The 263,948-nt window shown below is 35.5% G+C and overlaps 4 protein-coding genes and 1 long non-coding RNA gene across 11 annotated transcripts; 2 read left to right on the forward strand and 3 right to left on the reverse strand.

The window, feature by feature from the left end:
* Window positions 1–219: 219 nt before the first annotated feature.
* CCDC102B (coiled-coil domain containing 102B) lies at window positions 220–136,363 on the reverse strand. 6 transcript variants are annotated; one of them, XM_090137325.1, is made up of 9 exons: window positions 136,309–136,362; window positions 136,112–136,161; window positions 134,063–134,111; window positions 112,282–112,484; window positions 110,905–111,528; window positions 109,715–109,935; window positions 106,007–106,115; window positions 82,123–82,344; window positions 220–2,321 (listed from the first exon to the last, which is right to left on the reverse strand). In XM_090137325.1, the coding sequence occupies exons 5-9, from the start codon at window positions 111,511–111,513 to the stop codon at window positions 2,232–2,234; spliced, it is 1,251 nt and encodes a 416-aa protein (XP_089993451.1). In that variant the 5' UTR covers window positions 111,514–111,528; window positions 112,282–112,484; window positions 134,063–134,111; window positions 136,112–136,161; window positions 136,309–136,362; the 3' UTR covers window positions 220–2,231. The 6 variants fall into 6 exon arrangements, with proteins under 6 accessions (XP_089993451.1, XP_089993452.1, XP_089993453.1 ...); XM_090137326.1 differs by lacking the exon at window positions 112,282–112,484; XM_090137327.1 differs by lacking the exon at window positions 136,309–136,362 and having other exon boundaries at window positions 136,104–136,122.
* LOC149918529 (uncharacterized) lies at window positions 6,428–13,216 on the reverse strand. Its single transcript, XR_016465092.1, has 4 exons — window positions 13,167–13,216; window positions 10,292–10,379; window positions 7,581–7,683; window positions 6,428–6,615 (listed from the first exon to the last, which is right to left on the reverse strand). It is a non-coding gene; the product is annotated as an uncharacterized LOC149918529 (long non-coding RNA).
* On the reverse strand, window positions 66,080–70,510 carry LOC116239555 (uncharacterized). The gene has a single exon (XM_090137324.1). It carries the CDS (start codon window positions 69,685–69,687, stop codon window positions 68,152–68,154), a length of 1,536 nt encoding a protein of 511 aa, XP_089993450.1. The 5' UTR covers window positions 69,688–70,510; the 3' UTR covers window positions 66,080–68,151.
* Window positions 136,364–151,672: 15,309 nt separating the features above from the next.
* On the forward strand, window positions 151,673–178,851 carry TMX3 (thioredoxin related transmembrane protein 3). Of its 2 annotated transcripts, none has more exons than XM_031589016.2 (16): window positions 151,673–151,963; window positions 152,212–152,269; window positions 157,305–157,344; window positions 158,453–158,576; window positions 160,712–160,757; window positions 162,123–162,203; window positions 163,420–163,519; window positions 163,742–163,819; window positions 166,371–166,437; window positions 167,008–167,106; window positions 167,987–168,044; window positions 168,916–168,969; window positions 169,293–169,349; window positions 173,903–174,032; window positions 176,181–176,249; window positions 177,611–178,851. In XM_031589016.2, the coding sequence occupies exons 1-16, from the start codon at window positions 151,816–151,818 to the stop codon at window positions 177,875–177,877; spliced, it is 1,476 nt and encodes a 491-aa protein (XP_031444876.2). In that variant the 5' UTR covers window positions 151,673–151,815; the 3' UTR covers window positions 177,878–178,851. The 2 variants fall into 2 exon arrangements, with proteins under 2 accessions (XP_031444876.2, XP_031444877.2); XM_031589017.2 differs by having other exon boundaries at window positions 152,215–152,269.
* A 22,481-nt stretch (window positions 178,852–201,332) lies between these two features.
* On the forward strand, window positions 201,333–214,649 carry LOC149918530 (protein-glutamine gamma-glutamyltransferase 5-like). The gene is made up of 13 exons (XM_090138293.1): window positions 201,333–201,339; window positions 203,590–203,820; window positions 204,120–204,362; window positions 205,301–205,419; window positions 205,784–205,912; window positions 206,148–206,325; window positions 207,230–207,362; window positions 208,319–208,422; window positions 208,530–208,772; window positions 210,241–210,567; window positions 211,484–211,641; window positions 211,910–212,043; window positions 212,978–214,649. The coding sequence occupies exons 1-13, from the start codon at window positions 201,333–201,335 to the stop codon at window positions 214,647–214,649; spliced, it is 3,678 nt and encodes a 1,225-aa protein (XP_089994419.1).
* Window positions 214,650–263,948: the final 49,299 nt, after the last annotated feature.

Consider the following 263,948-nt stretch of genomic DNA (forward strand, 5'->3'; position numbering starts at 1 on the left):
TGTTGCTTTAACTAAGATGTAACAGAATTTACCAGCTGTGAAAGTTATCTGTAGGTCTTTCTGTATTTATTATTTGTTTGTTAAACTCATTGACATGCAATATACACAGTATCATCTGTTAAAGAGAATAACAATATGATTTTATTTATTTATTTATTTATTTATTTATTTATTTATTTATTTATTTATTTATTTATTTATTCTGGAAGCATCCCACTATTTTAGGCACCGATCATTCTCTCTGAGAGATTGAGGATGGCTCAACAGTTTGGAAACAGATTTAGAGTAAGTTTCTCTGATAATTTTTTCAAATTTTATCCTTACTGGCTTTGAGCCAGTCCCTCCTCCTGCACAAATATATGTCTTCTCTACTTACCAGGTGAAGGTGAATGGATGGGAATACCAGTACAGAGCAAATATCATAGATGTATATTTAAGATCAGGAGATATTCTAGTATTATGACAAAAAGGTCATAAATCAACATTCTCTGACATTCTCAACTGCAGGGTGGGAAATTATGTATTATTATCTCTTGGATTTCTTTCAAGTGACTAATTTACAGGTATGCTTCTTCACAGAGACCTCTGAAGTTCTCTGTGTAAGTAGCTGCTGAAATAAATTAACAGATACAGATTTAGCTGAATTTTCTCAGGGAACAGGGAGAAATTATAAAAAAACTAAAGTGATTTGTCTGATTATTGCAGTCTTGCAATAAAACTTAAGCACCACTATTAAAAAGAAGGCACTTGAAAGTAAAATATGGTCAATAAGGTGATTACAAAGAATCACGTGGGATACCAAGTGTTTCTTCATGAGAAAGAAAACATATTGCATCATTATTCTGAAATACACGTTCTAGAATAGGTCCAATGATCTATTTATTGCAATCATAAGCACTGGAATAGCCAGGTATATCACACCAACTGTGTATTATAATACAGTGAAGTGAAGGACAAAGGCACTAAAGGTTTATACAGAAGTGCAAGTCAGATCAGCAGAAAATAGCTCCTAGCTATTTAACTAGCTGTTGATTTCCATCAATATCCTTATTAGTCAGGCAAGCTGTTACCACGATGATGTTCTCCAGCATCAATTAAACATTATTTGTTTTTCTTTCATGTTTACAGATACAGAGGCAAGGATAAAATCCTAGTTTCCTCAGGAACTCATGGAATTATTTGACTTGACTTTTAGCCATAGATGGTACTGTAGGCTTAAAGAAATTTTGCTAAATTGCTGAAACCCTAGAGTTTTATCTCTATAAGACCCTTATTTCCAATGGCTTGTCAGAGACAACAAAAACGGTTTATCTGTAGAAGTTAGATAAAAACTTTCATCAGTAAGTTGTTTTTTGACATTACTATATTTTCAGGTATTTCAGTGTAACCATAGAAGTACATTTGGCTATTACAGCATTTCAAAATCAATAATTATGCACATTCAATTGCTATGGCCCACACTAACATTTTCAGTACAGTTATGTTACACAATGGGATGTCATGAAGTTGCTCTAAATCCAACAGCTCACAAATTCCTAGGCAAAACATGATTCTTATGTAATTGTTAACCTTTCATGTTTTTCATTTACAAATTTTACAAATCCCCACTTAAATCTAATCAAATTTTAAATGAGACACACTGTATTCGCACCAATTTCCACAGCAAAGATACCAATTATGGAAATAATTATTCCTTTTTCTATGGTCCTACACAAATTCAATGAAAAGAAAAAAAAAAAAAGGAGTTTGCAGTATATTAGTAGGATGAGAAATGCTAGATTTAACTATAACATACTGGTCTGGCAGAACTAGTGAAACTGAGAAATAGAGAGAGACAAGGAAAAAAGCACTGACTTCCATTCCAGACTCACTGTCTTCACAGAACCAACTATGAAATTCTCTCCTTTGCAATGCAAATTGTACATTTTTTTCCCCCAAAGTTAAATTATGGGCTACATCAGTTAGAATCCATCTCTTGCTTTAGAAGATGGCAATTAAGACAAATGAGAAAGAAGAACAAACTGCAAAATATTCTAAACTGATGAACAATGCCACATTTTTATGGTCCTTACTGAAAATGTCAAATACATAGAAAAAATGCATGTCGTGTTTCAATGTATGTTGCATGGTACTTCCAATATTTAATTTTCCCATAAGTCTTTTGAAGTCTTTAAGTATTTTGTCCCTTTATTTCCTGTTAGCCTTGTTGCAGCAGTTAATGTCTCATGTCTTCATTCACTGTCTTGGTGGAATCTCCAACAACATACAAGGAACTTTGCCTGGTCCATGATTCTGAGCTCATTTTCTTCTGTCTCTTTAATCTGAAATGAAATTGTTTAAAAAAAAAAAAAAAAAAAAAAAAAAAGTGATGAGAGCACTAGGTGGAAAAGCCATTTCAAATTTACAGTTGCAGATCAAATTTTTTCTAAGAAAACATTTCTGGGGGAGACCTGTAGAATTTATGAGATGCAATCTTACAGTATTGTTAAATTTTAGTACGACCTGGATATTTTTGAATTGATTCTTCAATTTAAAAAAAAAAAAAAAAAAGAACAAGTTTTTAGGGCAATTACTTGTTACTTGGAATTGTCTTTCACAGGGAGTAGCAGGCTACACTTGCTTGCTTCCCTTCTGATGACTCAAGCCATTATTTATTGATTGACAGTTCTGAAATGCTGTATTATTGATATTCAATATATATTTACTGCAGTCACATCTGACTCCTGAGTTGCTAGTGTTTATTTTTTGTTTATTTGTTTGTTTGTTTTGTGTGTGTGTGCGTGTTTCATTGGAAGAAAGGAATGTGGAGAACAGTGTAGAAGATCGAAGATATTTTCAACCTCTCATTTACCTGAATTCTAGCCACTAGTCCATTGCAAAGGCCTCACATTACACTAATAGCAGAGGGGAGAGGTTTTTTACAAAAACATGACCATTATAAAATTCATCATTAAAATATGGCTATACTAAAAAATATCAGTTTTTATAAATCGTCTTTTGATAGACCACATTCTCAATAACAACTTGTATCAGAACAAGAATATTCATTCAAGTTGGGCACCAAAAACATCTGTCAACACTCAGAGCACAGTAAATGGATATTCAGTAGTTCTGTACAAAACAACAGATTTATTAAGATTTACAAGCTCAAGCATTACCCAAAGTAGCTACACTACAAACCGATCCAAGAAGATTGCAAGTAAGAGCAAATAAATTCTAGCAGACCTAAACTGTTTCTTTTTATTACTACATAGGTCTCTCAACATGGTCACTCACATAGGCCAACTCAACATGGCTTATATTCACTTTGCTGCTGCCACTGCTGAAGTACCCACTGCTTCACTGTGCTCACAGTCCCTGTTTGGTCTCCATAAACGTTCAGCAAGCATCAACGAGTGTCAGTGGGTGATATTTTTCCACATGGAGGAGTTCAATTACACATTTTCCTCTGTATGCACGTCCATGTCAGACACCAGTTTGTCAGACTGCATGTTTGTCTGCTGCTGTCTGTCATTGCAACAAAATGTAAGGGAGTATTGGCTAGAAGGTTCAACTTCTACTACCATACCACCAACACATATCTCTGATGTCACGAGCCAACAGAATAAAATAGAAGATATACCTTTCAGAGTGGCCCTTGTAGTTTTTATCTCACCTGTAATTAATTGAAAATTTCCTGTGTTTTAAATTTAAAGGTTTACATCTCAGATTCTGTTCATACAATCTCTGCACTTCCACTGAAATTCTATCACAAACCACAGTGCAATTCCTATGTTTTTTTTTTTTTTTGTGTGTGTGTTTTTCTTATGTAACTTCATCAGGTTTTCAGAAAAGGGAATTCACAACCCATGTGATTGGTCTTTACTCAAAGAATTTCTCTGCAGCTGTAACTCAGTCCCTGTCAGTGAGAATAGATCAGTCATACTACTATACATAAACATCTGACAATATGTCATTTGCTAAGAAAACATGTTAGGTAATTATTTTTTTTTTTTAAAAAACCAGCATCACGTGTAAAAATTACTCTGCGTTAAGCAAGGTTAGTATAAAGCTTGTACAAATGCTTGTACAAATGTATTAAAAAAATCAGAGCTATTTTTGCAATGTGATTGTTTACAATGGCACTGTAAACATGATGCTACTGTCTACTGATGAACATGTCACTAATCTTTACAGATACAGACTAATTGGTAAGCTTGAGAACTGCTTAAAACCCATCTGTAAATGACTGGAATTTCTTATACGTTAGCTTGTCAATAGGCATAACACTAAAGTGTTGTGTTTCACTTCAGATTGGGAGTTGTTTTAAATAAAATTATCTACATGCTAGTGAGTTCTGGCAAGCATGTCTTCTTTTGCATAAACATTCGGAAATACCAATCTATGTACTCATGGACTGTCTTGATTAGTAGCTCACGATACGCACAGTGTATCAATTTTTATTAGGAAATAGAAGTTAGAATGAAAATCTCTTTCTGTTTTACAGATGGTAGATAAACAGTACATGCAGAAGCACCAGACTGAGTGTTTCTAATTTAACAAAGAAATATTTACAAATAAGTAACATGATTTTCCTTAAAAATGTAGTATGTGTTCGTAGGGGAACAATATAAGCCAATACTTATTCACTATGGTTAATATATTGTAGATATATTTAGTTTCTTTAATTTAAAACTCTTTCAGTTGCTAGCTTTAGTGATGTTAGATTATATTAAAATATTGTAGATTAGCAAAATGAATAGAAAATTAGGGAACAATAAATGACATTGCACTAATATATTCACTAGTACATTTAATAATAAGGAGTAGTTAATAACACTTATCTAGAATTTTTAATAAAGTTATTATTGGACATTATAAAATTAAAGTAATTGAAAGGACCACTGCTTCAAAGAAATTGTTTTAAAAAAATCCTGTGAAACTCACTCATGACAGCTAAGTTTCTGATCAGCCTCGTCTTGTGTATCCAGCAAAGTGAAGAATCTACCCCAAGCACACTTGACAAGACATATGTGGAGTATATCATGCATATGTCAGAAGGATTTGACTCAGTTATTCTACTCTGTTTACATGACATAATTCTTCCAAGTGGTTACCTGCTATTGTACCTTCAATACATGTATTATTTGCATTATATGTGACAATAGTAATGAAAGGGTTATGGAGTTTGTGTAACTATGTGCTCCAAAACATGGTCTACTCCTGTAGAGAGATGCTGCAACGAGGTCAAGACAGTAGCAATACAATTATCAAAGCATAAACTTGTATTCCTATTACTGTTATTGACAGTATACTAAATTCTAGAGCCTATATGTAAGTAGGCAATAATAATAATAATAAGCATATTTAAGAAGAATTAATTCTACCAGATTTTACACCATAAGATAAAACGAGCTTTAAATTTTCCTACCTCAATGTTAAAAACATAAGTATACAAAGGCTACGGATGTATCTGGGGTCAGCTAAGGCAGTTTGCACTTATAGAAACCTTCTTATAGAAAAGCATAGGCACGAAATCAGTCTGGAAAGCTATCCATGTTAACAGGCTAATGCAAAAAACCTCCTAAAACCTGGGTGAAATGTTCTCTTCATATACCTATCACAATTATTACTAGGATGTCTGGAGTTTCTCATTCAATTTTTCTAATCACAGAGAGATTCAAGGCTCGTGGACTGAGTTCTTATTATATATCTGCTTTCTGTTATATTTTTAAAGATGTCATAGTATTGGAATTGTGAACACTGTCATATTTCTTGACAGTTATTTATATTACCTACATGTAGGGTTAAAAAAATAGAAAGATCTAACACTATACTCCAATATTTTACTCAAAGAATCCCAGAGTCATATAAAAATATCAGAAGGAAACAGTGAAGGCGGGGGAGGGAGGGTTGCTACTGCATTCAAGAACAACTGATTATTTTGTGTTTAAATTTAGCATTTTAAAAAAAATACTTCTGCACAACAAACATACATTTCTAGAATATTACATTTATATTAAATGACTGATACTTGTGAATTTGGTAAAGTTTCTGTCTGGGGTACGATTATGAGAGTTATTCAATTTACATGTGGTTTCTGGGTAGAAGATGCACCATAAATGTCAGAGACTTTCCCAGTTTATATTTTTTTCTTGTTTTAATTTCCTATCTATTTTCAACAGAATCAAACTGAGCTGTGTTGTGTGAAAAAAGCGGAGAAGCTAACAGTTCAGCAGCAGGTTGGTAGCTGATGGCTTACTTAGATATCAAAGTTACTTTAATGGGGGAAAAAACACCGTAAACAAGACAACAGAGATAAAGGATAAAGAAAAACCTGTCCTTAGAGAAAGAAGGGGGAGGAAATGTTACTTTGCAGTTCATCCAAACATTGACTGTAGACATAGTAGAATTTACACTGCATGTGAAGGATACATTTTCAGAAACATCAGTAAGAGTGAAGAAGAGAAATCCTAATGATATTTTATGCAAATATTTATTCAATTAATATTTCTAATTAGCAGAAAAGTTTTGGTAAATATTTTTAATCTCACTTAGCTATTATTCACAACTCTCTGTCTAAACAGAGCAAAGTATTCAATCTTGCAGGTGGTTTGCTGCAGACCTGGATAAATCCTGGATAAAGCAAAAAAACAAATAACAACTTAGAAGTCAGACAAGATTAAAAAATGAAATCAATATTTTTATTAAGAAAGGAAATCTTTCCCATTGGTAGCCTGCATCAGCTGGCCTTGACAACACCTGGCACCCCAAAAAGGATGGAGCAAAAAGTTGTTCTCTTGCATTTCTCATTCACATGGTGTAAATGAAGCCAGGTGAAGTAGAAATTACTTCTGCTCCAGTGTGCTGGTGCTCTCTGAGGCAGGCAGGAAGCATCTGACTGCACTTGTGCCCACACAAAGCATGGTCAGCTCTGCAGTTGTGTGAGCAGTTTATAAGGCCAGAGGAGAATGAGTCAAAAGCCCTTTGTACATGGAAAGACTACAGATCTGTGTTCAAAATTATTGCCAAAGAGGGATTAAAATTGTGGAAAATCCTAACAATAAGATGAATATGCAATTGTGGTAGGAAAAAAAGGGTCAAAATAAAATGTATGTCTTCTGAGATAAAGCATTTTAAAGTCTTTTTCTCAACAGCAGAAAAATAGAAGGTGCTATCAAAGTCAGCTAACAAAATCATGGAAATGCTCTGGCTTATAAAACAGGCAGCATACCATATGTCCACCAATATCCACTATAACAGGAACATTAAGAAATCTATTAAGATAGTGGCCCCATTGTGCTCAGGTATGCAATAACATATGGCATATTTCCTGCTTCACTGTGCATTTTCTTCCCTTTGTTGTTCAGCATCACTAATTTAGAGCTCAATTAATATAGTTTGTGCATGTATATATTGTGCAGAATATTTTAAAATTAAAATTAAAACTGCTTAAAACTGCTTAAAATCAATAAATTTTTAATGTATCTGTATAAGAAGTATTAAGAAGTACGACTTTTCCCAAACTTTATTTAACTGGTAGAGATAGAGAAATAATTTTAAGGTCATCATACTAAAATTACTACTAATTACGTCCTCACAGAATTTGCTGTAATGGTGCCACATGAAGAACTACAAAGTTGTTGTTGGCATTCATCAGTGAAGGCTTCCAAGTAAAATGGGGGTATATCTCAGAAGTGTGGACTAGAAGAAAAATAGTAACTGATTAATGTAGCAGTGATAAAATACAACCAAAAATACAAACTGAAAAAATTTTCTCCACCTATATGTGTGGAGAAAAGATGGAAATCAAGATGCCTGAAGGCCTTTTGTCCTTCATGGATACTTACATCAAAAATTCTGAAAACAATAAAGGAATATCACAATTGTCATAAATAAAATGCAGATCATTTGAGATATATTGTTTCTTTCTGTAGTGTTTACAAGTTCTGCATGCCCTGTAGCATTTCTCACCCGTGACAGTAGGATTATGAATCACAGAATCACCAAGGAAAAGACCTTCAAGATCATCGAGTTCAACCATTCACATATCACCAATAGTTCTCACCAAACCATGTCCCTCATCATGTCTAAACATTACTTGGGTCAGTGACACCACCACCTCCCTGGGCAGCCCAATCCAGTGCCTCTCTTTTAGACTACTCTTTTGGAGAAAAAGTTTTTCCTAACATCCAACCTGAATCTCCCCTGGCACAACTTGAGGCCATCCCCTCTAGTCCTATCACAGTTACACGAGAGAAGAGACTGACCTCCAGCTTGTAACAACCTCTCTTCAGGTAGTTATAGAGAGCGATTAGAATAGGATAGGGTAGGAAAGGATGGGATGGGATGGGATGGGATGGGATGGGATGGGATGGGATAGAACAGAATAGAGTAGAGTAGAGTAGAATAGAATACCTCAGGTTGGAAAAGACCTTAAAGATGATCAAGTCAAACCGCAATCTAATCATACTACCCTAAATCTAACAACCCTCTCCTAAATCACATCCCCAAGCATCACATCCAAAAATTTTTTAAACACATTCAGGGATGGTGACTCAACCATCTCCCTGGGGAGCCTATTCCAGTGTTTCCTGAACCTCCTCTTCTTCAGACTGAACAATACCAGATCCCTCAGCTGCTCCTCATAAGACTCATGCTCCAGACTCCTCAGCAGTTTTGTTGCCCTTTTCTGGACTCGTTCTGGGGTATGATGTCTTTCTTGCAGTAAGGGACCCAAAACTGAACACAGTACTGAGGTGTGACCTCACCAGTTCTGAGTATGCATTTCTCTATTCTTTTTCAATTATTTTTCCTCCCTGAAAATCATGCACAAAATAGGATTTTTGTAAATTTATTTTTATTATATATATTTTTTTGTTTTGGCATATAAGTATATTGCCTCCTAACTTTCAAAATTCTTCTGAGTACGAATTTCCCTCGTTTGTTTCTGCGTATTATACATTAGAATGGCTACCTAAAAACTACCTAAATAATTACTTGTAATATTTTCTCTAACTCGAAACAAGACAAAATACTTTTTTTTTTTTTAAGCAAAATTGCACTACTGCAAATGGGAAACAGCAATTTGCAACTGAGTCACTGTAGCTATACAGATCAGAACCTGAAAGTAAGATTTCAGGAGACTGAGTATTTCCTGCCATCTGGCAAGTCATTTAAGAAAGGCAGAGAAGAGCATTATGCAGTGGGCATAAGGACTCCTTAAAACTGTTATTCATAAATTCAGAGGATGAGGTTTCCAAAGGAAGAATCACTCTCACAGGGATAACAGCTATAGTCTTCCAGCAAATAATAAAAATTAAGATGATCTTTCAAAATGCCTGATTTAGCTTAAGCTATTTTTCCTTAATTCTCAGATAATCACATATTTCTGCTTGGTTGACTATGCATAGCTACTTTCTTCAACTGTATATTTTAGAATCTGATCATGCCAAGGCTGTGGCATGCATTTATCAGGAAAAAAAAAAATATATATATATATATATATATATATATATATATATAGCTTTTCTGAGGAAAATGCTTCAACTACTTGAAAGAAGAAGAAATCTATCCACTCTCTTCTCAGAAAAGGAAACAAGAAATAATTTCAGATTTTAGAGAACTGACAGTAAACTTGTGACATTTCTAACTTTGATTATTGAATAACCTAAACCTTGTTGAATGAAGCAAAATATACACATAATCTTGTTTAAAAGGGAAGAATGCAGAAAAAAAGTACATTTTTCACAACATCTTACAACGTGATTTCACCATATCCATCTCTATTTATGTCTCATATAGTTGTACCAATAAATATATAATTTCTTGCATATTACAATAACAGATCTGAAAATGTCTTCATATTTGAATACAAAGCATACTTTTTTTATTATTATTATTACACATACAATAAGGCTAAATAAAAATCCTTTCTGACATTGTTCTCTGAAAATCATTGTGATTGACATTCATATCATAAGCACTCAAAATTTAAATACCTTTAGAAGTAAAAATTGAAAAAAAAAAAGATGTCAGAAATATCAAATATTTATCAACTTACAGTGCAATCTGTTTTATTTTTTCATATAGCCAGATTAACACAAAAAAAGCCATGAACTTTTAGCTAAAAAACTCCTTGTTAAAAAACAAACTAAAGCCTACTTGGGAAAAGTAGATGTTGTAAATAGATATGAGACTTATAGATAGGTAGCATAAGACTTATCTGTGTAATGTGCTCTAATGTTTCTTGACAAAATGGCTTTTGGCTTTTCTAGTCCTACAGAGAATACAGTATTGATAATATATATACTTAATTTTCCTCTGTGAAGTGCAATTTACATGGAAGACTTTTTTTCTTTTTTTCTTTCCTTTTTTTCTTTTTTCCTTCTTCTTAATAGCTATTAAAAAAAAAAAAAAAGGATAAAAAGTATGTTTGGCAAAACGTCTTTGCCCATTCTTCTTATATACATTAATTCACTTTCTCTGCTATTATTTTCAACTACATAATCTTCAGACCAATGAAAATCATGATCATCTTTCATCCCAGTAATTACATGCTTGCTAGCTACAATTTAGTTCCATTTACCTTTTCCGAATTCTTAACTTTTAACAGTTGTTCAATATGCATCTTCATTACTTCTCCTTTACTTCTTCCAGGTATAAGATATAAGAAGTATTCAACTCTGTAGCTGATATTAACTTTTTTTCTTTTTTTTTTTTTCCCCTCTTATCCATCTTCTATTCTCTGCCTAAATTTATCTAGCAATTTGACTGCATCTACTATGAAGTATCTTCAGAACCATGCCAAGTCATTTCTTTATGTACTTTTTTTTTTTGTTTTTACTTTGATAACATTACACTAATATTTAAACAGAAAATGAAGTTCTTCTCAAAATAGGGAAAAAAAAATTAAAAATGTATGCTTAACAAACTATTTAATTCCTGAAATAAACTACTTTCAATGTGATATCATCAAATGTTGTAATTCCTACATGCAATACTTTCTAAAGACACTAGTATAAATTGCTTTATAGCCACAGAATGAAAAGTATATGAGAGCTTTGGGAGGCACTAGAGGCACTGCAATACACCATGTCCTGCCTTGAATCATTGCCCAAAACACACTTTTCATTTTTGACAGTATTACAGTCTGATATCTTTTGAACTGTCTGTAGTAGAAACAAACACCGTGCATCACTGAAGTTCTGTGATTATAAGCTCTGCAACAGCAGAAGCAGTTATTTTTAAACTCATAAGGTTGAGAGATAGAATGTGAACATGTTCATGGCAAGCACTTATTCTGTCCCCTTTTACTCCTTCCAGCTTCAAATTCCAGCATGATATAGGCTGCTACCTCACAAACTGTTAAAGATATCACGCAGCTAGAAAATTATCTAATAGGAAGTTCAAACCTTAGCTTTCAAATATCACAAAGCTCAAATCTCTATCTCCATGGTTGTAAGGTTCTGGCTGCTGAAATCATGTGGAAACTGACTTGTGGAAAATAAGCAAACGGTGATTGTAATCTGCTGATGTTGAACATTTTGTTATTTACGACTTACTATGTCTGATAAAATACTCCAAGTGCTTTTAGGACAATTACCTTAAGTATGCAAAAAGCAGGGAAAAGCAGTGATTCCTAAGTGACTAAAACAGAAAAAGCCAATGACAGCAATGTTTTATCTACTGAAGAGTTAGCTGACCAAATTGATATTTAGCAGATATCATTCGTAGTTTTGGATTCATACTGGAAAAATAAAAAGAAGACAAAGAAAGGTGTCTCTTTTTCAAAAAGAATGACTTTTTCAGTAAGAAAAGATGCCTGAAATCTTCCACATCTCAATCATATGCATAATTTATCTAATTTGCAATAAAATTCAGGAGCAGTTAACTTACTATCTGCAAACTCAATTGAAAAGTCTAATATCATTGTGACAGTAATAGGACGTAAGCTGACTGTTTTTCTGCAGTCTATTTTCTGGTAGTTCTTCAGCATCCAGACCAATTGTATCAGGAATGTTTGAAAATAAATCCCTGCTTAGTACTTTTAGGATGCTTTTATTGACCTGTTGTTCAGCATTTCAGAGACAGCACATTTTGGAACCAGTCAATACGCTCTTCCTGAGTAATCTCTTAAAGCAGATTCACACAAATGAAACCTTCAATCATTTTCAAGGCCCTCTGCTAGACCTCCTGCAGTATGACCATGTTTTTCTTGTACAGTTCTACTGGGAGTCCTGTCACTGGGCTCCAATGAGAAAAGCCTGTTCCCCTCCTCTTCACACTTTCCCTTCAAGAATACAGATACATTGATAAAATCTTCCATGAGAATTCTTTTCTTCACATGAAGCAAAACAAGCTTTTTCAGCCTTTCCTCACTGGAGAGATGCTCCAGTTACTTCACCATTTTTGTTTTCCTTCCATAACCTCTCAGATAACTCATCATCTATCCCCAGTTAGAGCTTCCCACATTCCCACTATTTTCTCACATAAAGCGTAACTCTCTCTCCCTACTTCCCTAGCCCATTCTTTCCAAAGAGACCAAATCCAGCCATTGCAGTGTTCCAGTCATGTGAGCTATTCGACCATATCTCCAGTATCTCAATGAGATCACAGCCCAGCAGCCACAGACACAGATCAAATTCCTTGTTCATTTCCTGTGCTATGTATACTGATGTACGGACACTTCATATGGTCATGCAGCTGTCCTGTTTTCTCAGAAAAGGAATGAGAGTTTTCCCCTTTAATGCTGTCACATCAGCACTACTGATATGTTTCAGACGGGTCTCCTACACTGTTTTGTTGATTTCAGGTCTTTGCTGTTCACATCATCTCATGTCCTCTACTTGCCAATATGACCAGGTAGAGCAGAAGCCACCTGCTGCCATAAGTCACTATCTTTGAGCCTTTACCATGATGGGAGACTCCACTTCTTAATTTGGTAAGCACAGACTCTGCATGCCCCTCTTTCAGTACAGTTGGAAGTTTAAGATTTTAAGGTATAGGCAGGGGGAAGATCCAGTGAATTTCTTCTTCACTATTTATGATTCTGGGCAGTCTGCACAGCTCCTTTGCTAAGCAATGTCGTTTCACTACCAACATGCAAACAAAGAGTGAAAGAGCATGAGGAGACATCTTCCCCCCTCACTGAGAGTCTCCACATGTTTCGGTAGAGCTGCAGCTACCTTAGGATCTCTTTCTGGGTCAGCACATCGGCTGTGTCAATGTGGTGGCTTCAATGGGTTCTAGAGTGTGCCCTACATCATCACCATTGTTGAGAACTGTGATGTACTTCTCAATTAAGCATCTGGCCATTTCTGTGCAAAATGTTGCACAAAAAGCTACTCCTATTTTTTGCCTTTATTATTTGTGCTCTCCTTCTGACTTCACTGCCATCTAGTTTTCATATTAGGTCAACAGCTGTGTCACACTTAGCTAATCCATTGACTTCATGATTCTGCAAATCTCATTCATATCCCTCTCAGCTCTTTTCTCAAGTAGAGTCCCAGACTTTTTAATTCTCTCTTTCAAAAGTTACTTATTAATAAGGCTGTCAATGTGGCCTACCTGGACTTCAGAAAAATCTTTGACACTGTCCTCCACAACATTCTCATGGAGAAGCTGGCTGCCCATGGTTTGGATGGGCATACACTCCACTGGGTGAAACGCTGGCTGAATGCTGGGCCCAAAGAGTTGTGGTCAATGGAGTTAAATCCAGTCAGCAGCTGGTCATGAGCAGTGTCCCCCAGGGCTTGGTACTGGGGCTGCTTCTATTTAACATCTTTATTAATGATCTTGATGAGGGGATTGAGTGCACACAGTAAGTTTGCAGACGACATCAAGTTGGGAAGGAGTGTTGATCTGACTAAGGGAAGAAAGGCTAAGGCACTAAGGCACTACAGAGGGACCTGGATAGACTAGATCAATGGGCCAAGGTAAACTGTATGAGTTTCAATAGGGCCAAGTGTCAGGTCCTGCATTTTGGTCACAGCAAACCCAGGCAACCCTACCAGCTTGGGGAGGAGTGTCTGGAAAGCTGCCTGATGGAAAGGGACCTTGGTGCAATGATGGACAGTCAGCTGAATACGAGCCAGCAGTATGCCCAGGTGGCCAAGAAGGCCAATGGCATCCTGGCTTGCATCAGGAATGGAGTGGTGAGTAGAACTAGGGAAATAATCCTGCCCCTTTACTCGGCATTGGTGAGGCCTCATCTTGAGTACTGTGTTCAGCTTTGGGCACCTCAGTACAGAAAGGACATTAAGGTGATGGAGTAGGTCCAAAGAAGGGCAACAAGGCTTGTGAAGGACTTGGAGAATATGCCCTACGAGGGGAGTCTGAAGGAACTGGGGCTGTTTAGTCTGGGGAAGAGGAAGCTGAGGGGAGACCTTATTGCTCTCTTTCAATATCTGAAAGGTGCTTACAGTGAGAGCAGGGTTGGTCTATTCTCACTGGTGACAGGAAGAGGGGAAATGGCCTTGAGTTGTGCCAGGGTAAGTTTAGTTTAGATATTAGGAAAAACTTCTTTAAAGAAAGGGTTGTTAAGCACTGGAATGGGCTCCCCAGGGAGGTGCTTGAGTCACCATCCATGGATGTGTTTAAAAACCATTTGGATGTGGTGCTCAGGGACATGATTTAGCGGAGGGTTGTTAGAGTTAGGTTGGTATAGTTAGGCCATGGTTGGACTCAATGATCTTTAAGGTCTTTTCCAACCTGAGTGATTCTATGATTCTATGATAAATTTGACACATTCAGAAGCTGAAGCATATTCAACTGTGATTTTAGCATTTATCCACAAACATAAAAAACTGCATTTGTATCTAAGATGTAATATTAGCAGTTCAAATTATATGCAGTTGAAGTTTAATTTTACATGTTTTGCCCTCAGTATTTTCTTTTTCTTCTGGGTAGATAAGTTTTATTGCTGTTGATATTCTCTTTCTGACCATCACTTTCCAATTATTTGCTATTTCATATCTCTCCATCTTTCACAACTTCCGAAGATGAAAAATGTCAGACTACTTTTAAGACTCTTTGAAGCCTCTACTACTCATGGACATTGTTGCAATACCAAAAAAAAAAAAAAAAAAAAAAAAAAAAGATGTTATATTTCTCTTTCTGGCATCAAACATTAGTAGATTATTGGACTAACATGCTGGGAAACTCTTCTGTGAACAGAAACAGAATCCAGCATTTTTTAATTTTGTTAAATCAGGCATAACTTATTCCCTTTATTTCCTGAAAATTCACAGCAGGTGTTTTAGAAGTATCATTCTACTGGAATCAGAAATTACAGAAAATACAGAAGCAGGTTGAAAAATTGTCTGTATGGTAATTAATATAGATTTTAGGAAATCTGACAGGATTTTATAGGAGGTACATAATCCACATGATCATTATGAATGTTTTTTTCTGGAAAACAAGTAAAAGATACTGCCACACATGTGTGCATGTGCCTATATAGATTTAAAGCATAAACCCTTGCTAATTGGAAAGAAATGTCCAGACTAATAAGCATGAGTTTCTGTTTCACACAAAATCAGTACTAATGTCTCAAAGTTCAAGAGGAATGAGCACAGACTTTAGTCTTTTATATTTCAGATTGCAATTTACCTCTGTAACAGATGTGCATAACTACAACTTCAAGGATGAAGTTGAAGTACAGTTTCACCTTTGAAACATACAGAGCTATCATCACCATTGAATTTTATTGCAATATTAATTGTTCATTAATTTGATGAATTTAAGTCATTCAGACAATTATCATACATAGTATTTTATTTTTGACATGAAAGCTGGCCTAACAAAATCTCAAAATCTCCCTATTTCTCAGCTAAGAATTTAAGAATTTAAATCCATTGAAGTAGCACTGGAGTCCAAGAAAGCTTGTTAAAATAAGTAAAATTGGATGCACCAAAATTCTCTTTCACCTTTGCTATATGTGATCTATTTTAAGACAACACATCTAATTTGGCACAAAATTTGCAGGATTGCTTCTCCAGCTCTAACTTTTCCCATCTTCACATTAGAACATCTAATTTTTCAAATCTTACAAATACAGCTTTGGCCTGCAAGATTCCTCTTTAAAAGGGGCCAAGACACTAGACTGTGAAAGTAGATCTTCCAGATATTATGAATTTAATTAATCATTCAAATGACAGGTTCCCAGGACCTTCTGCAAAATGCATTATTGCTCAGCAGTTGATCATACATCACTTTCTAATTAGTACATCTTCATATTACTTTCTACATTCTTACTTCTCTATTGTATTTCTTTGCTGCAGCCGTATCAATTAATTTTATAATTATTCTGAGTTTGTGAACTTTGCAACAAATGACAAACTTTGAGAGAGTTAATTCTGGATAGAAGTAACAATTTTTTTCCCTAGCTCCCAAATGCAAGATTTTTAATGTTTCTGAATAATTCCAATTTGCCTTTTTAAAACTAGAACGCAATATAATGCAATACAAGTATACACCAAAATTTAAAAATTAATTTCATAAATGAAATATCGTTTCAGAAAATGAAACATCATCAAAAATGTATTACTGTGCATGAAGGAAGCAATCCGGCTTACGTTTTAAAAAAATGTATTTTTTCAAAACCAAAATCTGATTTCCCCATATTCCCCAGTAATCACAAACACAGGCATTTTATTGAAAAGTAATTTTACTACAGCTACAATAGTAATGGGAGAAGAGCTGATGTGTTTTCTCAGATTGTATTGCGTGAGATGTACTAGAATGTTGATTGGTAATGGTGTAGAGATCTGTATGAAGCTTCAAAAGTCTTCCGTGTCTTTTGTTAGCTGTTGCCTTTAAATGTGCGTCCAAAGCGGGTAAGATCAAATCAATTTTAAAAGCTTTTCAAAAGCTTCTCTTAAGAAAAATGAGTAACATGCTTTTTTTTTTTTTCCCCCCTCCCTTATGTCAGCATGTGCACATAACAGTAGAAAGCTTCCAAGTGTGTAAGTAATGGATAACCAAGCTACCACCTTAAAAAAGGTGTATACAATAATGCAATCCTTAACTGTTTGGAAATACTGTTAAAAGAAAATATTTCATATATATGCTTCACATACTTATCTAAAATCTATAAGATAGTCTTTCTTCTGGTCTCAGGAATAAAATGTAGCTGAAATGTGTGCTGAGAAGTGATGGGTACATCTAAAAGATTTAATTAAAGCTCTCAGGAATAAAGAATACAACTACTAACACAGAAAATGACATGATAAATTATCTGTCAAGGAATCTTTAAGAAGTGGAAAGCACACAGATGAGTACAGAGAAAATGTTTTAAAACACTTACTGGAGATAATTAACTAATCTGAGCCATGATACACATTAAAAAAGCTCAATATAAGGTCATCCACTTACTCTGATATATTCAGTAATTAGAAATTATTTCTTTTATAATCCATATGCAAACACTGTGGATCTTTAAAAAATTTGTTTTTAAAGTTACATTTTAAGCTTACAATATTTTCTCTTTGCACAAAAACATCCGGCGGCTAAATTTCTAAGCTAATTATTCTATTAATCATTCTAAAAATGTTATTTGTTTTTGATGACTAAACAATTTCAAGAAAGATCAATGATGCATTTTACAAACAATTATGGTGATGCTCTGCTTTTTTAGAATCCTATATTTAACATAGTCACCCACTAGTTCAGGTTAGTTTTCAGAGTAATATTTTGTAATGATACAAAATAAGCATTGTGTGTAATGCTGTGGACATCTCTATGTTATCATTATCAATAAAATAAAACTAAACTAGGCTAATCGTATAGCTAAATCAGAAGCTTCTCTGCCGAAGTGAAATCACTAACTTGAACAGCTTATCAACATCTAAAGCTTAAAGAAACCATTGAAAACTTCATACAGAGATGTAGGTTGCAATGTCAATCAGAATTTTCTTCTCATATTTAATTTCTAGATGTCACTGCTTATTCCAATTTTGAAAACAGATTCAATGTAGAGCATCAAGGATAAAGAAAATACAATTTATGCAATTATGAATTTAAATATTCTGGAAGACTGATTCTAAAACTGTGGAGAAACAACATGCATAATGTTTGCTTATTTTGCAGAAGCAAATATAGCTGGGATGCTGTGTATCCTCTGCATATGAAATCACAAGATATTCTCTTTGCAAAACTTATGTAAGTCTCAGTTCTGTTCCTACATTCATTTTACACATCATAACGTAATCTCTCATGTTCATTGAAACAGTATCTTTGTGATTCCTTGCTGCCAACATAGTAGGTCAAAAATACAAATATTTTAATCTGTAGATTAAAGAAAATGATGCTACGGTGCTACAAGTTTAGAATCAATCAATTCCCACCATGTGAATCACTTCCCAAAATCTACTGATTCACAGCTCTTTAAATTTGTCACCTCTACTGCGACAATCCATAAATATATCCAGTAAGAAATAAAATATATTTAAATTAAATATCTTTTCAGGCTACTTATTATCTCTTCTGCAGGGGCAGCAGTATTACATGCAATACTTTGCACTTCTGCTGAGGGAAAATAATCCTTTTTTCAGCAGACAACTTTGACATAAACCTTCAAACACAAACCTTTAGCAACTTTGCTGAAGTTCCAATTTATTATTTTTAAGCCCTAATTTACTGTTTTTGCATGCATTTCACATATAATACTGTAGAATACACTCTTCAGACTTCATATCTTTTGGGCTTCTTATCTCAAGAATTTAGTTTGAAGGCACTGAAACCTTCACCTTTTTGTGATCCCCTGAATTGCATAATCTCTTTATTCTTACCAGAAAGATCTGTTCAAATGACTTTCAAAAATTATTCTATGTATTTATCACTTAATGATGCAGGTGAACTAACCTATTAAATAATTTTAAATAAGTTTTTTTTTTTTTCATTTTCCTTTGTGCATATATGTCTAAAGAAATCTGAGCAAATAGTCATTGAACGTTTTTATTTAGTAGACAAAGACTGTGACATAAAAAAGAAAACAGAGTAATTAATATCCTACGGTTGACTGAATGGCAATGTTTCATTAGGGAAGGTAAGGGTTCAATAAAATAAGATCAAGACTGTTGCCCCCTCTCTCCCCATAAGTATTTAAACACTGATTTTTCATACAGCCTGAAAGCTGGGACCTTGTTAGCAAATGCCAAATTTCACATTCAATATTTTCTGCTCTGCATAGTGTGTCTTGGTCTTTTATTCAAGTTAGAGGCATACTGCTAGAGTTAGGGACAATTAAAGAATGTCCACAACCTCTTCTAGACTGATCTGAAAAAGACTGTGAGAATAATCCTTTCTTCTTCCCATCCCAAGCAAAACAAAAACAAAAACAAAAAACCCACAAAACAACAAACAAACAAACAAAAAAAAAAACAGCGTGAGGAAAAATGAGTGGAAAAGCCAAATACATCCTCTGTTTATGACATATTGTCACTTAGCAGTTACAGTAATGTCTGTACTGACAATAATTCCTCCATTCAACTTATTGCAAACTTTTATCATTATTATTACCTAAGACATTAGGTAATAATGTTGTTCTCTCTATTCAGCAATTGATGCTGCTTGTAGCCTCAGTAACCTACATAGCTAGTCATACTAAAGAGAAAAGAGTTCTTTGTGCTGGTACTGTTTTTCTCACCATATTTGGAAATCCTCAGCAAGAACAAACAGACTTTACATACTGTTAGAGTTCAGGAAAAGAAAACAGACAAACAAACAAACCTTCCTATCAATATGGCAAGCTGGCAGATATTAGGGCAAGCTGAAAAAGTACGTTTGTAGGAAAATGGCAGACTGCTGTGGAAAGAAAAGGAGGTTTGCAGAAAATGCCAGATAAAAATTTTTAGGAATGTCCAGCAAAAGTTGTAGAAGAGTGAACAATGCTGTGCATGATACCTTAGAATTTCTCAATTACATAGTTCACTTTTTATTTTTTTATTTATTTTTAACAAGGAAATCACAACATATTAGCTCACTGTAGTGAGGTCACACACGCACATTCTTAGATGATCTATGAAGTAATTTAAACCTTTATTTTCAGAGATGTGACATGTTGCTCCACTGGAATAGTTCCACTGGAACAGGCTGCCCAAGGAGGTTGTGGATGCCCCATCCCTGGAGGCATTCAAGGCCAGGCTGGATGTGGCTCTGAGCAGCCTGGCCTGGTGGTTGGTGACCCTGCACATAGCAGGGGGATTGAAACTTGATGATCATTCTGTTCCTTTCCAACCCAGGCCATTCTATGATTCTATGATTCTATGATTTTAATGAACCTAGAAAACAGTCTGAGAAGCAAAACATTTATATCCAGAGATGAAGCTCATAATACATATAAATTATTATTTTTTGTTATTTGGAATGCTGTAGTTTGCTTCAGTTTTAATTTATGTGATACCTGCTGTCATTTCCAACATAGCAACCATGAATAATAGAAGTAGACTAGAATTGTTGAAGTATCTGGATTAAAAACAGTAGCTAGAACCACGCAGAGAAATGTCAAAGAACCGCACAACTATTCCATTATTAACATGCCTATTCAGCAAAGGATCAAATGAGTATAGAATTAAAATAGTAACAGATCTAATACTGTTTTAGATATAATACTTGTGTATATGCAAGCATACCATACTTTTTGTAGGTAACTTTTTGTATCTAACCTATGTTATAAACTTTTAGATACTTTTTGTATCTAACCTATGTTATAAACAACAGATGCTGAGATTATAGCATGCAGGATCCAATTGCCTGGAAGTATATTTCAGACGTATGGAAATGTAGATGCTAAAGGTTACACTCTCAAATGCAGTAGGATGGCTTAAAAGAGATTGGACATTTGTGTAAGTAATCAGTCTATACAAAACATTTGGAAATGACATCTAAAGCTCTTAATTCCAAGATTAAGGCTAAACACACTTTTTTATGCAGATAGATTATTCCCAATCAACTTTCTGCACACATAAATTTGTTAAATGACTGATATTATTCAAGGGGTGGGGGAAATAATTCCCCTAAAAACATGCAGGTTTGATTAGCATAGACACCTTTTGAAGAGCCATTGCAGGGTCTGAACAAAGCAGTAATATCAAGCACAAAATCATTTTTGAAGGAAAGTGACAATCTTACATCTTATTAGACAAAGTATTAATATCACAATTTGTTCTGTTTATGATGTATTGGATTTTCTAAAAATATAAGCACTGCAATTAAAAAAAAAAGTTATAAAATAGAACACTTTCAATTTAAAAGATTTTGATGTTTTATCTGATTTACGGTGTGCATAGGTCTTGGAGGGCCATGATAACAATCCCACCAAATTTGAAGGGCTGGGGCACCTCTCCTATAGTGAGAAGCCAAGGGAGCTGGAACTGTTCAGCCTCGAGAAGAGAAAACTCCAGGGAGATCTATAAGTGTCCTTCCAGTACCTAAAGTGACTCTTAGCCCCTTTTAATTTGCAGAGGATGCAAGTACGAGCAATGTATATACAATTAACTTGCCCACACAGAGGGCTACAGCAAGGCGTAGTATCTTATCTCTGCTAGCACGTGCTTTCTCTGCCAGTGTTGGGCTTCATACTGGTACGTGTGCATCCAGTCCAAGCAAATAAGTCCAACAAAGATGGAAGGTTATAGAATTATTAGTGAGAATGGACTCCACTGACCCTAATAGTACGATTTTTTCTCTGTCACTGTATAGCGGAACATATATATAAGTTACAATTACAAATAACTCATTGTTAATAATATCAGAGCTCTAAAATGAATTTTATAAATGTAAAGTTTTGTGATTCTGTTGTAGTTGACTTAGTATTTACTGTATGGGCCATGTTCTATAATCAACAATTTATAAAGATTTTTATGCCAGATGCTTCATCAGTAATGAGCTTAATTTGACCAAATACTGTTAAGTATCTTAATTAAGTCCTCAATAATGGAATTTGTTTCTTAGGCAATGCTGTTTTACTGCAATCCATTAGCCTGCTCCTAATATATGGAAGTGAATTCAGAGTGCATAAGGCAGCACACAGAGCTGACAATGCTTTTCTGCATAGTGGTGTTGCTATTCTGAGATCTGAATGCTGGTGCTCTTCAAATAAAATTCTGTAATTGCATAATAAACTTTAAAGTAGCAGAGAAAAAAAAAAAAAAAGATAAATTTTTCCAGATGAAAGACTCACATACATTCAGATTTATTTGTTTGCCTCTACTGAGATTACTATAGTTTGTTCAGTAGTTTAGGAGATTAAAAGGATAACTATACCACGAGTTTTGTCAGTTTAAAGTACTACAGTAGCAATACTGCAACCAGATAGGGAAAAGGGAAAATGAAACAATTCTTTTTCTCCCACAGCATTTGCACAGCTCTTCCTCCTATACATATTGACAATATTAGAGTTCTGGTAAAGCGGAGTAAGAGTTAAACTGCTAGTTGAAATGTCAGTATTACAGAGCTTTGATATGCATCACCTTTAGGCTCATCTGCTTTGGACTTCCAACTCTTGACTCACATGGTCTTTTAAATTGCTTTGTCATAAGCTATTCATCCAGTGTAGGTACAGATATTAGACAAGACAGAAAAGTTGGAAACCTAACTCAACTGAACCAAAAATTCCTCAAATGAATTAGAGCAGTACTAAAATGTGTGTTATAACACAGTATAAAATACAGGTGTGTTTTGGGAAAGATTATATTTCAGAATATATATTTGCTTTTAGAAATGGTTCAGTAAGAAAACAGTGGGTATCCTCCTTCAATATCAACTTGCCACCTTTGAACTCTGTAACTCACAGAATTAAAGAATGGTTGGGGTTGGAAAAGACCTTAAAGATCATCTCTACCATGGGCAAATACAGCTCTTACTAGAGCAGGCTGCCCAGGGTCCCATCCAACCTGGCCTTGAATACCTCCAGTATGGAGCATCCACAGCTTCTCCAGGCAGCCTGTGCCAGTGCCTCAGCACCTTCATAGTAAAGAATTTCTTCCTAATCTAAATCTATTCTCTTTTAGTGCAATACCATTATCCCTTGTACTTTCCCTCTTTCCCTTGTAACTCCCCCTCTTTCCTGAAGCTCATCTTTAAGTACTGGAAGGGCATTCCTTGAGCCTTCTCTACACTAAACAACCCCAATTTTCTCAGTCTTTCTTTGTAGCAGAGATGCTTCTGCCCTCTGGTCATCTTTGTGGCCCCCCTCTGGACCCACTCCAACAGCTCCATATCTTTCTTCCCAGAGCTGAATGCAGTGCTGCAGGTGGGATCTCAGGAGAGCAGAATAAAGGGTAATTATCACCTCCTCTGACCTGCTGGCCACCCCTTCTTTGATGCAGCCCAGGATATGGTTGGATGTCATGACTGCAAGCATGTACTGCTGGCTTATAATCAGCGTTTCAATGATGAATCAACTTTGTCATTATCACTGTCTCTTTCCTTTCTGATTTCATCAATGGCCATATAACTGTGCTTTATTACACAGTGCAAAGGATGTCATAGTTTCATGTCTTCTCCTCTGCAGGTTACATGGGAAGAATGCCAAGATTTTAGCTTCCGTAATCACTTTAGACTTTAAGCCAGAGGAGGTCACAGAAGCTATTAAGAAACCCGCAGCTTTCTGAAATTAATGAAAAATACAGCTGTGCAATGACTATAGTTTTATTTCTGTGTTTAGTAGATTAGAAAACAACCTCCTGATAACAATAGGAATTGCACAACAAATCCCCTGTGGACATCAGTAAAACTGTACCCATAAATGTTGAAAAGCTCTGCTCCAGCGGTATAGCATGACTGAACAGCTCATAAACAACTTTTAGAAGTTTGCCTGCATCCATTAAAAGATTATTTTAATATCAGTTTGCTTAAAGAACAGTTTATCCTTATAGCAGTCACTGTACCTGGATTCAATATTAAGAGTAATTATTAAAAACCTTTGTCAGTCACATGCCTATAACTTTGGCAAACTTCTATGACAGAGACTGGCCTGGATGACCAATGAGTTCATATGTTATGGTCAAGACACACTTGTGTGGGAAGATTATTTGTCTTTTTTTTAATTATGAAGACAATAAGCAGAAGAATATTAAATTAACATGTTGGAAAGCTGGAAGATATGGTATCCAAATGTACATCACACATTTCATAGATAGGATTACTTGAAGAACATGTGATGTCAGGGTATACTACACCCAGCAAGGATTCTTGGGAGATAGATACGTTTCTAGGTAAAATAGCACAATCTAAGTAAGGGAAAGAAGATTCGCTAAAAGTTCAGGAGCTTCACAACACAGTTCGAGATATATCAAATACATGGAACAAAGTGGAATGCAGACATTATGGCCACGTGGATATAGTAGAGAGAGTAACACAGGATATAGAAATATCTATGTTCAGCATACAGACATCTTGTACGGTGTAACAGGAAGCAGCTCATATCCAGTAGAAGTCTTCTTTCTTTCTCAAACATATTACCATAAAAATGGCAATGTACGTAATGTGACTACCACGTTAGTGAAATACATTCCTGAAGCAAGCTACTTGCTATTCAACTAACAGAATTGCCATTCCACACCCTGCAATTCTACCTTTATGTCTCTATACAATATTTGTATCTTCTCTCCAGATTATGTGGCATTTTTATTCCAATTGCAGTGAGCCACAAATTCAAAACAGAAAGCAGCTTAGACAGGTACAGCATTACAGCAGAGGAGCCTTTCTTTAAAACATTGACTTCTGGAGCCATTATAGTGATAGAGAGATACCTAAGTAGCTATACTGGGCTATTTACATTCTAAACTTACAAATATGAATACAGTCTAATCATTCTGTCCTTTGAACATTGTATATACATGTATAGAGATAAATATTTATCTGAAGCTTGTGCAAGGCAAACTGAATGATTACAGGAGTACACTGGTGCTGTTTGGCACCAAGGGAGTGCATTCAAAAAGAGTAGAGAATCCAGAGAAAGGCTATGGTATTTTCCATGAGCTATTTCATCAATTTCCCTTCAGCCAGACAATACATGTGCACAGTCTGGGCAGAAACTATTAGCATATATCATGAAGATGTAAGAACTGAATGCAATGCTCATCTCACTGCAGATTCCAGCTCTGCAAGGTGAGTATAAGGTATAACTCAGAAAATGCAGTACTGCTGCCAGATGTAGTAACCAACTCTAGAGTACCACACAGATGGCTCTTTGGAACAGAAAAGACATGTTTACATGCTGTTGCACCTTTGCTTCCAGGCCTGGGAGGCCTAGTGATCTGAGGCAGAACGCAGCAGGATGAAATGCTACAGACAACAAAACAGTTCATACCCTTAAGATTGTTTACACTACAAGAAATTAAGTCATAAGTTAGCTGTTTAGGATGCTGTTTAAAAGAACCAGTAATTAATTCTGGAATTCAGGAGCTAGCCAAAAAAAAAAAAAAAGTTTAGAACAATACTCGGGAAACCAAGATCGAACTGTGCAAAAAACTGAAATGTGCAGAAATAGTAGAGGACACTATGTATGATACTCAGAAAGTGTCCAATTATTCAGTTTTCTGACGCCTCCAGTCTCTCTAAATGTGCATGGATCAAAATACTAATAAAGTTGGAGAATGAGGCTAAGGAAAGAATTTACCATATTATTTGCTCATTTTTGTGCTTGTTGACTCTTTCAACAATTAATTTTTGTGACAAACTCTTGACCAGGTAAAAATATTCTACACAAAGCACAAAGCTCATAAATCATGTAATAAAGCATAGTAAAGTAATATGCAGAAAAAAGGATTGAAATCTAAACTTTAGCACATTAACAGTGAAAAAATATGATCATATTCATTATGGGAAAAAAGGGAAACAATATTTTTATATAAAATTGTTTATTTCTTATTATTCCCCATTTTTAGTATTTTTCTCATAGATAGTCAGAAACAAGAAATTTTAAATAATACAAATTATTATTCTCAGAGAAAACATTTCAGATTTCAGTTTACTAGAATTCCTTAGCTTTCTATATTTTAGTTATGTATAGACCTGTTATATATTTCTAGAAATAAGTGAAATGTCTTATGCCTCATTAGGAGTTGATTAATTGAAGAAATCCTTCAATTAATGAATGATATGCTGTACAACACCTTCCCACTTCAGCTGCAGCATTATTGATATAAAATGTAGATAATTAAGGTTTTACCAATATATTGGCACAAAAGACTTGGATTGGTTCATGTCACAATTAGAGACATACAAAAATGGTCTGATAATTTGAAGAGAAATATTGTTGGATAACTACTGCCAGCATGATGGCCAAGAATCATTAACAATCTGGTGCTTTTTTTTGAACAGGTGTACAATTTAATTATCAAAGCCAATGGGCAATATTAATGCCAATTTCACAGAAGCAAAACACTGCTGGAGGTTCTGAGCCAACGTGTAAATAAATATCTCATTTCATTTAGACAATCCAGGATAATCAAGAGTAGTCAACAGTGATATGGAAAATACTGCAGGCAAGAAAGAGAAATGGCACTTTAATTCTAGAGTAAAAATAAGCAGTACTTGTCATACTGACACATTTCTGCCAGAATATTTTGCCCTTCATTAGCCCCTGAGATATTTCCAGATCTCATGCAAAATTACAAGGGGCAAGTCATGAACAAGTAAAACACACATGATTATGACATTATTTGGATTACTTTTTTTTTTATTTAGCTTTCTTAAGATAAAAGCTTCTAGAAGTTTTGATTTAGAATAATTTCTCCAAGAAATCAAACTTCAGAGCCTAGAGGATGCTATTTACTTAGAAAAAACAAGATGTAATCTCTAACTAATAATATATTCTCAATTGTCTCTTAACTAAGACATGTCTCTTATTCAAATTACATAGAAAAAATACAAATTCTGGCAAGAGATTATCCTATTTCTTTTAACAAAAACAAACAAACAAACAAACAAAAAAGATAAATAAGCAGTTATGTTACAAAAAAAAAAAAAAAAAAAAAAAAAGTGAAAACATGAATCCAGTTTAGGAAAGCATCTATTTTGGTACATTTTCTTCCCATGGTGTGTTAGATGTAGAATTGTAGCTTAATAACAGAGTATACTCTTGTGCTAGTTGGGTGAATCTGTTCAAAGGAAATCTCATTGCAGTAAACTGAGAAAAAATTGATATAACAAGGTGACCATCTAAGTTAAGATTCCTACTCCAACCTGTCCACTTAGTTTACATAAGGTAGTTTAGGGATGACTGTCATTGATGAATGTTAGTTTTGTGATTATCTATACTTTATGATCACAAATCTTATTGTTATAGGGCTGTCAGTTCTTATGTTCAGCACACTTCTTATCCAGAACTGAATGTTATCTATACAGAGACACAGAGGATGTATTGGTTTTAGAAAATGATTGATGTTTTATGTTGATTTTTTAAGGTTTCACAGAACACTGTTAGACAGCTATTTCAAAATCTAACATGAGCAACATCACCGAGGTTTTTGTACCACTGAGATATCAACTGTAATTTGCTCTCATTTTCAGACAATTGATTGTTTTCTTAAATCAATTGTTGAGCAGCAAAGAAATATGCACTTCAAGCAACAACACTGTGACTGTCTCCTGATCTTGAGACAGTTTGTAAAATTATTTTAAAATACTTGGATGTGCTATAGTTTTTCCACAAGTTGCTACTTATATACACCTATGCTTGATATGAAAAACAGACACTCTGGATAAATCAGCCTATTTTATTATTCATTTATTATTTATACAAAAAAATATCTAGTAGCTGTAGCCACTATTAAGATGATGAGTTCAGCCAGAAATTGATTTATCAAAAAACTCAAATCTCTCATGTTCTACTTTTTCTCAGTTATTTTATATCATTCAAAATGGGTTTTAATGTATCTTGAGACATAGCAAATGTTTTATGGGAACCCTATATTTATTTATTATTATAACCTTTATTAATCAAACTGGCAAGTCATATGCCAACCTCTTTAACTATCTTATTCTGTAATTAAGCTTAGATGGTACTTTATTGCACACTGGTAGAGTGTCTGTGATTATTTTTATAACACCATATCATTTTTGTGTGTGTTATAATTAGTCAAAATATTTTTAAGACTAAATATGATTAACTTCTCCACAGATTCTTTAAATATTTCTACATGCACAACTAAAGCATGATTTTTTTTTCCAGTGACTTATCTTAAAATTGATTTCCACAGGATTTTTTTTTTTTTTTTTTTTTTTTTTGCCAAGAACTTAACACTATTAAGTCATATTAGATTAAAGAATAAAATAAGTCATTAGACACTTTTGTAGGATCATAAGACATCACTAGGGAAAGGCAACAGCAGAATAGTCAAGCAGACTATAGCGTAGACTTTTTTTTTTTTTAAAGATAAAAGAGTGCAACAAATAGAGAATCCTATTTCCTTGATGTAACGCAAGTATACCTCAGTAAATATCAGAAATAAGAGTAATGACTTTTTTTCTTCATGGTGCTATATAAAAACCTAACAATACTAACATGAAATAAAGCCAGCACCCTAGCTTTCCAAAAACATTTAAACCTGAAGGACGCAATCTCAATAATTTAATCAGACTGTCTGGCAGTTAAATACATAAAGACAGCTATTATAGTTCAGGAAAAAAAAAAAAATCCCAAAGCCCAGCCTTCTCACTCTGCAGGCTGAGTAGTGTCGCTTCTGACAGTAATTATACAGTGCTTTGCTACATGATGCACATAATTTTGTGTTTGGTTGATATTTGTAATTTACAATAAAGCCAACACAGCAACTACAGGTTTGAGTGATACACTTAAATCATTGTTTACTTCAAACATTTGCAGCTTGTATTAATTTTTAAGAATTGCATTACATTCTACATTTCCATTCATCAAACATTTAATTAAAATAGACAAAAGGAAACAAATAAAAACCCAAATGACTTTATGTATGCTTATGATATATACATACTTTGCAGTGCTTAGACTTTGACTCCAGCACATAAAATCACATAATTCTAGAGCTTGTACAGTGGACAGTCACAAGCATCTGAGACAATGCTGACTGAAAACTCAAGAGTAATAGCTGATTTTGCAAGCCTATAAGACTACCTACTGTTCATCTGAGAGTCTTTAGTAAGTCAACACAATACCACTGTTTAATGGAGCTAAACATTTGACTTGTCACACCTAAAAATATACCTTTTCAAATGGAGTTTTTCAGTGTGTCCAAATTGTGGCCTACATATTACAAATGGGAATTTCTCAGCACTGCTAGGAAAATTATTGCTATGTTCTGGTGAGATTTCTAGATATCTCTAACGTAAAACAAACAAGCCCACAAAACAAAATCCCTGAACGTCACCTTCACTGCTAATGCTGTGAGTGTTGAAGATCTTTTCTTTTGAAGCAGGATAAAAACCATGACAAGGTTAATGTATGCTATACATAGTTCCTACTCAAGTATGATTTAATCTCAAATCATATCATATTTCAGAATGTATGACAATCATTGCATAAAGATGTGTTGAAAGATGTTATCCTGCTATAACAAGGTTTGTTACTAAGAGCTTCTAGTCTTTGCTCTCAGAATCAACTTGGGCCAGAGTGTTGATCTGTTTGAAGGTAGAAAGGCTCCGCAGAGGGATCTGGAGAGGCTGAATTGATAGGCTGAATCCCATACTATGACATTCACCAAGGCTAAATGCCAGGTGCTGCACTCAAGTCAACCTTATGCAGTAAAACAGGCTTGGAGAAGAGCAGCTGGAAGGTTGTGTGTCAGAAAAAGTCCTGGGGCTGCTGGTCAACAGCCAGTTGACAATGAGCAAGCAGTGTGCCCAGGTGGCCAAAAAGGTCAACGGCAGCCTGGCCTGCATCAGCAGTTGTATGGCCAGCTAGACAAGGGAAGTGACTGTCCTTTTATACTTGGCATTGATGAGACAACACGTCAAGAACCGTGTTCAGTTTTGGGCCCCATCAGTAACGGAAAGAGTTGCTGGAAGATGTACAGAGAAAAGCAACAAAACTGGTGAAGGGACTAGAAAAAAACACTTTGAGAAGTAGCTGAGTGTACTGGGGCTGTTTAGTCTGAAACAGAAATGATCAGTGTCTTGAAGTTATTAAAATATGTTTCCCTTCATCACCTAATTTCCTTTCCTATTAAACTCATTTTTGTTATCAAAAACTGAAAACAAAAGCTCAAGAGATAGATTGTCTTTTGCCTATAAATTAATCAAAAGAAAAGTGGAAAAATGGTTGACGTATCTCCCATTCAGTTATTTTTAAAGCCCTTGTCCTGTGTAGTATCTCCATATGTAATCTATTTCTGTTTGTTTAGATCTCAGGCAAGTCTCTTCAGCACTACTTTCATAATAGCTAAAGTAAAGATTTGAGGATAACCTGCTGTTAAAAAGAGCAAAATTTAAAGTGACAACACAGTCATTCACTGATGAGGCTGGCATAGTATACATTTCTTTTTTGTTCTGTCACCAGATTCCTGTACCTCTAAAATCCATGCTACTAATTAATTGATAAACTACTTCTAGCCCTGGGGTACAATTTAGTGAGAAAGACATCTTGCTTCCTGCACTCCTAAGTATTTTTATTCAGATTTTAACATGAATAATTTCTCAGCACTTTTGGCTATAAATTCTTACAGTAAAATGTACCATTCTGAAGAAACTGGTTATAACATTTGCCATTAAAAATTCAAGCTGAAAGTCCCTTCATTAACGCTTGTTTCAATTCATATAGAGAAATCAGAGTTTTCACACTGGTGGCTATTCTAATTAGAAGGTAATAAGAACTAGGGAAACAAAACATGACACAAAATGAAATCAACTAGAGAGAGAAATACAAAAGAGAAAGACGGACAGGAGAGTGTTATATAAAATAAATTGGAACCTAATTTTATGCTTAGTAGAAATCTACAATACCATCTGAAAAATGCTATAGCCAATACTTCTTTGTATTTTCCTGTTTTTTTGATGCTATTGCATCCCAAGATTTCCATCTTAGAGAAAGTATCTGTTAGTATTTTATGCAGTGATGCAACTAAAACACTGTAGAATTAAATCTCATGTTATTATACTATATGGCACCAAATCTGTTTAATATGTAAAAATGCCATTTCGGTATCAGCTTTTCCCTTTCTCCTTTTGGAAGCATAATTACTAGAAAAAAACGGTAAGTTTTCTTTTCATATTCTTTTCATATTCTTTCAGGTTTCTCCACTTTCCAAGTGCAAACAATCAATCTAAATTATTTAGATGACAGCCTGTGTTATAAATTAGAAATGCCAAAGGAAAGTAAGGTTACCAAGCTATGAATATGATAGCAGTGTTGAAATATCTAGCTGAATGTTAGGTCTTTGCAAAAGATCGGGACTGTTCTGAATACTAGTATTTATTGTGGGAAACAATATATAGAATAGTTCAAATTCATTATTTACATATGCCTTGAAGAACGGTCTGACCTTCCTTCCTTGTGTGAACACTTATTTGACTACACATTCATATGGGCATACACACAAGCTGAAGCAATTTTTGACAGCCATGGTAAAAACAAACAAAAAAACCCAACGCAAATCTGACTTACAAAAATCCCCAATTTAGCCTTTATTTTCTGTTTTATTCCAGGTGCTTTCTAAGAAAACTTTCAATCAGGCCAAGTTTCATGACTTTACTTTAGGTTCTATGTATTGGACTGCTGCATGATGTATTTTTCACTAGGTACACAATGTCTTCCAAATCTTACGCTAAAGCAATGAGAGCTCTTTTAATTTAATACTTTGTTCATGCACTACTTCGTTCAGTGCTTTATCCAAAAAAATCTGTAACTCCTGTTCTTCTCCAAGAAGACATAGATTTTTCCATAGTTACAAAGACTAAGATTCAGGAAATTGCATTTTTGGAAATTACTCCTTTTGAATTCTCACTTCAAGGAAGTTAACACTGTTGAACAAATCCGCACCTGCTGAACTCAGTGACTTCAGAAGTACAGGATTTCAACATCTATTTAAACAAATGACATTTCCTCATTAGCTTCTTACTTTCCTCAGTCTGGTTCTAGGATTAAAAAATGCCTTTTATACTTTACCAGAATGCAATGCATTTCTTCCATGAGTAAATAGGTCTTTAATTTTTTTAATTTTTTATTTTATTTTATTTATTGTATGCTACATTTGCATTTAAATTGCTGCTAAGGAATATAGGGGACATAAATTACTATTTAATTTTTTTCTCTTACAAAAAACTCATACTATCAATATTCAATTAGTGTTCTTCCTTCACTATTAGCACAGAAGAACCGTGAATTAATTAGTCATTTTAATAATATATGACTGCTCCTTAAAAAATAATTATTAAGCAGAAAATTATGGTTTATCAGCAAAATATTAGCTTTTCTTCTTGAAAATAATTTTAAATTTGATTTCTCCCCATAAAAGATCATTAGATGCCTTTAATTTTCTCATATTTTTCCATTATAATAAAAGTGGACATCCATTATTTTTCCAATGCACCCTTTATGGTTTATTAAGAATCCTTAGCAGAAATAACATTTTTACTCATAAGTTATGCATGCTTATTGAATACTGATGTAAGTATGTGGCTCCAGATTTATAAAACCAACAGAATTTACTTAAATTAGCAGTTCAAATATTAAGTGGACATTTTTCATCTTATTATTTTTCAAAAACAAAGCTTACAATGGATACTAGATCAGTCTTCTACTATGATGAAAATTGTCTAGAATTAGGAAGGATCAGCACTTCAGTAAAATTAATTTTAAGCTTCCATGAAAATATTGCTATTATCCTTTCTTATCACTTACGTTTGCAGTTGTTCACATTTGTATTTTTAAAAAGCAAAGAAAAAAAAAACCTCATGATAACACATTGATGCGTAACAGCTTAGTATTCATATTCATTTCTCCTCATCTTTTGTTTTATCGTTAACCTTTCTGCTAAATTAAAAAACTACAGATTAATAATACAGCCAGAGAATTGCAGGATCATACAGGGTGGAGGGGACCTCTGGAGATCATCTAGTCCAGCTCCCTGCTAAAACAGGTTCCCTATAGCAGCTTACATAGGAAAGTGCCCAGGCAGGTTTTGAATATCTCCAGTGAAGGAGGCTACATAAGCTGTCTGGGTAGCCTGTTCCAGGGCTCTATTCCCCTCAAAATAAATCAGTTCAAATAGAACTTCCTATGTTCCTGTTTGTGTCCAGTCTGTTACCTCTGGCAACCACCGTGTCAAAGGCCGCACTGCCTAGGGGCTAGCGATCTGCATTCACTAGGGCCATAGCAACATTGACACCAATATGATGAAGAAGCAAATGGCAATTTATTAAGGCACAATAACCCCTTAAATACACATCCAGTTTCGCCTAAGCCCCCTAAGCATGCATCACGTGTTACTCACACATTACTCACAGAGCGGGGGAGCCCACGACAACACAGTCTTCTCCAGGCTGAGCAGTCCCAGGTCTTAGCCTTTCCTCATGTGAGAGGTGCTCCAGTTCCTTAAAAATCTTTGTTACCCTCTACTGGATTCTCTCTAGGATTCTTGAATTAGGAAGCCCAGAATTGAACTCCAGATGTGGGCCTCACCATCAGAGCAGAGGCGGAGTAGAAACTCCCTTGGATCTACTGGACATGCTCATTTTAATGCATCTTCTTGGCCACAAGGGCACACTGCTGGCTCATGGCCAGCCTGCTGTCCACAAGCACACCTAGGTCCTTCTCTGCAGAGCTCCTCTCTAGCAAGTCAGCCCCTAACCTGTTATTTCTACCCAAAGACCTCTCTGCCTTTGATCTCACTGAACCTCATAAGGTTCCCCTCTGCCCAATTCTCCAGTCTACCCAGGTCTCGCTGAATGGCAGCACAGCCTTCTGGTGTGTCAGCAACTCCTCCCAGATTTGTATCATCAGCAAACTTTCTGAGGGTGCATTCTATCTCTTCATTGAAGTAACTGAGGGAGATGCTGAACAAGAGCAGACCCAGTACCAAACACTGGGGAACACCACTAGTTGCACCACTTTGGGCTCGGGTGAACCTGATGAGGTTCAATACGGCAAAGTGCAGAGTTTTGCACTTGGGCCAGAGGAATACCAGGCATCCATACAGACTGGAAGGAGCGGTCCTTGAGAGCAGCCCTGTGGAGAAGGATCTGGGGATCTTGATAGATGAAAAACTTAACATGAGCCAGCAGTGTGCCCTTGCGGCTCAGAAGGCAAACGGGATCCTGGGCTCCATCAAAAGAGGGGTGGCCAGCAGGGACAGGGAGGTGATTGTTCCCTTCTACTCTGCTCTTGTGAGGCCCCATCTGGAATACTGCGTCCAAGTGTGGAGCCCCCAGTACAAAAAAGACAGGGAGCTGTTGGAGAGGGTCCAGAGGAGGGCCACGAAGATGATCAGGGGACTGAAGCAGCTCCCCTATGAGGACAGGCTGAGGGAGCTGGGCTTGTTCAGGCCTGGAAAAAAGAAGGCTGCAGGGTGACCTGATTGCAGTCTTTCAGTACCTAAAAGGAGCCTACAAACAGGAGGAGAATCAACTCTTTGAAAGTGTAGATAACTGCAGGACGAGGGGAAATGGTTTTAGGTGGAGGGAGGGGAGATTTGGGTTGTACGTCAGGGGGAAATTCTTTACAGAGAGAGTGGTGAGGTACTGGAACAGGCTGCCCAGGGAGGTTGTGGATGCTCCGTCCCTGGAAGTGTTCAAGGCCAGATTGGATGGGGCCTTGGGCAGCCTGGTCTAGCATTAAATGAGAAGGTTGGTGGCCCTGCATGTGGCAGGGGGGTTGGAGATTCATGATCCTTGAGGTCCCTTCCAACCCTGGCGATTCTGTGATTCTGCAGGCCTTCAACTAGATTATGTGCCACTGAGCTCTGCCAACCATAGAGTTCTCAGTCCACTCATCTACTCATGCTTCTTAAGCTTACCTAAAAGGATGTTATAGGAGACAGTGTCAAAAGCATAGCTGAAGTCAAGGTACACAACATCCACTACTCTTCCTCATCTACCTAGTTCATAACATCACAGAAGGCTACCAGAGCAGTAAAGCGTGATTCCCCTTGGTGAATCCACATTGCCTACTCCTCATAACCTTTTCTTCCACTTGCTTGGAGACCGTTTATATTTGTGAAACAGGTTTGCCACAAAACTAGGTTTATAAAGTCTTGAGATTTAATATTAATTAGTTAACAGTAATGGAAGGAAACTCAGACTATTCGATACAGAATTAACTAAGTATTTCAATAGCATTAAACCTGATGAAATCAAAGAATTTTAAATAGGTAAAAAAATGGCTCATTCCTTTATGACACATAAGTGTAAAAACTGACTACTGGTCATGGCCCAGGATTTTTACGCTGTAATCAGACTCTCAGCATAGTTTAGGCTTTTTTTTTTTTTTTTTTTTGTAATAATCTAAATGAGATGCACATGTTAAACTGTCCTCATTTTATTCCTTAGTTGCTCAACAAAAATATTGATATACCTAATTCATCAATAATTTAAATATAGTCATACATAGCTTAGGTTGAATCAGTACAACATAAATTTCTAATTTTACTAATTCTAAGATATATTCCAAGGCTACCGGCTTCAGTTTATTGCCATCTAATTTTTGTATCACACATTTGTTACAGAAATTACTCTGAAATGCTGTTCTGAAAGCTAATTCTTTCCAATATATGAAACTACTTCTTAAGGGATATTATGTCTTATTAACTCTAAACAGGAGAGATGCTAATATGCTTACAGCCAATATCAAGAAAACATAAACACCATTTGTAAAGTGAAAAGAAGAACTTTTGACTGCATGAGAAGAACACGGGTGCCTACAGATTCTGCTGACTACTGCTCAGTTTCAGGTCTTGAAGTAAACAATAATCTAATAAATGGCAATGGATTGTCATTATAATGAGAATACACAGTAAAATAAAACTACAGGATCTTAATTTTCAGGAACAGATGCATGCTCTAATAAAACTAAACAACACTAATTATTATACATAAATTTTTATAGCATCAAGATACAGCAAAGTATAAATGGAATTAGCAGGATAGCAGCTACAAAAAATATTTCTTCCCCTTGATAAGCAGGCAGTGAAGATGCCACATAGTAGAAAAAGCACAAGAAAATACATGCTACAGAAAAGTCCAATATAAAATATGATGATACTACCACAGAATTATGAAGCATAGAATGGATATTTTAATGTTTAGGACTACAAATGAAGGGAAATATGGATTTTTGTTAGAGAGAACTGAAGTATAAATATATACCAAGAAAGAAGAATGGAAAATTAAATGAATAGTTTTATGAATGAATAAAACAGAACACATAATTCTGGTGTTATGTAACTCAGCAAATAAATCAGAAAGGAGAACAGGTCTTTAACAGAGCATTTACTGAAAATATATTTGTATTTTAAGTTTTTCCTCTTTTTTTTTTTTTTTCCTAAACCTATAATTATTCAACTTAAATCCTTCATAAAATATTAGTTCAATAATAATATATATTGTTTTCTAGATCACTAACCCCATGTAAACTTAGTGCCAATTGCTCCTCTTGGTAATTAATAGGAGGAAAAGATTACCAAAAGATTACCAGTTTATAATGAAGATTATTAAATATATACCATTTAATCAAACATTATAATATTTTTTTCTTCCCTTCTGTCTGAATTTAAGTAGTAGGATCAAGACCTATGCCATTATTAACCACAGCAGAATTGAAAAACAGATGAAACACAGTAGCCGCATAACATAATAGTTAAAGTATATGTAAAAATTTTCCATCAGGAATACTTATACTGAATAAATATGTAATATGGTAGATGGTATTTCGGAAGTTGCAGGTCTGCAAAAAAACTCAGAATAAAACTGAGAGATAATTATCTTAACTGAATTCCCAAACTGATATAATGATTAAAAGGCCTAATGCAATCTTTGGATACATAAAATGAAACTCAGATGAGAAAAATAGAATTTTAACTTTTGAAAATGGCAACCATTGTAATGTTCTCTCCACGTCTGATATAAGATCACAGCTGTGATGAAAGCAAAACAGGACAAGTGGAAGAACCAAGAACATGGCTGGAGTATTTGGAACAGAAATCCTTTTAGGTTATCAAATGAGAGGCTGAAGTGGCCAGAACCTGTAAGAACCTACGTGTGAATAGAAGTTTGACTTTAAGTGCAACAAGATACAGTACTGATTGAAAGATATAATTTGACAGATAGAAAATACAATTACTTTTTCAAATAGTAAGGTAATTTATCTTTGGAATTCAACAATTTTTTGAACTGATTTTTTTCCAGGCTTTTAGTTTACAAGGGGAGCACTAATAGGAAAAAACTGTATCTTAGATGTGTTGCAGTTTCTAGTGGCCACTTCGAGTTGTGCCACCCAATGAATAATTGTGAATTTAATCCTGCCTATTAAGTTCTTAAACTTCAGTATCCATTATGAGTTTTACAGAAGTTTGAGAAAACAAGCTTTAACTGTTGTGGAAAAAAAAAAAAAAAAAAAGAAGCAAACTTTAGAAAATAACTGAAAGCGCTTATCTTTGAGATATTACTATAACTTTTTTAATCTTCTCAATATAAAATGTTTAAGACTAGAACAGCACTAGGTACTATTTCAAAATTCTTGTAAAAATATAGTTCCATGTTTACTTTCCTATTCCCAAAGTTTGCTGTTTTCTTGCACATGTCTAATCCAAATAATCTCTCCTAGTACTGGTATTCCCTCTTGTATACAAAGTCTCCAGCACTTGTGTGCCAAATGAAATGCACTCCTCAATAAGCTATGTATGCCTGGTCTACAGTTCTTCATTCAAGGTACAGTAAAGTAATTAACAGAAGGTACAAATACTAAAGCCAACTATATTTTCATTTATCTATTTACTTGATAAACACTGATATTTAAGAAAATAAATAATTACTAGCGATCAAACTACCTACTGATTCTCTGATATATAATTTATAATCTATAATATATATATATAATATTATAATATTATAATATTATAATATATATAATTTATAATCTACTGATTATAAACTGGAGATATTTACTCTTTAAAAAACAAACCAACAAACCAAAATTTCTCATCATTAAACATAAACATTGACAGGAGAAAAGGGAAAAATCATAGGACATACTGTTTTACATTGTAAATTTGTAAAATTTGAATAATTATTTGAATTGTTACTAAAGAATAATAATAAAAAAACCAACCTTCTTCATGTTTATAATAGTGTGAAAGGCAAAACGGACAAGAGAAAGATGTTTTCAGTGTTTCCTGCTTTTAATGTTTCTTCTCTAGTATATTCTACTTTAGTTTGCCATACCTTGACGGAAAGCAGCTATTATCACAAATATGTAACTAAGTATTAAAAGAGTCTGATATCATTGTTCAATTCCCATTTCAAAACCATCTGTACTAGTGAAAAAAAAAAAAAAAAAAAGTGAGTATTAAGTCATTCAGCTTAGCATTTTAGATATCTCAGTTACAGTTCCTCATAATGATTTTTAATGAGGGCTACTAATGAATGGCAACTTTACTGAAATGGAATGGTAAATATGAATATTTACTATGAAAACAATGTAATCATTTTGCAGATTTTTAGTCTTGTATTTTAGATATTTAATTATTTTTAGTCTTGTATTTTTAGATATTTAGTCTTGTATCACAGGAAAAAATGATACTGTAAGCATCTACGATCGATTTGGACAGTTACAGAAATGAGGTCTGTATATTTTGACTGCAAGGTAATTGTTTTGTGCAGAATATAACTCCAAGATCGTTTGTTTTATGTTGTGGGTTTTTTTGTTTTGTTTTGTTTGTTTTGGTTTGGTTTTTTGTGCTTTTCTGCTTATAGACAAATTTGACATAAGGTAAGAAACTATTTTGACCATAGAAAAGCCTACACAATGACAGTGTGTTTCCAGCTTCAGCTCAAGTTCAGACATACTCATCCTGCTCCATGGAGACACACATCTCCCTTCACCACCCTGAGTGCAAAGGAAACTGTATTAAACCTAATCCCATTTTATGGAATGAGGTACCAGTTTCTAACAGTTTCAGGATCTCATATAGAAAAGAGAACTTTTATTATCATAAACTGCAGAAATAATGGAAACACCTTTACACTTAAAGTAGCACCCTAACCTTTTATAGCACTGGACCCTGAGGCCTGACTATGATTCTCCCAATATTTTCCATTAAGCATTATCATAGCAAATACCAGTGAGAAAAAAACATATACCAAAATTATTCACATAAATAAATAAAACATTAAATGATGAAATAAGTAGCTGAAAAAACACAGAAAAAAAGAAAAAAATAAGAAAATGTCACAGTTCAAGATTGAATTGTAAGATTTAAGGCAGATCCTCAGCTAAGATAAAAGTTCATCACTTTGACTGATACAATGTCATGCTTGCTTCAACCGGAAATAAACTTAGTTATTTGTCTTTTACCCTTTCCTTTCGGAATTCTCATAAAATCTTAGCTGTAGTAAGGTACCTGCTATCTCAGCCCCATGGAAAGGCTTTCTACCCACTAGATCAGCTGAAAAAATTAAATTGGTTTGAACAATCATGAAAACATAATTTGATTATCTTAAACTTACACTAGATTCAGATCTTCATTTATCTTGTTTATTAATTTCTGAAGGAGAATGGATTTAGATTTCCAAAGATAAGTGGCATTAACAAAAAATTGCCTTTTTTTTCCCCCTCAAAACTAAGTTTAGAATCATTCTTTCGTTCTCATCCTCTTATGAAAATTCTGAACAGTTGATTGGCCTTTTGAGAATTCTGTTAACAAAGTTATTTTCTATAAATCCAATTATTTTAGATGTTTACCAACAATTCTTGTTTTCTTTTACTATTTCTGAGAGTGAAAACAAAGAAAGAGTAATGTAGACAGACAATGCCCTAACTTCTACCACAGACAGAGAACTCCCTTTGCATGGAGAATCAGAGAGTGCAATAATCTTCTGATGAATAAAGCCCGAACAACTCATTGTGTCCTCTTTCCAGCAATCTCAGTCTAATAAGGAGTGTGGGGAACAGTGGAAACACCTGGAAAATTATCTGCAAGTTTATTTAAAAAACAACTAAAAAATCAGTGATCATTCATCTTGATTAGGGAATGAGTAAATGGAAGAAACTATTACTTACTACCACTGAGTAAGCATAACTTTTCGAATATAATTGCACATAAGGTTCTTTATTTACCTATACAATGGCAGCAGTAACAGTTTTTCTCAAAATTGCTTTGCTACTATGCATCCATTTGTTGTATCTTCTGATAAGATACTAGCCTTAGGTTTCCTGCTGAGAATAAAAAAATAAAAATAAGAATAGAAAATCATCAAATTCTATTATTTTATAGATTTATCCACAAGAAAAAAAGAGGTTAACTTCAGTGCTGACATTATTTCACGTCACTTTTTCTACCATAAAGAACCATTTTGTTACTACCATGAAGATACAGAAAAGAAATACCAGTGGAAAAAATATGGATATATTAATAAAATGAAGGAATCAGTTTTCTTCTCACTGTCAAAAGATGAGAACAAATAAATGCTCACACATATGGTTTCTGAAAGGAGAACATGCATACATTCAAGAATAAAGCCCAGGTAAAAGGATGAGAAGAAATAAATTGGTATTATTTGTGTCCCCATGTACTAGATTACTGTTGAACCATGATTCCAAAATGGACTTTTGGTTCTAGGTTGTTTAGAAGTGCTTTGGATCCAATTAGTTTATTATAAAAGCCCAACAGAATTTTGAATATGTGATGAAATAGTCTCTCCAGAAAAAGAAAATATCAATAACCAAGTCTATTTTAGGTGACAATAGCAAAATACAGAGGTTCTAGCAAAGTGATGTGCAATTAAAACTTCTACAGTCATAAAGCATTATACTGGAAATAGACAAGGCGCTAAAAGCACTTAGCAACACTTCACACTTATAAGAGAGACAAAAGCAAAAGTAATTTATCAGTGAAATACCGAATTGATGTGTTTGAACAATGAGACTAAAATACAGTTTTTTGGAAACACTGCTTTCTTGCCCAATGAAAAGCAGAAAATATGGATAATCAATCTGTATTGTACAGAACAAATATTGAACTTGGAAGTCTGAAATGCGAAAGTAGGAACAGTATGAACTTAAAGCAGTTTTATATTCAAATTGTTATGCCATAAAGGGCAAATAAATATTGGCTCTATATACAATAAGTAGATCTACGTAAAATGATCTCCAAAACTTGAGGTTGGAAAGCTACAACAGCAATTAAGAATACAGCATTTAATACTCTATGAAGAATGTCATAAAAATAGAATGCACTAAAAAATGCATGTAATAATTCTAAAGCAGAAATCTCCACTAGAAATGGGGACTGAAAAAATTCACAACAGAACAAACAAAAACCCCAAACATTAATAAATTAAATGCAATAACACAGTGCAAAGAAATAGTTTTCCAAGGTATAAATACTTTTTTATCCTTGGAATGAAATAGCACTCTAAAATACACTGAAAACACTATATAACTCAATATTACCCTTTTACATCAAATGGGTTGTCATTATAAAGAACCACTAAAAATAGGAAATACACATGAATTGGGAAAAGCTAATAAATAGAAGTACGATAATCCACGAACTCATGAAAATCAGAATAAATCCTTGCAGAAGGAAATTTTAATTCTGAAGAGTTCTGTCATGAACAGGATTTTTCGCCCTGTCATCTATAATTTACAAAAGGATACCATAAAATACATAAGTCTTTTGGATTTAGACTTCTTACCTTGAGCAATATTACCTTGGCAACATGTATTACCTTTCAAGGTTTGGAAAATATATGCTACTTTCAGGTAGGCCCAGAAAGTCAGCTGTTGGATACATAACATGCAGATAAATTATTTTGGAGATTAGAACTCAAGTTTTAGAAGACCTAGGTTCAAGTCCCTCTCCATTTTGTTTTGTTGTGGTTTTCTTGTTTGTTTGTTTGTTTTTGAGTTTAACCATATTTTCCATGTAACGGAACTCTAAGCTGTAAAGTAAATGTTTTAGTAAAATTAACTAACATTGATAGATTGTGTCAGAAGTTTGATTTTATAATGCAAGATTAAAAAATTGAGGGCAATATTTGGCAGAAACCTCAGCCTAATTCTACTCATTGAAGAGGCTAGAATTTTTAATTCTGTCTCATGAGAAGTCTAACATAAATTAACTGAAATGGGTAAGAAATTTCTAAAGTCTGTTCCTTCTCTTCCCAGAATATATTCAGAAAACAACAACAACAAACAGGCATATCAGGTGTTGCATAATTTTCTTACTAATAAAGATCTGGAGTAAATCCGTTAAATAAAATACTTCGGTTAGTTTGGTACAAACTGGACTAGTCAAATGCAAATTAGAGTGAAGAATCTATGGTGATGAACTTTTCTTCTCTAAGAAAGACCTAACTGGTCTTTCTCATCAAAAGACCAATTATAAGAAAATTAGGAATGACAACTCTGAAAAAACCTCAAAGTTGAGACATTGACTTTTTAATAGTCAGTGAAAAAAGTCACTGAGAAAAAAACATTTGGATAGGATTTGGATAGGATGGGTACTCTGTATACTCACTTCACATTTCACTAAGAGCTTCTGTATTTCTTTTCTCAGACTGAATGTTACAGGTGTTCAGTAATCAGTTTTCCTAAGAATTGAAAAAAAACCAAAAACATTCGTATCTTCCTCCTGCTTATCCAAAAATTTTCAGTGATAGTATTTAAAGTAAATTGAATCAAATACAGTTCATATACTTTTTAAAGTTCATTAATCAGAGTCTTGTTTTAGCTGGTAACCATTACCTATCTGCACAGTCATATACGTCATTATAACCATTAATATTTATGTTTCAGCAACTACAGGAAAAGCATCTGTATTTTTATGTATGTGTCACGGTTTTGTGTTTTTTGGTTTTCAGTATTGCACATCATAACATCACGCAGAGCTCTGGGAGTTAAAGTGTTAATGCTCCAATTCTGGGTTCCTATCCCTATACATCACAGAAGTCATGGGATCTGACCTTTCCGGGTGGGGCGGTCTCTTACTGCCTTGCACTACGTGTGGAGGGTGCTTTCCTAATGATTCCAAGCTTTTCAGGTTTGATTTGGTCTTGGGAACTCTCTCCTATTTTATTTTATTCATTAGTCTCAATTTCAATTAGATTGTATTATGTTGTGTTATCTTGCATTCCAATATCACAGTTAGTAAAATAAGTTTTCCTCCATAGATTGTTGCCGCTGGGTTTTTTTCCTTCCTTGAACCCAGCTCCCATTGCCCTATCCCTTTTTCCTTTCCATTCCCATTTTGTGGGGCAGGGGGGCCCCCTGCCACGGCACAGATTGTTAACTCCGTGACAATTTTTTGGTGGAGAATGCAGGCATTAGCAGCTCTTTAGCTTTTAGAATGAATCTCTCCCCTGCTTTCGGAGAGCTTTGTTAGGGAACTTTTTCCGTAGTTCAGGTTTCTGTGTTAATGATCATGTTTGTGGGCATACCCCTGTGCATGTTATCAATCTCCCTGAATGTATTCCTATGCATTCGTGGTATGCGGAAGGAGTCTCCTCCAAAACCAGAAAATGCTGACTGGCAGGGAACATGGAGAGGTTAAGGAAAAATCTTAGAAGCATGGGGACCCGCAATGTCATGGGATTTCACTCTTGAACACCTGTGGGATCCTAAGAAACTAAGCCAGTATTTGAGTGAGGGACAGTCAGCTTACATAGATCTAAGGAGGTACAACTTATTTGGGGTTTGGCTTGTACTTACCATGCCCTATATAATACTATTCTGGAGAGAGAGTTTTCTGAGGTTGAAGCCAAAGGGAAAAATCTCTAAGTCAAATCTGATCAATCACAGGAGACACCAGTAACAATGTCTGGAGAAGTATATGCATATGTTTGATAGCTAATTCAAATTATGTCTCTGGGTTTCCTTATTCTTTTTGATAGATGTATTGATGAAAGCTCCAGCACTGGTACTGGTTTTGTTGGTTTGCAGTTCTGCTAACAAATATATATGTAAACACTGAAGAATAAAAGATAATGAAATAATAAAATAAATTAAGAAGAGTAATAATAAGAATAGTTTAAGTAATGCTAATATAAGTGTTGCATCACTGCAACCATGATATTAAATCATTCTGTTATATTTTAGAAAAAGTAATTAAGATTTAATGTACAACCTGATTATTCATTCATGAGGCTTGATTAAATCTGATTTTTATTTTAATTCATTCATGATGCTAAGAACTTAGTCTGTAGACTATAAAGTCATCTACTTTATGCACTTGTCCCAACCAACTCTCCAATTCTATCAATAAAGCTGGAAAAAGTTTATTACAAAAAAAAACGGAAAAAGAAACAAAAAATAAATTTGTTAACAACAGTTATTACACGTAAGTAGGAATAAAAAGACTGTAGAATACAGGAAGCTGAACCACTTCTGTACGGTCCACATTAAACATAGCACTATTCAAACAGCTATATGGGCAGAACTTCAAAAGCTGAAACTAAAATATGCAAAGATACAGGAGCAACACTACTGTAAGAGTACATCAAATGCTAACAGTAAATTATCCTGAAGTTCAGTTATCTCCCAGATGAAGCAGTGGCATACCAGTCAGTGATTGCAGGTGCATTTCACGGACTCTGACCCTGAGCTCAAGGAAGAAAAATATTTTAGAACACGCTTAAAAATATATAAATGGCTGGCTATTAAAAAATGGGCTAGTTGGCAGAACAGTGCCTTAATGAGAAAATGGGCATAAAAGTGTCTCTAGATGATTTATTATCATTTTCCATTCTAAAATGAGATAAAATGCCTGGAGGAATACACAGCCTCCTCTCTGACCTTGCTGTGATAAGTCATATGAACAACAGAATCACAAAGCAGACTCCTGAAGGATAAAAATAATATATTTATGATTTACTTTACTTTATTTAATAGAAAAAAAATGCTTAACTATTGCTATTGTCCATCCTGGTGAATCGAAAATACTTTGGAAAGTTAGTAAGACTATAAAGCACCAAAAATTATTGATACATAGCTTCATTTGTGTTACAGAGAAAGTTTCTACCTTTTATCAGTGAAAAAGAAATCTAAATTTTAAACAGATTATTTTTTTAATCAGGTGAGCAGAGTTACAGTAAAGAAGATACAAATTTAGCCATAGAGAAAAACTGAGCTTCTTTATATAATTTTCTAATATTATTGAGCCGACATTTATTCTTCCTAAACTCATGGAAAATTTGGTATTCAAACACAGTGGGTCTCCTTGCTAACCAAAGTCCACCTCACATAAGTAACACTAAGATAATCCATACTACAAAGACAGAGGATAAGTTAGAAAGAGCAGAAACACCTAAAATGTGCTAGCTTAGTTGAAGATTTACATATATAAGCTGTTTATATTACACAGTGTAAGCACTGTGTAACTATACTAATCAAGATATGCTTTGATTTTGTTAAAAGTTTGACTCTCTGTTCATTATCTCCAAATGGCCCACACAACAGCAATAGCACAAGATCTACTCCATTCAAGTAAATTACTTTGTTATACAACTTGAACAGACTCAAGATTTAACTTTTCATAATGGGAATTACAGTTGAATTTAAAACTCAGCTGTTCAAGGTATTATCAAGTGTAGAATGAGGAGCACTTCATAGTATAAAGACAAGAAACTAAAAAGACAAACAGAAAAAATGACAGGACAGGGGGGAATCATTTTAAGCTCAAGGAAGGAAGGTTTAGATTAGATCTCAGGGGAAGTTCTTCAAAGAGAGAGTAGTGAGGTGCTGGCACAGGCTGCCCAGAGAAGTTGTGGATGCCCCATCCCTGGAGGTGTTCAAGGCCAGGTTGGATGGGCAACTTGGTCTGGTATCAGATCTGGAGATTGGTGGCTCTGCCTTCGGCAGAGTTGTTTGAACTTGATGATTTTTGGGGTCTCTTCCAACCCAACCCACTCTATGATTCTATGAATATGTGGAGGGGGGAAAGCAGGTCCAGAGAAGAATTGTTTGATCCAAGCTCTACTGCAATTCTCTGTGGCAGAGAATTACAATTCCCAAATGCTAATCTAATCATCAGAACAGTAAATCAGAGTAGTACCACTCACATAATCTAATGGAACTGGTTTTTAAAATGGCACTGTTGTAGCTTTAGAATCTAATGTGGCAAATCATCAGGCTGGAAAAAAAAAAACAAAAACAAACAAACAAAAACAACAACAACAACAACAAAAAAACACAGATTTTTAAATACCCCTTTCTAGATTGAGGTTATAATGCAATAAATGCAAATAACAAAAAATAATTTTTGAAGCTGTTCTCTGCATGTACTTACCTGTTACTTTTTAAAATATTTAAGTACACAGTAGTATTCTGCTTTGCATGCCTTGAACAAAATTTATTCTGATTTTATTTCATGCACATTGTAGTCCATATTTAGGATACACACAAATATCATTTTCTTAGCTACCATAAAATTCTTCCAATCCAAAGTTACATGACACTTTATAAAAAAGATATTACATACAACTTTCCTTCTAATCAGAAACAAGGACATTTCTTTATTTTAGCGTATTTCTCCAGTTTGTATGCTACTGTCAGTTAATTACATGTCACTAGTGTGGAAAAGCAACGCAAACAGAGATGGCTTAGAAACATGCTGCATATGATTTTTTTTCTGTTTTTGATAAATAAGCAACTGATGCATGATGCATGAACAAAACTTCTGCAGAGGCTTCATGAAAAATGTTCTAATTTTGAGCTCATTCCAGTGTCCCATGGCTTTGTGTACATTTAAAGGAAGAGTTGATGGACAGAGCCATGTATTTTTGCTCTCAAGACAAGAGAACAGTCTCAAAAGAGAAGCAAACATATACTAACAATTAAGTTTCTAAAAGGCATAGACCATGGAGTCAAAAGCCTGCATTTATATTTCAAAAAATAATTCAAAGTACATTCACGTGTATTCATATCCATAATGGTAACACTGAGTAACTTAAGATCTTAAAGCTTTTAATGACACAATTGATATTATGGCTCAGAAACAGTTCTGAATCATGCAATGAGCATCAAGATACTCATGAAAAATTCTGATTAAATTCTAAATCAAAGTAGCAAAAGAATACAGGGATTCATATTCTGCATTATTTCACAATAGTTAACAATGTCATTTTTGTCCATGATAATTTAAGAGCATTTCCAAGGGATGCCACTGTGACCAGTACCACACGTCCATTTTCTATAATACTACATCTCTAATCTAAACACTGATATGTTTAGACACTTATTTCTCCAGGTTTCATTTCAAAATTTAATTGACAGTTTGAATAACGGTACAAAAAATAGGATTTGACATATCTCCAAAGATAATGATTTGATCACATCTTTTTGCCTTTAATCTGTACTTCTCAGAAAGTACAAGTAGATTATCTATGTTTGAATTCATCCTGGATTCTAATTCCAGTCCCCAGATTTCCTCATCTCTCTTTTTTCTTTTGCATAAGAATAGTTAACACTTGACTGCCTCAGAACAAGCAGCAAATGTCAGCACATAGGTTGTTCTATAAAGTTATCAGATCTTACATGCTGTTAAAAACTGATATACATCATCTATTTAACTGTAAAATTAGAGATCTGTAATCTTGTTGTTTCCAATCTCCCTGTGATCAAATTATCACATGCTAAAAGATAACCTATGCTCCTCTTTCACAAAGCTATCCTTCTTTTTAACTTGATCAGAATGTAACTAGCGTGCTCCAAAATAACACTGCCTTTAACTGTACAGAAAGAAACACATGGGTAAACAGACAGACAGATTTGTTGTTCAAAGAGAAAAAGCACCTCGAGATCAAGGCTGATCAGCTTCAAGAGAGTTGGGCAGAGTCATCTGGTTAGCTTTGCATTGATTTTAAACTCAAGATTAATGAAATACAAGATCTTCCCTAGATTACTACATACTGTTAATACTCCAGCTTTCTCACATTTTATTAATGTTTTCTACAACTCCAAAAACTCAAAGAAGGAGCAACAGCAGTAGACAACGAAAGGGTAACTGATTTTGGCTACTACATTTCTTCAGTGCCTTTGACAGGGTCCCACACCACATCTTTATCTCTAAATTGAAAAGATGGATTTGAAGAGTGAACTATTTGGTGGGTGAATAGTTGGTTGGATGACTTTCTCTCAATGAGTTGTGGACTAGTTCACAACAACATTTTCATGTGGAAACTAAATCTTAACAAGGTTCATCATCAGTACTTGCCAGAAACAAGAGCGACAGGCATGCTAGTAATATTACAAAAACAGCAGTTTTCTACAAAAGACTGAAAAAAAAAAGCAAAAACCCAAACCAAAAAAAAACCCAGAAGATGTTCAGTGATGATAATAAAGAGAAAATAATAGTTTCTGTTTTCTAGAATCAAAATAAAGTAAAAAGGAAGCTTCTGAATGGGAGAGAGTTTGGACTATTTAGCACTTTTTTGCGAAAAGTGAAAATAATTCATTTAAATGGGAAACAAATACAGTAAGCACGGGCAACCTAGAATTAAAACAAAGAAAATTGTTTGCCTGTAAAAACCATTCACAGCAATTTTTGTCATATCAGTATGGTACAAAATTTACCAGCTCAAACTGGAAACAAAACAAACTCAACCAAGGGTAACCACTTCGAAGTCTTCACATTTCACATTTATATGTAATAGACAAAACTTCAGCTTAAAATGTCATACATGCTTTCTTCATTTCTCAAATTACTTTCCAAGTTTCCAATTACTTACAAGAATTAGCAGAGTGATTCATCTGTCTGACCAAGTCTGCATGAATGCTACTAACAATAACTAGTGATAGCTGTTAACATACTTGTGGAAGAAGAAGTCATTCAATTCCCTCTTTATTAGTTTTCACTGTACAAGAGAGTTTCTCCTACACATAACATACACAGGGAATGCAAAATACACCAAACAGCTTATTTCCTTCAAAGCATCCATTATTTCCCGTGAGCTGTATTCACACTGGAATAATATTATCTTATCTGCGAGGATCTGTCATTACAGAAGGTTTATCATGAGCAAAATGCACAAAAATGATCTTAGCATAGTCCCTAAGAAACAACAAAAACATGCCCCAGGTAGATTGTTTATTTAGTCCCAGTAAAGGAGTCAAGAGAATAAAGCTCTTTAAAAGTGGAGTAAGAAGACTAAAGATACGTATCTTTTCTAATCACAACCACTGAAATCCTTGAATTTATGTTTTGAATTTCTGAGCAGTTTCAGATACATGGGTTCAATGAATATGCTGCATATAGCTCAACTCCTTACTACAATGACTCTTCATCTGCAAGGCAGACTCCTGCAAGGAAGTCTCTCTCAATATCTCTGTGAAATCCCTTTTAGAATGATACAGATGTTGATCTTATCAACTAAATACAGAAGTTAAACTTGGACCTTTGGTAGGGTGCTACTCCACAATTTACGATAAGGGATTATGTTAATAGGGTACGAAGAATTTTAAAAGTAGCAAATTGGCAGAAACCGAAAAGTTGGTACTCTAAGATCCTCAAGACTGCATTGGTTTTTCTGTTGTGTTCAAATGTATTCTTAGTATAATATGAATGAGTATGATACATTGCTATAGATAAAAACACTGTTTTAACTCAAGAAAAGTATTATCCATACAAGCCATATAACAGAATTAAAGACTCCTTAAGTACAAAGGCTGCATAGAAAGGTAAGGAAATAGTGAATATTGAGCTGAACTGAAAACAGAGGAGAAATACAATTATACAGAACGCAATCATACAATTCAGAACAAGGCTGGAGTAACACAAGGCAAATTCTGCCATCTGTTTGAATTGTACAATTTCACTACAATCAAAGGGAAGAGCTTGGTTCAATACCTGTTAAAATCTGAGTCACTGCACTTAATCACTGCAAATAGTCAGGATCTTGGATCTGTGCCTCTTTTGAACAGAAAATTGTGTACTTTCCTTATCAGAACATTTGATACATTAACTTTAAACAGTTTTTTTTACCTTAAAAAAAAAAATGAAACAAACGAAAGCAAAAAAAAAACCAAAAAAAAACAAAAAAACACACAAACAACAATCACAACAATCTTCTGAACAGTCTTACCACACAAATGGCTTAGCACACAACCCACCATACTGGGAGGTGGGTAGGACAACCAGATATCCCATCTGAAACAGCTTGTATTTTAATTTGGGATAAGGTACTGATTCCTTCAAGAATAGAGAAGCCTTTCAAAGAGATCTTGACAAGTTACAGGACTAGACAATCACCAACCACATGGGGTTTAATAAGAGAAAGCGCTGGATTCTGTACCTCAGATGGGGCAATCCTGGATCTATGTACAGACCACAATCATAGAATCACAGAACTATTTGAGTTGGAATGGACCCTTAAAGGTCATCTGGTCCAACTCCTGCAATGAACAGAGGCCCCTACTGACAGATAAGGTTGCTCAGAACCTGGTCCAGCCTGACTTTGAATGTCTACAGGGTCAGGACTTCCACCACCTCTGGGCAACTTGTTCCAGTGTCTCATTGCCCTTAGTGTAAAAAAAACTTCTTCCGTATATCCAATCCAAATATCCCCTCTTTTAATTTAAAACTATTTCCCTTTTGTTCTGTCACAACAGACCCTGCTAAACTTCCTGTTCCCTTTTTTCTTATGGCTCCACTTCAGATATTAAAAGGCCACTCTCCAGCCTCCCTGCAGCCGCCTTCTCTCCAGGTTGAATAGCCTGAGCTTGTAGGGGAGGTGTTTCATTCCTTAGCTCATTTTTGTGACCTTTTTCTAATTCACTCTTTTCTCAAATTATTTCTTTGTGAAGATCATCCTGCCATTGCATATATAGACTGTTTCAGATACAGACACTCACAAAATTAACACGCCATCAAAAATGATACCATAATTGATGGATTCCTCCTGCCCAAGTTGGAGCAGATGGTTGTAACCAATTCCTTCTCACCTTCCTTTTGGACTGCCAACTAGATATAACTGTTCTTTCCCTTGGTTTTGCCCTCTTGGTTGTGGGGAAATCCAGAATCTGGAAGTGCTCCAAGGGCCTGAGGACAAAGGGAAGTGTCACAGATGCACAGTACTACACAGTGACATAGGGAGACTGACAGCCTTGTCATAAATTCTTAAAAGGGGAAGAAGCTGAGCTAGCTTCCAATCTTGATGAGACTACAGAAACATACAAGAAGGAAACTGAACAGTCATCTCTGCTTAGAGCAAAAGGAGTAATCTCCTCCTTGCCCTCAAAGCGCCCCTGAACATCAGATACTGGGTTCTGTCGTTACAAAGAGGAATGGATGCACATAAAAGTTGAGACCTAGGAAGGGGCAACCACACTGAGTTAATCCAACCAATGACCCAAGTCAGTTCCAGTGCCACCAAAACAATGTGAAGGTGGTAGTAGCCAGGAACTCCTCACTGAGGTTATTTGCTTACTAGATAATCTCTCTAGAGAGATTTGCTGCCTGCTTAGATAACAAAAAAGAGGCTATCAGTTTTAATAAAGCCAGAGGACTACTAACTGCTTCTGCAAGCGGAGTCAAGGAGGCTGAAACAAGGAAACCTTATTTCCCTTGGGAGGTGTTGAAGGGATTAGGAGCACACATAGCGTTCTCCTCGATCTTCCTATTTGTAGACCAGGACTCTGTTAGAAGGAGAATGCATCAGTTGAATGACTGGCTGCATAGATGGCATCATGCTTGGGGTTTGAGGTACTATGACCTTGGATACGCTTTTAGGAGACTAAGCATACTGACACTGAATGGGATGCAATCAGGAGGGAAGAGAATGTTCAGGAAAGCAAGCTGCCTGGAGCGATCAGTAGAGCTTTAATAGGGAAGAGGATCCACTTCTGAGTGACAGAGAAGATCCACTTCTGAGTGACAGAGAAGATCCACTTCTGAGTGACAGAGAAGATCCACTTCTGAGTGACAGAGAAGATCCAGGGAACACTGTCACTTTAGGCAGCAGCAGGGGAAAACTTCATAGTCACCCCCAGAGGTGGGGAAGATCTCCTCTACGATACCTTGCCATACCTAAAGGGAGCTTATAAACAGTAGGAAGATAGAGTTTTAACATGGTCTGACAGTGACAGGCAAAGGAGGGGAATGGTTTTTAAACTAAAAGAGGGAATATTTAAGTTAGATACGGGGGGGGAAATTTTTCACTCAGAAAGTGGTGAGGCACTGGCACAGGCTGCTCAGAGAAGCTGTGGTTGCCCGATCCCTGGAGGTGTTCAAGGCCAGGTTGGATGGGGCTTTGGGCAACTGAGCTGGTGAGTGGAAACCCCTGAAAGGCAATTTGATTCTAAAGGTCCATTCCAGTCAAACCCATTTCATGGTGACTCTATGAAGTGGCAGGTGTTTGGAATCAACCTCAATTTATACCACCACTTCACATCACACCCCATACCCCCAAATTTTATTTCACTTTATAGTTAGTTTACAGAGTGTGATTCAGAACTTAAATACAATACAGAAGGGAAAGAGAAAAAAATATTGCTTTTTGACTCCATTAGTCAAATGGGACATACATTTGCAGCTATAACTATAGTTATGCTATTTTTGAGGGAAAGCCTATTTTCAGAAGAATAATAATAACGCTCTGTTCAACAATTATAGTAGAACCACACTTTCAAAACTATGTCCTGCTTGACTACATTGTACTGACAGCCTTATAACAATTCAGCTGAGCTTAATACTCCCTATTACATGCACTGGAACAGTTATTTTTCCATGTAAACAAGTTGATTCAAGTGCAGAATTTACTAACTCTATTAATGAAGCAAATTTTCATTTGAAAATTGGTTAGACATCACTTACAGGCAAAAAGAAACAAGTAATTTGTTACTTGTTTTCATTACTGAAGTATGCCTAGTGTTTTTGGCTCAGTCTTATCATGCTCTAGCTTGAGCCAATACTACCAGAACTAAATTAAGAGAGTACAGGGACATTCATGATGATTTTAATATATCTTTAAGAAAAAATAGTCCTTAAGTTGAACTCTTTCCCACCATTACCACAGAATAAATTCGTTTGTATTAAAAACTTACAGTTGTCCTTTTCCATCATCTAATTTTAGAAAATTTACGGCAAATATATATAAACATACTTATCTTCAGAAAGAGAGAAATGGGAATAGAGGTCTTAGTTCACTGCATTTGTCAGTGAAAACATCCATACTATACAGGCTTTGTTTTAAAGGGTTTGTTATAGACATCTGCATTCTTACTGTTATTTTCCTTCTTAATAAGGATGTCTAGGAAGTATAAATATTACAAATTCTACACAAGTATTTGCTACTTTTTCTTCGCTTGTTCTTGTAACCATCTATAGTAATTGATCTTTCAGCTCTGACTCTTTATTTTACAAAAATTTCTTACAATCAAAGCAGTTGTTATTCACTAATTCATTATATTCCAGAAGTGTTTTAAAATTATTTAAATTTAAATTCTCCTGTGCTCAGTTTTATGTTTAACTTTATATTTGTTCTTGATTTGTGTCCTTTCAAATTTATTTTCCATTCTTTATTTTGAAAGAATGTAAAGATCACACACAGTATTTTCAAAGTTTCCTTCAGTATTGTCTTAGAAAATTTTTAAGGACCGTTTGCTTACAGTATTTTCTCATATCATTTCATTTAAACTTTACACGTTGTGAATCCTCCCAAAACTTCACATGCTTTATGCGTGTTAAGCCAACAGCACATTTTCTGTGTTCCCTCCCAACTTTATGATGATATTAGCTTCATCATTTTCTATTCTTTTATGGTATACTCAGTTAAATTCACATTAATCTAATGATAGTGACATGTAGGATCACAAGAAGAACACAGCAAAGCAGTTTTCCTTTCATTTTTCCATATACTTAGCGTCTAAATTCAGGTAATACAAGCGCAATGTGAAGCTGTACAAGCCATTGATTTGAGGATCAGAAACCATTTTAGTTATAGAACAAGGAAGATAAAAATCTCTTAAGTAGTTCACCTGCTACATTATATCCAGGTAGGGTTTTTTTTTTTTTTTTTTTTCCCCTAAGTATCAGTTCTGTTTTCACAACAGAAACCTTCAGTTCAGCTCTTACAATTTACAAGCTTACATCTTGTGAGTACTGTCTCAACTACCTATTCAGAATGTAATATATTCTCCATGAATTCTCTAATGACATTCAGGCTTAAAGGAATTGCTGTTTTTAAGTATACATTTTCTAAACATGCCTTCTTGGAGAGTAGTCACACAGGAACTCAAGGTAACTGTGACAGTTCAAATTCCTTTAAATAAAATACAAACTCTAGCAAAATTCTTACTGCCAAAATTCTTCTTGGATTTAAGAGTATTTCACCATCGGTACTTCATCTTCCAGTGTTCAGAGAAAAAAAAATAATTTGTAAGACTAGGAAAATCACATTCAATGTGGATTTTATAATAAAAAATTGTTGAGAGCATCATGTTTGTCAGGATGTACAGTTCTACATGTCTTATAAAGCTGTTAAACTTTTCTACAACTACAAACGGAGGATGCTATTCAAACAAAAGGTATCAAAATTGTTGTGTACTCCAGAATTTATCTTTTCTTTTGACAGACACAGCTGGATTGTTTCTTCAGACTTATCCTTTACTAGTTTAACAAATCAAGTTTGAATACTTCCTTACACCATCAGTGTAAGGAATATACTGCCAATTATGCCAATTATTGATGGAAGCCCATCAGTACAGCATGTTTTAGTGGCAACAAACTATAAGTGTGTTTTTTTGTTTTTTTTTTTTTTTTAAATTATTATTATTGTTTTTATTTTATCCCCTGTATTCCATAGCTTAGAGACCCCAGGAAATCAGGTAATCTCTGGGAGAAATAAGTCCATTTCTTAAAATGGTTCTGCTGACAAATCTTTATTTTATTTTTTAAACCACAGCTTGCTGGTATTATTTCCTCACATTTTTCCAAGGTATCCTGTCACCACATCAGCTGTGGCCTAGCACTATTCTCAGCAAGATCTGAGATGAATGATGTAGTCAGTAGAAGGGAAAATGTAGACATCTTTGTCATCCTCTCTGTACTACATCTTCATTTCTGGAATTTGCCTGACTAGTCTGAAGAGAGACATAGCTGTTATTTTTGCATTAACACTAACATTGACTCCTGCCTGGCTTCAAGTGTACCACCATGGTGACATTAATTTGAAGGCCTGCTATTAAACATTTTGTATATGCAGAGGATATTATGTCTCACAAGAACGTCTGCTTGACTCCATAATCTACCAGCCCTAGAATTCACACTAACTGCCAAAAGAGCTCAGGCCTAAAATGTATTAGCTTTATAAGATTACTTGTTGCACTTGGTCTCACTTCATGAAAACATTGCTAGCACATGGACAAAGTAATGGATACCATTGAAATTTTCTACTTTCCTGAACTACAGTACTGCCAGACTTCAATGAAGAGAAAGTGAAAAAGAAAAGAAAAAGGACTTGAAAGAAAAAGAATGAAGATGACAAGCCTTTACTGCACTGTTGTCAGTTCATAAATTTTTACTTTTCTGATGACTTCTATTACTTGTTGTCTTCTAGGAAGTTCTCCCACTAACTTATTTACTTTACACACAATGACTCAAGAGTAAAAAAAAAAAAAAAAAAAAAAAAAAAATTACTCTAAACTTACTAGCCTATTTCACATAACCTATTTTTTGAATGCTTACAGTAGATTCCTTAGGCCAATAATCTGCAGTGGTGTCTACTTATGCCACCAGTGTTCTTCGGTTGATTCCTACATGTTGTGTGTTCTTTCCTCATAAAAAGAATAGAAACAAGGACATTTAAAGGTCTTGCATGCTTTAGTAAATAACTGACTGCTCAATCAGCTGTGCAATGTCTCAATTGAAATAATTACAAATGGTCAGTGACTGGAGCATGTGCAGTATGCAAGACAAGGTGATGCATGAAGTTTGGTGCTAACTTATTATTAGTAAGGACAGGTCCAGGAGATGGTGTAAAATAGGACATGATATATCAAATAATTTATGTGATAGCAGAGTATGTGCACTGTGGACAGCAGAGACACAGTTTTGCCTATTGATGCCTCAGCCTGGCAAGAGTCAGCCACTACTATGCCTCACAAAAGTTATGATACCTGTTGCTGTTACGCATATATACATAAATATCTGTACCAAAATGTCACCATTTTAGTGATGGCTGCAACAGCCAATTAGACATAATGTAGACTTCAGTTATAACAATTTTACATTCTCTAGCTTTTCTTTGGTATTACAAATTCAGAATGTGAATAAAGAAAGCCAGTCCATTTTCTTTCATTACCTTCTCCAATGCTTTATAACTTACACTGTATTTTCAGGATATTTCCACATTCACTGAATAGTAATATTTTAAGACCAAGAGTTTTATTCCCATAAATGGCTGCTGATAATAACCAAAGAAGGCTTAGAAATAAGTATACCAAGTGATACAGATAGTGATAGTCAACAAACACTTATTACCGTAACACAGATATTAAGTCAATTTTCCTGTACTAACTATTCTGAGACCATCCACCTTGGACAAAATTAACAGCGCAACTCTAGAATATTATTTCACGTTTGCTATTTTTTTCGAATCCTATTTTCAGTTAAATAAACAATCTCTCTACTAATCTCAAACACATTCATTTAGCCTGTTTTGATCTTAATGATCCATCATATTAATCGATGGATCATGTACGCATTCTCCAGCAATGAATCTTAATTTTGCTCTCTGAAATTATTCTGATGTTAAGAATAATGCATAGCCGCAACGACTTTGCACACACTGAAGAATCAGGAAAAAAAGTTGTACAATGATAATAAAGGAAGAAGTAGTAACAATGTGACATCTGTTAATTAAAACTGCAGTAAATGGACATTTGGAAGTAGAGAGGAAAAGAAAATCTGTAAGAACAAAGCTATATTTCAAAATCTTACACATTTCCAGATAGCAAACAGTGAAAATCTCATGGGATAGGAAATGTGATCTGAAGGATCATGGGTATTTTGTGGGAGACAGAAGAGGAGACTGATACAAAACCAGAGGGACAAGGAAAACAATACAGTCCTGCATTCACTAAATGAGAATCAACTCATGTATTATGTCTTATTTTAGTACACTAATAAAATTTCGAACAGACCTCCTATCTCCCATTATTTGGGAGGTAGGAGAGATAACAAAAAAATAGGCAGTAACACCTCATTCTCAACATTTAAGGCTTTTGATACCAACTTCTCTCACACTCCAATATGGTGCATATAAAACATCATGGTAATAGTTAATTTCTTCAGCTTATTAGTTATTGGTCATTTAAGTCCTCATAGCCATTTTGTCTCCTTCCATTTGTCCTCCTCTTACAGTACATAAACTCAAATTTCACAAATTCATTTTGCTTTAGTTTTCTAAAGTACAGTTTGAAATATTGCATAGTACATTAGAGAGAAAACTAACATAATGTACATAGATGCTCAAAGCATAGAGAAATTACTAGCTTTATCATCTCAGTAGAATAAATATTGTTTGCTTTAGAAGTGAAGCACCACAATATTTGAATTTCTACTATAAATTTTTATCAGTTTATGAAATCCTTTAGTACATCTACAGATTTCCCAGCAGTCTCAAATTAAAGGTCTTCCTCTAAAGTGCTATTAGGATAAGAGAAACTTACGAAATAAGCTTTGTAAGACATGTGAAATCAATCACTGCAACTATTATAACCAAGACAAATTCCCATTAGAAACTATGTTACACTTACAAGCATCTATTTTAAATTTTTATATACTTGGTATGCCCAATATAGCAGTAATTTATCTCAAATTACTTTGTAAATCTAACAGATTTAATAAATTCACACTTAAATTGCTATTCAATTACTTCAACAATTTTATAATCTAAAGCATATAGCAGAATGAGAATATAATTAAAGAGCTTATTCATTAAAGAAACACTTCCCTGCTCCTGTATCACCTGGGTTTTTCCTTAAGACATTCAAGCTAAGTAAAAATGTCATTACGAAAAACAGAAAAATTGTAAGTACTTGATAATACACAGAAGGGGACAATTCATCATGCAGCGAATTTAGATTTTTTTTTATTTATCTCTTATGAACCTACATGTTCACTGCAGATGCTTTCTTAATGTTTATTAACTGCACATCCATGGCCAACTAGGTCTTCATACATTTTTACAGTTCATTTAATTTTTTGATAACATGCAGCTTTAAAAGGGTAACAGCTTTCATATAATTATGTCTACAAATGATGTATAACTAAAATCCAGCTACAAAGTTCATCTGCACGTAAAGCTACTCACAGCCATTTACATGTCCTGTGGGTGAAATTTCTTAAACATCAGACAAAAGAGTGGGCCAATTATTTGGCAGTGGTTGCAATACAATGAAGAAGTATTAGCATTTTATGCATGCAGAGGTATTGGATATTAGAATCTTAAATTTATCTCTGGTACTATGGACCCACATTCCCTAGAGGCCTTATAAGCAAAAATTTCTGCTTATATCTAACTAACAAGATAGAAAAGTATAGTCCACTTTGATTGATGAGAACTCTGAAGCAGGGAAGTACACCTATCTTCTAAGCCTGTACAAAACCAAACATACAAAACAGATCTATTAATCATTAGGACAATGCCTTGATCAAGACCAACAAATCCTTTTTAGAGGGGTTTAGAGGGGGGGAAAGAAAGAAACATTTTCATCTTGAAGCTGCAATAAATCTTGCTGAAGTGAGATGTTACTCCTCCTAGCAGACTCAGATTGTAGTTCCCCCTGTGGAAGCTAATCTGTTGCTCTGCAGTTCCAACCAACATTTTTAACACTGCTTAGAGTGGTTTCCTAATAAACTGGGAAACACCAGCACTGCTGTTGCCTATGAGCAAAACCAGCTATTCCAAAGAATGGCTATGGCTGTGCTGTTAGGTGGCAGAGAAACTAACTCAGCTTTCTTCACACCTTGCACTTTTCAAGAAAGGTTTTGTATTGCTTGTTCCATTCTTAGAGATGTCCATACACAGATAAGGAGTTGATACAGTTTTCTGCATGCTTTTTTTTTTTTTTTTTTTTTTTAAGTTCTAACAAAATCTTCATGGTGCTTGGAAATTCTAGTTAGATTCAGAAAAAAAGCTCCAATGAAAACAATGACAACAAGAAAAACAAACAAAAAACCCCCAACAAATACAAATGGAAGACTGCTTTCTCCCTTCATGCACGAATGCACACAGTAATTTCATTGTGACCTGAGCTAGAGCACTGATTTTTTTTTTTTTTTTAAGTACAATCAATGCATAACAAAATCAATTCTGAAATAATAGTTCCACAAATTGCCTACAACAGTATTTCTTAATATTTTATTGGAGAATACAGTCAAGTAAACAAATTATAAACTTATTTTTTTTTAGCTCAAAACTATGGTCCCTTCATAGAATTATTTAATTTGTGTATCTTAATTTGTTTAAACATTCCTTTAAAATAAAAAATGAAGCAAATTTAACTTTTGCATAAATAAACTTGCTGATGAGTATTAAGTAATTTTTAAGTTTTATTTCACTTCACAAACAGTACAGATGATATATAGCTTTTAAGATGGGACTCTGACCAAAACTGTGTTAAAATCATACCTGACTTCTGCACAAAGCTTTTCAACAATAAATCTGCTTCGGAAAGTGAAAGCTTAGTATTATCAGTTACCTTGACATTTTGATGTACCAGCATTTTTTTCCCCAGACCAAACAAGTTAAACTTTTGTATGATCTTATCTGACTGTTAGATAAATCTTACAAAAGGATTACTGAGGCAATGAGGAATGATGCTTCTGCTCTACTGAATTTGAATTGGACAATACACATGCATCACCTCTACGTGTCTGAAGAGCTGCACTGAAATATGGAGTACAGATTTCAGTGGGGACCACTGAATTATGTGCAAGTTGGATACACTCACATCTTTTATCCTGGAAGTTGCCATGCTTAATTAGCATTATGATAACGTCATCATTATGCACACACATATCCATAATTTTCTAAGCAACATAGATATAAACACAAATATACTATTTTGCATTTAATCTTATAGAGAATCACAAAAGTTTTCTAATTTTAACAGCTTTTGATTTCCTTGGCTTCTCTAAGGAAGATGACTTTCCTACCTAGCAGAGAACGAGGTTACCCACACACAGTGGTGTTTTTTGTCACCACAACCCTGTTACACAGAAAAACAGTAGGTTAAAATATTTAAGAGGAAGATCTTAAAAAGATTTCAAAAGTATCATTATCATCTGACGTCCTTCACTTTCTTCTCCTACCTTCATGAATAAACAAATGATTACAATATTATGAAGACAAAATAAGAGAAACAAAACCAGAGGGAATTGTAAAACACTGAAGAAAAAAAATTGAAATGCTATTTTAAAGAAGGAACTAAGAGTAATGTGTTTCCTTATCAGAGAGAGTAATTTAGGTAGGACTCAAACTGCTAAGTAGTTGTAGGTCAAAGCAAACCATTTTAATAATCACTCAGCAAACTGATTAGCAGTCAGCAGTGATTGAGAAACTCAGCAATCTTTTGGCCTGAAATACTATTTAGTAATTGTACTCCCTCTCATTTTACAAATCTCATCAGTCACAAGAACCACAACATCATCACTTTCATTTCTTTTCACATAAGAGGCATTACACCATTATATTCTGTTGAGCTTCTGCCAAGTAACTCTTACCACATGTAACAATATATGAACCAGTAGAAAAAGTGGGATATAAACATTAACATTTCCACAGCCAGAACCTGAACGCTTAAAAATCCACACTTTATCATTCTCTTTTTTTAGCCGTTGCTTGTCCCAGTGAAGAGAATTGATAACCAAATGCAAGAAAAAACACTGTTTCTTTTTAGACATATAAGCAGAAAGCACAACCCTTTTGAAGTTAACAATTGCTTCTGCAGTCCCCACTTGTATCAGCAACATCTCATGCTTGATTGCTTCCCTGCTAACCAATAAACTTTAAGGAACTGTTGGTATTCTATTGCTATCTGTTGCCAACAGAATCTTGGTACATTACAAAGGCTACTCCAAAAGTAATGCTTCCTATTTATTCCCATGGAAATGACAATAGCTGCAAAGAGGACAATAACACTATTGGATAGAGAAAAAGCTACAAGGCTTCTCACTTCAGCTACAAGAAGCATCATATCATCAGGCTCTCATCCTGATAAGGATAACTGTGATAACTACACAGTTATCTGGTTGGAAAACAACATGGCAAGCTGTAAGCAATCCAGGAAACTCCTGTAATCCATTAATGATAACTTTTTGATTTGGGTATTAGACAGTCCCACCAGAGAAGAAGTGATTCTATGATTCTAAATTTCTTCTGAGTTAAATATTGCAGGTAGGTGATGTCTCTACGCTCTCCGTATTTCTTTTTATATTCTTCCCATTCTCCAATTTTAGTAGCTGTGCTTAGCTGTAGAGTATCTGTCAACGTGAACAATACATCACTGATGTTCACAGGTTGTTAAATTCATTTTTACCTGTCATCTTTTACATCTTATATGAAATAAGGAAAGGACTAGGAAGTAAAAATGTTTTAAGAGTTCATCTCTTCATCCTGGTCCAAAGGGCCATTTTATTTTTCAGCTTCATTTCCTCCTGTTTAAATAGTAATCATTGTCATTTTATCAAAGTTATGATATCGTCAGCATGATCAATACATAGAATCCTAGTGAATTCAGTACAGCTTTTGTAAATTTAAACCCACAGTTTCATAGCCTATTCCATACTTCGAATGTTTGTAACTCACTATTTAAATTATTTTTTAAAATAAAAGTTATGGAAATAAAGATCTTTACAGATAAAATTTAATTAAGAATCCAAATAAAAAAAAAAAAGGCCTCTCTGTTTAGGAGAGCAGCTAAGTGGAAGCTTAAGAGAAATCAGCAGAGGCTAACTATGAAACATCTAGATAAAAAGCAGAACATAGTAACTTCAGAACCTTATCCTTATAGTGAGAACCTTACAGCAAGAGAATCTCTGATAATTTCTATTACAAAGTTATTCAAGACTATCTCTACTGTTAAGTAAAAACAAAACAGAATTATTGAATACACAGGAACTCTTATCCAAGGAGTCCCCTATTGAAATAAACTATGCTGAAATTCAAATAAACATGGAAAACATAATGATGCTAGGTTTTCACTAAAGTTCTTAAGATGCAAGTACTTTCCCTGATTTCTTCCTTATTTACTTTAGTGGAACAAAAAGATACACAAATATATAGCAGTTACACCAAAATATCCTCTGATCTTTTATCTTATTTTTCTTTGCCTTTTTACAGCTGCACTCAGAAAGAAAACTGAGAGGGACTGCAGCAGTGACTGAAATTACCTACATAAACAGATGTTTAATACTTGAAAAATTACTACCTAGGAGAGATCTGCAGAGTTTGTTGCAGTTAGTTATAGTATATCAACAGTAAAACAAGCTGTGTGTATGATTTGGCTTTCATTCTTGTTGCATCCATAGTCCTCTGCTTGCAATTTCTTAGCTTTGGGTGATTTCTCAGCTATAATTGCCAGATTAAATGTATATAAATGTAAATCAAATTAGTTCCCCTAAAGCACAGAGGACGAAACAATCTCAAAGATGAGCCTTATTGGTGTAGAATTTGGTTTATATTCGGGCACTATACTATAGGTAAAGGAAATCTTGCAAATTATTTAATGCTACTCAGCTAATAGACTAAATTAACTTTAGTATTAAACTAAATATTAGTTTTTAGTGGTTAAGATCAAATTCTAAGCAGCAGTTATCTAAATATTTAATCTTCTAATTGTATCCCTTAGGCCCTTTGTGTTCACATACATCTTTTGGAAAGAGTTAACTTAATATTGTAGCCAGTTTTATAAAATATCCAACTACCAGAATCTGAGTCATAACGATAAATGAATTTCTGCTGAATGATATACTTGAGATAGAGCAGTCTCTGTTGATCCTTTAGGCCATTCGTGAACTTTTACAGAAAGAAATTCAAGCAGAATTCACGTACTGTTAGGAATTAATTCAGCATTACTTTTCTGAATGACCACCTCATTAATGACTGCCAGTGAATGACATTTGACACACAGTGCCTGTTATGGATAATCTTCTTCATAAGATTATTTTGTTTGAGACACAGTGAAATGTACCATTATGGAGCTTGGACTAGGATTATAATACATGGCAACTGAAATCAAGCTAAAAATCATCCTGATGTTACATTTGACTTTCATTAAACAAGGACAGGCCTCTACAGATGTAAAATGAAAAATGAATTCTGCTTGCAGAGTATGAAAGATACCATGAAAATTGCACTGCTGTTAAGTTCTGGCTTTAAGCAGCTTCTTTTTAGATAGCATGCAGCATGAGTTTATAGACGGTTAAACAGAAACCAGCACTTCCATGTAAATGGAGCCTCTCAGAAAGGAAATCACTCTATTCATCTTTCAGCATCCTACTCTTCCATTACAGACAACTAGATTTATTCTTCAACATAAAACTGTCCATTGTGTTGAGTGATAAATTGGAGATACAAAACATGATTAGACATGTTAAATAAAAGTTTTTTTGTTTTTTTTTTTTAACCTTGAAAGAGAATGAGTCAGTTTAAAACTGATATTGTTGTGTAATTCATGCCTCCCAGAATACCTAACTAAAGCTATCAGTTTCTGAAATAAAGCTGAGAACACATTTCATTATTTTTTTTTTAATCTTGTATATATTTTTAAATGTAATGCTCAAAGTACAGGCAAGACGATAAATACGTTATATAAAAAGGATTCAAAGAACTTCATGCGAAAATGTTATTCTGGCTACTACAAAAATATCATTAATCAGTTGTTTTGTACACTAAGTCACTAATAGTGCTGCATTTACTGTCCTAATTTAAAGATTATAGCATAATCTAAAGTGTGGATGAGCTTTCTCAATATCAGCAGCATATGAACCTCTTCAGTTCAAGACCTCAAAAAAAAAAAAGTCCTTTTTCCTCTTTTCTTTTTTTGTTCTGACATAACTACCACTCCAAAACAGTCATCAATCAGAAAGAGACTAAAATTAGGCACAAGTTCAGATTTCATTATGCTCAAAATATGACCAGTGAAGTATCACTCGCTCATAGTGAAGTCCAAATCTTTAACAGAACATCAGTTACTTTTCACTGAAAAACGCTAAGCAGCAGCATTTAATTCGTTATTTCTTCTATAGTATCTATGTCGCTGCTACAGTGAAACAAAATTTATCAGCATTCTGCACAATTTCTTAGATTTCTTACTCTCTAACAGGACAGTTCTCTAACTTTTTCAGATCCTACAGCACCAAATACTATTTAAACACATCCTACTTATTGACAGCATTCAAATTAAAAACCAAACAAACAAACAAAAACCCATCAGCAGTAGCATTCCTTCCACTCCTTTGAATCTCTGTAAACATATGAGAAAAGAGAAAGATAAGCTAAAAAAAAAGTGCTTATTCAACATTTATTGCTGTAACTCAACAAATAAATGATGCTTGAAAATGAATGTCCTTATTAGTTTTAACAAGAAAATCCATTTACAGTATGAAAAAAAGACCATTTTCTTCCATTAGATGAATATTCTAATAATTAAGCTAATAATTTGACAAAATGACAGATACAATAGACCTCATCAGACGTTTCCTGCTTTATTCCTTTTGACTTATTATGAGATGTGAACAAGCACTTTAGACTACAGAAAAAAATACAGTGCATGATAAATGCATACAGGCAAAGATAAAAAGATTGTGAAGAACATTCTAAAATACTGTAAGAGAAACAGTAATAGCATTATAGGTTTTTTTTGTTTTTTTTTGTTTTTTTTAAACCATCCTTAATTATGCTCTCAGAAGAAGCTGCCTTAAAAAGTTAAATGCTGACATTGCAGTTAAGATTGAACTATAGGAACAAAGAAGGAATTCTCTTGAAAAAGTGGATCTCCAAGCATGCTGGAGTGATTAAAGTATTTCAAAATTATTACAAAAAGACAAATTTATCTCAGGAGAATTGGAAAAAAAAAATAAGTAAGAATTAATCAAGAAGCTCACTGTAACTTGCATTGTGGACTCCATCTTTACAACATGTCCAAACCACAAGACTTCTCTTGTTACTACCATATTGAGTGGTAGCAAATTGAGTGCTGTCCATTGTCAAAGTACTGTGGTAACATTGGCAGTATGGTTGTTCGTTTGTTTTCTTTGTTTTGTGATGCTTTCTTTTTTTTTTGGTTGGTTTTTGCGTATGTGTGTATGCAGTCTTTGCAGTAACCACACAAACATTAGGCTCGAAAGGTAAACAGATAAAATTGAATCCTGATTTTGATACTTTTGTAAAAGCTGTTTAGTTTGTACACTGTGATGGAAAGAATTAACAATAAGCAGTCTTTAGAGCACATCTAAAGCCTTCTTGCAAGGTATTACCCCACTATGCTATTTCAGATCTTGAAAAAGAATGTATGAAGGATTATTCTTCCCTCAGATTACCTTTGAAATTCTCTAATGTATATCTTATGAAACTGGCAAGGCACTTGTCAGCTCTCTAGAGCAATTTGAGGACTATTCTAAAGCAGAATAATTTTCCTGTCAACTTTTGCTGTGTTGTCAACAGAATTATACCTAGTTTGACAGCAGGCTAGGGTAAAAGAGCAAGAGGACGCAATACACTGAAAAAGTAAAAGAAGTTTAGAATTGGAAGTCTTACAGTACTTCTCTTGGTTTCTGAAGGATCCATACAGAAACAGAGCACTACTATGTAAAGTTTCCAGTTAGCACATTTTATCACCACTTCCCATCTATTTTTCTAATATCAGCTATTCCTTCTTTCCCACACTATAAAAAAAAAAAAAAATCTGTCTTCCCTACTGTCACGCTCCAATTTATAGGAAGAAGCTGAAGTTCTTTTATTATCTGTATACCCGGTGTGAGATTAAGAAACAACGGTTCATATGTTAGTCCAACCAGTTTATTACAAGTCTAATTAGGGAGACGGGGAAGGGAAGGAGTGCGATAGAAAAGCTAGGAAAAAGCAAGAATGCCGTGAAGCGGGGATAGTCACCACCAGGATCCAGCGGCGGTCCCGTTGCACGACGTTCCGAAGGTCCGAGGCAGAAGCAGCAGGGGGGGAGAGCAGCAGCGTGGAAGGCCTGGGGCAGCAACAGGTAGCAGGAAGAAGTCGCAGAGCCAATCCAGGAGGAAGCAGCAGCAGGATTCAGGTAGCAGGCCCAGGAGAGTCCGTCAGCATGCAGGAGTTCCGTGGTGAGGAATCAGATGGCAGAAAACCTTCACCATACTCATGGTTTTAGATTCCTCCTTTTATCCTACTTCTTCTCCTGCCTACGTGACATCCCTGGGCGTTTTTGCAGGGGTCCTGCGAGTACTTCCCGAGATGGCCATCTTCCTCGAGATAAGCCCACACAAAAGACCACTTCGCAGCTATTAAGCTGCAGCTTATCTCTCTCTCGTTGCCCCCGGCCCAGTCCATCTGTCACCCTCGGACAAAAGATTTCGCAATCCTTGCCCAAGACTTGTCCATCAAACTTCTCCAGACAAAAGGTCTCTCAACCCCTGACCAGGACTTGCCTGAACTTGTTCGTCTGTGTCCTCAGCAAGCTTTGAGACAATGATGATGCAAAATAATAATCTCTTACACCACCCCGTGGCTCAAAGGTTGCTTTAAAATGGGACACTGGTGATCCTTGATGGTGAGAAAGAGATAGCAAGCATAGGGGTAAAGAAGGGAGGGGGGCAGGGAATCGAAAGCTTCATATAATCATTACAAAAGATTCATCAGGGTTCTTTGTAAATGTCGCCCTGATCTGCTTGACTTCCCCATCCGCAGAGGAAGTTACAAATTGCATAGAGGATACAACACGTTGGATAAGTTGAATAAAACATGGTATCATACAAGGAATGAACATGAGAGTTGCAACAGCACATAATAGATAAAATAAGATACGTTTTACCCATGGGCCACCTGGGAGCCAGGAAAAGAGGTCAAGGTCTGGGCTTTTCCAAGTTTGAACAGGAACATGTGCTATTTTCCGGATACCTTGGGCAATTTGCTTAACAACTTTACCATTATCATCAATCTTTAGACAACAAGTGGAGTCATTTAATTTGCCACAGACCCCCCCTTCTTCGGCTAGCAGGTAGTCCAGAACAATGCGATGCTGGAGTATTGCCGCCCGCATCTGTGAAGCTTGATCTGCAAGAAGATCAAGGGCATATGCTGTTTCATTAGTAATTATTTCGAGGATGGCTTGTAATCTGATAATACGATTTAGGTTATAGATGGGCTCTCGAGCACCACTAACCCACTCATTGGAGTTCCAGGTAGCTGGCCCATAGTGTTTGATTATACGCTGGGGAGGCCAGTCATCTTTGCCCCAAGTTTGGCCGCTACCGCGTGTTAGGGAGGTATCAATAGACCTCTTATGTCGATTGAGATCATCATATACTCTGACACCTAATTCATTGCCATCCTTTCCTGGAAGTAAAAAGAACATCGGGTGGATTACTCCAACATAACATACCCTAGTCCAGTTTGCAGGTTTATATGCATAATGACCACAAATCCAGTATTGTACCATTCCCCCCATTCCCAGAGTCCATGAGGGGATAACTGATTGTTATAGAGGTTACAGCCCACACAATACAACAAATTAACCAAGATAATATTTCACCAGGGTATTGCATAATCTCCAAAATACCAACAATTAAAATCCACTGTGTTTGGAGTTCCAGAGTTCTTCTGCAAAACAAAAACAAGACATCGACTTGCCCTCTTGGGCTTTGTTAATATGGTCAAAATGAAGGAATAATCCAGAGCTGAAATTTGTGCTCCTGTGTCTACAAGAAACGTCACTGGAACTAAGTTAGGTTCAACAATGCATGTAATTAATAGATCACTGCATTTAGTTGTGAGCCTCCTAATAAACAATCACCCTTCACCCCCCCCCCCGCTCACTTGAGAGGGGTGAAGGAATTAGTTTCCCAACGGCTCTGGTAGCACTTCAGGTGCTGTGGGAGGGGCACTAGGACCTGGGGTTTTACTTTCCTCAAGTCTAGTCGGCCATCCAGCAACCAGCATCTCGAGCCTATCTGTCGTCAATCCATCCATCAAATTTCGTGGAATACCCTTTTTCCAGCCCAGGGTCCACAATCCATTACGTTTATGATCAATGCTCCGTCTACCTGTTCTTATCGGGGACGAAACCTTTTCAATTCCATTAAGTTTTGGGCTAGGTGGCCTGGGGGCAAGACTGGCTGATGCAAGCCTTACTCCCCTAGGCTCAAATTTACTGGAGGAAGAAACCACCGGCCCATATTTTCTCCCATAATTAATTAACTCTTGGGCAACCTCCCCCCACGTCCATACTTTGCATCCTGACTGCCGATGGTCGGGGGTTACTGTTCCTTCCAAAGCTGCCCGGGTTCTTTCTCCCTGAGACATTGCCTGTATTTTTCCTTGCAGTTGTATACCTATAGGTTTTAACGACTCTGGAAGCCCCCTAATTAGAGGGGTCATCCTTTCAGGATCCACTGGCATCATCATGGGTGATTCATGATGTGGCTGCAGCTTTCTATCGTACATCATTTGGAGACAAGCAGCCTTTTGAACACTTTCTACTAACTGATCAGCTGTTCCAATAATAGCAAGAGGATCCCCCCTTTCTAAAGGGTTGAGACCACCTGCCCAATAGGCAGCCCTCTGTGTCAAGGACCAGGGAGCACGATTGTTGCCAGTAGTTAAAAATACTCCTGGTCCCCAGTAGCCCTCCGCTTCCTTTTCTGTTAGCAGAATCTGGTCTCCACCAGTGAGGCTAACCCTCCATACATACTCCGTTTCAGATTCCTTTGGAGAGCGGCTAAAATCTTTTTTCAATTTTGCTAGTTCAGTGGCTGAGAAGGGAATTTCCTTAACATTCATCTGAGGATCTAGATCCTCACCGTTATCGAATGTATATTCAGTTTTTATCAAAGGGCGCAATGGGGCTATTGGCATTTCTAATTTATCTAGCCTTTCCTCCATTCTTTGTACTTCCTCCTGAGGAAAAGTTTTTTCGTGAGGCAGACTATGGGTGACAATATTGTCAGCATGCTTAGACGTTAACAGTTCCTTAAAAGCCATTTGCAACAAAGCCGAATTATGTTTCTCCCTTTCTAATTGTTCCTCAAGGTTAACTATTTGATTCTGCAAAGTTTTTACCAGTTCTTGTGTTACTTTAACTGATTCCTGTAGTGCTTGTATAGTTTGGGTTTCTGCCGAATGTTTTTCCTCTCGGAACTCCACGGCAGCTTTTAAAGCAGCCCCGAGTACGGCACAAATAAACGACTTTCCTTTTCCGGCTCGGGTACGAGCCTCATTTTGTAAAACACGAATACGATCCGAAACACTCTGCAAGTTATACCAGTTCTGTCGTGCCCAATCCACACCTGATAAAGAGGGTCGAGCACCATGTTTTTCTAAAAGATCAAATAATACATCTTCACTTTTCATGGTGGCAATGCTGTCACTCATTTTTTTCAATACGCTGAAAGATCTACACTTAGAGAGAGGGAGGTATACGTATTCAAAAGCTCAGGTAACTCCTTACCTCCCCCCCAGGGAGGCACACGACACCTACTAAAGAAATGCAAATGCTCCAATCAACTCTTCCCTTTCTCTGAGGGAAGCACACAAAAGGGTTCAAATTTCACACTTAAGTTACAAGATACTTAAATCACAAAATGCAGAAAGGATCTTCCCGAGGAGGCACACACGTAATCAAAGTTAATTCATACGTCCCCGAGAGGTATACACATAAAAAGTAAAGTTTCAGAATATGGAGCGGTCTTCCTGGAGAAGGACTCACGTTTAAGTTTTCAAAAATATCGCTCCATGCAACTCCAGGAGGCACACACAAAGACAAGAAGCTACACCAACATCTAAGTTACAGTTTCACTCCTTGCTAAAGCAGCACTTATGGGTTTCAATAAAGCAAACAAAAACTTCTTGGAGAGGCACACACGTTTAAGTCACAAAGTATCCCTTCCTCAATTCCCCAAGAGGCGCAAACACAAAATCAAAAAACAGGTTCAAATTTCGTACTTCAAAATAACTACAGAGAGGTCTTCCCGAGGAGGCGCACACGTATTAAACAACATGCAAACAGTCAAAATACGTCCCCGAGAGGTACACACATAAACAACAAAGATTCGGAATACGGAGCGGTCTTCCTGGAGAAGGACCCACGTCTAAATTTTCAAAAAATATCGCTCCTTGCAACTCCAGGAGGTGCACACAGAAAAGTTTCAAACTATATCTGGAAGGACAACACTCTCACAGCGGGTATCCTGCCCGACTACGCCAAAATAAAAAATGTCACGCTCCAATTTATAGGAAGAAGCTGAAGTTCTTTTATTATCTGTATACCCGGTGTGAGATTAAGAAACAACGGTTCATATGTTAGTCCAACCAGTTTATTACAAGTCTAATTAGGGAGACGGGGAAGGGAAGGAGTGCGATAGAAAAGCTAGGAAAAAGCAAGAATGCCGTGAAGCGGGGATAGTCACCACCAGGATCCAGCGGCGGTCCCGTTGCACGACGTTCCGAAGGTCCGAGGCAGAAGCAGCAGGGGGGGAGAGCAGCAGCGTGGAAGGCCTGGGGCAGCAACAGGTAGCAGGAAGAAGTCGCAGAGCCAATCCAGGAGGAAGCAGCAGCAGGATTCAGGTAGCAGGCCCAGGAGAGTCCGTCAGCATGCAGGAGTTCCGTGGTGAGGAATCAGATGGCAGAAAACCTTCACCATACTCATGGTTTTAGATTCCTCCTTTTATCCTACTTCTTCTCCTGCCTACGTGACATCCCTGGGCGTTTTTGCAGGGGTCCTGCGAGTACTTCCCGAGATGGCCATCTTCCTCGAGATAAGCCCACACAAAAGACCACTTCGCAGCTATTAAGCTGCAGCTTATCTCTCTCTCGATGCCCCCGGCCCAGTCCATCTGTCACCCTCGGACAAAAGATTTCGCAATCCTTGCCCAAGACTTGTCCATCAAACTTCTCCAGACAAAAGGTCTCTCAACCCCTGACCAGGACTTGCCTGAACTTGTTCGTCTGTGTCCTCAGCAAGCTTTGAGACAATGATGATGCAAAATAATAATCTCTTACACCTACTCAGTAGGAATTCTTCCCCACGATTTCCTACCATACTAATGGTTCTGATCTCTTATTTGTTTCTTGCAACTACTGCTATAGTATAAAAACTTTAAAAAACCATATTTGTAAGTTTCAGTCTTATAGTATATGAGACAGATTACTATACATCTTCCTAAAATTAAACAGAATTATAATGAATGAATTACACCATAAGCAGTAGGCTCCTAAACAAAGGTATAAAACTGTTAGCTTTTTAAGGAAAAAAATAAATTGGCACAGGCATTCTCAGACAGGAGTTATTTCAAGAGGGAAAAGTAATATAATGAATACTTATATTCCGTTGTTGTACTTATTGTCTTCTAACAATTTCATAAATAAGTTAAACATTAGTGTTGTTTCCTATTAATTTCTATCAGATGTGTAATCAGTGGAGATCAAAGCTCTTGAAATACAAAAAGACCTAACTGTGCTAGGCTGACACCAATATTACCATAAAAACTGGCCTAAAAATATGTTAATATGCTAATGCAACTAAGACCATAACAGACAAAAATGAAAACAAAGAATGCACAAACAACAAAACTCAAAACATTAGTGAATAATAAGCCACATCTTTCACTTATCTGTTAACAGTCTGATTTGCACATGTAGGACACCGGTTAATGTGTTTGACCCTTAGCATCAACAACCTGTGGCTATTTCAGACCATATAAGACAGCAGGTTGTTATCTAATCTATAGACTACCCTAAAAAAAAAAAAAAAAGTATTATCAACAAGCTTTGTTTAATACACATTCTAAGATATGTGATCTTTGAGCAAGATAATTTATTAAATTTCTTATGCTTTAAGTAGGGACTGCTGCCAAATTTTTTGTTTGAAATGAAGTATAATCACAGTGCACGAATGATGCCAATACTGATAAATCAGTATTTCTTTCTCTAGAGACTGTTTACAGAACATCTGTCATTATCTCAATATCTCTCAATAACACATAATATGAAATAATTTATGAGTTTCTATAAAGGTAGATCTGCAAGTCCAATGATTTAATATAATTTGAAAAATACAGTCTGTTTCTTATTTGGAGGCTTTATGATCAAATAAGTTCAGCTAAACATTTCTGAGCAACAGGTAATATTAACTACAGGATATATTAGGAAATGCCACTGTATCCTGAGTGACATTTCTAAATATCAATTTGGCTGATTGTATAATATAGTTCCTATTTCTCTAGGGCCAAACTGAACAAACACTACTACAGGGTGAGAAATTCTTCAGACCAATAGAACCGTTGAGAAAAACAAAGCCTTATAATTATGTCCACAGTTTAAAGACAGATATGAAGTACTCCAACCTCTGTTAACATCCAGGTTATACTTTACCAGCCTACCCAGGTTATATACAAAGAGGGCTCCTTCTTCAGATACTGAATATAAGATTTCATAATAATTCTCATATTAAAAGAAACATACACCACATAAAATAAGGAATGACATAGTATATATTTGGATTTTTTTATTTCAAAGTCCATAAAGAGAACCTGCCAAAATTAGCATTTTTTTTTCTTATGAGTGATTTGATTATTATGCTGATTAACTGCATGAAGTTTTAAGATTAAAAATCAACTTGTACTTGAGCTCTGGAACGAGATGATTCACACTCTTCCAGTGATTCCCAGTGATTACAAAGCATGTTTTCAGGCTCAGATGTAGAGGTTGTAAACTATTCACAAGATATGTAACAGGGCTATATTTTATAGATTGCCTTATCTGTCACTCAAATATTTGAGGTTAACCAAAATTCAAAAGCTTTGTACTTCCCATGATTAATCTTTAATCAGAAAAACTATTCAGTTATTTTTTGACTTCCTGTTTAGGAATAATCCAACAGTCAAATAAAATTAAAAAAACAGAACATAAAAAATTGAAATACAATGTACATTTTCAACAGCTAAAAACTATTTTCATAACAAATCTATTTATGGCTTGGAATACATTTCCAAACCAAGCAACTTTATCACAGCCTAGATATCAGTTCAATTTCCCATTTCTCAGGTGTTATGGTTTAACCCAGCAGTTCAGCACCACACAGTTCTTTACTCACTTATCCTGCAGGTGGAACAAGGGAGGGAAATAGAAATGAAATAAAACTCATGGGTTGAGATAAAAACCAAGACAAAAGACAAATGGAAATAATAAAAAAACCAAGAATATATACATCTGCAATACAATTGTTTGCCATTTGACATACAGCACCAACATGGCACCCAATCACCAAAGCGAAGACTCACCCCTGCCAATGGACACAAGATAACCCTCAAACAACAATCAGTCCCAGGTGACTGCCCACAGCTTTATGACCTTCTGTATCACGTCACATGGTAAGAAATAACCCCTCAGCCTAATTCAGGCACATGCTCTGGCTCTGCACCTTTTGCTGTCATGCTGTAAAGGCAGTAGCTCCTGACCACAGCCCAGTCCTAAGAGCACTCCCATCTCTCACCAGCAACTAAACACTGGCATGCTATTAATACCAGGACACAAATAGGAAAATATATTTTTGCTCTATTTATAGTGTATTATTCTAGAAACATTTGATTTATGGACTAGATATTTTTTAAAATTTTATAATTATCATGGTTTTATGTAAATCACTGACAGGAATGCACCCCAACAACAAAACAGCATTATTAATAAAACCAGAGTCTACAATAGCTTTTACATAAGCAATTGTTATACACAGGAAAAGAAAAAAAAAAAGTGTTGTCTCATATGTTTAATGCCTTTGTAATGACCATCCAGTTTCTAAAATGTAAGATATACACGATAACCCCAAAATACCAATTCTGATTTAAATTGTAAAAATCACTGTTGTATCTATCAAACAGAACTTCCATGTGATACATAAACACACTATGATACATTAAGAAATCTTTAGATATATCAACTACTTATAAGAAAAATAAGAAATATATTCACAGATAACCACAAATTTTCAAGTAGACTTCACAGTCCATGTACTAATGCAAAAATGTTACCACACACCTTTCCATAGCATACAATAAACTTAAATATTAATATAAATGAAATATTAATTAAATTAAATTAACTATTAATATTAAGATCTCTTAAATATTTTACATTTATTACCTGAGGGAGATAAAAGTACCATTGAAAATTGACTATTTCTAGCAATTTTTCTAACCTCATTTTTTCATGCCTCATGTTTACATATAGATAAAATAATTAGTTTTAAAACCTCACACCATATGTAAAAGTTATGATGTAAATAAAATTTATATGCAGTGTTGGGTTTGAATATAAACAATTGAGCCTTTTCATTTATCAGAACAACAGTGAAAGTTCATTTGCCAAGTGGTGACAGTTAAAAAGCAAATTTCTTCAAAGAAGCAGAAAACATTCCCTGCATTTCTACTGATTGAACTTTGATCACAGAACATTGCAACACAGAACACAAGAATGTATTTTTCATACCTGAGTGTTGAAAAATACTACTGAATACAGGCTGAATCTGCAGCTGCACAAGTGTTTCAGCAAGGAGACCAACAACATGATTCTACTGTTTTGCCCTGAGTATCTTTACTAATTGCCTGAGCAGTCTCCCACCTACTTTCAAAATTTGCCTCTTAATCATGCAATTATTTTCTTGAAGTAGTTACTTTGGTAATCCATTTATTTTCCCTTATTTCAATCCATAAAGCTTCACTATTCCTTTTGACTTTGTATTCTTTATAATACACTGCATTTTGAAATAGAGAACTGTTTCCAATCCCTTCCTAATCTTCATTTTATAAGATCTGTTACCTCAGCAGTCAGTACTATGAGACAGTTTTCCAAACCATACTTCTGTAACGCAGCCAGATTCCTTTTTGTTAGATCACTTGATCTTGTCATTACTCCCTTTGTTTCCATGTGCTTTGTAAACAAGAGACTCACTGCTTAAGGTTATCTTTAATAAAATTTTCATGTAGGAAGACTTAAGTGTTTCAAACAAAGCATTAGCAGCTTTCTTCTGAAGTTAGAGGGATTTTTAGAAAGCATAGTCTCACTTAGGCATGAGTTAATGATCTCAGAGATTTTAACAACAATATTCTTCATGTAAATGGATGTCATTTTACACCAATGAAGCCAAGGACAGAAAACTGCCAAAAGCATTCACTCACACTCAGTTGTAAATTTAATTTCTTGTGAAAAAGCACTATTTTCAATCATAGTATGTGGCTTCTATATACAAGACGAAAGGTAAATGACTAAGATAATTCAAAACTGCGGACACCGTTACACCTAGTAATCATAAAACCACAGGAGTGTGAATGTAGAGTAACCAATTTAAACTTAATCAGTTCTAGGCCATTAGACTTGGCAAAACGGTATTTCCGCTCAACTATACTAGAGCCTGCTGCAGTCATTTCCATTCGAAGGTCAGCGATTCCCATTGCTGACCTTCAACAAAACATAAAAAATTATAAACAATGAATTTATTCAAATAACAGTCACAGAATAAGACTAAAAATAAATCATATTTAATCAGCATGAAGACAAAAGGATCTTCTTGGTATTTCCATGAATTAGATTAGATTTTGCTGAACCTCTCCCTGTACAAACACTTCACAGCCTCCTTGCCATGGTCTACTGCTGATACAATCATCTGTTACTGTGCGTGGAATATGGGCCTTTTAAGGGCACACTCCCTGAAGCTTGGCTGCCTGGGCTCAGAACCAATATAAAAGACAGCATACCTGAGGACCTGCCCCTGCTCCCCTCTTGGGAAGGACACCAAGTATAGCTCTTCCCTAAAGCTCTGATGGAAACTCTAATCAACAACAGCACCTCCTCTTTGGAGCTTTTATGCTGAGGCTCCCATAGGCTATGCCTGAGCCCCAGCCCCACCTGCTGTGCTGAGTACAGCCACACCTGTACTGGGCCAAATCAGCAATTAATTTGGGCCTCAGCTGTGCTGACTGGATTACTAGTCTGGAAAGTTACTAAGAACTTGTGTAGTGATCTTCATTTTCAACTGACCTAGTCCACCACCGCCTAACCAATCTTTCCCATAGGCTGTAGAATTGAGTGAGGTTACTGGTTCTCCTGCCTTTGGTAATGTGGTCAGCTCTAGTTCCTCTTTTCTTACAAAACGGGTAGCACTCTGACACACCATGGAAGACATTTGACACTGATACCATAATTACAGTATTACAACATAAGAGACACTCAGAAGTCCAAACACTTACAGCCACACCTTAAGCATTTATGAACAACATATATATAAACAATCTCTATAACCACCTTCTGAGCTTCAAAGATATCTTGCACACTTCAGTGGCAGAAAACAAAATTATTTTCTAAAAAACTTTCAGAAAGATTGTTGCAACTCTACTCAAACAGATTATATTCACAGTAGCGTATGTAATTCTGCACTAAATAAATGAATTTTCCTTTCAACATGGTTGCTGCTCATTAAAATACATATTTGGTAATATAATAATATGGCATTGTTAAGAAGCATGATTTCAATAATTAACAAAATACTACCTGTCTGAAAAAAAAGCAGAGAAACAAGTTACAACATGATGGAAAGCGCAGCAATGACAGCATAGAAGTCAAGTCTTAGGCTACAGCAAGCGAGGATATGCTCAAATGCACCAGCCATAGACACAGAAATAAAAGAAAGAACCTGCTTACCTTCAGAAGGCCTCAGGTACACAGGGATCTCCAAGACAATACCCTCATCTCCATTGCAAGCCCTTAAATGAGGTCTGGGAAGGAGTGGATCCTGGCTCCATCCCTTCCAGTCACTCAGGGGCACTGCATGCACCTGAGCTCCCCTGGGTTGGCCCTGCCTTCCCACCAGGTGCTCAATCAGTGGTTCAAGCCGTGACTCAGAATTTCCACTATACAAGTTGTGAAATGGAAATTGAATGAATCAGTAAATGAGAAAGTGTGTGTAATACCAATTGAAAGAAATACAATAATTATTCCAAATATCCCAATTAGAAACTGGATAAATCAGTATTAATTTCCTTGTCTAAGGGCTAACTGATTTCTTGATATTTATGAATGTAGGGAAAGTAGGATGATAAAGGGAAAATAATGATGAAAAAAATATATTTTATGGCAATAACAGATTAAGAATGTCACTAATTTTTTTTTTTTTCCTAATGTATCTACTTTTCAACATTATTTAAACATAGAGATTAACAATTCTAAGTATTCTTCACTTAAAAATATATATATATTCCACAATGTTTCTTCATTATTAAGCTCAGATGTAGGATTTTATTTGCCTTTTAAGGAACAGCCTTTGCCTTCACCAAATATTAAACAGAATTCTGTTATCTTAATATATATATATATATATATATATATATATATAGGACTTTGAAATGTAACTTTGATTACTTCTAGTATATCAACTCTTTTTTCTTCCTCACAAATTCTTTGAAACAGTGACTTCAACATCCCTAAACTGAGCAAAGCAAAGCATATGGGAGATGACTAGGTGAGACGAGGTGTTCAGCTTTAAGGTTACTATTTACACCATGTGAGGACTACTCATCTCCAAAGTATACAAAAAAACCAATTTTTTTAACTCTCCCTTGACAAAATAACTTTAAACATAAATAATATATTTACCTATTATTATTATTATCCCTTTGGCACAAGATAATTTTAATGTGGTTCTTAAGCTCTGATTTATTTAGAAATATATAGATTGAAAAACACTAGAAAATACTACAATGAAATGATAATCCTCTTAATAAACAGTTCAATCAGAATTACATGGATGAAACAACTGCAACTCTACTTGGATGAGCACAAAAAGGCAAGCATCAGACCTAAATTAGAATGCTTCTGATTACATTGCTCTTTCTATACACAGAGATGAATAAGAAACAAGAAATCTCATGAGGTTTAGCGCTGAGAAGTATCTTCTTCACAAACTGGGCTAAAAGATTTAGAAAGGCAGTTTCAGGGAGAACTGAGAGCCAGGTCTCCTCCGTGAACATAATAACCCAAGACAGCTGTCTTGAAAGCAATGAGGAATGTGAAACACATAAAAACAAAGCATAAGGTAATTCAAACATCTACTGCTGGCTGTTCAAAGAACTGAGATTTCCAAAGCTGGAAACAAATACCACAACCCATATTTCAGAACTGTAAGTATATATTTTCAAGTGTAACACAGGATAGCAACCTTTTTATTTTTCCAGTGCTGACAAATGATGCCCAAAATTTTACTGAAGGTTGAATTCCTGAATTAGTCCCCTTCTTTTTCCTCTTGAAAAGGAATTTGTCAACAAAAAAATCTTAAAGACTGTTACTTCTAAGCAGCCATTTTATGAAGAAGTGTAATTAGGAAAAAAAATCACATAAAACAACTGTATCCCAAGCGGTAATTCTGACAAAACATATTGCATTTGAAAAATCTGCTAAGGGAGCAAATTGTGCAGCCATTGCTGCTTAACCATCAGAATAACCATCCCAGAGGTCTGCACAAAGATAATTCTCCATTGGATGAACAGTGCTCAGTGAAGTATCAAAGTGTTTAACAATAGTACCATAATGCTCTCTCGAGTATTATTTTCTGACAGAGTTAAAACTATATTAAAAATTTAGCACAAGAGATCTGTGATGTAGAATCAGGAATGAAAGACATAGCAATTATTTGAAGCCCTTACTACTCAAACTTCTCCTAGGCAAACTACAAAACTCCATCTGTGTACTGAGGTGCCTCCTTGAACGCTTTTGGCAGATCACATGCATTAAGACAAGGGCTACACAGACACAGACCTCTGAATGCTGTTGACAAAGTAGCGGTTTGCACACATTTTTATATCTGGCTGTATTCACACTAGTAAATCAGCACAGCAGAAGATGGTAATCATAGAATCATTAAGGTTGGAAAAGACCTCTAAAATCACCTTGTCCAGTTCTCCACCCACCACCAATAGTGCCCACTAAACCACATGCCTAAATACTATATCCACTCTCTCCTTAAGCAGCCTGCAGCTTTGACTGCAGTGTTGAGGCTCACGCAGAAAAACGTGTAAACCTGGGTTTCACCTGCTCCTGTGACTCCTTGATGCCACTGCAGAAATTATAGTCTCATTCAGGATACTATCACAAAAATGAAATCTTGTCTGTGAAGTGGACTCAAAATCTCTGGCGTTAGGTTGGTGGAGACAGGGGCCCCTGCCAGACTTTGTCCCAGTCTGACTGCTGGCCCCAGTCATGCACTATACCAGGTCCTTTGGAGTGGGTAGGAATCGGCTGTATCCAGTAGAGGGCAGCCCCGGCCTCATTTCATAGATAAGCCAGACAACATCCTGCTACCAAAACCTGCTGTGTAAATTCACTATAGGCATACCATCTTTATTTTTCAAAGTACATAAAAAATGGAGTGCTCCCTACCTTTGAAAAAACAAGCCTGATAGGCTGATAATTTAAAAGAAATCTTGTTAAATAATGCTAGTGTAAAATAGCTTCATAAAAATACATGCTGGCCATAATCCCATTTTTAAATCTATGCAACAAAATTATAGCCTTGTAATATTAAAATGTGAAACTAAACAAAACAGCAACAACAACAAATAGTCTATGAATACAGTTTTCTGTTCTGTACTCAGGTCCTATACTAGTCAGCTACAAAACACATACAATGAATAAAATGTTTAATGACCACTTGTTGGCCATAATATTTAGGGACTGTACAAAAGAACACTATTCTTATTCCCCCAAATTAATGTATAAGTTTTTCTAAGGGTGATATTCACAGCTGAAATAGAAAATCTCTTTCCATAAAGGCCATGTTTTGAGTATTGATCTATGCAATCAAAAAACTCTTTTTCTTCATTTTATTTCTTCCTAGATGAACCAGTTAGACCCATTTAATATTTATTCCCATGCTATTTGTCAAATCATACAGCTATTAATTTAAATGTTTTTCTCCATTCCATGATGTACAATCGATAAAACTAGATAGTAACAATATCTGATCTCAACTGTTTCATCAATTCTTCTCATCTTGTAGGACAGGAGTTAACCTTTCAAAAACTGCACATGGAAACATTTTCAATCAACATACTGCTGTTAATAATAATGCGAAGGCTTCACATTTTGTGCAAAATATAGTAATAATTTTTTTGCTCAGAAATTGAATTTGCACAAGTGGCAAGAGATTGCATAAATTCTGTAGATGTGTAAATATTAAGATAATTGTCAACATGAGATCTTTTACCCAAGAACATTAGAACTTCCCTTCTGTATTTTGATACCATGCCTAATATTCCTTAAACTGTTAACAAAGGAAAAAAGTTGTTACTGGTTACTTATAACTTTCAAACTGAGAATCAGCCACACATCAATTAACAGCCCCATATGCTGTTCTAAACTAGAATGGATCTCACATATCATCTTCCAAATGCAGGTTTTGGAAAAGCAGGAGTATAAGGTAACTGCATTTTACTCTGCAGTTAATTCCACGACATAGTGCCCACATCCCTTTTATCTGCTTGATAAGTAAATCTGTAGTCATCCATAAACAACTAACCATCTGCCATGTGTTACAAAAATCCTTACGTGCTTTTCTAGTCCTCCATATTAACATATGATTTTATTTGAACCCAAACTACCATCCAAAACCAAGGTATTTTGGATTAGCAGCCAGACATTCTTTCAAGTTATTGAATGGTGCTGTTCTGTGATTCTTGTGGAACACAGAGACAAACAGCTACAAATGAATAATTTCTCATCCTATTCTTTGGATGATAACTGTTAACAAGCTACCAGATGATGATTTACATATTTTCAGTTGCCAGTAAATCGTCATTTTTAATTTTCTTATTGAAACTGATAATCAGTTGTTTTGAAGACAATTTTATTCTAATGTGATCTGCTATGAATAGGTAAACATTGCACAGACATTCATTTTTATGATAAGATGCTTGCACACCATATTCACCGTTTGACTTTGACAAAAATGATGCAAAGTAGTCTCCAACAGAGTCATGATAGTAACAGTAAGAAATATCACAGATGTCTAATATTCTTACAAGACTAACATTTTTTAAAAAAGTAAAAGAACAAAATGCTGAACTAAAATATATCTGAAACATGGCAACATGCTGCAGCAGATATATCTCTTTATGGTCATATTTCCAAACTCAAAAAATCAAATTACTTGCATTACAAAGAAATCACAAAAATCTTCATGTGATATGATATGACTTGATACAATAAATGTCACTAAAGGAAAATTAAAAGCAGATGTTCATTATATAAGAAGATGTTCTATTAGGTTAAGTGCAACTTGCTGCTTCTGAGCCATCACAGAAATGCACAACAATCAGTTACATTTAAAAGCAGACTACAGGTACAGAACACCTTCTCTTCAAATCTTTATCAAGATAAATTACTTATTTTCTCTTTCCTAAGAGATTTAATATTCAGAAAGACTGAGAAACAATTTGCCTCACAACTTTTTTGCTTTGATCTTCATCAGGATCCTGTATCTACCAAAGTTTACTCAATCTCTTCAGTTCCTCTTAGTCATTATTTTCACTGCTAAGTTTTCTTGTCTAACTTGTCAATTCCACCGGTTCTTTTTAAGAATGAAGAGATTTTTCTTTCAGTTTGTGTACCCTACAGAAATTCACTGTGTTTTAACAGCCCAGGTTTGAGATGCACACAGATATTTTCTCCTGTACAGCCCTTGTTTTAGGGACATATTTTGTCATTTGTCAGTATGAAATAGCAATTCTACATGGGAATGCTCCCAAAATAATGAAACATAACACGTACCTGATTTTTAACTGGCAGCTTACTTCGTGCATTTTGATGATCATTTTGATGATCACAAGTCAATTTAACTGGTACTGCTTTATTTTTCATCTCCAGAAGATCCTGAATTTCTTTCACTTGCAACTTCAATCTTCTTTTCTCTTCTTCCAAACTTTGCTTTTCTGTATCAGGTCTCTCTCTCTTTTCCCATTCAGAGGTATTCTCAAACTGCCATCTTTCCAGCTGGGAAGGATTTGGGAGCAGAGTGGGAGAATGACCAAAAGAGGAAAAGAAAGAGAAGTATGATAAAATTTGTTTTTATAGGATGATGCTAGTAGCCTCATCTCAAAGCAAGGTGATCATCTTAGAATAAGTCTGAGATATAAGCTTTCCACCGTGCTAAAATCAAGAGCTTCAAAAGACAAAAAAAAAAAAAAAAAAAAAAAGGATAATTTTAACTTTACAGAAGTAAAGCATAGGTAAAATTTTAAAATAGTAACTTGCAACTAAATCTTATTTGTTTCTGTTTCCCTTTTGTTTATGGAATAACTCTACTGAAAAAAAAAAAAAAGTTTGGATTACATTTATATTGATTTTGGAACAAGATTCTCAATCTTCACTTTTATAATTTGTCAAAAGATAAAATACAAGCATATTTTCAGTTTTGTATGTTTTTACTTTGAAGGAATATAACAAATATTCATTACACTGAAGTTCCATATTAAATCTTCAGCGCTAGGGAAAAATATCCTAATAAATACAATCCTTAAGGATTTTAATTTTAATTTTTCACTACTATTTTTTCTTGAGGTCACAATTAATACTCTTAAAAAAATATGACCCTTTATGGTCACTAGAGCTACCTCAGTGTAGGATAACTTTTCTTAATTCACTAATCCATGTATAGGAGGAATTAAAAGTAGCAACAAAAAGCTGTGTTACTAAGTAATAGGAAGCAATTATCTCATAACTGATTTTATTTGCTCTTCAGAGACAAGAAGATTGAGGCTATGTCATGAAGTTACAGAATGTTCCTCAAATTTCAAACAAACAGCTGTTGTAAAATGTATTTGTTGCACATACTTATCAGAAGTTTATTACTGGCAAGAACTTGCAAGTACATTATACAGTACTTATAAGACTGTTGACACATTTCATTAGACTAAAAACTGTGAAAATGTTTCAAGTTTTTTCAAAATAGGCGAAAAAAGGACAGAAGAAAAATGTGCATACACAGAAAAATAATAAAAATATATAGTTATCAGTTCTGAGAGACTAGAATCAACTACTTGATAAAAGTATGGAGTCTGACAACAGTGGAAGACACTTCATTTTAAGCTAAGAAAGCTTTAGAAGGAGCTGTAACAATTTGATTAACTAGCTAAAAAAAATAAAAAACAAACAAACACTCGTCTCTTCCCACTTTATTTCTGAGCAATTTTTCAGTTGTCTAAGACTTTAGTTCTATACATGTCCCATTAACCACATTGGAAACTTTCTTGTTTCAATGTGTTTTTAATACCAAGACACAACAAAAATATTTAACGGGCTCACTCACAATTGAATTTAACTAATATCAGAATTAGGCTTACTTGTTTTAACATTAAGTACTGCATTTTTTAAAATTAATTAAAACAAGGAGAGCCAGCCTTCTAACCTCAAAGGAACAGTGTATTAAAAGGTCTCTAGATAACAACAACAACCAGCTGAAACAACTTAAATGGCAGTCTTGGTCCATCTCTGTAGCTTCAACAGAGAGCTCAACAGAATGAGGCTAACAAGCCCTCATGCAAAAGAACAGTACATGATACAATCAAATCATCATGTTTGCATACTTAAAGGCCTGTTTTAGTCTGCTTAGTCTAGATTCACTTTGTATCATATCTGGAAATACAGTGCTCACACAAAAATTTATGTAGCTACTAAAACATAAGTTTACATACATGGACATAAGGAGATGTATACGTGTTTATGCATACACATGTAGCTAGATATATGTCTAAATATAATAGCAACCTACTCCAGGGAGTGTAGAAATTGAAGTTCTAGGCAGGAATCAAAACCACATTTTCTCTGAAAATAAAACAGCTTTCTAACAGAGGTTGAAGAGGATCCAGATAAGAAGAGCGAATGGAATAGCACATTCCAGCTTTTTGTCTAAGTAAAGTTCTCCCTAAGCAAAAGCAGACATTAACAGCGAGAAACAAAATTTAATCTCCCTCACATCATTTCATTGTTTTTTCATGCCATTGGAAATTTCTTAAACAATGAGCAAAGGCATCCAGCAAAGGATATGCCAGAATAAAAAGCTGAAATTGGCCTGAAAAAATAATATTCATTTAGTAGCATGATTCAAAATAAAAGTGAGCATGGAAAGAAACACGTCAACCATCCATGAAATGTTTGCTAGGATTCTTAAGAAAATATCTGAATTGTCATAAGACAAATGATCTTTTAAAATATATGTATTGTATTAAAAATGAAATATAAAATTCAAATATAAATATTTTCTAAATCTCTCTAATGAGGATAAAAACTATATTTGATGGAAAACATGAAGTTATTTATATTTTTCCAGATACTTCTTCAGGTACTATTCTAAATATGGTAAACTGGAGTCCCAAAAAGACCAAGCGAAGTAGGAAGAAAGAGAAAATAATGAGGTTGTTTTTCTTTTCCTCCACAAGTGTCCTTTACCAATAATGAAAATGAGTAAAAGAAAAACAGTAATGCTTATGATTCACTGTTTCCACATACAAATTAGAACTCAGCCATGAGCTTCTCTCTGTAACACCCAAAGATATATGTAATTTGGGCATGAGCACTTCATTAACAAAAGGAATAATGGAAAATCAAAGACAAAGAACTCTGAAATTACAAAAGAATGCTTATTTAGCAATTAAATAGAGCCAAATCCAAATTCAATTTCTAAGTCCATTCACATAAATACAGAGAATGAGTGCCAACTGAAGAGTCAGTTGTCGAAGTGTTATAAACTGAATGGACTATTTTTTAAGACATTTCACCCTACCAACAAAAATTACTTCCTCAGGCAGTTCCTTCTCATCATGGATTACTCATTGAAAAACAAAACAAAATAAAACAAAAAGCCACTCAGCCACTCTTGAAACCCTGGTCAGTCTTAATGGTAGTATTTGGAGAGAGGTCCAAAAGAGTTCTTAGAACTAAAATGGGCTTTAGTCTAAAATTAGGTACAGTAGCAAGTAAAAAAGAAACATATCGCTTTTATACTCCGCATCATACTAAGAGATTATCTGGGAACTAATTTTGATTTTTCAAACCATTATAATACTCAGCAGCCACAGAACTGTCTTTGTATACACAGCTACAAAATTAGTCACTTGGTTATTGTTGGTTATTGTACTACCTACATATATTCTCTAGAATGAGATAAGCATCTGCAATAAAATTAAACAGGGAATCAGGAATTGAACTTTTTTTCCATATGATCTTCCTGCAAGTGACAGAAGGAGCCTAAGATGTTAACTCTAACTCTAAACAGAATGTTAGATGCCCACATCCGTAAATTCTGTCCAACAAATGTGCATACAGTAACTGGAAAATAAAACATCGCATAGATCTATTTACCATCAAATTATTTTTCCCTCACATTGTTCTAATTTATAGTATTCAACTACTGTTTAGTGGACTAATATCACATTTACTGTATTTTCATTTAAAAAAAAAAAAAAACAACGCAGGTATAATGTCTTTAAAGTACCCATGAAAGATTTGGAACACAAGAAAGACCTAAGTTTCTTCAAAGCATCTGCTAAAAGACACAAATTCTAAGCCTCAAAGTTCACCTTTTCACAGTGATGATGCTAATCAATACCAAGTCATTTTTGGCTGGCTTCACGTAGAGAGAAATCACAAAGCCATCCAAGGTTGAATTTCAGTCAAGCAATTAAGCAGAAGATGACTACTAAGCCAAGAGGTGATGTCAAAGATAAATTTACTTATCTGTGTGTGTAACATCTGAATTCATTGCAGCCAGGATGTCTACAAGCTCATGTCTATAATGATAATTTTTGAAATTTAATATATTAGATACACAAAGAATAAAGTCACAAAATTATTTTGTTTATATATATCTTTCATAGACAAGATTAGTATCATTTATTTTAAGATAAATAACTGCTGAGCAAAGTATTAAAGCTCATATTTTCTTAAATATTATATTAGCTTATTTTCTGAGTGTCTGTAGTTTTCATTGGTTTGTTGTTAAGTAGAGTTTTCCCAAACTATATGCTTATTCCAAACAGCATTTTTCATATAATGCTCTCCAAGAAAGTACTTGCTCTCTCATTCATCTTTGGTAAAGAATGTGCAAAAATGTGAGGTGCCAGATCTCAATTTTCAGATTTCAGCTTGGACCACCATCTTCACAAAGTCATCACATGTGAACTGTCTCAATTAAAATGATAACTTCCTTATGAGAATTTATCTCTGACACATTCACTGCACATTCCTAATTCCACTCAGGACCCAAGCCCTGCGTTACAGCCCACTTGACTTGTAGCTCCAGGAGTTCAGCTTGCAGCATCTAAGGCCAACTAGCTGATGTGAACTGTAAAGAGCAGGAAGAAGACTCAGCAGAGGAAGTTTACTGATATTTCAATGTTATTTTTAAATTAACTCTTTCCGTTTCAGTCCCTGCCTGAGCAATGCCTGTTTCTGTCTTCACAGCCCATTGATCCAGAGCTGCACCCCAACCTTGACCCATGACTTACACCAGCCCTAGTTGCTGTGGGCTTATTTAATGGTCTGGACACAACTCTGGTTACCAACACCACGCCTGTTCAGCTTTCCTGGGTCAGATAGTGTGGGACTGGGTCCTGGCCAGTACCAGGTCTGCCTCAACCTTCTGCTCCTGGCTCTCCTTCATGTAGGGTGCAGCCTGCCACCCACTCCCTGATACCACTCCAAACACTCCTGTCACTCATAACAAAAGAGCAAAGAGGTGGTTCAACCTTTGAGCAAAGTGTCTAACAGCTTGTGTTAAGAGAAGAAAAATTAGAAAAATAAATTTCAGAGACAGTGCAGATTGGTCTTTAATGTTTCACTAAAACTAAATGTTTTGACAATATTTGAAAATAATCATGAGTATGATTTTCCCAAATAGAAACAAAGAAGAGAATGAAATCATTTACTCAAACTTGCTTTTTGAAAACCTATATTTACGTATTTACATTTAAAACAATGGCAGAAGAAATTTAAGTGAATGTAATGTATATAGACTGTTATTTTCTGTGCAACAACACAGGTGTTCCTGGCCTAACTTGACTGGTCATTCTGTATGAAAGTTCTAACATATCTTATCTTGAATCAAATCAAATAATAATTATGTCTGAAATTATACACTTAGATTTGTTAAATGGAAAACTGAAATATTCCTGATAAGGAAGGAGGTGGGGTTTTTTTGTTTGGTTGGTTTTTGGTTTTTGTTATTTTTTTAAGCCTGAGAAAAAATGAATAAAGTATTTTTGGTAATGTATTTGCAAATTAATCTTTCTAAAGTATGAAACGATATTTACTTCTGTGGATACATAAAAGTATTATTTTACATTCCTTTTTCTGAATGTTTATATTATATTTTAATAAATAGCCTACTCAGGTCATGATAACCTCTAATTAGGATACTTCTGGCTTGCAGAATAACAAGTACAATTAAAGACACAAGTCCATATTTGCAGAAGTGAAATACAAAATAAAAATATTTGCTACTCAATAATTTTCCAGTGAGATGCATGAATCCAATTTTATCTCCCCTTTTTTTACTCAAGTCATATTTTCAAAACAGCAGTATTGGCATTGAATGTGTGAGAAATATTTCCTATGCAAGTTCAGCTACTTGTTCAATGAGTTAGCTTTACTTGATCAGGAAATAAAGCACACTTTAAATAGCTTAATGATTGGCCAGAAAAAAAGCAATTGCTTGTTCATTACAAAAGCCTCAGAAAATCTGTGAATGTACAATAATGTTACAACTTCTAAATTTGAAAAAAAAAAAAAAAAAAAAAGGTTTCAGTGATATATATTGATCTCTTTTTTAAGAGTAAAGTAGAACTTATAAGGTTATGTTCACAGTCAGGAATCACACTACTGCTTTTCTAATCTGAAGAGGCTGTGTTTTTAAATAAGAGGTTAAGGTACATGCATATAAAATACATAATAAAAATCTTTAGAAAGTTGCTTCGCCACCATTTATGTCATTTTTTCAAGATGGTTAAGGAGACTAAAGCTAAGCAAAAAGATCAAGTCTGTAATGTTAGGAAGAACAAGCAAAATTTGTATTTCATGATCCCTCTCATAGCATTTTTTTTGCTAAAAGTCTTGCAGAATTGTTATGATGTTTCAGAATGCATCCAAGTCTGCTCAGCCCACTTTCAGATGTTGTAAGAAGGATCTTTTTATAACTTCCTGCTGTAGCTTCTAGAAAAGATTAAATGCAATAACTAACAGAAGCATTAGACATTAACTCAGATTTTTGAGAACAAATCCTCATTAAAACAAAGTAGAACAAAATAAAACCAAACCAAACCAAACAACTTCAGGAATCTGATTCCCTCTAGAAACAAGATTTGGGATGTTGTTTGTTCTTTAATTGAAAAAACTCACCAACTTCATTTTCCAATTACAAGCCCTTACAGAAAGTTTTTCACTAAAACAGAAGAAAACAAGTAACAATATGCTGATGAACTTTGTACACTGTCTCACAACTGTACTCCTGAAGGTGCTCCAAGAGACCTAATCCCCCTCACTGAATTTAATATTACTACCACCCCACACACTTTGAGACTGTATGATCTATTCCTTGCCTGCATTGTTTCAAAAGACTGAAAATCACCTAATCAACTGTGCAAGTAGCTTATGCAGACCCACTTTCCAATGCACAGCCAAAGATATTTACTGTGAGATCAATACAGCTAGATGGGAGAGCATCTAGAGGAACTTTTCTCACTAAGGAAGCTAAGCCAAATGCTATTGAAAATGAAATGAAAGGCAAATGCTCAAGAAATGTTAGCTGTTTTGAAACTACAAAATAAAATTTCAGTGAATATGCATCTGTACGTAACATGTATATGAATATGTGTATACACACACATGCACAGACACATCTGTATTTCAATAAAGAGAACTTTAGAAAATAAGTATTTTAAATATAAAGGACAGAGATCCTGACCAAAAAATAAAATAAAATAAAATAAAATAAAATAAGACAAACAGGAACTCCTCCTAAAATGGTTAAATTACAGAAAAAAGTTCTTAAAGCTATACTTTTGTTTAAAGCAACATAAGACTTCTTGAGGCTTAAAGAGTATCACTGAAGAAAGATTTTTCTCTTTCTTTTTGAGGACAAGACAGAGTAGGATGGAGGGTGATGCCTACCCATTTTAATGGGTATAATGATAACAAATACAGGATGAGGAAGAAGAAATGTAAAAGTTTGGATGTGATTTTAAATGGAAACTGGAAAACTCAGGAAAACTCCACACACAAATCTCCCCAGGAAGTTAAAAAAAAAACAGTATTTGGGGGTATTTATTTTTCTTTTTTGTTTGTTTGTTTTTGTTTTTGTTTTTAGCACATGGTTTTGTTAGTTTTCTGTAAGACTTGGAAAAGCTAGGAAGGTATTTTAGATGCTTCAGGCTGTCAAAAGAAAGTATTTAAAACAAAAATGGACAGAAAACAAGCATTATGGCTAGGAGCTATGGTTTTGATTTTATCTGGTATGGACTCACAGTGAGATCAGAAAAAGAAAACGTTGGTTCAACAAGAAATTCTCTGTGGTGCTTTTAATAACAGCATTTTCTCACAAATATTCTCCAGATATCTGAACAAAAAAAGAGACCAAACATTTCCTCACAAGATACTCCACATTACATGCAACATCTTTTTCCCAACAGAACTGGCTAACAACAGAACATTTTCATTTATTTATTTAACGTCTAAGCTTTGCTCAATCAAACTGAAACATCAATTTCTAGTACTATCTACCTTCATACTTATAATCTATAGGCAAGACAAATACGACCTATAGACCTGTGACTCAAAGAAACATGAATCACTGTTTAATAAAAAGAAATCGCTTGTAGTATCACTCAAATATCTGGACAGTATCTGTTGTCAGACCTTGGTAACCCCAACCCTTCTCTCCTCATGTGTCTGCCTGCTTTGGCTAATTTGGAACTTACCTAATCCTTCGGGACTTCTCTGGTGATAACCATACTGGTGGCTGGCCTGACAGCAGCTCCAGAGATGGCTCTGCTTTTCTTAGGCTCTGTGGCACTGTGCCCCATGTGCACTCCCTCACTGAGCAGCCTGCCCTTGCTGAACCCTAGCAGTTCTCTAAAAAGACCCCCAGAACTTTTGCCCTATCTTGGCAGAATTTCATATTCTGAAAATTAGTAGGAAAAAAAAATTTAAAAAGTTTGCCTTTTAGTTTAATTTACAGTTTAATTCTGAACTCTAAATTAAAAAAAAAAAAAAAAAAAAAAAAGAATTAAAGTGAGATAACTAATCAAAATCTAAATTTATGTGGGCAAGTTGATAAGAATATTGTAGCATTAAAAACTGCCTTCCTAAAATCACCTGTGAAATACTTCTGCCACTGAACATTCATTATCTGTTAACATGTGAAGTTTTACTTCCTATTTTAGTATTCACAACCTTTCCTAGCTTCACATCTTTCAGCAACAGCAAGCAGCTCTTCCTCATTTCTCCCTGAGGCTCTCAGAACTCCACACCACTTGACTTAATTCTGTGTCCTATATGCTGAATTGCATTCTTTATTAGAAATTCACTAGAGTTATGCCACTTCTAATCTGTGGTAACAACATATTTCTTCCTAAACAGAACAGAATTATTCTGTCTGGGAATTATTTTCAATTTAATCTTCTGGAGGAAAATTCTTATTTTTGCAGGTAGACTGCTACCAGCATTGTCATCTTCTTCCCACATGGAAAAAATTATGAAGCAAAGGGAGACAAAAATCTGAGTTAGATACAAAATAAAAATAAATAAATAAATAAAAATAAACCAACAACAGGTATTTTTATAAGATAAAAATGCTATTTGAAGGAAATTTATCAAAAATTCCAGTTGCTAAAACAACTCCAATTCAAGAAGAATTTAAACACATTATATTTGATGATCTATTTATTTGACTTAGGAAAAAAGATTCCTCTGAGCATGGCAGCTGTGATGCAGTACTATTCTACTATCTTTTACTGTGCACATTAATACTGGCATTCAGCTTATGCGGGAGCTCAAAACTATTTTGTTTCTAAATTACATACAGACTATGCAAGTAGAGCTATCTACATTGTTTCTTCGTTGCTTTTATATAACTGTTTCTTGATTAGTATATATTTTGGAATGTGTTTACAATATAGGATACATGCAGTCACTTTAATAGAGGACATCATACCACCAAAGCACAGCAAAACTTTTGTTCTACAGGATAGCTGTGGATTTTCTGAACACAGCTGTTTCCTAGCAAATCCCTCCCATAGCAGAGCTTTAATGTTCTTATTTAAAGATAGGAACTAGTCTGAAAATCTAATAATTAAAAAAGACATGAACTCTAATCTATTAAAAAATGCCTTATGTACTGACTCTTCCATTTATAATAAATATTTTTGTTCAAAAATGCTTTTAGAAAATTATTGTTAAGTAATACATACAAAGGTTATTAAAAACATTTTTCCAATTGACGAAAGCTGTTTCAGAATGCAGATTCTAATATCAACAAATTCTACGTCTTAATTTTCTACTAATAGAATTTTTTCTATTAATATTTTTCTATTAATTTTCCTTAAATGACTGCAGTGCCATTCCACTGCATACCTTTCCTTCAGAAACATGTAAGAAGACAGACTTCACATGAGGAAGATGCTCCTGTCCAAGTGGATAGGAAATACTTTTACTTTACTTTGTTCTGCAATACAACTATTTTGGTGCATTTCATTTCTTTTGAGATTGCTGCTCCTGGAAGACCATAAGAGCTTGGTGGCAACTGCACAGGCTCCTGATTCTGAAAGGATTCACACCTGCTTACAAGCTCAGCACTACTGTGCACAGGTGCAATGGCAAGAAAAATCATTACTCACAGCGTAACATGAGGCAGTTTTTTAATGAATATTTACAGTATGTGAGTCTGTTTATATAACTTTTTTGCTTGTCATCTTAAAAAAAGTAATCAAATTCTACTAGTATGAATAGCCCCCTACCACAGGAAAGGTAAGATAAATGTTATTTCCCTTTTTATTTGACAAGTCCCTCGATATGTAGTATAGGAAAAAAAAAATTACTCTGCTTTATTTCTTATTGTAAGCAAATCTGCCAAGAACCTTACTTAGTCCATCAGAAACTATACTGATAAATGAGAAATGTTATCGTGTCTGACAATATCTTGAGGCAGCAAGACCTGCAACAAACTGAACTTTTAATGAATGTTTATATTCATAACAACACATTTATCTGAGCCCCAGTATGTTCAGTAATCAAATATTTCTTCCAGTACTACTCAAATGTTTAAGTCTGCAGAAATCTGATATTATTACACCATTTTGACACTATGTTGACATTCAAGAAAAGTTGTTGATTTATTGGCACTTATTTTCATCCTTCCCATCTATGCACAGAGAAAATACTTTTGGGTGTATAGCTAACTTACTGAAAGAGTGATTTTTGCAGAAATATATGATGTTCATAGAGGCATAAAAATATATAGGCTGAAACTTTACAACAATCATGGAATAACATTCAGTATGAATACATTTGAGAAATGAAAATGCTTGGAGTGAGCTGGGGAAATTGCACTTCACCTCATAGTTCTTTCCATCCATGTTGATTTGTCATTGTTTTTATCATTTTCTTTTAAATACAATTTATATTGACTGCATATTATGTTAAATAAACAGAATAATAAAAAAACTAGAAACTGTATTCACCTTACATAATCCTTAATGGAGCGTTTGCAGTCTGCAGTAAGATGCATTAACATAAAGGACACAAAAGATAGAATTATTTGGCTGCCATTTTCTACATTCATCTCTCAAGTATATCATCTGAATTGATCATAATGTATTTGGTGGATAGCAAAGAATTCACATGAAGATGTTGAAAATCATCCTGCTGATTTCAGGACAATCTACTGTGCATTCAAAAGAACACTTTTTTCTTCTTTTTTCTTTTTTTTCACTGAGTATCAGAGGCAATTATCTATTATGTCTGTCCAAAAATCTACAGCCACCAATTATCTGAAAAACTTCTGAATAACTACTTTGACCTCTCTAAACTTTTGGAATCAGTAACAAAACCATCAAAACATAATGTGCTATTTTTTACTGTACTTTATCTTATTTTGAGCATAAGAGAAATATTTACATTTTTCATACGGAAATAAAAATAAGGAAGTTGATAAGGAAATGAAATACATCCATATGTTTTGATCATCCAGGTTACTAATGCAAATGTGAAATGAAACATGCACTTTTCTTTTGTTTTGGAACAAGACTTCTATTTCCATACACTTTGCAAAACAAAATACAATATCAGCCTTATCTCAGTGTTCACTCTTGGTGCAGTTCTGCTTCATATTTGTTAGTATAAATATTTCAATATTTAATCACCATTCCTGGTTGGAGAGCTCTCAGATTACATACATATTTGCTGTCAAAATGTAGCAGACCATATATTTGCATACATCAAAATAAAATATTTAAGAACTTTTCCTAAATTTTATCATTAATATTGATGCTGACTGAAGTAGTGAGTGCATTTAGTAAGTAAATGTTCCTGACTGAAATTGAAAGTATTCAGCTAAGACTCTCCTTCACTTGGTCAGTGATCATCTGAGGAATCTCTGGACAGCTGCAGGACTAACTGTCCCTTTACTATCAAACTCTCAGACTCCAACAGAGCTTCAGAAGGAGGATGCAGCTCTACAAGCCTCAGGCTGTAAGGAGTCCTTGGGTCCTCTCACTAGGACACACATTCTCAGAGGATGCAGGATGTGAGCAATCATTGAGGAGTTGAGCTTTGGGGAAGAGGTTACCAGCCTGTGCAGCATTAGAGAGGATGAGAAAGAAATGGACCACATCTTCCCTGAGACCCCAAGGGGAGGTTGGAGGAGCAGGAAAACCTAAAAACCGGGAAGCGGAAGACTGTAAGAAGCCAGAAACAAAAAGGAAAGTAGGCAAAGGCAGCAGGAAGCCTGCAAGGTCTTTCAGCTTATCCAATATTGACTATTTGGTGACAGGTGACAGGACAAGGGGAAATGGCCTTAATTTGCACCAGGGTAAGTTTAGGATGGATGACAGGAAAAACTTCTCTACAGAAAGGGCTATTAAGCACTGGAATAGGCTTCCCAGGGAGGTGGTTGAGTCACCATCCCCAGATGTGTTTAAAATCCATTGCTAAATCAGGGACATGATTTAGCAGAGGTTTATTAGAGTTAGGGTGGTATGGTTAGGTCATGGTTGGTCTCAGTGATCTTTAAGGTCTTTTCCAACCCAAGCAACTCTATGATTCTATGATTCATATTAGCCACTTAGAAGGTTTCCCAACTCCTTTAAATTGTTCAAAAGCCATACACTTCTAATTCCACTTTGAGTATGCACACAAATCTGAAGACACTGATCCTCAGAGCAGTACATGACAGCAGAAATCAAAGTTGAAGTCTCGCTTCCCATGGGCAGAAAAGTGTACACACTTAAGATAATACTTACACAAATGTGTGAATATAAAATATTTCCAACAGAATTCAGTAAATCTGCACTCATAAGTTTCATAGTAGCCATTCTTTAACATTTTTTGACATGAAGGATATTTTTTGAATAATGACCAAAAAAAAACCTCAGATTCAAGTGCCTCCTATAATTGGAGACTGAATCTAGACTCCAATGTATTTATGGGACATCTACAGCATCTTTTTGTAGAATCTTTAGTAACGCACATTCTTTAAATAATCATTTTAATTTTTGTTCTGTTTAGCAAAATATCAATGATTAGATAAGCATGATAAGCATGATTTCATATAAAAATGGCATGTATAACATGCTCATTTGCTATATTATTACATGTATTGATATCTGAGATGGTGTTAATGACTTAATTCTCAAACTACATTTCATTTTTTGCCTAAAGCAGAATGTAATAAATATAGCTTCAAGTAAGAATAATCTAAATGTACCAAAAAAGAATACGAGTAATCTAAAAGCAGACATTTAGACAATTTTAAATTGTTCTGTAACCTCACTCAAGAAAGGAATTCACATTTCAGCTAATCCATTGGAGAATATAGCTTGAAATTCATAAAGGATGCAACCAAAACACTCAAAGCTTGACAATCCATCAGTCATATGGAGAATCAGAATGTTGATGCGATAACATATGCATGGTTCCTTTTTCTACTATTTATGAAGAGGTGGAACTTTAATTAAGGGAGTACACAAGTAAATCTCCCATATTAGCAATCTGGTCCAAGAAAATTATCCAAAATTAATTTAATTAAAAAAAAAAAAAACCAACTTTCATTTGTTGTGTTTCACTAATAAGGAAAGGGAAGTTAGAACTCCCGACATTCAGACACAAACATGTTTTGTTGCTTGCTTTCTTTGCAAACAGTATCATGCTTTTCTTGCAGTTGATTGGATTGTGACAGAACACAGTGGGGGTAATGGCAGTAATAGATTGAGCAAACTGTGTTAAAATCTAAGTAAATGGCAAAGATTGTTTTAGGCATAGGGATTACAGCAATTACTTCTCCTAATTTAATTTTAAATCTCAATTGGGCATCTGCTTTGGAGCATTCTGAACCAAAAGATCTGAAGCAAAACAAGAACTTTCATCCTTTAACTTGCCTCAGTTACATCTTAGCTTTATTAAAAAAAATAAATAAATCAAAAACCCTGTGCACTAACTCCCCAGTGTGCTTAAATGTTCAATATATATATTTTGGTTTACATTTCAAAAGAAAATATAACAGCGCTATGCTGAGAACATTTTTTTTTATTACGTGAAATATTTTATTAAACTCTGCTTATTTTCCTTTTCATCTAAATAGTGTTAGAAGAGCAAGCTAAAATTTTCCAGTTTAGATTTTAAATGACCAGAAGTTACTTTTCCTATTGCTGCTACCAGGAGAAAGAGGATGAAAGGACGAGGCCTTTTTTTTCCCTCTCCAAATCCAATGGTGCAATCTTCTCCCTAAAATAAGGAGGAACACAGACTACCCTCTTAGAAAGCTGAGACTGACTAATACAAATCTTTCCCACTATCAAGACGAAGAACAGACTTGCCAGTTTACATGCTCATGTATAGAAATACATATACAGGGTGTTCTGGTTGCATAGATCAGCTTCTTTTCTCTGTAAAAGGTTGAATGATTATATCATTAGTCTGAATCCTAGAACACTGAAAATTTACCTATAATTTACCAAGGATAATTAAAAACATAAGGATTTTTAAAGAGAAACAGCACACAAACTTAATTGTATTCCAGATTATATCAGACTGCTGCCTGCCTTTGTTTCAAGTTCTAATCTATTCCTGTGTATTAATCATTATTTATTTTTTAATAAATTGATGGACCATTCTAATGTTCTAACTGTAAAAGGAAGAAGGTAATAATAATAAATTAAAAAAAAAAAAAAAAAAAAAGTGATTTGCCACAGGAAGTGGATTGTAGGCATGTAGAAAACTACCTGAAAACAGTAAACTGTGCAATACCTCCCTCTTTCACTCTCTGAAAATTTCATTGGCCACATAAAAGGTCACTGAAGCAACACCTCCCTTTTTCCAACTGCTTTTTAAGCTGATCATCCATCCTGACTTAATACTGCTGTACTGAGCCAAATGTACAGATAAATTTTCTGGGCTATATCAGTGCAGTGTGCTGCAAATCAGAAGAACACTGTTCAACCCAGCTTAAGAACAATTAGCTCTACATTATAAAACATGCAACAAGAATGTTAATTGGTAGACATGAAAACACAAAACTGTTTCAATTTACATTTTTCAGTGTACTTGTTAATAAATTATACCAAGAATACATAAGAATGATGGCAACAGTCAAAGCACTCTACAAAGTTATTTTAAATCAGAAATTATACAAGATCATTTTCCTACAAATGATAAATACTGCTGATTTTCAGATTAATAGCTAAGTGGAGTTGGGAATAGGAATGTATGCTGTAATTGTAGATCTCTAAAAATAAAAACTAGCTCATTCTAGTTAATGTCTTACCTTTGCTAACCTTACACTGGTTAATCTTCAGCAGTTCATTACTGCATTGTTTTTTTTTTTTTCCAGTAATAACACTTAGTATATGGAACATAAACTCAAACAAACAAACAAACAAACCACGCCTACATATACAAAACAAATAGCCATGTCAGTAAAAGTAATTTCACAGAATCACAGAATATCAGGGACTGGATGGGACCTTGAAAGACCATCTAGTCCAATCCCCCTGCCAGAGCAGGAACATCTAGATCAGGTCACACAGAAATGCAGGTTTTGAATGTCTCTAGAGAAGGAGACCCCACAACCTTTCTGGGCAGCCATGTTCCAGTATTCTGTCACCCTCACTGTAAAGAAGTTTTTTCTCATATTTATGTGGAACCTCCTGTGTTCCAGCTTGCACCCACTGCCCTTTGTCCTATCATTAGATGTCACTGAGAAGAGCCTGGCTCTATCCTCATGACACTCACCCTTTACATAGGTCACTCCTCAGTCTCCTCCAAACTAAAGAGACCCAGCTCCCTCAGCCTCGTCTCGTACAGGAAATGCTCCACTCCCTTAATAATTTTTTATGGCTCTGCTCTGGACTCTCTCAAGCAGTTCCTTGTCCTTCTTGAACTGAGGGGCCCAGAACTAGACACAATATTCCAGATTCGGTCTAACCAGGGCAGAGTAGAGGGGGAGGAGAACCACTCTTGACCTACTAACTACACTCCTATACTACCACCCCTCACTACCTACAATATTATTAAGGCAAGAGAAAGAAATGCACATATTTGAAGTCTATTTTTTCTCTACTCTTATCAAAATGTCAGTCAGATGTGTGCATCATCTTTTTTCAATTTGAAAACCACTCTAGTATCTCCAACAAATAAACATAGAGCCCAGTAAGGAACACCGAATTCTAGATCAACTTCAAAGCTAACAATATCTTACCACAGGGAAATTAAATGCATTGTTTTCACCCCACACAGTCATTTGAGATAAAAAATAACTCAGACACTGCTTTCAGAAAATTTTCTAAAGATATTTTAAAATTCTGCCTTGAGAATTCTCCTATCAAACTTCATGTAGACCCCTTTAGTTATTCAAACAGACTACTGGTTATTTTCTAGGATATAAACCCATCAGAAATTTTATTCTTGGGCCATCATTTTAATCCTATGATAGCCATGCATCATAAGCAATATTTCTGTTCATCTTAGATGAGAACTGAACAGAAGAGTTGATGATAGGTAGCATAGTCATTTGATGTAATTATTGAATATAAAACAATATGATGTTTTCTGCAGGACCCATCTGACAAGCAGAATGAATCCTGGGGGTCAGGCAAATAATAAGAGATAGAATAGATACTACACATATCTAAATTTATTGTAAGATTATCAGAGAAATGCTGTTTCTTCTTCATTGTTGTACTAAGTGACTGAAAACAGCAACTATAGAGAAATAGCTCTTCAGCTTCTTCACGCCATAAGAAAATTTCAGAATAAAGATTTCAGAAAAAATGTGGAAATAATTAAAGAAGCTCATTTTAACCAGAATTAGCTATTCCAAAATGCTATGCCATTTTAAATAGCATTTAAATGTCTAAAGCAAGATGCAGAAGGTTTTATTTCTCCGGAAACCTCATTTGCTCCAGTGGAATCTCTTCCACCTGGGAAAGAACAGTGAGAGTTATTGTTACAGTTCTCTTCAAAAAAGTAGAAGTGTAAAACATTTGCATATTGAGAACAGAAAGCACTTTTCTTAAAACGTGTTTCATAAAAAGTGTCAATATTTCTTTGGCTCTAGTATAAAAGCAGTAACACTGTTGACTTCACTCTGTGCAAAAAGTGAAGGAACAATGGTAAAACAATAGGATTTCCACCCCATGCCTCTGTTTAAAGATTCAAAATGTTAATTCAAATTATGTTCTTTTTCATCAACGGGTAATTTTTTTATGATGATCTTCCAATATCTTTAAGTATCAATTAGAGTAATTTTTGTTTCATATCCCAAAAAACGGGCTTTAAATTTCCCTCATAAATTAACAACAGACTCAATAATCTAGAGTAAGAGTACATTCTGCACTTCAGCTAGCAGTAAATGTTTCTGAACACAGACCCTAACTGCCTATAGTGGCATTTGTAAGTCTACAGTGCACACCAGTGGAATATAGCAGTACATGCATGCTTTCCACTCTTGAATGTGTAACGCTGGATGTTTTGTAAACAGTCCACCTTATTTACCTTTTAAGCCATCTGAAATACACATACTGCAGAAACTATAAAGGGAGCTAAAAAATGTTAAGGAAGACTTGCAATATGTGTAAACAATAACATTTTATACTGCATGTTATGAGATAAAAACTGTAAAAACCAATAGTCTTGCTAACTATAACTCAGGATTTGAAAACATCTGGGCAGCACACCAAGGATTTATACTGGTTTAGAAAGAGCTCAAAAATCAGGCTTAGTTACATTGTTTATGTCTTTCATATCGTAAGGTCAGTTGACTGACATAAAACCTAAGTTTTACCTAACAAAACCACATAGAAAATTTCCAGGGATGACTGTGAATATTCACAGCTAGAAACTTCACTGACTATTCAGAATGTACAAAACACTATTTTTCAGTATAGTCACCACCATTAGCTATGCATTTTTGCCAGCAATGAACAAGAGCCTGCATGCCATGATTATAATAAATCCCCCTGCACCAGTGGCGGTGAACTACTATTGTTGCCATTACTGACAAAATGCAATACCCACTGCCTCACTGTGCTCACATCCATGGTTTGGTCTCCATAAGTGTTCAGCAAGCATTGATGAATACAAATGGATGCAAATTCTCCTGTATGGAGGAATTTAGTTACACATTTCGCTTCATACACACTTCCATGTCAGACATAATTTTGTCAGACCATAATTTTGCCACCTGTCGCATGGCAACAAAATACAATGGAATATTGTCAGAAAGGTTCAACCTCTACTTCTATGCCACCGACATCCAAATCTGACATTATGGGCCAAAATCATAAAATAGACACTACTTTTGGTGTAGCCTTCATAGGAACTGACAAAATTGTGTGCTGTAAAAAGCCCATAGTTAACTGCTTGCTAGTAAAGAAACTATGCTGCCAAACATTAATGAAGATTTGAATAATAAAATTCTCAATGTAAATCTTATTTCACTATTCAGTAGCAGAGTAGACCTTTTATAACAGAAAAAAAGAAACAATTTCAACACTAAGTTCAAATTCATGTTGCTGCTGTTAAAATAATCTAAGTTATGAAAACAAACAGGCCAAGTTCAATGTTACAGTCAAACATAAATTCCCTATGCTTTGTAGTGAACTCAAGAAAATTTTAAGTTGATGCAGAATGCATCCATTAAAAAAAAAAAAAAAAAAAAAAGTGAATATTCATCTTTTAACAGAATATAATTAATTACTTGGAGCACTAATGCTCGTTTCTTGGAAGCTATGAATTTTCTAACATTGCATAGAATCTCACAGTTTTCCAAACTAGACATTGTTAAAAAAAAAATAGTTCAGTTAGCTGTGGCACTGACAGTGGAGAATCTAAAAGAAAATTTTTTCACATACCCAATGCAGCTGTCAGGCGATCTACAAAAGGAAATAACAATTTATGCTTTACTCTGAAACCAAAAATTCTTGGTGAAGGACATAGAAGTAATCCTGAGATAATGACAAATGTTAATCTAGAAACTCCTTTGTGATTTAATATTGTAAGGGTATATATGAAAGAGATTCTATTTTTAGTCTAATATATGTTCTACGTTTTCCTTTATTTTCCTTTTGAATCACTTAATGAGAAGAACTTTGTACAGGGCTCTAGCAACCACTTCTCATCTATGGCATTCATATGCATATTCCCAACACACAAGACTTGTATATTTCAATAAATGAAAAATTAAAAAAGCAACAATAGAAAATATAAGTAATTTCATTCACATTTGCCAGATTAATATAAACCAATGCTTTTTTGTAATTTAAAAAGTAATGTATAAGTCTCAGAATACAAACAGAATGCTCAAAATATCACCTTCTGTTAACAATTAAAGCAATTCAGCATGTCTTTCATTTAGAAAGCAGCAACACACACATATGTGTATGCATGCACATAAATAAAATTGGAAGCTATTGATTTCCAGCCTCCTCTCAGGAATTTTCTAATCCTTATTGTTCCATTCCTGCTGACAGTGCCATAAAACATGAAGATTGCATTTCTTAAACAAAACTATTAATTAAATACGAACTTCCTTTGTTATATAAGTATAATAAGCTAAAATTCTACTTCATGAGCAAACAAAATAAAGAACTAAAATCTGAAGGAACTCAAATATGACACAAAGGTGTTCTTTTGTTGCTATGGATACTCATCTGTGAGAGAAGCTACATTTTTATATGTGCTATCCTGTAATTGTAATTTAATAAACTAATTGGATCTAAACTAATTTAATTGGAATGCAATAAATTAATCAGAATTTTTCCTAAAATGTGAAAAGAAATTTAATTTTCCAAAAGTTTTCCAAATTGGATATGTTAAATTTATATGTAACAAAAATAATTTTGTATCAATAATTCTCTATGCATATATACAAATAGAGTTTTGTTGGATGTAGGAGTTCCTTAACTAATTTTTATGAAAACTAAATCCTGAAAGATGCAACAACAATATTTATTATCCTTCTACCCATTAAACTTGGAAGGGACTTCTGGAGATTGTCAGTAGGTTACAAAGAAAAGCACTCAGGTACGTTTTGAATATCTCATAGAAGGAGATTCCACAAGTTCTCTGGGCAGTCAATTCCAGTGCTTTGTGACCCTTGCAGTAAAGTTTTTTCTCATGCTCAGGCGGAACTGTCCCATGATTTCAAGAAACACCTCCAAGTAGGTCCAATGAATGTTCCTATATTTCTCAATTGTAGTCTGACCTCCTATATAAAGGTATAGTTTTCTGGCATCAAAATTACACTTCGAGTTCTCTGCTATGCTGACCAATCTACCTGTATATTACAACAGATCTCTTTTGCACTTTGAAGATGCTGTCCTTTGAGACCTGCCAGCTTTGATGAACTCCTTCACTAATCAGAGCTCCCTCCCATGGGATTCCATGCACCAGTTCCCTGATTAAGCAAACTTTCTGTTTGCCTTAAGTTCAGGGTATTTTCTTACTACTTGCCTTTCTCACTTCCTTCAGGACCACAGACTCCCAAATTTCAGTCAATATAGACAAGGATATTATTCACAAACACATATTCAAATAGTTTCCTTCATAACACTTAGCAGCATACTTAGCTATGCATCACCACTAGTTGGTCCATTTAATGCCTACACAGAGCAGTAATTCTGAAATCCTCCAGAATTAGATTGCTTTGCATCCAACCCTTCCAGCAGCTAAGCAGTCACTCCCTTGTGAGAACCAGATTCTGAAAGTCAGAGACATGAGTTCTTTAAAGACTATAATTACCTCATCAGGCAACCTCCCATCAAAACCTCGTCCTTACTGAACTCTCCTCCAATACTGAGTCACAAGCTATTAGTCCAGCTATCACCCATCACACAGAAGAGCTCAAAAGATTTGGGTTGCTTTTAGATCTGTGGACAACTTCCATCCCCTCAGGTCTCCTCTTCCCTCTTTTTCTTGAAGAATCATCTGTCCTTCATAGTACTTCAGTTTTACAAACTTGGCCCAGTATTTTAATTGCTCTAACAATATTTGAGTTCTGTAACTAAATACAGCTTTTTCTCATTGATTCCCAGGACGCGTGCACTTCTGTACCAATTCTACCATTCATGCAGATGAGCAGCTGGGAACACTGGTCTAAGGTCTGGACAGGCCTTGGCAATCTCTCTGCGATGTTCTAGGTCAAAGTCCACAGCAAGCAACATATCCCTCAAAATGAAAATTGAGATACATAGGGGCTTCTGTCCCCACAGGATAGATTCTCCTAGTGTTAATGCATTGTTCAGGATAAAGCTGGCTCTGATTTCTCCTCAGTTATGGCCAGAAGCGGCACTCAAATAGTGCTGCACAGAATGTCAGCACTGCTTTACTAACATGTAGACTACTACATCTTGGAAAGCCAAGGCCCAGCTTGAATTGAATTTGGATATGGATTCCAAAAAGAACAAAAAAAGCTTCTACAGGTACCTCAATCAGAAAAAAAAAAAAAAAAAAAAAATCCAGGAGAAGGGTGAAGTACTTAAAATTTTTGCCTCTGTTTTTCCTGATAACTGTTCACCACACAGCCCTCAAATGTTTGGTTTGTGAAAGCAATGCCCCTCCCACTGTAAGCAAAGATCAGATTTGTGACTACCTGAGGAACCTGTATGTGTACAAGTCTATGGATCCTGCTGAGATGCATCTCAGAGTCCTATGGGAATTGGCTTATGTGGTTGCCAAGCCACTCCCTATATTTGAACAGTCATGGTATTCAGGTGAAACCCCTGGTGATTGGAAAAAAAGGAAACATCATACCCATTTTTAAAAAGGGTAAAAAAGATGATCCTGAACCACCGACCTGTCAGTCTCCCCTCTGTGTTGGGGAAGATCATGGAGCAGATCCTCCTGGAAGCTATGCTAAAGTGCATGGAAGCCAGGGAGGTGATAAAGAAAAAACAGCATGGCTTCACCAAGGTCAAATCCTGTTTGACCAACCTAGTGGCCATTAATGGTAGTGTCACTGCATCAATGGACAAGAGAAGAGCCACTGATGTCATCTATCTGGACTTCAGTAAGGCCTTTGACACAGTACCTCACATCTTTATCTCCAAATTGGAAAGATATGGATTTGATGGGTGGACTGTTCAACAAACGAAGGCTGCAGGTGCAGGATCGAGTCCAGAGAGTGGTGGTCAATGGCTCCATGTCTGGACATAGACTATTGAGAAGTGGTGTCCCCCAGGGGGTCGGTGCTGGGGCTGATACTCTTTAATATCTTCATCAATGACATTGACAGTGGGGTTGAGTGCACCCTCAGTAAGCTTGTTGATGACACCAAGCTGCGGGGTGCAGTTGAAACACCAGAAGGACAGGATGCTATTCAGAGGGACATAGACTTGAGCAGTGGGCCCAGGTAAACCTCATGAGGTTCGACAAATGCAAGTGCAAGGTCTTGCAGTTGGGTTGAGGCTACCCCATCTTACCAATATAAACTGGGGGATGAAAGGATTGAGATCAGCTCTACCAAAAAGGACCTGTGGGTAATGGTGGATGGTAAACTGGATGTGAACCAGCAGTGTGCCCTTGCAGCACAGAAAGCCAAGTGTATCCTGGGCTGCATCAAAAGAAGAGTGGCCAGAAGGTTGAGGGAGGTTGTCATGCCCCTCTGCTCTGCACCGGTGAGGTCTCATTTGGTGTACTGTGTCCTGATGAGTCCTCAGTACAGGAGAGACACAAATCTGTTGGAACACGTCCAAAGACGAACCACAGAACTGAATACCTCTCCTATGAGGACAGACTGAGAGAGCTGTGGCTGTTCAGCACAGAGAAGAGAAGGCTGCGAGGTGACCTGATAGCAGCCTTTCAGTATCTAAAGGGGAGCTACAGGAGAGAAGGGGACAGATTCTTTAGCAGGGTCTTCGGTGATAGAACAAGGGGAAATGGCTTCAAGCTCAGGGAGGTTAGATTTAGGTTAGATATAAGGAAATAATCTTTTACTGTGAAGGTGGTGAGGCACTGCAACAGGTGACCTAGTGTTGAGGTGGATGCCCCATTCCTGGAGACTTTCAAGGCGAGGCTGGATCAGGCCCTGGGCAACCTGATCTAGCTGTGGTGTCCCCGTTCATTGCAGGGGAGTTGGACTAGATGGCCCTCAGAGGTTCCTTCCAACTATAAGGATTCTACGATCTTCTATGATCTCACAAGCCCCCCTCTGCCCTCAGGCCTGCTTCCCCAGACTCTGTCTCTGTTGGACTGATGTGCTAGAGCTATTGAAATGTTATCTGGGGGAAGAATGAACAACAGTGGATGAGGATGTGTCAGGGATTACTGGAGAGTGGGACAAAATGGGTTCACCAAAGTGTACTGAGAAAGCTGGGTGGTATCCTCCAAAGCCACCCTCTGTCAACTTTGAAAGATGATAGAGAACAGAGAGGTCCTTGAAAATTGCATAAAAGCAACTATGACAAATAGCTGCAGATAATGTCAAAAACGAGCACTCAATCTGTGAAGAGAGGCTGAAGGAACAGGATTTGCTCATTCTGGTGAAGAGATGGCTTCAGTGGGATTTAATAGTGGTGCCCCAGTACTTATGAGGGGATTATCAAAAAGACAAAACCAGATTCTTCACAATGGTGCAAACTGGGAGAACAATAGAAAATACTCATATACTGGAGCAAGAGATGTTCTGACTGGTCATTGTCAGAACCCAGCACCTCTTTCACCACGAGTAGAGTCTACTAGTGGGCAGACTGCCATTTTGAACAGCAATTGGACCCGAGGTATCTTCAACTTGAATTATCCTTCAGTTCTGTTGTGAAAGCAATTTTCAAACAAACATGGATATTTACTTATTATTTTCGTAAAGCCTAAGTATAATTTTATTCTTAGTTAAAAGAGGAAAGCAGAAGCCTCAGCTTTGTTTCTTATTTCACATGATAAATATGTATTGCTAACATACCTGGTTCAGACTTTCCAGTTTAGATTGTTTTAGTTCTTCATATTTCCACTTCCAAAGAGCTAGTTCATTTTCTGTCTTTTCCACTTCTTTTTCCAGAAATACATTCATTCTGAAAGAGTTTTAAAAATCAGCATTACTTTTTCTTTTGAGGAGGAAAAAAAAAAAGACATTTAACTTCTGTCCAAAACTTCAGTTATATTTTACTGCCTTTTTCAACTACATATTTTTAAATTATTTTAAACATATACTATAACCACATAATTATTTGAAGAGATTCATAAAAAATAATGGCTAAAGAGAACAGACAATTCCAGTACAGAATTCAAATTCTTGTTCTAAACTTAATAAAATTTGGAAATGAACATCAATTAGTGATTTTGGTCACATAATATATGGTAAGATAGCAAAGATCCTTAGAGGATAGATATTGGTTCACTTCATTCGAGTACAGGGAAAATATTATTTTAAGTACACACGCATATAGGAATATATACATACATTATGTGCAGAGCAATGAAAAAAAAGGATTCTTGAACGAATGCGATAAAAACATTTTGGAAATGTGGATTATTTATCTCAGAGATACTACATCCTCACTAGAATGACAACTCTAAGGATTCTGCTCTGGAAGTAAAATGTTTGAGTAAAATGTTCATTACTATATTCTGGAAAATGGTCAGAAAAAATAGTTCACAAAGAAGGAATGATGGTTCCTACTGAAATACTGAAGTTTGGTTTTAGCTTTTACCTCTTTTCAAAACACAGTATTATCAGCAATTCAGGATATAATGAAAGAATTATGAAGCTCTACAGATGTTCCTGTCTTTGAGACCCATTAAAAGTTTCATTTTTGTGTCCACAGCAAAGACTGTCAGCCAAAGTCCAAAGATAACATTGAATTTTTCATAATTTATATCCTTGCCTTCATAATTTAATTTCATATTTGTGTAATGTGTATATAATTTTGCAATAGTCTAACAAAATAGAATTTGGCCCACAAGAAAAATGAAAGAAAAAAATTACTCTTAATTACAAGTAAAACTTTCAATTTATATTGGTACCATTTTTTAATAAAAACAGGTCATAGTTTATAATCCCTGATTATTCAACTGGCTATAAACATCAGTATAGGAATAAAGCATATAAAGTCAGGACTCTGAATAAATCTGAAATCTGAAAAGCAGTAAACATCATTATGTTGGGAGATGACAATTTTACATAAGTTTTATGATACCACAGGGATGAAACATGAATATATCAGAAAATATAAAAATATTGAAAATGTAAAATTGAAAATTCGAGTAGCAACATAAGATACTGTTGGATGTCAAAGTAGTTATTTTCTCTTCTGGGACAGAAAGAATTTCTTAACCTTTTAACAAAAGGTATTATTTCCACAGTGACTTTAGCTACATTCTGAGAATATTTGATTTAAAATCTTTCTTCCACAGCATAAGGAAATCAGCAAAAGGATATGTGACAAGGCTTGCCTCTGGGGCACGTTCACACAGTACTTGGTGGACTTGTGCAGACACCAGAGTTATCACTGAGTGGTCTGGCTCAAGGCCTGGAAGCAATGTTAGCTGCATCATTGAAGCAATTTACTTGCGTGAAAAGTGCCTTCTTGTTGCCTCTTTCTTTACATCTAAACTGAATACTCTTGATCCAGAACCACCTACATCACTTATGGAGAGGTTAGCCATTTAAGTAGGGGCATGTCCAAACGCTAGCTCTACACGTGCGGGTTTCAGTTTGGAAAAAATCTAGCTACAACTCTCAAGTACTGAAAGTAAGCCAAAAAGATCTGCTGAGAGGTCCTGCACAGAATGAGCAAGATCATACTGGCTGCCAAAGTAACCTTTGGCCTAGGGGTTCAAGTTGTCTGTAACCCAAGTTTGCTTTTGATATAGCACAGCTGTGTCCTTGGCTGAAGTTTACTGAGAAAATTTCTAAATTGTCAGGAAGAAGCTGTGAGAAAGTACTTAAGCTAGAGCTATGCAAACAGATGAGATTGTTGAGATAGTGATTATTAGCAGATCCAGAACCCAGGAGCAAAAATACTGACGTGATCAAGTATAAAACTCAAAGAGAAAAAATGGGAATCTGAAGATGTCAAGTCATCAAAATAAGCCTATTCCCACGAGAAGCAGAGACTAAGCCTGCCTGAACTGGTGGATGATAGTCCGCCAAACAAAGACTCACAGGGTGACTCAAGAGACCAGTGATTATATTAGCTCTTGTCTGGTAATACTGTTCATAGGTATCTATTGTGTGCATAGCCAAACATAATTGCTTCATATGTCTCAGCTGAACATATTTTGCTTACAGGAGCTCTTTTATACAGGAAATGTTGCACAAAGAGCCCTAAAGAAGTTGTACACAAATGCCTACCATTATCTGAAAATCGCTGCTCCATGAGAGTTACTGCCTGAAGTTGGAACTGCTGTATGTTGCATGATACAAACACACACCAGTTTTTATCATACCCAGTAAATTTATTAATATACACCATAATGAACAGTCAGTATATACCTAGGGATAAGCATCACAATCTGGCATCCTGAAATACAATTACAAACTGTCTGGAAAGGCACATGCACAAACACAAAACAGAAAGTAAAACAGGGATTTATTAAATTTTCATAAAATAAGAAATTTGTTTTAAAAATGTCGAATGATTATCTCCTTTTTTAAAAGGAAATTTCTGCATACTATGATCTCTGTTGAACAAGTAAAATACATAGAACCCTAAAGATTTCAACCAGAGTAGAGTAGATATATGAGGTATCAGCCTCTTAACCCTCATGAAATATCATAAAAATTTAAACATTTTTGGATTTTGGTTTCAACAAAAAATGGAATCTTTTTTAGTAAGATAGAACATAGTTTTGGTAATCTGCTGCTGTATGATTCAAAAGAAAGAATGGATGTTTTCTACAGCTTCCTACTCCAGGTAACAACATAGTAAATATGTTCTAAGAATTTAAAATAAATGCTTTTTTAAAATTTTAATATACTTCAGACTTGAATTATCTACAGGAAAATTGTAAAAAGAAAGAAATTGACAGGAAAGATTTGCCACAATCTATTACATACTCTTTGAATTGAAACTAGACAGTATTTGCAAGATAAGAGGTATTCTCTACTCCTGAGCAACTTTAACCAGTTTTGAAGCTACAATCACATTAAACTGAAGTCTACTGCCTCACACACTGCACATATATTACATACTACATGCTCCCTTGCAAAGCAATTTTGGTGTAATTCAAAAATGGCCTTCATTATTCTGCAGTCACCATTTACTAGCAAAAATTTTAAAGAGCCTATGAAAATTTCTTATAATGCTACAGTGCTCCAATAATTGAGTATAACATAGCTTAGATGTTACTTAATTGGTATCAAATCTCTGGTAAGTACGAATTTTTTAGTTAACTGTATATTCTTAACAGTTTTATTGCAGTGTACTTTTTCATGCTAATGATAAGCAAGTCAAAGGAAACGAGACATACACACTACTACTAAATATATGTAATTACCAATTTCTAAAACCATTAAAAAAAATACATATTCTCTGAATTAGAGCTTAGAAATACCTAGGAGAACATATGAGCTATAAATGCAAAACTTCACTATATTTACATTAGAAAGTTTCTTTAAAAACTTATTTCTAATGAAGATTTCTCGATGGAGAATATATTTTTTACTTACTCTCTTTCTTTGGTTAAGATTTTCTGTAACTCAGCCAAATGCAAATGCAGAACAGAAGCATGCATTAAATCATTCTCTGACGTCTGAGCTGCATTGTGCAGACCTTTTTTAGGTTCCTCAAAATAAATACTGGTAAATCCACTGGGAAAGGAATCAAGATGCTTTGGAGTCATTTTTTTATTCTGACTGCTTCTTAAGGGCTGTTTGATTAACTCCACATCCTGAGAAAAGAGATAAACACGGTATTTTAGAAAAACATAAATAAAGAAATGTCTAAATATGACTTCTGCCTGCTACTAAGGCTCTTCTAAACATTTAAACCCTGCAGGGGGAAGAAAGAAATAAATAATAGCTTCTATAATTGCAATGAGTTACAGTTAGAATGTTCTCTAATGCAAAAAATGTCATTCTGATGGAGCGATCACTGCTTTGTGGTATCTCACACTGTGACATGTGAGAGTTTTCATAACTATAGTATTTTTAAGGTTTCTCTACTAAACAAATAGGTTCCAGTTGTCACTAGTTGGCTATAACTATGGTCAAGACAGAATCCTGGAATTATTAAAACCAGGAAAGCAACTTATATGTACAGATAAAATATTGAGAAATTCCACATAAGAACTCTTAGAATTCTAATGTAAGTCATATTGAAACAGATTTCGTATGCAAAATATACATAAGCAAAACTAAAAATATTTAGAAAAAAATTATTTGAAAATACATCTGTATTAGGAATTCTTTTAAGATTTTAATTACTCTGTTTGCCAAATGAAAAACTTGCCACACTGCAGAATAATTCACCTCACTTCTTTCTTCATTTCAGAAATTGCAAGTAGTGAGAACTAAATTTTATTTTAGGTATCAGGACCCTACACTGCTTTTTTGAGATAGTAGTATGCATAACATGGAGATTTCAGAGACAACCTAATAACTCTGAATGTGAAAGATAGTCAGAGCATTCAGTTATTGCAGATAACAGCCTTTTGCTTATAGGTTTAGCTATAGCTAAGGGATCTGAATTTTTTTCTGTATTTCTCTATATTAGGATTATAACATGGGTGAAAATCAAAATAAGTGTTTTTTTTATGTATCAGATCATGTTATATTTTAGTGAAAATCCTTGAAAAATCTCATTTCTAAATACATAACTCCTTCTTTTTCACGAACTAAAAGAAATCCCCATTCTTTACCTTGTTTGAGTCTTCTGCCCAAGGAATTCCATTGGTTTTATTCAGTTCTTTCACAGGTTCATGTTCCAAAAACGTTAACTGGTTTAGGTCTTTTTCTATATGAGATATTTCTGAGGAACTGAAATATTCTGTTTTCCAAGCAGTTACATTTTCTAAACTTTCTTTCTCAGTTACTAAATCCTGGTTTATCTTTTTAAGCATACTCAGTTCTTTTACAACACTGTCCAATTTTATTCTCAATTGTCTGACTTCTTCTCGGGCTTTATTTCTTTCTGCTCTAACCTTGCTCCATTTCTCCCTCCAATTAGCAGTACAGTCTGACCACCAGCGCATGGTTTTCTCCATTTGGGCAGCTCTGGCTTTGACTTCTTCTAGTTCTCGAATTCTTACTGCTTCAAAAATTTCCAAGTCACTGCTGTAATTCATATGCATGTGTGTATAATAAGGCGAATATGGATAGAAATTTTGAGATGGAAGATTTGAATTGCACAGATTGCCATCTGTTTGGCAAATTCCATCTAACTTATTAGGCTGTCTTGGTTGGGTCCTAAAAATCTGTGTATCTTCCACTGAATGCTGGGCAGATTCTATGTCCATGTTTTGATTCATAATCTGCTATCACCCCTAAAAAAGACAAAGAATAATTTAGCTTCCTTCAATAAAATCATGAATTAATTGATATTCAATTAAATAATCTCAAGCAACAGTTTATATTACTCTTAAAATAATGATATATTTATTTTATTAATAATACTGTTTGACATTTTAGAAGTGAGTACAGCATAGGTATATTTGTTACTTGACTTGGTCTTGATATCAAAGGAAATATCATTCATTTACCTTCTTTCTCAAACAATGGAACCTCATGCTAGGCAAAATGGTAAGTTAAATTTACCTATATAAATGAACAAAATACAAATTCACCTTTGATTTTTTTCTTTTCACAAGAGAAGTCAAGCACCTCCACAGTGGATTTCATTGTCTACAATCCACAAAATACCAAGAAAGTATATATTCATATTATTCTTGAAAAGATAACACTATCCAACTATATAGCATATTGATGATATGACCGCTACTAAATCTTGCCGCAACCTTTTTCATTATTTATCCACTATTATTCATTCGCTTAGACAAAAATCAGCACCTCAAAAATTGCTTTCTCACTCCAATATTAAGAAAACTGCAATGTGGAGAATCTGTCATCACTTATATTTGCTTCATTTTTCCATTGGCTATCAAAACATAACCTAACAAAACAAAATCTTGCTATTCCAACAGAAGACTAAGTTGATAAAATTATTATTTTTTTCCAAATGTTCCAATATCTCTCTTTAAAAAAGCATGTTTATACATCAGAATGATTATAGTTATCACCTGTATTTGAAATGTAGAAAGCCAATGTAGTAAACAAAATAATGAAGAGTAGATAGCTGTGGCATTATTTATGCTTCATTTCAACTGAATAGAAGTTTTCACACTTTCTGCTTCCAGTTTCTCAATTTTAAACTGCTGCTTTTCAGCTGCTTTCAACTTTTCAGTGCTTTCTAGGACATTTATTCGCCATTATTTAGATGTTTCTGAAAAAGAGTGGTAGGTAAGTAGGGGTACGAGAGAAGGGAAATGATGGAAATATAATTCAGCTCCCTTCATTATCACTGCCTGGTGTAGCATCACCACCCCACACAGCACTACACAGCTGCATCACATACATTGCCAAAGCTCCCTCCATCAGTGCATCCAGAAATTGTATTTGAATAAACTTTACATAGAGGCCCCAACATATGAATTTGAATAAGGCCTGTTAGAGCCAATGTAATTAAATATTAAAATCTTGCTGTAGTTTGCTACTTTAACTTTTCGTTTGTCATAATGCCTTTGTTTCTGCCTCAAAGCAGTAAATATCTGCAGACACTTATTACAGTGCTCATAACCAGCAGGGTTTTTTAGTGGATTTTGCTGATGTCTTCGCATATTCACTGGAAGATGAAACATACTGTATATAGTTTACAAATCTTGGAAGTTGGAGAAATATGGATGGAAATACTTATATTTGGTTGAAGATTTAGAAGTCCTGAGACAAAATCTTCATGAATCAGAGCAGCCTGTTGCTGTGGTTCCATCACTGGTTTTAAAGCAATTTAAACCACAAATTGATGATCAAACAAGTGGTCTTATCCACTACCTATGAATTCTTGTCCATTCTCCACAGCATTGGCAGGGACACTGCCAGTAAAATCAATCTTGCCAGTCCAACTTAAACCTGGTAATTTTAAAAGTAAACTTGCAGTTTAACTGCAATAGCCTAGTAGGCTCCTGGTCTTCAGCAGTTTTGTGAAATACTGAACTATACCTGCATTTTTCATCCTGGATTCTGACTCTGCACCTAAGCTTCCAAAAAATTAAATGTAATGTAATTAATTAAAATTAAAAGTAATGATTCTCTCTCCAGAAAATATTAGGGGTGACTTTGTCTGAGGTGGTGAGGAATAGAAGATGTTCACACGTGTCTTAACTTCTCTATGTGCTTTTCAGTTAATGTAATCAACTTACACGGAACTTTAACACTGTAGGATGTAGGACAGTGTCTTAGCTATATAAAGATAAGGAACATATGAAATACTTCTCCAAATAAAAGATTCTTAGCATATACCTAAGACCAATTTTTGAATTCATTTATGAAGCCAAAAAGATCCACCTAAATAAATAAAACAGGGAGAAACCTAGAAAACTTGACAGCATTTATTAACTCTTTATTAGTTGATATCTAAATTTTCAGAATACAACTTACACACAGAAAACTTCTTTGTTCATCATTTCTTAGTGATAGTAGGGTTGATGTCGCTGATGTATTACAGATAGACACTTGCTTCAAACTACTACTGATGTCACTTAACACACATTATATTTTCCCAGGGTTCTGACTGCTCCAAAAACTTCTAACTTAAACTTGTCTTGGGTGAAAAGAGAATATTTCTTAAGTAGAACATAGACAAAGAAGATTCATGTTATTATTGTTACAGAGACCTCTTAACATAAGAAATAAGTCAACACTGGAAACTGAGGGGGAAAAAAAAGCAGCTCTCCAGAGCAAGTTTGAAAGTTACCAGCTTGAGTTTGCAGCAGCAGACTAGCTAGCTCAGCATGTGGAACTCAATGGGCATAATTTACTCAACAGAAGATAAATAGATGGAAAGATAAAACAAAGTTAGAAAAGTAAATGAAAGTGGGGGTTTTCTTTCCAGAAACCTTCTGGCAGTTCCACCTGTTTAATAATTCAGGGACAAGAAGTAACACAGAATCCTTCTTAAAGTAATGTTCCTTAACTGAGTAATCTAAAGTATGCCCAAAGAATAGGAAGCAACATTCATAGTACTGTTTGAAAGGGGTGAAGGTAGCATAAAAGAGATCTGATTGATATAAGAAGGAAAAAGTTACATTTAGCAAACAAAACAAGGAATATGCTCTAAACCATACATCACATATATCTATATCACTGTACTGCAACTTTGCTTATTTAATTAATGTTCATAAACAATAGTAATAAAAAAGAATAGCTCGATTTATTGTTACAAGATATTATTATGGGCAAAGGGAAATGTTTTAGCTCTTCGCGATACACAGGACAAAAATCACTGGAACTGAAAAGAATTATTACACTTGTGTTAATACCTGGTCACTGAAATGAAGCTTTCCATGAGTTCAGCTGCTAGACCATCAACTTGATACTGTATTAGCACCCTTTTTCTAATTGCATGACTTAATCTTTAGTTACACATCTCCTAGTTATGAGAGCCTCAGCCAAACATTTCTTAAAAGGGACTCTATATCTTTACAGAAAATATCTGCTTCAGAAGAAACCAGTTAATTTTCTTTTGTATAAGCTGTAAATGCAATAGAAAAAAAGTCCAAATTGCTCATCATCCTTTGTAAGTGATACAGGAATGTCAAAACTTTACATGATGTTGCTGCAGCTGTTTCTAAAACAAGAAAAACAAAATGAAAATAAATTTCACTAAATCCAGGAGATGCAAAACTGTTTGAACTTATACAAAATATACATATCAGTTCCATGGGGAAAAAAGTAAGTTTTGTAAAAATCTGTCATAGCTGGAAGTGCATTGCTTTTTGTTTGTTTCCCTTGACTTTTGGATGGTTTGAGCTAGTTTATTTTAAAAATGATTCTAACTGGAAAACTGCTACCATAAGACAGAAAACCCCTGTACAGCTGTGGGCTTTGCATGCACATCAACAGGTAACAAATAGAGGGATAAATAATGAGAACATGGCACAGGTTAGAGTATCAGTTGAATCATCTCATCTGTTCTTCTCTGGCAGAAGCGTGGGTCACAGATGGGAGTGCACAGTGAGTGGGAAGTTAGCGAGAGGTAAAGCTGCAGCCATACTTGTACAGACCATAGGGAAGACTACGGAGCAGGAGCTGGTGGCTCGGCCCAGCTGGCAAAGCAGAGCTTAGAGGTATGGAAATGGCTTTGAAGCACCGAGCTATAAATGCCTATGCAGACTTATACTCTGTGTGGGATTCTTTGATCCTGTGACTAGAGAATGGGGTGAAAAAAATTAAAAAATAAACAGCAGAGATGTCTGGGAAACAATACAGACCAAAAATTTATTGATGATGTAATTTAATCTAACAATGTGTACTTACAAAAAGCCCACAAAACCTGAGGCAAAGAGATGCTGGTCATTCTGCACAAAATCCTAAAACAGAACAGGTAATTTGTTACAGGAATGGCTAGGGCACAATGGGACAGCTGATTTGTTTCAACAGGATGCAAAGAGATGTACAGTGGTATCCTCTGACAAAACAGATTCTATTTAAAACAGACAATTCTATTCACAACTTCCAAATTGCCACACCTGTCAAAGTTCATCCCCACCTCAAAATTGGCCCTAAATATCTGGATGTATGTAACTTCACACCTGAGATCCTGCTGAGCATACACCTCATACTAGCACCTGGGACCAGAGCCATCTGAGCAAGCATAACACATACAGATGGCACAGCAGACAAGGGGGTAAGGGCCACTCTTTTCCTGCAGCCAGCATGGCCTTTAGCTACTCTCTCTTGTATCTTTGTAAAGGCACTGTCCCCGAACTTACTGATATGGTATAGTTTAAATTCCAACCTGAATAGTACAAATAGGTCAATATACTCAAAAAGCTCTGTAATCACAACTGTATGGTTGAGGATTTTGAGCTTCTTGCAACATTCAAACTGTAGCAACAGCGGAAGAGTGAGCCCTGACACCATCGTCTTAGAAAGTATTTTGCTCATAGGTGCACCCACTGAAAATTAGACAACTTTTTAGGTACAGAATTCATGAAGTAATGAACTTATGTACTGATGTGTTAGACTAGTCTGTATAAAGAGGATCGAGTCTTTGTTTGATGTTGCTTTGGTTTTGGGTGGGTGTTTTTTTTAATTGGTAATGAGCAAACAAAGTGCATTTTACAGGGTACATTTATCCTTTAAATATGAGAGATTTCAATGAACAGTGACACTGTACACACATTCTCATATTTCCACAATCTGGGTCTGATCATGGTCTCTCTGAGCAAGTTAACAAAATTGTTATTTTAGCACTGAAAATTAAAAGGTAGTGATTTCAATACTTCTGAATGCATAGTCAAGGATTGTTGTGTTATTTTTTTTTTTTCTATAGCTATAAAATATACCATATGGTTTAATATTGTTATATTTTTAAGCAGTTGATGTTGTCTCCAAACATTATATTCCTTACATGTGTCAAAACTAAAAATCAGCCAAAAAATGTCCTGAAATAAAGACACAAGCAATGCAAATTATTTCCTGTCATAAATTATCTGATCTTTTTTTTCCTTTTTACACTTACGTAGCCACATTTTTTAATATAAAATATTTGATGCAATTCTCACTTATTTAAAAATTCCCATAGCTACTACTCATTTTTGTTAACTAAAAGCAATTAAGCTGCAAAAATCATATAAAGTTACATTTCTAATTTAGAATTTCTAATAAAGAAATGTCTTACTGATTTTTCTGCAAATTTCAAATTGAAATCACAACCACAATTTGCAATTTCATCTTTCTTCTATTACCAAGGATCAGTCTCAGCTTTTGAAGCATAAGAGACGATGTAAGATCAAAAAATTAACTGCAAGATTTCTAAAGTTCATAATTAAATCTCAGAGCTTCGTTTGATAAAAGATAAACCCCAAATATTTGGCCTGTCAGGAAGGAAGGAATAAAGACAGAAACACTGAGCGAAATCTTACACACATCCTAGGCCTGGCAAAACAAAAAATTATTGGAAAACTGAGTATCGCTTTTGTGCTCATATTTTCTTTTGGTACAAAAATCTTTGCCTCTGACATGAAACAGCAAAAACTCCTAGCACTTAAAAAAAACCAACAGATGTAGTACTACAAAGGAGTATGACAAACTGTAAGCAAGTGTTAGTAGAACACTTCAAATAGGAGTCAGATCCCAATTCTGCTTTGGTAATGACCAAATGATAGGACATTTGTTTCTAAAGCACTCCAGAAAGCCTGCTACTATATTAATAATCTACATATAGCTCTATTCTTCACAGAAAACCAAAAAGATAAGCACATTAAAATAGCGACTGAAATGAAATAAACCACAGAGAAATTAGTGAGTGAAAGGAGAATTTTTCATTCATAAATTTAGTCTGAAATAGATTATAGTTTTCTGATTTAGTCAGAAAGCAAAGACAATCATACAGAAACCAAAGGAAAATCTAGTAATGACCAGTATGCAGCAATAAGCATTTTATACTATAAAATAACATTAAGTACATTGCTACCTGATATTACAGTATTCATCATAAGAAATAAAACTTTGCTGACTTTGGAAGAAAAATCCATTTTGGAAGAAAAATCAGCAATTTGCTTCTTGTGTGCTATTCACACAAAGACACAGGATAAATGGATTTGTTCTCTAGTGGTCCTCTCCAACCTCATCACTCTCTGAGGAGCTATGAATGTCCCTCTTCTCCCAATTTTAGCAACACTGTCCTAACAGCCAGGAAATTAGAAAAAACCTACATCAAGAGTTTGAAATTTCTCAGGATACACATCTTCCAACAAAATGGTGTGCAAAACAGTATGTAAATTGAGGAGACCATGTTATGAGATCACTGACCTTAGAAGCAGTATTTTTTCATTACTGCCACAAAACACACTATATCCAAATTTTTGACATCCACAGCTCCTACAATTATTCTCTTTAAAAAAAAAAAAATTAGGTTAACTGAATAACTGTTAATAGGAAGAGCATACAAATATCTTGACTATGTTTCTTTGGAAACATACTCATGCCCTAAAACTTTGTTCTAACCAACCTGATTTGTGAAATTTTAAAAATGAAGCAGCAGATTATGTACAGAACAGAGCATTTTGTATATTGTCATTAATAAAGTATTGTAATAATTTTAATGATAAATTGCTATTCCATCATATTAGCAACAGAATTCTCACATACAATTAAAGAAAAATGGATTTACTTTTTATTTCTTACAGAAATACTTCATTTCTGTAAGAATTTGGTGATGTATGTGTCATGGTTTTATGATTTTTGTTATCAGTATCCCACATCCTAGCATCATGTAAAGCACAGGGAATTACAGTTAATACTCCAGTTCCAGGGACTGATAACATTCTGGATATCTTGTTCTCAGAAGAGAAGTACATACCCCAGAGGACTTTGCATTCAGAGAGGAAGATAAGACCTGCAAGTCACGGGACTCGCTCTCTCTCTCACTGCCTGGCAGTGTGTGCACTCCCCAGCCATTTCACCTTCAATTCAAAGCAAGGCCTTTGGTTTCAGACACTCTCTCTCTCATTTGATTTATGAGCCTCAATTCCAATTATATTGCATTATATTGTGTTATCTTACATTCCAATATCATACTCTGTAAAACTAACCTTCCTCCTCAGATCATTGCCACTTTTCTGTCTTCAGGTCCAGCTCCCATCTCCACACCCTCCCCCTTTTCCCCTTTCTCTTTTTGAACCAGAGGAACTCCAGGCCTGCTGCCCCCATCACAGACATATATTGATCTAGATAACTCCATGGCAGTATGGAAAAAAACCTTTCCTGAACTTTTTCCTATTTAAGCCATTTTCAGGTTGCAGTGATTGAAAGATAAACCCAGACTGATTGTTTAAAAAAACCAACCTGCCAAGTTATCTTTATTTATTGTTCAAGAGCAGTAATGTATGCTTGTTTGTTGTTTTTTTTTTTTTTAAACTTATTTTTCTTGCATTTCAAATGTAAAACAGACAAAAAATCACCACAAAGCATGCAAGAGTTATCACTGATGGATTTAAGCCAGCTACAGTCCCCAAACCTTCAACTGGATAAGAATCAATATTTTTATGAGATAACATTTATACAGCTTCTGTAAGGGTCTACATGTTCACCCACACATCAAATACACAAATGCATGTATTTGCATTTGACAAGTAATCAAAACACCAGCAAATGAAGAAAAAAAAGTTCTTAAAGTATACATGCAGAATGCAAGAGAAACTCAAAGAAATGAGTACCTGCTCCTCACAAGCCAGTTAAAATTTAAACCTATAAATGTGATGAAATATTTAGGTTTTGTATTTCACTATTTGGCTACATTAGAGTCAAGTAGCAAACAACAATGGAATATGCATAATCAGAGAGATTAAATTAGTTGAGTAATCATAGAATGGTAATGTTGAAGAGGAGTTAAATCTTAAAAAAATACAAAATAAAGAACTATTCTTTGAAAATAAGAACAGTTGCATTGTATTTCACAAAACTTAGTTGTTCTTCAGGTTGAGGGGCAGAAAACTGCTTGTTCAGATCCAAATCTGAAAATTTCTTTTTCATCTTGAAATATTTATCTTCCTTTCTAAGAAAGTATCTGTGACCCATGACTAATTATTCTCAGGGATGCACACAGATTCTTTGAGAATTGGTGTAGAGGACTAGGTAGAGATGAGTGGTGTTCCTAAGGGGATAATATACAGATATACTACTAAACATCTTGGTCAGTGACATGAACAGTGGGACTGAGTGCACCCTCAGCAAGTTTGCAAAAGAGACCAAGCTGGGTGGTGCATTCAGAGCACTGGAGAGAAAGGGTGATGTCCAGAGGGATCTTGACAAGCTCAAGAAGCAAACAGCACACAGTTCAACAAGGCAAAGTCCTGCATGTAAATCGAGGTAAGTCCAAAGAGAAAGAATGACCAGTATTAATACAGTGATGAGAAAGTAATCCCACAGAGAAGGACTTAAGGCTTCTGGTTGGTGAAAAACTCAGTATGAGCTTGTGACACATGCTTGCAGAATGAAAACCAAGTCACAAACAGCACTACTGTATATCTGCCTTCTTTCATGCGTATGTTTTTTCAGATCAGTTGAAAAATCTCCAACACATTTGGCATATGGAATAAGATTTTAATCAATAAATTAGTGCCCAGAACTGTTCTAAAGCAAATAGGCTGGGTAGAAAGTTCACTAAATATCTCTTTGAAGAGAAAAGGTGCTACATACATTCAGAAAGATTATTAGATATCAGAGAAATTCACACAGGTTTTCATAGCACCCAGAAACACTCGTAACTTGAATGGGGGGGGAGGGGATGTGATATTCCCTCAAAATAATTATTTTACTCTTATATTACTGTCATCAACTGTTTTCTCAGATGTTCCTCTTCAGAATGAGTCACTACAGTTCTCTTTGTAAAAGGATCATAGAATCACAGGGTTGGAAGGAGGACCTTTAAGATCACCCCCTCCCATTGGTAGGGATCACTAGATCAGGTTGCCAAAGCCCCATCCAGCCTGGCCTTGAACACTTCCAGGAATGGGGCTTCCACAACTAAAAAGGAAGAAGAGAAACAGATTTGACTTTCTGCTACCTGCTGCTTTCTTTTACAATTTTTCCCCAGGAATTAATAAATTTTACAGTAAAAATGATATTTCACTATTTTTATGTCTCTTTAAATGCAGGAATATGTTTTATATCTTACTATAAAGTGATATACATACCACGCACATACAGATTCATAAAAAGACAACTTGGAAGGTAGTCACAGATTATAACAAAGCTAAAGACTAAACAAATCCTACTCTTTTTCCTTTTTGGCTGCCACTTTCAGTTTAAGCAGTTTGTAGACTTCTTCAAGATGAGAGCCAGTATTCTACACTCAGTATGATTTAAGTCTATTGGTTAACATAAGTCATTTCATATCATTCCAATATCTTCCAAATTCTTTAACAGAGGCAAGCTTATATTTCTTTGTCTTTGAAGTTATGTTTACATCCTTAGTGTTAAATACAGACAACATGAATTTGAATAGAGATGTTATTTACTACACTACTAGCCCACAAAAAGTTCAGAAGTACTTAAATCATTTACAGCATTTTTCCCCCACATGAATGTTTTGTTTAATTACAAATCTTCATAACATTTTAACCATAACTTCTATACACTTGAGTCTGTAGTATTGATACTAATTTCTCAGTAACTACACTTGGAAAGAAAATGTTTAACAAGATTATGCAAGGAAAATAGAACACCACCACAGTTTCCTAGACAAACTCAATCAAAAGCTAATATTAGACAGAATCCAAGACAAGCCTTACCCCATATATCAGCTATTTGTAGTTTCTGTGACGAGTTTGATTATCTGGTTCACCACTGAAGTTATTATTGACTGTGAGTTTTTATTAGAATACAAATGATTAAAAAAAGGCAAATTCAATTCCCAGGTAATTAGGATATGAATGAACAATCAGTGTTCTTATTATATTCAGAGTAACCAACTTATAAAGAGGTTTACAAAACATAGTATAAATTTATGGACTATACAAGTAGTCAAGTCACCTTAATTCTAATCTAATCCCATTCATTCCATGTATAAGCACCTCCTCTTTATTAGTCAACTGTAATTGTATGAGTTCAGAACAATTTAAGTCTTAGTTTGAAAATGGAAAATGATTTTTGTTAATGGTCAGTCCAGCAAACTTCATATGATTTCCTGCTTCTGAATAGACACCTTTTACATTTTTCTGCTATTTACTGCTATGACATCAACAGATGCATGAACAGAATAAAAGCTCTTATTTTATAAAAGTATCACTGTGGCTTACTACCATTTAAAAGCAAACTGTATTTGACAAGAGTTATGGCAGGATAGACAGAAGTTTTATAATTATGGTTATATCAGACAACTGGTAAATGTCTGAGGAAAAAAACATTTTAGATGTTAGTTCATCTGAACTCCTACCTATTTCTTATTCAAAATTCTTCTATTCTATTAGACTAAACGTGCTTCCCATCTTCCATGTTTGATTGATTACTCTGACACATTGAGAGATTTCTCCCTTTGCAAGAATAACTGAAAAGATGATTTGCTGTTGTACAATTAAAATTTCTTTGCTTATTATTGTGCTGATACTAATCAGGATCTTGTGATGAGTTAAGCTGTCTGAAATGATAGATTAATTTGGATAGCTATTTGATGCCATACTGATCACCTTTTGTGGATTTTCCCTGAACTTTTGAGGGAAAGCTCCCTCAAAGAAATGCAGAAGGCTTCAGAAATATATGGGAGTTCATATCCAAGACATTCCACAAGGCTAGATCTGCCTTTGGGCATGATATTCATAATCTGTTCTAGACATCTTTTTAAAACATGCAAACACTGAAGTCAACTAAGTAAAAATTAAAGGAGAAAACAAAGCTAAAAATCTCCTTCAGCTGTTCATTTTAATTCAGGAAGCCTATAAATGAATCTAAGGTAACTGAAACAAATATCTTCAAATGAACTTAAAATAAGTTTTTGGTAAGTTATTCAAACTTGAGATCATAGTGTTGTGGTTCAGTTTTCAATAATTGGTTTCCTTTCTCAGCCATTAGTAACCTCAGCAATATACAATAAAACATTTTTTCTACTCATCTTAAAATGTTAAATTTATCTTCCACATTCTGTGAGAGCCTCTGATTAGATACAGCCAGAATCTAAAATGCTCACCTACTCCCAGACAACTCTGAGGGCTTAAGAGAAGATCTAATTTACTCATTTTCCTCAGATTGTCCTATAAATCAGGTCAGTTGGCTACTTCCAGTTTCAAAAGGATGGTGAGGCACTGAAATATTTTGCCCAGAGAAACTTTGAATACCCCATACCTGGAGGTGCTCAAGGCCAGGTTGGACTGAGCCTGTTTTCAGATGCAGCTTATTGAATGAACCCTGGACAGCCACATCTAGTGGGTGGCAATTCTGCGCACCACGGGGGTCACTTACAAACCATGCCGTTCTATGATTCTGTGGTGCAAAACGAAGTTGAAAAAGGCAAACAAAGAAAAGACTTGAGCAGAACTTTACCAAAAAAAAAGTCATATACAGTATAAGGTCACTTAAACATACGCAAATGTTTCATTATATGAATAAAAATTATCACAAGTTTAATTTTTAAAGTTTATCTCAGATCTCTTTACATGTTATATATTACTGAGTTAAAAAGTGAGTTTAAACTGGATAGGTCCACTTTCATTTATAGACTTTTTTCCCCTCCCTTGTAACAAAACACTGAGTGGACACATCTCTGTTTCTAATGTGAAGATGTAAAGCACTAACTGCCCTAAAAAAAAAAGTTTTAAAGCCTGCTTTTTTAAAAAGCTCTTGAGAATACCTGAGAAGTATATTCTGATTAAGATAATAGTTATACTTGTAATAATTCATGATCTTTTTGTACTAAAAACATGACCTACTTTCAAAAGCAATTTCATAATATTGAAGCAGCACAAAATTAATCACAGACATCTGACACATTTTTTTCAGATAAAATATTCCAACAGTTAAGATACAAAACAATTTTTGTTCAAAACACTGCTCAGTGTCACTTTGGAAACTGGTGAGTTTCCCACCCACATAAGAATGCTCAAGAATATTTTGTTTTCTCTGGGTCAGAGCCTATTCCTTTGGCTTGTTGGCTTGCTCAACTACTCTAATTCAGTTGGGTAAGAATTAACAGAATTCTGCTGTACAGAGATGCACTCAATTTTATCAGAATAATTTTAGAAGCCATTAGGTCTTTAAAGAATTTTCTTTAAGGGCATTACTTCTTGGACACTTATATGTAATTGGTTTCAGTTTTCTTTAACCACTGCAGCATATTTACACTATAATCTTTTGTCTTTCAGTAGTTCAAGGGTTGGTGGTATTTAATGCTCTCACATTATTTTATGATGTTTCCAACTCCACTAATATGAAGGAAATGTACTGAGAGATATTTTATATCATTACAAAAGCCATAGTTCCACTGTTACAAGAGCAACATAAAATAATCCATGAAGTACCACATAGTATATGATAGTGGTCACAGATTCATAGAGAAGCATGAATCTCTTTATCCTCCCACTGCCCAGAGAAGTAGGCACCACCAAAAGAGGTAAAAATTAATTGCATACATAGTGACTACTGAGCATGGCTCCTCTACAAAATTTCTTTTGAATATTTTACTCCAGACAGAAGTTACCATGATTTTGCCAAAAGTTATACCTACAAAAGTTATGGAGAAACATTCAAGTAAACTGAAAACAGGTTAAAAGCATTAAAGCAAAAACAATAAGAGCTTTCTGGGCACTTCTTCCCTGGTATTCCTCCAGTAATGTGATTGACATTAAATATGGGATTTGGCATGAAACTTCTCTCATTTAACCTAATGTAACTCAGACCTAGAAACAGCATGAGCCCAGAAAATCAGGCTGCTCAGGGAGGATCATTTTCATAATAAATCAGCCAATGATATATTACCACATAGACTAAAAATGGAACAGGAATAAAAGTGTACTTAGCTCAGAAACCTGCTTTTCCAAATGAACATGGAATATGGTTTCTATCATGCCTTAACAGGAAATTAATTTCTAGATAGCATTTCATTTTCTACATGTTAATATACCTCTATGTCATGTCAGTAAAATAAGGAACAAATTGACTTGCACAATCCTGTTAATACCTCGTGAAAAAAAAAAGTCACAGGAAAATGTAAACAACTTGGAAAATTAAAGAAAGCCCTCCAAAAAGGTTTGTACAACAGGAATGGACTATAATAACAATAGAAGTGCTGTTCAGAAACTAATTTGCACACTGTCTTTATTATATATAAGCTCAATCAAAATAACTGTAACTGCAATAACGATCTATTTAGAAAATATAGGAAAAACTTGAACATTAAAGTAGCCCTTGCAAATAAATGAGATTAATGTTTAGTTTGCAATTAGAATTGCAACTCATTGAGTTAAGCAGAAGATTCAAAGCTGAGAAAGAAAGTGAAGAGCAACAGCAAGGAACAGGCAATCATTAGAGACACTCTATATAGGTACATGAACTACAAATCAATCTATGCTAGGAAAACAAAACAAAATAAAATTGATGATTTCAATTTCAGTGTTATCCAAGTTTGTTTTCTGTATTTTGCTACAACATAGTTTAATATAAATGCAAATAAGGTACTTATCTCTGCTTTCCAAGGTACTTTGCTTAGAACAGTTGCTTCCAGATGCAGTTTTCGCTTAAAACTCCACCATACAAGAATAATTACCTTTAGATCTACTGACACCTACTTAAGAAATGGATCACGCTTATGGGAGTGAATAGTACTGAATAATCATACCCCCAGTAACGACGACATAAGTAACATCAGCTTTCACATCTATATAAATAGTTCACAGGCAGAGAAAGTTCTTCCTCCTAGAGGAGACAAATCTCATGTTCCTCTCTTAAGTAGCCCTCATGTTTTGCCCTGTGTTGCACAGACATGGATCCTTGGAACAGAAAGTTCATGCTTATACAGCACTTTTTAAATTTATATTTTAAATACAAACTTTTAGTGATTGTCAGAAGGACTAAGCAACCTGAAGAGCTTGTACTCACAGCACACTAATCTTTTTCTTGACATCAGAGCATTCAAGGGGGTTTGTTTGCAATTGGATGAAAATAAACCAAACGCTGAAAAACTGCACTATACACTTCAGAGCACACGTTCATTGATATAGTTAATTAAGCCTGAACATTAATGTAAGGTTTGTGTTTCCCTTGGAATGCTGCTAAATACTTCATTCAAGTGTACCACTGTAGAGACTTGCAATGGATATTTTAAAAAGAAAGTAAAATCAGCATTAAATTCAAAATATATACTTCATTGTTAAAATATTTTTAGGCTATACAAATAAAGCAAGATGAATTAAAATCTGCACTAGTAGTTTATCCTGATAGAAAGTTGCCTTTAATCTCCATACACACTCACCAATGAAAATTCAGAGGAAAAGTGTTAACTAAAATTTTGTAAAAGTGGCAGAAGTTTTTTTTTTTTTCCCTTAGAGTACTTTGGAACATGATAATTTCTTATGTTTCACAGATCTAAAGGAATAATAGTTATTAGTATGAAATTATTAATGTGGATCACAATTGCTAGTCCCTTCAGCCAACAGATTAGTCAACCAGCAGAATAAGTTTGTATGGTTTAAATGATTCCAAGATCCATACCCCTTGTTGCTGAATTCATTAACAGTACTTTCAGTTTGCCCTTACCAGCTACTTTACAGTATTCATTTGCTGATGAATTTCTATCTCAGGTCTACCAGAAGTCAATATTTAAGGTGAAAGAATGGCCTTAGTTCAAAGCATACTACACACACACAAAAGTGACAGGCATTAATTTTCCTCCAATTTTTGTAGAATTATATGGAACATTTAAAGATATGGAGAGATATGTCTATTTCAACTAATGATACTAGCATCCTATGGAAATCATTTTATCTTCAGTATATTTTGGAAAAAAAGTATATTCAAAAAACTTCAGAAATGTACATTTTTTTTTTAATATAAATAATGTAGAAGAGTTAGGCTTACAGCAGTAAGATTATTTATACTAGAGACTGCTTTACAAAATGGTCTTAAGAATCAGCACAAAGTTAACTGTATATTCAGTATGAGGCCTGTTAATCCTATTTGCTATATACATTTACTAAACTCATCAGAATTACTTTCGAAATTTGGCTCTTGTTCTCAGTGGTGATAGATGAACCATATATTCTCACATCATCTGAGATACAGCCTTTCAAATAATGACAATCTTTGATATCTTTGTCCAGCATCAGCAAATTGTAATACTAAAATAAAGTCAGACTTCATTGAATTATAATGTCATTTAGCTAAGAACACTTATTTCCCACTCTTTTTACTTATGCCTATCCAATATTTTCTGACAGAAATGAGGATTATATTCATTAGAAAAGAGAAATACTGAGAACACCACTCCCTAACAATTACAGGCAATATGAACAGCTGCAAATAGTTCTCATGACACTAACTTTTAAAACATCAGTGATTAAAAACTTCTAGAGATTTACCACCTTACTCCATTCCAGATATATTTGAGAGTGATTTTAAAAAGATTTTCAATATTGAAGTATACTTTCCGTATTTGTACAAACTGCTAAATTAGAAATAAGAAAAGCAGCTAGTAAACTGCCACTTTGAAAATTTAAAAATGTACTTTGTTATGGTAAGCAAGTATCCTATATTTGGGGGAAAAAAAGCAAAAAGCTACGTTTAAAAGAGTGTTAGTATTAATATTACTTGGTGTTAGTAAAAAGAAAGAAGAGAAAGCTAGATCTAATTTAGCTGGTTTTCAAAGGCTGTTTTCTGACCTTCAGTACTTTTTACTGAGCATTTCAGATTGTTTTCCTCTCCACTATCAGCATGATAGTAACCCAAAAGAGAAATACAAGAATTAGTTATTAAGTCCACAAGCTTAAGACCCCTTACCCTCTGGATTTTCTGGGCTCCTCTTGCTTTGCAGTGTTACAGAGACATGCATAAACAACAGAATTTCCTGCATCCTTTTCTCATCTGCACAGTATTGGGATTTGGCCAACAGTATTATTTACAACCTTAAGGCCACTCCACACTAACTTGAGAATGACTCCCATTGGCCAGGCTTTATCAGAACTAAAATCAAAATATTTTTCTTTTATGAAGAAGTCATTTATCCAACAAATTGTTATGCCATCTTGTCCTTTCCCAAATATTGCTTTCTACAATTTTTATTCCTTAGCATCTTTCAGAACTGAAGACTATGACCCCTGCCTCCTAAATATTATGCACAAGCTAAAATTAATTGTCCTAATCCCAGTAATTAAGCACACACACAAGACTTAACCATACTTTGTGGATTCTTATGCTGCCCCTCAGTCCTATACAGATTTCCTGAGTTTTAAATAACTGATGGTATTTCCCTCTGGATGACTATCATCTAGCTAGCACATGTATTTTCATAGTTAACTATGTAATTAATCAGACATTATGCAAATTTCTATTTTAGATTATCATTGTATAAGAACAGAGCAAGGAAAAATTGAAAAAATTAAAAGCTCATTTCTGAAAAATGAAATAATTCACATTAAATTTGAGGGTTGTTGTATTAATACAAAGGTAAGAAGTGTTTCTTCAAATAAGCTCACAAATTTTTGCAGCTGACATGTAACAATGTATGATGCCACTGGTGTTCTGAAACTGATACTACAGGCCAACTACATGGCAGGTCCTAGAGGTATTAAATTGATATCATTTCACATAGCTTACATTATATTTGCCATAGCTTTGAAAAGCTTAATATTCTCAGTTACAAAAATCTCACTATATTCTTTGCCAGGATTTCAGACTGAGAAGCCAAGTTCCTTACACATAGCTTTAAGGAACATAAGTCTACTCCCCTATTAATAAATGCTGAAATATTAATAACAATAAAGCAGTCTTTTCATCAAGAGTCGCAGCTATAGCCGCAAGACTCTTCACTTAAGAGCATTCTCTGACAGTGCATTTATTTTGAAGAAATGAACATACCTATTCTCCCACTCCCATCAACAACACAGGCATAATACAGCACCCGTGATGCAAAAAACTCTACTGCACTGACTGCATACGAAGGGCACTCTGTCAAAAAAATAAAAAGTGGGGGAAACTAGATATTCCTATGAATATAAAAAGTTTAACACCTGTATCAAATTAAAAAAGTTAAAGTAACTGTTGTCTTATTGTATCTTCAATGGCTCTTCCTGCAGCCACATCTCATATCCCACTGGAATATTCTCTAATAACATCACCCATCCAGTCCTCAAGTACAAATTAATTCCATTTTTTTCCCCCATAGTAAATAAAACCTCATAAATTACCTATAAAATAGTTTTCACTAGAAAGCATTACTGTATATACTCAATAGTCAAATAGCAGCAGCCACTTCCGCAAGATGTTCAAACACCGTAAGAACAATTTGATTTGAAAAATTTTATTCATATATTTTTTTAGAGGATATAAAACATAACAGTGTCACTCTGGCATTACCATTCTCACTAATGGGAACAATTTGTGCCGTCAACATTTTGAGTTACAAAATTTGGCAATATTGAAAACATTATGTTACTAATAAAAAGACTATTTTCATTTAGGTTTCAGATGGTCTGGATTTCATCTCTATCCATTTCAGTAAAGGAACACTCAACTGTATCTTTAAACCAGCAGATTATAAAAAACACACAAACAAGTATGAGTTTCTGATTTTTTCTTGTAGTCCAAAAACAAGATGAACACTGGCTGCATTCGGATGGTGAAAGTTTCTTAGTAGTGCCTATAGGCTTACAAGAATTAAAGAGGACATAAAAATTTTTAAGGTATTTAAGACCTTGTGCCATGCTCTTGTAATGACTTTAAGTCAATTACCTCTACTCAAAATTAAATCAAAAGTAAAATTCAAATCACAATGTGGTTTTTGTTTGCTGTTGTTTTGGAAAGGATCAATGTACTATTTTTCTCATTTCTAATACACAGTAACTACAGGAACACAATCATTTCATCTTACTGTACTGTTAAGTATATCAAAAATATATTTTTGGATAATTCAATAACAAATTTTAGTTTACAACACTTTTCTCAATTAGTAGAACAATTAGAACTACAGGAAAAGCTCCTATACTTGCAAAGCTTTTGCTCTATTGTTTGGTGTTTTTTTTTTTCCAACCTGACATGGTTGCAAAAAATCACCACAGTTTCAAAGCAAGTGTTATTAATCATCTAAGACTATCACATACAGAATGTGAATGAGACATTGCCATGAAGTGATATGCAAACTACTCCCAAAATTATGGAGAAGCATAGAAAAAGAACTTGGTCTGGGCAGAGTGTCAGGGAAATGTCTTGAATTAAATTGTAGTGAAAAAATCACTTTTCAATTACTGTAGAAGGAACAGCATATGTGGATATACTCAACTATTACAAATAATCTGCAAGTATTATACCATACTAAATCCAATAATTGGTTGTGGGAAGAAAAGGGTTGACATTAGTCTAAAGACAACAATATTTACTATAGTTTTAAAATGTTCTCTCGTTAAAGTGCTTTGTCCAATCTATTTGTTTCTTTACATGTAGTTTCAAACCCACCTCTATCTATTTCACTGCCAGTAGCAGTCTGAAGTGATAAACACCCACTGCAAAACCAAGAGTTAATATCATTGCAAGTCTCTTCCATCTAAGATAGTTCTAAAGAAATTTTTTTTAAAAATCACTAGCATAATCCTTCACTAAGGAGAAGCCCCTTGGTAAATTGATCCATTCTAACTACATACAACTGTCCAAAAGGTTAACACCTACTGAATTGATTGTAGTTGTGTTAACCTGATACCTACATTCACCTCCAGGGAAGTTACTAATATTACTACTATAGAATTTTATTTTGCATAATTATATTCACTGGGAAAAAAAAGACAATTGGAAATATGAATGAGCATATTGAGTCCAGTATATTCCATATTCACGAGACTACATCTTCAGCTGCATTGGTTTTCTGAACTTTTTACTGAAAAGGAAAAAGACATTTACAACTTGCATTTTGTGATTAACGTGTTTTTGTCATTTTAAAAAGCATAGGAAAGACTGAAATGTATAACAAAAATATTTATTCTCTCAACAATTTTACATTTTAACCTCGTGTTCTTCAGTAGCAAACTGCCCAGTACAATTACTCCAAATAAATTTTCTATCACTAAATTACTTTGCTTAATCTTATTCTTTTTCTATTGTTAGCATTTTGACATGCTGTATAATCAAAGAATATTAAGATAGTGTATAATCAAGGAAAATTGTATAAAGGAATATTGTATAATCAAATAATATTAAGATGTTATAATAATGAAATAAACAAGAGAGTTAGGCAAAGCAAGACAAAGAGAACAGATAGAATGCTTACCCGTATCGTAGGCTTGCTCAGGAAACTCCAGTGGAGTGGATCTTTGGAAGAGAGATCCTTCCCCACTGGTAGTCAGTTCTTAAATGGGTCTAGGAGGGGTGGAGCCAGGCTCCACCCCTTCCTGCAGCACAGGTGAATTGCTTTCACCTGTGCTCCCCTGGCTGACTCATTGCTCACCTCAGGTGATTAATCAGAGGTGCAGGCTGTGACTCAGCAGTTCCCATTCACATGCTAACATGCATGGCAAAAATGGAAAGATGCATTTTCCCAACATCCAGACCCCTATCACTGATAAGGCAAACATACACCTACATTCTGTACCATTTAACTTGATCCAAGTTGATGTCACAGATTTCTTCAGAACAAAACAAAGACAGTAATGTAAGAAAGCAGCAGAATAAAAGCTGTTGTGTATCAACTTGTAGTTACTACAACGAAGACAAAAGGTGAGAAGCTATAAGGGTAATTTTCTACACTCTAAGTTATTACTGACAATCCCTTAACTATTGGGATAGCTAAAAGTGAGAACATAAGTATTAGGGGAAGTTAAAAAAAAAATTGATGTAAACATCTCAAGTAAGATTCCCTTTACATTTATAAAAGCATATTCATTTGTATTCTATAAATATATATATTTTACTTACTTAGCAAGTGTCCATTCAAAAAAAGTATTCTTGGGCAAAATTTCTCCACTTTTTATGCTATAACTCCTCTCCTTTCTTAAGGAAAGTCATTGCTAGAGTTGAGAGATACCACTTTCTAAGCCTAGAGAAGTCCATTTCTCCTCCCACCAGGCTTCTTCCATAAATTATCTACAGCAATTAAGCTTCAACAATTGCTGAAAACTATGATGTTGTGAATTAAAAATATTCTTCAAAAACAGTTTTGCAATGAGAAAAAAATGCACAAGCAAATCCTAATATCAGAATTAGAAACTGAAACCACCAGTAAACTAATTTAGTAACTTCTGCATTCTTAAAGTATTATTTTGTGGGGTAATTTTTTCTTTTTTTTTTTTTTTCAGATGGGTGGGACTACCACTAGTCTGTTCCAGTAGTAAACCTGAAATCTTCTAGGAGCCTTAAGAGCTGAGTTGTTCAGCTTATTTACAAACAGACTGAAAAAAAAATCTTGCCTAGTATCTAAGAAGGTGATCTGCCTTCACTTGTCAGAATTCAGCTATAGTTAGCATCCTTATGACTGCATTAGCCAAGAATTAATCAAGTATACGCTTCTAACACAAGTTTGAAATTTTCTTAATAACTATCTTGAAAAAAATTGAAATTAACTGCAGTAAGTTTAAAAAAAAAACACCTTAAGGCTCAATTACTTTTTTTCCTCCTCCTCTCTCTCCATGCTCCAAGAAAGTAATGAAAGAAGTGAAAGTCAAAAGTGTTTTTTTTTTTTTTTTTTTTTTTTAACGTGTGTCAAGGTTTGGCCTGGCTTGGCCTGGTTCTGTGACCAAGGGAGCAAAGGGATCCATGGACCCATGCCCTAGAAAAGTGAAAGGTAAGGAAATGGGCCTAGGAGGAAAACAGTAGCAACATGCTAAGGAAAAATGCTTACTAAATCTAACAGTGAAATGTGAGATAATACAATATATAATACAGTTGGAATTGAAGCTAATAAATAAAATGGGAAAGTTTCCAAAACTGAAATCCTTACTCTAATGCTGTAGGCAAGATAAGTAGGGAAAATGGAAAGCAAAAAAGCCAGTCTCATGATTCCTAGTCAGTTTTATCTTTCCCTCCAAATGGAAAATAGAAATGGAAAAAATGAGGTCTTCTGGGAGTTGTAGCTCATTCATTCTCTTCTGAAACAGAGATCGGAAATACTGACATTCCATGGAACTGCATCATTAACTCTTTAATCCCCAGTACACTGCATGATGCTATGATGTGGAATACAAAAATCATAAAGCTGTGACAAACTGTTTGGTATTTTTATGCATTACATAACCTATTGTAACAACTATTTATCATAATAAAAAGATTCAGTGACAATATGAATTTAGTTTTACTGATTAAAAACTTAAACTATGCATGTTTATATCTTTTTAAAAGAAAATAGATGAAATAAAATCTAGATAGAATTGCGAAGAGATTATATCAAGTGAAATGGAAATTATGATTTGACTTCACAAATAAACAAAACAAGAAACAGGCCCAGAGAGTGTTAATATGACATCTAGTAAAGCAGCTACAATTCTGCTCTCAGAACAGAGAATATAACAGCTTTTTCCGTAAGAGAAAGAAGAAATGCAACTTTTAGTTAAATTTTCAGTACTAGCTTTTACTCAGATGGCAGTAAGTTACTGCTGAAGAAGGTAAACAATAAATATTCCAGAAGTTTTCCTTTGACTAAGTGTATTGGTTGGCAAATCTGAACTTCAATAACTAATTGCTAACAGTCCCATAATTAGAATAATAGATACACAGACAGCTCTTTTATTTTTCCTTTTTTCCATATGCACATAATTTCTATGTAGTGGGATTACTTTTTTCCTCTGCAGCTCGTGCCAATCCATTGAGGTTGTTCTGAAGAAGGCAACCTGTTAGTTTATATTATGTGCAATTTTAACAATGTCATTACTCAAAAATGAACAAGTTCAGTCTCCTATTATATAACTTGTGGCTAAGCTCTCTAATACAGAAGAAAACATACTCATGCATACATTTTAGTTTATGACAAAAACATAAACTTCCTGAAGGCTGTGTGTACAAATAAAGGGAGAATATATAAACATACAAGATATCAAATTAGTAAAAAAAAATTTCATGATGCTGATACTAATACGCTTTCATGCTCTAAAATATATTGATGAAATAAAGAAGATATCTTACTTTTGATGTGAACTTCATCTTCCTTACTGGAATTAATAAATTTTACCTCCTAGAAGGAGATAAATCACAGGTTACATAAAAGCAACCACACACTTCTGACGTTAAGCTGTTCTTTAAATTAACCTGGATCTGTCATATGGCTAGATATACCATAATTTCTGATTTAGAAATTTAAATGAAATTGTAGTTTGACATGTTAACAAATTTTTCAGTTTTAACGTCACACATATTTAGAACAAATAAGTGCAATGGCCCTCCAACATCAAATTATATAATTTATGCATTAAATACAGGGTACAACTTTGAGAGCAAGCTCACTTTATCTTATGTAGAAGATTGCCTTCAAAAGCTCACAATCCTGAACCATAAAACCACAAAACCGTAGTTGAAAGTGACCTCTGTGGATCATCTAGTCCATGAGTGTACAAACTTTTGGCTTGCCTGGGCTGCATATATGTAGGTTGATTTGAAAGTAATCCCTCCTACTTATTTCCATGGAAACTACAACAGACACAAAGAGCACAATAACACCACATATTACAGCAAATTCTCTAGAAAACACTATTTTTTTCCAATAGTCACCACTGTTAACTATATATTTTCAACAGCAGTGCTTAAGAGCCTGCATGCTGAGCTTGTAGATGTCTGAAGTTTGCAGTCACAGCAGAAGTGACCCACAGTTGACATCATCACTGTTGAAAAACACTACCTCCTATCTCACCGTGCTCACATCTACCATTTGGTCTCCATCAACATTCAGTACGCTTCAATGAATGTCAGTGGGTGCTATTTTATCCTGCACAGAGGAATTCAATGATACCCCTTTGTTTCATACACACTTCCACATCAGATGCCATTTTGTCAGACCACCTCTCTACTGCTATACCATCAATATTCATCTCTAATGTTGTGAGCCATCATCATAAAATAGGAGACGTTACTTGTAGAGCAGCACTCATTTCTTGGAATGAAATTAGTTCCCTAGGCATGAGTTGATATAGGAAAAAATAATTCAATAACACTTGTCAGGAAATAATTTTTTAACTCAACATCAAGTCTTTTGACTTCAAAGAAAAGGTTATACACAAATAGTACAGAAACAAAGTTTTTTATTTATTAGGATATGTATTGTGGTGGCTGGAGAAAATGGTGATTCCCTTGGTTACAAGGATGATTAAGGCTGTGCATAACATTTCACAGATGCAGTAAATGAAAACTGAATTTCTGCTTTTCTGTGTGGGAACTAACATAAAGATAATTGGAACAAACCAATGTTGGTGCACCTGTGTGCAGGAAGGAATCTACACTATATGAATTAATCCAAGAGAAGATCAGCATACACTGCTTAAATAGGGAAAAAGAGAACACAGAAATAATAGAATAGGGAATTCATTTGAAGAGTGAATAGACAGAATACACTGTAAGTGCATGAGAAAAGCAAGCTACAGGACACAGTTCTACCTCTCATGGCTTTCACAGCCCCTATTAGTATAGATAAGGAGCAGAATCAGGAGAATTAGAGTTTCGCAGCAAAATAAGTTAACGTATCAATTCTTATTATATTTATTATGTTCTTCATAAAACTGATAGAAAGATTGTTTTAGTGAGATAGTGCTTCATTGGTTTGTTCTGGTTTTTTTTTGTTGTTGTTGTTGTTTCTCCCCCTCCCCCCTCAGCAACACTACAATATTGTTTATCAATGACTGTTGGATCAATAAACATTACATTTTTTTCTACTTTGGAATGAGGAAAAAGCAATAATTTTAACTTTTACTTATAAAATGAAATTATAGATAGGAAAAAGACCCCAGAAAAAATGTTTAAAAAATACAAATTTAACAAAACCAGAACACAAATGAAAAGAACCAATTCAGTCACAGAAGCACACTTGAATCAAGTATCTCACACTTTCTAATACCTTAAAAAGAAAGTGTACATAACCATAATATAAAGTTTTTATAAGCTGTTCCTGTCTATCTTAGTTTAAGAAAGAATACCACAATAAGAGCTTATCCAGAAAAATACTTCAAGTTCTTATTACCTGCTTACCTCACTCCATAAGTGAAAAGATCTTCAAAAGAAAACAAAAACAGCACAACCTTAAAAAAACAAACAACATAAAAAATACTTCCTCATCTATCAGTTTTGATATTTTTAACATAAATTCTGAAAATTTACTATCATGTCTTTTACAAGATTACTGAACAAAAAATCCACAAAATCTCCATAGTAAAATGCCCACATACTTCAACATCAGCTGCCTCCTAAAAACCCTTATACAGAGTCTTCCGTCACTAGCTAGAAAAACACTGTGATTATAATAGTTCTTCTAATTAAGGGTGATTAATAACAAACCTGTCTCAAACTGAGTGCACTTGGTTCAACAGCTGAGGCCAATTGATAACATACCATATAAGTAGTGGGCTGAAAAAACACTTATACATGTAAGAATATTTTCTTATAGGTATAGTTTTGGATGAGAGTGGATGTTATTCTTGATTGGTGGTGGTTGTCATTGTTAGTTTCCCAGGTTTGTATTGTCAGTAACTTTGTTTATGGCTTTTTTTTGTTTTTCTTTTTTCCAGGTCCTTGATTTATCTGTTGAGCAAAACTGGATACAGTACTAACTCTTGGAGAGCATGCCTCCTATTGGATCCTGTACTGCTGTTTGTAATCTTCTGAGCTCTGCCAGTCAGACATCTGGTTCTATGTTACTATCTGTCTACTTGGCTAGTATAAATGGGGCAGAATTTTCCTCTGCCTGGAGTACTGAATGGCTTAAGAATGATTTGGCCACACTGAAGCATATAATTTGCATGCTACAAGGTACAGTCCTAGATCTCTTTCTTGTAAACAAAGAACTTTTTGTGGGTGAAATAACAATTAGTGGCTATCTTAATCGTGGTGACAAGAAAATGTAGTCAAATCTAAAACCCTTTGTGATGGGAGGAAAACAGCCACCAACAATATATCAATAGAGTTGACTTGCTGTTACCACTACTGAAACATACCATGCATTGTCTTACTGCACTCATGTCCACTGTTTAGGCTCCATAAATTTTCAGCAAGTGTTGATGATTGTTAATTGGGACCATTTTTTAATGTATGAAGGAATTCAATGATATACCTTTGCTTTAGATAAACTTTCATGTCAGGCATCATTTTGTCAGACTGTCTTTCTCTTTCCGTCTGGCAGTAAAATGTAATTGGATATTGTACAGAAGATTCAACCTGTACTTCCATCTCACAACATCTGCTTCTGATATTGTGGACCAACATAATAAAACAGGAGGCATTACTTTTGGAGCAACCTTGATGAAATATTGAATATAACTAATCTACATAAGTAACAAAATTCATCTTCATTTTTAATATTTTCTATTATAAACATAAAAAGCAACAAATGCAAACTAGTAGCATATGTGACCTTGTTTTTGTGAAACTAATGGTTTGATGGCAGAGGTTGCAATTTTCGTTGAGTTCTAAAGATGTTTGACAGAGGTTGCTGATGAAATATTACTCTTCCTGTGCTTCGTCTTTGAAAATAGTTGTTCACAAATGTACATACTGCCAAAAAGTGATGATATGAATAAGGCATAATTGTGAAGTGAAGGATATTTTTCTCAGGTTAAGATAGAACCGATAAAAGTGTGGTAAAGATGCATAATAAAACTTTTTTGAGTTGATGTTGTGGTTTAAGCTGGCAGGTGGCTGAGTTGAATGCCTGCTTGTAACTCTACAATGTCTTTTTCAAAATTCACAGGCAACATACTTATGTCAACTGAAAATGGAGCTGCAAATATACAGAGAAATAGATTACCAATAGAAATCTTGAAACTTGTTCACAAGATTCCTTCATCAAAACAGAATATGTAGCATTATTTGCCATAACTTGAGTTAGCATTGTGCTGCATCCTCCCTGTGTCCTGGATTCAGCCCAAATATTGCCTATTGCATGCCAGTGTTTGGTTGTGAGTGATGGGTGCGCATCCAGGGCTGGGTCAGGCATCACAGTGAGGCAGAACAGTTGTCATGATAGTGCTGGTCAGGAGGTGGCAGCAGAATGGGCTGGGCTGAGCTGCTTATGGCCTACAGTTGTGGGTTGGACATGTCTGAACTAGTCCTACCCCCTTGCTAAAGCAGGTTCTGTGCAGTAGGTTACACAGGAAAGTGTTCAGGGGGGTAGTGAATATCTCCAGCAAAGGAGACTCCACAGCCTCTCTAGGCAGCTTGTTTCAGTGCACTGTCATCCTCTTTGCATAGATATTTCTTTTTCTTGTGTTCATATGGAACTTCCTGTATTCTAGTTTGTACCCATTGCCTCTTGTTCTGTCACTGGGCACTGTAGATAAGTGGCCCCATCCACTTAACTGCTGCCCATTTGATGTGTATTAGCATATATGATCTATTCTTTTTTGCACTTTCATGTGGTACATTGTGGGTGTGATTTTTCTAGGTATTTCAGTAACTTTTCCAATATTTTTTTCTAGGCATTCAGAAAGTTAGCTTTTGTCAACTGTACTCCTTGTAACTCTGTGGGGTAGAAGAAGAAATCAACTCCTATATCAAAGTTTCTGTGATTTCAAGTCCTTCCCAGTAGGTTATTCTAATTGCAGCTAATAAAGTTTGAAGGATGCATGCTAAAGGCATATGTGCTTAAGAATAACTTGTATCAAATGAAGGGTAACAAAGAAATATAGATAAACAGTGAAATTAGTTAATAAATTACTTATTCATAATGATGCTCACAAGACTGAATAATCGGTAACAAACACTGTTGGGTGGAACATAATGTTCTTTTTGCACTGTGAGTCAGACTATAGTATCGGAATTCAACACTGTATGATCACATACATCTGTGGTACTGTCAAAATAAGATGAAAAATCCAATGAATAATGAGTAAATTAGCCAGGCCAACTCCTTCCAACCCAGCCATGAGCAGAGCAGATGAGTGGTGCAACAGGGTAGCCTGAGCTCAGGGCTAGGCTAAGGGGCAGGAAGAGACCATGGCTGGGCCCAGTAAGGCTTTTTTTTTGTGTGGGGGAGAGGGAAAGGTCATAGCCCAGCTCTGCTGCAGCCTTGCTGGGTCTTGTGGAGGAAAGCAAGAACAGGGAATGGTTTGCAGTGCCTCAGGGCATCATCTAAACAATGCTCTTTCTTTCCTTTTCAGTAAATATTGAATATTTTAAAGAAATCAATATAACACAAATGTTTTAGAAGTGAAATTAATTAGATAAATGAATTCAAAAAGAAAAATTGCCTCTGATATCCTCAAATAATATTGGTAATTTGATACCAACAATATCTTTCATATATTTGATGGTTATCTTTCATCATTTTGCCATATTGTACCCCCATACAGGGGCATGGAATTCAAAGCTATACCTTGATTAGAACCTATACTTGCAGTTTTGTTTAGCATCATAAACCATTCATGATATGATCTTCTGCCCATCTTTCCCATGTCTCTGTTTCACTATTTTCTTGGCTTCTCTATTAGTACTTCTCTTTTGGTAGCTTCACATTCAATCACCATATGTTCCTGTGGTAGGGTTTGGCCATCTGAGAGAGTCATAGCCCCTCCAGCTGACCTTGGCTCTAGCTTGCTGGGAAAATACTTGTTGAGATGTGAGAAAGTAAGAGAGTGAAAATGAGGACTGATAAGGAAAGTGAAAACAGATGGAGTGTAACCATTGAAGCAGCAAGTTAACAGCCCTGAGACTCAAAAGAAAAAGAGCTGACTTAAAAATGTAAAACCTTTCCCCTGCTTTGGAGGAGTTTGGCTCTTTCCTAGCTGACTGATAGAGATCAGGATACTCAGACTGTCTCTCCTAATCCAGGAGCTTGCTGCTCCTAGCTAATCATCATGCATCATTCAAGAAAAAAAAAAAAGATTTCTTCCTACTTCTCAATATTGCTCACCCTGCTATAGCTTCTCTGTTCAAGGAAGATGTACTGTTTCTAAAAATGTTGCTGCATCCATGGCAAAGCTAGTGAAAACTTGTGAGAATTTATACTAAAATATATTGGTTATCCAAAAAGTTCTAATAGTCAACTGTAAAAAAAAAAAATCATTTCGAAATGCAAATACTTAATATCTTGATGTAGTTATCTCAAATGTCAAAATTAGTGACTGAAAGATAGATCTATTTCATTCATTTTTTAAAAAGTTCAATTATTTAGAACTTAACTCCCTCCCCCCTTTTCCTTTACATGAATAAAAATGTAATTTAAAACAATACTTTTGCATCAGCAGTTGTGTTGATGTGTATTTTCAGTACACAGAGTTTTACTGAAAATTCCTACCTAGGTATTTGTACAATGAGCATTCTATTAAATTACAGCAGACTATGGTGTGATAGCTGTAGAAAACTAAAGTTTTTAGGAATTGCATATTCATCTAGTGACACTCTTGAAGAATCCACAGAAACTAATTCACAATTACTGGCACCAATGTTTTCAGTGTAAGCAGCTAATAAAAGTATACGTAAATCAGCAAGAAATGACAGAAACAATTCTGATTAAATCTGGCTAAGAAACTCCTGCACATCTCCAGAAACATAAGTTTCTCAGAAGATCTAAATTCTTGCAGATTTACGTTAGCACATTTTCCTTCCTTGGAATTATGACATTAAAACACACTGGCTGTAACTTTTCAGTCTCTGGTAGAGCAGGATATTAAGTTCTGCCTTTTAATTCCTACTCCAGACCCTGGGAGACTTCCTCTCACATTTTCCTCAATGTCTGTGGATATTTTGAATTCATTCATTATGATGTTTATTGTTACAACTTTTTATAAAGACATTTTTTACAAATACAAAAATTATGCTGAACTACATTTTATAAACAGTGATATAAAGCGAGAATTGTTATCTCAGCTAAATGAGTAACAAAAAAAAAAATCACTTCATGCAATGTGTCAACTTCTCACATGTTCCTTTTTAACAGTATCTGAAGTTAAACACCTTAATCCTTTTTTTTTTTCCCCATTGGGATTTGTACAGTCAGTGACTGAAATTTACATAAAATTGGCTTATTTAACCCTAACTTGAAGCAAAAGTAAGCCTTCCCAGAGTGAAGTTTTTAATTATATGCTTAGTTTATTATATGTCTGCATTCTTCTGAGGTAAAATACACATTCTCTCATGAGACTTCTGAATACAGTGTAGTGTGTACTTTATAAATAATAGATTTCACAACATCCTTATGATAATTACATGTAGGTCCCACTGACAGTAATGCCTCCAGTTTATTTCAATGGAAACTACAATAGATACAAAGAACACAATAACACTATTTGATAGAAGAACCCCTTGGCTATAAAACACTACTTTTCAACATATTCAACACCATCAGCTATGTATTTTCACCAGCAGTGAACAACAGCCGGCATGTTATGCCTGTGAAAATATACATGGCTGTACAGAATGTGGCTTATCTTTCTCATTGCTGTCATCGCTGCTAAAACATGCCACCCATCACCCCACTGTGCTTACATCCATTGTTTGGTCTCCATAAAAGTTCAGCAAGCAGCAATGAATGCCAGTGGATGCCATTTTTTCCTATGGGGAGGAATTCAATTCCATACCTTTGCTTCATATGCACTCTTAGGTCAGATGATGTTTTGTCAGTTTGCCCCTCCACTACCATTTGTTACAAGGCAACAAAATGGAACAGAATATTGATGGAAAGATTTAACCTCTACTGCTATACCACCTTCCACCTCTGACATCATGCACAAACATCACAAATTAGGAGCAACCCTTGTATATTTTATGGGTCTTTGCAGATGAAGTAAATGCATACAATGTATGTAACACAGGAAGTCAGTGACATAGATGATATGGAATTCAGACTCCTAGTCTCTGTTAGATTAGAATCTTTAAGAAAAAGTGTGGAAACAATTCTTAGATGTAGTAGAAAAAGACAGTGCCAAAACAAGCAAATAAATTTGAGAGAGTTTAATAAAAAATGCTGGGAACATTTTGTTTGTTGTTGTATGTTTGTTTTAAAATTTAATCAAGACTGACTGCCTACCATAACATGTTTTCAAATCAATAAAAGCAGAATAACTTCCCAAACACTACAAGAATCAGAACAGACTAAGAGCAACATTATAAAATATTTTTTACCAGATATCTCATACTGCTGCTGCTAATAATCACAGGATGCTGACATATCTACAAGTACTTTCTGCCAATTCAAGCAAACTGTAGTAAGTATGCTGTAATTTACAGTCCCAAGATGTTGACAGACTGATTCATAAGCCAGCAAAAACCCTACCTTTTTTTTTTTTTTTTTTTTTTTTTTTTTTTTTTTTTGCTTGCAACTTCAAAGCCCAGAAGGCCAGAGTTCTGTGAAAATCAGTGGGATGCTGGGAAGCTAAGAAATAAGTTAAGCTGTCGGTTATAAAAATGCTGGCCTCTATTCCAGAGAGGGTATCTCACTAGAAAAACTAACTTCAACAAAGCATCTAGCAACAGGGTTGTTTCTACAGGGGCTGAGAAAAATAGCCTCAGCCCAGTGTCCAGCTGTGTGTTATTTCTGTGCACTACTTATGTGCAACAATAATATTTTATGTATATAGATTGTCTATACAATATTTTATCTTCTGGAGGTTTTCTCCTGGCAAAATGAACATGCTCTTTTGAAATGTTGGCATTTCAGGATAGAATTAAGAAAACTCTTCTGTAATATTACTTCTATAAGTTAATGAGTTTGGAATCCCAGAATTATGTCTAATTGCTACTAAACCTCTTGTCTGGCATATCCTGAATATGTGTAAATGTAATTGTGTCTCAACAAAAGGATATATAATATATTAATAATTTTAGATAATATTAAAGAAAAATAAATCTTAATTGTGAGCTGTGGGAAAACATTAACCTTAATTCTAAGACTCTAACCTCAGGATAATGGGAAATTACAAAAAAAAAATTAGGGCAGAGCAAAGGTCATCATAGCCCAGCACTGGATGACTACTGACAGAAAATATCTGTCTCTAAGAGAAAATTAATTATACTGTTATGTTCACTTGGATGTTTAAAATACTTCGAATAACCTGTATGAGTTCTGCTACATCCTTCAATTCAAACAGAACAATCAAATTTGTATGCTGCAGCCTTATCTTTATCACAGAGCTGATGCAGCCTGTGCTTTTTTGAAGTAATCTGTACACTTGAGGAACAAAAATGCTTATATCATTAAAATAAATCTTCTTACATTTACATCATAACTTGTAATAATAGTAATAATAAAAAATATTATTTTTATTATTAAATTAGTCTTAATATTCTTTAATCATGTAAGGTAAGCGGCAAAGTTCCAGAAAAATAAACAAAGGAAAGTTATTACAAGGTGGCGTAACCTCTGCAGTTAATCTTCTGTAGCTCAGGAAACTCAACAGCAATCCAGAAGATGATAACATTGTCTAGGGGCAGAACAGCTCTCTGTGTGGGACCATTTCAGTCTTGGTTATTTTCTTTGTTTTTCTTCTGTTGGGATAATTATTTAAGTAAATTCATATGGGAACTGCTGAGTCACAGCCTGAACAACTGATTGAGCACCTTGGGAAAAGACCCAGATTAATCCACTTTTTTTTTCTTTTGGGTATCCAAACAGACTTTGAGAGATTAATCAATGATATTACTATGAAGTAAGAAGAAAAACTGTCTACAACAAAGAATTCAGGGTTTAAGAAGTTATTGGTCTTCATTTGTATGTTACACAGGGTTAAGTTTATTCTTTTTTTGCTCCAGAAGTTACACTGTGGCATATATCAAAGAAATGATAGGCACGATCAAACCTGGACCTCTAGATGTACTGAAGTCTGGTTGAAGTTACAATGCATGTATTCATGCCTATAAATCTAGAGCTTTTTGGAACTGCTGTGGCCCTGAGGCTCTCACAGCCCTGCCCATCCTGGTGTTCTCCTCACCTACCCAAACTTGGGCCCCCATGACAGTCAGAAGCTATCAGGCCCTGTCCTCGCAAAGCTGCAGATGGATTGGACTGGGCTACCCTCAGTCTTGCCTTGCCCAGCTTAAGTGTTTGATGGAGGTCCTGGTAAGATTCACTTTCGCTGCCCATTGCAATTATGAAAAGACATCAAATCTTTTGTTTATGTCCTGCATGAAAGCTTATGAATGTAACAAAAGCTCTGTACAAAGTATAGCAGCTCCTTTAAAGAAGACAACTTTCCTTTTGCAAACAATACACAGAGAGGGATACAATACTGAAATCAAAGTAGCTAGCAGCCAAAGAAGTTGGTTCTCTTTAGTTCAGTTTTTTTTTTTTTTTAAATCACAGCAAACTAACTATATTAGCGCCTCACAATCTACTTGCATCCTGTGAGCTCCCCAAAGAGATATCTACAGATGTTTGCTACTATCTATAATCTAGAAGCTATTTCACACACACACAAAAAAAAGAAAAGAAAGAAAGAAAAACCCTGGGAAAAAAGCATCCTCTTTGTCAACAGGCCCTTGAAGAAGCAAGAACATCAGCATCTTCGCAACAAATCAAAATCTGCTTGCATGCATATCTAAAACAAAACAATATACCATTCTTATGTACACATTATGTATGTGTGTAATTATATATACAGTTATAAATATACAATTCTTACGTACAACATGTTCTTATTAAACAAAAATTACTTATTTACCATATAGGCAAGTTGGAGCCCATGCTGCCATTTGCCTATAAAAATCCTCTTTGGGCCCTTCCTCCTCTAGCAGGAGGAGAAAGAAAATACTTAGGTATCCAGGGATACATGGTCATGTGCAGGCCAAGTGTAGCAAAATAACTGTTTCAAATTCAAGCATAGTAGTCATCATATCTTTAGTGATACAAAGCTTCCATAAACTAAACAGGATTATTCTTGTTCTGTTACTGAGATCTATAGATACTAAAATTACAGAGGTCAGTATTCAATTAAAAAAAAAACAATAATTTTTTTTTTATCCATCTCTGAGATAGTATGTTAACTTCAAACTGCAGAAATACATGTTTACAAAATAATGTTTTATATCAGTAGCTTTGAGATTTATATAGATTTGCTTACTAATGACTAAGAAAATTATTTTGGTCACGTAAAAATTCAAAATTAGTTCAAATATATTTGAGGCAAACTAATTAAGAATGAAAACTAGGAACATTGCATTATTCCCCCCGTACAGTTTTAATAGCTTAATAATTAGAAAATTTTACTAGCTACTTAGCTGCTAAAGCAGTCTTCTCAATTTCACAAGCATAAATAATTTATTCAGATATAAATTCTATAAAATTATTGTTAACTTGACTCTTCACACACAAAATGTTCTTATTACAGAGTAGGAGCAATAAGAATGAAGTAACATACAGCAAAAAGCAGTAATTCATAATAGGAAGAACAGTCTTCACATTGCAAAACGTATGTATGTTTTCAAGATAGTGTACTTATCACAAGAGACAAGATCTTTCCTATCATTTTGAAGATTCCTCCCTTTCAAGTAGAACTCCACCACCTCACTTGCATATATGCATGTATATGTCTCTCTCTCTCTCTCTCTCTCTTCCCCCCCCCCCCCCCATGAAGTGTATGCTCAAACACTTCGCTGAGTGGCTACTTGTTAGAAACAGTGCTAGTCCTGCCTATTGACTTTTATTTATTTTTACAGGGCTTTCTTATAAAGTTGCTGCACATAGATATGTTGCTTTCTGTTTTGTTTTTTTTTTTTTGTTGTTGTTGTTGTTTTGTTTTTTTTGTATCGGTTTCCTCATATCCAAAATGGGAAAATGCATTAGGAGATTCTGAGAATTTTATGATGTAGAAATCAAGTTGATCTACAGCATGTCTAGACAGAGCATTCCTCCAGCTGTATCTCAATGCTACATGATTGTTAATGTATCACACGTCAACTGGTTAGAACATGATTTTTGCCCAGAGGAAATTCTTGTTCCCTTGATGGAACTAGCTGAAGTAACCCTATCCTGATTTGTTCCTGGTTCCTAGAATATACAGACTGGAGTTTTTACATAGTCTGCAGTATATTGCATGGAGTCTATTTGTTTATTGACCTAATGATCACTCCATTGTAACTTAGGATTGATACTTGCAGATATAGGATAGTGCTAGCAGAAGCAGCCAAGACAGCTGTTGACACAGAAAAACTGACAAAAGCATGCATGCCTTTGCTCAGTAGCAATGGTGACCCAGTCCCCACTGTCTATTGGGGAAACTACCCCAGCACAACAGAGACTTTGGCCTAGAGCAAGCTCCTAAAGGAACTGCAGCTCAGCAGGGTTGTGGCTACAGGGATACATGGGGCCTCTTGCTGAGACTTGGGTAGGGAAAGGTGGGCTCCTTACCTGTTTGCTTTTATCTTGGATATTTGTGGAGAATTTGCATGTAAAAGGAGCAAAAGGAGTGCAAGATGATATCACCAGGCTGGGTAGCAACAAACTTAACGAGAAAGACTTGTGTAATGATATGTGGAGGGGAGAGTGCCTATTTTATCTTGGTCACCTGATTAAGGACTTCTTAACTGTAAAAGGGAATAATGAATAAAAGGAGAAGTAACAAACTGATGCATAAACCCAGTCACAAGCAAGGAATAATGACAAGGACCAGAAGACTCCAGTTGCTAACTGATGGATGTTACAGCTAGAAAGAACAGTGCAGTAGAAAAACAATACAAAAGCAAAACAACAAAAGTGACAAAAAGGAAAGAATACTTACCTGCCTCAGACAATCAGCCTCGTAGAGAAAAACTCTATAAGGGAGAGATCTCCAACCAGAGATCCTTCCACAATGGCAGTCAGCCCTTAAATGAGGTCTAAGACAGGTGCAGCCAGGCTCCACCTATACTGGTCACACAGCTGAATTGCCTTCACCTGTGCTCCCAGGGCTGACCCAGTTCTTTCCCCAGGTGATCAAATTAGTGGTTCAGGCCGTGACTCAACAGTTCTCATACAATGGACCATCAAGAAACTGCAGGTACAGTTTTGGAGAGAACTAATTTGTACCTTGTAACTGGTAACAAGGGGAAACAAGAGGACCATAAGAATTTGGGATATTTGGGTAGGCTGTAAGACTACGCAAAACTTTTGAAGGAATGTTTTTGATGAGTGGGATGGGGAGGAACAAAGCAAGGGTAGAATGGGACCACTCATTTATAAAATGTGTTTGTCAGACTGATTTTGAATATTTTTATTACCTTCATAAGACTATCCAAATAAGCAGTCATCAGGATGATATAAAAAAGCTGTGTAACATTGTTAATCGATGAAGAACCATTGCTTTAATAACTATTAATGTCATTTACTGATAATTAAAAAGTCTAAAATAGAAAATAAAAGACATTAATTATGGTGCTAAGAAATAATGAAACTTTTTAACTGATACAACCTAATAGGTAAGTCTATTCTAGTTTAACTAGATTAACTAGTGGAGGTTTAGAAAGTATGGAATATATGCGTGTCATTTACTCTGTGCCATTGGGAATCATTCCTTCAGAGAGTGACAATAATGCAAGCTCACTCTCAGAACATGGAGTCTGCACAATTATATTTAGGTAAAGAACTTGCCAAATGAATCAGCGTAAATTCCAAAAGCATTATTTCTTTGGCTGCAACTGTTTTTCTCTATTAAAACAAACAAACAAAAAAGAAAAAAGAAAAAAAAATCAGTTTTCCAGATAATATTAAAAATCATTAAGACATACAAGTAATCTTTAATTATTCTGAACCAGGTCCTTATTAATACACAAATAACTTTGTTTCATTTCAGTTATTTGCCAGTCTACTAACCCAGACTACAATGCTCTTATTTGCCAGGCAGCATCTTGTACAACACCTTGAATAGTCCTAAATTTATCTGACTGCACCATTCCAACTATGTTTTGACTTAAATTATACCATTGACTGTGTTAACCAACCACAATTCAAAGATTTTTGATTTTTTTGTTCTTTCCCTCTCAATTTAGAAAATGATGTGACTAAGCTGGAGAGAAAACTCTCTTTAGTAACTGTTTTTTCCTTTATTGTGCATCTCCAAAAATACCACAAACCTGTTTTATTTGTATAGCCAGGGTGAGAGGCAAGTATTCTGGCAGACAGCAGGGAGTGAAAATTAAAGTATAATAAAAGTAAACACAAATCTTGCTTAAGACAGCTCACTATAGCTCTAGAAGTGCAAATTATATGCTTTTATTGATGAATTATTCTTTTGGAGCTTCAAACAATATCAAATCACTATTGCAACAAGCAGAAGAACAAACTGAAATTCAGGTGTGAAAACCACTCAGCTGAAGTGTAACAACTGTTAATGATGAATAAATCACTTCAAAGTGTCTTTAATTTTTTTTTTTTAGATTTCACTATAAATGATAAAGGCAGAAAAAAAAAAAAAAGTTATTTTTGTAAATATACACAAAGACCACCAGAGGTCTCTATAATAAAAAAGAATGTAAAAATGTAATGTTAAAAAATATTCTCCCTAAACCTACCAGAAACAAAGAGGTAAACAAAAAACTATTGAATAATTTAAATAGTTATGAAAACTAAAGCCATGTAGAAAAGTGAAATATTAATACAGGTTAAACAAATCCTGTTGGCAGTGTCAACCATTTGTTTATTAACACCATCAAAATCAAGATTTTAATTCAGATTCTACTTCATGTTGCAGTTTACAAATGTATTCATGACAAGCATTCAAGAAAAGGAACATATGCAGTTGTCTGTTCTTCACATTAGACAATAAATTATTTCACTACAAAATAGTCATTATTTTGAAATGAATTCAAATTAATGATAACCATATTAGTGATTCAGTTACTTTTTTGAAACAGACTAAGACCAGAGTTGAAGTGGTACAAACTCACTATCTTAGATACTTAGATATCTTAGATACTACGTATCAGTGAAACTTATTTCTCTAATGGAAGAAATAAACAAAGTTACCAATGGCAAGAGTGGACAACCTGCCCAGTCTAAAAATAATACAGCAGCTGAAAAGCTCTGACAAAGCAACCTTTATTAAGCCAAGCAGAAAAATTTATCTTGTCTTTGTTGAACCTACTGATTAGATTCAAAAAAGAAGTATCCAGGAGGACTGTTAAATCTTACCACAGAGCTGGAGCCTCTGAAACCTTGTTTGTGAACATGTCTTTTTAATTTCTAGTAGTTCATGGATTGCTGACCTCCCAACAATATTCTCTGTGCTTTTTGTTGCTGCTGCTGCTTTTTTTTTTTTTTTTTCATCCCTCCTGCTCAGTTTATTTTCCAAGTCATTCCTTTTCTTGTCTAGTTATCTTTCTTACACTGAGTTCCAGTGAGTTAAGTAAAATACAAACAGTAATTTATTAATCCTATTTTTTTTTAAATGAAATGTTAACAGTAGATATAATAAACAGAAGAAGAAAACTTTGAATTTTCTTGAAACCTTGAAAACACCTATCATTATCCTATTTCTTTTGCATTTTGTGCATTTTCCCATGATGCTTTGACACTTGCCTTCAAATTCTAGGGAACAAACATGCACTATAGATTGTGTAAGTGCAGCGTTGTGTGTGGGGGTGTAATAAATTTAGATATAAAAAAGAAAATATAGTGACTCCTTAAATCTTAATCTAGTTCTAGAACAGCATAGCTGATCACCTAAGACAAAATTTAGCTCTCAAATGCAAAAGTCAGAGAAATGATATTCCATTACTTGCAGAGAGAATAAACTTCAAAGATGACAAATAGGATTTAAGGATGTGCAAATAGTTTTCATCAGTGCTATACCAAACTATACAAAGTGTTTTTCTCAGTGAAACTGTGAACTGTCTGAATAAGGAAATAGGATTATGCCAACTTAAAGTTATCTGGCTAGTCTCATTTTCTCCTGTATGGATTTTATTTTATTTTATTTTATTTTATTTTATTTTATTTTATTTTATTTTATTTTATTTTATTTTTGCTGAAGGATTGATGAGATAAAATGTTTTCATTGTCTCGGTCTAGACAGCAGCTAGATTAGGATCAAGACAGATGTCAGTTCTCATCTGGTCAGGCATATGCTGTCAGTGCTTAGCTAATACCAGTATACAAAAAGTGAAATGCTGTGGAACAGAAGTTCTACATATTCTGTGAATAATTCTCAGTTTACTCATTACAGATGTTAGCAACTCATTAGTTGTCCCACTACCTTCATAAAAATAAAATATGAAACAGTCTTATTAAGGTGCATAATGCTGCATAATTTTTCAGACAAACTCAGTAAGAAAAAGATAAGTCTATTACAGGCCAGAGTCAGATAACTTAAATTTTAATGTGAGCTGTGACATATGTTCTCAGGTCTTGACCTATCTCTCTGCTAATAAACCAATGACCCAGAAGCTGGCCTAACCAAAGGGCTGGACAATTCGGCAGATAATTTGATAAGTCCAATATGCTAAGCACAAAAACTATTAGATGAAATAGAGATACTGAACACCCAGTTTGTTTATGGCTAGCGTATATGTATTTATATATATGTATTTCTATTTGTATCTGGCTGACACACACAAGCCCATAAGTGAGGCAACTGGAATATTTGTTCCTTGCTTGTAGATCTCTCCACTAGATAAAGTGACTTGAAGACTAAAGTCAGAGGAAACAGTATATCCTTCTCCTCCTCAAAACATCAAACATTTGCTCGTACAGATTAGGGAACTCCAATATGGAGGAGAAAGGCAAAACTGAAAGGGAAGATATCAGAAGTATCAGAAGCCCTCTGGGTCTCCCAGTCCCAGCCCTACTGCAGCAGGGCCACCCAGAGCAGGGTGCCCAGGCCCATGGCCAGGCGGCTTCTGGAGACCTCCAAGGAGGAGACCCCACAGCCTCTGGGCAGCCTGTGCCAGTGCTCCGTCACCTGTACAGCACAGAAGTGCTGCCTGCTGTTCATAGGGAACCTCCTGTGCTTCAGTTTATACCCATGGCTCTTGTGCTGGCACTGGGAACCACTAAGAAGAGGCTTGCTGTTGTCTATAAACCCACAGGTGTTTGGATATAGTAATAAATTTCCCCAGTGTGTTTCTAAGTAAGGCAAAATATTTCCAGATGGACAAACTTGCTTTCAAATACTCTTTTTTTTTTTTTTTTTTTTCTTTTCTTTTTTTTTTTTTTCTTAGCTGGATTACTTGCTTTTCCAGGATCTGCAAATCTGCACTGACAGCAAGCCAGCAGAGGATGGGAAAAGAGGAGAACGATAAAATTGATATTAGAATGAGCCTGTGTTTTTCATAAACGTGATGGAGGGTTGCTGACATAACAGTAAGTGGTAGAGTATGGGATCCTACCCATCAAAGAGCTCTGGATGGTACAGATATGTTGAAATTCACATTTCAAGGAACAGGAACTTTGTTTTTACTCGATCAGAGCACCTGGAGCCGCTGGGACATCACGGTGCCAGTCAGAAGGCTCTCCTGAGTGCTGTCCAGCTCGGCAGTGAACATCCTCACAAACAGTCAGAAGCTTTCCATCTGCGACTGAATGCAGAAACCTGGAGGCATCTACAAGACCGGGAAGAGCCCTAGCCCTTTGTGTTCCCATAGGAGCTACTGGAACGCGGCGACTTCCTCGGGAAACGTAGGAACGAGCTCTACCGAAGCAGCAGGCGCACACCAAGCTGCACCCAGGCATGATGCCAGGATTCCCTCTTCTTCTTCCGCCGCCCAAGGGCGGCTCTCCAGAGCCCTGAAAGATACAGAGATGCAGACATCAGCCGCCCCGGGTCACCGTTATTCCTATGGCAGACGCCGCACCACGCTGCCTGCCCATGCGCAGTGAGGGAAGGTCGGCACGGCGCCGTGCCGTTTCCCCTTCCGGCCGTACCCGGTCTTCTGTCAACATGGCAGCGCTGGGCGGGTGGCGGCCACGGTGTCTGTGGGCGGCAGGTAACAGCCGTGCGGGATGCGGCCGGTGGGAGGACCTGGGGAGAGCGGCGGGCCCTGGGACGGGAGAAGGGCCGAGGGGTGGCGGGCAGTGCCGTGGCGTGAGGAGGCGGCGGGGACGGTGCGGGCACGGGAAGCCGCGGCGGGGGTGAAGGGAGGTGAGGGCTGGGAGAGGAACCCGGGTAGCGCAAAGGACTCAGAGCGGGCACCCCCAGTCCGGCTGGGGGTCACTTACGGTTCTTCTCACCCAGCAGTGGTTGCGCTGGCGTTGGCATCAGAGGCGGCTTTTGTGGAGGATCTGGATGAATCGTAAGTACTGGGTGTGACTTGCAGTGTTAATTAGAAATCACTCTTTTTTGTGTCAGGACAAGGAAAGTGTGTGTGTGTGTGGGGGGGGGAGGTAGTTCCCAGGCTAACAGCTCTGTGCAGTGTAAGCCGTCCAGAAGGTTACTCAGGAAAAGTAACCTCCTCTTAGAAGCAACGATAGTAATTCTGGGGCTTTGTATTTATTAGGTGCCATCGACTAAGCTGGGGAGTGTTTTATTCTTGTTTTGAGCTGTCTTCACAGGACCTGTTTTCAAAAGTGTTCTCAGACTTTATTTTCTTTCTCTTTTTTTGGTGGAATAAAGACATCGGTAGGCTGGTAGCCACCCCGAGTTAAAGCTGGTTGTGTTCAACTAAATTCTTCATTTTTCTCTGCTGCGTAACTGCAACAAGAAGTTGGAAGAGAAAGTGCATTGATGCCTGGCCAGAAAGGGAAGAGTAATAAGGCAGGCTTGCTGGACTGGTTCATGACTGGTTTGTGGAGTGCTGCTTATGTTCCTGCGTAAAAATATGCTTTTACAGCAAGTTTAGCCTTAGTTCCCTGGTGGTGTTGAAATGCATAGACCTGGTTTAAACTTAATTATGTACTAACTTTACTTGCCTTACTGTGGTAGTTCTGTGGCAGTGTACTCAGAGGTGGTGGAGTCACTGTCCCTGGAGGTGTTCACAAAACATGTGAATGTGGCACTGAGGGACATGGTTAGTGGGCATGGCGGGGATGGGCTGATGGTTGGACTAGTCAGTCTTGGAGGTCTTTTTCCAACCTTAATGATTCTGCTTGTAGTTCTCTCTAAAAACTGACTTTCTACAAGTGGATGTAACTTTTTTTTGTTAGATCCGCAAGTTGATCTGAACTACTGTAAGGCAGCACAACTATTAGAATTGAAATAGAAAGTATAGAAAATACTTTCTGAGAAGACTAGGAGGAAGAGAATATATTACATAGCTGTTTCCTGATCAATTTAAGTTAGTCACAGACTGTGTGTTTATGAGGGTTCAGTGCATAATGGCTTCCTTCATGTAGTTGAGCAGTCAGAAAGCTACTTTTTTTTTTTTTTTAACATACTGCTGATTCATCTGGAGCAGTTAATCATAGGATCAAATGAGAGTAGTGAATTAATGGAGTAGGAAATGGGAATGTATTGAAAGGGTATCAAAGAGAGATACCTCAGCATCTCTTCATTGTGTTTAAAGTGCTGTTAAAGATCAGCTGAAGCACAGTAACTGCTTGGAGTTGATTTTCAAAGCTGGTTTGTGATCCATGCCTCGTATTTTCAGAGGCTGAAGATAAACAGTTTGCGGGAATAAAATAATGTGCATCTATGCATCCATATCATGTTCCCATATCGTGTTTCTTCAGGTGTAATTTTAAGTGTAATTGTTGTTTGGAGTGAAGAACAGTTCTGTAGTCATGCAACTTTTGTGGAATAGCTGATAACTGAAAATCCAGTTTTAGAATGCTTTGCTTTTTCAGCTATGTAACTATATGAGTTTCTGTATTTGCAGTTGGAAATGGGAATTAAGTTGTGACTTGTTCAGGGCAGTCTTTTCTTTTTAGCTGCTTGGCAAACAGTGAAAAAAAATAATAGGAAAAAAAGGTTGGGAGCAGTGACTGATAAAAGCTTCTAGTTTCCCACTTTACAGATACATAAATGTTATGGAGTTCTTGCTGATAATGAAAACTTGTTTATTGCTGATTTTAATTTTTTAATTTTTATTTTTGCAGTTGCAAACAATGCCTGTTAGCACAAGGTGCAAGTCCCTTTCCCAGGTTTTTAGTATAGAAGAAAGCAAGTAGCAGGGAATAACTAACAGAGATGTGAGTTACTCAGCATCACCTGACTGGGCCATTGAATGCATGCAAACTAAGAGCTATATTTCCTGTCAGTTTCTTCTGACCTTAACTAGTGCCTACCTCAGATCAGTTGCTTATCTTGCACTTTGAAGGGTTGTTCCAATGTGATAATGAAACAGGTCTGTAGCCTTACTCAAAGTTAAGTATTTTTTCTATCTGTACAGATGCTGTAGGAGCTCAGCCCAGGATCGGAAATGGTGTAAGGAGATTGAGAAGGGAAAGGGAGGAGTGGAAGCAGCAGCTTCCATTTTAAGTGGAAGCTTAAAAAGCTTAAAGCTTCCGCTTTAAGTCCTTTGGAATCAAGTCCTTTGTCTTTAGTTTGATTTCATGCTGATTTCTTTTTACAGTAAATAATTCAATGGGTATGTGTATTAAGTGGAGATTGAGGTAGTACTTGATCGCAGAGTGTAAAGTGTTGAGAGGTTATATGTTTTTGAGACAAATCATTTTAGTCAAGGAGATGAGATTCCTGTATCATCTTTCCACCAGTGTGACTGTGCCTGTGTCTACTGACAGAATAGGGCTGCGCAGGGTAGTTAACAAAAAGCGCTGGCATTTTACTTTTGGAAATGTGTTTGCAGGAACTAGAAACAGCACCTTCAAGAAAATGCTGAAATACCTGTTTGTACGGATACCTCTGTTTTTCTCCAGCTGTGTGGTTAGCTTCTTTAATAAAGTCTAATAATTTAATCATTAACAAAACATAATTGTGTGAACTCAAACTTGTTTAGGTAATGTTAAGGTTAGAGTTGATAATTTAACTAAATAGATGCCTTTAAATGAGTTGTACAGTTTATGCTACAGTTTTAACAGTAATAAAGTTTCTCTTACAATATATTAGGCCCATTGAATGTGTTGTCAAAATTATAAAATTCAATTGGAATACACAGTCTTCAGGTATTTCCTTTCTGTCATTCCTTTTCTTACTGTATGCCATCAGGTAAGACTTCAGCTTACCTTCCTAAAATCTTTAATGTTCTGCGTAATCTCCTATTAAAGTATCATTCCTCGGAATGCAGTCATATGTGACAGGGTGGAGAAAAACTCCTTATCAACAAAACAAAGGTGATATTCTAAATATGTGTGTTGCTCCAAAAATAATTCCTACTATTTATTTCCACGGAAACTACAACAGATATAAAAGCAAACAGCTAAGACTGTTTGGTGGAGCAAATTCTGAGCTACAAAATGCTGTTTTTCAACATAGTCACAACTGTTAATTGATTTGTATAGATGAATTGATAGAGATGTTCTTCATTTCAGGGTAGCAGTGTGGGAACTGTTGATCAGGGCCTGAACCTCTGATTGACCACCTAAGGCAAAACAATGAGTCAGCTGTGGGAGCATAGGTGAAGGCAATTCACCTGTGCTACTGGAGGGGTGGAGCCTGGCTCCACCTCTCCTATATCCCATTTAAGGGCTGACTGCCACGGAGGAAGGATCTCTTTCTGGAGATCACTCCTTGTGGAGTTTATTGCGAGCCTACAACACTGGTGAGCATTTTCCATTTATTGTCTTTTCACCACGATAATCCTACTTAGCCTTACCTCTGTACACCTATTTATTGTACACTGTGCATGGCCATCCAAAACGTAGCTTGTCTTTAACTGTGTTGTCATCATTGCTGAAATGCACCACTCAGCATCTCACCATGCTCAGATCCACTGTTTGGTCTCCATTAACATTCAGTAAGCGTTAATGAATATCAAAGAGTGCCATTTTTTCCATGTGGAGGAATTCAGTTCCACACCTTTGTTTCATATGCACTTCCATGTCAGACACCATTCTGTCAGTCTGCCTCTCTGCTGTCATCTGTTACACAGCAACAAAATGTAACGGAACACTGATGAGAAGGTTCAGCCTTCTCTGCTGTTGTATCACCAACACTTGCCTCTGATGTTGTAGACCGATGTAATAAAATAGGCATTACTTTTGGTGCAGCCCTCATGCAAATGCAGCCCAGTATCTGATGATTCAGTAGCTGCTTTCTACTTTTTGCATCATGACTAATTATTTGTTGTGGGAATTTAGCTAGAGCTTCATTAGAGTTCTCATGAGATGCTAGGCTCCCTGTAGTTCTTTTGCTAGCTCTGCATGTTTTTCGTGAGGTGATATATTTAAGCAATTGTGACTTAAGAACTGTTTTCCTGAAGTTGTTAGTTATGTTAGTCACTAACCATATGTTTTTTGAGGGTCCAATTAACCACTGAAATTCTGTAGTTAAAAGTTTAAAACATTCAGCTCTAATTTCTCCCAGATGTAGTCACTTTCATGAAAGCTCGTATCTTTATTAAAGGAAACAACCTTACATGAAGATTGCGGTTTATTTCATTTTCAACGTAAGAATAGTTAAGTAATAAGATAATTTCCATGATTTTGTTGTAGTGACAACTGTGTGTTAAAATATATTGGTACTCTTGAAAAGTTATTTATATATTTTTTAAACAGTGTGTTCTATTTTATTTCTATATTTTTATGCTTTTCATGACAAGTTTACGGCTAAAGGTAATCACTTCATAGGGATGTCATTGCTCTAACTTTGAAAGTATTTAATAGGACCATGACTTCTAATATTTTATTTGCAAATCATCTGTCTTCCAGTAAGTTTTTGTTTTGTGTAACTTGTGTAAAAAGATGAACAGATCCCCATGTAGTGGAGCAGATGAATGAGAGAGGTAGAACTTTGAAGGAAGTTGAACAAAAATTGCCTTGCATGTTAACATAAGGTTAATTTAGTCAGTTTACATTCAGTAAAGCTAGGATAAACAATGTAAACCAGTGCTATAGGAAGATGACTACTATGTATTCTGAACAGTTATCAACATGCAGTGTTTAGTATAATACCTGGAGAATACTTTTCTCCCTTGGATTACACATCACAATCAAATAGATTTGTGGAATTTTGGTATGCTTTCTAGGTTCTGTGTGGATTGGCTGTTTATTGTTTGTTATTTTGGCCTTGGCAAATGGCTGTAGAAATATAAAAGATAAAGATTGTGCATGTAGTATCATGAGCTGGGATTATTTAACGAAAAATAACTTTGTTCCTCCACCTCCCCTTCTCTTCTCCAAAAGAGAAACAAAACAGCTATCTAGTATCTGTAGTTTTTAATCTAATTATAGACTTTTACAGATATATTAATTTTATTTTTTTTTCCCTCCTAGGTTTAAAGAAAACCGTAAAGATGATATTTGGCTTGTAGATGTGAGTATAGAAGGAAAAATAGGAAGAATTGCCCATTATTTGACAGTGGAACTCAAAACAGAAAATGTACATTATTATGATCACTAGTGGGGATGCTTCATCGTTTGGAAAAACATTTGTATGTGACACAGAGAAGTTACATGACTAGTTCTTTCAACAGGATGGATAATCAATTGTCCTCCATTTTCAGTATGAACCACAATTTAGACTGAGTACTGAATACAGGCAATGTTCAACCTATATTTTACAGCCCTTAAAAATGGAAAGCAGATTATCTAACACTTACAATGAAGGGGTTATAACTTGCATGCAGAATTTTTTACAATTCTATCGACTAATTTTTGCGAGACGTTTAGCATCAAATATATGAAATGGTCCATTCTTTCCAATATATTTGGAAAGAAATGTGATACTTTTCAGTAGGGAAAACAATAAATGCAGTTTCAAGATGGATATTATCTTCATGCACATCGCTAATCTAACTTTGTCAGCTTGCAACATGATCATGTTTCTAAAACATTGGAATCTTCTCTGTTAATTTTACTGAGGCATTATAGCAAGATAGGCAGGAAAGTAAAATGAAGTTTCACATTTCTGATCTTGATAAAAAATGGAATTGATTTTAGACTGTTTGTATGGAAGTAGTTTCTTGAAAAACTGGGATACAGAGAACAGCTTTAGAAGTATGTGCGCGTGTGTGTATATATATATGCATACACACATACAATCTCCTTTTCAAAGAATAATATATATATTTTTGCAAAGTAAATTTATATTCCTGGATAGATTGATTATATGCTTTCACTTTCAAAAAAGAAAAAACAACAGAAAAACAACAAAAGTACTTCAAGAGGTTTTTAAGATGTTGCTACACAGCCTGTTTGGGGGGAATAATAGTATAATAGTGCTACAATTGAGTACATTCTTTTATAACTCCTGCTTTCATATTAAATTAGTATCAAATCTTAGAAGATCAGTTTATCACTCCATCTTTCTAAGTAACTGTCAGGTTTGTTTTCATACAACTTGAAGAAGAACAGAGTTGGGAAATAAACCTTACTAATGTATCTGACTTTTTATTTAATTCAATGTGTTTGTATCTTCTTAGTTTTATGCACCATGGTGTGGCCACTGCAAGAAATTAGAGCCTGTGTGGAATGAAGTGGGTATAGAAATGAAAAACATGGGCTCCCCAGTGAGAGTTGGAAAGATGGATGCAACTTCCTTCTCTAGTAAGTACAGTTTGATTGGAGATAATTTCCTAATGGCTTCAAAACAGAAGCTGTTCTTTCTTTGTTTTCATTAGTCATTCTACTGTTCTATAAGAAATTCATGTAAAAACAGTTGCTGGGAAACAATCTCCTGATTTTTTTTATTCTGAAAGTGACAACATGCTGTGTGCACTTTTTTATTGTACTTACTGCTGGTTGTGTGGGGATTTTTTAGCAAATGAAAGGGGAAAGCTTTTAGCGTATGTCCCTTTTGATATGCTTCTTAGAATACCTTTATACAAGTGTTTCTGAGTAGTGCTTCTCTTGACAACATCCGATTTAACCACATTTTATGTTTCCTGTATTACTGTTGGACAAGTGTTTGTGTTCTTGCTGTTACTCTTTTTAGGTAATTACTCCTTGAAATGTTAAACCAAAAACCAACTGCAATCACTGAAGTCGTTATGTTAATGTTGAGCCAATTTCTCCCCATGTTTCTCTGTAAATGTATTCTTGAAGAATCAATTTGAGCTATATTAATGCTTTCATTTTTGATGATGCCTTTTGTATGTACTGACCCTAGAGCTTTTTCAGGAATAGAAACATACAAAATTTGAGGTGTTCAGAGAAGTGGTTTTGAGAGACATGAGAGACTTTTTGTGTGTTTAATACTATTGTCTTAGTTTTAGTGTGCTTGTCTATTGTTATTTCACTTAAATCTGTAAGGGAAGGCATAGGAAACTGTAGGGTCCACGTGATGCCTGTATGCAATTAAGACCAAGTATTCAGGACTGTTATATTTGCATAACATTTTAAGCAGAGTTTCTTCAGTGATAATTGAGTTTCTTCATACTTAATATAGCAGTGGGGCACATATATGTGGCAGGAAAGAATATGGAGGTTGTATGAAACTGGTTTTGGGTTTCTAATAGGAAGATGAAGCAACATGAAAAGTCTGAATTTATGATAGCTTGCCATCAGAATGTTTTGATGGAAACTATACAGAGCATCTAATAAATTCAGTGGTTATACTAACAGAACTGTTACCTGGTGTATCAGTTGAATTTTTGTGCAAGTTTGCCTTAAAGCCCACTGAATGTGATTAAAGCAGAAATAAATTGCACTTAGTGCTAGCATAATTGCTGCTATTTGCCTGTACAGTATTCTTTGTATCAACAAGTGACACTGGTCCTGTAGATAAATCACTTGAGAGGATTTCAGTAATCTCCATGGATGGGATGTTTTTAAAAACAAAACAGAAAAACAACCTGCCTATTCTGCAGTTTTCTTGAACGTTCTGAACAGTTTTGCGAGAAGAAATAAACTGTCTAGTGATAGTCCTTGTGATTGAACATATTAGCACACGTCTTAACGGATTCTAGTTTTTAATAAAATAAATATAAGAGGAAAGGATCAAAGTTGAAGTGAGCATAGACCACTTTTTTTTAGATCAGTCTGCTCTGAGTGAGATGCTAGAATGTGAGCTGCTAGTTCTATTGGCAGCTCTGTACGATTCGTGTTGACCTGATCACGAGTCACACATTCTAAACGGTTATTCAGAGCCCTGCGCTCAGTCCTCCTACATGCGCTACTGTGGCATGTGGTTGGTAGCTTCAGAATGTTCATGTATTAAAACCTTTTGGTGCATTTTTAGCTCTTCTTTTCTTCCCCACCCTGTCAGGGAACTGTAGAGGCATCAAAAGTTTAGACTTATTCTAGATTTTTCTTCTTTTCTTTAAGGAGTATTTATTTTAACTTCTGGAAAACACTAAATTATCTTGAAGGTATTGCTAAGGTGGCAGTTGCTACGTTCACAACTGTAAAGGATGTCCCAAATATCAAGACGCAGCCTTTTGAGCAAACGTGAGGTAGGGTGGGATGGATGGATGTTTACAACCCTACATCCATGATGCTTAATTCTTACCTCAGATATTTCCAGCTGGTTCTATGTATGATTCACATTAAATGCATAATACCTTATAGTGAAAATTGACCAAACATTTATATTTAGAGGATTTTCATGCCATTTTACTTCTGACACCTAAATCAGGAGCCTCTGCATTTATTTATGTGCCTTGAATAGGAAACTGCTTAAACCTTAAGGTGGGCAAGTGAACAAGACTTGGTTCAGTTTGGCATTAATGCATATATTTCAGGTATTGCATCTGAATTCGGAGTGCGAGGCTATCCAACAATTAAGCTGTAAGTTGATGTTTCTCACTGAATTATTTTGAACTCAATCTTTCCCAACATTTATTTGATAAGTGTAAAAGGTAGTTTTCCATTTTAAAAAACAACAAACCAAACAGAAAACATTATCTGAATTGTTTAAAAAAAATAGTGTAGTAATTTTGGAATTCATTTTGCCGCTGTTTTATATGCAACTTTAAAAGTGTGTGTATGCATTTATATGAAATACAGAAAGGAATTTCATGTACTAACTGCTCTGAAGTCTTGAGAGTGATCCAGACAGTAACTGTATACCTAAGTCTTTCCATTAACTTCTCTAAGCTATTAATTTTGCTTTCTTATTTTCAATTGCCCTTCTCTCCAGTGATTTTCCTGAAAATCTTCTCTAAGTTATTCGGTTACTGTAGAGGTTAAAGTGTGAGAGCAGTTGTTTGACAATGGGTGCACATGTAGCTTTAGTTCTTGCATCACTAACTGAAAAATTAATGGAGGTTAACATTTATTTAAGAAAAAAAAATCCAAGCTGTAATGGTATAATACATACTCTTAAGGTATATAGGTATATAAGGTGTATATATATGCATAGTCCAATACAAAGTCACATTAAATAGTAATGTTGATCACTTTTCATTGGTTATATAGGGGTTGTTCACAGTGTATGCTTGTTTAAGTATTAGATTCACTATATATATTAAATTTTTAAACTACGTTTCTCAAAAATGACTCAAATATTGAGATATTGTTAGGGATAATAAATTTATTGTCATATAGAGGCATAGAAAGCTGTTTTATTATTACTTCTTCACATGGGCTTCCTAAACTTACTTAGATTCAAAGGAAGCCTGTTACAACGTAGTAAACCTTAATTAAATACACATGTGATGGGAAGTACAATAAATTGACAAGCACTTTGTGGAATCTTTAATGCATACATTCAGAAAGTTTTACAAATCATCTGCTACTTCTCAATTACTAAGAAGAAGGAAAAAAGACACTTTGGATTTGTTTTAGCTGTTTTGAGTTTATAAGCAAATATTCCTTGCAACTTCTGTATTTATGATTGCTACACACTAGAAAAAATCATAAAATGGTAATTGTTTTTAAATGTTATTATTAGATATTGTATAAATAAGTTTTTACTCCATAAATACATTGTATTGCGTTACTGATTTTTTTCTATTTTTGCTAATTGCTTGTTGATGAATATTTTAAAAATAATTTTGATTATAATTTGCGAACAAGTGACTAGTAAAAGCTTGAGTAATTCTGCATATGTGGATAAAACTTATTTGATTTTAATTTTGTTCTTCAGAATCTGTGGCTTCTTAATGTGAGCTAATTCTTGGCTGTTTTTTCTTGCCTTTCCCATTTATCCAGCTTAAAAGGTGACTTGGCATACAACTATAGAGGACCTAGGACCAAAGATGATATAATTGAATTCGCTAATAGAGTAGCAGGGTAAGTATACAATTCTGTGAGACTGCTTCTGACCTAATATTTCCATAATATTTTGTGCTGGGCCAAAAATGCAACTGATTAAAAAATGATAAAAATACCTTGACTTTAAAAATTATATGCAATGTGCATGTTATATGCAATGCCTGTGAAGTTGGTGGTGAGTGACATGGAGAAGGCAAATAGGAACTGACTAGTCACACTTACAGTTCTTTATCATGCAAGATCTAGGGCTTTTCAAAGTTGTGGAAACTATGGACAAACAAAATTCATAGGAGCTATAGACAAAAATATTGACATAAATGTGGATTAATATATGAATACCGTTATGAAGACAATCTGTTTAATACTCCAAGTTTCCTTAATCTGTAAAATATGTGCTTGTGTATCAGCAAAGGTGTGGCAGTTAGCAATGTGATGAAATTATTTCTACAGAAGTGTTCACAAGTTTTTCTGATGTTCACAATTTCTTCTTTCCTTCTGGTGGCCCATGGCCTCCAAACCTTCGAGTAGGAAGGAAATGACACTTCTTCCTCTCATCCTTAGATACAATTAAGTGATTTTCATATAGACATATAATACTAATTGTATGAAATTGTTGATAATTCTGTAGTGTAGGAGTGTCAGTGATCTAATAGCTTACTAAAATTTTTAAAGAATATTTCTAAAACCACATCATCTACCTGCTGTACTTCAGTTCAGAAATTTTTCTCTCAAATGATTGTATAGCTGGTAAGTGGCTTGAATATTAACATCATAGCAACACAGAATCATAGAATTACTCAGGTTGGAAGGGACCTCAAGGATCAAGTCCAACCACAGCCTAACCATAGTACCCTAACTTTAACAACCCTCTGCTAAATCATATCTCCGAGCACCACATCCAAATGGCTCTTAAACATATCCAGGGACTGTGACTCCAGCACCTCCCTGGGGAGCCTATTCCAATGTTTAACCACCCTTTCTGTATAGAAGTATTTGTTCTAAGATGCTAATCTAAAATGTAAGTGTATTATTTATAATTAATAATTTATTTTTTATTATTATAATAATATAATAATTTTTATAATTTTCTGATAGAAATTGAAAAACTGGATAAATTTGGATTGAGGAATTTCAGAAGCAAAACTACCTGTATGGCATTTTCTTTGGGATTTCTACTTGTGATTTGACAGATTGCAGAAACTAAGGTTTTTCTTTCTTCTTTCTTTTTTTCCAGACCTCTTATCAGGCCACTTCCTAGCCAGCATATGTTTGAGCATGTGCGAAAGAGGCATCGTGTATTTTTTGTATATGTTGGTGGGGAATCTCCTTTAAAGGTTTGAAACTAGATTAAATTTATTTTAAAAGATATTTCTTTTGACTCTCCACAGACACACTGTAAAATAACTTTTAGAAAGTTCAAAGACTGGAAGTGATTTTATAATCTTGTGTCCTACCCCTATTTCTTGATGAGTCTTTTGAAGATACGGTATGTTGCAGAACTTTGAAGCATCCTAGAGGCTGAACCATTAAAAAAAAAATTGTTTGTATTTTTGCAGGAAAAATACATTGAAGTTGCTTCAGAACTAATTGTTTATACATACTTTTTTTCTGCCTCAGAAGATGTGCTACCTGAGGTAAGCTGTTCAGTTCCTATGTCCATAAAAATGTTCTTCTTTTGTTATTTTGGTGGCATAGAAATGGCTTCCTGCAATACATCTGTCTTTGATAGGTTTCAAATAATTTCACTGTAAAGTTTTGAGTCTACATGCTTTGTGTTAACAAAATGACTTGCTCAGTAATATTAATAAACTGATTAAATATGTTAATAAAATTAGACATGTTCAGCCCACACTGAATTCTGCATAACCAGCTCAAGAATATGCATGCATTCATTTTTACCCATTGCAAAGCTCTTGTTGCTCCTGAAAAACTTTTCACCAGCCACTTTTGGAATTAGTTCATGTGTTTATAGCATGGGATACCATAGTATTGGAAGCTTCAGTGGAAAGATAAGTTCTTTCCAGCTTGTGTGATACAGCTGGTCAGTACTCTGTCCACATATCAACCAGCCAAGTCTGCTGGCTACAGAATCCTGCTGTACTGTCTCTTGGATGTGGGAGAGATGTTATATGATAGAAAGGAAGTCATTTGTATTTAATCAAAAAGGCGAAAAGTTTCTAACTATTGTTGCTTAACTGTTGAAGTGACATCACTCTTATAAGGAAAGGCAGAAGAAGATGGGTCTCTTTAGTTTGGAGGAGACTGAGGAGTGACCTCATTAATGTTTATAAATACGTAAAGGGTGAATGTCACAAGGATGGAGCCAGGCTCTTCTTAGTGACATCCAATGATAGAACAAGGGGCAATGGGTGCAAGCTGGAACACAGGAGGTTCCACATAAATATGAAAAAAAAACCACTTCTTTACAGTGAAGGTGACAAAACACTGGAACATGGCTGCCCAGAGGGACTCTTTCTCTAGAGACATTCAAAACCTGTCTGGATGCGTTCCCGTATGACCTGATCTAGATGTTCCTGTTCTAGCAAGGAAATTGGACTAGATGGTCTTTCAAGGTCCCTTCCAATCCCTGATATTCTGTGATCAGTAGTCCTTTTCATTTCTAGTTATCTCCAAATAGGAACTGAGGCTGCTGAGTCTGACAACATATGACCTTGAAGTTCGTTCAGAATTAGCAGTGTGAGAACTAGTATATGTATTTATTTTTTTAGATATCTACATATTCAAAAATGATGAGAAGTAGAATCGACTTCATTATGAATAGGATATTGTTAGATTTCCAGGAGCCTTTTATCAAAAATTACTTCCATATGAATATTGTGGTTTACAGTTTAGCTGCTACTGACCAAGAATGTAAAAGATTGGAACTCTTTCTGATGTAAGCAGTCAACTGTTCTTTCTACCCAATGTAATTTGCCACAAATGTTACATCATTGTAACTGTAGTAGTGACTGTACACTGTTTCTTTCCAGAGTAGCAAAAATGTTATGAAGTGACTGGTTGCTACTTGTAATGAGGCTTTTCATGATGAGATGCGATATTAACTGTTTGGCTTTGTTTTGTTGTCTTGACTAATCTTGTTTCAAGCTTTAGATGTATGTTGTAAGCCATGAGGTGGACATATGCTGATTTGATCTTTAAAAGTGCTAAACTATGCTTGTGGTGAATAAGAGAATAAAGCATTATTTAGAATTAATCTTCTTAATCATGTGTATGAGCTCTTACATTGGAAACCTACTGATTTTGCATTTCTGAGATAACACAGAATGATTACAGAAGGCGTATTATTTGGAGAAGTACTCATTATACTGTTCTTATGTTTCTCCAAACCATAAATAAATTAGAGAAATGATTCAACATCATCTTCATCATCAGGACTAAAAATATGGTAGTCTTTTATTAATCACAGGTTCTATTCTACAATTCTAAACTCTAAAAATTTAACTTAGAATGATAGCTAACAGAAAGGAGTAGATGCAGTGCTTTTTGTTGCATTTTATTGAGTTGACTGATTGTGACTGTTAACATTATCTTTACAAGGTTTTTATACCTTTTGTATTTTTGAGTATATTGCTGACCAAATGAATCCTAATAGCATGTTCAGGATGGTAATGTATGCGTTCATTGTTCTGTATTCTTATATGAAGGATGTTTGCAGGCTTGTCTGCTGGAATGTCTGTATTTCTGTCAGCTTGAACACAGAAAACGGTCGATTTAGTGGGGCATGTTATCAATGTAGTACTCTTTAAGTCTTTTGTATTATTGACTGTTCATTCATTAAAAGTTTCTGTATGGCACATACGCTGACAACAGCACAAATTGGAAACAGCATAATGCAAGCTTGATGATACTTTCAAGTTATTACTTATTTAAAGTTCATGTCAAATTTTAGTAAAACTTTCTGATGGTACTTCAGATACGTGTAAAAATGCTGTTTGGTTTATATTTTATGAGGCCTACCTGTTGAGGATAGGTTTATGTTTTCTTACTTGTTAATATTGCAGAAGATGGAATGCTTATTTTTAAAAATGTAGGCAAAATGTGTTTAAATGTACTTGAATATTTTCCCTGTGGAATAGTTTTCCACACTTCAGAGATGTTTGTTTAAAAAAAAAAAAAAAAACTTCTAATTTTTTGTGGATTAACCGAAGAATACCTTTCTTTCAGTATCTGACCTTGCCTGAACTACCTGCTGTTGTTGTATTCAAAGATGGAACTTACTTTGTGTATGATGGTAAGTAAAAGTGTACATTACTTTGAAAGAAGATTCTGAAAGCAAATGTGGAGTTGCTTATTTCAAGGCAAGATGAAGCAGTGGGAAGTGCACCAATAATTTTGTGATAAATGACAGCATAGGGAAAAGTTTGATTACTTATGGAATAAAATACATCATTGGAGGAATTGTCTTTATCAATACTGATGTTGAAGTTAAAGTTCACTTTGTGTTAATCATTGAGATGCAGCTTCCAGTAGTATTGTTTTGCCTGCACCAAAGCACTTAAATATTCTCCTTTGCTCACTGTTCAAATCAGAAAGTAGAAGAAAACTTGCTGAAGAGGTGTCACACATTAACATAAGCTTTGGGGAAATCTAGATACAATGAACAAGAATTTTCATTTCTGATAGGTGACTTTTACTTTTCAAAATATATACTAATGTTTCAGGAATGAGGGCGAGGAGGTACTGTTTGATATATTAATAATTCTGTTTCCTCCTGTTGCCCCCAGAAAATGGGGAAAAATCAAGTGGCATTTTCTCTTTCATACAATGTGTATTTAACTTTCAGCATTTTTTGTATTTTTAGAGTATGAAGATGGTGATTTGTCATCCTGGATAAATCGAGAAAGATTTCAAGGTTATCTTACTGTAGATGGTTTTACATTGTACGAACTTGGAGATACAGGTGAGATGCTGCTATGTTTGAACAGTCATCTCTAAAATTAAACTTATACATTAAGAAAAAGCAAAGAGGAGTAAGAAAGGATACTTTTTATGAGATAAAATACACAAACAAAAAAAATCCTACTTAATCTGGAAGTTAAGAGTTGATGTCTGACCAACTTCAAAAACAGGAGACCTTCTATATGTACTAGAGGCTTCATCCAAACCCTGTGCTAGACCTTTAATAACAGCATAAAATAAGTATGTCTAATTTTGTAGTATTCACAAAAATTGAGCAAGGGTTTCAATTTAACAATGATTTAGGTTTTTTATAAATCATAAATTCTTGAAAAACCATCAGAATTTTATAAACAGATTTTGAAATGTCAGATATGGATGGACTTATTCAGGTAAGTATGTTATATAATTTTGTCAGATAGTAGCTAATTCAAGTATCTTTAGAGTAGATATGGTGAGGTAGGGAGATGAATGTCTATTGAAATGGACCTGTCCCAGAATACTTCTGTGTTCAGTGAAATTTCTTGGAAGACGAATGAAAACTTTGCATCCAAGTAACTTCAGTATTGCTCTTAGAGTATTTATATGCTTAGGAAGCCGTGGATATACTGTTTTTTTGTTGTTGTTTTTTTTTTCCTCCAGGTCAGGGTAATTTATAATCTACCTCCCATTTAAAAACAAGTTTATACTCGATGTTGCGTTGGTTTCTTCGAAGTTCTATAGATACAGAATGCCTGGGTTCTCACATGTTTGTGAAAGTAATGTTATATTTCAAAAAGGCATTTACTGAAGTGCTGTTACAAATTGTCCAGATATTGGCATATATTCTATCTGAAAATGCAATTTCTTTTTAAGTGGCTTCAAGTACTGTATTCCTTTTTTAGGAAAACTTGTGGCTATTGCAGTAATTGATGACAAAAACTCTTCAGTGGAACATACGAGGTATGTAGTTGAGTACCGATGACATGGAGAAATGTGGTGGTATGGTGGAGAACTAATTCATTGAGTTATAAAATCTTGACACTTTCTGGAAATTCCTTAAAAATTCAGAAATTCTAGACTAAATGAAAAGTCTTAACTTAATATTACGTTCTCTAGATTGTGACATAATTATGACTTTGTTTATAGCCCTGTTGAAGTCCATATAGTTTTAAAGGGAGACTTTCAATGAGATCACATGAACAGTGATTGCATAGTTCTTTAAGATATTGTGTCACTTTCTTAAAATCTTGTGAACTCAAATACCCTTACTTTTCTAATATGAAAGAGAGTACTTGCGTTCAGACGATTTTGAGATAAACTTATTAATTTTAAACAAAAGGCTGCTCTTCCTTCAGCTGCGTTAAAATGAACTTAGTGATGCATAGCTATTAATTGTGTGCAGAACTTCCTTGAAAATATTCTTTCTTAATATGAGTCAGAATTTGCTAGAGACTGGAAGAACAAGACTTTTTTTCTGTTACATATGATTGTATATGTAAGCTAAGAAAATATTGTTCAAGTAGTGTATATACAATTTTGACAGATCATCTTTGGATTTTCTTCAAGTTCACAGTGTCATATATTCAGATGATAATAGATGAAGCAAAGCAGTCTGACACACTTTTTCTCATATTGACACTGTATGCTAGATTGCCTTTCAACCTTTAAAATCAAGGAAGATGAACAAAGTGTGTTTTTGTTGATCAAGTAGGCAAATGTTATTGCGTATGGGATGCTATTTGCTACTTAGTGAGAAAATCTAAATGTTTGAATTTTGACAAAGTATATCTTGGATTGACTGTTTTTTTTGTTGTTTTTTTTCTGTCTCCAGACTGAAATCAATTATTCAGGAAGTTGCAAGAGATTATCGGGATCACTTTCACAGGTGTGCACACATTTCTACAATAGCTTAAATGAACTTCTGCACTAACCTTTCTAAGGCAGCAATTACTTTTCTTTTTTCTACCTGAGAAATGGTGTAGTGTTTTTTAACTGTACACTGATATTAGTTGACTGTTTCATTAACTGAGTGTGTTTTGCATAGCTGATTGTGCTGTAACATTGCTTTTTTTTTTTTTTTTTTGCATTATAATGCTGATTGTGTACTTCAGTTACAAGAAAAAATATTTAGGACAAACTTATTTTAATGCTGAGACTCATTACTCCTTTTTGTGTGTTTTATAATGTTTTTCATTGCATTTCTTACAGGGACTTCCAGTTTGGCCATATGGATGGAAATGATTACATCAATAGCTTATTGATGGAGTAAGTACATGTGTATTTCATATAATCATAGAATGGTTTGGGTTGGAAGAGACCTTTAAGATCATCTAGTTCCTATCCTGCTGCTATAGGCAGGGACACCTCCCATTATACCAGGTGCTCGAAGTCCCATTCAGCCTGGCCTTCAATGCTTCCAGGGTGGGAGCATCCACAACCTCACTGGGCAACTTGTTCTAGTATCTCACAACCTGCACAGTTAAGAACTTCTTGATATTTAGTCTAAATCTACTCTCTTCCAGTTTAGTCTCTTACTGGCCTTATAAGAAATACCTCCCCAGCTTTCCTGTAGGCCCCCTTCAGGTACTGGAAGCCTGCTATGTAAGGTCTCCCCACAGTCTTCTCCAGTCTGAAGAGCCCCAGCCCTCTCAGCCTGTCCTCATAGAGCACGTTCTAGCCCCCTGATCAAGGTTGTGGCTCTCTTTTGGATCTGCTCCAACAACTCCATGTCCTTTTATTGGAGGCTCCAGAACTGGATGCTGTGCTCCAGGTGGTGTCTCACAAAAGCAGAGTGGAGTTGGCAGAATCACTTTGCTCGGCCTGCTGCTCACACTTCTGATGCAGCCCAGGATGCGATTGGCCTTCTGGGCTGCAAGCGCATGTTGCTGGCTTATGTTGTATCTTCATCAGTCGACACTCCCAAATCCTTCTCATTCTGTGCCTAACATGCATCTGTGCTTAGGATTGCCCCAACCCAGGTGCAGGAGCTTGCATTTGACCTTGTTGAGCTTAATGAGATTGCCATGGGCCCACCTTTCAAGCTTGTTCAGGGCCCTCTGGATGGCATCACTTCCCCCTAGTGTGTCAGCATTTCAGTATTCTTTTTTTCTCTTGTGGTTGTTGCTATTGTATTTAACTTAAAAGTCATCTGAAGAATTCCTGCCTTTTTACTGTCCTCAGAAATATAGTATCATTTGTTAAATTAAAGCTGCATAATTTAATTTTAGAGGTTTGTCTTACTGGTAGTGCTGATTGACAGGGTTTATCTTTTAGGTTTACCTAATAAAGCACTCTATTAGAACTGTATGTTGTGTTTTTTTTCCCTGTCATTGGTTAAATTTACAGCATGTTATCAAAATTAGAAGTTTTATGTTTCCTGTTAGAAATTTGTTTTACTCTAGCCGTGGTTTGTTCTTTTTTTTTTATTTTATTCTTACTAGGGCATTTTCAAAACTGAAGCTTGTTGAAATGTATCTTGCTTTATGTGCCCTTACTTTCTGAAAAGCAGTTGAGGAATAAAGTACAGTATTTGCCAGTGATTGTGTGAGAGATCTTCCTAAAAACAGAGACAGGTATCTATTACCATTTTAGAAGCTGGCATTGAAATATCACTTAGCAGACACCATGAATTCATGTTTTCACCATGGATTTGTAGAGCTGAAATGCAGAGATACGTGTACCTGCATGAAATGTGTAAAAGATGCTGTCTATCTGCTTGTGGGGTATGTACTTAATAGCTTTTGAAATATACAAGTAACCTAACAAAACGCTTAATGTTTGTCCTTGCTTTGCAAAGATCTGTCACCAGGGAGTTCAGTTGGTTGGTGTTTACTGTTGACTTGTTCTTGTCTGGCCTTCTAAATGAAGGAAGAGCACAACAGGAATAAATATGCCAGCTTTGCACTGGAGGAGTATTCTGAGTTCCTTTCTTGTTGATCGAAGCACACACTATGAGCAAGTAGTCTGCAGTATCCATCTTCCATAGTGTCTGTCTTATATTTGTCTGGTCTTGTAGCTCTTGTGGATGCTAGATCTAAGGCCACAAGATGTCTACAAGGTCAAGAGTAAGAAAACAAGATAGATGTGCAAATGCTTTCATTTAAAACTGTGCCACTAAAAGTTCTAGGAGATCCATGAGGACTTCAGAAGTACTAGTTAGTATTTCTGTGAAATGCCTCTAGATTCGTTTTAGTATCTGAGTACAAGTAATTTGAAAACATCTGTCATCAGTTGGAGTAAAATAGTGTGATTATTGGTTCAGTGCTTTCTGGTTGCCAAAAAACGAGACCTTCCACTTTTCTTTATTTCCTTTCCTGTGTGGCTTTTTCAGTTTATCTGGCATAAATTTGCTTCATTTTTCTGTTTAAGAGGGTAGGAGAGGTATTTTACTGATGCAACAAAAACCTAACTGTTTTTTAACTCAGCGCACACTCTGCTGAGCACTGGAATTGATGTGCACAGAAGCTAGGGAGGTAGATGAGTTCCCTGGGATAAAAAAAAAAAAAAATAAATGAAGGGGAAGAACAAGTGTTATTTACAGCAGTAGTGATCTGGTAATAATTGTTAGATCTGTTCAGTTGGATTATTTAACTTAATCTACAAAATGCCTAAATTTATCATTTGTTGTATATGAAAAGCTGCTGTTGAACTATTTGCAGACTTTTAGTTTATTTCCTAAAGGAAACATGCATTTCCAGTATAACTGGAAATCAGCAAAATACACTGAAGAGAAGTATTTGCTGTTTACATGATTGCCCAAATATTTTGAGTAAAATGATATTGTCGGGCCTTCAATTTTCCACTAGGTGGCAGCAAGAGAAAACAGGTAGAAAAAGCCTCTTGAAACAGGAGAAATCTATTACAGAATGTTTTATTCTTCCACAATAACAATAAATACCCTTCCTTGACAAAGGACAAAATAATTCTACCAGTTGTCCCTATTAGAAATAGACTTGTAGACTTAGATGTAGAATCATAGAATGGGTTGGGTTGGAGGGGACCCCAAGGATCAAAAAGTTCCAATGCCCCTGCCACAGGCAGGGTCACGAGCCTTCAGATCTGATATTAGACCATGTAATTCCACTAATAGTGCCATTTATCTCTGTCTTCAGCAATGGAAGAGAATGCTTCTGTAGAGTTAAAAAATGATAGTACTTAGAAGTGTGCACAAAAGAAGAAAGTAGTATATTATGTATTTCATTGAAATATTCCTCATAATTCATATATATATTTGTCGAAGGTGAGGTATAGAACAACTTTATAACATCAACTGAAGGTGTCTGTACATCTTTATTTCTCAGCTCTTGTAATAACCCAAGTGAGCATGTGACTATGAATTCCAGGATAGCATATAAATTTTATATATCAAGTTTAATTTTTAATTGCTTTTCAGACAACTCCAAAAATTTAACTACCAAACTGTTAAATGTGTTTTTGGTGCTTTATTTTTCCATTATGGGTGGGAAGTGGTATACACTGCTTAGTATCAATTTCTCTTCCATATCTAAATAGTGAAACTTATTTTGATATGTCCAGAGTGATGCATTTTGGCAGCAGTTGAGAAGTTGTAATCAAGCACTTGATTTGATTGACTCCTTACTTATATTACTCAATTAATTCTAATAAATAGAGAATAAAAATGTGTAGGGGGAAAACGTATTTAGAAAATCCTGTTGCAAGCTTTCACTGTTGACAAAGCTGTTTTTTTTTTTTTTTGAGTGTATTCAGAAAGATGAAATTATTTTGTTATCTCTAGTAGGTCTTATTTCTTCTGAGGTGCGTCGTGCTTTAAACTTGAATTCTAGGAATATGGTCTCAGCCTTAAATCCTAGAGTTTTCTAGGAGCTTAACATTTTCATGGATAAATATTAAAGTTACTCAAGGCTAAGTTTGGAATTAAGTTTAGAAGATTACTGTGTCAGAAAATGTGCAATAATTTCTTTGACATGAAGGAAAATTTAGAATCTTGAGTAAATGCTAAGTATTTTTATACAATTGATTATGGAGATCATGGATTATAATAGCCACAGTGAAGGCTGAAATTATCATCAATATTACTTGGATTAGAAATAGACATGGGTGAGTCACTGCTAGACAAGAGTGAAAATATAGAAAAATGAGGTTTGCATTATGTTGTTTGTTGAAAAATATGCTTGTGTAGTATACATTTTTTCTTAAACCTGAGCTAAGTTTGAATTTAGTCCTACTTGGAGAAGTAGATTATACTGTATTATCTCTAGAGATGATTTCCAATCTATTTTTTTTCTGATTGTGTTACTTAGTAGTAATTATACATTTGAATGTCAGCTAATGAGTAATAATGGTTTAAAAACTCTAGCTTGTTTGCTCTATCTAAAAGGCGTGTAAAAAAAAAAAAAGTGTACTGTATTCTTTTGACTTAATAGGCAAAGGTTGATTTATTAGAGCTGATGAACTGGGATTGAATTCTTGGTTTATAGTTTTGTGTTTGTGCACTGTTGTGCCACTACCGCATTTGTTATGCGAGGCCACTGTCTGAGATCTCTCTCTAATAGGAAAGTCACAAGGTACTTTATTTGCAATCACTATGGGTATGTAAAATACAGTAAGCTTCAGTAGCTTCACTGACACAGACAAGAAGGAAAAGTATTAGTGAGAAACATGCTTGTACCATTGCAGTGATTCTCTTTCTTCTTCCTTCTTTTATTTAAGGAACTGGTATTTACAGTGCGCATGGAGAAGATTAATGATGTAGAATGTCATTAGATGATGTAGAAGTCATTTAAATTGCAGTGATGTAGACGGTATTTTTTATGTCTAACCTTTTTTTATGTTTCCAGTGACTTGACAATTCCTACTATTGTTGTTTTGAATACCTCCAATCAGCAGTATTTTCTACCAGATAGGCATATCGAGAACACAGAAGATATGGTTCAGTTTATTAACAATATCTTGGATGGTACAGCTGAAGTAAGTTTTCATTGTGACTTGAAATATGTTGTTGGTGTTTATTTTAAAGATGTTGAAGTAGGAAAAAAAAAAGTTGCTCTGATTGTCATGTCAAATGCTTTTATCTTCTTTTTTGTCTTCTTATCTTGGACACTGTCTATATATATGTGTGATTCTGAGTTCAGGATTTTCCTTTGCTCAGATTTCTGACTGCAGAACTTCTAATAGCAAGCAAACGTAGTTTTACCATATAGAGCTTATTAAGTTATCTTGATATTTCTTTTACTGTTGTCACTGATAAATTGAGAGCTTTTAATTCTCTTCCTGGTTTCCTTTAAATTTTTTCTGGTGAATGTAATTTAGCTCTATGCTTTCTTTTGGGCAATGACTAAATAAATCTAGCAGCTTCATGAATGATATGTTCTGATTCAGACTGGTGGTATGCTTCCTTTGCATATTTCAGACACAAGCTTGCTCTTCTCTACCTGCTCTTAATGACCTTTTAACAAAGCTAATCAATCCACCCACAGTTAATGGCTAGGACGATTTTTTTTTTTTCCCACGTTAGCAAAGCAAACTCAGGTTTGCTTCTACCCTCAGTGGACTGTAAGTTGAGCAAAAGGCTATGTTGTGCGGATAAGGAAAAGACTGTATCACTCTCATTTGTGCTCCCTGGACAGAGTGGCCCCTCAGTGAAAGAAGGCAGTGCTGACAAATCATCCTGCTGCCTCCTGGAAGACACCTATGTCCAGTTCTCTTTACAATGAATACTTACTGCGTTAGTTGAATCTCGCATCACGTTATGCCAACAGTTTTAGGATGCTGAATAGTAATAACAAGTAAGGCTGTAGACTGTTTCAGTCACACAGGATACTTTGGTTTATTTAGTCTGACAGATTGATATATCAACAACACAATATGGGTGGATTTGCTTGCTGTCGTTGACTTTACTGGCTAAGTATCTGAACACGAGGCAGGGAATATTCCAAGTAAATTCTTTAGTTGCATTTTTTCCTTCAATTCTCAATTCTTTAATATTTTTAATTATATTAATTGCACCTGAAATTTTTGAATTATGTTTTTATTAGCATCTGTTTAACTTTGTTTAAATACGACAGATTATATTAGTTTGTCTGGTTTTTAACTAGAGTAACAGTATCTGTGATGCCATGTGTTTTTTCTTGTACTATCTCTTGTGTCTTTGTATGTTTTGTTTACAGTATTTTAGCTAGAATGATTAAAGGCCTGTTTAAATTCACATCTTTTGTATGTACATGAGAGAGCTAATACAGGATGGACTTCATTGAAGCTAAATGATGTCTGTAGACATAAAATGGCATTACTACAGATATGCTCAGACCCAATAAATTGGCAGTCTTTAAAGTACAGTGATAAACTAGTAATAGAATGTAGGGTTTCTGAACCACAGTAAAATTTCTGAGAAATGTGGCAATCCCTACCTCCTTTATTTGTAAGGTGTTGGAATATTCACATTGTTATTCTGTATGGTCTTGGTAGCCTTCTTTGAGTCCTTCATCTCTGTAATTTGCACTTTAGGAGAATTTGGTCAGGATCATGTTCTGGTCAGTTGATTTTCTCCAAAATGTAGATTCTCATCCTATTTGTTTCTCTGGCATCCTGAGGCAGGTGAAGACTGGCCTTATTCAACACACAAGTTAGCTTCAGATTCATCTAGTATTTTGGAAACTCTGTTAATTCAGGTAGTAACGCAGATGGTCTGATATTACTGGCCACAAGCTATATTTTATTACGCCTGTGTATTTTTCTGTTACTTTTTAGATTTTTCTAACTGCTTCTGTTTTTATCTTTAAATAGTTATCAATCAACTTAAAAAAGAAGGTTCTCTTCAATTTTATAATGGTTACACTGGGACAGTTGTTAGTTTTTCTTAGTGTTTCTCCACAGGAGGAGTGCCATGTGTCTGCTGTTAACCATTTGCTTAAAATAATTTGGGAAAATTTTTCTTGAGAATATAGATATTTGTCCGTGCTAGAAAAGTTGGAGTGTCTGGGCATTGTGAGATGCAAGAATAACTACTTTTCATTTCCTTCTAAAGGGGCTTAAGATTTCAAGGTCTGAAGAATGAACTTTTGGAATCATAACTGAAAAGTGTCAGCAGTTTTGACATGGTTCCATTTGAAATTTCAGGCACAAGGTGGTGATGGAGTTCTGCAACGAATCAAGAGAATAGTCTATGATGCCAAGTCTACTGTAGTGGTAAGTTTTATATTTTGTAAATTAGATAGTGTAGAGCAATGGAAGGTAGTGATAATGCCTTCTACTACGACAGGAGCACACTTATGAAGGTATTTGTTAAGATTTGTTAAGATTTAGTTTAAAAAGCTATTTAGAAGAAGGAGGCTCATCCTTTCTAGAGACTGGTGATATCTCAAGAAGAGCATCATTTTCGAATAGAGATGCTTCTCCCTCAACTGCTAATACATAAATGAGGGTAACGATCCTGGGTCCACCCCTTCTGGTTGCTCACATGCATTGCTTGCACCTGAGCTCACTGGCTTATCCATGACTTGTCACCTAGTGCTTAGTCATCAGTTCAGATCATGACCTAAAAATTCCCATACAGATGGTAGCCTTATCAATCAGGATGCATATGTTTTCATGGATTTTAGAAATATTTTTATATAAATCTGTTCATGTATATGCTCATACACATATGCATTAGGTATAAGCCTAATTAACTTTTTGATGAAAGTCTCTAACATTTTCTAGTGTGCTAAATATTCAGCATACAGAGTTTCTTATTTTTTCACTCCCATTCTGTGTTAAAATCTGATGTATGTTTTAAGGGATAGAACAGAAAGAATTAAATGTTTTTCTTAACCCCCTTTTATTCCTCTCATTGAAAACAATAGCACTTTTACGTTCTGAGGAAAGCTATTTAGGGCATAAAGAGATTAAATAGTATACTTGGTGTGATTTTAAAACAAATACTTTATCATTCTTGGAGGTAAACAATGCTTAACAGCATTTTATTGGGCAGAAGTACATAATTTTTTTTCTGTTTGTCATACACAAACAAAAAAATCTTTGCTGTGAATTTGAATTCACGTTTGCTTGTTTCTTTATGTGGCTTCCAAACTTCTGTCAGCATGCAGCATTCACGCATCAGCTTCCGAAACCAGAAGTCCTTCCTCTTGTGCAATAAAGTCTTTCAAGCTACTCTTTAATAGGAAGCTCTCTAATACCAGGTGGTTTCTCCAGATCCCTTATGATGACTCAAACTCATTTTTGAGAATGAGACACAAATGAGAGTTTAAACTGGTTGTTTTAAAATGTTAGTTTAACATTATTAGCACAATGGTTTCTCAAGCTTCAAACAATGAGTAGAATTTGTAGCTAGTATGTTAACATTAATCGTCCAATTGGAATATTGTAATATTAACCTAAGATTTTTTTAATGAGCTTACAGTAGGAATGGCTAAAATGACTGCTTTGCCCTTCTGAAGAAAACTGACTCAGTTCAGATCTTAGTAAATAAATATGCAGAGTAATAAGTAATGTGATAACTGTGTATGTTCAATGAAAGTGTTTTTGATTTTAAATCTGTGTTCCAACAGTCAGTGTTCAAGAGTTCACCACTTTTGGGATGCTTTCTCTTTGGGCTGCCCCTGGGTGTCATCAGCATAATGTGTTATGGAATCTGCACAGCTGATACAGATGGAGGTGTAGATGAACAGGAGGCAGTTAAAAAGGAAAACAGCGATCGAGAGCTCACAGATGATGGCAGTGAGGAGGAGCAAGAGGAGGAAAAAAACGGAAAATATGAAGAACTATCAGATGGAGAGCTTAAACAGAAAGACCTATTGGAAAAGAAAAAGGACTAACGTGTTGAACAAAAAATCTCTAGAATTTCCAAATAGACTTATTTATTGAAAGTAGTCATTTATTGGTGATCTTCATGAAAGAGGACCTTTTTATGTCTGCATTAAGGTAGTTTTGACTTGCATGTGTTTAAATTTTCTCAGATATTGACAGGAAAAAGAGCTGAAATAGGGATGTTCTCTCAATTGTCTTTAATAATTATCAAAGGAATATGAAGGAACTTGCAGGTACTTTTGGGGAGGTTTTTTATTGTTTGTTCCTAGAACAATGAGATAATGTTACTTGACCTTAGTATATTTGATGAAATGATAATGATACAGCCCAGCCAAACACTCAAAATTAAGTCTGTATACTAAGAAAATTCAAGAGATCTGTAAATTCTTTCAGAACCTTGATAGTTAAAGACATGTTACGGTTTTTCCAGGAACTCACATGTTTTATTGTTGCACATTATTTTGGAAAAAATAATTTTTTGTTATCAAGTTAAATGTAAATTGTTATAAACCAGAGGACTGTTTTATTATGTACTAATGTAATTACTGGCAGTCAGGAATATCTCTGTGATATACAATATGTTAGCAGCTAAAAATTATTGGAGAACTACATTTTAAAACTTTCCAACAAGGTTACGTGTTAAATTGTTTTATGCTTACATAAACTTCTATTACAAATGATCATTTGTACTAAAAGTTTTCTGAAACTGCAGTACAACTTGATAAAGGATGACACAAGCGCTCTAACTATTTTGCCAAAATCCCACATGACAAGTTTTTGACTGATGTAAACATGTTTACAGTGTTTAATTTAGATTGTTACAAGTCTTTGAGGTGGTTGGTGTTGATACTACTATTTGAGACTGTTACCTAGAGAATTAACAGAGCATAATATTAACTTTCATACAAATTGATCAGTATAATGCATTTTTATTATCTGTTTAGTCATAAAAGTCACTTCTAATACAGTCTTGTGAAAATGACTAGTTTGTGTCCAGGGTTAAAATCTCCAAGGCCTTTGGCACTGATGCTATGAAGAGTACCATACAAATGGAACTTCTGTTGTTCCTTATCTTGGTATTTATGCTGTTTGTTTTTTTTTTTCCTTCTTTTAAAGTAATATTACTATATAATACAGATGAAGTCCTCTGTATAAGGCAGCTAGATTACATAAGAAATTAATGAGCTGTAACTCTAAGGCATTTTTAATTAAGACATTGGTAAACTTAAGTAGTCAAGTTTTGTATTGGAGCAAATGATGATAACATAAACATAACTATGGAAAATGAATTGCATCCTTTTTTTTGTACGAAGAAAATTTGGTTCTTCGGTTTAAGTAGCTTGGTATCAGCTGTCTTCATGTTGCGGTGCAGTATACAATAAGTAGATGACTGTTATCAGTGTAACAAACAAGGTCTAAAGTTAGGAAATATTTTTCAGAAAAATCTGATTTTTAGTCAACCCTCTTTTCTTTCAGAACAAGAAGAAAAGACAAATTCGTGTAATTCTGAATAGCAGGTGTAAGAGATGCTTTTTTTTGCTATTTGTTTTCTCCTTTTTCCTTTGTGAATTGCATTTTTCCCTTTTTTCATTATATTTGCATTATATTTGAGCTGGTTGTAAATAGTAAGTTGAGTTACCTTGTTTTTTTAATGTCTGTATTTTGTTTTTTTTTCAATATGTGGGATACATTGAGGTATATTTTTAGCATATACGTGAAGAGTGAGATGCTTAAAAATGTATTTAGAGTCATCTTTAATATGATTTAGAGCTGTTCAGTTGCATTTTAAAACAATAATCACTCAAAGACAAGGCTATAAGTTCCTTTGGAATTCAACATAAGTCAGTGGTAATAATAAAAATGTAGGACTACTAATATAGTAAGATGTTTTCTTGATTTGTCTATTGCCATGAGATTTCAAATACAAATCAATTACGTGTTTAATTTTGGCTTTGGCGGGGACATGCAGCTTTTGACTAAAAGATGGATGTGATCAGTGGAAGGCCACCCTTCATTCTGTAGTGTGTAATTAAGAAACCAGCCAAAAACCTGACCAACAAAAGTGAAAAGAGACCCCATGAATTCTGCTGCATTGCAAAGAACTGCTTCATTTGTGGCTCTTCATTTTTGAGGTTATTTTTTGTGTTTATGACCAAATACGAGCCCAGTATCTTGTTGAGAAATCTTTTGTGATACAAAGCTGAAAATAAATGCTGTGTAATAAACACCTCACACTGGGTTCTGATACAACTGTACATTCAGCTGCTGAAGAAAATATACCTCAGTCACTTCTGAATTGTAGTATCAATCTGATGTGTACTGAGCTATTGAAAATCAAGCTTGAAACGTACTGCTGTTTTCACCAAATTCTTTTCTCAGCTATGTTCAACAAGGGACAGGGAAAAGAAGAGCGTACAAATTGCAAACTGAGTGTAAAAAGTGATATGCAATTACAGGAACTTACTGTGGTCATGCAAATAATTTAGAATGTTGTCAGAGGAGAATCTGTCATTTTTTTCTCAAGTCTCTCAAGGTTTCTTAAAGCAATTTCACTGTCATAACCTCTTTTGAATTCATGAAATAATGCTGCTTATTGAATTCAAGTGTAAGCCTTTTTTTTTTTTCTATAATAAAAACACATAAAAGTACTTGTCTGCTTTGTTTAATTTATGGTGTGTTGAGGTGCTGCATGTTCTGTAGAAGGCAGCATTTCCTGCAACTTTTGTTGTAAGCGTGTATTAAGCCTGAGTAACTCAGTTCAGAACTGTAGATGGCAGCTTTTGAAAAAGCTAACGCCTCTTCAGTATTTTGAAAAAATTCTCCAGTTTTAGGAGTGAAATGTTTCTTTATACTGCTGGGATACTCACTGAGTAAAACGAATACATTTCTGAAAAAAAGGAATTTTAAGTACCAATATGTTCCATTAGCATACTTGCAAATTTCTACAGCAGTTACTGTAGCAAAGGCAACTTGAGGTAAATTGTTCTATAATACTTTTCCTTCTGAAAGAACTTAATTTTGAGTAGTGTTGACATTTGGCCATGTGCACTGTCTTACTGTTTTGGTGTCTGAACTGTCTTAACAGGAACTTTCCACAGTGTGGTGCTCAGTGCTTAAAGGATGGCGTGACTATATTTTGATTGATCAAGTGTGTCGAAGACTGCACAGAAGTGCTTCATTTCATGAAATGTTTAAGGAAAAGGTTTATCTTGCTCTATTTTGGTCCAGAATTAATTTACCCATTTCTCTTTTGTCAGCATGTTTGTAGAAGCCCTGCTTGGATGGGTGGAAGGGTGGAGCACTCTAGTGACAGTCAAAAGCTCATTATTGAAAAGGGTACAGAGACAAAATGTGCTTCCCTAAAGCTTTCTTAATATCCAACAAGGCTACAGACGTTTCAGATGGTATTTTGCTGAGAGTCAGTGGTTCTGGTTCTCAGATCTTTTCAGGAAATGCAGCAGCTTTCTGCTTTTTTGTTGTCATCTTGGAATATACTGAATCACGTTGAAACTGCTGCATGTTGTATTGGTATAACCAGTGAAGACAGTTTTGACAGTCTTGTGTTGAACGCTTTGTTGAACTCTTAGATTGAAAGGTTTCTGTAGTCTGCCTAGGCAGAGTAAGTATTCCCAAAACAATTATCTTCCTCTGCTTTCTGAAATTGTAACCATTTTAAAGGATTACTCATACTAACCTGTATTTTGATTCTCTGACATAGAGCACCATTTAGCAGCTGATGTGAAAGGTCCTGTTTCTAGCAGACTTCATTCTGCTCATAAGCCAAGGAGCATAGAAGTGTTTGCAGTTGTAGAATAAATAAAGCTATTCTACACAGAGCATTTTTGAATGGAGGATTGTGTCTATTAACAACAAAACGTAAAATATTTTCAAGATCATTTGAAGAAGGATGAGTAAACCTTAAGGACTATTATTAGTGAGAGGAATAATGTTTTCTGACTGGATTTGTGTATAAGTTCTCATTGAAGAAGAGAGAATATGACTTCACAGAATTAGCATGCAACTTGTCAGTAAATTTTACTGACATACGATGTTCTATTCTGAGCGTGCCACTTCACTTTCATTGCATCACTTCTGGTACTCAGCGGTCTTTATTGCTAGTTGACATAATCTGTGGCTGGATTAATGATTGCCCTGACCAAACCAGTGGGCAGTTTTATACTGCATTAAGAGATTGAACATTTGAGGGCTAATTATGAAGTAGATAAAAAAGCATGGACAGGAGAAGTGGGAATGGAGCTGGATCCACTTATTCTCGTATCTATAACTTGTTTTGAAATAGCTATTGTACATTCGATATATATTGTCTGCATAGCTAATCAACATTTAGGTCTTTTCAAAAGAAATTTTATCTCTCTGCTTACTTTTCATAGTCAAATTTTGGCATTTTCATTCTGTTTTTACCTTCAAAGTAAACTTTTGGCTGGATCAATTTGCTTGTCGTAGTGGGTAGCATTACAACACAGTCACAACTATTAGGGGACGTTTATGCTGTTTGTCCTCATTAGCACGCACTGCAGGTCATTCACAATAATTTGTAGCTTTGTGTTCTTTGAAATAAAAAACAAACCAGCTCCTCTGTTTTGTGTTAAGTTGCTATACCTCTAATTTAAAGGAATGGTGAATTGGAGTGTAATTAAATATTGGTGAAGTTGGCATCTTGTAGCCTAAATGCTTTCAGGAATTAGGGACTTAATCAATAATGTGAGATTTGCGTTTTCACCTTAAAAGCTTGCTGCAATTTTATTCTTGTTACTTGCACAGTTGATGTTGACTTCTAATCCAAAGCAGACAATGTACTGTTGACAGACTAAAGATTTAAGTGATTCAGCATTTAAATAAGTAAATAATCTATGGGAGTGGTTTAAAACCTTGGGGTAAAGAAAGGAATCTGACTTCAGTATCGACAGAACTACTCCAGAAGTATTTTTTTTTAGCATTAAATCATTTTTTTTAATGACTGACAGCAGTTTTTAGATAGAATAATACAAAAGGACTAACAGAATTTGAATATCCTGACATTAAGGTAGCTTTAGCTTTCTTCTTTGTAATCACTACAAGATTTACATTGTGAAATATTCCTTGGTTATGTAGAAATTGGGAGAAATTTGTGTTGGTCCAGACAAGTCCCTAGCAATTCATTAGTTTCACCTGAGCTGATGAAAAGAGACTAATTGCCTTCAGCAGATTTACCATTAATATCAGTGTCTGAGTTTCAGTATTGAAAACTATAAATTATGCTATGCTGTCATACAGAACTGTGATTTATGTGAAGATAAATATATTGTGTGAGTTAATCTTTGAGATAACAATACTATAACGCATATCTCACCTTCTTTCTCCCTCAGCTTTTTAAAAGTATGTATTAAAACAATCAACAAAAAAAACCAAAACATATATGTATTTTAATTCTTTGTGTTGTTTATGAAATCCCAAAACATTTTATTCATATCCCAAGTGTCACAGATTGCTAGAGATAAGGCAGCATGTTGCATTATTAACATTTTGAATGTGCCTGGTCCTGGGTGTTATCTCATGAAGTAACATGATGAGCTTATCAATGGGAGTTGAAGGAAAAGAGGAATTATTTTCCAAAAGGTAAGCAAGTGTTTTTCTGTGGTGAATGTCTCCGACAGATAGTTGTGCTGCAGTTTGAGATATATATATTTAAGTAGCTCAGATCTTCTTGTATTATGTTATTATGCTTTAAAATAAAAGGATTTTTAGCAGGGTGAGTGTAACTCTAGATTTTTAGAATAGGTTTTAACTGCAGATATGTATCTTGGCCTGAGTATAGTATAGTTATGTATTTACACTTTGCATCATACTTTGTCAAAATTTAATTGGGTTTCAAGGTCAAAGTTGTTAACACATTCAGTGAAGCTGTGTTAAGTTTGTTTCCTGTGAGCTTCTGGAATTCAAGCCTGGTGCAGAAACAGTGTTTATTTAATGGGTCGTAACTGTGCATTTGCTTGAGACAGTGAAGAAATAATTTGCTGATACAACTATTATCAGAAATGTAAATGCTTATATGTGCTAAGAATAAGATCTCCATTTGCTTGTCTAACTTTGCGCTCAAGCCATGCGTAGAAAAATAATCAAATTGTTACCTAATGGAAAATGATTGTCTGCAGTTTAATACTAAGGTAATACCAGGGAACAAATTATGAACCTTTTTTCAGTTTTGTAAATAATGATTGTGAGATGGGAGAAAATTTTTCATACTGACATCTATAACTGTGATGTTCAAAAGGTATGACGTTGCCTAGAAATGTGCAGCAAGGCTCAAGGGAATGAAGCTCCCAATGAGGGCTAACTGATTATTGAAAGTAAGAATACTTGTGATATTAAGGTATTGCAGGGACAGGGAAAGATTGTGAAATAAAATAATAAAACTTGTAGCATTCACATTCAAATACTACAGCATGCTAGTCTTCTTAGAAGAAGTTTATAAGCCCGAGCCTGTATGAGGATATTATGCACTACATTGGAAAGAAACAGTGAAGTGTTCCCTTATTAGTGGAAGGGCAGAAAGAAGTACCCCAGTGCAGATCCTTGGTGTGAGCCTGGGCTCCAACGCTTGTCCTGTGTCATTCCTCAGAATCAGGAGCTTCTGCAGGGGCTTCCTTAGCCTCCACGAAAGGGGCATTGGTCTTCAGAAATTGTTGGATGTTGAGCACAGTGAGCCAGAGATTTCAGGAGCCTGATCTTTGACACGTAGGCCACATGTTGCTCTGGGTGGATTTAATGACTGATTTAATTTTCTGATTTCAGTTGTAATGACTGAAGATGCAAAGAAATTGATACTTCAAAAAAAAAAAAACACAAAACACTTGAAGTAATCACTGCATTGCTGTGATTATGTATAACAAGGAGAGGAAGAACATGTATGCTATGGAGATGTGCAGGCACAAAAGCCTGTATGATGTTTCTGCCTGCTGTTCAGGCCTGTACAAGCTCAGCTGACGTGAGGACAAGGTCACTCTGCTTTGGGGACAGTGAGCTCATGATCACAGATGCTGGCTTGTCTTTGGGCAGTAAACTTGCCCTGTCACGCTTAAATTAGAGTGTAGACATGCCATGAAACATTAAGCTCAGTTTCTGGTCATTTTCTTTTGACTTGGAGTGCAGTTTTAGGCAAGTTACTTAGGCTGTAGTTTCATTATACAGCAACTTTAATGACAGTGCTGACTTCAGGAGTTACTGTCCTCCTGCCTTTGTACACTGCCTTTCAAATTAGGGCCGTACAAGTTGCTCTAAATGTAATGCTGTACATGGGTATAAGAACTGATCTGCGTGAGAATAGCTCCTTGGACACAACAGCATGGTAGGGTATGAGACAGCATCATGGATTTGGAAGCAGCTAAAAGAGTGGGAAACTCCTTAGGCATTTTTCACGATAAACTGGATTTCTCGACATAGGTATTAATTTTATCCCTTGATTACTCCATCCAAAAAAAAAAAAAAAAATGATTTGGCTGAGTCTCTACAGAAGGGACTCTGCAGTTTGGTATTTCACAGTTGGTATTTCACAGTCCCTCTCAGCACTGCAACAGTATGTCTCTGCTTGCCAGGGGATGGTTAAAATGGAAGAGTAAAAATATGAGCCCTGCCATATTCAGCAGAATGCATCTTACACGGAGTAGAAAAACATTGAATGGGAAGGACACACTTCGCAGGGTGTAACCATGGGCAGTCACTGTCATAGTGACAGGATGACTCACTGGGTTTTACATTTGTAGACAAGTTCTGCTTTACAGTTTTGCAAGTACATTTAAGCCCACGCACTGCTGAATGTCTGAGGCTAGACGCAGAAATCTTTCCCATTTGTGCATGGCCACCTATGCAAATAACTAAGAGAAACAGGAGTTGCAATATAAAAATAATAGAATTTTCAGACTTGCATTTTTGCAAGAGAAATAGTCTCATGTGTAGAGAGAGAACAGTTTTTGGTGAAACTTTCTAAGTGAAAATCTAAGAACTTTGTGAGGTGGATAAGTCTAAGACCTGATGCATAAAAGGGTGAAATAAAGATCTGAAATATCTACAATCTTTGTTTTGGAAGTACTTTTCCTAGGTTAGATGAGAACATTGTGGTTGTAAACTTAGAGAAGCATAAGATACTAAAGACATTATGTTCCTAGTAACTTGTCAGAAAATCAAAAGATACCATTATCCATCAGCAGCCAGAGATATGCGGTGATGAACTAAGCGACAGCCTCTGCCAGTTGTTTTGGGTGAATATACTTTCCTTCAACTATTCACTTGCCTATTGTCTATTAATTTATCTTCTTTAATTTCCCTTCTTTTTACTCTAATTTTCATAGAATCACAATCATAGAATGGTTTGGGTTGGAAGGGACCTTTAACATCATCTAGCTCCAATCCCCCTGCTATAGGCAGGAACATTTCCCACTACACCAGGTTGCTCAAAGCCCCATCCAGCTTGATCTCAAATGCATCCAGGGAGGGGAACTCACAACTTCACTAGGCAATCTGTTCCAGTGTCTCACCACCCTTACAGTAAAGAATTTCTCCCTAATATTTAGTCTAAATCTACTGTCTTCCAGTTTAAAGCCATTTCCCCTTATACTGTTGCTACCTCCCCATATAAGATATCCCTCCTCAGCTTTCCTGTAGGCCTCCTTCAGGTACTGGAAGGACACTATAAGGTCTCCTCAGCTTTGTCCAGACTGAAGAGCCCCAGCTTTCTCATCTTGTCTGTGTAGAGGAGGTGCTCTAATCCTCTGATTGTTTTCATTGCCCTCCTCTGTACCTGCTTCCATAACTCCTTCTCATATTCTCTTTCTTTTGTATTGTACTGTCTAACAATTTTCTAAGATTTTGATTTTATTTCCTTCTCTACACATCAGCAGTCAGAAATGCACAGAAAATATCAGATGATGAAGAAACAATCTGCAGTTAAAAATCTTCATTTGCACTACTGCATGACCTTTAAGGACACATCACTTGTTGTTGCTTTATCAGTGAATGATTGTACTCAGTATTCTGGTACCTTACATAGGTTTATGCATTAGTTTTGACTGGTGAAGATGGAATTAATGTGATATTTTATTAAAATAAGGATAAGGCTCATTACACATAGCTTATTTTAATGTGTTTGTATGCAGTACATAAAATATTTTTCTTTGAGCCTTGCCTTTGGGAAGTTGTCAAATTTTAGCTCTATATGTAGAAAGCTATAAATTTTAAATATTCTTCTTTTGAATTTTTACTGCATTTAAGGAAGACTTTAAGACTCTTTCAATGCAGACCATACAGATAAGAGGCTGCTGATTAATTCTGTTTTGACCTCAGATGATAAACATGCTGTGCAAATTACTTCCTTCCTTCTAGCCACGTACTAATGTTTATCGCTAAAATACCGTGGATACAAACTGATGTGCTACTCCTGTTGTTCACAGTTAATCTTTGGATCAGCAGTTCCAATAAGTTAATTATAAATACATAAATTATATAAATACATATATTGATACAAAGAATGCATTTTTCAGACTGAAAAAACACTTTCTGTCAGAGAGCTTTTATTTCTTCCTTATATCCTGTTCTTAAGAGAAAGTAGATATGAATGCAATCTCAAAGTGAGTTATTTTGATGTAACTGCACAATACCTGTGGCAAACCTAGTGGTTACTATTGAAGTTCATGTGCTTGTTCTCCTGGCAAAACCATTTTAAAATGAAAATAAAATAATATTCTTACCTATCCAGAATGCCACATCTGGAACTCCAATCCAAGGTATATTTGTTGAAACATCTTTCTCCTTCCCATGTTGTGCTGAAGTAAACATCAGCATAAAAACAAAGTAACTGATAGCTATGTAGGCAATTCTCATAATGGAAATAACTCTTCTTGCTTCTTTTACACATGGCCAATGCTTATGTAATGTTCATGAGAATAACTCCCAATTAATGTATGTTTTATACTTGGGCAGAGCTATAAGACCATTATGGGTTCCTCAAAGCTTTCTATCACTGTAGTTTGCTACATCTTGCAAGATAAATTTTGGGGAATTGTTAGTTTGTCAAAGGTATTGTGTTATCCAACTAATTCCTAAATTTCTGTTCACCTACAGAAATTGAACAGCAAAAATAATGATTCTGCAAAATATCTCTTGTATAATTCAAGCCCTAAACATCACAAATTAGAAGTTAGTCTGGCTGTGATTACTTAAATTTAGGCATTAGGACTGCTGGTTCACATAATTTCCAATTAGATAAGTATGTATGTCTGCTGCAATGAGATGAAATGGTTGATTTAATGTAAACAAAATAATGAGTGAAGTTTAGTCTGTGCCAGAACTCAGTTCTCTCAGAAAAGAATTGTATTTATCTGTTCCTCAACACTAAGACTGATGTCTGATTAGATGTAGTTCATTTAAATATTTGAAACATGGTCTCCAGATATGAAATTTAACAGAAGCCGATCTACAGATTGCTAAAGAAAAATACCCTCTCACTGTCAAATCTCTAAAACACAGCTGTAAGTTACAGAATTTTAAGAAGTGCACTTATGTTTTGTTGCTTTTGGATCCCACTGGTTGCCAGGTTGTTCAGCACTGTTTCAGAGTAACTCGTTGTGTAATGGTAAATAATAAATAAATAATAATTTATAAATTTATAGGCTCTGTGTATGTATCACTATGTGACTATCACTGTGTGATTTTAGACAGTGTAAAACTTAGAAATAAATTTATCACCAATTAAATAAAATTTCATACCTTACAGATTTTGCAGGTTCTGTTATTATGTAACAATGATAACTTCTTCAATATTTATATCTTTTTTGTTTCATATATTAATTCATCAGGGCAATATTTGAAAATTGTTTAATTATCCATTCTTTTAATTGTCTGAGATCAGGAAAATAATCACCCTGGTGAATAAAAGGGGAAAAATATTGTAACTATCAATTTCCTGTGTATTTCAAGTTTTCATTAGCATGTGACTCAATTATTAAGGTGATTAATAGGGAAAATGTAGATTGTATTCCCTGACAAATAGATTGAAAATACCATGGTGGTCTGGTCCACAGAAAATTAAAAGAACATCTCTGAAGTTAACATTATACATTTTTAAATAGCAACTAAGACAGCTCTGGACCATTCCTTAGGAAAACAGACTATTGAATTTAATTAGGATTTCAAGTCTTAACCTTCCAGCAGTGCTTCTCTGTTAATATGGTAATATTAGTAAATGCCAAGTCTCGAATATAACTCAGTATGTTAATGTGAGTTCTTAATAATTAACAGCCTAATCCAATCCTTCTGGAGCAAGTCCACTGGAAGTCTCTGAAATATAATTACAGATTTAGAAATAATTTGATGGGAAAAAAAACATAGTGTTTTTCAAAAGAATTTTCAAAAAAAAATGCTTTCAAGTCTCTGCCTTTAATGCTTTCTCTTTGCAAATGTTCTAATACATTCTCCTCTTGAGCCCTACTACTCAGTGGGGTAGAAAGTGTTTTGTGAGAGCATTCACTACGGATTAGTAAAACTCAGAAGTGGGTTTCAGTGCTTTATATTTGAAAATAATTAGACTATGCAGTGTAAAATTTTAAAACATACATTTGAGAGAAAACAACCCTACTAATCAAAAGAGAGATTATGTTAGGAAAAAAAATTCTTTGCAGTAGGGATGATCAAATACTGAAATGGGCTTCCTAGAGAGGTAGATGTTGCCCCATGCCTGTCAGTGTTCAGGCATTTGGATAATGTGCTCAATAACATGCTTTAAATTTTGGCTAGCCCTGAAGTGGTCAGATAGTGGGACTAGATAATCTTTGAAGGTCCTTTCCAATGGAGCAATTGTATTCTTACTGTAATGAGTAATGGGTTCAGTTCAGCTCTATTGTAGTTTGATGCATGCTGTGTTTAACTGACAGAAGTTTAATCCAACCTAATAGTTGTAGAGCCAGGTTGTCTGCACTAGTTTATTTATATGATTTTTATTAACAAATTTTCTAATATACTCTGCTTACCATCCTGAGCTGTTGCTTGAGTAACCCAAAGTAACTGCATATGTAAATGTTACTGTAGACAGGCAATGATTGTAATACTTACCTGAATGGTAATTTTGCTTAAAAATTATTCTGCTCTGGGATTCCAAGTGAACTTGCAGTACATTGAAGAGATTCCATTTCCAAAACAAAAATAATAAAAAAAAGAAAGAAAAAAAATCACAAACCAGACATAATTTCTTCCAGAGAGTTCGACTACCTGTAATTTCATGCATTTCTTTTCCTATTGTTCCTTCCATGAACACATTATTTGTCTCCATACTGGAATACTCTTCAACTGTCTATTTTGAATGGAGGCAGTAAAACAAGGTGAACTATATTTAAATAGCTATTAGATTCAATATTTTTCTACTCAACTGAAGTTTGTAAACACAGCAGTCAGGTAATGACCAGTATCTGACTTACCTACAACACCTACTGGAAAGATAACAAAAGTGCTTAAAATAGTGAAAGATTTTATTTGTATTTTTTTCTTTTAATGCTTATTTCTATGTTGTTTTCTTGAACATTTTCTGTGTTATGATCATTCTCAGCTTCTGTGTCTAAATGCATAGTAATCATAGTGGACAAGGAAGTCACCACAAGGTTCAACAATGTGACCCATATGCCTTACTAGGGTATATTTTTTTCTCTTCTGATTATAATGAGGACTTATTATTGTATCACAGCTTGTTTTAAAAGGGAATTTTTATGCTAGCTGTTTAGATTCACATTTAAGTCCAGTGTTGTATTTAAAACAAGAAAGAAAAAAAAAAGGAAAGAAAAAGAGGTTAAATTTAGATTCTAGTTTACAATCTAATTAGCGTTACATGTTGATAATCAATAAATTGACTGCTCAGTCTCTTTAAATTTCTCTTTTCCAAAGTACAGGAAGGAAAACTCAGGTTAATAATGTCTGGTAAGGAAGAATGCTATTTTTATCTTCTGTGTAGTCATTTTAAGTTTTATTACTCCAAGAATTTCTGAATGTATCTATAAAAACAAATTTGAAAGAGTGTCAGCTGAGTGTTTCAGAAAGTGAAGTTCTTAACATGCTAGAAATATCCAAACTTTTGTGTGTTTTGTAATTTGCTGGTGAGTTGTCATAACAGATATATTTCCAAAGGATAATACAGTAGCAGAATACAGATTTAAATGCAGATTTTTCATAGTATAATCAAAGAAAGATTAAATTATATATATAAGCACTAGGGCGCATTATCTAACATTTGGCAGATTACAAGAATCCAAACCAAGTAACTGATGCATAACTTCATTATGGTTTTGCTGAAGTGTTAATTAGGGATTGAAAGTGTACAGGAAAACTATGTGAAGAACATATTTTAGTAAGGTATATAGGCAGTATTTCAGGGATATGTTGAATTTACTTAATTAAAAGATGTTATAAATCTGTTTTTCAGTGTGGAAAATCTATTGCAGCTTTGTTACATACACAAAGAAGAGGAAAGGGCACTGGGAGTTGAACATTCATTCAGTATTGGAAAAGACTGGTAAAGTATGTATTTGTCCTAGTAGAACATATAATATATAATATATGATGTGTTTGTCCATAGAAATAAAGTATATTGTAATTTTCTAAATACTGTCCTAATGACAAACCAGTTCTCAAATCCAGATCTGCCCCAGTGTTTTTTGAGATTGGAAGCCTTTTGATGTCTTGATAAAGGCAAATGGAATTTTGGTATAAATGTAGGACCTGCTCTACAGGAATGCTCTGTTGACAATGGTAAATGACGAATTTTAGATAGCAAAGACTTAGCACCTCTCTCAGATGTGGCTGGACTGCTTCTTTCTGCACATGAGGCTTTTATGAAGTGTTTGCTACTGCACACAGCTAAAATAGAATATCCTTGTAATTAGTTTTCTTTGCTAGACATCAAACAGTTAAAAAAATATATAACTGGTTATTGTTATGGGATTAAACCATGAGCTGTGTTATTAGTTTGCTTGTAGAACTTAATGCAAGCTGTAAGGTGTTCACAAATCTTGCATAATGCCTTGACACGTTATTATTCTAATCTTGTGTTGTATCTTTTTATAAAATTTTACTGGGCTGTTGTTTAAATTATATTGCTGTGGAATCCTATCACTTTTAGAGTTCTTATATCAAGAATTTCAGGCATCTCACCTTTGGAATTTCTTCAAAGTAAGCAGTACAGGGATATGTACGAACCTGCTTCATCATGGTGAGGTAGATGGAAGTATGTGTTGCTTTGTGTCTTAACATGCCTGTGGTTTTCTTCATGCACTGTATTGGTTAACAAATGCAAAGGCAGAACTATATTACTGCTTTCAAGAGGAAAAACAAATGTTTCTAAGAGGAATCACTTTAAACTGATTTCTCATATCTATTCATTCTAAATAATAATAATAATAAAATAAAAATTGGCTAAAGTATTTAAAAAGAAGGAAAAATCTTTTCTTATTGTAATTAAACAGTAGTCTCCTTTTCCAGATCAGTGGAATAATGATAAAAGCCAGAGAATCTTTCTCATTCTTCTTGCAATTAGTTCTCACTAGTATACAAGTATTAAAAAATGATCTGGCTAGAGAAAAAGGAAGCTGGTTATGATTTTTAGTTCCAGAGATAGGTACTTACATGCCGGGGCTCTTAGCTGTTGATTTAAACTATTATGAAAGATACATGCCTATTTTTGTTATGAAGGAAGTCTTTGACTCTATTTGCTCCATGTGAAAAGGATAGTATAATTCAGAGATGTTTTTCTCAATCAAAAAAGGAACGTGGATGATTTGTCCTTAGATAATACCAATAATAAAATACAAGATAAATTATATGAATTTATTTTCTTCCCCGAAGAAGCATGAATAAATTTAACTTTTTCTTCCTCGCGTTTTCTCTTAAGAAGGAAGAAGACTGAGTTTGGAACTGGTGCACAAGGCTGATGACAGTCTCTATCCACACCCTTTGCCATTTTCCTTTTAATGATTTTTCTCTTTGGGTGATCATTAGCTGTAAAGGAAAAAATGTTTCCATAAGCATACAAGACATCCAGGCTCATATCCCTAATTACTATTCTTTGGAAAGATGACAGCACATTTCACTGTAATTATAGCTCAGCTGGATGTGTTCTTATGAAAAAAGGACTCATTTTGGATTATTGTAAAAGATGTTAGCATGGCGTTCTCTAACACATGATATGTGAAACCAGCAAAGAATAGACTTGATATTCTTACTGATTTCTAAGGAGAGCAAAATTATTTGCGATGGATCTCATGAATATTTATTTTCCTTTTACAGAAACTGAGAAACTTGATGTTTATTAAAAAAAAAAAAAAAAAGTATATCAAAAGAAGAATATTAGACAAAGATATTACTGAAGACAGCTGGTTAGCTGAAAAGAGAGCAAACCAAGTCTATAGCTGCTGTAACTTTAACAAGTAGAGAATCCACACTTGTATGTAAAAAACTGGCCCAAAGCATTTTCGTGAGTCCTTAAAGTACAGTGCTATTTAGACCAGAAAAACTGGAAGGTGCTGCTTGAAATATGGGTGTGTAGATGTCTCCTTGCTTATTTCCATGATGCAATTAAGTTGTCATTCCACTTTTTTTTTTTTTTTTTTTTCTCTTACTGGGTTATTGAAGTATTTTTCACTGTTCTGATAAAGTGCTCACTGAAAGCTTTGAGCTGAATTTATCTGTCTGTAACATCTGAAATTTGGGAGACTTGTGCACTTAGAAATTTATTAAAACAACTATAAAAGTATAGGAAAACAGACCATCTCTCTTACTTTCTGCTGAAAGTAATTTCATAAATGAAAAATTCAGTATTATGATTTTTTATTCAGGTGAAAAAGTTGTGTAAATGCAACGAGAAACTACTCAGACAGTCATATCCGAATCACTGGTGTTTGTGGTTAAAAGGATACAGTCCTATGCCAATTTTCAGGACAAATCAAAGCATGGCTAGATTAAGCAGGCACCTTACTTTAGTCTAAAATTCCTTCTAGTGAACATAATGACATTATCTACTGCATCCTGCTAAATAAATACAAAGCCCCCAAAACAAATATCAGCTTTTCAAATTTCTACATGCTTTGATAGTATGAGTTGATGCTGAACCAAGGTAACTAAACAGTGCTTTGCCAAAACACTTGCACTACATCTACTAGAGCTTTCCTATGTATATTGCTTCTAAGTTGAGCTAAGGTAATTCCATTTGTTATGATATCTTTTTGTGAAATGCTGTGAAAATAGTAACACATATAGCTTTCATAGAATATATTGAAGATTATTTTGCTTAGTAAGTCTTTATAGGTATAAACTGAAATGTATATAAAAACTGATTGGAGAAAAAATAAAATACTACGGAACTGACATCTTAAAAATCAGATAGCAGTAGGTGCTCTGTGTTAAGTTATTAAATGACGCATCAAGGGTCATCTTGCCAAAAGGTAGAGATCTCAAACGAAATCAAGATTTTATTTGTTTGTTTGTTTATTGAAGGAAAGAAAGCCTTTTGGCTCAGGAATCTCTGGTAAATGGAGATGGAAGCCTTCAAACAAAAGTATTGGCACTTATACCTGTGGTTGTACAGCTGTGTTTGTAAAGAAGTTGGAATTATTTGCTGTATTATTCTCATATGAGGTATGCACACATATCTGGACACATATAGTGCTTCACGTAGAAAGACGGCAACTGTCTGTATGCTGGCCCTGGCTTGTTTTTGCCCATCTTTCCAGCACTGCCATTAGTGTTTGAGCAGAGTTCCTTACGACATGGTAATAAACTAGTGGCAAAAATACATTAAAAGAACAAAATTTGTGCTGGATGAAAAAGAAAAAATGGAATGGAACCTGTTACATGTACAAAACCAATCCAAAAAGATAGTTCCAGCATCTGAGAGCAGGAGTTATCTTCAGCTTACACCCTGCCTGCCTCTACCTCCAGCTCTTCCAGCTCCATGTCCTGCTCAGCACCTTTCATTCTGTACCTTGCTCTGTACCTCTACTCCTGCAAAGGAACTTCCACAGTTCACTAAAACCTGTTCCTAATCCTCCACCATTGTGAAGGCTCTGAAAGCTCATGCAAATATCATTAGAGCCACACCACTGCATGACAGTCCTGCAAATGCATTAGTTTGTCCACCCAAACATTTTGTCCATTAACTCCTGAATGAGTAGAGAAATCACTAGCTGCAAACAATCTGAAATATATTTGTGTCTTTACAGCACCCACCATCTCCCAAAAATATCTTTGTAGTATTGGAGCCTAAAAGAAAACAGTAATATTTCTCTTTGAAGAAAGAGTGTGTCTGTATTTAAATGTACGTATGTATATGTGTGTGTGTGTATATATATATAAATAAAATAATTTGGGTTTGCATCTCCTATCCATGGGGTCTTCCTTACCCTTTGTAAACCTTCTATATATCTTTGTATATCTTCTATATATACCATATTTTGTAAATGTGGAAGATATACTGTATAGATATTTGAAACTGGACAAAGAATTTTAAAAATTTCTTCCTGTTAATTTTAACTCTTGGTTCTTTCATTCTCAGATGCTTAAAATAAAACAGAAAAGAACTGCATTTTTTAAACCACACACAATGAGTAATTCATGGGAAATCTTAGAAATCCTGAAAAAAAACATATAAGACAGTTACTGAGCTCAGGTTGTTAGAGCCAGAATATCTCAATTCTGTTTTTAAAATTAGACAGTCCCTTAGTGAAAATGAAAGATCGTTTTATTGTAAATATTTCCTTCTTTTTCTTTTTTTCTTTTTTTTTTCTTTTTTTTTTTTTCTGTCCTGTGCTTTGGGATCCTGAGCTCTAGGTCTTACATAAAGAAACTTTAAAGGAAAATCTAGGAAAAATCATTACAAGACAAAATGCATTTTTTATACAGTAAGCAGATTTCATTAAAATTTGAAGACAAATTAAGAAGCAGAATAGGAGCCAACTTATGTTTCCCAGGATAACACAAAACCTCCCATGATCCAATTCAGTGAATGTCGCTCTCTGTTTCATTCTTTGCATTTGCACTGTTCAAACTGAATCTTTTTCCACTTAGCATTGCTTGTCCAGGTAAAAGATCCATATCTCCTTCATTGCTTGGCAATTACACTTGTAGGTAATAATCACAGGCCTGTGTTTTTTAGGTTTGTCTGTGTGGGAAAGTTACTGTGCAGTGAGCTGGGGTTGGAATTTACAGTACTACTACTCTTCTATTCCACTTCCGTTTTTAACACAGTTGTGAAAAAAACTCATTTGAAAGTGAGCTTAGAGTGCTCAGTGTACTCAACCTGACAAATAACTGAATTATAAATTCCAGTTTTAGCTTATGATTTTATGATTTTTTTTTAATAGATGAATCAAAGTTTTCTTTCTGTTGAAACTTGTTTATTTCAGTTTGTGCAATGTTCACGTTTTTTTCTATGAAGTTAACCCAGTCACAATTGCTACTGTTATTAAAGTACATGTTAAAAGAACCAATTAAAACAAAAAAAAAACAAAAAAAAACAAAACAAAACTGTGGAAGTATTACAGAGTGAAGGTTTTTTATTACAGAGAAATCAGGTCTGTGGTATGACTCAGACTGGTATTTTAGCTTGGCTCTGTTTTAAATATGATGACATGATGTCTTAAACACAAATGATGTTGTTTCTTCCTCTTATTAAATGCACCTTCTAATTGCTTGACCTTTCTATGTTCTGCATGTTCTCAACATTGTAGATGCATGCGCTACACAACAACATTGTGGATACTGGGCAAAAACATCCTACCAAATGAAGAAAAGGAACTGGCTGACAATCAACATAAGCCCAGGATAAGACTAAGATGGAAGAGAGAAAACATCTCCAACACAATGCAAGGCAGGTAATAGTATCATACAGGCTGGAAAAGACTATGATGATCATCTAGTCCAGCTGTCAACCTATCACCAATATTGCCCACTAAATAATGTCACTCAGTGCCACATCTACTGCTTCTTGAACATCTCCAGGGACAATGACTCCACCACTTTCCCAGGCAGCCTCTTCCAGAGCCTCACCACTCTTTCTGAGATTTTCTCTAAACTCATCCTGAACCTTCCCTGTCACAAACTTGAGGCAATTCCCTCTCATTCTATCACCTTTATCTGGGGGAAGAGGTCAACCCCCACCTCGCCACAACCTCCTTTCAGGTCGTTGTTGAGGACAATAACACCTCCCCTGTGCCTCCTCTTCTCTAGACTGATAATGCCAATTCCTTCAGTCACTCCTCATAAGACTTGTTTGCCAGACCCTTAATAGCTTAGATTCCTTTCTTTGGACATGCTCCAGGGTCTCAATGTCTTTCTCTTAGTGAGGAACTCCTGCAAACCAGCTCAGGTGGGAGCTGCCTTGAAGAAGTTCTTGGTTTCTGCATATGAGGACAGGTGGTTTTGTTATTTCAGAAACCACCTATAATTATTTAATGCTACTAATTTCCTCCAGCTTTTAGAAAGACAAAGCTGCTGTGTGCATCTTAAAACACACTGGATTCTTGTCTAGGGCTTCATGTGAATCATTTCTTACTCCTAGTTCATCTATAAATAGATCGTTGTAATACTTGTTCATGCTCAACAGAGTAGCAGCCAGTGCTTTTGGGTTCTTTAATAAAAGGGATCCCCATCACAAATTGATACATGATTTTTAAGAAACTTGTGGGTATGTGCTGTTATGGAGTTCATGTTCTTGACAGTTTACTGTCTTTGCAATATGAAGCTTCTGAAGATCAGATGTACTTTATGTGGATTCCTAACAAATTTATGCTTATTTTAGGGTTACGTTATGGCATACAATTGTTTTTCTCCCTATTCCCTTTCTCAAATATTCCTGAAGCCTTGGCAGCAAATACTGATGTCAGTTAATTACTTCCTCAAATATTCCTACTTGTCAGGTAACATTTTTCTTCCATCACTTATTTCTGAAAAAGTGTAAGTTTATTAAGTGTAAGTTTAAAGTGAACTCCATTATTAATTAGGTGGACACCTTATAAATAAGGTAATCAAATGAATACAATTATAAGGCTAGTGCAGTAGAGTGAACTTTAGGGCTGTGTACTGACATGTCCCTAGGCTGAGTAGCTAAAGTATCTTTTAACCACTGTAGTTGTCTCAGTATCCCACTGGATGACACTTTCACCAAAACACTTTAATCATATTTGTATTCTGATTCTTCCCTTTATCCCTTGTTCAGCTGCCATTTTGTACTCCTTTTTCTTGAAAGGATGTCTTAGCTACTCGATTGCTGTGACTTCACTCTTGTGTTCAAATATATTAATGATGCTGTGAGACTACATCAGTGCTGTTCACAGGTGATCCTTGATGTTCACAGGTGATCCTTCTATGATTGCGATGCTCTCTTCTTCAATTCTTGCTCTTTCCTAGTGGCATAATCGGCAATTGAAAGCAATGAAGATTCCTGAGCCATAGCAGGCACACCACTTGACTTTTTCAATGCTTAGCATGTCATTCTATCATAATGCATGTCATATATTTTTGAAACTATTACAAAAGACAAGTTCATTTCATTCTATGGTAAGTAGCAATTACTCCATGTATTAAGAAATCCTCTCAAAACCATAAATTTATAGATACTTGTACAGAGCCAAGATGTTTAAAGAAATTTAATACCACTTCCTGAAATTAAGCTATTTAGACTAAAACCTCATTAATGTTCTATTAATTTGTAGAATTTCCAGGCCTGCATCGAGCCTACTGCCTTCTTTGCGCATTTCAGGAGGCTGTTGGATGTATAATAAAAAAACTGTAGTGGTGTGGAGAGGACAGCTTGCATGAAGGGAAAGACATGGAAGCAAAGAGAAAAAGCATGCTGTCCTGGGACTAATGGACTGTTGGCGTTAGCTTGGTGCTCCTTGCTGCTGGGCAGGGAGGGAAGCTGTTTCTGTTTAGGAGGAGACTCAGCTCCCTGAGAAGTCAGCAATTAGGGCACATCAGCTATTTAGAGAGGCCATAAGACGGGTGGCAAAACCTTTCTGTAATGCATATCACTATTTCCTGTTAGCGTTCAGCCTCCCACAGCCCTTTCTTTAGGTCAGTGGCATGTTGTCTCGATGATCTTGCTCCAAATCATTTGATGCAAGGCTTGGAAGGCAAGAGAGATAAAAACAGACTGAGAGCACCTAGATGGCTAGTATGCTATGATTTTTTACCTTGTTAAAGATTCTTACTCTAGGCACTTAGGACTCAGGCTTGAGTGAGAGGACCAACCAGTTTCATTGCTGTGAGCTGGCAGTAGCAATTGGATGCCTTTGCAAGTACAGGTAGGCAGGAGCCTGGGCATCTGGGAGACTGATATTGGGCTGGGTATCTGTATAGTGATTCTTCAGAGACAGATAGGCACCAAAACAGCTTCAAGGATCCAAGCAAGCATACTTACTACAGTTAGTGACTCATGTCCATACAGAAAGTGTTCAGCTTCTGATTCAGTGTTTTATTATTTTAAACTCTTAATTAAATGTCTTTGAACCTACAGGTGCAACAACTTAGTGAAGCTTATTTGTTTTCTTTTATTTGTCACAGGCTTTCATTTACCAAAAAGATGTAGGTAGGCAATTGAACTACTAGAGGTATTTGAGGGGATTTTAGTATATTTTTGGAAACTGTAACCTGCTTTGGACATTTTCTACTTATAGGCCTGGGACTACCATTTTGTCATCTGAAAAGAAGCATCAAGATCAGTTCTCCTGGTAAATAGACCATAGTATAGTTATATATTTTAAAGTAGATCCTCAGTGAAGGACTGGACAACTTCTATTCCTATTTTACTGGTTGATTTAAAATTGATTATGTGTTTACATCTCCATCATGTTGTAATATAACTAAATAATTTCTTATGGAATAGTATTGGTTTTTTTGTTGTTGTTGTTAAACGACAAATATTAATAAAAAGATATTTGGTATCGTTATAACAGTTTTGAGATACGTACTTTTTCATGATTAATGAAATAAATATTAAAGATTCTCATATATTTTCATAGCTGCCAGTAAAATAGCCAAACATTTACACATTTCAAATATGAGGACATTGACTATTATATTCACCTACTAATGAATCCGTCATAATAATTTCAACAACTCCTGTCCAGAACAACTGCTGGTTCACAGATTCTTTGCTGTAGTTTCTATGAAATTATCTCACTATATGTGAGCTTAACTTATGCTTACTTAGTTGTTTCATGGTAAGTTAGGCTGTTTCATTCTGAAGGAACTGACTAGAATCCAGGCAGTAACCCAATCACCAACCTTCAGTCATTCTGTAATTTTCCTATCAATTAATTGTTCTTGGTTTTGTTGTTGTTGTTGTTTTTAAATCCAAATGAGCATAACTTCATCTGGGGGGATTTTAGTAGTATCTCATGGATTTAATTCTCAGAGTGAAAGGCATAAGAAGGATAAGAAACAATTGTTACAAATGTTTTAGTAGAGGAAATTTACATCCATCTCTCCTATTTGTCTTCATCACTGAGTAAGCAGAGAGAATAGTCTTGTTTTGTATTCTTGTATTAAATATGTCTGGGATGTAAATAAAACAATTTACTTTGTATCAAAATATGTAAATGTTTTCTGTTCATGAAAGCTCTTGGAAAACCTCAGATGCTTTTCAGAACTTTTGGGGAAGGAAGGAGTAAAGGAACAAGCTGAGAAACTGTCTGTGTGCTTTCACGTAAATATGCACAAAGTATAAATAAATTCTGTAGCTTTTAGATTAAACTTTAATGTCCACTTCAAAAACATTTAATGCAGCTCCTCTGTTTCTTTTACAGTTTGCTTGAAAAGTTTGCAACCGTTTATTACACTGTGATCTCCACTTAGGGGTAGAGTAGAGTACCCAGACTTTCTGGAAGCTGGGATTTTTGTTTATATTATAATAAAAATGTCCACTAGAGGTTTAATAAAGAAAGTTTAAATTCAGCTTGAGTCCAGTGTTCTTCACTGTTTTCCTCTGGGTGTCTGAAGGTGTCTGGCTATTAGGTGCTGTGACTTATGGGAACTGTGAATGGTTAAAAATTATGGCTTGTGTTGAAATGTGTTCAGAATCACCCTGGTCTTGAAATATTTTTGAGACACTCCAAGTTGAGAGATTTTGAGAGTTCCATGCTACAGGTGAAGTACCAAGATCTCTCCTTCCCTTCAGCCACAGGACTCTCCCTAATAATGCTGGAAGTGAAAATGAATCATTTATGAGCATCAGTAGACACATGGGTGGGGCCTCTTTGTAAACTGGTATTTTGTTGATGCAATAAGTGTGACAGCCTTTTAGTTGTGAATATAAATGTTACTGAGAGGAAATTAGGTTGGTTCGCAGAGGAGATCAGACGGACTTTTCAGTGCTTCTTGCTGAGGAGCAGGTACCTCTGACACTGCTGTGCTTCAGATACCAGTACATGTAGAAGGAAAATGGAAGGTGAGTGCTTCAAAACTTTACTATCACTTGACTCAGGACTGAGAATGGAAATAATTAAATAGTGAGGTGTGGGTATATAATAAAGAGTTACCTACTGCTGCTATGGAATCAAGCCAAGAAAATACGGCTTAGTCTTTTTTATTTGAGAACTTAGAAAGAAAAGAGCAACTGCTGGGAAAAGAAGAAGAAGAAAAAAAAACAACTCCCCTTTTTCCTAAAATAGAAAATCTATTAAAAAAAAAAAAAAAAAGTAAAAGATTATGGAGAAAAATTAGTGAAACAGCCATCTCTGAGGATGAAAAATAATATATTTTACTTCCAGAATGAAATACAAAGTTCTAGTTTCCACTACTCTTGTGCTAGGATCGACTATTTCACAAAGTTTACCTGAAGTACAATTTCTGGAATTAATGTCAAATGTGAATTGATAGAGAGAACTGGGTGTGACTGGTATTAAGGGTAGGGTTTCTATCATAGAACGAAAACCTATAGAAGATATGAAACAGATTAGCCTTTAGTATTTTCTCTGAGCTGACTTTGCTAAAGAAGGCTTCTTTGTGATCCATTTGTGATAATTAACTCTGATAAGTAACCTGTGGGCTGACTTTAGACAACATCCTTGGGAAACATGTAATATCTCAGCTCCCTGATGTTCCAGTTTATCTGGATTTGTGAGTCAATGAAATGTAGTTGTCTTGTTCTATAAAACCCTCCAGAGGATAGGTGAGGATCTATTAGGTTCTTTCAGTCAGCATTCGTGACCACAGGAATTCATCATGTGTGCTGTAAGCACTTCTAATCTTTTCTGTTCAACCAGAACACTTTGCTAATTAGACAACTCTCAATAAGATATAAGATTTTTAGTGATTCTGTTACTCTTTGCTGAAGAGCTAAGTGACCAATTCAGTATCAAAGTCAGTGGTGAATTAAATATTTAATGATTTTGTTTCAAATTAAAAAAAAACAATATTTTTTCTCCCCAGACCTTCCTTCTCCAATTTATTTTAATTATGATTTACTTCAGGATGTGATGCTGATAAATCCCACTGGATTGTATTAGAAGTACCCATGTCCCATGGGCTTAGCTTTAAGTCATCTTGTATGTGAATACACCCTTGATTCCATGTGGGAAAAATGAGTTTCCCCTAGATAACAACAGGCTGTTCAACTTAGTGCCAATTTACCTAGAAAAGTTAGTTTGATTGTTCCGCAACTTCAGCAGACCAAACTCTACCTTTCAGAATTAAAATAGTATCCAAGTCTTTGTAGTTCAGTGAGCTCAATTTTCAAAACTGCTGAGAATTTTTGGTTTCCTTTGTCTCCAATTAGACTGAAGCATTTTTGAAAATCACATGTTCTATGTAAATAAGTAAAAACAAATGTTGCCACCCATCCTTCTGGCACCAGATCACAATTACCCCTAGGAAATGACTGATATCCAGAAAGAATGCCTGAGATGGCTGATACAAGATTTTTGTCAAGAGAATCTCAGCATTTGAGATAGGCTGTCAGTGATTTTTAAAAACCCTAAATTGTGAATATCTCCTTCTCCATTCATTTCCTCAAAGATTGTCTTGATTTGGGTAATAAAATGAGTGTGTCCAAACTTTTTATGATTCAGAGAAACATAGATAGATACATATACATATGCATGCCCATTCAATATTATTTGAAACTTGGGGATGATATTTATTCATATTTTTTCATAATTGATTTGGAGTGCCATTTAAGCTTTCAAACACATGCATTTCTGATTTTCATTTATTCACTTTATTATTTTATTATTTGTATAAATGTCAACTCTCAATTGATGGCATGCAAAAAAAAGTTTGCTGTTTAGCTGTGGTTGAAATATAATATCAATTCTATTTTAGAAGGCGGGATATTGTCATTTAGTGAGACTATTACGATACAAAACCAATCTTTTGAGTAGAGATACAAAAAGTGTCTTTTGACATTAGTTATTTATAAAGTGCAGAGGTGCTATAGAAAAGAAGTGAAACTTGTAGCACAGCTTTATAAATCAAAGCATTATACAAGTTTCTACCTGCGAGCAAAGGAAGCAGTGAACTTCTAAGGACACTTTTATGAATGTGTATCTCGTTATATAGTTTTGCAGAGTTGCTGAAATTTGAACAAACTCTTTACTGTTTTTTTTTTTGTTTTGTTTTATCAAAGCTATTATCTCTTTCATCTTTATCTCCTGTTTCACATAATCTTGACCTCACCTTGTGGTGAGGTCATCATCAGATCACCTCACTTGTCATTTTTTTCCTTTATGTTTCTTCCTCCATCTTGCAGTCATTGAACTTGGAGATGTTGACCTGAACTGTCCTTCCAACTGCCAAATTCATAACACCCATTTCTTCGGAACTGACAGACAAATAATAAGGAGAGGGCAAGCCTTCAACTTCTATGCAAGTTTCCATAATCGGGAATGGGATGACTCTGTGGATCAGGCTACTTTCACCGTGGAGACAGGTAGTCACTTCCAAAATCTCTGTAGGTTTTCTCAGTCATTTTCTGTTATGTTATATTTACCATAGTCTTCAGTGATAAATACTATCTGCTCATTCACCTTCTGTTTGATCAGCTGCCTGTCCTCTAGCTCCAGCAGTACTTCTACCGTGTAAAGTTTTCTCACTCTACAAGAAAGTGACAAGTGAAAAAGAAATCCATGCTTGGGAGTTTTGCATTGCAAATGATTGCTAAACAAATTACTTCTCTTTTACATGTGCTTTGTTTACCCTGATTGAAGTTGTTTTTATTTGCCTGAAAAGGTCTCAGATCCTGCGAGTCAAATGAGACGAAATGCACCTTCCCAATGGGCAGATGTTTAGATCAAACCTGCTGGAGTGCTTCCTACAAAACTCATCAGCCAAAATGTATCAACATCAGTGTGTTCCCTCCCTCCAATGCCTGCCTTGGCCGTTATATTCTCAATATGCAAATCACTTCTTGTGGTCACACATACCAGCGATGTCTTGGAGATTTTTATGTCCTTTTTAACCCTTGGTGTGCAGGTGAGAAATCCTGTGATATTGAGGTAGTTTTAAGAAAAATGCTAATGCTGAGTAAAAAAGCTGAAAGTATGAATTACTTAAGTAGTGAATAACGGATAGAGTCACAGAAAGTATATGAAACAGAGAGCAATTTACTTTTCTGTGTTGTTGTTGTTTTTTTTTCCCCTCCTGAATGTTCAAAGTTGTCTGAAGCCAGTGTTTTGATTTAGCTTCTTAGTGGCAGCAGAGATGTAGTATAATTTTGTTTTCTCCACTTTTACAATAGCTTGGCAGGAAAGGAGGCAATATGTACAAACTAAAACAAAGGAAGTTCCACCAGGAAACACTTTTTACTGTGCGGGTGACTGAAGTATTGAGATAGGTTGCTCAGAGAGGCTGTAAAGTCTCCCTCCATGGAGATATTCAAAAGCCATTTGGGCATGGTTTTAGGTAACTAGCTCTACCTGTCCCTTGTTAAGCAGAGAGTTGGTCCAGATAATTTCCAGAGATCCCTTGCAATCTCACTGACTCTGTGATTCTCTGAAATCTGAGATATCACCACACAATTATACAATACAGATATGAATGAAATTCTGTAAGTCCAATCTGAGTGGCAACAAACTATGGAATTTGTAGAACCTTGCCAAAATAATTACATGGCAAATATTTATACTGTCCATTGATTTGATCAGAATTACATACCCAACTCTAACTGCACAGTGCTTTACTCCTAGGACTGCTTAGTATGAAGAAAATTTACACGCTGTGTTTTGGGTGTATCACAGAAGAGTGAAATCTAATAAAGGGAAAATAAAGAAGTAAACAAAAATGGATTTAACAGGATTTAAAATATATGCTGAAAATAAATAGAAAAAGAAAAAAAGAAAGAAAGAAAGTGAAATAGATATAGAAGAGCTAAAAAAGAACCTATTGTCTGATAGCTCTTGCATTTTTTCCAGATGACCCTGTATACCTGGACAATCAGGCCCAAAGAGAAGAATATATTCTCAATGAACATGGCATACTGTACGAAGGAGTTCATAAGCATATTACCTCTAGACCATGGCACTTTGGACAGGTACATTTTTAAGATTTGTTCAGAAGCAGCCATCCACATATATGCAAATGAAATGTTATCTATATTTTTTCAGATATATATGCTATGTTTTCTGCAAATTGTTGCTGTAGGCACAACAACTGCAAGGATGCCTTGAAAAAAGAGAAGCAGAAGATTGTGCATGTGAATGAAAAATGATTCCATTAATTAAAAATAAGCAAAACTAGTATGATTTTTAAAAGAGATTATATTTGAAATTCCTTCAAAGATTTGATTTTAGAAGATGATACTGGAAAGGAGAAGACAAAACCTGCAATACTGAAGACCAGAAATATACCTTTTCAATGTTAGAATATCATGTCTATCTTAACTTCTCTTTTGGCAGTTTGAAGATGGGATTCTGGACATCTGCTTGAAGATTTTAGACATGGGTGCAAGTTATCATCATGGTTCTGATCGAGACCATTGTTGGCGCAATGACCCTGTGCATGTCAGCATGGTGGTAAACCACATGGTAAGAGCTATCAGTGCAAGATCTCTGAATAGATACGATCGCACTGCATTTTTCTTTTTAATAGAAAGATAAATGGCACTATAATCTAACACAGCAAGGAAAATCCTTTTTTTTGTACTTAAATGCACAGGAAAAATTAACTTGCAACATTGATTTTCAATATTTCTGTGAGATGCTTAGAGTATGAAGAGATGGCCCAGTACTTGAAAAGACTGCCTTTCTTTTCTCTCTATAGATAAGCAGCCATACCACTAACAGTATCATGAAGATTCCAGAAAACAATGATTACCTGAAGGGAACAAAACCATTTTCCTGGAATGGAAGTGTCCCTATTCTTCAGCAGTGGTACAATGGTAGATGCAGACCTGTCAGATACGGGTACTGTGGGTCTCTTGCTTCAGTAATGTGCACAGGTATATTTCAGCCTGCTTTTACCTATCTATCTAAAATGGGAGAAAGAAACTGGATCAGAAAACTCTGATCCCAAAAACTACTGCAAGCATATTACTCAAAAATGTTTTACTAGAAATGAAATTGAGTATTTTATCTTCCTTTGATATGGAATGTCTGCCTTCATAGTGTTTATTATAAACTTGCTGCTTTCCTATAAACTGTGAAGATCAAAAAAAAACCGGTACTGTCTATTCTTGGATCCTTATGCAAAGTAACTCTCCCTGCTGCATCTTTTATTAAAACATGGAGCAAATACAGCTTCATGGAAGCAAAAATTTATCCTTTGAAGAGGCTTGAGGAATGACTAAAAACACAAATTATGAACAAGAATAAGATCTTTACCAATGCCTCCTACAAAACATAAAAGCAGTAACCTACAGTCTTTTTATGCTACAAATGAGGAGGCAACAGTAAGCTATATGATAAAGATGAAAAAAAAAATTAAAACATTATACTATTTGCTTATTGAACCTGTTTCTGCGATGAAGAAAATTAGGTTGATGCAAATCTATAAACGCTACACTCTCTTTGTCATAGGTATGGACATTTTTACTGGTGTTTTATTAATGCAGGATCTCAAATTATTTCTGAATTTACAGCAGTGTTTGTTTGTTTGTTTGTTTGTTTTTTAAATCTGGAAGAGTAACAAGCCATTCCTTCCTGGTAGGCTCTTTTAAAATTACTTTTCAGACATTAAAAAGATGTTTTGAAAACAAAATCACTACATCAAATATTACCTCATATACATTGTGTACATATACATTGCCATATACGATGGCAAAGTAGAATATGGGAGAATCATTTATAAAATAAGTAAAGGACATTATTATTTATAATGACTTATGAAGACTTTTTTCCTTGCAGTGATGAGGTGTTTGGGAATTCCAAGCCGTGTTGTCACGAACTTCTGTTTTCCATGCTCAAATGAGAATCCTCTTGGTATCAATGAGATTTTTGACTGTACAGGAAAAAACCTCTGTGGCAAGGACAAGCTATGGTAAGTAAGAAATAAATAATAAGCTCCTTTTGGTTTTGTCATAAACTAAATGATAGAAAGACTAGTGTAAATCTAGCAGTTTGGAGTATTTATTTTTTTGTAGCATAGCTGATCATTTCTTATCAGTGCATTTCGAAAGCTTGCAATTACTGAAGAGGCACTCTTTTGAGAATTGATGCTATCTGCTTATACTTTCAGTTGAAACAAGAAACCATCTCTCTTAGCTGTAAAAATACAAAATAGATCATGAAATGGAAATTGTTATCATTAGTCACAATCACTTAGTTGAAATTTAATTGTCTTTCTGAGGTTTCTTATTATGGATTGCTTCATTCTTGTTAACGTTTTGATTCATGTTCATGTAACTACAACATTATAATTCAGCTCAACAGTATTCTTTTCACCCTTGGCCTGCATGTTCATAGTTTTAACTGCACTAGAATTTTGCTTGTATCTAAGTTTCATCCATAAGAACTTTCAATGTTTTTTTTCTTTTTTTGACCTTTTCCACGTGAAAAAGATAAGATCAAACTGAAATGCCAAAGCAGTGAGGATCCCATTGTAGCAGTTAAATCTTAAGGATTTGTTCTTTGTTAATGTATTAAAAAGCCTACAGCATGTGCTTTTTCTCTAAAGAATCAGGTGGAAAACAATAGGAAAATAGACTAGTTAAACAAAAGAACTGTGCTGATACATTGTAAAAAGAAAAGAAAAAAAAGAAAAAGGCTATATGAAGCTTGTTTTGCAAGCAGATCTGCAGGTTCTTGGTACAAATTTTCATTCTTAGGTATATAAAGAAAAGCAAATAACTCCTGTCCCTGATGTCATTAATAGCGCTAAGGCAGAACTATTAATTTGCTTAGAAGATTTTCTCTGATGTGGTTTTCTTCCATAGCAAAGGATTGAAAATAATTACCCTAGAGATGATTTTAACCCTATGTTCCTACATTCTATAGGCGGTACCACTGCTGGAATGAATCCTGGATGGCTCGTAGAGATCTAAATCAATGCTGTGGTGATTGGCAGTGTCTGGATCCAACACCTTTGGAAACAGGCAGAGGTAACTGAACATTTGCTATAATTGTCAGCTTTTCATCAGCTTATATTTCTGAGTTTCTGTACCATTCAAGTTACATCCTGTTATAATATTATTATTTGCTGGCTTAGGCTCAGCTTGCAGTGGTCCTACTTGGGTTCGAAGCATCAGAGAAGGAGACCTGGACTTGGACTACGATGGTCATTACATGTTTTCTCGACTGAACTCAAACTATGCTGGATGGCTTTCTCAAAACAATGCCAAAAAAACTAAAGTTTTCTGTGACGCTTGGCCATGTGGACAACAACTAATCACCAAGAGTGTTGGCAGTGAGCAATTTGAAGACATCACTGGGAATTACAAGTATGAGCTAGGTATGATGAAATGTCATTGATGGGGTTAGAGAATATTTATAATGCTAATCAAAATTATTAATGTAATTTGTACTATGTTAAAATGACTAGAGCTATCTAAAACGATTTATTTATTTATTAACATATTGAGAAAGTGGAAGATGTCTTTCTCTTCATACAATATCTAAGCATATTTAGATGAATAAAACAAAACAAATAGCAGTTGCTTCCATTTAATTCCATTCCTCTTGTGCCCATGCTTTGGTCTCACCTGTATTCTAGTTTTGAGTATTAGTGGATTTTAGATAATCTAAAAGACTTAGATTCTTTTAAATCAGGATTAACTTATTCCTTGTTGCCTCTTGCACTACCTCTATCAGGAATTATGCCCATGCTAAATTCACGTATTATAACGGTATCCTACTGTTATTACTTTTGTCCACGGATTACTGATTTTCGTTTTCCAATTGTAGGGAAGAGTTCAACCAGAAAATTGCTGGCAGAAATGTAGAGCAGATATGATTGTAAAAGCACAAGTTCTGTTTTATGAGAAAGGAACAAGAAACCGCACTTGATAATGTCTGTATTGGAATGGTGTATTTCATGTTTTGAAGGAGATGGTAGCATTTCATACTTACTGTAGCACTTACAAAGAGATAACCTTTGAATTTTGCACTCTGCATTTCGAGATTTACATTGTTGTTTTGAAATGTAGCGAATGAAAGTACAATACATTTTATGATTTTTTTTCTGAAATATTTACGTAGGCCATTCCAAAAGTAATGCCTTCTACTTAATTCCATGGAAACTACAACAGATACAAAGAGCACAATAACACTGTTTGAGAGAGCAAGTCCTCAGCTACAAAACTCTGCTTTTAAACATATTCACCACCATTAGCTATGCATTTTCACCATTAATGAACAAGACCCTGCATGCCATACTTGTAAAAATATGTGTGGATGTCTGGAATGCGTCTGGAACTTGCTGTTGCCACTGCTGAAACGTGTCCCCACCAGCTCACTGTGCACATATCCACTGTTTGGTCTCCACAAACACTGAATGTCAACGGGTGCCATTTTTTCCCAAATTGAGGAATTCAATGACACAGCTTTGCTTCATACGCACTTGCATGTCAGGCGCCATTTTTTTTTTTTTTTTGGACTGCCCTTCAGCTGCCATTTGTCCCATGGCAACAAAATATGACAGGATATTGGTGGAAAGGTTCAACCTCTGCTGCCATACCACAACATCCACCTGTGACACTGTGGGCTAACATCATAAAACAGGAGGCATTACTTTCGGAGGCCTTCAATTCTTCCATGAACTCAGACTACTGTATTTTGTGGTTTTATTTTCTGTTTCATTTTTTTCTGTGCCAAACTACTACATTATGTTTCAGGAAAGAGGAGGAATAAATTTAATTATATTTATGATTTAGGCAGATATGACTTCCACTAGGCTCATTATCATATATCTCTATCAACAGGTTCTGTGAAAAGCAAAGAAGCCTATTATCGAGCTTACAGAAGAATTCACCCAGGGTACTGCAATGCTTCCAACTGTCATATAGACAGAGAGTTATCATCTCTGAAAAACCCATTTTTGAGTGATAGTGGTATTAACACGAGGCTAAAGATGGCTAACTGCCCGATGTATGGTGAAGATGTCCAACTGCACTGGTTGCTTGAAAATTTGCGTAGTGAACCCAAAAACCTGAAGTTTAATTTGTGTGCACAGATAATAACATACAATGGTTGCCCAATGGATCAGTTTTGGAAAGATAGTGTGACCGTTGCATTAGGTCCAAGGGAAGGTAAGAAGGTAGATTTGTCTACTGTACTTCTGTCCTCTCTTCTTTTCTGGAGACAGATAGCTTCTTTTGAAGGTTAGTGTAGACTTCTAAATGCTGGTAAGAAACTAAATTAATATGCTATTAAATACTGACGGCCAAATTGTCTTAGAGCAATCAATTATGAATAACTACTACAGAGTAACAGGCTAATTGTAGTCCTTGCCTAATTACTCAAGGTTTAAAGATACCGATGATCATTTAAAAAATATTTTATGTTCAAATCTAGATTATATATTCAACACAAAAATGAAGTTGTATTTATAATAGGTTTATCATAAACAGGGACTTGGATCTTGACAATATTTGAGGTCCATTCCAACCCAAGGCATTCTATGATTTATAGATTTCCTTTGGCCAGAAGATATTAGCCAGAGTAAAACATGTAATTTGAGCACTGGATTGATTATTTACATACACACTGGATGCTGGGGAGTGCAAAGTTATGACACAGCATAAGCAGTTGTTTCAACAGTTATCTCTTCTTTTTCACAATGAAGAAAGACCCCTTTACTTAAGTCACTTATCACTATAAGAAGTTTTGTTCCTGATACTTATATTCTCCTTTATCAACCTCTAATTTGCCTGTATTGCAATTATTGCTTTAAGAATGACCTTGGAATTAAAGTTCCAAAATTTAAATAAATAAACATCTCCTTGTAACTGCACTAGTATAGTTATAATAATTAAAAAGAGTGTAGCTAATTGATGAAAGCAGCAATGTATCATCCTAAGCCAGGAAAATTTACGTCTGATTTCAAAAATCCTGTGACATCTCAGCTTTTAATTAAACTATTGTCATTGCTACTTAAACTTTATGAGTAAGGAAAGTACAAATATTAGACAAATTATTAATAATAATAATAATCTTTTTCTGCAGTGAAAAAAATTCCACTGTGTGTATCGTATAGTCAATATGGACCTTACCTCAGTGATCACAACATTATGAAGGTGGTTGCTGTCTCAGATTCAGAGTGTGGAGAAGTTCTGATGGTGAGCAGGGATATCGTAATCAACAGGCCACCTGTTATTGTTAAGGTAAAAAGCTTTAATTGTGAGCTCTGTGACCTAAGGAACGTTTAGGGATTTTTATTATCCACTTCCTAGGTATAATGCAGAGAAATTTGGAATTTTCTTGGTTCTTTTGTTTTTTTAGCAGGATCATTGTGATTTTATATTAACTTAGAGTGATGCCTAGAGAAAGAAGGGGGAATAATCTCTGCTTTTGTTCTCGTTTATTTTACTTCATGCTAGTTTTTTTTAGGATGTGTATATCTATATCTATATATTTTTTTCTTTTAACTAGCTATTGAGCCAGCCCAGGCTGAAAGTACCATGTACAGCAGAGATTTCCTTCTGCAATCCTCTCCAGGAAGATATGAAGAACTGCATAATGACTTTAGAAGGCTGCGGTTTATTCAAAGAGCCAATGACCATTGAGTAAGATCATAAATTATTTAAACTGGGGCAATATTAAGAGTTGACTGAGGTCTGTTAGGTCAGCAGATTTTTGAGGAAGATGACAGTTCTTATATTTTTTTTGTGTGTAGGACCTGAACATGAGTATATGCTCCGTACTACTTTGAGATTCCATTAGCAACCTCACTTCTCTTGAAATGAATGGAGTATTTATAGTTAGTTCATTTTAACTACAGTTTATTCTATGCAAGTTAAAAATTTCTATCTGAAGGGGAATGCACTGTTTTCTTCATGAGCAATTTTAGCTATGTACCCCAGCCCTTATAATACCACTGAGTTTACAAAGAATTCCTCTAAATATTCATGAACTCACATCATATACGTAAACAATTAGAAAAAGACAGTGAAAAATAGCAATGTGCATTCTAAGCTCACAACATGTTAATCACAGGAAACTGCAAATTTCCAGTATGCTCTAGCGTCCCAGGAAGAGGAGCTGTTCATTAATATGCATTGCTCTTCTTCATGACAAGGACAACTGACAGAAGTATGACTAGTTTCAAGGGGAAGCAATTAGAAATTCTTCTCACTGAATGATAATGAACTCAATGCCACAGAGCTCCCTGATCCAGCTTAGATGACTGGAAGAGGGAAGAAGCAAATACATCTTTGAGGTAGAAGGATACTATGTTTTTGAAGAATTTAAGAAATTTACGTATTCACAGAGTATAATGAATGGGATTACAGCTCCAGAACTGATTATGGGAGTTTTCCATGGGTAGAAGTAACCAATCCCATTTTGAGACAGAAGGAAATGGCTACTGCTTTATTCAGAATGATTTTTGGGGAGCAAGGCAAGAAGAGCAAATCAGAGCTAATAATGTGAGGTTATCTTCAAGCGCTTCAGGTCTCTGAGCTTCCTAGGACCCTAATTCTTTTCCTCCTGTTGGTGCAGTTTGGGAACGCTGGCTTCCAATCAGCAGGCACGGACCATCGTGGAGTTCACACCATACAGGTTGGGCAGCCACCGGCTCCTAGCCAACCTTGGATGCCACAAGTTTGCCTACTGCAAAGGATGTGCCAAGGCTGAAGTGTGTAACCACGTGGCGCAGAACGGCTCCCTGCCTGTGAACCAGAATGGATCACTGCCGGTCTGTGAGAATGGGTCCCTGCCTGTTAATAGCACTGGGGTGGCCCCTGCAGGGGACCCTGGGCTCAACTCCACATGTGAATACATATGTATCCCTGTGTGCAACCCAAACTGCAATCCTGGGGGACCACCTGTGTTCGACTTTGTGTACCTTCCTGCAGGCCATCCCTTATGCAACTCCATTGGCAATCCAGGCTTCAACCCAAACTTCAGTGCTATGTTTGACTCTGGGTGTGATCCTGGCATCCATGTTATATGTGAGACCGTGCCTCCTGCTACATGTACCCAGATGCCTCCAACAGTATACAGCTCCATGCCTGTCACAACATCCAACCCTGCAGGCCCCCCTATGCCTCATGTGGTGTTTGAGACGGGGTCTGCTCCTACACACCAGCCTGGAGGTGGAGGGGGGCCTATGCCTTATTCTGTCTCTGTCCCAGCAAACAATGCGGTGAGTGCCCTGTTGACCCACTTCATGGCTGGCTCCAGTCCTACCACAGCAACCCAAGGGATTCCCACCCATCTGCCATCACACCCTGTGTGCTCTCCAGTCGCCCATGCTGTCAGCAGTTCCATGCCACCGCCAGCAGCCATTACAGTGCCTGCGGCATCACTCTCTCATGTTGTTTGTGGCTCTGCACCCTCTCCCATTGCCCAGCCTGTCTGCGGCTCTATAGCCACCCTACCACCCCAGCCCCTGAGCACCCCAGTAACCCATGCTGTGTGCTCCCCAGCCCCTTGCCCTGCAGCTTCACCACTGCCCCGTGCTGCACGTAGCTCTACCCCTGCAGGGCTGCACCTGGCAGGCTCCCCTGCCCCCCGTCCTGTGGGACCCCCAGCAGCCCACTCACTGTGCTCCCCAGCCTCCCGTCCTGTGGGACCCCCAGCAGCCCACTCACTGTGCTCCCCTGCCTCCATCTCAGTGGGAGCTACAGGAGTCCGCTCTGCGAGCTCACCAACCCCTTGCCCTGAAGACTCATCAGCTACCTGCTACACGTCCCCCCCAACTCCTCAGCCTCTGGCAGCTGCCACTGCCCGCTCCCTCTGCAACCCTGCTTCTCACTCCGTCTCCCGGATTGTTTGCACCCCGGGGTCTCGCTCTGTCTGTGGCCCTCAGTGGGGACCTTCCTGTAACACCACCACTACCACCACCACCCGCTCAGGCTCTCTGTCTGTGTGGCCTCCAACTTCCCGCTCAACATGGAACCTCACAGGACGCTCGGGCTACATCCCCTTCTCCCGCGGCTCCTACAACACACTCTCAGGCCCTCCCTATAGCTCCTTGTCTCGATCCTTCAACACTTTGTCCCGCTCAGCCTACAATACCCTGCCCCGCTCTACCTCTCCCTCTGCCTATGCTACCCTGCCGCGCTCCACCTCGCGCCCAACTGGAAGTGCTCTGACCCACTCCAGGGCCCAAATCCCTTGGAGCCCCAACAGGAGCACTCTCTCTTACTTCAAACGTAAATATCTGTAATTGAGAGCAACCTGCTGGGGAAGAACCAAAGCGAGTGAACTACAGCCTGCACACAGGTGCTTTGACAAAAGGTTAGAAAAAGGATGATGGAGAGCTGCCTGCATAGTCCTGAATATTTATCCATGCAGTTGAGATGTGTTGGAAAGCAGGCTGCTAGCCAACAGCCAAGAGGTGCATTTGATGCAATGTCCGTTTGCCTTGAGATATGGTCCGGTGGAATTGACAAATGAATGTGCTCTCCCCTGGAACCTTAGTGACAACAGTAGCACATTGCAGGTAATCAGACTAGATTGCTCAGTCAGGCTCTTTTATATATGATCTGCTTTCACTCTCTCTCTTCTTGATTTCCTGCACTATGTATTTCTCAGGTCTCCCTGGGCTACAGCCCTCTTAGCAAATCTGTCTCCCTGCATAAGATGCACTTTCCTTAGTTCTCCTATCACAGCAATAGTTGCAGAGCCACCTGCCCTACACCCCTTGGCCCTCCAGTCCTGATATTGTCTTGACTGAGGTCAGTTCTGTATGCACTCAAACTTCCTCAGTTTTGAGGTAATAAACCAACTAAATTGTAGCAAATCAATCTAAGTGCTCAAGAAAAGGGAAAAAAAAAAAAAAAAAAAAAAAGGCAATTATAATAGATCTGGTATTACTATTCTATATATATTACTGGTTCAGTATCAGGAAGAAAGGCCAGAGTAGAAAAACTCAACGAATGTCTAATGTCTAATGCCAATTTATTGGCTTTCACAGCTGTTTTTTGTACAGCATATCTCAAATTTTTCTCTTATACACTGCAGCATTTAAGCTCATGGGAAATTCTCTAATTTCAAGCCTGTGCTTTCATTATTCAATACAGCTGGGGAACTTTTGTTGACAGACTGAAATTAGAGAAGGAGGCATCCTTTCTTTCCTACAGCCAGCCCTCCCAAATGAACAATTAAATGAAAGAAAATGTATTAGAACTTCTTTGGTTAATTGGTATGATTTCAATGCTAACCTTCTCTCACTTTCTCTAGAATCAAAATAACATACTGTCATAAAAGAACTGTCCCCAAATTTTACGTTCCCTTTGTCTGTTCCTCACAAGAGCTTTGGGTTTGCTGACACATCTCCCATTCCTCCACTGTTTTCCTCTAGTGCTCCTCCATTATTTTTAGTAGCAAGCGTTGGTGGGGTCTTCTGGTAAAATAATTTTGCTGGTGCTGTAGAATTTTCACTAATGTAGCAACAGTATCTCAGTAGTACCACTGTAGTTCACACACCTATGCTTCGTGATGAGATTGAGCTATGGGAATTTTGAAAAGACGTCGTGTCAAATGCTAGCTATGAATGTATCAGCTGTTTCAATTACTTAATAATTCTGAGTATGGTAGAGGTCTTTGCCTGGATACTGTAGTGCAATGGTCACAGTCCTGTAACTTGTTTTTTACTCAATTTCTTTTGCTGACAATACATTTGCCTGACAATAAAAATAGAAATTTAGAAAGAAAAAAAAAATAATGTAATTGTCGTCTTGTTGTTTGGTTGCTTTTTGTTTTGTTGTTGTTTTCTTGTAAAATCTTTTCAGACTTGAGGGAAAATTTTTCCAGATGCACTTCAGAGTGAAATCTTCTTTCCACTCTGTGTCCTTTTTCTTCATGTGAAGTCCGAAATCAAGTCTGCAAAATAGGTTCTGAAGTTAAAAGAAATTCTTATTTTACCTTAAATTCTCATTGTGGTATTTAGAGAAAAAAAAAAACAAAACAAACAAAACAAAACAGCCTTATTCAGTAAAACTTTCAGCTTTTAGATTTTCCCTTTGCTTTCATGATTTGCAAAACTTGTCATCCACAGTAGTGCCAAACTGAACAAAACAAGGTGTAAGAGATTGATTTTTCATGCTGATAGTAATTTGAAATGACATCATTATGGAATACCATTTCACATTTGTTTTCCTAGTCATGTTTTGATGATCTTTAAGGTCTTTTCCAACCTGAGCAACTCTGTGATTCTACGATTCTTGTTTTTCTCATTTATAAGAAGGAGCATGAATCCATGTGCCAGGAATTCCAAAGATTTGTTCCCAACGTTTCAATGTCACTAGAGTCTTCAATGTTTATAAACCTTACTCCCCAACCCTTTTTGCTATACATGCCAAACCACATTGTTTTTGAAAATATAGCAAGTTCATTATAACTAGAGCCACAGAAGATAACAGAAATCCTTCAAAGTTCAAAATGATTCTAATACTTACAAAATTATCTACAGTGTGTTAGTAATAGGCTTTAGTCTCCCAGGAAAGTCAATTTCACTGCTACATTCGATTCAGGGAAAGAACAAACAAACAAACAAACAAAATATACCAAAAACTATATACCAATAACTTCTGCAATGCAATCTGGTAGATAAAGCTCTAATGAATAGGAAGCATGATAGCTACCATCCTCAGATATTGAATACGATAAGAATAGTTTTCAAATATTCAGGAGAACATTTCTAATTTTAAACTCAATTCAGATGTGTTTTATTTAAATGCTTGAGCAAAATTTATTCACTTGTTTTTAGGCCAGTGTAGATGAAAAAAATGCTATTTCCTACACATCATTGTAGTTGCCCCATTTATGTTTTAGGAGTACTGGAATTTATTTTTGTGCAAAATTAAAGTAGGCTTGTACATCTTGAGTTTGATAATTTTCAATTTTCAATACTAACAGTTCATTAGACTTTTACAAATCTTTTTATTCTTTCTTTTTTAAGATGAGAAGTTATGAAGATTTAGCTGTAAGTTAACTGTTTCAAACTTTAAATGCTTAACGTTTATGCCTTTTTTGACATTTGCTGGTGACAAACCATAAAATGCCTGAGTGAAATGTGATTTATTTTTATATATTCCATTACTTGCAAGAAAAATATTGAAATTTATAAATCAATGAACCAATTTCCTACTGAGCATTAGTTATAGACATAAATCAAACTTGACATATTGTATCAGATAAGAAGATTAAATTAGGGAAACACTATATTCATTTCACTTAGTGCTAAAAGCAAACAAAATCTTTTAGAATATATATGCCATAAAGTGTATAAAAATATACAAATGAAAGATGTTGATGAGGAAAAGATGTGAGAATATTCAAAATGCAAAAGAAAGTAAAGTTTTTTAATTTTCTTTTTGTTAAGCAGCAATTTCATGTCATCTACAGTATATTTCCATTATATTTGAATTTCCAAAGCTCTATATTTTTATATTGCATATGGAGAAATGTTTTCATAAGGGAAAGTCTATGAATCTTTAAAGATCTTCCTTTATAATAGAAGGGAATCCTACAGGAATACAAGTTCTTTGCTTCTTTTGATGTCTCAAATGGGAGGAATTACTTCCACATCTTTGTATATTCTTCCTTGTTAAAGCTTTTGAATTTTTTGATTTTAAATGGCAAGCTATGTTATGTTATAAATGCACATTTATGCTCATTTGTATTGGATAATTATCTGGTTCAGTGACTAACATTGGAATAAGTTGTGCAAAGGAGACCCATGCAGAACTGAAAACTGTTCCAAACCCAAGGATCAAATCCGGTGCACATTTACAGCTGAAGCCTTCATTGCAATTCTGTTGCTTTTTTATAGTAATATAGTTTGCTACCACATTCCTTTGGATTTTTAATCTACCTCTTAGTTATGCTAACTGGCCACACCTAACAAACTTTTCAACTAATCTTTTTTTTTTTTTCTTCTGTTCTCTTTACTTGAAAAAAGTTGGATTTGATGGCTCTCAGTAGATTGCATTGGCTCTTTGAACAATCTGTACTTTTGCACATATTCATTTCCAGCCATCACATATCTAAACTACCCATGTCCCTAAGACTCATATTTATTACAAATGTTCTATCAAGGCTACTTTGTTTGAATAAAGAACATTCACTTATAAGTATGAATCATATGAATCAGTTACAAAAATTAATAAGATTAAATAATATCTAGAAAGCTAGGAGTTATCTGGAAAGAAAGGAAGACCTTTACTGTGTAAAGAAATGTTATCACTATGCACCATTTCCTTTCAGAAAATCTCTTCTGTGATTCTGGTGTTCTCTGATTACTTGTTCTGAATATTAAATCCTAAAATTTTATTCAAGCTATGACAGTATTTCATGTTAACTTTAGACTAATTAGAAATATATAAATGTTGATGTTTGAGATAAATATTACCACAAATCCTTGCTGCTTCAATATATTAAAATACGCCAGTGAACCCAATCCATCATCCACAGCAGTCTCTGAGTCTATAGCTCAGACAGAGGATATTAACCCTGACCTACAAATACTCTATAATTCTGGCTCAGCTAAATGTAGCCTCTTCATCTTCTAATTTTTGCTTATCTTCTAATTTCATTTTGACCTTTTTTGGCCTTATTCCTTTTCCGTGGAGGTGGAAAAATTAGAATAGGTAGAAGCTGCTCAGATGCAAACATCATCAAAATCATTGCAGCAGCTTTCAGCAGACATTTCAATCTCTAATAGGGAATTCTGCCTTCAGAGCACACACATTATAACAGAGAGAATGCTGAGGTTTTTGTAATGATCTTGTTCCTTTCCTTTAGGTGATCTCAGTTGATTATAAAATAGCATGAGTCATTAGGGGTCCCAACTGAACATTAGCAGAATACTAACACACATATTTCTGCATTGCTGATGAAGGCCATTTGCCAAGGACAATCCCAGTACAGAAGGAATGATAAACAGGCTTTACTGAGATATGATCTATAACAACTTTATAGAGAAACTCAGGTACAGTGGACTCAAATACTATAGATCAAGTACGAATGAGATGTAGAAGGATTATCCAGTACACAATGCAAAAACTGGGCATTAAATGCCCAAAATAACAATTTTGATTTTTATGTATTCAGCTTAATCCTGGAAAGATCCAAACTCTGAAGAATCTTTACCATTTCTTTATAAATCTCAAGATGCCTAGATTGATCCTAGAGTGCTCTTTAAGCCAAATCAAGGCTCAGAAACCAGCTATTCACTGCTGTGTTCAGAATATGGATAACAGAAGCAGAGCCATAAAATTTTGAAGTGGATTTTATTTGCATTTTATTTATTGTTTAATATTTACATATAACGTGAAGTCCAAGCTCAGTTCTAAGCTAGACTCAAATTCTAGGAATTGTATGCACAACTAATTAAATGGTTTACCAACAAGTTAAAGGATTCACTTTCCCTGATTTTTTTTTCAGCTGTAAAAGAAGGGTGCTACTTTTTATCTTCATCTTTACAAAATGGACAGTCAGACTGACAGGAAACACCTGCCTGTCTGTCTTGGGAGAGCATTTCTGGGAATGAAGGACACAGTCATCTTCAATAAGAAAAGAATTAAATAGGAAACAACTTCTTGATGGAGATGTTCCAAACGATTTATGATGATTGTACTTTAAAAGAAAAGTTTAGCCTTGTTCTGCTGATTCTCCAAAGAATGGATGCTACTTTTCCTCTGAGGGAGGTGCATAATCCCCATAGCATAGATTTGTTACACATGCTGTTTTGCTAAATGTTTTCTTCTTGTCTCTGTCTAGACAGGTGAGTCCATACAGTTCTGGCTAGCTGCCAGCACTTGCTGGTTCCTAATCTGGGTCAGCAACACACTCAATTTCAATGTAGCATCATGTTCTTGATGTAGGGTGTGACTGGGGTGGGGGGGAAACTCACAACCATTAGTTACTACTTTATAATGTAAAAATACTTTTTACCCAAAAAAAAAAAAAAAAAAAAAAAAAAAAAGGCATAATCTGTGACTTTCTTGTTCAACACTTCCTGTAGCTACTAGTTGTGAATTTTTTTTTCTATAATTCCCGTAAAACACATTCCTGAGAAGAGTAACAAGTAAGTTTATATAATTTACTTTTTTTATTTTTTATTATTTTTGTATTGGGGAAAAAGATCAGGTTTTTGTTTATTCAACTTTGTAGTATGAGATAACTGAGAAATTCACATAGTACAAATGAAGTTACACAAGGGAGATTGTCCAAATCTCTCATCATGGATTGGTTTATCTACTGAACATTTTCCTTATAAGCCATGGCAACTCCGAAATGATGAAACTATCACCTATCCTGTTATGAAGATGGCAAACTTGATATCAACCTGAACGGGAGTCAGCAGCATGGCTTTCCCACTAAGAATGTTAATGGCATTCTTGGCTGCATTCGTCAAAGTGTGAAAATCTTCCACTCAGTATTGTTGAGGTCACAGCTGGAGTACTGTGCCCAGTTCTGAGTCCCCTAGTACATGATTCTGTGAAGAGGTTGTCTACTAGAAGATTTAGTTTGTAAGTATGAACCTTTTTTCAGTCATCTTTAGATGTAATATTTAGCTTTCCAATCTTGGCTAAGTTCTATAAAGTGGATGGGAAAATCATTGTGAAAAATATCTGCTGGGTATTGTCTTTCTGAATGAAATTGTTTTTACATCTAAAAGTATTTCCATCTGCATAAAATGTAAAATCCAGTAGAAAACTGTTAAATAAGTATAAAAATCCTCCACAGTAGCATTCTGCAGTCATTCAGTCAGTGTAGAATAGTCTCAGTACAGACTGCCACCAGGTTCCTTCTTCTCCAAGGGTCTTGTTACTGCCACAGCTAAAGGATGAACATAAACACGTATTATGATGACTTTATGTAGAGCACAGAAAAAAATTTATGGATAATTACTTTAAAATATTTGGGAATCTGTGTTTAAGCTGATGTAGTAGAAGTATTTTGGTAATATGGAGTGCTAATTATCTAACTTCTTTTATTTCTCCTGGCTATTTGTTGTTTCAGTAGAACAAATTCAAATGATTTAAATGAAGTAGAACAATGCTGCTGATAGTACTAATGAAAGTAACATAAAACATTGTCCTCCATCTTAGGATGCAAGTAGGAATAACCCCAAATTTGACAAGCTATACTTAGCACAAATAGACTGCTTTGTATTAATTGAAAAAATTGAAGAGGCAAACTTAATTTCTATTGCAAATACTAAAATGCTTTTGTCAAGCCTTTATGTGAACACAACAGTTTTGTCAGAAACTATTAAAGTGTAAACTGTAGCTAATAAATCCTTAATATTATTCTGAGAAAATGAACTCTTCCTTAATGAGGGCTCTGAATATTGCCTCATTATTTGTCACAGTGTTGTGTTTGATTAAAAGATAATGAGATCTAGGAAAAAAAAACTATTTGGATTTGAGTTGCTATTACAAATCAGGATACCTATCTTATAAATCTATGTTAAGTGCACTTAACTAAACTAATGTTTCAGAAAGACAGCAAGCACTGTCTTCATCTCTCATCTGGACTGAAATGTGCATTTAAAATACAGTACCTGCTTAATTATTTGACTGGCTCTTACATGATATAATGCTACTCTTCACCACATAACATAATATAAACCTTGTAAAGAAGATGTGAATGCTATATCTAAAAAATAAAAGAGGAAATGAAATAAGAACATTTTAATTCTAAACCACATACCTCAGACATTAAAAGAAAGAGCATTAGTAAGTGGTTCATAATGTTGGATTAGAAGAACATAAAGATTTGGTATTGTTTAAAATACATATAATCTGCTATAAAAATGTGTTGTATTGAGAATTTTTAGGGCACAAAATTTGATTAAATAATTTCTAAAGAGAAAAATGGCAACATAAAAATGTATACTTTTGTTCTGCTAGAATAAAATAGAAAACGTTTCTGCTGACTCAGAAGTTCAAGGAACTTTGAAGACAATAACAAGATATTTATTTTTGTCTTAAAAAATTTTGAAACACTGCAATACAATATTTATGAAGTGATGTCAAGGGTGTGGTCACCTTCAGCTACTCTCCAGCCCACAACACCTCTGTGCAGCAGCTGGGGGTCCACCTTGGACTATTTCTGTTTTGTCTGTGTCCCTGTTTTTGAGATGATCATCCTCATTAAGTAATGGACCAATGTTATCTCCAGCCCTCCTTTTGCTGCAATCATATTTAAAGATGCCCTTTTTGTTGTCTCCCACAGCACAGGCCAGCCCAACTCTAATTCAGCTTTGGCCATACACAGTTTCTCTCCACAATGACAAGCCCTCCAGCCTGGATGGACATTCATCCACACCATCACATGCCTGTCCAACAAGTTCCAGAGCCTAGTACCTGTTGCAGAAAGGCAGGCACCTGGGAGAATGAAGTGGACAGGGAGGGGAGTACAGTTCCACCAGTCAACATCCTCCTCTAACTCCCTGATGCTCCCCGCCACCTTCACCTGAAGCTCTGTCCTTAAGACAAGCAGTTCTTCTACCTGGGCGCACCTACCACAGGCGTGCTCACTACTGCCTTTCGGGCACTGTCAGAAAGCTCAGCCCAGACCACGACACGACTCAGCTCCCCGCAACCCCCCCCGCGAGCGGAGCTCCCCTGGGCTGCCTTCTGCTCCTTCTGTTCCTGCTCCGCCCACGCCTCGTCAGCCGGTCGCCTGGGAGCTGCAGGCTCCTCCCCTGCCCTGAGTTTTCTTAGCACTGCAGCGCATAGGGCTACGCTCCCGGCCTGGCTTCCGGAGCTGTCACCACCAGCGGCTCCTGCCAGCGGCTGGCACCGAGGTCCTCACGCATGCTCCAGCAGCTGGCACCGCAGGTTGGGATGCCCGCTCTCAGGCATGACTCTGGGAGCTGGCATCAACCTTCACTCACATGCAGCAGCTGGCACATAATCATTGTAGCAAGCGTACATATGGGAGAGAGTGAATATACCCAGAGTTCAGAAAAGATTTAATGAGAAAATGTAAGAAGATGGGAGAGAGCTCAGCTACACAAGTGCACTGAGCAGCCCCATCTCACTCGTAATCTGCCCTTTTCTACCCTTTTCCACCTATCCCCCTCTTTGCTCCTTGTGCTCCCCCTTCCCCCAGCACAGCTCCATAGACCTGCAGAGCTCTGCAATTTCTGCACCCTCCCAGTCTGCCTCTCCCCCCCCCACCCCCCAATTAACGGTCTGCAAGATTCATCCTTCCTGGAAATGGTGCCTGTAGCTTGTTAGCCCACCAGTGAGACTGAGAGTTTGTTGCAATTGTGTGTAAGATTGTGTGAATAATTCTCCTTATTAAACCTCTAAGAAATTTTAACTTGTGCCGTGTATATACAGTAATAGTTGGTGTCTGATTTTTTGTAATTGCTTTGGTACCTGATCTTTGACTCTGGAAATGCTATCTAATAATTTATACAACTAAAAATTGAAGCAATAGTAACATAATATTTCAAAGCCTTCCTGTGTGCAACTCACCCTACCACCACAGTCCTCATTCTGCAGCTCTCATCCTTGGCATCACCTGAGCTACATGGCCAGTACTCCTGAACCTCCTAATCCCATTCCTCATCCTGACCATGATATGCAGGCTGATGTCCCAGTCTAAGCTCAGCCCACTTCTGTCCACGAGCCCCTTCCCAGTCATCCCTGCCAGTGTGTGATCCACATGTCCTTCTGAGTCGTGCTCTGCTCCCCTTGCTCATGGGCAGCTCCTATGCTGGTGACATCCCTGCCCTGCTGCAGTTCTGTCACCCAATCTCCAAACACATCTCTCTCACAGGACTCTGACAAGCACAATGACTTCAACTGAAAATTTTAATTCCTCCAATTTTCTCCTTGAGAACATTTTGCCAAATTTTTCTTTGTCAATCTGTTTTTATTTCAGACCTGACATTGCATGACACCGAAAATCATGTTACATGTCCTTCTTTCACAAATAATTCAGTGTGTATGGCTTATACAGATGTCAGTGTTCCAAGCCTTGCTAGATTCAGCGAAGAAGAAAGAAATCTGTGGAACTATGGAGGATGAGTTCAGTGTGTATGAAGGGAGTATGAAGCCTAAAAATAATGTCTGAACACCTGAAGAGTGGTATTTAAAATGCAATATTCATTACCTACATTTCAGCAAGGCTTTCACAATATATCACATTTTTTTTTTTTTTCTCTAGAAATGTATCATCTTTGTCATTAGCAATATATCATGTACATAATGAGTATTTATTACAGTCTCTCTCTGGGCTGGAACTTACTTTCAGAATGAAAATACAAATGATTTATTGACACAGAAATATACTAATTACTGACAAATTCCTGCAAGACCAGGATAACATTGAGCGTTGCTAACAAGATGTTAGCATCTCTACGTCCGATAAGTTTTCAACTTTAGCATGTGCCTGTGAAAAAAAAGATATCAAGTAGAGTCTTGCTTATAATAAATACTGAGAAAGCCAACATGCCTGAAACTAAAAATAGATGTAGTAGAACTTTTGAAAGAATGGACTAGAGATACAATATCAAACTAATTTTAAACTTGAAGGGATCAATACTTGCATAACAAGTAACTCCAGTTGAAAAATATTTATTTTCTTCAGAGGCATGATTTCTTAAAGAGTTTTTTTTTTTTTCCCTCCAGAAATTTATAATAATGATTAAGCTTTTCAATTATGAATTAATTACTACTTTTATTATTATTATTATAATGCTAACTATTGAATATGATCTAGCAATTTAGGCCCCTTGATGTACAGTACTGATAATTTATAGAAACTAGCTAAAATAGGGACAGATATTTCTGAGATAGACTGAATCAGTGATGGATTTTAGTGCTCTAATTCCTCAAATGGAAGCAAATACACTAAACAGTAACACAGTTTACCTCCCAGTAGACTGTAGAAATCACTTGTCTCTGAATTATCCTGTCAAACTCAGTATACCAAATTAGGAAATACTGACTAGAAGAACAAATTATGGGGGAATATGTGTGATACTGCCTGAGATACACTACAATTTTATTGTGTAAATCACAGATGTCCAACCTTTTGGCTTGCCTGGGCCTCATTGAGTGAAGAGGAATTGTCACGGTCCATATACTTGCAGGTGTTTCCAAAAGTAATGCCTCCTATTTGTTTCCATGGAAACTACAGCAGCTACAATGAGTACAGTAACACTTTGGTAAGAGCAAATTCTCAGCTACAAAACACCATTTTGCAACATATCCACCACCATTAGCTCCACATTTTTGTCAGCAATTAATAGGAGTCTGCATGCCATGCCTGTAAAAGTCTGCACCAGTGGAGATGACCCTCCACTGTTAGCATCAGGGAGAATGGCCCCACAAGTGAAAGTAGAAAGGCAAGAAGGCTTCACACTGACTGAGAATAAGGGGGAGTGAAAGGGGATAGTTAGAGATAGTTTATAGAAGTTAGAATGTAGATCCTGTTAGAAAATAAGGGATGGCAGACACTGGGTCTGGGATAGTGAGGGGGATGAAGGCTATAAAGATAAGGGTTTGAGAACAGCCTGAGGACATTTGGCAGGGAGGTTATTATATGTCTACAGGGCAAGAAGAAACCGGTTTGGGGGGATGCCCCCCCAAAAGGTCAGAAGTTTACAGCGAGAAAGGTCAGAAGCCTTCGCGAGTAAGACAGTAAATCTTCATCCCACAACCCACTACACACGTGCAAGAGGGGAGGGTCTGCATGCTAATGAACTCTCGTGGGTGTAATGAATATGTATCTGAATTTCGGGCCTGTATCTGAATTTGCCTATATCTGTAGCACAATTTTTCCTGACAGTGTGCAAGTTAGGAGGAGCAATCCCCCTTGAACTTGGTGTCTGCGCAGCACTGATTAAAACATACCTGCTTTATAACTACTTTGTGATTATAGGGTTTGATTCCGCAGTCAACCCGCTGTTGCTGTTGCCACTGCTGAAATGTACCACCCATTATCTCAATGTGCTCACATCCGCAGTTTGTCCTCCATCAATATTCAAGCAAGCATTGATGAATGTCAATGGGTGCCATTTTTCCACATGGAGGAATTCAATGACACATCTTTTCTTCATACACACTTCTGTGTCAGATGCCATTTTGTCAGACTGCGCCTCTGCTGCCATCTGTCACATGGCAGAAACATGTAATGGGATATTGGTGGGAAGGCTCAGTTTTTTGCTATTCACAGGACTGTGTTCAGCTAGTGTATCAAAATGCATAAAATAATTTCCATTGAGTCAGCACTGTACTGTTCACTCTCCTTGTCCTGTTTCCAGCCTAGATAGAGTTAATAGTACACCGATGTTTGGTTGTTGCTGAATGATGTGTGCGCATCAGCTGCCACCATGATGACAGGGATTGGGCCACACTGCAAGCTATGCTCGAACATGTGCAGCCTGCAGGCCACAGGTTGGACATGCCTATATAAAGGCTACAGTGGAGGAAGCATTGTGTCCACAGCACTATCTCTATATTTTATCCTGTATATTTTTTTACTTAGACATCCTCATTGCGACTTCATAGCTCATGCATCTCTTTCAGTCCGGTGTCAGAATTTCAAATTAAGAGGTGAAGTGTATGCTATGCAAAATAATCTATGTAGAAGTGCTGTATCATTCTCCTGGAAGAGGATATTTCCATTTCCTGTGAGGATGAGCTAACCAATAGGCTGAGGACTGAATGAGCTAACATAATCTCTTTTCCCTTAAAGGAAAACTGCACCTCCACTTCATAAGAAGATCAACACCATCAGTGTCAAGTGTGCTGAAGAATGCTTAGCTTGCGGATCTTGACCTGGTTTTCACACAAGCCAGTGCTTACAATGCTCAGACATGGCTGGAGCGAGACGTGCCCAGAAATATGCCTGTAAGGTCTGGCGAATTCAAATCAGATCAGATTAGTATGGAATTGCCATACCTCCAATATTAAGCCCTTGGAGTGGAGCTCTGCACATTTTTGTCAATGTCTCACTTTAACAGCTTAAACTCACTGTGAAATTCACCTTCATTCCAGAGAAAACACACACACACAAAAACGCAAAGAAAAGTTCCTATGACAGAAGATACCTGATTCTGTTTCCTCATTTATGCTGAAAACAGAAGCTGGATTGCAAAATCTCACAGCTAATTAACTTTTTATCTATATGAAATCTTTACAGATTCCCAGCTGCTCTGCTTTTATTTATTTCTTAATTTATTATAGATATATAAGCTGATGTATTTTACTGCTTTCATACGGCAAATAGTCTGTATGACCTTCTTTAAAAAATCAAATTTTATTGGGTTCCTTTAAGCCATGTTATTCTCTCTTCGTTTTGAGTACCTTTGTACTCATTTTAGATAATATCTCTTTGAAATATGCAGAATCAACTGAGCGATTATGTCATTCTTTAGTATTAATTTGAATTCATTGAAGGTAGCAATACAACTTCAAATTCTTGCAAGCTTTTTGCATGCCAAAAATGTTTCCTTGTGCTGTCAAAAAGAAAACAAAAGAACCCCTCCTCTCCCCAACCCCTCTCAAAAAATCAGACAGTTGAACAGATGGAAGTCTGAAGTGGGTTGTTTTTTTTTTTTCACTCAGGTTAATATATCTCAGATCACTTCCTTGAGGTGGTTTGTTGCACAGCTGTATGACTGCATGTGCTTGCAGTTATGGGTGAAGAAATAAGCACCCAGGAATGAAGACGTGGTGGGATGTCTCTTTGACGCTTGAGATGGCTTATGTCATATTAAACTGGTTCTGAAATTGCAGTGTAAAGCTGTTCCATTTAAATGTCTACCTGTAATCAGCTGGGCATCTCTTTGTACTTGGATTCATTGTTAGCTTCACAGTGTGTTAAAATGGTAGGTTGTGAAAGATATATTTCCATGAATACTTTCTGGGTTCTTCCCCTCTGTCTGCAATTGTAGAAGCAATTGTTTGTGGTTGCTTGAATAGATGGGATTTTTCCCTATCAGTTCTTCACACAGCAGACTACATCATGCTGTGTCCAGTCAGCATACCATTGAGAAATGCTACAAAGATATGCATTCACCAGCTGGAAACACTGCATATGCCACGCTTTGAACTCACACTCCAGTAAGGGAAGATGATTTCAGCATGTTAAGAGTCTGTCAGTCACAGTAATTCCTGAGTCACACAAGCCACTTAACCTGTACAACATTTGTCAGGATTAATTGCTTACTCCAGCTGCTTTTGAAGAAAAAAAACTCTGAAGTCAGTACTTCCTATACTCACCATTTTGCTGTAAAACTGGGAAAAACAAAACAAAGGAAAGCAAAGCCAGCAACAACAAAACAAAAAAAGGTTTACATTTTGGAATAGATTAAACTTACGCAGTTATGTCAAGAAAGCATTGTGTGCAACGATCAAGTAACTAAGCCACTGGGAACTCCCTGCCAACCGAGGACAAAAGCTGTGCCAAAATTCCCTCCCTGCCCTAAGAGCAAGACAGAACTGAAGTCAACATTCCTTTCTCAGGCAAGTTCATAGACATTGGTAGGTACAAGCTGTATTTCCATTTTATGGACATGACATACATCAAGGTGGAATATAAATACCAGTGAGAAGAGACTGGTAGCTGAGCTGAATCATCAAACAGATGATTAGCAACAGCTGCATCTCCTGTTTTGAATGTAATGTGCAGAAGGTGAAGGTGGAATTATGGAGGAAAGGAAAGGGTGACAATTCTACTGCCTCATTTTTGCCTCTCCACTTATGTAGGCAAAATCTATGTTCAATCCTATCAAAATGGTCTCCACATTTATCTTGTTCATCCTTGGTTTACAATTAATTTCAGCCTGAGGACAATATAGACTTTAAGGCACGCTTGCATAGAATATTTTGCACAGACATTAAATTGTGTAAAAACATATTTCGGAGTTAATGGACTATAATGGAATTGATACACCTAAAAAAGTATACAATATACTGTAATTTTTATATTCCAGTGAAAGTTTGCCTTTCTCCATGAAATCAGACATAGTGTAATATTGTGGAATGGCAACAAATAGTTATTAATCCCAGTGTACCTTGTGAAAATGGACAGAGATTGGCGTAACAGTTATTGAGCTACAAAAGAGGGAAAGCAGCTACTTACACTACTTTCAAGCAAAGAGGCTTCGCAGAACATGGAGAGGGTGATGGGAGAGCAGTGAGACTTAAAGGGCCAAGAAAGAGAGGAGACAGAATGACATGACAGTGGGTCATGACTGGGATGGAGAAGGAAAACAGTGAAAGAAATGACATGTTTAAAGCACATACTTAAAACAATAAATGTTTCACATTCCCTGACGATATGCAAGAGGTGTTTTGTTAGGATAAATGGTATTTGCTAGAGTAGGGACACACCTGGGAGATCTGGAAGTGGTCTCTGCCTTGTGGTGCAGGAGAACAGGGGTTTATGTACTGCACAGTGCAGGAGCCACATGCAATTTGTATCTGTTTCTTTTATGGTACTATAAATTGGTTTCACTTAAGTATATATGCTAACACTAGGAAGTGACTCCAACTAGTAAATACACAGCATTTAGTCATGCAGTTTACCCATTAACAAAAAAAGTATAAATCTGATTTTAACACAAGTTTAGCAAAGTATGCTATCTGAGATCAAGAAAATTCACTGCATTCTGTATTTGACAGATCCTTCTAAATGTCAGTTTACAAACACACAGCTTTTAACAGGAAATCTCTAGCTCTCCTTACGATAATTTTGCTCCTTTAAATTTCCTTTTCCTCTGAGGAAAGTACTCGCTTTCATAGACTTGCTTCCACAGCCCTTCTCTAAGATCTATTTTGGCATGCTAACAAATGCTGCTAGCAAAGAAAGGAAATGAGTGGTTGAGATTGCAAAAGGAGAAGGTAAGACATCAAGACAGATGTTTATTCACATCTGTACTGTCCTTATACATCTAATAGTACAATGGGGTGGGGACACTGCCCTTGGCACCAGGCAGGAACTTTTTGCTGCAAATTGGCTTATATTAACTTGGATGCTTACGTTAGATGATATGATATCACCCTTTCATCTATAATGCCCATCTACCTCTCCTCTCCTCTCCTCTCCTCTCCTCTCCTCTCCTCTCCTCTCCTCTCCTCTCCTCTCCTCTCCTCTCCTCTCCTCTCCTCTCCTCTCCTCTCCTCTCCTCTCCTCTCCTCTCCTCTCCTCTCCTCTCCTCTCCTCTCCTCTCCTCTCCTCTCCTCTCCTCTCCTCTCCTCTCCTCTCCTCTCCTCTCCTCTCCTCTCCTTCCCTCTTCCCCCTTCCCCTTTTCCATTTTCCCTTTCCCTTTTCCCTTTCCCTTTTTCCCTTTTCCCTTTTCCCTTTTCCCTTTTCCCTTCCCTTCCCTTCCCTTCCCTTCCCTTCCCTTCCCTTCCCTTCCCTTCCCTTCCCTTCCCTTCCCTTCCCTTCCCTTCCCTTCCCTTCCCTTCCTTTCCCTTCCATTTTCACACAACTGCCATGCCATTCTCAGCAAAAATAATAATGATAATAATAATTACACAATTGGCCAAATGCAGTAAAATATATACACTGTTTTTTTTTTTTTTTTTTTTTTTCAAATTGTTACAGATAAGAAAAAAAAAAATCTGAGAAATAATGAATGTTGTTTTTATCCTGAAAATAATTAATTAGGACCAAAACCTTCAAATTCTCCAATTCTTACATCTACAGTGTTATTTAAGATATTTCAGGTTTTAGTTGCTGTAGCTCATCCTAGCTGGCAGCTTCTGCAAGGGATCATTCAGCAGCTAGCCTGATGGCAGTGCTTACAGTCTGTTATAGTTGCATATCACCCATGCATCTGTTGTAAGGAGGAAATAGATGCATTGTTCTGTGTGTTATGATCCCTCTGTTGCTGGGAGACTCACAGCTGCCTTAATCAACTAATTTCTAGCCCCATGTAGCTTTAGACCAGTAAAATACCATGGAACAAATGAGAACATCTGCTCAGTGGTTTATTCAATGTTTAGTATTTCAAAGAAAGATAGCCCTAGTATTTACTGTATTGGGATTTCTGCACATTTGATATGAGTGGGATATTTTGGTGGAAAACTATAGCTATGAATGGGAGATAAATGTATCATTTAGCATAAATGACGTAATGGTTTTACAATACTGTGATTTATAGAAATCTTAATAGATCCTTCAGAGTAGAATTTCTGACTCTGATGACTACATAATGTAGTATGAAAAGCAAATGTTTTTGCTTTGAACTTTTGTTCGGTACTATTGGTTATATTACTGTTATGTTTGATATAGAATCCTGACGTAGGAGCATTTGATCCTTTCTCGTATTGTCTATTTCGTGTAATTTAGGAAAAAGCTTAAGCTAAGAGTCAAGCTAAGGGATAGCTACGGGAATAAGTGAAAGACTGTGTACATCAACAGATTCTAACTGATTGTCCTGATTGTCTGTTACATTTTTTTTCAGTGAGCTCCCTGTGCAGCCTCCCTACCATCACCAAAGGAGGTTTCCTTCCTATGTTCAAGCTCTGCTCAGAGATGCTACAGCTGTAACCTTGAATCAGAGACAGTCATGAAGACACCCAGTATGTGAAAAGGAGCTGTGGGAAGCCTTGTACAGTGCCACCTCAAGAGAGGCTTTTGTTCTGCTGCTATGCTGTGTCACTGAGCTTCTGGTTCACCTTCCTTTGCAGAGCTATCTCCCTCTGTATCACTCAGCAGTGACTTTCTTCACTAACCTTCATATTTATTTGGCATTTGGCTGGGAAGCTGGAAACCTGCAGGACTTCTGGAAGGAACAAATGGGATTTAGGCCTCAGAAATGTGCCCATGCCCTACTTTTTTTTTTTTTTTTTTTTTTGTGAAATCTGTGTCCCAGAGGGTTGTCCTGGAACTCAGCTTTCATTGCATCAGCCAGCTCTAGCAGCCGTTCAACTCTGCACAAGGACCATTCATCCTCCTTCTGATAGTCAATTTCTCCCATGAGTGAGAGAGCTTTGTTTCAGGTTCATACTGGCTGTTTTGCTCTTCCAGAAAGCCTCTTACAGTGCATGGTTGGTATTCCTTGCCAAGAAGTAGTGGCTAGTGGATGAGGCTAATAATGTTCTTCTGATTGTCACTGGCATTCACTGTCAATTTACTTCAGATGTGAGGTTCAGAGTTTTTCTTCATTCTTCTGAAACAAATTTGGATGGCAACTTTAGCCTACGCATACAAATACACTGTTATAACATGGTATTATGTGAAAATCTGTCAAATAGCAGTTTGTAGGAGTCCAGGCTTTCTCACCAGCATTACAAGTGCATTTGGAAGCAAATTACAGCCAACATTATAATAATGTGTCAAGTAATATAGGAACATTATTTTATATGTAGCACCTATCTAATGACATAAAGACTGCAGAGTCTTATAAAAGCATAGAAATGTTTGCAGCCAACCCAGTGTTCTTAGAACTTATTATGCTCATTCATGTTTTTTTTCTTCTTTAGTACAGTCATTGAATTCATTTCCCACTCAAATGGAAAAACACTGAAAAAAGCCTTGTGCAGGATGAACCATTTTATTTACTGAAGTTGGTGTTTTTTTCTGTGTTTTGAAATTACACGTTTTATGTCAGCTATTTACAAGAAAGATACTAGCAGAAGCGTTGACAGAAGAGTCGTATTCTTTATACAATGATGACAAAATTCTCAATGCCTCTCAACTTTTCAGGCCCAGAGCTCATCTGTTATCCTGAAAAGTCAAAATTCTGAGGGTGATCAAAATTCTGTTTTGCAAATGCATTGAGCAAACATAACAAGCTGGTACTGGCCTTGGCAAATAACCACATTGTGTTTATTTATCTGAGTACGTAACTCAGACTGCTTTTCTCAAGTTCTTGTGCCAGTAGTATAATCCACTTTACCAGGCTCTTGCCAAGCACTTCAGGAGCTAAAGTGAATCAGCACATATTTGACAGCTATTATAGTGCATCCAAGTCATACCATTATCATGGCAACAACTTTTCTCAACTCTGGAAAGCTTTCTCACTTGCTTTTCCCATTTGTGTGCCAAATTCTCTCCTGAATTTTACTTTATTTTCTCACTTTTCACGATGTGGCCTTATGATGGAACAATCTGCTCTTTCAAGCTTTCTGTTTTAAAAGAGGATGACAGTTGCCTACTTTTTTCGCATGCTGTATCTCTAAGCTTCTGAAAGGCTTCATTTTTTTATAGTTTTTACATTTTAACATTCCAATTTGAGGACACTGTTTGCTACATATAGCTATCTTACCTTTCCTTTGTATCGTGCTATGATTTTGCTGAAAGACTGAGAATCAGGGAACCACAGAATCACAGAAAGGCTGAGATGCGAAGAGATGCCAGGTCCAACCTCCCTGCTCAAGCAGGGTCCTTTGGAGTACATTAACCCTGATTATGTCCAGATGGCTTTTGAATAGCCCCAAGGAAGAAGACTCCACAACTTTCTGGGCGACTTGCTCCAGTGTTCTGTCACCTTCACTTTCAATTGGAACTTCCTGTCTTCCAGTTTGTGACCATTGTCTCTTTTCTTATTTTAGGGCACCACTGAAAAGAGCTTGGCCCCATCCTCTTGACACCCTCTCTTCAGATACTTATACACATTGATCAGATCCACCCAGAGCCTTCTCTTGTCTTTGTTCATTATATGAGAGATGCTTCAGTTCCTTCATCATCTTAGTAGCCCTCCAGTGTTCTCTCTAGAAGTTCTAGAAGTTCTAGAACCCAGAACTGGACACTGTCTTCCAGATATGGCCTGACCGGGGCTGACTAGAGGGAAAGGATAACATCCCTCACCCTGCTGGCCACATTCTTCTTGATGCACTGCAGAATACCAGTGGTTTTCTTGGCTCAAGGGCACACTCCTGGCTTATGGATGTAGATAAGATGCACCATTTTAGGTTCATATAATGAGCCTAGGTCATATAATTTTTTTTTTTTCTTTTTGTAACAATATAAGTAGATATGAGTAGATGAACATAAATTTTGCCTAGCAAAAATTAAAGTAATTGTTTTTTACAGCTTTGAAAGATCTCTGGCATCATTTTAGTTGCTGTCTGAGTTGGTTCTGCAGGTTTTGTGAAGACTTTTTTCTTTCTTTCTTTCTTTTTTTTTTTTTTTTTTTATTTTTTATTTATTTAGGGAATAAGGATAAAATTAAAATAGAATGTTTAGAAAAGCCATCTGTAATTCATGACATTCTCCTTACAGGCTTTCAAAGATGCAAAACCTCTACTAGCAGAAGTAGGTGGCACTGATGGTAAAGCACATGACAATACTTGTTAAGCATCATAAAGTGACTTTTGGTTAACAATATTTGCAAAACCTAGTGTTTAGCTGTTTGAAGACTGAAGTAGACTCAAAATCATTTGATCTACATATGGATTTGTTCCATCACTGGATCTTCCTTAGCCACTCTGACCATGGGATAAATTGATTATGAAATTTTAGTTGTGAAATCCAAACCCATGGTTTTTCACTTTTTATTGTAAGAGGCAAAGTATGAGCTCAGGAACATTAGTAATGGAATTATCAGGTATGTATAGTTTCACTCTAAAATGCTGGACAAAAGTAAATCAATTAGTTTAGAATTTTTACTCCTTGCTATAAATGAGAATGTTCTTGAAAAGGGAAAGAGATTATTATAATTATTTTAATTACAGTCGTATGAAAACTTAGAAGTTTATAATTTTCTTCTTCTTCATTTTAGAATTTGATTTTTGCTTCTCAGATTTTCCATGAGATGGTGTGTGAACTACAACACATGCATGAGTACTGTTTTTAAAAAATCAGCACAACTTCTGAGTTTAGAGTTTGATATATACACATATGTGGTTCACAGATGAGTTAACTGTAATTCCTATAGTGTAGAGACACAGATTTTTTTTCTTTAATTACTCTTTTATTCATGCATTTATTAAAACGTAATTAAAATTTTGCATAGAACAGAACGGTTAAATGGACAGTAGATAGTTTTTAAGAGCAAAGTTGTATCAGGGAAAGAAACAGAGAGTATGGCAGTAAAAAGAATAGCAGGAGAAGCAAATGTAAGACCATCTGTCAGCTAAATTTGTCCAATGCTACCTCTTGTAGAATATGTTCCATTGTTTTGGCATCTGGATTGTCCTTTGTAACAATGTGAAACTTTTGACAGTTACTGCATTTTGTATGTGTGCATAGTTTACCTGTGATCATTTTTGCAGAAATCAAGACTCAGCAGAAGCCAACACATGAAAATTAGGTAGATAGAAGCCTTTCAAAAATAAAATACAAACAAGTAGTGAAAATATTTTGCATACATTGCAACTCATTAGAGGAGGCTTATGTAAGTTCTATGTGTTTACAGTAAGTCTCTGGGAAGATGTATGTAACGTGCTGTTGTTTCACTTTAAACAGTTGTGTTAAATAAAATACATAGTACCCTGAGCAGCACAAAACAAAATTAAAGAAAATTTGTTGCTTTACGTAATTTATAGCACAAATCAGGAGAGCAGAGTTTTACAAACACTTAAAATATTCTGTCTGGACTGTATATGAAAAGCTTCAAAAAGAAGCCATAAAAACAAACGCTTAGAACATTTTAAAAGCTAAATGACAAATGCTACTCTAAGTGGAATTATTTACTTTAAAGAAGAGAGAAAAGTATATATTTCACGAGTTCTTTTCAGAAATTCACTGTTCTGTGCATACACGGGCCTAGGAGATATTCACATACCATGGTAACAAATAGCATATCACCTTTTTGAAATATATGTTAATTACAGTGCTGAAGCATTGTGCCATGTGTAATATACAAAAATTTTGAGCTCATATTTTCATAAGCCTGTCTGGAGTCCAAGCAGCTGACAACCTCATTTTAAACATTACTATGGAACTGTTTTTAAGTCAGAAAATCTAAAAATATGTTCCTGTTTCTCAAGTTGGCAAGTAAATCAGCAGCTTTAGCTGCTTGAAATGTTTGATATTAGTTTTTATCTTGAGTGTGAATATGCCAACTCTTCCTGCTATCAAATGTGTTTGCACTGAAATCTTGAGCTGAAAAACAATGATTAATGAAGTTTTCTAGTACTCATTCCAAGTAATAGAATGACTTTAAACTTTGCCAGAATTGGTCATAGAGGACCAAAGGCACTTCAGTAGAAGAATGTAGAACTCCATATTCCTTTGTATGGTGTTATATTTTTAGAACTTTGTGAAACCCAAGCATTCTCAGGAAACCTGAGAATAGAGTTACAAATTTTCCTACTGCCATAAGGATGAGGAATCAGAGCCTAGTCTGTTGTTGTAATCACTGAAAACACAAAAGCTGAAAATCATACTTCAAACTCTGAAAGCCTTTCAAATTCTCTTTCTGCTTACAATTTGTTAGACTTTTATGTCAGTAATAAGAAGCTCCATTATTTCTTCCTCGGGATGACTTATAATGGACAGTCAATGTTGCGCATTTTAAAAAAGCCAGGGGCAATGGGTGAGGAGAGGAGGCAACTATTATTAAAACCAGGTGTGACTGTGTGTGTATGTGTTTATGTGTGATGTCTTTTTTTTTTTTTTTTTTTTTTTTTTTTCTTTAAGGTTCTCAAAGTGACTTAGTGGAGAATTGGAGGACTGGAGCAAACGACAAGAATTGAAGAATAAGGAAATATGTGGGGGATGTGAAGAGCTTCACTGCTGGGTGGCTGCAGATGTTGGTAATGGTAATTTGCATGACTCTCTGCAGATAGGGTATACATTTGTGCAATTAATCTGCAGTGTAGGGCAGCCAAGAGGAAGGACAACTGTTAAGGAATTTGTAATTAAAATATCTGTAATTTGTGTCAAGACAATTAAAGGGCAACAGAGGCAAGTCAGGCTTAAAGCAAAATTATAGTTAATTCTATCCTCCGGTCGTTTAGCAAATAAGTTTGTCATTTAGCAAGTAATGACAACTTAGACTGTTTGTCAGCAGGACATCACAAACCTTTTCATGCAAGGTGTGTTTTTCTTAACTCTATGAACCACCTTTGGCTGAATGTAGCTTCTTCAGAAGAGTGCAGCAAAGAATAACGCTGGTATTGAAAAGACTACTAATTTTAGAAGTTTTGTACCAAAAGACTATACAAATATGGTTCTATAACCAAGGTTACATTTTATGTTGGTTATACCTGCAAAAAGTTCAGCTAGGCTCCTGACGGCTTATGTATTTTTGTCAGTTCTTTCATGCTCAGTATATTATGTGTGCTTTTGTGAAGACACTGATTAAGGTACTGATTGAGGTACTGGAACAGGCTGCCCAGGGAGGTTGTGGATGCCCCGTCCCTGGAGGTGTTCAAGGCCGGATTGGATGGGGCCCTGGGCAGTCTGGTCTAGCATTAGGTGGAATGGTTGGTGGCCCTGCGTGTGGCAGGAGGGTTGGAGATTCATGATCCTTGAGGTCCCTTCCAACCCTGGCCATTCTGTGATTCTGTGATTCTGTAAACAGCAATCTGAGAAGATGTATGGCAAACAGGAGTTTATGTTCTTATATGCTGGGTTTTAACTTAACAGTGCACCTTCTCCTTGTAAGGCTCAAATGTTAGCACAATAATGTTTCTCTCCTAAGTAACTCAAAATATATCCAGTAAGGGCTAAGCTGCTTCAGACAGTCAAAGCATGAGACAAAGCCCTGAAGTTATGCTTAGTTCTCATATTCTTTCTCCTTCGCCTCCTTTGCTCTGGTTTCTGTAATAATACCTTCCCTTTTGGATTAGATGTCTGTTGCTAAGAAAGCTCAGCAACAATTTTTGCAAAGAAATCTGTTTGTTCCAAACCTTAGCAATGCTCCCAGGCAGCAGGGTATAGGATTCTCTTTTGTTATTTTGTTTGTTTTTCTACATTTGTGTTGCTATTCCGATGCCTTTTATTTTCCCAGATAAGAAAAAAAAAAAACAACAACACATATGCATTACACTGAACTACACTGCACAGCATAAATGGTTAGATTGTTAAAAATTTTCCCTGAATTGACTTTTGCAGAGCATCTTTTACCCTCTTCCCTCTCATGCTGTAAGCCAATCCTGATGAAAACAAGTTAAGAAAGGAAAGAGACGTTATATCAATTCAGTGAAATCCAATATTCGGAGAGCAAAACATTTACACTTAGCCATCAGGTGTTCCTGATTGAGGCTGGTTTGAAGGCAGTATATCACCTGCTCAGGCAGCATTTGGTTCTTTTAATTTCTTTCATGTTTCATGTAATCAAATCAAATGCATCTTATTTTTTCTCAAGCAAAATGCTCTTATGGGCATTGTATTTGCTTCTTCTATTCAATTATTTAGTGATTGTAAAAATTAGTGTCAGTAGTTGAAGATTTATTTCTTAAGTATTTCTCAGATAAACCTCTAGTTTTCATTATTTCAGTGACCGGTTCTAGAAGTCTTACAGACAGTTTTAAAGGAGAGAGACCTAAACCATCTCTGAGGTTGTTTGTGCCAGTGGATTTGAATGAAGTTGTCATAGTTCTTCAAGGCAACACCTCTGATCTTGACCTACATGGGCAAAAATATAGTGTTTTGTTTAAAAACTGGTTCAACTAATCCCCTTGTTTACTGTAAAGACAACTACAAGTAAGCAAACAGAAATGTTTTCAGTCATACTGGGAAAAGATTGTTCACTAAGAAGTGTGGGAATCAAATATTATTTCAGCATCAGAACAAAATAAGAATTTTGTTAATTTCATGGCCTCTGCTACCATTTGGGTCCTTTATTAGAGCTAATAGTTCTTTTCAGGGGACCTTTCTACTTTATTGGGGTTCTCTGATAAGTTTTCATTGCTAATCCCCTAGATAAATCTTCCCCAACAACATGTACTCAGTATATAAGTAAAGTAATATGTATGTGTATATCTATCTATCTATCTATCTATCTATCTATCTATCTATCTATCTATCTATCCATAGAGATGAGGTAGATGGAGTAAATTATTAGAATAGAGAATTAAAGGATATATATATAAGCTAGTAACAACTTATGTATAGCCAGCATTGAAAATATATTTCACACACATTGCAAGAGTATCCTGCGCAAATTAAAAGGACAGTTTGTTTCATGCCTCAGGGAGTGCCTGAAGAAGGTACTGAGGAAGATCGGGCACCTCCCCTCCGTATTCCTTGTTTAACAAAGACTCTGAAGAAAATCACCATATCAGTATGAACAAGAAGAGTGTTGAGACATCTTAGAGACAACAGGACTGACACCAGATAACAAATAAATTAACAAATATAAACCTTCTGATAAGATTGTGAACCTGGAGTAGCCAACCAGTTGGGAAACAGGGGAGGGGGGGAGGCAAGGGGGAGAAAACAGCGTATAAAAACTGTCACGTCGTGTCCATGGGTGCTCCTGCTTGCAAGATGCCCGCCATTGCAATCACAAATAAAATTGGCTTTTATCAGAGATACCGTCCTGACAAAAATTATTTAGATATTTCCAACATATTCTCCTGATCTATGCCAGTTCTTGTGCAGCCAACTGCGCGGCGAGACACCTGTGACAGTTTCAGATGGTTCTGATGCCAATGAGAACAATCAGTGGGAGCCTCATCCCTGGAATATTTAAGAAAGAGCCCCAGCTACTGAGGAAAGGGGACTTCTAAGAAGACAGTTGAGAAGTGGAGGAAGCACAGAGGGACTGTTGCTGGGGGCATGGCTGGAGACAAACTCTGGGAAGGAGGTGCTTTGTGACAACGGAAGAACTTCTGAGAGACCTTGGCTATGGGACACCCACACCAAGAGGTGATAACCGAAGGAGAAGGAGAGGTGGTGGACTGAGGTTAGTCTGGGGAAAGGACACAAAAGATGCTGCCCTAATTATTTCATTATTTGAAGTGTTGTTGAATTCCCTCTCCAGCAATGCAATGTTGTGCATCAATCCCCCCATTTTACTATTCCTTTCTCATCTTTCATCACTTTGCTTATTTCCAATGACTCCTCCTTCTTTCTCTGTTTCTGTTCTCTAACACCAGACCACTTCCTCTTGATCTATAGAGGATATGTCCCTTCAATTCCCTCCTGTCTCAGCTCTAACATCGGTTCTTTCTGATCTGCAGTAATGATGGTACTTAAAAAAGAAAAAAAAAATTACCTTTGTTCTCAATACTTTCATCTTCTCTCATACTCCTTAAATGCTCCTTTCCATCTGAAAATGGGCAGGTACATCTCATCAAGAGCCATTCAAAGTGGATACAGCATTTGTTGAACCTATTCTTTATCATTTGTCTTGATTCCCTCTTTCCTCCTTTTTTATCCCTCTTTTGCTTTGTCAAGGAGGACTTCTGTGATGTAAAAGTAAAGGAAGAAATCACAGTCCCTGTTCTTTATTACATATTTTGGGGTCTGAGTATGTAAAATACCAGTCAGTAGTGACATCAAGTGGAAAAAGGACATGCAATACAGATCTAGAGAAGATTCCATTGCCTGCCTGGAAAGAACAAGACTTTTGCCCCTGATTAGTTACTTGGCATTAATGTCGTCTTGGCAGAACTGTTGCTGTGGCCAGCTTCTGGGTTTCAATGAATTGCCTGAGGCATGGGCAGTGCAGGATGGCTAGTGCTCTGTAGCCAGCAGAACTCTGTTCCTGCCTGCACATTAATTAGCTAACTGCATCTAAAAAGTTTTGTGTCTTCTCAGAGGACAGATTTCATTTCCACATCTTCCCTTCTTCTGAATTATGCATAAATCCTGGGGAGAAAAAAGGAAAAAAAACAAAACACAACCACACAAGAAGATGGCATGGCTGTCACTGCAAATAATTATTTCACAAGTCAGCAGCACCAGCTCTTGTTAAAGCCCCAGTGCACTGTGTGCCAGTAAAACAAATTAACCCAGAGCAGCATGCTTTTGCATATGAACCAATGGTGTCAGGGAGAGAAGCAGGTAAAAACAGGGTCTTCTTTGAGGTTGCTCTCATAAAAAAATCTGCTGAAAAAAAAAACCAGATTGTATGCTGGGCTACATTTCTTACTTTCCACCAAGTCAGTAAGAGCTTTTTGGTGTGAAGATCCTGAGCTGTCACCTGATGTCAATTTAAAGAGACAGATGACTACCCATAAAGTGAAAAATGATGTAGCACTATCCCCTGAGGTACAAACTCCAATAGAAATCAGAAAAGAATACTACTCTAGAGAGGAGAGAGAGCAGTGCTGACAGTGGTGAAGTTGACAAGAGTCTCATTTTGGAGTTGGCTGTGTTGATATGGCTTCGATAGTTCCTAGTCTCCATTACAGCTGTCAGTTCCCTTCTCTCCTTTTCACCAGCTTCTGAACCTATCCTTCTTCTCATGTCATATACTGCAAGCCCTTCTTTACAATTAATACTTTAAATTAGCACCCTAATGCTTACTAGTTTTTAATTCAAAATTTCAACAAATGAGCGTCAAGAATCATCCTTCTTTCATGTCCGTGGTTCTTTTCATTAGGCTTTTCTTGAGGGCTGCCATTCTCTTCTCTGTGTTCCTCTTTTTTTTCTCCTCATATCTTTCTATGTCACTACTTCATAAATTATGAACAACATTCCTCTTGTAAGAAAGCTCTTTACCACTCATCTTCTGGGCTGGCATTGAGAAAATGTACAAGGAAGCAGATGTGAAGAAAATAAAGCCCCTGAGGATTAAATACTTTTAGGAAAAAAAAAAAAATAGGCACCTTAAAAATATTACTATCTCTACTCCATAACTCCACTGTGCTACAAATGCTCTCAGGTAGTTCACTAATGAGTAAATTTCTCTGTGACATACTCTGGTCACAACAGAAATTTTTCAAATGGATTTTTATCGTTGTTATTTTTAGCTAAAGATCTTTACGTACACATATAAATAAATAAATAAATAAATAAATAAATAAATAAATAAATAGATTTAGTCCAGAATTCTGTGAAACAGTATCAGCTGAAATGATGTTCTATCTTGCAGTTTCACAGCCATAGAATGTCCTTTTGCCAGAAAAAAAATGATGATCATTCTTGTTTACATATCAGAAGAAGTTTAAATAGAGTAAGCTTATTGATCTTATGTTTAATTCAGCATCTTTGTGCATCACTTTCTTTATAGCTTTTTGCATACATTCATATAAACTGTAGGTCTCACAAATTAATTCTATACATTTCTGCTCTTTGATAATATGGGAAAAATAGAATAATATTCCACCTATTTTGAAAGTCATTCCTGTAGACTTGAATATGAACTGCAGTACTAAAGAGAACCAGATTTATATGTCATTCTGTTGGCAAACAAGTTTTGTCTAAAACAAGATACATGTTATTATTTAACCGGGTGAAGAGAGATATACAATGAACTCTTGCTTAACAAGCAAGGTATAAGCACATGGGATCCTGGTGAGGCTAGAGTTACAACCTGCTGCCAAATTTCATGTGGATGATCTATGTGTTTTTTCTTTTTATTTTGGAGTTCTTTAGTCTGAAAGTTTCATCCATTTATAAAGGTGACTTAATGATCTTGCAAATTCTCTGCTATCAATCAGAAAGGATGGGTAAGCAGAGGCTAAAAATAAGAATTTTGGTCTTCTGTAGTTCCTCTGAACCCCTGAAAGAGTTCATACTTTCTGCTGACGTTCTTAGTACTTGAGTTATACTGAGATAGTGTGCAAAGAAGGTTATTGTTATTAGCAGCTGTAACTTTTGTTGTCTTATTTTTATGCATTTGCTAGGAAAACTTTTTTAACCAGTATTGCCAAGGGGAGAATTTGACCTGTTTCATAGTCTTTTTTTGCTTGTTAGAGATAGAATTCTCATTAAATGCCTGATACTTTTTATTCCTGAAGCATCTTGGTATAGCTGGAAGCATATCAATTGATAATAGAACACCTTTAAAATAAATTCAGTATTAAATAAACACCTGTTCATTAAATCTGCAGCTCTCTCTGCAGTTTGGTAGCAGATGCTACTGCTAATGATACAGACTGTTTGACAGGCAAGTTAGATGCTAATGGAATGTACTAGAGATTAATCTGGATGCTTCAGAATATTATATGCCAAAATAAATTCTGTATTTCTCACTGAAATAAAACAAGACAAATATGCTTGGGGGACTGAGTAAACTTTTTTTGTTGTTGTTTAAAAAGACATTAAGCTTCGCACCATTAGCCAGTATTTGAACTAGACTGAACTCAGCAAGAGTTCTGGCATTTTTTGAGCCTTTTATTTTCATACATGAAGCCTTGCTTAAGGGGTTATCTGGTCAAGGGAAAAGAAATTTCAGAGGCACAAATAGGAAGTGGAGTTTGTTATAATGTTACTGAGCTGTCTAGATAAAAAGAGAGAGATGCTCCTGGTCTTTTGCAAAAGGCTTATATTTAATGTTTAAACCAGACAAGTTTATACAAGTGCCTAAAGTGAACCTAAGTTTAGTCTTTTCTTTTTTTCCCCTATGGATGTTGATGGTAAAATTTAAGTTTTGTTACTTTAACAATTAAGCCTCAATGCTTAAAAAAAAAAAAAAGCTCTGAGCATAGTCAGAGTTTCTTTCTTTTGAGATTGAGACAGACTGCTACTGAGAGACAACTCTGCTTGTTTCTCCCCAAGTGCAGCTTCTGTTCTTACTCCTTCAGAAGCTGCCAGGAGCATTTAAGGAGAAAAAGTGACTCCAAGTGGACAATGAAAGTACTCAAAGAAAGAAAGAAAAAAAAAAAAAAAAAAAAGCAAAAATGTCAAAAGGGCTTCCCAAGTGACCTGGGAACAAAATGCCAGATGAAAGTCAGAGTAGGTGAATGTGAAATGATTTAAAGAGAGTCCTCACCTCAACCTCTATATGTGCAGTGATACATCTTAGCCTTATCATTCAAGAATGAAATTTTGGAGTTGTAATAAATAGTGTATGAAAACCTCATATGATCTCCATGTCCAATAGCAGTCAGAAGTAGGATAAATTATTAGAAATCCCTTTCTTCTTTATTTAAAACCATGATGCACCAGTTTCTAGATTTTTTTCTTCTCAAAAATGTACCTTTAAAAGGTCCCAGGAAGGACAATAAGAACTATCAAAGGTATGGAAAAGCTGCTTGTGAGAGAAGACATAAAATACTTTTGTCCTCTAATTATACTGCTCCTAAGATGCTTCTTATAGGCTTCAGTTGGGGACAGGATGCTGTGCTATGTGTATCTTTGTTGTGGCCCAGGGTAGTGGCGCTGTGTGTGTCATGGTGGGAGGAGCGCAGTACCAGGGTAGGCTGACATAATTAAATTCCATTGAAACATAGTATTCACCACTGCTTTCCTTTGAAGAAGTGTTGGTCTCCTTTCACATATGAAGTATGAGGTGCCTGAGACTGCAAAAGAATTCAGATTAAGAACTGCTTCATTAAGTTTTTTTTCAAATCCTTGCATTATGCTTTCAATTTATTTTTCAAATGCTTAAATAACTTTTCCTAGTATCCTAAAGAAGTCGCTATGCAGTAACATGTTTCCACCTGTATTAGGCCTGGCTCATGCTGCTGAAGCCACATCTGTGGGGACAAGTGGAATTTTGGCGTGCATCTTCATGTACTTTTTCAATTTTTGAATTTTGTAAGAAGACGTTAATCTTAGGGATATCAAAACAGCTATACTGGATACACAGTAAAAATGTAATTCCTTCTGTTATTATTTCTTCTTATACTGTAGTTTAAAGACTCATTTGTGGTATAGCCCCTATGGACACTATTGCCTTTAGGTATGGGAAAATACTTTTGATCAATATGTTCTGCTGTGTTTACATACAGGTACAGACAAGGACATTATCTGTAATGGTAGCTGACTTCTGACAAGAATGGTGAAATTGAGAGCTTTGGTTTAGTTTTTATTTATTTGTTTGTTTGTTTTTCTCTCTCTTCTCTCTCCCCAGACACTTTTAAGACTATATTTCCTGGTACAGTTAATTAATTACTTTGTTTGAAAACATAACTTTGTGTATTACAGAACATCTTTCAGATTAGTTGCTTTGCAACTAATAAGATGGTTAAGTGCAGCAGAGCATGCCTTAAGTCCCTAACCAATCCAGATTAATAGTGAGGGCTTAGTGCATAGCATGCTGTTCATTGCCCTATGTGAGAAAAAAGAGAGATTTTCTTGTCTCTGAATTTTGCTGAAGGCTTTCCATGGATGGCAGCCATCTCTCATCTGTTATTACCTGATTTTTATCTGCTGCTAATTTTTCCTTTCAGAGAGGTAGGTGGCTGACAAAATAAGTCAGTTATCTCCATTTTTATTTTGGTAGAGAAATAAGCAAATCACAGTGAGCTGGCTAAAACACTTCCCATTAATATATGTTTGAGCTGGATTGTTCATTGATAATAGTTCTCTATGACCTGTAGCTGAAAACGTTCTTATCTCAGTTTTCACTTTAATTACAGCTTCCCCCTCACAATGTAGTCAAAGCTAAGCCTATCCTTTAAGAACTTCAAAAGGAACTTTAGCCAATTCTGAGTATTTTTCTTAACTCTCTGCTTCGCTGTAGAATTAAAAGAGAACTGGCAATTTAATTAAAAAATGATTAACTAGAATTTTTCAGTATTTTTAAAAACTAAAAGAGTGCTCAAGAAAATATTTAATCCCAAATATATTTTAGCTGCTCTTAAAATCAAGATGTATTTCATTATTAATAAGCCATAAATTCAGAGCTAAATTAATAAAGTCAGAAGGAAGCTTAACTAATGTTTTCAGCCTTTTGTGTATCCAGACAGAAAATGGCTTTTTATATTTGTGTGTTTACAAACTATAGCTACTTCTTTCTGCAAGCTATTCTCTACAACTTCAGAGAATATAAACTTTTTTTTTTTTCTTAAGAGTATATGCTCTGCAATAAGTTATAATAGCCTCTTGACCAAGTAAAAACAAGTCATTTATACTGAGATATCCTCTGATTTACAGAATTTTGGAAATTGATGAATAAACACAAACTGCCAACACCCTGAAAATGAAAATAAAGCAATATAAAATGTACTTTTCCAACTTTGATTTATGCTTAATTATAAGAACTTTTGTGTTTTTTACTGTTTATATTTCCACATTAGCTCAATTTGTAATGTGTATTTTGTTCTGGTAGTCAACATAAACCTTAGACATGATGAAGAAAAAGATAATACAATTAAAATTCAGACCATTAAAATCTATATAAAATTTATATGTATTAAGATAAAAATTTTGCAACTTCAGTCTTCTCTACCATTTCAGTAGGAACTCTAAACTGTCCATGTCATAGAATGTATCATAGAATGGTTTGGGTTGGAAGGGACCTTTAAGATCATCTAGTTCCAACCCTCATGCTTTAGGCAGGGATACCTTCCTTTATACCAGGCTGCTCAAAGCTTCATCCAGTTTCAATGAAATCTCTGTAATATAAAGCAGTGGAGAAATTGGGCCATTGAAGTCCTTTAAAATTTGCCTAAAATTAATATGAAAATGCTACTAATTAGATTAATCTAAAGCAACTGCTGTTACATTTCAAGAACACACATTTGTACAGTAAAAGATAAGGAAGTGTAAATCCTAAAAATTTAGTGGAAGTCAAATGTAGTGTTGAAGTTAAACCATATTTCATAAAGAACAGATACTTAAGAGTTTTAATTTTCTAGCAATGCCTTTTTGAACATCACTTTCTTATGCATTTTAATTCAAAATATATTGGTTTCTAGAAAGCTTAAAAATGCACCTCACTTTTTCATTGCTTATGTATATTAGACTATATGATGGTATGATTATGTTAGTAATGAATGTGGAATATTCACAGGAAACCTGTAACTTTACTTCATCAGTATGAAGGATATCTCTGTTAGACATTTGAGAATGGAACTGCAACTTGAAAGAAAACTTAATTCTACCACTTGCTTTTAAGGTATCAAAGTCATTTAACAGTGGATTTCTCCCATTTCTTTCATTTGTGATAATATTTCAGAGTATAATATTATTTATTAATTCATAGAATAAATCATATTTAAACTAGTGGATCATTTGAGTTATTCCTCTCATGAAAAGATCATGAAGTCCTGTAGTTGAACTGTTAGAGCAATTAAAAAAAAAAAAAAAAAAAGTTTTGATCAAGTTCGTTTTTTTTTGCAAGGAGATGAAACTAAGACAATTTCTAAGTGGTTGCTCATCAGACCATGCCATACTATAACTTCTTGCTCCTTTTTGATTCTGAATTCCTGACCATTTCCAACAGATAGAATTTGAAGTGTCTGTTGATAAATATACTCTACCTTTGGTTTCAGAGAAAGTATCTGATGGAATTAACATTAATTCATATTCTTTTTTTCCTAATGAAAAAATACTGTTTTACCGATTCTGTAAGAGAGAGAGACAAACTAATTTCTCATTTTCAATAACATTGTTCTCCATTCTCTCTTTTCAGGGAAAACAGATGGAATCCTCACAACTGACCTTATTCTGCTTCAGACCAGTGGTTACTGTCACATATAATTGCTTGAAGTAGAAGAGTTCCTCAGAGGATGCCAGTAAAGTGCTGAAAGGAGGGTGAAACACAGGGTTTTGATATTTCTCTGAATGGTTCCAGAATTTTATGAGTGTAATCTATAAACAGAAAACAGTAAAGAAAAAACTGTTCTCAGCCTACTATGAAATCTATGTTACAGTGTCCTTGCTATTTTATAGGCAAAATGAATTCTTTATGACATTAGTTTTCAAAGAGCATTTTGTTTATCACTAGATGTAAAAAATCGTATATTAAACAAGAACTTCAATTTATTATTTTTTTGATATGTCTGTAGGAAAAAAAAAATAGAAAGCTTTCATCTGAATGATATATTGTCATAACGTTTTAGTGTCTGCCAAACACTTTGAATGTTCTGAGTGTCAACAAGGTTTTGAAATGTGCATAATATATAATTGAGAAATTGCATTTTCTTTTAAAATCAACATATTGGCTTGATATTCCATGTATGACTCGGATGTTCAGAAACACTACTAGATCTAACTGAATTCTATCCCTCCTATTGGTTCATTGCCCATTACTCTGACTTGATTATGAGTCTAATATATGTATAAGTGCTTATTATGTACATCTTTAGAAGATTCTGCTTTAAACCTTATTCAAATTACTGTCAGACAGAACAAGCATTACATTCCTGTTAGAAATTAGATTTCTACTTATTTTCATTGTTCTTTTTAGATTGGCATTGATATTACTAGTTACAGCTGTAAGTTGTTTATGAAACTGCATTAAAACAGGGCTGAAAAGGTAAAGTTTTTAGTGGTTTTTTTTTGTCTGTCTGGACATCTGGTGTCCATTAACAACCAAACATTGTGATGGGTTATTCATCTGTGCTGATATTGCACAAAGGATTTTGCCACCTGTTCGATTTTTATTCATTGCTTTAAAAAATATTTAGAGGAAGATCTTTTATACTTTTGAGTTAAATGTGAAGGACATAATATCAAAATGTGTATTTTATCAGGCAGAGCTCATAGAATGTACTAAATCTCACAATTTTGAATCTCATGAAGTTTCCTTCTTTAATTATGATTTTCTTGCAATTATTTGGAACTGAATGTTTGAAGACAATGAATACCATGTTAAATAAATCTCTGTAACAAGAAGTAGAGATGATTTATTTATTTATTTATTCTCCCTCAGGTATTTGAAGACTTGTATTTTTATAATCAGAGAGATCCCCCACTATGATCCTTCTACTGATTACCTACCAGGTGACACTGATTATTCCTAACCAGAATGAGATCACAATTAGTGACAAACTGAAAATAGGCAAAGGATAAAACCATATCAACAAACTTTAAGGAACTGTGGCTAAGTAATTTCTTCTATGCTACATGTACAAAAAATGGAACAAGAGGAAGACCTCTGAACTGTGTTTCAGTGATATATAGTGGAGATTTAATCCAAGAAGCTCAGGTAAATTGAAGTCACAAATTTCAGAGATTCAGTGAAATTCAGAATTGCAACTAAGATAATACTGAAATTTCTTGAATAGTTAATAGAGTTAAGAGTTAATATTTCATTGGTTCTAGAAGGAAATATAGCTGACAGTTTAAGTTTCTAAAAAAAGGGGGCTAATCACGTAGACAATATTCCTCTGTAATTCATGTTAATCAAGAAGGTTGCAGAAATGCCGAGTCACAGCTTGAAACAGTGACTGAGCACTTGGTGGGAAGGCAGGGCCAACCTAGAGGAGCTTGGGTGTGTGTGCAGTACCCCTGAGTGACTGGAAGGAGTGGAGCCAGGATCCGTTAATTCCCAGACCTCATTTAAGGGTAGGCAGGGGAGGTGAGGGTCTCTGTGTAATTGGGGCCTGCCAAGGGTAAGCAGTTTTTTTTTTTTTTTTTTTTAATTATTTGTTTCTCTGCCTAAGGCTGCTGCGTTTGAGCATATTTTTACTTGCTGCACCCTGGGGCTTTGCTATCCTGCTATTGTTGCTGTGCTTTCTATTGCATTATAATGTTACAAAGAAAAACTATGTTTTGTTTGAAATGCCCGGAGTGTAAAGGCTTAGAACTTGTATGCTCCTTTTGGAGATGAGACCCATGTTATTTAAGTGAGATATTACCAGTCTATTTAAAGCTTGATGTGCTCAGCATCAGGAAGTCTAACGTCTTAGAAGAGCATCATCTTTTTAGAAGGAGAAACAGTATTTCATGAATTGTAAATAACAAGGTGTGTGTATTTTATCAGTTTATCATTTACTCTAACATTACCTATCAGTGATTATTCTGCAGCTGTAAATGTATCTGCATACGTTTGAGATCCTGAGATAAATGAATAATTTTTTCTGTGTATTTAAAAGCAACATACAACACTATCTCCCAACCACTCCTCTCACTCTCTTTTTAGTAGCCTTAATTAAAGAAGCTGAAGTATTTTACACTAAATTCCCATTTCAATTATATATGCATCTTAATAAATTAAAAGCAAATTTGTCTTTTGCTGTAATGGGGATAAGAACAATGAAATTCTGATGCTTAATTTCACTTCGCGTGGTGGTTGTTTTCTTTTTTTTCTTGCATGCTTGTAGAAGCTCCTGACAGTAAAACATTCTTTTCTAAGAAGTGGAAACTGAAAGTCAGTAACAGATAGAATGTTCATTTCTGATTAGCTGTTTTTTTATACTTTGTTTATATAAAATAGTGTTACTAAATGAACACTATTTGAATGAAGTAATCTTACTCTATTAAGTTATCTATACAATATAAATGAACTTTGGAGAATAAAATTACTTGAAATGCTGTGAATTTGAGGTTGTTTTCTTTTTGTTGTTGTTTTGCTTGGTTGTTTGTTTTTCCTTGGTCATTGTAGAATCATTTGAGTTGGAAGGGACTCTTGAAGGTAGTCTAACTGCTCTGCAATGAACAGGGACACCTACAAGCTAGATCGTGTTGCTCAGAGTCCCATCCCACCTCACCTTGAGTGTCTCCAAGGGAGGGCTTTTACTACTTCCCTGGGCAACCTGCTTTAGTGCTTCATCACTGTTATAAAAAAACTTCTTCCTTTCAGCCTAATCCCCTCCTCTTTCCATCTGAAACCATTTCCCCTTGTACTGTCACAACAGGCCCTGCTGAAGAATCTGTCCCCATCTTTCTTACAGCCCCCTTTAAATATGGAGCGGCCCCTTTCAGGTCTTCCCGGAGCCTTCTCTTCTCTAGACTGAAAAGCCCCAGTTCTCAGCCAATCCTTGCAGGGGAGGTGTTATATTCTGTGTTACTTATATTTAGAAGAAAAAAAAAAAAAAGGTCATAAAAGGAAAAGAGACATTGTAGATCATCTATTCCAAAGGAAGTCTAGCTTCAAAGATATTGGGTGCCACAGGGCCATGTATACACAAATGTTTCAAGATTACATTTCTTTGATGTTTCTATGTTCTAAATAAACCACTTTAAATTTATTATGAACTTTCCAAAGCATGCTTGCTATTTCTTTTTTCTTCTATATTGGGTTTCACAACCCCACTAAATAAACTAAGGAATTTTTCATTTGCAGTGACAAATATTTTTATTACAACTAAGAATGACTCATTTATATCATTATTCTAAATGTGATATATCACACCAGAAATTCCTTAAGAAATATAATTAATCAAGTTAGTCTAAAGCTTGTTAACTCACTCTAATGTGCAATAACAAACATTTTGTATTTCTTTCACCACAGATAAAAATCATGATTTCATGTTTATTAAGTATGAAAGACAGATGTGTTGATGGCATTCTCAGAATTTCTAGAAAAATCCTTGGCAACCAAAGAATGAGATAACGATGAGTCTACAAGGCACAAAGGTTATCATCATCTTTTTATTTCTCTCAAGTGATTTTTCATATATTTTTTTCTCAGTAGCCAAGCATAGTTATTTACAAACAAAGCATATTTGTTCGTTTTAGGGTAAAATACAATCTTCTGATGAGCTTCTATCAGGTTTACTGTCTTTATGTCTGGCATATAAAAAATTTATTTTGTGCTGTCACACTGTCCTTCTGACAGTTAAGCTAGTATACAAATAGGGTACCTTCAATGTTCTGTCCCAATTCCTGGAATCTATGCTACATCAGATATGGTATGTATTTCTGGAGAAAAAAGAGATCTCTGGTCTTGTTTAGTCTTTGAAATTTTAAAAGTTACTTCATAATCATATAGTAGGAAGATCAGTAGAATTTAAAGAACTGTCTTGCCAATATTGCAGAATGCATCTGGATAGTTGTGGCACTCCCTGTTTTCAGTTTTCTCTTTACAGCTAACAGAAGAGGACTGCTTCACACACTCCAAAAAATAACATGAAACAGTAGTCAGTCATCTACATTTCAAAGTACTATGTTTATCAGTCTGGGTTTAGGTTTAATTTTTTCAGCAGCCTACAGAAAGAACTATTTAATTTGAGAATGCAAAGATGTTGCAGGGAATTCAAACCTGAATCACTGCGTAAACTGTTCCCAATTTTACTCTTTCTCACTTCAAATCTTGCTTAATTAACTTGTAAATCAATAAAGAAATAAAGCATGAATGTACAACCTAAGACATAAAACAAATGTTTTCATTTGGGGGGACTTATTACTAGGTTATAACATCTTTTGATACCTGAGGAAAAAGGAGAAGAAAAAGATGTTCTTAAAAGCAGATTCTTTCTTTTAATTACCATAGATTTTAAATATTAAGACTGGACTAGAACTGGTAATTCAGTGCATAACACCAGATTCTGCTTTCCAAGAAACTTATGCAACTGTGAGTGTAGTGATATGAATGCTGGTTATTTTGGAGATAGATTGTCCAGAATCTGCCCTCAGTAATAGCTAGTTTAATGGACGACAATGGTAGTTGTGTGATCTTATCTGAGGTCATAGACTGGCTCATGATTTTCACATTTATATTACTAATTTTACAAGTATTTGTATTTAAGTATTTTAATTCAGTTTAGCAGTCATACTGAACTAACTGTGCTCTTTGCAGAATCACTATATATTGTTTTTTCTTCCTGAATTGATTTGTACTTATTATTGTTTGTAAAATTATAATTAATATTAAATGTCTTCATCTGTGTTAGGTCCAGAAGGCTGAGCACTTTGTCATATATTCTTGACAAGGATTTAAACTGTGGACAAAGAAAAGTATTGGCATCAAGTTCACTTGGAAAAAGTATGAACTTCAGAAATAAAACCCTGCAGGTTTCATCAGCTTTCCATAAAATGCATATTTAAACTGGATTCTATCTGAGATGTGATGAGTTCCCCTGTGGTAGGTTTAAAGGATAAAAGGACAGGGTGTATGAGACTGCTTCTCATTACAATGCAATGCCAGTTCAGTATCCAACTGCTTAAAAATAACTGAACTCTATGTAAGAAACAAAATAACATAGTAATAAAAAATACTTCAATATATTTTGTAATTATATTTTTATGATAGGCAAATTTCACTTCTTGTACATAAGCAGAACCTAATTCATTCATCAGATATATATGCACATTATCCAGACCTTGGAGGATATTAATATCTCATTTTAAAGATTGCTCAACGCATTATGTCAAATTTAATCCTACGTAAAGTTCATCATATCTTTGTCTAATAATTCTCTAGCAATTATTAAAACAACACTAACAGAAAAAGTAATAACATTACAGATGTGGTAGGCACAGTATATAATTTTAAGCTTGAGATAAATCAATTATCATGAGCTTCAAAGACATAGTAAAGGTGCAGAATCATTCCTTCAGAATGTCAGGTATATCAGTTGCACATCAGTTGAAAATATAACTTCTGTAGTTGAAGCAGCTAATAACCATAGCTTTAAGGACACATTTGTATTTCCACTTTTACTAATTTTATTTATTTTTTTTTTACTTTTCCCCCAAAAACTCACTTTTAGTACCTCTTAAAAAGTGTGCTTGGCTGAAGCATGGATGTTCTTTTTCTGACATAAAAATGGAGTTTATTTTAATGCAGAAGAAGAAATGAAAATATGTTCTGAATATTAATGGAATAATCTTACGAGTGAAACAACTTACAAGTGCTTGAAGTACTGAACTTGTATTTCTTTTGCCTCCAAAGAAGAGAGACAATATTAAGTAAAATAAAGAAAAGTGATGTGAAAAATCCATTCATATTAATCTCTGTTAATACAGTTTCTGTAGTATATATATTAATATATTGATGTAATCTATATTATTTATTAGTTTGGGGATATTCAGGGTGACTTACTCTCTTGGAGACTAATTTTTCTTTGTTAAAATACCATTTTATTATAGTTACTCAAGTGAAGTACTTAAAATGTACAGTATATTCTGAATATATTTGAGGATGATGGTGTTCACCTCACTTTCTCAGTTCTGTGCATTTAATACAGACACCCCATTTAAGAATCTCATGGTGTTTGCAGAGATGATGGGAACTCTGAAGCTCTGTCACTGAAGAAATCAAAAATCTAGGCTGACATTTTGGTATTAGCTACAATATCATGTTATAGAGTTTTCAAGACCCAGTAGGTAATTAGTACTTAGAAACTTCAAATGATGCAAGAAAAAAAATCTGCTCTTCAGTACAGTTTTCTTTTTAAGAATTAGGAGCAGCTCTTCAGCGAGTTTTTCTTTCTTTGCCTACACATACTTCTATGCCTATTCAGTTTCTGAGATGAAAATTTCTATAACACAAAATCATGTTTTATCTTTTCAGAAATCAGAATGCATTTTTCATTAAAAGTGGTTGGGACTTTCTGATACTTGTTGGTTGAATATTGATTCAAATAAATATTGGATAATGTCATCTTTCAAAGCATTCCATTGCAAAAGTGTTCTTTTAGAAGGTATATTGCTTTTCCATAGGGACATCTAGGTGATCTAGATCACCATACCTATGGACCACTTCATACATTCTATCTGCAAGAGCCTCTTGTGCTTTATATTGTCTTCTGTCAATACACCTCCTTGTTCCAGGACTTACAACTACAGTAAATGTTATCTGAGGGAATGGAGAATTATAATAGAGTAGCTGATTTTTTTTTGCTGCAGAGGTTTATGAGATGCTGAAGACAGTCTACTCAGGATTTCTGAAGAGAATTTCCACTTCATATGCCACCTCTCAAAGGTATAATGAGGATTTAGAAAGTCAGAAACAGAACAGGGAGTTCTGATTACTTTTTTTTTTTTTTTTTTTTTTTTCCCAATTAAGTATAGCCTTTTAGTTTCATGTACCTAAGCATTGGAAGGGACAGATTTATTGGAGCTTTCTTTCCTTAAATCTTCCTTGATTTAAACTAGCTGCTGTTGTTGTTGTTGTTGTTTGTAAAAGTTGCTTATTGCTGCAAGATTTTCATCTATTAAACAAATCAGATTTGTTTTCCTTTCATGACAATACTTCGTCAATAGCACAGTGTCATTGGAATTTGATACTTTGAAAACTGGTTCAGAAATACCTGCAGAGTTTCCAAGGGAAACATCTGTTATCGCTGCTAATTCTTTTATTGACAGATATTTATAAAAACCCTTTGCCTTTCAGTAAGATGATGGCCAAAAGAAACAACTGTTTATTTAACTGAATGTATGCCTGATCAGTTATGCACTACAATGTTCAGTTATTTCATAATGTCTTCTGTCAGTTGTTTTTGTGTTGCATATCTGTGACTAGCTGTCAAAAAGTTTTGTTAGCAAAATGAACCATAAAAGGAGGTAGATGACCTACATGTGTTGGTAATAATTTATGTAGTTTAAAGCAAGGCATGTTTCTGGATCACTGTGTTGTCACATGACTTTTCCTTGTCAGTTCTGATCATTTATAATGCTGTTGTAAAATGCGGTGCTCAAGGTAATGCCTCTATTACTGTCAGCATAGAGAACATTTGGGCTCCTCTTCCACTGAGGACTTCTTTGCTAACTCTACTTAGAGCTTTTTTCCTGCTCCAGAGGCTACGGTCAGAAACAGATTGACTTGGAATTGGTGAGATAAAAGATGAAGCTCTCTGGCTCTCAACTGATGCAACGGTTAATCTGGATAGCGAGGTCTATTTGACTTTTCCAAGTATATGAACATCTAAAGCTGAGCAGGAACAGGGGACAAGAACCCAGTAAAGTCACAATCAGTGCAGCAGTAGAACCTTCAGAGGAAGTATCAATAGGAGAATGATCAACATTACCAATGTTCTCTAATTTTTGCTATCTGTAGGTATACCCATTGGCATTTAGCTGATACTTTATCATCTTAATCTGTGGCAGTACTATATTTTTCTAGTCTTCTGTTATCAGTGTAATAGGGTATATTTCAATTATGCAATTTTTGATTTGAAAGATATCACTGTAGCAGTATTGTAGTCTACTTTGTTCTGACTAAATTCTCGGGTGTTGCATAACCTCCATTAAGAGTATATACAGGCAAGATTAAAGAAGGTGGTTTATACTTTCATCAATGATTGATTCACAACTCAATTTTAAAAGATGTTTTATTTACAAATATATTTGGTAAAATGTGTCATCTTCTGTTGATTTTATTTCTGATAACTCTCACAGTAGGTCCTGATAAGAAGTCTGTCCCTTTCCTTCTTGCAGCCCCCCTTTAAATATTGAAAGGCTGCTATTAGATCTCTACAGACCCTTCTCCAGGATGAACAGCTCTAGCTCTCTCAGCCTGTCCTCATAGGGAAATGTTCCATCCCTTGGATCATTTTTGTGGCCCTCCTCTGGATACACTCCAATAGGCTCATGTCTCTCCTGTACTGAGGACTCCGCATCTGAACACAGTACTCCAGGTGAGGGCTCACCAGCACAGAGTAGAAGGGCAGGATCACCTCCCTCGACCTGGCCACACTTCTTTTGATGTAGCCCAGGATGTATGTGTGAAGAAATCAATACTTCAATGTTCAGCTCAGGTTTTAAATACTATATTTAATTAGTCTAGAGTTACTCTATAAAACCAGACAAAATACTGAACAGGGAAAGAAAATTAACGGGTGGGAAAAATGGTGCATCAGGCTGTAGTTGCAAATTATATAAAAGCACATGAAGGTAAGAAGGCAGCAAAGTTTGAATTTTGAACCTTAGATATTCTAATTCTTGTACCTATTACTCTTAGTATTACTGTAAAATGGTCTCTCATTCTCTCCATTCAGAACCAAGAAGTATGAGGTTTCTGCTGCTTGCAGTTCCTATGACAACACACCCAGATTACTGTTTCTGTCATTTCCTAATCTAGTCAGAAGATTTTTTTTTTTCCCCTTTTCATATTCACTTGCAACAGTGTCAGAGATTGTTCATTCCTTAAACCTAGACATTACAGCATGAACTGGAAATATTAAATGATGTAGCTGCATCATTTCAAGTCTATGGGTGTACAGGGATGTCAATACAAAACTATTTTTGTATAGACTGTACACTGCTTGGGTCTCTTCCTCCCAGCATTAAGGAAGATGTATTGACTCAATGGATATTAGATTATTTGTTGCTTCTCTAAAAAACTGAAGTGATGTTACTCATTTGTGGCTGGCTGATGCCTCAGAGTTGAGATTTTGGCTGAATTTACTATTCTCAATTTAAGAGACTCGAATGGTAATGCCTGTCATGATAAAACTATCATTAATTAATCAGAATGATACAGTCTCTTAGCAACAGATAAATATAAAAATCATATAAATAAGGTCTCCAAAATTTTTTTTTTTCCTGGGAAAAGACAGAGATAGCTCACAAATACTCTCTTCACAGTAGAACAAAATTCTCTTTGCAATATAATTTTAATGCTGAAAACTGACATCACAGCATTTTGGCAAGCAGTTTTGCAACCTAGTTCCTTGGTTTTAGATCTATTTTGATAGCATAATAAAGTATATAATATAATTAACAGGTGATGACTTTTGTGTTTTTATGCACAAATTTTTGCAGGACCTCAATTTTTAAAAGCTTCACCTTCCTTTTTCAGGAACAGCACAAGTTTGCCTCCACAGCTGGTGGGAATAAAGGGCACTTTTTTGGTTTGTTTCCTACAGTAAAAATGTTACCATGTTGTAGAACAAAACTTTCCAATGCATTTAACTTGTTGGTCATAAACTTGAAAGTCCTATTTAGTTACAGACTTTTTTTTTTTAATCCACTGATTTTTTTATTTTTATTTTTTTTCCATCTTCTGATATCATATTAAGAATACAGTATGGTGTGCTTCCTACTACCTAAACTGCATTATGGGAGTATCTCTATTTCTCACTTTCAAAAATACAGCAAAAGTTATTGTTTTACACCTCATCCACGCCACAGAATACCTGTATTAGTTTTTCATTTGAAGAAAATGGCTTCCTCTGTTACAATTTTTACTGTGTCTGTTAGTTACTTCTAAGATTCTGCTACACTCTCTGCCTTTAAAAGGTTTCTGAGTGCTGCTTTTAGAAAGCATCTAAATTCTAGTTATCTTTGTAATTTACATGTCACATATTTCCTTGTTATCTGTTATAGCCTCATCCTGAGTTATTATGATGCTCTATCACTTTTGCCTTAGTCATAGCACAGCATGTTGTGAATATGTGTTGTCAGTATGTCAATTATTGAGAAAGAAAGATATCCTTTGAAACTCCTTCATTTTACTATGTGAAAAAGAGCTATGGCTAAGTTATGGTTAACCTTTTATCCATATCTTTGTTAACTTAAAGGTATTATAAAAGAATAATGACAACTTGGATTTATCAGGGTAGTTTTCCCCTGTTTTGGTATATTCAATTTTCTACTGTTTTAATTGATAGCATGTAGGAGTAATGAATGTGTGCTTGAGAATGCATCTTAAAAGACACCTTACATATTTTAACAATATCTGTTGTTATCTAAAAGCTCATTTTACAGGCATCAAAGGAGTTCCATTCTTATCTCTCTAAATTCTAGAATAGCCCAGAGATTGTCTGACTGAATTCTCTAGCTTCTTGTTTACATTATCTTGAAGCTTCTCTAGGCACTTGAGATTGTCCTTAGAATTACTGCCAGCAAACTCAACTCACCTTAGGCACAGTTACAACCAATTCTGTGTTCTGTGATGGATTCATTTTATGATGTCTCCACTTTAAAGGTACCACTCCATGCCTGCAATATGAAGTTTTGCATCTACACTGGTCAAGGATAGCCGTTTCAGCTATCAGCCAAAATGTGTTACACTGAAACACACCCAGTTATTGCCTATTTTCATCAAATTTTCAATGCTCACACAAAATATTGTAATGAAGTAGTTAATGCACAAACTGAGTGAAATGGAATTAGCAGCTGCAGCATTTATGAACCAATCGTAGACCCTTCTGGCCTCCTATTCCTCCTCTTGTGATGGAGAAAAAGCAGATTCCACAAGAAAACATCTGATATACTGCTGACCACTCTGATGCTCCTGACTTGTTTTGTTCATTGTGCTGTGTCTCATTCCTCTACATGGAATTAGATGAGCTACTGCTGCATGTCTGCATTTTTTCATTCTGATAGAAATATTGATCCAGAACTTGTAGCTCTGGAATTAATTTCCATATCATACATGTCTGCAGGTCACAATGGATTGCTTTAGCAGTAATGTCTTCAGAAGGACATGTTTGAGCTTAAAAGGGTAATGATTTAAAATAAGACCACACAGCGTAATATACTTGCTACATCCATCAGTGTATGTGGATAGCTAGAGCAACCAGTCTTCTATGGCAGGTTTTAGTAGCACAAGAACTGTGGGGCAGCCTCTGTGAGGAGAGCCTACTGCTGCCTCGTGTCAGATCAGAGCTTCAACTGCTCTAAAAGGGACCCACTGCTGCCAGAGCTGAGCTGTGAGCAGTGCTGAGTGTGCTGTGGGAAAGCAGATATAAGGAAGGGAGAAACTCCCGTGCAATAGCAGCTAGAAGAGAGGGGTGAGAGAACAGCCCTGGAGGCATCAAGGTTAGGGCAGGAGGAGCTCCAGGCACACAACAGCAGCTCTCTGCAGCCCAGGAGAGTACGAATTGCTTGTGTTCCCTTATCATGGTGGTCTTGCAGCTCACATTTCTTAGTAGCTGTTTCTGTTCCCTACGCTTAGTTTCCTCCATGAATTGCTCCCTGTGATCCTTCTATCCCCTGTTCTTGCAGCACCAGGTTTGGCCAACAAAAGCCTGCTGTTTCCTTGGATTTTCCATCAAGTCCATCAAGTGTGGGGAAGTGATTGTCTTCATATATGATGATAACAAATGATGTTTGTATGATCCATAATTTATGCAACCTGAAAATTTCCTGACCTACTATATTTTCTGAAATGCCAAGAAGTCATCCAGAGAAGAATTACTGCCACAGCAGGGAAGAGCCATTTTCTGAATTGTAAGGATGTTCTGAGATAACAAGCAATTAAAGGCATTGTAAAAGGACCAAGAAAACTAGGAAACATTTGGTAAATTTAGAAAAATCAAAAGAAAGCTTAATTTTCTTTTTTTCTTACATTGGAAAAATATATATATTTTTTTCAATTTGGATACTAGATTAAAAAGTAATAATAAAAATCTTTCACAATAATTGAACTTTAACTCTGTTTCCCATCTGGTAACGTGCTGGATCAATTCTTCACAAAATGATAGGAATCTGAAACTCCTGAAAAAACATATAAAACATATGGTAATAAAACAGGAAAACACAGTCATCATCATAACTGATCATGTTATTTGACTTTTTCTATTGGACTGTATTGTTTTTGTACTCTGTGTAGATATTTTTTCCTCCTTAAATATCAGTCTGCAGCAGGGAGTTCAGGAGTTCAGTCTGTGTGGTAGCAGATGAAGTTAATAGCATTTGCAGCAGTATATTGACAAATGTATTCTTGTGATAAGAAGGCTTTTAACAACATAGTTCCCTTTACATAGTTCTGGCAGAAAGAAACATGTGCCTAAACATAGATGAAATTATAGAATAGAAAAAATAAGCTATCTTTTGAAATACATTGCTCTAAAAGTAATGCCTCCTATTTATTTCCATGGAAACTACAGCAGATACAAAGAGCAGTAATTCTGCATTACTTTCAGATCAACCTTGTATTTACTTGACTAAAGTATACTAAGCATTACAACCATGCTGATAATATGAATTGTAATCCTGCCCAATTACTTCTCATGCGTATGGATTGCACTGAGAAGAGCTCTATTTTTCCTTTCATGTGTTTGCTTGTCTCTATATATCTGTGGTGACTGTTATAGAATTTAAATTATGGGCATTATCTCCTGAATGTTTAGTAAAAGGTTTAAATCTAGACAGCATGCCAGAAATGTCATTTCTCTTTCCCCTGGTAGAGAGGTAATTTTTCACTTTAGTGATGAGGAAAATGAATGTTTCTGGCCGTGGATAAGAACATAACATGAATAGGAACTGAAAATGCAGAGGTCATATTATAATCTGAACAAAGTTGTACGCTGCTGAAATATTACCAGCAAGCACAGTGATAGGTTGCTCTAGATCATTAGCACACAGCCACACTACTGAGCTATTTTACTGAGATAAGCATGTGATGAATGTTAATATTGAAAATATCCTTTCTTGTGAGACATATCTTGTTTACGAGTTTCACCTAGACCTCTGTTTCATGATATTTAAAGTACAATCATTAAATCTTTGGAACCTGATTATTTAGGGGCAAATCAGCCTCATGACTTGGCTGGAATAAGCTGGAGGAGACATGAGGTTAAATTAACATTGCTTAGATTGTTTGTGGAAATACAAGAGAAGATTAAGATATTATGGGATTTCCAAATTTCATTTCATAAAATAATTAGATGTTGTAGTTTACCAAATGCTGTTTTACTGCATAATGTCATATATCTGGCCTTGTGTATTCTTGTTCCTCTCAGTTACTAACTAGAAAACTAAACTTTTCTGATTTTTCTTGTCTGTTATTACAGCAAAATTGACTGAATCAGAGTGGTAATGTCTTGGAAGCCCAATTCCATGTTTCTTAGGTGAGTCATTACCACTAACAGAGACAACTGGTATAAAATGTTAGTGAAATCTACTGATGGATTGAAATTTAGTATAACTCTCAGATAAAATTTTCTACAAATTTTTGAACAACTCAGAATAGAAAACAAAAGAGAAATCAATAGAGTATTTTTGCAATTATTCTCAGATAGTTTGTTCCATTCAGATGATGGTGACCTTTTTTTAAAAATTTTCTAGAAGCTGTTGCAAATGATCTTTAAGGAAGACTTAGAAAAAAAGTGTTAAAAAAAAAAAAGTGTCTTGTGTCTTTATCTTATAGATGTGGAAAGCTCAATTGCAGTCAAAACCCAAACTAATTCTTATAACTATATCATATTGAATGCTTTAAACAGCTTTTGTTGTTGTTGTATGGCAAAAGAAGGTGATGACAGTGCCTTCTAATGGGATATAAGCACTACAGAACAATAGTAACAAAGAAGAAAAAACTTGCTCATCCCTTCCAATAAACAGTGATAGCTCAAGAGAAGGATAACCTCTATTCAGAGAGATGCTGTTCACTCAGCTGCTAACCCTTAAATGAGAGTGAGGAGGGGTGGATCCAGGCTCCACACCTTTCTAGTTACCCAGGTGCATTGCTTGTATATGAGCTCCCTGGGTTAGCCATGCTTTCTCACCTGATGCTCAACCACTGGTTCAGGTTGTAACCTAGCAAGTCCACTGCATTTGTCTGAATTTTTTTCTAATGATCTCTTACTAATAATGAAAAAGGATGACTGTGGACAGCAAAAATAGTGACAGTGGATTCCAAGTCTGGAATTCCAAAATAAACAGAGCACAGATAGAAATACACTCAACATTTTTTTTCTTAAGTCTAATGAGAATAATTCCATTTTACATTTTAAAAATACAAACCACTTTTGAAAAACTATTATTTTAGAGTGCTTTATATAAAATTTTTTGTTAGTTCTACGTATGCTGTAATAATGAGAGGCAGGGAAGGAGGCTGCAGCTGAATGATAGGCTGTCTTATAGAAAACAATGTTGTTACTGTTTTAACTCTTTCCTGACTTGAAAAAAAAAAAAAAGTTATAGTCTCATTTCTCAAAAATAATTTTCAGTTTTTCTTTTTTTTTTGTTTTTTTTTTGGAATTTGAAAAATACAAGATCATGACAAAACTCCAGGTATATTCTGTGCATTTGAAGAACCTAATCTGCACTGTCAAAATTTTTTTTTGCTGTGTAGTGGGTTAAGCTGGGATGGCGTTAATTTTTTTCATAACTGCCTCTATGGTGCTGTAGTTTGAATCTGTGACTAATATGGTATTGATAACACTCTGATGTTTTGGCTCTTGCTGACTAGTGCAAGGTTTTCCTTTTTGTTTTAATTTTTCCAGCTCTGTCCCTGCAGTGAGCAGGCTGGAGTTGTGCCTCCATGATAGCTGATCTGAACTGGCAAAATGGGCATTCTATACTATATGGTGTTGTGCTTGATGATAAAGCTTGGTCAAAGTGGAAACATTCATGGCTCTGTCATTTGTCTTCCCAAGCAACTATGTTATTGATAAATTTTTCCTGTTTCTATGTTTTTTTGTTTGTTTGTTTTTGGTTTTTTTAAGAATAATTAATGTTTTTTTTTCTTTCCTAAAAAGACCATTTTTCTCCTCTTGGTAAAAATTAAATGTTTGACTTTCTTTCTAGCTGTCTACTTACCTTTGTAAAAATTTCTTCATTTGTCTGAGTGCTCTGAGTGCTTGTTACAGGTGATGTAGAAGAGCTGAGTTTGGAAGAGGTCTCTAGAGATCTACACCAGTCCCTAGAGATCTAAACCCTGTTTAGATTGAAGTCAGCTTGAACAGTCTACTCAAGCTTGTATCCAGTCTGGCCAGACTGTTCTAGTATTTGACTGCCTTTGGAGTAAATAGTCTCTTCTTATCTTTAAACTGAAATTCCTGTATTCCAGTTTATATCTATTGCTCTTTCTCTCATGATCAGACATGTCTCCCTTTTCTTTACTGCCTACTAACAAGTATTATATGCAGTGATGAGACCTCCACTGAGCCTTCCAGCCTCCAGGCTGACGGGTTTTTCATAGCCTCTCTGCATACAACAGATGTTCCCATCTCTTAATCTTTCACAAGCTAGCTAGCTAGAAGCAAATATAAATAAATTTGCAACAAATACAAGAGAAACAAGATAATCT

The sequence above is a fragment of the Phasianus colchicus genome, chromosome 3 (assembly GCF_987193195.1).
Source record: "Phasianus colchicus chromosome 3, bPhaCol1.hap1.1, whole genome shotgun sequence".
NCBI classification, from domain to species: Eukaryota; Metazoa; Chordata; class Aves; order Galliformes; family Phasianidae; genus Phasianus; species Phasianus colchicus.

Bases quoted from the DNA above. Each gene is read 5' to 3' on its own strand.
- LOC116239555 (XM_090137324.1), bottom strand. From the start codon at position 69,687: ATGAGTGACAGCATTGCCACCATGAAAAGTGAAGATGTATTATTTGAT.
- CCDC102B (XM_090137326.1), bottom strand. From the start codon at position 111,513: ATGAATCAAAACATGGACATAGAATCTGCCCAGCATTCAGTGGAAGAT. The intron at 82,345-106,006 runs GTATGTTAGCAA...AATCCTTCCCAG, and splicing joins AACTGGAAAGTCTGAACCAG to CTGGAAAGATGGCAGTTTGA. The intron at 2,322-82,122 runs GTACGTGTTATG...ATTTCATTTCAG, and splicing joins AGCTGCCAGTTAAAAATCAG to ATTAAAGAGACAGAAGAAAA.
- TMX3 (XM_031589016.2), top strand. From the start codon at position 151,816: ATGGCAGACGCCGCACCACGCTGCCTGCCCATGCGCAGTGAGGGAAGG. The intron at 163,820-166,370 runs GTAAGCTGTTCA...CCTTTCTTTCAG, and splicing joins CAGAAGATGTGCTACCTGAG to TATCTGACCTTGCCTGAACT. The intron at 168,970-169,292 runs GTGTGCACACAT...CATTTCTTACAG, and splicing joins TATCGGGATCACTTTCACAG to GGACTTCCAGTTTGGCCATA.
- LOC149918530 (XM_090138293.1), top strand. The intron at 207,363-208,318 runs GTAAGTAAGAAA...TACATTCTATAG, and splicing joins TGTGGCAAGGACAAGCTATG to GCGGTACCACTGCTGGAATG. The intron at 208,773-210,240 runs GTATGATGAAAT...CTCTATCAACAG, and splicing joins GAATTACAAGTATGAGCTAG to GTTCTGTGAAAAGCAAAGAA.